The 222,579-nt window shown below is 34.7% G+C and overlaps 13 protein-coding genes and 1 long non-coding RNA gene across 26 annotated transcripts; 6 read left to right on the top strand and 8 right to left on the bottom strand.

Moving 5' to 3' along the window:
- Positions 1-2,574: 2,574 nt before the first annotated feature.
- LOC126830509 (THO complex subunit 2) lies at positions 2,575-43,482 on the bottom strand. Of its 6 annotated transcripts, none has more exons than XM_050560897.1 (40): positions 43,404-43,482; positions 42,490-42,637; positions 42,074-42,125; positions 40,856-40,926; positions 40,229-40,350; positions 39,232-39,365; positions 37,364-37,524; positions 37,109-37,204; positions 36,366-36,512; positions 35,976-36,148; positions 35,228-35,420; positions 34,659-34,819; positions 33,778-33,879; positions 33,172-33,256; positions 32,719-32,812; positions 32,430-32,510; positions 31,662-31,758; positions 31,098-31,215; positions 30,583-30,762; positions 29,632-29,796; positions 28,853-28,912; positions 27,992-28,086; positions 26,985-27,111; positions 26,449-26,590; positions 25,965-26,122; positions 24,956-25,084; positions 24,384-24,512; positions 23,796-23,864; positions 23,567-23,682; positions 23,194-23,269; positions 22,707-22,794; positions 22,004-22,157; positions 20,873-21,183; positions 19,190-19,233; positions 11,208-11,243; positions 5,734-5,778; positions 4,526-4,586; positions 3,936-4,072; positions 3,321-3,385; positions 2,575-3,067 (listed from the first exon to the last, which is right to left on the bottom strand). In XM_050560897.1, the coding sequence occupies exons 1-40, from the start codon at positions 43,466-43,468 to the stop codon at positions 3,046-3,048; spliced, it is 4,509 nt and encodes a 1,502-aa protein (XP_050416854.1). In that variant the 5' UTR covers positions 43,469-43,482; the 3' UTR covers positions 2,575-3,045. The 6 variants fall into 6 exon arrangements, with proteins under 6 accessions (XP_050416854.1, XP_050416855.1, XP_050416856.1 ...); XM_050560898.1 differs by having other exon boundaries at positions 3,936-4,048; XM_050560899.1 differs by lacking the exon at positions 11,208-11,243.
- Positions 43,483-43,680: 198 nt separating this feature from the next.
- LOC126830513 (alkylated DNA repair protein alkB homolog 8) lies at positions 43,681-56,034 on the top strand. Of its 2 annotated transcripts, none has more exons than XM_050560905.2 (11): positions 43,681-43,806; positions 45,056-45,290; positions 47,124-47,249; positions 48,698-48,889; positions 49,382-49,452; positions 50,429-50,645; positions 51,127-51,163; positions 51,733-51,802; positions 52,387-52,542; positions 53,174-53,323; positions 53,992-56,034. In XM_050560905.2, the coding sequence occupies exons 1-11, from the start codon at positions 43,681-43,683 to the stop codon at positions 54,574-54,576; spliced, it is 1,965 nt and encodes a 654-aa protein (XP_050416862.1). In that variant the 3' UTR covers positions 54,577-56,034. The 2 variants fall into 2 exon arrangements, with proteins under 2 accessions (XP_050416862.1, XP_050416863.1); XM_050560906.2 differs by having other exon boundaries at positions 43,755-43,820.
- A 562-nt stretch (positions 56,035-56,596) lies between these two features.
- LOC126830512 (zinc finger protein 354A) lies at positions 56,597-60,385 on the bottom strand. The gene has a single exon (XM_050560904.2). It carries the CDS (start codon positions 60,299-60,301, stop codon positions 57,974-57,976), a length of 2,328 nt encoding a protein of 775 aa, XP_050416861.1. The 5' UTR covers positions 60,302-60,385; the 3' UTR covers positions 56,597-57,973.
- A 2,546-nt stretch (positions 60,386-62,931) lies between these two features.
- Positions 62,932-68,518, bottom strand: LOC126830511 (GDNF-inducible zinc finger protein 1). Its single transcript, XM_050560903.2, has one exon. It carries the CDS (start codon positions 68,191-68,193, stop codon positions 65,458-65,460), a length of 2,736 nt encoding a protein of 911 aa, XP_050416860.1. The 5' UTR covers positions 68,194-68,518; the 3' UTR covers positions 62,932-65,457.
- Positions 68,519-68,852: 334 nt separating this feature from the next.
- On the bottom strand, positions 68,853-80,396 carry LOC126830515 (tumor suppressor candidate 3). Its single transcript, XM_050560910.1, has 11 exons — positions 80,273-80,396; positions 78,634-78,803; positions 77,931-78,048; positions 75,966-76,048; positions 75,780-75,837; positions 74,985-75,125; positions 74,386-74,475; positions 73,717-73,780; positions 73,062-73,136; positions 71,637-71,727; positions 68,853-70,619 (listed from the first exon to the last, which is right to left on the bottom strand). Exons 1-11 carry the CDS (start codon positions 80,345-80,347, stop codon positions 70,604-70,606), a joined length of 981 nt encoding a protein of 326 aa, XP_050416867.1. The 5' UTR covers positions 80,348-80,396; the 3' UTR covers positions 68,853-70,603.
- On the top strand, positions 73,370-125,494 carry LOC126830518 (uncharacterized). Its single transcript, XR_007683854.2, has 2 exons — positions 73,370-73,417; positions 125,342-125,494. It is a non-coding gene; the product is annotated as an uncharacterized LOC126830518 (long non-coding RNA).
- LOC126830516 (zeta-sarcoglycan) lies at positions 83,605-98,338 on the top strand. Of its 2 annotated transcripts, none has more exons than XM_050560912.2 (8): positions 83,605-83,814; positions 90,625-90,832; positions 92,678-92,779; positions 93,378-93,465; positions 94,396-94,515; positions 95,018-95,084; positions 95,600-95,723; positions 96,329-98,337. In XM_050560912.2, exons 2-8 carry the CDS (start codon positions 90,629-90,631, stop codon positions 96,503-96,505), a joined length of 882 nt encoding a protein of 293 aa, XP_050416869.1. In that variant the 5' UTR covers positions 83,605-83,814; positions 90,625-90,628; the 3' UTR covers positions 96,506-98,337. The 2 variants fall into 2 exon arrangements, with proteins under 2 accessions (XP_050416869.1, XP_050416870.1); XM_050560913.2 differs by lacking the exon at positions 83,605-83,814 and adding an exon at positions 89,579-89,975 and having other exon boundaries at positions 96,329-98,338.
- Positions 99,016-121,118, bottom strand: LOC126830514 (kelch-like protein 8). Of its 3 annotated transcripts, none has more exons than XM_050560907.1 (9): positions 120,951-121,118; positions 112,547-113,756; positions 109,973-110,116; positions 109,612-109,723; positions 108,058-108,226; positions 107,449-107,608; positions 106,310-106,511; positions 105,253-105,365; positions 99,016-101,344 (listed from the first exon to the last, which is right to left on the bottom strand). In XM_050560907.1, exons 2-9 carry the CDS (start codon positions 113,673-113,675, stop codon positions 101,331-101,333), a joined length of 2,043 nt encoding a protein of 680 aa, XP_050416864.1. In that variant the 5' UTR covers positions 113,676-113,756; positions 120,951-121,118; the 3' UTR covers positions 99,016-101,330. The 3 variants fall into 3 exon arrangements, with proteins under 3 accessions (XP_050416864.1, XP_050416865.1, XP_050416866.1); XM_050560908.2 differs by lacking the exon at positions 120,951-121,118 and adding an exon at positions 116,546-116,686; XM_050560909.2 differs by lacking the exon at positions 105,253-105,365.
- A 26,573-nt stretch (positions 125,495-152,067) lies between the features above and the next one.
- Positions 152,068-167,978, bottom strand: LOC126830384 (transient receptor potential cation channel subfamily M member 1). The gene is made up of 7 exons (XM_056102899.1): positions 167,854-167,978; positions 162,190-162,346; positions 161,336-161,550; positions 159,134-159,313; positions 156,786-157,010; positions 152,630-152,840; positions 152,068-152,114 (listed from the first exon to the last, which is right to left on the bottom strand). The coding sequence occupies exons 2-7, from the start codon at positions 162,329-162,331 to the stop codon at positions 152,068-152,070; spliced, it is 1,020 nt and encodes a 339-aa protein (XP_055958874.1). The 5' UTR covers positions 162,332-162,346; positions 167,854-167,978.
- LOC126830517 (polycomb protein EED) lies at positions 167,962-169,431 on the top strand. The gene has a single exon (XM_050560915.2). It carries the CDS (start codon positions 168,007-168,009, stop codon positions 169,294-169,296), a length of 1,290 nt encoding a protein of 429 aa, XP_050416872.1. The 5' UTR covers positions 167,962-168,006; the 3' UTR covers positions 169,297-169,431.
- Positions 169,432-171,808: 2,377 nt separating this feature from the next.
- Positions 171,809-174,138, bottom strand: LOC126830519 (tubulin beta chain). Of its 2 annotated transcripts, XM_050560916.1 has the most exons (3): positions 173,930-174,138; positions 172,873-173,337; positions 171,809-172,624 (listed from the first exon to the last, which is right to left on the bottom strand). In XM_050560916.1, exons 1-3 carry the CDS (start codon positions 173,984-173,986, stop codon positions 171,809-171,811), a joined length of 1,338 nt encoding a protein of 445 aa, XP_050416873.1. In that variant the 5' UTR covers positions 173,987-174,138. The 2 variants fall into 2 exon arrangements, with proteins under 2 accessions (XP_050416873.1, XP_055959000.1); XM_056103025.1 differs by lacking the exon at positions 173,930-174,138 and having other exon boundaries at positions 172,873-173,396.
- Positions 174,139-175,731: 1,593 nt separating this feature from the next.
- LOC126830522 (uncharacterized) lies at positions 175,732-178,298 on the bottom strand. Its single transcript, XM_050560919.2, has 3 exons — positions 178,119-178,298; positions 176,953-177,128; positions 175,732-175,997 (listed from the first exon to the last, which is right to left on the bottom strand). The coding sequence occupies exons 1-3, from the start codon at positions 178,230-178,232 to the stop codon at positions 175,958-175,960; spliced, it is 330 nt and encodes a 109-aa protein (XP_050416876.1). The 5' UTR covers positions 178,233-178,298; the 3' UTR covers positions 175,732-175,957.
- Positions 178,299-179,542: 1,244 nt separating this feature from the next.
- Positions 179,543-183,187, top strand: LOC126830521 (centrosomal protein of 135 kDa-like). Its single transcript, XM_050560918.1, has 4 exons — positions 179,543-179,672; positions 181,211-181,528; positions 182,215-182,382; positions 182,952-183,187. Exons 2-4 carry the CDS (start codon positions 181,213-181,215, stop codon positions 183,185-183,187), a joined length of 720 nt encoding a protein of 239 aa, XP_050416875.1. The 5' UTR covers positions 179,543-179,672; positions 181,211-181,212.
- Positions 183,188-189,572: 6,385 nt separating this feature from the next.
- LOC126830520 (testis-specific gene 10 protein) lies at positions 189,573-216,049 on the top strand. 3 transcript variants are annotated; one of them, XM_056103024.1, is made up of 23 exons: positions 189,573-189,680; positions 191,302-191,511; positions 199,080-199,208; positions 199,599-199,814; positions 200,238-200,303; positions 201,161-201,311; positions 202,170-202,432; positions 203,281-203,406; positions 203,591-203,683; positions 203,913-203,975; positions 204,537-204,710; positions 205,368-205,445; positions 205,651-205,802; positions 205,935-206,205; positions 206,726-206,781; positions 207,457-207,625; positions 208,041-208,151; positions 208,732-208,917; positions 209,330-209,539; positions 210,089-210,291; positions 210,618-210,722; positions 211,358-211,576; positions 212,567-216,049. In XM_056103024.1, the coding sequence occupies exons 2-23, from the start codon at positions 191,452-191,454 to the stop codon at positions 212,679-212,681; spliced, it is 3,216 nt and encodes a 1,071-aa protein (XP_055958999.1). In that variant the 5' UTR covers positions 189,573-189,680; positions 191,302-191,451; the 3' UTR covers positions 212,682-216,049. The 3 variants fall into 3 exon arrangements, with proteins under 3 accessions (XP_055958999.1, XP_050416874.1, XP_055958998.1); XM_050560917.2 differs by lacking the exon at positions 191,302-191,511 and having other exon boundaries at positions 189,607-189,680; XM_056103023.1 differs by lacking the exons at positions 189,573-189,680; positions 191,302-191,511 and adding an exon at positions 193,924-193,941.
- The last annotated feature ends 6,530 nt before the right edge of the window (positions 216,050-222,579 follow it).

The following is a 222,579-nucleotide window of genomic DNA, read 5'->3' as shown; positions in this document are numbered from 1 at the left end:
TTTCTAAAGTTTTACGTCCATTAAATCCACCATAGGTGATATCGTAGACAAGTAGAAATAACGACAAAGTTTTCGTTTTGTATTATCTATGTGATGGACAATGGAGATCAGATGGCAAAACGTAGATTCCAATTTTAGTAATATTCCAGAGTAGGCTATACGTTCATGCCTGGAAACCCACCTCTGCCACTGTCTACATGTCAGACACAAACCTTTCTGATCGGTACCTGTCATTTTGCTGTAGGCCTATGTGTTTTTGAGCAAAGTTTAAAATGTCCGGACATTTTGCCTGATTTAAGTAAAATCGTTATTTTCAGGCCGGAGTAACTTTAACCGCAACTTTACCGTCAAAGAGTAAAATTAGGAAAACCCAAAAAAGGGAAATTTACTACGGTATCCATTCATTAATACCATCATCATAGGACCTGGTTTCTTTTTTTGACAATTCAAACAACTAGACACTTGTTAGAACTTCCATCCTGCACTTATTGACAAGGTTAAAATTAGGTCTATTTGATAAGCCAACTTCACGAGTTGTAAACAGGACCACCGGTAGCGTTAATCCAGGGCAGTAACTAGCTCAGAGCAATGGGGGGCAGGGGGCAGGAAGTGTTCTCAGGGGTGCTGTAAAATTGCTGGACAATTTTTTTCACAGGGGGGGGGGGGGAAACTTTTTGCAGTGGGGGCTTTTGCCCCCCCCCCCCCCCAGTTACGTGCCTGCACTAATCCCAACCCTAACCCAGGACCTAGCCCCAATGCTTACCCTAACCCTGACCTGCAATCTCGGCAACAATCACATGCCCTAACCTTATTAACTTCTCGGCGACCTTGACGAAAGATGAGCTCACCTTAACAAATAGATTTAGCCCTACTGACAAGGAGAAAACATACTGAAACTTCTCAGTCACACCAGGATCTCTTTTGATTAGCAAGCTGGCCTTACTGAACTGAACCATCCCCCCTTTCTAGATACAGTTCATGTATAGCAGTCACCTTCTAAATTTAGCTAACATATGGTTCAATTTTATTTCAATAATTCGCTTGCGCGTAGGGTCTTCAGCAGTGGGAGAGAAACCAGAGGCCCCGGAGAAAACCCATAAGGCTGGCCAGGAGACCTACTCCTTGTCAAATACAATCAGGGAATTGAAACCATGCCACTTGACTCAATAACAGACCGTATGATGCCAGGCACACACGCTAACCATTCGACCACCCCGCTCACCCCACCCACAAAGGGAATACATATGGTAATGACTTATTCCAAATTAACTGAATTTTGGGAGATTGCAATTTTTTACTTCTTGCGTCACACAATAACATTTTTATTTTGAAAAAAAGCATTTTAAGCCCATGCATATGGTTCTTGGCACAAATGTTTAACCTCTTGAGAAATCTACTTGATTGTACTATCTTTATTTTGTACTCCCTGGCACCATAAATCAAAGGATGCAGAGACTTTAAAAATAGAACTCTCTAATCACATATACATCAAAGCTCCCAATATAAATTCACATTTTATTGGTACGTCTATACTATATTCAATCGAACTAAAATTAGATTACAATCTTAATTTTTTTTCTGATTTTGACACTATGCTGTAGAGAAAGAGAGAAATGGGGTTTAACGTCCACTCGACACAAACTAGGTCATTTCGGGACTAACATATGGTTTAATTTTATTTACATAATTCGCTTGCGCATAGGGGTCTTTAGCAGTGGGAAGAAACCGGAGGACCCGGAGAAAACCCACGAGGTTGGACAGGTGACCCTACTCCTTGCCACGTACAACCGGGGATTCGAAACCACGCCAGTCGATTCGATGACAGACTGTATGATAACCATTCATACGCTAACCATTCAGCCATCCAACCCCCCCACTATGCTGTAGACTAATATAACAAAATGTAACTGAAATCAATATTAATTAGACTGTGTCCTTTTAAAGACACTTATGAATGATTTGTTCCATTGGATGAGAGAGAGAGAGAGAGATGGGGTTTAAAGTCCACTGTCACAAACTAGGTCATTTTGGGACTAACATATGGTTCAATTTTTATTTCAAGAATTGCCACTCGTATGACCTTTGACACGACCTTCAACTACAACTGGTCAGAGAGAGAAATGGGATTTAACATCCACTTGCCACGAACTAGGTCATTTCAGGACTAATACATGGTTCAATTTTATTTCAATAATTCGCTTGTGCATAGGGGTCTTTAGCAGTGAAAATTGAGAGAGAGAAATGGGGTTTAACATCCACTCGACACAAATTAGATCGTTTTGGGACTAACATATGGTTCAATTTTATTTCAATAATTCGCCTGCATGTAGGGATCTTTAGCAGTGGGAGGAAACCGGGGCACCCGAAGATAACCCACGAGGTGAGACAGGAAACCCTACTCCTTGTCACGTACAACTGGGAAATCGAAATTATGGAACTTGAAAACTCTTAACCACTCGGCAACCCAATCTGTCAGTCCAGTACTGTATTTGACTTCCATTGAAATTTTACATTCAGGGCCCACAATTCTACATGCTTACAAGATCTTAAGGTAGTAAATGAAAACACCAAAGATTGTTTTAAAATATAATTTTATTTTTTGTAGTAAGTGAATCTTGAAATATGTTCATCTTATGTTTATAAAAACTGCTGTGTTCTTCAATATATTGTAACCAAATAACTATGTGATATACCTCTACTTAAGAAATAAGATTTAATCTATAGCACTAGATTTTCAAATTTAATAAAGGCAAGTTTGTAACTAAAATCAAATTTTATCATCTGTACATAATATATGTACTGTATTGTAAAAACAAACTCAAGATGTCAGCAGATTTTGCAGAAACTACTAAACAGACAAAAAAAAATGGGTGTTATTAAAAATAGCACGATTTCTTTGCCATCTGATATTGTAAATGATTGTTATGTACACAATATTTTTTTTCCAATGATATGATACAGAATCATTATGTACAATTATTATTAATTTATTTACATTTTATACTGAGTTTGATCTTGTCTGAGAATTTGATTAACACCTCTTCTTTATTTCTTGACTTTCTTTGATCTGTAGTCAAGTTAAGGAATGTAAACAAAACAAATTAATGTTATTGCTTCTATAGAGAAAAATAGAAAAAATCCTTGTATTTCATCTTTTATGTACCCAATTGTAAAAACACTGGTGGGTGTCGGGTTAATTTAAATTCAAAGCTGACATGAAATAAGTCAGATTTTACAAACGAAAGTTGACAAAATGCATGTCAGAGCTGATCCCCTCCACAAAAGTAATTTTCTTTTTCTACAGATTTCAATAAGGATACACTTTGTCTTTTTCCTTTTCTTTTTTCTTTGATTTAGGAGACTCTTCGGCATCAAAAGAGGCAGTCTGAAAATAGAAAAAAAACAAAAAAACATGTATATAGAATATGTAATTGCTTTCTTTCTTCCTAAAAATGGACCAAATGTGCAATATCTGTAGTCCAACTGTAGATGAACATATAAATCACACCTTGTACTGAAAAATATAGATCAGTCTACTGTGTATTACACGTATATTCCCTAATAACTCATAGTAAATATACAAAATGTTTCACAGATTAATATACATCAGTGACTATAAATATAAGCCTATTATCAGAGGCCTACTAATCAATCTCGCGTCTCCTACTTATGCTAGACTGTAATTATCTTGCTCCTCTGGCAAGTTTCTCAGCAAACTTGTCTACGATATCACCCATGGTGGAAGCCGACGTCAAAAAGAGAGAGATATGGGGTTAGATGACAAAATTAAAATTTTTAAACTAGTTTAACTTAAGTGCCTGAACAGAATATAAATATTCCAACCAACATAATTTACATCCACCAAGAAAATGTCACGTTGACTGCCGCAAAGCAGAAAACATTCTAATCATTTGCAAATACTGTATTATGTATACCTTTCTAGCAACAGTTCTTTTAGCAGTAATTTCATAATCAAACCTATCTCTTGCTCTGTCACTGCTTTCACTTCGTTTCCTGATCACTTCTGGTTCACCATTGATTTTCGATCCTGGAATTTGGATGCAAACAAATCCTAATGAATAATAAATTTAAAACTTAAAGTTACAATTTCATATTTTCTAAGAAAGTCAAAACATAATTATTTCTATGTCTTTTGCTCAGTAGGTTGTAAACTCACTATTATACGATCATAGGTTATCTTTCTCACACTTAAAAATCTTCACACCGGAAATAATAACACAATTACCTCCCTTGTTTTCCTATTCCCCAACATGGAATAGCTATCTTCAAACGTTTGAAAATGATATTTTTGCCAATTTCTCAACTGGCAATAGTGAATTATTGGATTAATAGGATTATTCTTTAACAAGGTACGACTGATTATAGATACCATCTATTTTAGGGCTTTATTTTAATACATTTTAAAAATATAACTTAAAAATATGAAATTGTAACTTTAATGAGTTGATCAGAATTATCTGAAAATGATTCATAAATTTTGAAAACATTATAAATCGTAACTTACGAGAATGTCCCTCTTCACTTCTTCTTTTCTTTGCTTCTGTATCTCTATCTTGTGAAAGTTCCTATAAAACATTGGTAGGCCTATTTATAAAATTTATTAGACAACAAAATAGAAACATTGTTTTTATGAATGATATGCTCCCATTAAATCTATTTGCAGCTTCAAGGCACTGAGTTTTATTTTTAAAATAGATACATAACTATTTGAAAATGAATATTCTAGAAAGAGCTATTACTACATTTCTGCCAACTGGCTCAAATTTTTAAGTTAAAATTTAATGAGAAATTGGATATATTCCAAATTTAGCATGAATATTAATTCAGAATTGTCCTAAAAAAGAAAGCTACATGTAGAACATTTCCAGAACTATCAAAATCTTGGTTCTTTTTTATTTATTGTGGATAATTCCCAAAATTTTACACAATAAAAGGTACTAAAAATCCTTATATAAATTTAAATCAAAATATCAACCACAGTTAATCTTCAGATTGGATTCAATTAGATTTATCAGGGGCTCATTAAAGGATCTTAACCAAGATTACAGGTGGTATTGACTTTTGATCATATCTGGACTGTAATATTGTCTGTAGAAGATACCAACAAATGTTGACAAATTTCAGCTCAGTTGGAAATAGTATTTTCGGACTGATATTACTTTTAGAGATCCAACTTTCACAATATGGTAGTTTACAAGGGATTAAAGAAATGGGGATTCCAAGACTTCCAAGACTTTAATCAATGAATAAAAATACCAGCGTACAATTGGTGCCAATGGATAATATTCTATAACATTAATGAAAGATCAAATCTTAATTTGACCTACAAACACTTATTGTGCTAACAAAAATAGTTTTTTTTAGAAGTACTACATATAAATAATGATACACTAGCTCAAGTTGACTTAATTATTAACATTTTGGGGTATTACCCTTTATAACCATCATCCTTAAACTGCACAGGGATCTTTAGTGTAAGTATCTTTTAATTTAGACCCTTGATACCACAATGTCCGCAAGACTTCTGTGATAGGTGTTTTCTGTGTCTATTGGAAAGTCCTTAACACAGGAGAAAACAGTTACTTTTCCCCATGAATACAGTTCTAGAATACTGCTCTCTAAGAGCATCAATATTATATAACCACATGCAACTGGTTGCTCATGAATATTTACACTAAAGTTTTCTCACTATAGAATATAAATAATGTTTACCCTTTTTCTTTCTTTCTTTTCTCGTTCTCTTTCTGTTGATGGACTCTGTAAAAACAATTCAAAGATATGGTAAACAGGATTGAAAAAACAAAAAGACAAGTGTCCATTTTTTCTTGATATTTTTGTTTAGCAAATTGTTTTTCGTCTCTACAAGTACACCTGTTATACATACATGTAATGCAATCCAGTCCTCGGTCACAAACAATAAAATGATCGAAATTTTGGATTGTGCATCTGCTGTTTAATGTTCCGTTAGATCTTTTCAACCAAGTCGATTAAAGTGTCATTTAAAAATCTGCATCTTACTAAACTTTTGTGATACCCTTTTTAACGGGGGATTTTATTTTGTCTACATGACCTGCAGCATACAACAAATATCTGTCACCAATATCAATAACATTTTTCAACTACCAATGTTTCTTCAAAAGGCTTATTCTTTTGTTTTGAAAATTTAAATGGTTTATTTCCACCTAGTAGCCCAAGTGTTTTTGTCAAATCCACGAATTTATTTTATTTTTTAACTCGACCCTTCATGTTGTGCCAAATTAAACAAAATTTCAAATACAAGTCCGCTTTTGCTACACTGACCTTCTAAAAACTTTGACGTTCAAAAATTGTGTTTACTTTCCAGCTCACAAAATAAACCTAGTTTAGACACTTGAGCAACGACCAAGCAAGCAAAGAGTTCAATTCAAGTATTTATTCACATTTCTACAGATTGTAAAGGCATTTTGGTTGTATTGTTGTATAAAGATCTCAAGTAGTCTATCTAAAACACGATTGTTTATTTTGATCACAGGTAGAGAGCCCCAGTGCACTTCTTGCCTTAACCAAGATCATGAAAAACAAAATAAGCATATATACAATTTGTTTTTATTACATTGACAAATTGTATATTGCTTTAAGAATTATTACCTATCCTGATCTGTTTCATATAGTTATGTGCATTTTGGAAATCATACATTAAAATTAAAATCTACAGCTGTATTATTAAAAGGATATTAGGTAAGATTAGATAAAGAGCTGGCAGTTCTCACTATAATAGTTAAAAACCAGATAATGTAAAGGGAATATGCTGAAAATTTCAGTCAAATTGCTCCAACCTGAGCCAAGATATTGACCAGGAGCCCAGGGGGTTAACCTAGCTGAAAAGTACCAATTTTTTCCTATATGGTATCGATGCATGTATATCTGGTATCATCAAAATGTAAGTCTGTCGGGTTTCTGGTGGTGGGTGTGGTATTCCAAGCCTAAAATAGCAATGATTCTTGAGCGAGAAATCATTTCGTCATATGTATCATATTACCGCCGCAAAAACGATCTAAAACTAAAGGTGAGGGACGGGTATAATTGTAGGCATCTCTTACAAACATAATTGAAATTTATATCATTCTATCAGGGATTCAGATTCTGATACCTTTACGTTACCTGAAAATAACTAGAGGCATATTGTACACGCAACACATTAATTTATAGAAAATTGGCAATCTGGTCTTATTAAATCCAAACTGTGCTAATGTATAATATATACAGACAGATTTTTAAAGTTGTTGTATATTGTATTGTATATCAGTAATTGTTTTATAATATTAATAATAAGTCTAGCTGAGTCATAAAATTGTTAGATGTTCTCTTTTTTATCACACATTTTTGGCAGATAAAATATTCCAGTTGGCGAAAAAAAATATGAACATATTTTTATATAAAAATTATCATCCATTTAGGCGGAAAAAATTGAAAGCCCGTGTGAGCCCTGGATTAGTGGACTATTTCGTGCTACGGCTCTGATCCGTTTGACATCTTTCATACACACAACGGCTTAATAAACAAATTAAATTTCATTCAATACGATAATAGAAGAGAAATAAATAAATAAATACGCATACTCAGTGTTTTCGACTAAAATCGTTGATGTAGGAATTAAAATGTTGGTTAATTAGGTTAAGGCCTGTTCCCAGGGGGAGCTAACTGTAGAAAGACAGCCTAAGTTTGGGATGGTATAATGTATGTTTAATGATTGAATGTTAGTTAACTATCTCAAAAATGTGTTCGATTTATTTACATAGGATCAATAAATGTTCTACTGTCAACCACTATATTTAACACTATGGTTGTATAAACAGCCAGTAATTTACACATGTTCCTTTCCCATTCAAGTTGTGTAAACGCACTGTTGGCCATAATGGAGTTACTTTTAGATTTGAAATACATTTGTAATCAGTATTATGTACAAATTATGCAACATTCCTACCAAATTTGACTGAAATCTATCAAACATTTTCGCAAAAGTTGTAAAAAAATTTCAATAATGTCTAAAAAGCCTGGGCTAGATACTTATTTGTCAGGACCTCTGTCCTTTATTGACAAGGGGGAAACCACGCCAGAAAATCTTGACGAACTTTCTCGGCCAACACAGGCAGCGAACCCAAGACCGCCCGGTTAGCGAGCCAGAATCTTACTCACTGAGCTACTGTGGCTAGGTGCTAACAACTATTTTCTATATTTTATTGGTAGTTGGGTCTATAGAAAGAGTAATTTTTAATGGTATATATTTTACCATGATTAGTTGTCATTAATTGCCTACTCATTTCATTTTAATAAGGCAGAACTTTAAAATAACTGGTCATCATCTGTGGGATTGTGATTCGCTTGTAACCACAATATTGTAAAAGTTGCATCTCTAAAATAGGTTAAATCTACACACTATATAAACAAAACAGTGCTACATAGAAATGTATGAGAGAGAGAAATGGGGTTTAAGGTCCACCACACAAACTAGGTCATTTCTGGACTAACATATGGTTCAATTTTATTTCAATAATTCGCTTGCAGTGTAGCAGTGGGGTCTTTTGCAGTGGGAGGAAACCAGATGACCCAGTGAAAAACCACGAGGTTGGACAAGCGACCCTACTCCTTGTCATGTACAACCGGGGAAGCGAAACCACGCCAGTTGACTCAGTGACAGACTTTATGATACAATGCGCATGCGCTAACCATTCGGACATCCAACCCACCTAGAAATGTTTGGTAAATTCTTTTAATGAACCTGTTTTTAACAAACGCTGAGAAATTATCTATTATAATTTTCAAATTTCCAAAAGTCTTAACTTATTTTTAAAAAATTTGTTTCGAGGGATGAGTCTACAGCACCAGGTGGCCACATACATTTATGTTTCTTCAATCTGTGTAATCTTTTACAAATTCCAATTTTTTTTTCTTAAATTAAGTACTAAATAACGAATTTGTACATTTTTGCTTGAATTAAGCGGTTAAAAATAAAACTGTTCGAAAAATTGAAATGATTACGGCAGCAGATTTTGCCTTTTCACTATGCATCAATATCTATTACAATATTTCCTTGCGATACCATTTCAACTTACTGCAAGTTGCTATTATTGTCATTTTTGATTAAAACACAGATTCTATTTCGTTTCGTTTTTATAGTTCAAAATTTCGTTATTATTTGTTTTTACTACACTAAAATCTGGAAGAGTTGTTATATAACAGGCGTTCTAGTTGATGTGAGGAAATTAGCCAATGAAATAGTCTGTTACGGCAGGGGGGGTGGGGGGAGGGTATGGCCCAATGGTTAGCATGTGCGCGTTGTATAATAAGTTCTGTCATTGAATCAACTGGCATGGTTTTAATTCCCCGGTTGTACGTGACAAAGAGTAGGGTCGCCTGTCCAACCTTGTGGGTTTTCTCCAGGTCCTTCGGTTTCCTTCCACTGATACACTGCAAGCGAATTATTGAAATAAAATTGAATCATGTGTTAGTCCCGATATGAGCTAGTTTGTGTTGAGTGGACGTTAAACCCATTTCTCTCTCTCTTACTGAAAATGTGGCTCTATTAGCTTGCTCTACACGAAAATGTGGGTAAACCCTTAGAAACGTCAACGCTGATAGATTAATCAATGTCTTACATCACAGGGTCAAAAGCCGCTCATATGACCACTGACGCAACCTCCCAGTACCACTGGCCATGTAGTGTAGGCCATTGAATGTATAAAGAAACGAAATGAAATATAGATGTTTATTTTAATCAAATTGTCAATACTCTAGATAAAATGCATTATCAACTTGTGTGGCTATATTAGTCGTTTTTTTTTTTTTTTAAGTTGCATGATTCAGCTTGTGCACCATTTCACCTGAATATTGATCGAGAAGAGTTTTGTTTTATTGAGCATCTTAATTACCATATTTTATTTTATATCATTGACAAATGATCAAAAGCCAAATCTCTCACCTTGTCCAAACTGAGGAGAGTGATTTTTTTCTTTTGAAAATGAAAGAGAGAGAGAAATGGGGTTTAACCTCCACTCGACACAAACTAGGTCATTTCGGGACTAACATGGTTTAATTTGATTTCAATAATTCACTTGCGCGTTGGGGTCTTTAGCAATGGGAGGAAACGCACAAGGTTGGACAGACGACCCTACTCCTTGTCACGTACAACTGGGGATTCGAAACCACGCCAGTTGACTCAATGACGGGCCTTATGATACAGGGCGCACCTGCTAACCATTCAGCCATCCACCCCCCTTTTGAAAATGAGGCGAGCTTTTTTCATAGCTCATTTGCCAAATAAAGAAAACAATGTTTTACGAATTTAAATAATGCTAATAAATTTGATACAGATCAGGATATAACTTTTGTCGTTAGTAATTTTTGTTATTAGAGCTTTCACAAACTTTGACTGATAAATGTAAAAATTGTGGATGACAGAAGGGGTCATCTATAACTACAGTATTTATGCATGATGCCTTAATGATGCCAAAATGCCATCAGCAATAACTTTGTGCCTCAAAATTTGAAAGACATTCAAACCCATCTCTTTGATACAGACATTTTAAGATTTGCAGACGCGCATACCGTAATTATTGGGAATTATCGCAATTAGACTATATCATATATCTTCAAAAACTGTGCTAGTCTACATATATCTTGAAATGAAATGGGGTTTAACGTCCTACTGTTCTGCTCCTAAACTGGGCTAATGAAGACGGGCATACGCCATACAGTGTGCTATGGGGGAAATTTTGCCAGGCGCTACGGCCTACTCTTATATCGAATTCCAACTGCCAAGGGATCTTTTACGTGTACGCCAATGTGTACACAGGACCTCGGTTTTTCGTACCATCCGAACGACTAGACAGCTGTCCTTGTCAGGCCCTCCATTCTGCATCAATGACAAGGGGAAACGTCCACTCGACACAAACTAGGTCATTTTGGGACTAGCATATGGTTTAATTTTATTTACATAATACGCTTGCACGTAGAGGTCTTTAGCAGTGGGAGGAAACCGGAGGACCCGGAGAAAACCCACGAGGTTGGACAGGCGAAAATCTGAATGAACTTTCTCGGCCACATATATCTTGAACATATTACTATATTTAATTACATATAATTTCATGTTCACTGTAACAACGCCTCTTCAAGTTACATTTGTCAAATTACACACATTTTAATCTTACCCTTTTATATTTAATCTTGTTTTCTGGAACAGCGTCCTGAAAAATATCATACATATATTTTCCTGCAAATTTTATAAACAATGTTTAATTTAAATAAATGTATTGATGTACATCTACATATGTGTATCAAATATGTTTGTGATTTGGGAACATTTTTGAGAATCTACTAGAAAGAGTTGAATCGTACCATTTTCTTTAATATTTATTGTATAAGGATATTTAAAGGATAATGTTGGTGTCAGCCACATATGTGACAGAACTGGTCAAACAAATTCCAAATATAATTTTAACACTGGTAATGCAGACTTTTCCTATTTTTCTCTTATCTTATGACAGAAAATTCTTTTCATGAACTGTCAGATATCTTCTCACAGTCTCATATATCAACATTTCATCTTCAAAAGAACTATCAGTGAGCTGAAAATTGACCATGTTCATTACTTCGGTCAATTACAATTATATATATAAGGATAACTCGTGTTTTCCATTTTTTGCGTCACTTGCTGTTTCTTCAAATCTTCATTACACATCTACCGTAGCAATGATCTGTGTGTTAAAATTATATTTGGAATGTGTTTAACCAGTTAGATCACATATATAATAGTGGCTGACACCAACGTTGTCCTTTAATTAAAGGTTTGATGCATCATTTAGAGCTATAGGAACCCCTTGCAAATATTGTACAAGGTTAATCCATCAGTCCAGAAATGGTCCAATTCCGTTCAGTATTTAAAAAGTTATGATAAATTGAAATATGATTGATCTATGCTGCTTGAGCATAACAAGACACGGTTATCTTTTATTGGTAGCACAGAGAAACTTGATGGAACTAGATTAAATCTGATTGAATGTAAGCCAGGAGATTATCTAGTGTTGATATTTTGTTTTCTTAATTAAATGTTAAATAATCAATCTGTGTATATATAGTGTGTTACGTCATGAGAAATGCAAATGAAGCATCAAGCCTTTAAGGATACAAGCCTTTAAGGGGGAGAGGAGAGCTTTTCTCTTTAACTGTGTCCTAATAACCATACTTTTTTATTTGTTAATTTAAAAGATAAACAATAATGATTGTATATTATACAACTTATTCTGTACCCCCCTACACATGTTTTAAATTTAAACAAGCTGTTGCCATGCAAGATACGCCCACATTTTGCAAGAGATGGATAGAGAACAAGCTAAAAAAAACAAAACAGAGATCCTTGGATTATAAACATATATTTTAAGTTTCATCAAAATCGGATAAAAATTGTGATCTCTAGAGGGTCCACAACCATTGTATTACATATTTTTACACTATTTGCATACAAGGAGAGGCCATTTTGTAGGGTTTCGTTTTGATTTTCCCGAATTTCAACCTCGACCTTAATTACGGTGCAACGGTTATATACGGTTTTTAAAATTGGATACAAATTGTGACCTCTAGGGGATTAACAAGCTAAAAATGTGATTTTTCGTACAATCAGGGGCCATAATCCACACATTTATGGTCTGAAGTACGCGAATATCTAAAGGAACCAAGATCTTTGGGATATAAATATATATTTTAAGTTTCATCAAAATCGGATAAAAATTGTGACCTTAGAGGGTCCACAACCTTGGTATTACATACTTTTACGCTATTTGCGTTCAAGGAGCGGCCATTTTGTTGGGCAATTTCGGTCCGATTTTTACGAATTACAAACCCAACCATCATCAGGTGATAACGATTATATATTTAAACGATTTTTAAAATTGGATAAAAATTGTGACCTCTTAAAGGAGGATCAACAAGCTAAAATTGCGATTTTTCCGTACAATCAGGCACAATCCAGAAAGTTACGGTCCGATATGCACCAATATCGACAGGAACCAAGATCTTTGTAATATAAACACATGTTTTAAGTTTCATCAAAATCGGTTCAAAATTGTGACCTCTAGATGGTCCACAATCTTGGTATGACATACTTTAACACTATTTGCATACATGGAGCGGCCATTTTGTCCGTCAGTTTCAGTCTGAAACTCAATTGTCATTATGGTGCAACGGTGATATAACCAAACGTTTTTTTAAATTGGTTAAAAATTGTGACCTCTAGAGGGACCACTAGCTAAAACCAGATTTTTTGTACAATCAAGCGCCATAATACACGAAATTACTGTCCAATATCCGCGAATATCAAAAGGACTTGAGATCTTTAGGTTATAAAAACATATTTCAAGTTTCATTCCAATCGGATACAAATTGTGACCTGTAGAATGTCGACAAGCTAAAATGCGATTTTTCGTACAATCAGGGGCCATAATCCATGAAGTTACTGTCTGATACATGTCAATATCGAAAGGAACCAAGATCTTTGGGAGATAAACCTACATTTCAAGTTTGGTCAAAATCGGATAAAAATTGTGACCTGTGGAAGGATATCCGTACGGACAGGGCAACAACAATGTACGTCCACATAAAAATGTGGACGTAATAAAAAAGATATCAATAAAACAATTGAGTGTTAAAATGATTTTATAAAGATTATTAGACCAGCAGAGAAAAAGCCCTCCATGGACCCCCAAAGACCCTTGGGTAAGAAACCCTAAAATGTGACAATATGGTGTGCATACGTTTAAATGTCATGAAAGTTATGTTCAGTATGCATGAAATTAATTGGTCTTTGTGAACTCTACCAAAATGAAATTTTAATTCTATATTGCTTTCAGTACACATTTATACTTGATTTTAAAGAGGTTGTAATATTTATGTATATTGTATATTGTTATTATGAGCTTAACATACAGAATGAACAATCTACCGTTCATTTCATTAATAATTTACTCCATTTCAAAGCTGTTTTACTAGTATTCATGTTTTAATGTATCCATATTTTAATGATTACATCCAAATGGAATAATTGTAATCACTGATTTAGAAAATGATCATATAATAACTGTTAAAGGTATACCTATTGTTTTATGTAATTGTTAGATAATTGTATTTTTAGATTCTTTACATATGACCTTTTTCATATTTTTTTATATGAGTTATTTTTTTTATGAGTGTATAAGAAATATGTTTATATATGATAAAAGTGACATTTGTTCAAGATGTGTGTCAATCTATATGAATTATTTGTTATTTATACCTGAAATATAACTATATATATACATGTACATATATTAAAGACGCAGTATTACTTTGACAATATTGTCATAAACCAGTAGATACACGGGGTCTTTAAATAAACAAGCTGTTACAATAGACACCAGCCCCCTATGACAATAATCATATTGTTGTAATAGTGAAATGTTCTGATCCTTTCTTCTGACAAGATTTTCTTTTTGACATGAATTACAAATTGGTTTTTAAAGAAAACATAATTGAGTTAATAATTAGTTTCTGATAATTACGGTTTTCTTAAATATATATATATATAGAGAGAAATGGGGTTTGTCATCCATTCAACACAAACTAGGTCATTCTGAGACTAACAGTAACATGATACAAATTTATTTCAATAATTCGCTTGAGAGGACCCAGAGAAAACCCATGAGGTACAACCAGGGAATTTAAACCATACCAGTTGACTCAATGACAGACCTAATGATACAACGAGCATGTGGTAACCATTTGGCCATCCAACCCCACTTTCTTAAATACCATTGATAATTGTGTATGTTACAAATTAATGACTTTATCTTTTTGATGAAAGTATTACTGCATCTTTAAATGTTAAAAAAAATCATTTACTACATATCTATGCACAAAACAATGATAAATATCTAAAACAATTTCAAAGGTTAACATACAAGAATAGTTCTAAGAGCTCACACTATAAAGCCTGTTTCTTGTTATTTTCAGGAAGTTTCGACAGCTACAAATATGAGCTCATAGTTAGCTGTATAATTCATGTCATTCTGTTGTTTTTAAACATGGCGAGTTTTTATTTAAAACAAGGAAGTGTTAATTTAATAACAGCATTTCTCTGATCACCGAAAAACATAACAGACTATTCATGTGAGCCCTTAGATGTTAAAATGATACTCTCTTTCAGTTATATCTGGAGCAAATCACTGTGCAGAAAATACCACAAATTGGGAGTATTCTCCTTTAACATTAAGAGAGATGTTGTCGAGGAATTATATAAAAGACATTAATATGGCTAGATTTCATTTAATATATTCATGAGTAATGTAAGCCATTAAAGGGGCATTATGGGGGATTAGATAGAGAGTTGACAGTTCTCGCTATAATAGAATATGCTGAACATTTCAGTCTCGATTATCCATTTTTACGTTGAATTTTTTCAAAAAGTATATTTCAATCTGCTAAATATCGCAGGCTAACGATGGCATCAAGAGTTGATTATGGTCTGGATAAGCTAATTAATGTTTAATAATTTAGATAAGATTTCAGGTCTAAAGAAAGACCTGCAATATTTATGTTTAATTTGAAGAAATAAAGAGTATCACTTTTACAAGATTAATAAAATAATGTTAGAAATATGTTTATTAAACAGAATGGTTATAACAAACATGTATCACTATCATGGGTACCATTAAAATATCTTGAATTATTTGATGATAATATTCTTGTTTAAACCAAACTAATGATAAACATTGTGAAATAACAATCATCATCACATTTGTTGATAATTAAAGCTGTATTCTTTTAATTCTTACTGTACAAACATATTCAAGTCAGAAACTTCTAATTAAATATATTTGCCTTCACTCATTATTATCAGGGTATTCAATCTTGCCACAAAATCTAAATTTTGATAATTCAGCAATTTTACATACATTCATAATGCACCCAAATTTAATGGCTATATATATATGTTGAAATCAATACAGAAAAGAATACAGCTTAATTATAAATACATGTATACACATACATATATAATATTCAATGAAAATATTTGGCACAGATTGACAGAATGTAAATTCATATAGGAACGCCTAAATTCTATAATCTTTTTTTTTTCTTTTGGGGGAGGGGAGAGAGAGAGAGGAAGACGATTATATCTCTTGCTTTTGACATAGTACATGTAATTGAAATGAGCTGGATGGTTTATGGATGAACTTTGTAACCACTTTGCTTCAAACCGGGGGGGGGGGGGGGGAGAGAGAGAGAGAGAGAGAAGAGGAGGTGGGGTGGGGTAACATCCACTCACTATTCAGTATTACTTATATAGAAGTAGTGAGTTTGGGACATGTGTAGTGTCTGGTCAAATATTTTCAATGAATATTTTTAAATAACAAAAAAAAGGTACAGTCTGCGTTTTATGTGGAATCTGAAAATTTTAAGCGACTAGATCTGGTGTCAAAAATGATGTTCTATTGATACAAACCCTACTTATTTAATTGGCTGAGGCATTTTCACAAACTGGTAGATTTAATAGAGGATATTAGGAATATAAACTGATCCTGAAGATAAGACGGTAGTTGTTATCAGCCAGGAGCATCCAGTAACACATTTGAAGAAACTCAAACATTTCACCACCCACCCCACTCAAGACAAATTTTAAAGCAAAATTCACCTCTTCAATATGAAAACCACTCCTATTCCTTTCGTTGCACAAACATAAGCACAATAAATTTGACGTCATTTTTATAATGGTTTGCAAACGAAAACACTTTCTTCCGAATATCATATCCATTGATCATTTTAGCACATCATTAAACAGGATATTTGAACACAGTCAGTGCTTGTCCTAGAATTATTTCCTCGAAACATAGCACAATCACAAATACGGCATCAACACAATTTCTCGTAAAAACAATGATTTTGTTGATCTCACAATGTCCAAATATCAATACAACACTCTCCCAAGCACACAACTATAACCTCTTTCAAAATATTTGACCAACACATGATAAAAAAACTCAATAGATTTATTATATAAAATTATCATACTTCAATATTTTATAAAGAAGACTAGGATTTCTATCAAAAAAAAAAAATATAGATCAAAAGTCTGTCAACTAAGGAACAAGTTTTCATCTGAAATATGGATAACCTTATTCTTTGTTATATAAATATACGACTCGCACAGGCAGTGATTAAATTAATTCTGGATAACCAAACACATTTAACTAATGATAAAACTTAAAACAGCATTAAATGCAAATCTGGGATTCCATTAACGATAGTATCACATGACTATTAATACTGGTCCAAATAATAAAACAACAAAAATAAATGATTAATTTCTTCATCAAGGTTTCACGTAAAATGGAATGTTTATAAATTGTTTATAACTCGACAATCATATATACGGCCATCAGATCTTCTGTATGATGAAAATGGTTGGATTCTCTTCTTCTGTGTGTCTTTCTGAACATGGTAAAAAGTAAGGAAGTCTGGATGATGAAAAATGGATTTCTTATAATTATATTAATCTTTGGTTAATGGCACTTTCATGTAGATTCTGCAGGAAATCTACATATACTTCAGGTCTCAAAACTTCAGTAGTCTTACTCTTGAAACTTGGCGAATAAAAACTTCATTCTTTTATCCTGTCATCTTCATTAGCCCCGTTGATGGGAACAATAGGACGTTTAACCTCATTTCATTTGTTTGATACTTGCACATTGGTATGACTAGAACTTTGGTAGAATAAGATGTATGATATTACTGCAACTATGGTGTAATTAGAACTGGAACTTTGCTACAACTGCAACTTGGGTAGAACAGGATGTATGATATTATCAAAATATGGCTTAACTGGAACTTTGGTAGAGCAGCAGCATACTATCGAAAATATATGCAATTGGACTTAGAGGTTTGGTATAACTAGAACTTTAGTGGAATGGCATGTAATATCTAACCGCAACTCTGGCACAACTAAAACTGGAGCTATGGTAGAAATGTTACAAAGACAACATATCCCGAGCTGCATTCCAGGAGGACCATCTGGAGCTCTGGCGGAACAAGAACTGGAGCTCTGGTACAATATATTCCGAGCTGGCATCCAGTAGGACCATCCGGAACTCTGGCGCCACAAGATCTGGAGCTATGGCACAACTGTTACAAAGAAAAAATATCCCGAGCTGGCATCCAAGAGGACCATGGTATCTTCAGAATCAGGTAGAGGTGATGATTGATGGTTCTCTTTAAGAATTATTTCCCAAGACTAAGTTCTTCAAATGAGCCTCTGGTTTGGAAACTGCTACATTAGAAGGAGAATACATGCAACAAGTTTCATGCTGACATTTAGCACTTCATTTTAGCAAAAATGCCAAGAGATACAAGTTGGGGAGAATTTTTCTGAATCTGAACCAATAACAAGGCTATTTTTCGAATGCTTTAAAACATATTTTTTTACGTGCTACTTCAAGTGATGCTTGTATTATGTGAATGATATAAAGTCTCTTATATATGGTTACATTTGACGTGGTAGCAAAACGTGTGAAAAAATACTAGCCATTAAGAGAGAAGATCATCTTCTGGCAACGGGGCCAGTTCTTGGTCGGGTTTATCTCATAGAAAAGCCAAGATCTTTCGCTGGATCAAATTTCGATATTCAAATTCGTAGTAGACATATGGATGGAAAGTCTTTACAAGCTATCTACTTGGAAAAACACGGGGATTCTTCACACTCCAAATTAAAACTCATTTTCGTAACGCAAGATGATAAAAGGTTCTCTCCTTGAAAACCTGATCAACCTAAATAAGGAGTCCAAAGAATACACCTTTTGCAGAAAAAAATATTGTGAAAATGACCCACAACCAACACTGATTAGGATGATGGTATCTGCTGCTTTTAGGAAACTTGATCAAAAGCTTCTGAATCAGGCAGAACAAATTTTATACCCTTCCAGCAGAAATGATCTTAACCACATAAATTACAACAAAATGCCTCATAGACACACATACACAACACCAGTATCTTCTTCCATTCTAGACCATTCGATTGGTTGTTCAGTTACCATGGTTATTACTGTTGTTGAATTTCTACCATTACCGGCACTGTATTATTGGATTTAATCTCCAAATCAATACTAACCTTAGAACCAGATTTATCCAGATCCACTTTTCTTCTCTTCACGTCTGCGGAAGAAAACAATTGAAATAGGAAATGAAATGAAATGAAATGGGGTTTAACGTCCTACTGTTCTGCTCCTAACTTGGGCTAATGAAGACGGGCATACGCCATACAGTGTGCTATGAGGGAAATTTTGCCCGGACAGCGGCAATACGGCCTACTCTTATATCGAATTCCAACTGCCAAGGGATCTTTTACGTGCACGCCAATGTGTACACGGGACCTTGGTTTTTCGTCCCATCCGAACGACTAGACAGCTTTCCTTGTCAGCCCCTCCGTCCTGCATCACTGACAAGGGAGAACCACGCCGAAAAATTGAAATAGGAAGTCTGCTTAACCATAAATAAGAGAGAGAAATGGGGTTTAACGTCCACTCGACACAAACTAGGTCACTTCAGGACTAACATATGGTTCAATTTTATTTCAATAATAAGAAATTGTCTCAATATTTTGTGGATTGATGCAATAACTATCAGAATCAAAGTAAAAATTTCAAATACTCAGGCCTGGAAATAACGGTTTAGATGTACCTGACAAAATGTCAGGCACTAATGAAATAGTACCTGACATTTTCAACTTATTGCCAGACATGTATTAATAATATCAATAAAAAAGACAAATCAAGGCCAGACAAAATGACAGGCACCAGAGGTTTAGTGCCTGACAAAGCCTGAATCTGTGCCTGACATGATCTGTGACAGGCGCCTTATTTCCAGGCTTGTAAATACAGTAGAATCTGTATGAGCAGCCACTCCTATTCAGCGACATCTCCTTGTAAGCGGTCACGATAAATTCCCCCCGTAGAAATTCTGTTGTTTCATCTCTTTATTCAACGGTCACTCCTCTAACGCGGCCAGCGGTCACTATTTTACTAATAAATTCAACAAAACATCGCCCATTCAACGGCCATTGTTGAATGATACCATTTTGTCGTTCTTTGTAACACCCCCGCTAATCCCGTGAGTAGTAGTTAATTAACTGGACCCCCACTGATCAGGTAAAAAGAAATGTAAAAATAACAATCAACCCGGGATTATCTGTTAATTAATCTTTTGTTTTATTAAACGACTAACCTGATCATTGTTTTCACGCGTAACAACACATTATTTGATGCTGATTGAATAAAATAAAAGTACCGAGTTTTGTCACGATCATCTAGTATCTCTCTTAGCGCCTCCTATAATATTAGATACAGAGTTACACCCCCTGTAAATAGGTGATAAAATTAGCGATGTTTGTTTGTTCATGTGCTTTTTTGATAAAATAAAATGAATTCATCGATTTTCTTTACAAAAATGGATAAATATTATCGAATGCATCACAGTAGTATCGAAGGTTGGTACAAAATGACAAGTTTACAGAAGTTATGTCCGAGATTTGAGTAAAGAATTTTCGTTCGGCGCAAGATTCAGCGACAGACAAATTTACCGCTTCCAATGCATCCAAGCGTAATATTTAATTTATGTCAGCACAAAAAGCAACGAGATTTTATTAAGAGGCCACTCCCGTTAAGCGGTCAGTTGTGAAAATTCCCTTGGGTGGCTGCTTAATGCAGATTCTACTGTACTCTTCATTTCGTTAATGAAATCGTTTTAGCTCTGAAACTGTGAGCACAAAATCTCCCATCAGCTTTCATTTATTTACCTCTTTCCTCAGCATGTCTAGGTGAAGCACTTCTACGATGAGATCCATGACTACCATTAGACTGAACACTGGACGATCTTTCCTCTACACCCTTCTCCCGTTCTCTACTAGCACTTCTACGTTTTCTTTCTTCACGTCTTTCTTCTCTCCTCTCTTCCTTTTCACGTCGCTTCTCTTCTTTTAACTTGGCCTTCTCTTCCCTTCTCATCTCTTTCTTTTTAGCCTCATCCTTGGATATTTTATCCTCTTTGCTCTTGCTCTCTTTGTTCCCGTCGGATTTCTCTTTAGGTGAGCGATCTCTAGATTTGGCACTAAAATCATAAAAAATACAGTGGTTCTAAAATCATAAAAAATACAGTGGTTCTAAAATTATAAAAAATACAAATTAAATAACGTAAAAGTGGTTCTAAAATCATAAAAATACAAATTAAATAACATGAAAGTGGTTCTATAATGTAGAATGTTCCCACTTATCAGGGGTGATACCAGAGAGGATGACCATTAAGGGGTTCTTAGTATTTTTTTTCGAATTATACGAAAAACTAAGGTCCATCTATGTACACATTGACGTAGAATTCTTCACAGTTGGAATTCAATGAACAGAAGGCAAAAACGGTGCTGTCAAACCAAAATAGCCCTCCACTCTGTTCTGCACATAGAGCAACTGCTATGAAACCATGACCCATTGTAATAATTTTTAATTCAATAAACATACGCATCTTCAAAGATTTTGAATTAAACATAAGAATTTATCAATCTGATTAAAACATGGATCCTATTTCGTTTCGTTTTTTATAGTTCAAAATTTCGTTTTACAAGTCTAAACTACACTAGGATCTGGAAGAGGTGTTATATAACCCACATTCTGGTTGATGTGAGAGATTAGCCAATGAAACGGTCTGTAAAGGCTAGTTCTTGGCATGCGATGCACGGAACTGTGGGAAACCCACTAAAAACATCAACGCTGACTGGTCAATCAAATGTTTAATGTCATAGGGTCATATGACCACTGACGCGAGCCTTCCACTACAACCGGTCAGATCTTCATGTAGTAATGGCAAGCGAAAGAATAAAAAAAACAAATGGAAATATAGATCTGTATTTTAATCGAACAGAACCTGTGATATTTACCTTGATTCAACTAATCCATCTGATGATGTTTTTGTTTCTCTTTCATCCTTTATTTTCTTTTCACGTTTCTCAGATGGTTTATCAAGTTTCACTTTCTTATCATTAGACTTATCTACCTTTTCTCTAACCTCCTTATTTTCTTTTCCTTTTTCACCTGAATTAAATGACATATCACATGACATCTATATCTTGAATAAATTTTCCCATACTCCCACAACTCCCAATTGTCTATCACTAAAAGTGAAATGACATTGGGTTTAACGTCCTACTGTTCTGCTCCGACTTCGCTAATGAAGACGCCATACAGTGTGCTCCGAAGGAAATTTTGTTCGGGCAGTGGCACTATGGCCTACTCTTGTATCTTATTCTAACTGCCAAGAGATCTTTTACGTGCATTGCAATGTATACACGGGACCTTGGTTTTTCGTCCCATCCGAAAGATTAGACAGCTGTCCTTGTCAGGGCCTCCATCCTGCATCACTGACAAGGGGAAACCACGTCAGAAAATCCCGATGAACTTTCTCGACCAATGTAGGGATCAAACACCCGACCTCCAGGCTAGGCTATAGCAAGCCAGCTCTTACCAAATTAGCCATCATGGCTCCCCTCTATCAATAAAACTGATATGTTAAATTATATATTTCTAAGACTGCCATGTAAAATAAGTAAATGAGAATAATAAAATAATGATGCTTATACATACCATCTACATCTGATGTCTTGGATGAATTCTTTACACCATTTTTAACATCAGATTTTGAAACACCATTACTTGATATCTTAGATTTTGGCTGTAGCAATGATAAAAGTTAAATTATTTCAATTCATGTAGTATTGATGTCAATAGAGTATACATGTATTTTATGTGGAGAGAGAGAGAAATGGTGTTTAACGTACACTTGTCTCAAACTAGGTCATTTTGGGACTTACATATGGTTGAATTTTATTTCAATAATTCGCTTGCACGTAGGGTCTTTAACTGTGGGAAAAAACTGGAAGATCCGGAGAAAACCCGTGAGATTGGACAAGCAACCCTACTCCTCGTCACATACAACCGGAGAATCGAAATCATACCTGGTAACTCAAAGACATACCTTTTGAAACGACGCGCATGCGCTAACCATTCGGCCATCCAAACCCCGCCCATATCTTTTAGAGACAATATTAAAATTCATACTACGTCTACTTACAGCCTCCTTATCTTTGATATGGAATTCATGTTCTGGTATCCATGTAGATTTCTTATTCTTCAATTGACCAGCATATCTATAAACACATAATTTAAATAATATTATATAACAAAATACTTTACTTACATGATCTACTGTAGCAAAACAACAGAAATATCAACATTTCAAACTTTAGATGAATAACAAGATAAAAATGCTAAAAGTTATTTTTAAAATTTTTATTTCTAGTAAATGTTAATTTCTGAAGTTTTGACTGTTTAACTTATATGCAAGCAATTGGTACCATTTTACCAAGAAACAGATTGCTCAATACATATACTATTACCAAACATTTTGTTTTGTAAGATAGGTGACAAGATAAAAACTAACATACCCCAGGGCTAGAGCATATAAATCTGGTCGCTTTTCTTTTTCTTCTTTACCAAGTCTATCAACACGTCTCTCTAAAGCTTGACAGAACTGTAATATTCTAGGGTAGTGGGGTAAAATCTACAAAATTTAACAATAAAAATTCATAAGAAAAAAATCAAAACATTTTGAAGTATATTTTATATTTATTACACATGTATATATTTCTATAAAACAATATTAATAATACTTACTCTTGTGAGTACAATGAGTGAGTTTCTAATTTGTATATAATTTCCAGATTCCAGGCTAGAAACCATTGACTGAAAAAGAAAATAGTATAATGTTTATAAGACAATGTGCATCAAATTATTCCGGTTTCCTCCCACTGCTAAAGACCCCTATGCGCAAGCAAATTATTGAAATAAAATTAAACCATATGTTAGTCCCGAAATGACCTAGTTGTGTCGAGTGGACGTTAAACCTCATTTCTCTCCCCCAGCCCCCGCATCAAATTATCAGCAATAATAGTGTATATATAGCTAATTAACAGAGAGAGAGAGAGAGAGAGAGAGAGAGAGAGAGAGACAGAGAGAGAGAGAGAGAGACAGAGAGAGAGACAGAGAGAGAGAGAGAGTTTAATGGACACAAACTAGATCATTTCAGGACTAACATGGTTCAATTTTATTTCAATAATTCGTATGGCAGTGAGGGGAAACCAGAGGACCAGGAGAAAACCCAAAGCAACAAGAACATTTTGCTCTTAAGTTAAAATATCTACATTAATGATGTCAATGATACAGTTTTCGTTACTTAAAGATATTATTTATTGGATTACTTACCTTAGTTATTCGGAAATGCCACTTGTGACAAACATGTCTGTAGTTCTCAAAATCTAACTGATCAGCTTTATTACTGCTGTCTGTACCCTTTCTAAATACTGTTACAAAACCTGGATATGTGGCACATTCCTTTATAAAAACATAATTATACATATAAACATTCCTGTACATATACATAATAACACATTCCTGTACATATACATAATAACACATTCCTGTATACAATAACAAACAGCGTTATGGATAACATTCACTAGATAACAATGAGTATACTCGCACCGTTATCAAGTAATAACCTCATTGAAACGCTACTGTTAATTAACCTAGTGAATGTTATACATAAAGCTGTCTGTTATTACTAAACAACACACAGTTGGATATTAATGTAAAGATAAGACTATGTGTTGCATAAATTCAACCAATTTTACAGTATATCTGGTTACAAACTTACTGTTGAAGAGACAATGTCCTTCCTTCTTCATGGTGAATTATAGGATCTCAAACAGAATTTGATAATAGAATGTCGACTTTTATTAATTGAATATTTTAAAATGCTCTGGTATAATTCTCACCTTTTCATAAGATGTTTTATCACTATGCCATTTCATCACAGTGTCTAAAGTTGTACACAGAAATCTGCCGTAACGATGTGCTTCATTTTCTGTACAACTTGTTACACAATATGTAATATCACAAAATATCTACAAATAGAGATGAGATAATAAAACTTATTATCAAGTTATCTTTAGGGACCTCTCTATATACCTATTAGAATAACAACCATTCAAATTAAATGTTAGATGTAAGATAATGATAGATATCATGCCCAATGCAATGAAATGAAATGAAAATGAAATGGGGTTTAACGTTCTACTCCCACTGGGTAAATGAAGACAGGCATACACCATACAGTGTGCTATGAGGGAAATTTTTCCCGGGCAGTGGTACTATGGCCTACTCTTATATCGAATTCCAACTGCCAAGGGATCTTTTACGAGCAAGCCAATGTATACACGGGACCTTGGTCTTTCACCCCATCCGAACGACTAGACAGCTGTCCTTGTCAGGCCCTCCTTCCTGCATCACTGACAAGGGAAAACCATGTTGGAAAATCGTAATAAACTTTCTCGGCCAATGTGGGGATCAAATACGCGACCTCCAGGCTAGCGAGCCAGCGTCTTACCCACCGTGGCTTCTATGCCCAATGCACGATATGCTTACTTATTCCAGAGACCCTTTTACAACTTCCATAGTGGAATGCTGGTACTGTATGACCACATTCCCACATGAATGAATTATATAGACGGAATTTAAAAAGCAAAATCTTAACTGTATTGGCAGAAGTGTGTTTCAGTGTTATGTTTCATGGCTCTTCCAATGATCCACAGACGATCTTGCGCAGAATATAAGGTATGTGGAATGTGGTCAAACAGAAGTTTTAACATGGACATAATTCTACGAAATTCTTTACTAATTCCATGTCAATAAAAATTCCAATTTGCTTTCATACCATAAAGTTTAAAAGAAATAAACTTCATACCATAAAGTTTAAAAGAAATAATAAATACTGTGAGTACTTACCCTATCATAACAGATAAGGGTTGAAAAGTTGGGTGTTTTCAGTTGATGTAAAACATGTATAAACTTTGAACAATAAACAGCATCACTGGCAGTAAATATACATCGAGGAAACACACATAACTGTAGAAAATGTGTTACAGCTTCATTCTTTGTTACACCTGTTAAAAAACACAATCAAAGATTATTGGAAAATTTTCATCTAAAAAATCACATTGACAAACAAAGTGCAATGCTTTCTAAATAGGTAATGAAAACACTCTAGAGGATGGAAAATATTTACTGTTAAAAAAAATAGTCTATAAAAATTGGGATGTTTTTTTAAAAAAAAACCCAGAAAAATTGACAGAATTTAATTGATGTGCTGTGCTTGTTATAATCAGAATTGCAAGATTCAAGTATGTATCAAAAACAAGATTTATAAGCAAAATGTGATATAGACATTGAGAATAAATTAATATGAATATTGAAGAATAAGGGAACTCACGTGATAGGAACCACTGATCCTTAGATTTCTTTAATCTTGCTAAAACTCTTGATGTATGATCATTCTGACGTTTCTCCTCTTCTTTTAATTTCTCGATTAAATTCTGACATCTTTCTTTTTCTTTCTTCTTCTTACTATGAGGCTAGAAATAGATATCAGATTTATTTTAAACAGTGAACTTCTTTCTTTCAACTCTGCAATCTCATTTACTATCTAATCTACAACAAATTACTTGACACTTTATAATCAACATTATTCAAAAATTAAGTATAAATACAGTACAGTGTATTTATGCTTAATTTTTTAATAATAATGTTGACCCTTGTTTCAATATTTATGCTAAATATCACCCAGAAAAATCTAAACCGTGATATATTTTGGACGGTTTTTATTTCTGGGATAGTTTTATATAGAAAAACCGAGATATCAGCAAGTACTAATTAAGAAACAGCCTCTAAATCTTCTGTAGCCCTTTTTTTTCAACAGAAGTTTTTTTTTTATCAATTAATGTCTTGAAATGTATAAGTTTATCTTACCATGTCTCTATTATCTTCAATAGCAGCTATCTGACTATTCAGTGCGGCAGTTTGTTTTTCATAGGCTTGTTTAGGAGTGAACAGATCATACATGGAAAGTGACCAGAAAGTTGCATAGAATTGTGGACTGAAAATAAACAGATTAGATTTGTTAAAATGATTCCTTATTATATCAATCAGATTAAAACACAGATCCTATTTCATTTTGTTTTTACTTTTCTTTACTACACTAAGATCTGGAAGAGTTGTTATATAACCTACGTTCTGGATGATGTGAGGGATTAGCCAATGAAACGGTCTGTTACAGCGACCTCTTGGCGATCAATGCACGGAACTGTGGGTATCCTTCTAGAGGCCATCAAAAGAAAGGAAACGAAATATAGATCTGTATTTTAATCAGATTGTTATTATATTTAATATGTTGTGGTAATTTTTATTTTTTGATATTTCTGTATGCGAGTGGGAAACTTTGACCATTTTGACCGTTTTGGCCTACTCAATCTTCAAATTGTAGACCGCTATTGAACATTTTATGAAAAGGGCTATATATAGATCTATAATAATAAAATTCCTACAGCTGACAGCAGTATTAAATCATAATTTGACACACTTTCCTGCATAAATTGGGTAAGACGCTGGCTCACTAGCCTGGAGGTAACGTGTTTGATCCCTGCAATGGCCGAGAAAGTTTATCGTGATTTTCGGATGTGGTTTCCCCTTGTCAGTGGTGCAGGATGGAGGGCCTGACGAGGAAATTTGGCTAGTCGTTTGGATGGGACGAAAAACAGAGGTCACGTGTGTATAGTAGCGTGCACTTAAAAGATCCCTTGGCAGTTGGAATTCGATATAAGAGTAGGCCATAGTGCCGCTGCCTGGGCAAAAATTTCCCTCATAGCACAATGTATGGCCTATGTCCGTCTTCATTAGCCCAGTTGGAGCAGAACAGTAGGACATTAAACCCTTTTTCATTTCCTTGCATTTATGCACAAAGTTCATGTTATATTTACCTGAGATCATCCCATATTTTCTGTTCATAGATCTGTCTAACAGTATCTACAGCAGGTTTCATAACTTCTTCTGCAGCTTCTATATATCTCTGTGTCTGAAATAATCCATTAAACGGATATCAACTTTAGCCTACACACCAGGAGTGTCAAACGCATTTTAATTCAGGGACCACATGAACTAAAATTTTACATCAAGTTGGCCGGAGATATACAAAAATTCTAAAAACAAAGACAAACGTCCTTGAACTTTACTGAATTCTCAAAACAAAGCCAAACATCCTTGACAGGGAAATGTTTAGACTGATTTCCTAATTGCCAAGATATAATATTGAAAACAACATGTTCTCTTGTATTACATACAACTTAGATATCTATGACATACAGTACCGAAGTCAGAGTTTTATTGAAACCGGAGAATAATAAATGATTTCCATCGCTAGTTCCTAAAATTATCGACACTTCAGTTGGTTGAATTTTGTTCCACGGCCACATTTAAACCCTTGGTGGATCAGATGTGGCCTTCGGGCCTTATGTTTGATACCCCTACAATAGAGCATCCACAAGATCAGGGGTAATAACCCTGGCAGTGATGTCATAACTGACTTTCAGTCATTTTGTATTTAGTTCTTCATCCATGAAGAAGTTAGCATTTTTACTAACAAAACATTGATAAAACGATGGTTTTTTGATATTGTATTCTATTAATTATTGTATATCATCTGATCGGAATATCAAATGCATCATTCTGACAGTCAAAACTGATCCCATCAAACCTTCTGTAATTGGTTTCTATTACCTGTTTCTATTGATTGGAAGTTTCTCACACGAAAATGTGGGCGTATAAAAATGTATTTTTATTACCTTGTTCTGACTAGTTGTCTTATTCGATTTATCTATCTTCCTGAGTTCTTCATAGCGAACCTATCAAGTTACAAAATACACAAAATATAAACTACAACAGGGAACAGTAGTTGGTCTATTTCTATTATTTATTTTTTTGTAGGACTAGCTAATATCTACTGATAAATTGTGTATACTAGGATGCAGTAACTTTTACATGGCTTAAATGTTTATATGATAGGTGTAATTTATTAGTATCAATGTAATCATTTACACTGATAAAATGTGTTTACTGAAGTGTAATCATTTACACTGATAAAATGTGTTTACTGAAGTGTAATAACTTGCACCGATAAAATGTGTTTACTGAAGTGTAATAACTTACACTGATAAAATGTGTTTACTGAAGTGTAATAACCTGATAAAATGTGTTTACTGAAGTGTTATAACTAAAACTGAAGTGCAATAACTTGCACCGATAAAATGTGTTTACTGAAGTGCAATAACTTACACTGATAAAATGTGTTTACTGAAGTGTAATAACCTGATAAAATGTGTTTAATGAAGTGTAATAACTAAAACTGAAGTGTAATAACTTGCACTGATAAAATGTGTTTACTAAAGTGTAATAACTATAACAATAACAGAATGTGTTTACTAAGTGTAATAACTATAACTATGATAAAATGTGTTTACTGAAGTGTAATAACTTGCACTGATAAAATGTGTTTACTGAAGTGTAATAACTAAAATTGAAAGTGTATCTAGAGGTTGAATTAAAAGTTTATCAAATAACTTACGCTGATTAAATGTGTATATTGAGGTCTGGTAAGGAAAAAGGCAGCATCTGGTGGTACGTGATATTCAGAAACTAAAACATCTATGGAAGGTAATCGTTTCACAAATTCTTCTGTACTCAACTGCATGGATAGAAATGTACCAAACTGACAGAGTGTATCTTGACACTGAAATAAAACAGATAATATATAATAGCTTGGATTAACACATACTGACAAAATTTAATTTGATTGGATGCGCTGGTGAGAAATAAAACCCATTTTATACTCCATGTCTGAACTATGAAATTGTGATATTCAACATTTCAATTCTGTTAAAATTAGAGATTTTGTGTTTGAGAGAATTGATCTGTGGCGCGTTTACAAGATCCTGAAACCATCATTCTGTCAAATTGTCGTAAATTCTATATCAAATTGGGCTATGTCAAAGGGAATTATGTTTGGATTCTGACATTACAACAATCAACCGTATCAGTTTTTGCAGTATTGCACTTATGTTAAAGGAAATGAAATGAAATGGGGTTTAACATCCAACTGGTCTGCACCGAATGGGCTAATGAAGACAGGCATACGTCATACAGTGTACTATGATGAAAAATTTGTTCGGGCAGCGGCTATATGGCCTACTCTTATATTGAATTCTAACTGCCAAGGGATCTTTTACGTGCATGTCAATGTACACATGGGAACCTTGGTTTTTTCTCCCATCCGAACGACTAGACAGCTGTCCTTGTCAGGTCCTCCGTCCTGCACGACTGACTACGTTAAAGGAAGAAAAGGGACTAAATTGGTACTGTTAATTGGGTTACCCACTTTTAAAAGCAAAATACAATCATTAAAATGTGGAATGTTCTATACATCATCTGACAAACCTCCACAACTGATGTGGTATGTAGAATTTGCTAGTACTGGAAAATGAATTTATTAGAAGCAGTAATAACGAACAATGATTACCTGATCATATAATTTTCCAACTAGTTTAAGATGTCTATTTTGATCTTCATGATAAATAACACTATCTCTTTGCTGAGCCATTAGAATACATAATGATAACGCTAAATCATGTTCTAATAAAGTATCTTTTAATCTTGTTGACGATTTCTTGGTATTTCTTACTTGAGAAAAATAACCACCCTGAAACAAAAGATTGTTTATTAAGTATTAGAATGTTTAGTAACGAGAAAGTAATGTAAGATCCCTGAAACTGCCCACCAACAGGAAAGTTGGGGTCATTAGCTATAGGAGGAAACTTGAGGACCCTGAGAAAACCCACAAGGTTGGACAGGCAACCCTACTCCTTGTGACGTACAACCAGTTGACTCAATGACAGACCTTACGATACAATGCGCACATGCTAACCATTCGGCCATCCACCCCCCGCCCCCTCCAATTTAAAATAATATAGAGATTAAAACATTAAAAACCTGGAACTTTTTTGAAAAATAACCAGAGAAAGGAAAGAATCGTACCTCTTGACGGAGTAATTCTCCACCTGACATAGCTTCTAATTGATCATTGGTTACTTCTTCGGATACTTCTATTCCAGCCATCTTTGTTACAATTTCTCGTAATAATAACAGATCAAAACTTAAATAGAAATAATTTGTACCAACAATTAAAATCATAATCCTGAAAATAGGTTCAGCCCCACCAAGCCATGAAAATGCACAATGTTATTATATCCGTACACCCTCTTCAATGCTCAATTGAAAATACTGTTTCAAGTTTAAATTCCGTCGGTTTCTTAGCTTCCAGCTACTTCCGCTAATTATTCTAATTCTGATACATACATATTGTCAATAATATCATGTGGATATATCTTAACTTTATTTATTGTAACTTGTTATTGTTAATACCATTCATCTAACTTCACAGAAGTTTTTTTTTAATAAAGATTATTATATTATAACATACATCATGTCCCAATCCATCGGCCAGGTTCTCACTATCAAGCCACAATCAACCATTTCAATTCAGTTCATAAAAAAACGATACAAAGTAACTAAAACAGTATAAGTGATATTAAAACTGACCTTTTTCCAGCTTTCAACTGATTAGCTACATATTGCATCATGCCGGAGAGATCAACAGTATATTTACGACATATCATTCCAGCAAAATTGGCAAGACCTAAAATAAAACATAGTCAAAATAAGTATATAAAATAGTTATCTTCCACTCACTGCACCTTTCACCACAATAAGCCCCGAAACATTTGTTCAAATATTATTCATATTGATCAATTCTGATTTAGGTTTAGGCAATCTGGCCACGATTTCACAAAGCATTTAACTAAAATATAGCCCTTTATAAAGCTTTTGTTGTTTTAATGTATTAAATACATCAATAAGAAACCATGTGCAAATTTGTGTGTTTCTGGATCAAAGATATTGCTCATAAATAGTGATTGAAAGTTGAGTAAATTCTTAACTTAAGTCTGGGAGTGCTTTGTGAACCCGGGGCCCGACCTTTGCATTAGTGTTTATAACATTTTTACTATCAATTACATTCATAAATATCATTCAAGTTATAGAGAGAGAAATGTGGTTCAACATCCACTCAACACAAATTAGGCTTGCGCGTAGGGGTCTTTAGCAGTGGGAGGAAACCGGAGGACCTGGAGAAAACCCACGAGGTTGGACAGGCGACCCTACTCCTTGTCACATACAACCGGGAAATCGAAACCAATGACAGATCTTAACCATTCGGCCATTCAACCCTTCAAGTTATACCGTGTATATATATAAATACTTCTACTTTATATTTCTCCATATAATACAGATTACAATCTATTTACTTACTTTGAAGCCATAATGATATGTTAGTATCATCGGTTTTTAATCTTTCTTTTTCAGGGTTGGCTACGGCTTCTATAATACAATCTTTATACAAGTTAAAGAAAAACAACCCAATATTTTGTTAACCGAAAACTTTTCTTATCCACAAGGTAACTAAAATAATTTAAACAAGACCACAAAACAATGTTTTAAGTCCTAAAAAGTTAGGAAAAATATGACTTTAAAAAGGTGGGTGAAATAGTTTTATTTTATGTCCGCTTCCACGGAAGTGATATCACAGACAAAAGGATACAGCTAAGAATATCATATGAAAGGGATGTAAGAAATTTTAAACAGTCAACAACAGGTCCAATAAAATTATCATATCTTTGTATTTGAGATAAAACCTGAAATAATAAAAGAAAGCGCTTGATAGATGACTCACTTGTTCGCAACTTACCTATCATTGAAGGTAAATGGACATTAATTTTCATACATGCAAATTTCAATTTTTACATTGTATTGTATGTTCCGTATGGGAGAAAGTTAATTCTGAATTTTGCCCTTTTCTAACTCTTGTTAAAAAGCTTTAAGGCTGATAAATATGTTTAGAAATATTTTTCTTCAAAATGTGTTTAGAAATACTTTTTCAAAATGTGTTTAGAAATACTTTTTCAAAATGTGTTTAGAAATACTTTTTCAAAATATGTTTAGAAATTTTTCTTCAAAATGTGTTGAGAAATAATTCTTCAAAATATGTACTTACAAATTCAAACATAATGGCAGGATTACTATGACAAAGTTTTCCTAACTGTCGACCAGACTGCTTCACATTCTCTTTAGCTAATCGTCTATAATAAAATGGCAATGATTTAAGATTTAGTAGAACAGTAGAACGTTAAACCCATTTCATTTTATTTACAAGAATTGAGAATACAAAAGACATGAAGATGAAAACAATGTATCGATTCAATTAAATGAGAGTCCACAAGATTAGGCAATAACAGTAATTATTGAAATCATTGAAAATAGCCTTCTTTATCTCAACTCAATAAACATTTTGTGAAAATTTATCGACCGATAAACTTCAGCCTCTAGAGTATCCACAAGTGATTATAGGTTAAGGGTAATGGACCCACAGAGAGGGGTGAGGACATTTCAATAATTTGCTTGTGCGTAGGGGTCTTTAGCAGTTGGAGGAAACCCAGTTGGACAGGCGACCCTACTTCTTGTCACGTACTACCGGGGAATCAAAACCATGCCAGTTGACTCAATGACAGACCTTATAAAACACTGTGCTCTCCCTAACCATTCCCCCCCCCCCTCTCCCAAGATATATAAAAAGAAGAAGATAGCGGTGAAATCTACTAACTTCATGATATATTTGGCTCTTTCTAAACAATCAGCTCTAGCTCGTACTAAACAGGCTTGTTGTGAATAGATTTCATTCTTCCATCGACCATATAACCTATATCTGAAACAATTATTATACAAATATACAGTGTTACCTACTCTTATATCTTTTATTTCTACAAATGAACATATTATTACCAATTTTCATACATATTTCGAACAATTAATAATATTTGTAAAGTTGAAGAGTATAGTGTGATAAAAAGGAGTTTAAAGAGACATTAACACATTGAAGGGGTAGATACTACAGTTGGTAAAAAAAAAAGGTATATAATATTTCAACTTGACATTGGCAGTGTTCAAATTCAAACAGACTGTTGTACAAATGTTTCAGTGGTTTCAAGTCAAATAAAATTATTTTGAATATTATTGATATTATTTACATTTTTCGCGATAAGAGTGGTAATGCCTATTTAATTTCTTGTCAGCAAAATTCCTATCTATATTTCATTTCGTTTTTTACTTTCTATGGCCTACACTACATGAAGATCTGACTGGTTGTAGTGGAAGGTCGCTTCAGAGAGGTCATACGAGCAGCTTTTGACCCTATGACTTCAGACATTGATTAATTAATCAGCGTTGACGTTTCTAGTAGTTTACCCACAGTTCTGTGCACCTCACGCCAAAAACTAGCTGTAGCAGACTGTTTCATTGGCTAATCTCTAACATCAACCAGAACACAGGTTATATAACAACTCTCCCAGATCTTAGTTTAGTAAAGACAAATAAAACGAAATTTGAACTATACAAAATGGAACGTAATAGGATCTGTGTTTTAATCAGTACGGAAAAATTCATCAATATAGTGTGATAATATATCAACAGGATTGTAATATTTACCTGATTTCATATGGATATAATTTAAGGAAACCCCACAATTCTTCTGATATACAACAATTACAGGGTAATAAAGATAGACTGGGAAATATCACACTATCTAATATATTTAAAAAACCAAAATAAGCCACTTCATCTTCTGGTCCAACTCCACCATCACTTCTCTATAAATAAAAACAATAACAACTTTATTAGGGTTTATCTCAGTGGGTTTACTGTATTATATTTCTTAAAACCAGAATACATAGGTGGAAAAACTTAAAATATATGATAAAGCATGTATAATCAGCCCTATTATTAATGTAAAATATGGGATGATACCAGAGGACCAGGAGAAAACCCACAAGGTTGGACAGGCGACCCTACACCTTGTCAAGTACAACCAGGGAATCGAAACTACGCCAGTTGACTCCATGACAGACCTTATGATATAACACACACATACTAACCATTCTGACATTCAACCACCCTAGTTAAACATAGTATTCCTGTTAAATTTTAACTAGAAAGATTCTAAAATTGAATCATATTTTGTTAAGTTGATAAGTTATATAATATTATCTTCAACATACCATATTCATAAATGTTTTCCCAAGTCGGACAAGTTTCATGAATAGAACGGGATCTAAGGAGGCATGTGGTCCTAAATAATACAACATAGGAAAGGCTATATGGTGTAAACGTCTGAACGTCTTGACAGGTTCTATACATAACTTATCAATAACAACTTTCTTCTTACACAACTGTGGAGGTAACGTTGTATTTCTGAAATAAATAAAAATATTTTCAAATCTAAGTTTAGGTAGTACATTAAGACTAATGCTAGGTTCCTACTATCATGATTCGCGTTACAATTGAAATCTTGGTTTTAATCGTGGAGTAATCGTAGAGATCCTATCAGGTCTTATCATATATTGAGGTCAGTCGTAGCAATCGTGTTGATTGTATCGTAACGTATCGAAACGTATCTGCATGTACCGGATCCTGGATGCAATTGGGACAATCCTATCGTAATGCATCACACGACATGGAAACCTAGAATAAAATTATTCTTTATGTGACTTGTGACAACAAAATGAGTTGGAAGTTGCAAGTCATTGTTTACGATAACAATACCTGAACAAAAATGTCGAAATCTATAAAAATAGTTTGCTTGTCAATTCTAAACTTTTTCCTTTCGTGTTATATTATTAAATAGATATCTTTAGTCTATTTCAATATTTTTGTTCATATCGTAAAAGATCTGCGACTCACTTAGCTATTACGGGTCATATAATGTCTGTATTACCAGTATATACGAAGATTCTGTTTCAGACTTACTTTCTATATAAAGGTTCTATAACTTTATGTATTAATAAACACAAAGCTTTGGCTATAGGTGGATGAGAACCAGGGAAAAATTCAGGTAATTTATCTAGAATTGATTTAGCATTATCCCATGCACCAATTTCCAATAAAGCTTCACAAATTCCAAGTTTCTGATTATTTATACGCTGAAAAAATAAAGCAAACAAACAGATATATTGATATGATTAATTAACATCTTACATTAGACAATGCATTAAAAACCATTCAAACCTTTAACAGATCAACTGTCCTTTCAGCTCATCTTGAAAATAAGCCACCCAATGGTCACATAGATCTAATAGTCGTCTCTCATTTGATGTAAGATGACATAAATGCCTTTAAGAAATAAGATTATAAAATTACCATATCAACTTTAGTTAAATCTTCTTTATCTTTTTCATCGTCTTTTTTATCAGATAAAATAACCAAGTTTAATTTTTTAGCATAACTCCTAGCCTCACTCAGCTCCGTTTTATGGAAGTCAGAAATAGCACTATCTTCTGGTAATAACTATAACAAAATAAATAACAACAGTCAATAAAGGCACAATCTCTAGTCAGACATTAGTACAGACAGAAGATACAATATCAAAATTTATAATTACACACAGACATGGTTTTTTTTTACGAAACAAAGGAATGAAATGAACTAGGGTTTAACATCCTATTGTTCTGCTCATATACTGGGATAATGAAGATGGCCATACTCCATACATTATGCTATGATGAGGGAAATTTTGCCCGTGCAGCGGCACTATGGCCTACTCTTATATCGAATTCCAACTGCCGACGGATCTTTTACGTGTACGCCAATGTATACACGGGACCTCAGTATTTTCGTATCATCCGAACGACTAGACAGCTGTCCTTGTCAGGCCCTCCGTCCTGCACCACTAACGAGGGGAAACCACGCCGGAAAATAATGCTGAACTTTCTTGGCCAATGCTAGCAAACGAGCATCTTGCCCACTTAGCCACCGTGGGTCCCCTTCAGGTAACACCTCTGGGACTTGAAAACATCCTGAAAGATCTTCTTTGCCTATTGATGGTTCAGTCAACTACTCAACCACCTTATTATAAACAAATTATAATACTTTAATAGACTTACATGTGGATACAAATCATTTAAATTCAACAGTTCATGTTTTAATAACAAGGCAGTTACTTTATACAAGGAAGTTGGTGTTTCTATACCCTGAGTAGGCTATAACAAAAGAAAAATACATGTTAATATTTCTTTAAATAACATTTTTATGACAGCAGACAAACGTATCTTATATAGTGAAACTTTACTTGTAGCTTCCTTATAAATTTTATATCAAACTGTTTAATTCTGAATTCTTGTTTCAATTTTAAAACTTACCTCATAAAAATGGAATCTGAATCCCATTACTTGACAAAGTGTAGATTTGTCGGTCATGTAGGCTCGTAATAGTGGAATGTAGAAAGACTCTGATTCTAAGTTACATTCAAACGCTTCTAACATAATATCTAATACCCTATTAGGATCTAGATCAAAACAACCTGAAAATATATATATGTTATCCATTTAGGCAAATCAAGCTATATAAAACAGATGTTTACACTGTATAGTGATGTACAGATATGCCACAACTTCAGATATTCGAACGATAAAACATTATATGTACCGAAATATAATAAGCCACAAGGAAAATATTTGTTTCCTGTTAATAATGCAATTCTCTGGAATGATCTTCCAAAAATATACAGAATTTAAATGTGTTTTAAAAACTTATCTATTTCAGGCTGACCTTAAAAATATCTTTGTTTCACCAAACCCGACCCACAATCGAGGAGAAGGGTCGGTAGGTCGTTTTTTTTTCAGATTTTTTTTTTAAAGTTAGAGAAATCAATACAGAAAACTTATTAGCTGTATACTACAGATTCATTAATTTTGTTTAATGAATTTGGGGTCTGACGTAAAAAGTAACGAACTGAAAGTCTTTTTATTAAACTTAAGAGCTAATTTGACAGCGTAATAATTTTCCGGGTGGAAACATTAGCCTCCTTTATTCAATTGGCAAAAAAATCAATGACATCGGGAATTTTTCGTGATGCCCGACTCGCACACGATTTGCCACGAACTTGAAGTGTGAAACTCCTTCAACACGTTTTTAACGATAGTGCGGGTTGTGCCTTCATTTTTCTCGAAAACGGATATTGAAAATATCGTCGTTATGTTTAAAACTACGCACCACAGACATAGAAGCAGAATCATTTCGTGGGAATGGACGTGTATTTGTCTGCAACCATTTTGTTGAGAAGCGATACCTATGACGCTTTCGTCTTGATCAACCAGTTTCAATAATGAATCAAACCATAGCCATAGTAAAGGGAAATAACTCTCGTGATATATTTCAGGTTGACACACAAAATAAAATAAAAAGATCGTGGAAAAGTGCAATAAAATAATTTAAGTCGGGGGTGGTTTTAGTTAGTCGGTCGCGTTAGGCGAAACAAAGATATTTTTAAGGTCAGCCTCATAAAGTGTACTAGTGGTGTGATCATAAATATACTCTAGGGATACTTTCTATATAATATACAATGTAGCTAAACAGCGCTTAGAAATAACCATTGGACATAATGTAGTGCTATATAAGAGAGAGAGAGAGAGAGAGAGGGAGAGAGAATGAGGTTTAACATCCACTGACACAAAATAGGTCATTTTGGGACTAACATATGGTTCAATTCTATTTCCACAATTCGCCTGTGCGTAGGGGTCTTTAGCAGTGGGAGGAAACTGGAGGACCTGGAGAAGACCCACAAGGTTGGAACTTAGAAAATAAAAAGCCCACTATGTAAATCATTTACAAGGTTTCTCTGATAACTAACAATTTGTTACATCAACGGTAATCTCAATTTTACAAAATAAACTACTAACTGGGACTAGCAGAAAATTCCTGAAGTTTGAAAAAAGATTTTAAAAAACTCTGACCTCTAGTTTACAAGGTTTCATTGACATGGGCATTAAATCCGAGAATGATTATTTTGTGACTCTGAACTTGACTCAGTGTTCTGCCAGGAAATTTGTAAAAAAAAATCCTCAGAAACTCAAGACCTATAGAGTGCTCACAAGGTTTGAGTGACAGTAGTTGTAACTTTAAATTTTGCAATACTGAATATCGATAGGGTTCCTCCTTAGAAACAACTGAAGATTTTTTACACGAATTGTGGATGTTCAGACAGGTGTGACAATTGATGAAAACTTACCAATAAGTGATTTAATATTTTCCAGTACTTGAACAGGAGTAACTTTTTCAGTTATTTCCTGGTTCAGCTCTGATACCAGTTTTGAATAACCTTCACTTTCTTCACGTAATAAATTAAATTTCTGTTGTTTATAGCTGAAATTAAAGAGTAGGTTAAATTATAACAATTACGCACAGAACAGGCTTTATTCTTTAGTGAGCCATGGTGGCTAAGTGGGTAAGACGCTGGCTCGCTAGCCTGGAGGTCGGGTGTTCGATCGCTCCATTGGCCGCAAAAAGTTCATAGGGATTTTATGACTTGGTTTTCATTTGTCAGTGATGCAGGACGGAGGGCCTGACAAGGGCAGCTGTCAAGTCGTTCAGATGGGACGAAAAACCAAGGCTAAATGTATACATTGCCGTGCACGTAAAAGATCCCTTGGCAGTTGGAATTTGATATAAGAGTAGGCCATAGTGCCACTGCCCGGGCAAATTTCCCTCACAGCACACTGAATGATGTATGCCCATCTTCATTAACCCAGTTGGAACAGAACAGTAGGACGTTGAACCCCATTTCTTTATTCTTTATCCACAAGATAACCGTCAATCTGCTGTGTAAAACCTCCTTGGCTGTTTAACACAGTCAATTTGAATTGCTATTTCATTCCAGTTATAATTATACTATTGAAAGCCATCAGTTATATCACAAATTGGGGGTTGTGTGGCAGAGATCTTTAGCCCTGTATATGTATATAAATTGTGGGTTTGCCAAAGTTTGTGTATGACGAGGAGCACCGTCACCTGTATTATGATTTCCTTACACTGCTAGATTCATTTATTGGACAGATCTTATCACCGTCCACTTCGGAAAAACTGATCTATATATCTCGTTCAGCAATTTAAAAATTTGTCACTATATAATGTTATTGGAGATTTTGGCAACAAATATATTCTTAGAACAGAAAAGATAGTTCAAAATCAATGAATTAATGCAATCCAATTTAATGTGTATTACTTACTATAATCGTGTCTTTGTTTTAACATATTTTTGTTGAAACAGTTGTTTAGATTGGATGATTCCTACTACCTCTAATGTCTCTTGATCAAATCTTTCTTTCATTACAGGCTCAGTTATAATTGACTAAAATATACAGAAAATAAAAATAGGCTTGTCGCGATATCGATCTTCAGAGGTAATAATTCAAATAAATATTACTCTATTCTATAAAATTGATATTTAATTATTAAGTATTGAGTCTATTTTTTCTGTATTAACTGGTTTTAGCTAACCAATGAAACAACTTATGACAACCAAACACATATATCATGTATTGATAGCTAGATATAAACCCTGCAGTCTATCTCTATGCATACCAGTACTAACAATCTTTAACCTATACGAACTATCGTCTGCCAGTTTTTGCAGTGCACAAATAACGATTTCTTTTTTTATTTTATTTATCTTGAGCTCACTAATCGCTCTCGATTTATAATTATGTGTGTTGAGGTCATAACTATTAGTCAATAATTATTCAGATTGCATCAGATGTGCTAAGTAACCTTGAGAGAACATATCTTTAATAGAGCACTGTAATATCAGCCACAGAAATTTATAGCCACTGTTGAAAATGATGAAGGTAACTTACACTACAGGAAGCCAATAGTGAATTTAAGCGATCACGTTGATGTTTGTCGTCATAGCAACTGCATTCCACATCTGTAAGAATTGGGTCATGAACCCCATTATAAAATAATAACCCCAAAGAATAATTAACATTTTTAAGTTAAAAAGTTAACCACTTCTGTAGATTAACATTAATTATGGTCAGAAATTATCATGTTGGGCATCACCATTATATTGTTAAATGAGCAAAAATAAAGATTTAAAAAAAAAAAAAAAAAGGAAGTTTACATAAATTATAAAAAAAAAGTAAGAAATATAATAGGCATGTACATGAATGAGGAAATATAAATGGTTAAAGAAAGATATTGTTTTACCAAATGGACATTATGACATTTTACAACTTTGTTTCAAATTCACTGTGATCTCCAATATGTACATTTCTTTTAAAATTTAATTTCACAGAGCAATTAACTTTTTAAAAAAGAGGATGTACAGTCATTCGGATTATATTTTCATACTAATAAAAAGAAAAAGTAATAATAGGATCTTTGGCCTTGAAATATGGTAGTGCATTCAATTTTAAAGCTGTATTCCACCATATAGAACCAATAAATGATATCGGTTTTCACCTTGATTTATGGTAAATAATTATGGTAAGGTAGGTAGAAATCAATCATCATGATAAAATTCACAAGGTATCATCCATAATCCACTACATTCAATCATCTTCCTCATCAGAAAAATATTCACAAAACCAGAATTGATGTGTTTCAAATTCCATCACTTAACGATCCGTACACGATCCAATTTAGAATGAATGCCATTTGGACTATTAACCAATCTTATATTTTTAATAAACTGACAAAATGTTTTGAGTTTTTTTCAAAACCAGTCCATGGAAATCCTGCATGAATGAACGCAGGGATTTATTAATAACTGTCCTAATTAACTATTTTGCTTTAAGACAAGACCAATCAATTAATCACAAAGGAAAATCAAAAATGTCCTACATCACAATTTGCTAGCTAACACTCATATTTTTGTAATGTCAATGATAAATTTATGCCAAACATTTACGGTACGGTGGATAATTTAGAAATTTAACTTTTTTCCTTTAAGATCAGAAACCACAAAGCCGCATCTCCATGACAACGACGTGAACAGAACCTGCAACCACAAGACACTTAAATTTAAATAAATGTCACATATTTATATCAAATAAAACAGCTTCAACCATTACCAATTGTAGCTAGCGTGTCAGCCAGTAGTGAACCGATTCCCTTCATTTGGTCCTGAAAATAAAACAAAAGTAGTCTTAAGATCTATAATTCTTAAACAAAGCTTTACTTGGGAGATTAAATTTAAAACTTTTAGAAAATCCTATATCAGAGTTTTAAAAGTATAAATAAAATAGCTCATTTTCGATTTTATTTTGCAAATTTTAACATCAGTAGGCTAGTGAAACAGAAAAATAAACTGGTATAGACTTTATTAGGCTTTTTTATATTAAGGGGAGGGTGGGGGGACTTCAATTTTGAAAAAGTTAACAATTATTTTACACAAAAGAGTGATAAATTGAAAATAATATTACTTCAGGGATAAATTATAAACTATAGTAAAAGGTAATTTGAAAGTTTGAAAGTGTATTTTGCTTACGTTGATTTCCCCAATGGTAGAAATACATTGGTCTTGCTTGAGCTGTCCTTTCAACACACTCCAACATAATTCATACAATGCCCTCTGTACAGATTTGGTATCTTTTCTATAGAAACTATCTTCACCAAGAGACTTGCATGCTTTTACACTGTCAATGAAAAATATTTACAATGTGCAGTGCTAGGAATTAGCTCTAAGTAAAAGCCAAAAGTGAGGTTGACAAATCCCATCTCAATCCAAAAAGAAACAGATGGCACTCATTTAAAAAAAAAACCAAAAAAACCCACAGATACAAGTAAATAGTTCAATCAAATATTAAGATAAGATAGAAAATTAAGAACAAAAATTAGTTATTGTTGAAATAGAAACATGCTTTATTCAACAATTTTTTTTAAATTCCACTCATTAATTAACTTGTGTAGCATGTATTTTTCACAAGCACAGCTCATTGGAAACAATTAACCACACCCCAATTTACTCTTGAATCAAATGTTTTTATTTTTGTTTTGTGGTTATGACCAAAATGTTTTGGTTTCTGTCTGGCCATGTCCATAACTGCATAACCAAACCAAACTAGTGTAGGTTGCATGGCAATAGAGTTCTAGGCATACAGGATTTGTTTCTGCTTATTTTGTGGGTGGAAATATTATATGGAGTACTATGTTACAATATGTAGTATGTAGTTCTGGATCAGGCTTTTCTGAAAGAATTGTTTCAACAGTAGGCTACTAGGCCTAGGCCTATCAAACTTGCTTTAGCCAGACTTAAGACTAAAAAAAAAATCGAACCAGAGTGTAAAATGCTATTTTTCAGTAGTTCAACAGTAACGGATTTGATCAAAATTGGGTTTTCCGATAAGGCTAGACATGGTAGGTTCTCAAATACACAAATTATTTGAATCATAAAACACTTACAAGTCTGCTTTTCCAGACTTATCCCATGTCTTGCATGCATCGGCGGACAAAAACACCGTCGCCATTTTTCTCAATTGGGCATGTGACGTCACGATAAGGCTAAAATAATCTCAAACAATAAACTATTCAAAATAATTATGAATATAATTTCAAAAATAGATATAAAAACAGTAAAAACTAATCGTTTAAAACAATAAGGTTTCTAGAAGTGAAAGGAAATAACGTTGTAAAGCATTTGACAACCTTTAAATACTTTTATTTAGAGAGTATATTAAAAATGGCAGCCCCCATGACAAAAACAAAATTGTCCAAGTCAGAAAAGAAAATTAACAAAAAACTCAATCGTTCTATGCAACTGATATGCAAAAAAGATAAAATAGAAACTACAACCGTTGCTTCAAATGTGCGTTTGATATGGTGAACCAGTCGTTTCACATAAATTAACCGAATGTCAAATTTACACCAAAAAATAGGGTGGTTGGATGGCTGAATGAATGGTTAGCGTGTGCGCGTTGTATCATAAAGTCTGTCATTGAGTCAACTGGCGTGGTTTTGATTCCCCTGTTGTACGTGACAAGGAGTAGGGTGACCTGTCCAACCTCGTGGGTTTTCTCCAGGTCCTCCCACTGCTAAAAAAGACCCCTACACGCAAGCGAATTATTGAAATAAAATTAAACCATATGTTAGTCCCGAAATGACTTAGTTTGTGTCAAGTCGACGTTAAACCCAATTTCTCTCTCTCACCAAAAAATAATGGCAATTTGAATTTCTATTTGAATATTATGAGATGCAGTGCCATCGCCCATGGTCAATGATAATAATTTAATACTGTATCACAAGTTATGCCTTTTTTACACACTGTAAAAATATAACAATAAAATCAAGAGAATATAAATACACCAAATGGCTAAAAATACCATAGTATGGTAGGCTACTATACTTACTTCCAAATGCCATATTTGTTTTTATTGCTTCTATACAAATAGAAAATGTTAGGCACATTTGGTACCACATAATATTTAACTGTGGTGATTTGATCTTAATTATGTGTTAAGTGATTATGCCTATATTTACACTTTCGGAGTCGCTAACCTGGAAGACACGTGTTCGATCTCGGTGTTGGCTGAAAAAGTGGACGTATATTGTCGGCACCCCTGTCCGTCAGGTTGTCCGTCCACAATTTGTTTGTTGACACCTTACAAGTCACAATTTTTATCCGATTTTGCTGAAACTTGAAATATAGGTTTATATACCAAAGATCCTGGTTCCTTTTCATATTAGCATTACGTCATGGATTATGGCCCCTGAATTTACGACAAATCATGTCTTTAGCTTGTGGACACTTTAGAGGTCACAATTTTTATCCACTTGTTTCAATGTGAAATGCAATTAAGAAAATATGTCAACCAACTAAAACAAAACTCGTTAAAATTCAACGTAGCTCAGTGTAAAGACACTGACCTGGGCACAAAATGAAACAGATTGATTAAATATATATGTGCAGCAAAACAAAGCTTAACAATATTTATATAATGTATTTATAATAGATTTCATACTAAAAGTATTGTAATACCAATATACATCTTGAGTTAAGTTAGAAAGCCAGATTTCGGAAATAAATACCAAACTTTATTTTTTGTTTTTCATTTTAGGTTTTGTGTGTTTATAATGGTGGATTGGATGTAGGGGTCTGTCAAGAAGCAGTTTATGAATTATTTAAAGAATATGGAGAAATTACTGAGATTATCATGATTCCACAGAAAGCGTATTGTTTTGTCTGCTACCAGAATGAGAAAGATTCTGAAAGGGCATGTGATGCATTAACCGGTCACAATATGAAAGCAGATGGACAAGATTGTAAATTAAATATATTTTATGTTAGCCAAGGTTAGTTTCTCACAATTTCAAAAAGATTGTCTCAGTGAGGGCGGGGACGGGGGTATTCTTTAGTTTACTGATACTTCTGTTGATTAAAGATACATTCCCGCGTACAAACTGGGTGATTTAATGGTATACAGGGCTTGCCACGAGACGCGAGCAGTTGCTCGCGCTCACGCTGTGCTCGCGTAAATCTACATTTACGCGAGCGGTTCGTTGCTCGCGCAAAATTTTAAGAAAACCCTGTAAAAATAATCAAAATATTGACAAGTTTATTGCCGAAACTAAACCAACAATGTCAAAAACTTCATAAATTCGTCTGTCAAACTGAGATTCACCCAGCTGCACGCGGCATTTCCTCCTTAAATTTGATTGGCTAAAAAGTTACTCAGCACTCTTGTTACTAAAAATACACTTTAGACCTGAACGTTATGACTGGTTTTCCTACGAACACCAGTAACGAACGCGTGATAATCGAGTCTAAAGTAAAGAATTAGGCATTAGGCATTCACGCTAAATGAACACGTTTCAAACTAATATTTATCGGTATTTCCTATTTTATCAGAACTTCGGTTTTTATTCCATTGTGCAGTCGTATAATTTTCAATCTAAGCGTAATAATGGCCAAAGGCAACCTGATTGCCCTATCCACATTTATTTCGTGGGGTGAAGAAATCCATACGGAAATTGGTTTTAATAAAGAAGAGTACGTATGACTGTCAAAAACAGAAAGCGATGGTCACACATGTTTACTGCAAACTTTGTGCCAGGAATAGCAATTTTCTTATGATTTTAAATTGAAACAATGTTACAAAATGTGTGCTCACGCAAACAACATTTTGCGTGAGCAATTTTTATTGCTCGCCTTGCTCGCCCAAACCTAAATTTGCGTGAGCAGTCATCTGCTCGCCATCAATTTATTCGTGGCCAGCCCTGGTATATATGGACTAAAAACATATTCAAACTTATTAATTTGTCATAATTTTGCTTCAAATCCTTCTCAAACATTGTAATTGCGAAGGAATGCCCTGCTATAAAAATTTGATTAAACCAGGTCATGTTTACGTCACGTGACTTACCTCCCTTGGAAGTCAGAGGAGAATTCATTGCATACATAAGACGATGTTGTCTTTAATCGCTTACTATTTATTACAAATATCGAATCCTAATTAAATTCTCTGATTATCCACTACCGTCATTTTTCCGTCATTTTTATCTCAGAAAGTGTTGTATGTCTAACTCTTCATAAAGTTTATCAACTTGTACATCAGGCGCTCAATGTTCGCGTGTGACCTTTGACATCACGCGTCGAGGCTGTCAATTAAGGCGAACCCTTACATTTTTGTCCTGTATACGCTCCATGAGTGTTTTTTCGGGGAATCCAGTATTTTTCTAGTAAGATTGGATATCTCTACTTTCCATATATACCAAAATTACCATACTTTTATTGGAAATAACCACCCGATAAATACTTTTCTGGGAACCCATCTTTAAAAGACCCATTTACAGTTCATTTGACACAAAACAAATGTTTGGACTGAAATGAAAATTAAATAAAGTGGGATTTATCATCAATAAATATCCGTTGATTATGATGTAATATTCATTTGATTGAATTAAACAATATTTTATATAAAAACTTTATAGAATTAATATGATAAATATAGGATATGATAACAAGCTTGATCAGCTTATTACTGTGTTGTCAAATGAATTAGTAATTGATATATTTTTGATAGACAATATATTAAAACAACAATTTTGGCTTTTAATAAGACTCTAGCTTTTCTATGCTATCAAATTAGAACTGATATCAAGTTGGATTGTTGATTTTTACTTCAGTTCCCCCAAGTATAGGACCAACATCAACCATACCTCCAGGTTTAATTCTGTTAAAAGATTTTATAAGTGAAGAAAAAGAAGACCAATTGTTAAAATATATTGAATGGCAAGAAGGAACAGATCAAGGTAAACTATAATATTACAATATCAACTCTCTTCCAGATATTAATAAAAATATAAACAAAAATTATGGGCACTTTCATTTATCACTATTGAAACATACACGGTTTTAACAGCAGTCGTGTTGAATGATATATTGACCAACAACATCAAAATACTAGCAATAATACATGTAATAACTAGAATCTCATTAGCTGTAATGGCTATAATTAAAAATTTGAAAATAGACTGTATCATTGCACAAAATATGTAAGAAATGTTATAAGTAGTCTCGATCACCCAGAACCTCCTAGTCTTCAAGGTACGGAGGATCTGGGACCGTTGTCAATATTTGATGAAAAGTTCCTTTGCCCATGTGTAATTGGGAGTTTGTTTTTATGTGGTTTATTATCCAGTATCTTTGGCCAAGTCAAGTAACAGTTGCGCCCCTTCACACAATAAATCCCATAATTCTTGCATTAATATAAACAAACTTGAATCGTGACGACGAATTAGGATTAATTAAAAAAACAAATATATGGCCCATGAAGAGAGAAATTTTACAATAAAAAAAATTAAGAGTGTCGGATATTGAACTGGCAATGCAGTCAAATGGATTATCTGAAATGACATTCTTGAATTAATTTCATGGGCGTCAACATCTTGTTTTAGGACTAGTTACTTCCCTTAGACTTTGTTTATGATAAAGTAAAAAAATCCTGCAAATGACCTATTATTCTAGACAACACATCCAGACTCATAGAAAAGCTTTCTGGATGATAGAAGCTATGTCACCACTAATTTATAATGAATTATTAACACTTGCATTAAAAGACATGTATCAATAGCGCCAGTAGTGACAAACACCTGAAATATACACCTGCCAAAATGACAGACACCAGAACAGTTGCACTTGACAAAGTTGACAACCTAAAATTGTGCTTGTAACCAACAGAATCTAGAAAAAGATTCTAAACTCTGTTAACTTTGTGTATAGAAGATTGTCTGCAGATAGAGAGAAATGGAGTTAATATCCACTTGACACAAACTAGATCATTTTGAGACTAACATCTGGTTCAATTTTATTTCCATAATATGCTTGCGTGTTGGTGTCTTTAGCAGTGGGAGGAACCAGAGAAAAACCCACAAGGTTGGATATGCAACCTTTCTCCTTGTCAGGTACAAGTAGGGAATCGCAACCACATGTGGGGAAACGAAACTACACCAATTGACTCAATAACACCATTATGACATAAACCACATGCGTTAATAAACCATTTTCACCACCCTTCCCACCCACCTAGATATACAGTTACACATGAATGGATGTGATGTGTACTATCATTCTTATTTATTTAAAATTTGTAAATTTAAAACCCTCTTCATCTTGTGTCAAGAACACTTTTAACAATGGTATTAAATAAATATGAAAATATATTTTATTAATTATTTCTTTAATCACTCTTTCATTTCAGATTTCAAACTTAGAAAAGTAAAACATTATGGATATGAATTTGATTATGCTGTGAATATTGTGGATCCAAATAAACCATTGGCACAAGGAATACCTGACATATGTCATGATTTTCTACATAAAGCTAAAGACATGTCAGTTATAAAATACATACCTGATCAGTTAACGATCAGTCAGTACCCACCTGGTCAAGGTAGGAGACAGACTATTTTCATGTAAATTTTGTATTTATCCTGCATTTTCTATAAGATTCATAAGGGAGAGGAAGAGGCAGTATGCAAGACGTGAATCTGCCTATTGTAGGTGTTTTTTTAGGCCTCAAATGTTATATAAATTATTAATTAGGCTTTCATTAACTTATCCAAACCATAATCAACTCTTGGTCTTCGATTTTCATTGGATTTGAATTTGATCTGCTGTTCAACATCTGTTGATGATTAAATGCAAAAATGGATAATCAAGACTTTGTTAATTATCGTGACAACGGTAACTATGACAATCGAGGCTACAGTGATTTTAAAATAAAGCTTTCTCAGCTTAGAGTGAAACAATTTCAATGAAATTTTCAGCATATACCTTTTACATAATCTAATTTTTAACTATTATAGTGAGAACTGCCAGCTCGTTATCTAATCTTCCATAATGTATCTTTAATATGTTTTTAACAATTGTCCATTTATTATAGGTATGTTGTCTCATGTTGACACTGTGGGTGATTTTGAAGATGGAATAATGTTATTAAGTCTTGGATCACAGGTAAGAAAGCTAAAAATCTCGTTGTTGTTGTTCTTAGTGTTTAACATCAGCTTCTACCGAGGATGATATCGCAGACAAGTTGCCTTATTTTCATTTTTTATTATCTTAGCGCATGCGCCGGGGTCTTTTCTGTGGGAGGAAACTGGAGTACCCGGAAAAAACCCACGAGGTTGAGAAGGCGCCCTCTTATCTCCAAGCCACCTACGTTCACACCAGGGATTGAAACCGCAAGCCAGAGGTGACGGGCCAGCTAAATGTCGTAGCTCGACACTCTAGACCACTAGGCCATCCCAACCCCGCTAAGAATGTCTTTGCCATTCATTTTCTATTTATAAAGGGGTGGTCTAACACATGTGTTTTAGATCATAAAATCTGTCATGGAGACAAGTGGCGTGATTTCGATCCCAAGCTTGTTCATGGCAAGGATTAGGATCACATCCCCAACCTAATCGGTTTTATTCGGGCTCCCTGGTTACCTCCCACTACTAAAGACCCCTATGATGGGCAAGAAAATTATTGAAAATGTTTATTACCAGAGTGCCTCTATTTTATAGAGGCCTGTGTAATTTTGACATTTTTATTTTATTTTATGTTTTAATTAAATTTTGTCGAGTAAAGGGGGTTGGATGGCCGAATGGTTAGCACGTGCGTGCTGTATCATAAGACCTGTCATTGAGTCAACTGGCGTGGTTTTGAATCCCCGGTTGTACGGGACAAGGAGTAGGGTCGCCTGTCCAGCCTCGTGGATTTTCTCTGGGTCCTCCGGTTTCCTCCCACTGCTAAAGACCCCTACGCTCAAGCGAATTATTGAAATAAAAATTTTTAAAAAAACATATGTTAGTCCCGAAATGACCTAGTTTGTGTGTGTGTCTCTCTCTCTCTCTTGTCCAGTAAATATTTAATTAGTTAAAGTAAATCTTAACATTTCTTTATTATGGAATTTCTTCAAGTAATCTGGAATTTCATTTTATTTTAGGTTTTAATGGAATTTCACCATCCTAAAGGTGAACATCTCTCCCTTGTGTTACCCCCAAGAAGTTTATTAGTCATGACAGGCGAATCTACATATAGGTGGTCACATGGTATTACGCCACAGAAAACTGATATTATTAATTCAGCAGATGGTCAATTTAAAGTAGCAAAACGGGGAATACAAACTTCTTTTACTTTTAGAAAATTGGCTATCAATAAAGGTATGTAATAGAGTAGAGTGTGTCATGTGTATGCTTTATAGAGACAGAGAGAAATGGGGTTTAACATCCACTTGACCTAAACTAGGTCCTTTCGGGACTAACACATGCTTCAATTTTATTTCAATAATTCGCTTGCGCGAAGGCGTCTTAACAGTTGGAGGAAACTGGAGGACCTAGAGAAAACCCACGAGTTTGGACAGGTGACCCTACTCCTTGTCACATACAACCGGGAATCGAAACCATGCCAGTTGACCCTTATGATACAATGTGCACATGCTAACCATTCGGCCATCCACACACCCCTGTATGCTTTAGTATGGGGGTACTAGATATAACTTTTCGGAATTGAATTTATTCAAACCCTTGAAAAACGAAATAGGATCTTTGTTTTAATCAGATTGAAACTAAATACAATGTATACATATGAATAATTATCATTGGCTGTAGAAAACAAAATATTGTTTGTTATAAATTTTTTCAGGGTCACTTGAAAACAATGCATCATCAGATCATGATGGGTTTGTACTTTTAGTTTTCATTATTCGGAGGCATATACAGAATTATTTTCTTTAATGAAATTATTGCCCCCTATTAAAGTGGCATTGGGAGATTAGATAAAGAGCAGACAGTTCTCGCTATAATAGTTTAAAAATAGATAATGTAAATTGAATATGCTGAAAATTTCAGTCAAATTGCTCCACTTCAAACCAAGATATTAGCGGTTCAATTTTAGTTCCAGCCTCGATCATCTGTACGATAAAAATCAAAGTTTCTATTATCCATTTTGACATTAAATCATCCATCACAAAATGTATTCAAATGTAAATATTGCAGGCTAGCGATGCCATGTTAATAAGTTAATACATGTCTAATTAATAATTTAGATAACATTTCAGGCCTAAAGAAAGACAAACCTGCAATAGGCAGATTTAGCTCTTGCATAATGTATATTTAATTACTGGTATATCATGAATGTGAGAAATAAGATTAATAATATTTAACATATTTTCAACACTATGCACTTCAAGGCACACTTTTGATTGATGAAAAAGAAATGACTTCATCATTACTAGTATATATTTTATAGAAAAGAAAGAATTTGTTTACCTAATACAGAAGAAGAAGCAATAAGTTTAGAACAACAACATGTACATCAAGTAAGTAGCTTTACAGATTACAATGTTTCAGATACTCTTGAAGGAGCTGTCCCAGATGTCATCTCTTTCTGTTTTTAAGAACAGACTGAAAACTTTCCTTTTTGAAGGTCCTTTGATATTGACATAGATAACAAATCTAGTTAACTCAAAGCGCATATTATTATTATATACATGCTTAGGTTATAAGGATGAATGATTGTCACAATTATCATGTCACTTGTACGGTTGAATGCTAAAATTCGACCCATATCCTTTTAAATCTTGGAGTGCACCTTTAAACTGCAAAAGAGACAATTTTTCCTCATGGACAAATGGTTAGCGTTTGTGCATTGTATCATAAGGTCTGTCATTGAGTCAACCGGCATGGTTTTGATTCCCCGGTTGTATGTGACAACCTCATGGGTTTTTTGTCCATGTCCTCCGGTTTCCTCCCCCAAGTGCAAGCAAATTTTTGAAATAAAATTGAACCATATGTTAGTCCCGAAATAAACTATTTTGTGTCGAGTGGATGTTAAACCTGATCTCTCTCCTCGTGGTAACATCTGGAAGAGATAAACACTAATTTTAAAACACTGGAATTTTAGGTTTATGAAGAAATAGCAGATCATTTCAGTAGCACACGTCACTCTCCGTGGCCTCAAATAGTAGATTTTCTAAAAGAACAGCCTCTAGGATCAATCATGGCTGATATTGGGTGTGGAAATGGGAAATATCTTGGTATAAATAAAACCATATATTCTGTAAGTATATTAATCAGAACAGTAGAAATTTCTTCTGAGCCATGATCTCATGATTATTTGAGCTATTTAACCAAATTTGGTCAATATTATTGTATGATAAAAGATATTCCCTGATGTGAAAATCTAACAACTTCTCTAGGAGCCACGGTGGCTAAGTGGGTAAGACTGGAGGTCGCGTGTTTGATCCCTGCATTGGCCGAGAAAGTTCATCTAGATTTTCCGGTATGGTTTCTCCTTGTCAGTGGTGTAGGGCGAAGGACCTGACAAGGACAGCTGAGGTCCCTTGTATACATTGGCGTGCAGGTAAAAGATCCCTTGTCATTTGGAATTCGATATAAGAGTAGGCCATAGTGCCGCTGTCTGGGCAAAATTTCCCTCATAGCACACTGTATGGCGTATGCCCGTCTTCATTAACCCAGTCAGAGCAGAACAGTTGGAAGTTAAAACCCATTTCATTTCATTTACTACTTCTCTATCAATTCTCTGTTTACTTTGAAGTCTCATATTTTGAACTTTGTTTTGCTTTTTTTTCCTATTTTATAGATAGGATCAGATAGAAGTTTGTTTTGTTTTTTTCTATTTTATAGATAGGATCAGATAGAAGTTTGTTTTGTTTTTTTCTATTTTATAGATAGGATCAGATAGAAGTTTTGGTCTTGTAAAAATCTGTCAAGAGAGATGTTTTGAAGCTCTGGTATCCGATGTGATGTCTATACCTTTACGATGTAATATATGTGATGTTTGTATATGTATAGCAGTTATACATCATTTATCAACTAAGGTACTTCACACCTTTTATACTGGCGGGTTTCAATTCCCTGGTTGTACGTGACAAGGAGTAGAGTCGCCTGTCCAACCTCGTGGGTTTTCTCCGGGTCCTCCGGATTCTTCCCACTCATAAAGACCCCTACGCGCAAGTGAATTATTGAAATAAAATGAACCATGTGTTAGTCCCGAAACGACCTAGTTTGTGTCGAGTGAACGTTAAACCGCATTTCTTTCTCTCTCAGTTTAGGCTAGCTTCGATCATCACTGCTAAAGTCCTTACAATAAAAACAGTCTCAATTATCTACTTTGACATTAAATCACCCATCACAAAATGTATTCAAATCCAGTAAATATTGCAGGCTTGCTATGGCATCGATAGTTGATTATGGTCTGGATAAGTTAATTAATGTCTAATTAATATTTTAGATAACATTTCAGAAAGACCCAATAGGCAGATTTAGCTCTTGCAAAATGTATGAACGACTAGACAGCTGTTTATGTCAGGCCCTCCATCATGCACCACTGACAATGGGAAACCAATGCAGGCTAGCGAGCCAACGCCCACTCACTTCGCCACCGTGGCTCCATATTCATTGAGAGAACCTAAACAATATAGTTCTAGATAACAGAGACTATTCTTTCCATTGGTTTTATTTTCACTCCTTTTGTTTATATTTATAGGAGCGACGTTTTGGAGCTGTGCGAGAGTTGTTGAGAATTTTACGACCTGGCGGCAAAGTTTTAATATATGTTTGGGCTTTAGAACAGGAGAGACACAAAGTGAAATCTAAATATTTGAAACAACAAAAAAAACTGAATTCTGTGAATAGTGATAAAGTATCTGAGAATAAAGAATCACCCCAAAATGTAATTTTAGAAAATGTGCCTGGAGCTGATGAATCATCATTAACAAAAACTGTGTCAACAGTAGAATCAAACCCTACATCAAAAACATTGCAAGAATGTAGTGAACTTAGTCTGGAAGATGGAAATCAAAACGATCGAACAGGCAAAAATAATATAAATATTCATGTCAATAGGACAGAATTCAAAGATCAAGATATGTTTGTTCCCTGGCAACTTAAAAACAATGACAAAAAACAAAAGGATGCTAATAATGAAGTACCACCTACATATCATAGGTTTTATCATGTTTTTAAACAAGGAGAGTTAGAAGAGTTATGTACCTTGGCTGGTAATTGTGATATTGTAAAAAGTTATTATGATCAGGGCAATTGGTGTGTCATACTACAGAAAATATCATGAGACTCATATTTCAGAATTAAATAAAAAATAAAAGTAGATTTTGAATCCGCATTGTTATATTATGAGGAAATGTTATAATCTCAATTAAAGATACATTATGGGAGATTCGATAACGAGTTGGCAGTTCTCACTATAATAGTTAAAAACTAGATAATGTAAAGGCAATTTGATGAAAATTTCATTCAAATTGATCTACTATGAACCGAGAACAAAACGATCAAATTTCCGCCTAGCCTTGATCATCATTACTAAAGTCAGTACGTTAAACAGCATAGTCTCGATTATCCATTGAATCATTAAATCGTGAAGAAAAGTTATGCAGTAAATCAGCTCACAATCCACCAAAGATCGCAGGCTGGCGATGCCATCTAGAGTTGATTATGGTCTGGATAGGTTAATTAGGTTTGAAGATGAGCATACTCTGTTTACGACTTCAGCTAAGCGGAATATAAACAATTTAATTGGTCAATGGTTTGGGACACCTTCTAATTGCAGTAGAATGTTCAAACTTGGCGTAGGGGGGATGGATGGTCGAATAGTTAGCACATGGGCACTGTATCATAAGGTCTGTCATTGATTCAACTGGTGTTGTTTCGATTCCACGGTTGTATGTGACAATGAGTAGGGGTACCTGTCCAACCTCATGGATTTTCTCTGGGTCCTCTGGTGGTTTCCTCCCACTGCTAAAGACCTCTACGCACAAGCAAATTTTTGACATAAAAATTGAACCATGGGTTAGTCCCGGAATGACCTAGTTTGTGTTGAGTGGACATTAAACCCCATTTCTCTCTCTCTCTCTCAAACTTGGTGTAGGTGTTTATTAGGTGAATGTCTTGGAGTTCAAAGACGAGAATACTCTGCTTAGGCTAAGCAGTAATATGTTGCCCAATTTCGATAGCGAGTATTTTCTGCTTAGTGTAAGCAGAGCAATAAGGAATTTGACTGGCCGATATTTGGTTGTTATGAGTAGAGGGTCTCCGTGAGTAAGAGACTAGTTCACTAACTATGAGGTCTAAGGGCCCGATGTTATCGTTTGACCGATAAAGCTCCTTTAAATTTTACAGCCAGGTTTCCACAGTTCAGGATGGATGGCCTGGGAAGGAACGACATCAAGTCATTTGGGTGGGACAAAAATCTGAGGTCCTGTCTATATGTGGGCATTCATGTAAAAGATGTAATTTAAATGGTCTGTTGTTATAATAGCTGAACTTGAATATTTTCAAGATACAAATGCCTAAGAAGAGCAATTTAAAGATACATCAGTTAAGATTTTAATAAAGAGTTGTTCATTCTTGATATAACAGTTCAAAAATAGATGATAAAAAATGAAAATATTAAAAATTTCAGTCAAATTACTTTATTCTGAATGAAGTTATCATTGTTGGAGGTTTGGACTAGAAATAGGTATCAACTGTCTCCGCACCATCTCCATGAATTGCCGATCGTTTGATTGACAGACGATAACTCGCCCGCATATTCTCGATTATCAAGTAACATTCTCAATGCCTAAGCTAGGCTTGATTATCAGTCTTTCCATTGGTAGTGAAGTCCGTGATTAATGGTAAATGTTAGTCTGGTCAGCCATTTATTGATTTAATAATTAAATGGACGACTGTTGAAATCCAAGCCATCCAAGGGTCTACAGAGTTGATTTTTGGCTTGTTATGTTAATAAAGGACTAATTAATAATCTCTATAACAACTGAAGGCTAAAGAAAGACTTGCAACAGACATATTTAGCTCTTAACTAATGTATCTTTAACTGTTTGAATACAATCCAATTACAGCACAGCTGTTGCTTAGCTAACCACTGCTACATGTATATAGACTTATTACTGTACCAATATAAGGGTTAGTTAATGGAAGTAACCAAGTTCATTTAGTTCACCCATAGTTTCTTTAGATAGTTCTACATACAAAATGTTTAGATTAGTTTATTTCTTTTTATTTAATACTCTAGTCCTAATATCTAATACCCCATATAGGACATGGATGTACATTATTATATCAGATGCTAAAGTTTGACAAATATAATTAATAAAACTTCTGAGTTTTACAATAGTATCAATTAACAATGAAGGCTAACAAGCAGTTGCCATGCAAGATACGCCCACATTTTGCAAGAGATGGACAGAGATCATGCTCAAAAAAAGAAGTGGTTTTTAATATAATCAGGGGCCACAATGCACGATTATCGAAAGGAACCAAGATCTTTGTGAGATAAATATAAATTTAAAGTTTCATCAAAAATGTGGCTTCTAGAAGGTCAACAACCTTGATATACCATATTTTTACACTATTTGCGTATGAGGGATGGCCATTTTGTGCAGCAGTTTTGATCCAATTTTCACGAAATTTGAACTCAACCTACATTACAGTGTAACGGTTATATATTCTAACTTTTTTTTTAATTCAGATAATAATTGTGACTTCTAGAGGGACTACAAGCTAAAAACGTGATTTTTCGTACAATCAGGAGCCATAATTCAGGAAGTTATGACTCGATATGCGCGAATATCGAAAGCAACCAAGATCTTAGTTGTGACCTGTAGATTGTCAACAAACAAATTGTGGACAGACAGGGGCGACGGCATAATACATCCACATGAAAATGTTGGCGTATAAAAATAAATACATACATAGAGTTTCTTCTGATCAATTCATAAATAGAGCATAACATTTTATTAACCATAAATTTATATATAAATTGTTGTCTTTATGTATAATTCATAATAAAAGGTTATATATTATTATAACCTATTTAAAAACAAAAATCATAATGTGTATTGTTGAATGAATAACTTCTATATAAATTAATATATCTTTCAATGTGTGTAAAATGCAATAATAAACAGATGTACAAGTCCTAAAATTATGCAACAATTGACTTGGGTGATCCACACAAACAGCATGTTCCTGAAGCAACGACTGTAAGTTTTATAATATCTGGACGTTGCTAAATTACTTTATGATTCATGAACTTATAGCTACGTTATGTGCAGACAGTAGCGTCCAATCAGTCAGAGGTTGTGACATAGTAACCTTCATGAAAACCTTGACATTGAACAAACCTTGAACTTTGCAACTCGATTATCACAGGTAAATATTTTAGCTGGAGAGTGCGAGAGTTGATATTTGCGATGATCGAGTAATCAGATAGTGCTGAAATCTGGGAGGTATTACTTGAAGCCTTGATAAGATGTACGTAGTTAAAGCGAGATCAAGCCTTATATTAAAGATGCACAAACAGAGGGGTTGAACAATCGGTTGCTGCTATACAGTATGTAAACAAAAAGGTTTCTTAATATATCTGATATTAACAATTGTTTGGCTAAACTATTAGTTGATATAGTTTGAATTTTTATGTATTAAATGCTAATATTCATCAGATTATATTTTTAAATATCTGGATTTGGTTGGTTTTGTTCATACTGTTTAGTTGGTTCAACATTAAAGTTTGCAGGATAATACTGTGGCTGATGCTGTGGTTGAAGGGTTTCTAGGGTATGAAGGGTACCAGTGTGACTTATAAAATGTTGATTATATGTTCCGGGGGTAATCTGCTGAGAAAACATGGCAACAGGATCAAAGGGAGGATTCATAAAGTTGTTGACAGTTCCAGGATTCTGTGGCGTTATTAATGGTAATGGAAGTATATAGTTAGTATCTGGTTGAAAAGCCTGTTTCTCACTAGAAATTCCTTCCTCAGTAACAGGCCTGTCATCCATATCGGTTCCATCCTTCTTTTCATCATATTCAGTCTCTGCTTGATTTTCATCATCATTAACAAATTTTTCTGTTTGCTCAAATTCTAGTAACATATCACCATCTCCTGTTTCTTTCTCCACATTTTTATTCAGTACATCAATAAAATATTGAGCTCTTTTTACATGAGAAACTGTGTCTTCTCGCCATTTCTTCGGTTCCTTTTTATGAATGAGTATCATGTGACGTCGAAGTACTGAGGCATCAGTAAAGTTCCTATTACACAAACCACAAACAAAAGGTTTTTCCCCCAAATGAATTCTCTCGTGTCTTTTTAAGGCCTGTTTCTGACTGAATCCTCTGCCACAAGAAGAGCAAACATAATCTTTTTTCTCCTTGTGAATACGAGCATGTATGGCTAAAGCCGACGTTTGTCTAAAACTTTTATCACACAAGTCACATTTAAATCTACGAATATTATCATGCATAAATTTGTGTTCTTTGAGGGACTTTTCGTAGGCAAAAGTTTTATCACAGAGTTCACATTTATAGGGTCGTATACCTAAATGAACGTTTGCATGCTGTAAGTAAGAATGTTTTTGGGAGAAACTTTTCCCACATGTTGGGCAAAGATATGTTCTTTTCATTCCAAGATGATCTGATTTAATATGATATGCCAAGACATATTTAGTACTAAAGGATTTGTCACACAAATCGCATTGGAACTCCGGTTTTTCATACCCGTCATCGTGAGTTTTACGGTGCTCTGCCAATGTTCTTATGCCCTTATAGAGTTTGCCACATATATCACAACAGTTTTGAGGTTTTTCGTGGGATTTTTTGTGCCTGGTCAAGTCTTTACCAAAACCAAATATTTTACCACATTTATCACATGCGAAGTCTTTAGTTCTATGAAGGCGTCGCTTGTGCTCTCTCAAACCTGATTTCTTTTTTGCAGAATATGGACATTCTGGACACGGATAGTCAACAGAATCATCATCACTTAGCCGTCGTCGGTGCTGAGTATTAGTTTTCCTCGATCTTTTACTCAGTTGGGACGGGACTCTAATCTTAGAATCTGTTTCACTCTCCTCCATTTTTACAACTTTTTTAGAAAACTTAACTAACGGTTCTTCTATTTTGGACTTAATTGGATCAAATTTTTCTTTTCTGTCTTTTAAGCTTCTTGTTTGAACTGTCTTTTTCAGTGCTACCTTCTTAAGTGATACTCTTTTTCTTTGAGGTCTTAGTGGCTTTTTAGTAGCTGAAGACTTACGATGGTGCGTTTTCTTAATTTTAATATCGGGCGGATCATAATCAGCGTCAGACAGGTTTCTTTCGTCAGCAATTTCATCATCATCATCATCATCATCATCTTCATTGTCATTCTCATCGGCAGTTTCTAATTGCATCTGTCCATCTTCATCTTTTGGAATAACTTGATCATCCTTGATTTTTGTCAGTGTGATTTTTGGAACTTTTTCAGCAACAGCAGGCTCACTGTTATCATTTGTTATGGCTGGGTGTTTATTAGAAAAGCTATAGGCATTCTTCAAGGCTTTTCCAATTCGTTTCAATGGTGTTTGCCTATATTGGTTCTCTAAAATATCCTCTTTTTCCAAACCATCATACATAACAATTGGCTTTGGTACTGCTCCATTACCCCCTTTATTTTGTGGGGAGACATCATCCTTTTGGACATAATTCTTTGATTCACTTATCATGTCATCTTCAGCTTCATTAATCTCTATATTTCGGAGATCTCCACTGTCAAATGTCGTGAGAAAGTTCTGGAGAAAAGATCGAGCACGATTAACAGAAATCCAGGGTCCCTTAACGGTAAAAGTTTTATCTTTCGTATCATTGCAGTGAGAAATCAACTCTGCACCAGCCTTTTCACTCACACTTTTCAGATACTGTTGAACACATTCTTGATTAGGAAATTCAAAACGACTGATATAATCTTTTGAAATTTCTGCATAGGCAGATATAAACACCTCTATCTCATCGTCGTCAGTCATGTTGAAAGGACAGTATTGTTTACACAAAATCCATAACAAGTTTTAACATTAAAAAATATTCTTACTTTGGCAGGTACCCTTTACCAAAATAATCTTCTTTTCTAGAAAGTCATTAAAGGGAGATAAACCGTATCTGCAAACAATTTTTTTTAATGTTACACTTCAATGGTTTTTATTTTGTATGTTCATCTAATAAAATATTACTCACAAACATACATAAAGATAGTTTGCCAGGCAACGAAACATATGCCCACATCATGTAATTATCAGAAATCACAAAAATTTGTTTGTCTTCTAGTTTTGCACCATGCTAACATTTAGTATACAAAACATTTAATAGCATGAATTTGGTTATCAAAAATCTTTGAAAATCAATATACTTGTTTGTCGTAAGATCTTAAACTCTGTGTTTAAATTTAAAGTCAATTGAATGATAACTTTGGCCTGTAGAGTATCCACAAGATTTTTTGAAGTAATCAAGGGTCTTAAAAACTCAGGCAGTAATTATCGGAAATCCTTGAAAATCAAGAGACTTCTTCATCTCATGACCTTAAACACTGTGTATAAATTTAAAGACAATCGGATATTAACTTTAGCAATTGTGGACGCCGGACGGACATGGGCAACAACAATATACAACCACATTCCAATTAGGGGTCAGGTCCATTTCTGTATGCTAGCTCACAGTTACAGTGACTCACAGTTAGATGGGACAAAAAAATGAGGTCCAGTGTACATGATGGCATGCACATAAAGGAACCTATGACAATTGCCTTATAGCACACTGTATGATTCCGTCTTCATTAGACTGGTTGATGCAGAAGACTAGGACGTTAAATTTTACTCTATATGACAACACACACACACACACCCACACCACCACCACCCTTCCACGTATTCTTGAGTTTCATTGTGCAGTTTACAAATAAATGTGATTACATTAAAGGCTCCAATAATAATATTCAAAACAATTATTTGAAAGGTCATGGTGTAGACTTGTAGAGGTCAGGAAAAGGTCATTATATAAGATATACTATTCAAAAAAAGTAGGGGATATTTGATTTATTAAGTGTTATTAAAGTCACCTAATGAAACTGACGAAGAAACAAATGACAAAATGAAATGAAGTTCACATTCATCGATTTATTCCAAATGATCGTTAGACTAAGTAAGGCACAGACTGACCATTATAAGGGTAAAATGATACCCGGGGTCAAACAGCAAAGTTACCACAGCATCACAACCAAGTCAGTAACGCGTAAATCCTCCTCTGTTTGCCAAACAAGCATTGATCTGACGTGGCATACTCCTAATGAGACGTCTATAATAAGGTCATTTTGGTCCAGATTGTCCCATTCCTGTTGCAACGCAGCAGCAAGTTCTTGGACATTGGCAGGACGTTGTTGACGTTGACGTAACCTCTGTCCAAGCATGTCCCAGACATGCTCGATAGGGGAGAGGTCGGGACTCAGTGCTGGCCAAGGTAATGTGGTGATGTTCTGTTGTTGGAGGTAACCTGTAACGATCCTGGCCCTGTAACATCTTGCGTTGTCATCCTGGAAGATGGAACGGCGGCCATGACGTCGTGCGAACGGCACAACATGGACTGCCAAGATGTTGTCCCGGTAGTACTGGCCTGTAACACGCCCTGCAACAACATGTGAAGCCGTTCTTCCAGCAACAGTGATGCCTCCCCACACCATAACAGAACCACCCCCAAATCGATCATGTCTGATGACGTTAACGTCTGTCCAAAAAATCAACAGTGAACCTTGACTCATCTGAAAACATCACATTGCTCCAGCGTCGATTATCCCAGTGTTGACGATCCCTACACCAACGACGTCTTGCCTGAATGTGATGATCTCTCAAACAAGGGATCACGCGAGGACGTCGGGCGCGAAGGTGACCCCTATGCAGTCGATTCCGAATCGCCTGGCCACTCACTCTCACACCAGTGTCTGTTTGAAGACGAGCGCTGATCTGATTTGCTGTGATGACACGATTTCTCAAGGCCAAGGTACGGATAAATCGATCCTGGGCTTGAGTTGTCGCCTTGGTCGACCTGAGCGTGGTCCGTCCTGTACAGATTGTGTATCACGGTATCTGGACCATAGCCTGCTTATGACAGACTGAGAAACATTCATCGTCCGTGCCACAACCGCCTGTGTTGTGCCGATCTGTAGCATGCCAAGGGCACGTAACCTTTCATTTTGGGTAAGCCGACGCATATCAAAATTTGTTTTCTGGTCACTAAAACAATTAAACTGATGTTTCCACCCTGGAATTCAATGCCACAATGACTGTAACATTCAAAGTCAGAGTCGTGCAAATCTTGGGTTGGACCCCCATGATGATCCCAAGCATCACCTGCATTCCATGCGGTAGCTATTGGTGCGTTTGGGCGTCACATGTAACTGGAAATGTTTCTTCTGTTAGGTTCTATAGTGACTTTTTTCGTAGTCATTTGCATATTTTAGTATTATGCCCCCAAAATCAAATATCCCCTACTTTTTTTGAATAGTATATAATGATCCAAAGTAGAACAGGTTATTGTTCTCCACTGGTGTGGATTGTTCATAATAATGATAGGGTATATTTATATGTTAATCAATACAACATTTGGGGTTTGGATATAAATTTTAATACTTTATGTAGACATACACATATATTAGCATAAACTGATATATTAATACATTATGACATTTCATAACTGTGCATATTGGAATATTTACAAACTATTTGAAACTAAATAAAATCTCCAAAAAAAATACATAAAAATATGGCTAAAAGCTTTTCCAAAATCAGACACAGTATAGATTAACTAATTGTTTTAATTAAGTTTTGGATAACATTATGGTCAACCAAACCTGATAGCCTAGGTTGTTATCATTGATTTAATTAAGTTTTTCTTTCAAATAAGTATTGAGACCACCAATTCAGCAGTTTGCTATTACATCAGGAGGAATAATTAATAAGAGTCAAAAATATATCTTGAAGCATTAACTGTTGTAAAAATATCAACTAAATTCAAGATCTTAGAAGTAAATAGATGATTCACATCTAGAATCTCATATAAGTACATTAAAATCAACTTAAAGAGGAGAGAGAGAAATTGGGTTTAACGTCCACTTAACACAAACGAGGTCATTTCGAGACTAACATACGGTTCAATTTTATTTTAATAATTCGCTTGTGCGTAGGGGTCTTTACCAGTGGGAGGTAACCGGTGGACCCAGAGAAAACTAACGGTGTTGGACAGGCGGCCCTACTCCTTGTCACATACAACTGGGGAACCGAAACCATGCCAGTTGACTCAATAACAGACCTTATGATACAGCACGCACATGCTAACCATTCGGCCATCCAACCCCGCTGTCAACTTAAAGGGTCATACATAATGCAAGAGCTAAACTTGCCTATTGCTGAGCATTTCTCTGGCTTCAAATAATACCGGTATATAAACTACTATTTATACATTTATTCACATGACAAGCCCTTAATCAACTCTCAGCAGTCAGATGGCTTAAATATTGAGTGGATTAGACAATAACCGCCATGTATGCGTCAAACGATAATACGGCTGGATACTGACCATTGAAGGTCGACAATCAAGACTTTGTTTATTATAATGGCAATATGGTAGTTGACAATCTAGTTTTTGAAATGTATGCATAGTTACTACCTGCCAATTATGGCTATTTCTTGTCAAAACATTAAAATTATCTTTGCTCAGAATAAAGTTATTTGAATGAAATCTACCATATATTCATTTTTTTTAATTATCTATTTTTGCATAATGTATCTTTAAGGAGGGATAAGCACACCCAATAATTAGATCTCAAATGTATGTCATTCCAATTATAGAACTGTTGTGTTTATTTTAATGTGTTCAATTACTAAATGCCATTCAAACAGTATAAATTATATACATCTTTGGCTTCATTTTAGGTATATAAATTTTTACATGGTATTACTACGCCTAGATCTCAAATTCCCATAGAAAATAAAAAGCCCACAATAACTGATAAAACACAATTGGGTTTCATATGCCTACATCTGGCCCTGTATTGTGCTCAGTCAACAAAAGTTATTGCAACATCAATGGTGTTCAAATAATTTTAGCAAAACGAAAGCCCAGAGAAATACAAATATACTTTCTTTAGATATAGATCCAAGAAAATTTTGAGAGAGAGAGAGAGAGAGAGTTTAACTCCAGGCCACACAAACTAGGTCATTTCAGGACTGACATATGGTTCAATTTTATTTCAATAATTCACTTGTGCATAGGGGTCTTTAGCAGTGGGAGAAAACAAAAGGACCCATAGAAAACCTACGAGGTTGGACAGGGGACTCTACTCCTTGTCACATACAAGCTGGGAATCAAAATCATGCCACTTAACTCAACAACAGTTTATGATGCAACATGCAGACATTAAACCACTAGAACCTCCCCACCCCCCACAAATTTTGAGAATTCTGGTGATAAAAAACCCTCCACTTTTGAAACGGACAGGGTTGTATAATATAATAACCAGTATAATAACAATAACAAACATTTAGTCATACAGAAATTAATCATATTGGTGATCTTCACAGCTTCACACACCTGTATGACTCCACTAAATATTTAAAGAAAAGAGCCTTTAACCAGGTCAATTTCTACAAAGAAAGCAATCATAAAAATTCATTAATAGGTTCATGCTTTAAAATTTATCAATACAAAACAAACCATTCAATAACAAGTTAATCTTAAAAAAAACTATTTTTAACATTGTAAAACAGATAATAGCTCACATGGACAAAGGTCAAAATAAAATATTAATTTGAGGTGATCTGACATGTTATTTCAATTTCTGATGGATCAGACCCAATTGAATTTAAAAGTTTTGTTTCAAAAGATTCAGTGGAGGTCAAGACTGGATTCGTCTATATATTCAACTGATCATCCCACGAAACAAATCAACACCATAACAAACCCAAATCAAAAAGGTTTAGCTAACCAACCATAGACAATATCGTGTAAAAAAATAATAAGTTAGTAAATGTGACAAAATTTTTAAAGAGAGATCTAATAAGCATATAATAATAATAATACATAAACTAAACATTATATTCATATTTCAATCATACACACACAAGTTTTAAATTAAAGTTTATTGCTGCTGTGATTGTTGTTGCTGTTGTTGTGGACTTCCCTGAGGATGCATACCATAACCAGAAGATGGTGGGTATTCATTTAAATTCATACCAAACTGACTTGCTAGTTGACTGTAGTAGGCATAAATTGAGGGCCATTGTGCTTGCGAAGTGGAGGGATGGTTGGGATCAGATGGTACCTCATGATGACGTATATCTGGTGCATAGTTAACGCTATTACATCGCATTTGATTATCCACATCTTGGATGGGAAGATATTGAGGTGTGGCAGATCTGTGAAGATGTGGATAATCTCTTGGATCAAGTGAACCAATATCAATCTGAGGTTGATTCTCTGGCTGGTGATGAGTGGTTGTGGCTATATGGTGAGGATGATGGTGGTTTTGAATATTTTGATCTCGTCCATGAACTGGAATAGACCAAACGGTAGGACTTGAGGTGGTTACTGCTGCTTGTTGATCTTCAACCATGGCGTTTTGTCTGTCGTCTGCTATCATACCATGTGAAGAATGCATACTGTTAACACTGTTCGTATTTCTGTCAGAATAATCAATGACCTGAGGTAATGTGGTTGAAGGTAAGGGAGGTAACAATAAATTAGAATGACAGGTTTCCAGCTGTATGTGATGGTGATTATTTTCTGTGGGCATGTGACCTGATAAACTGTCTCCATTCCCTAATGTATCTAAATCATCTTTCACAGAATATGAATGTTCAACAGTTTGTGTATGGAAGGAAGGCAAAGCTTCAATGACTTCCTCTTCACTTTGCTCACAAACTTCTTGTTTTGCTTCATCAATCTTTTCTACTCTAAACTTTGTGGGACCAATTTTACAAATAATATCTTCACGCCAAGAATTTGAATCCTTGTTAATTTTGTGAACGAGAATAAGGTGACGTCTGATTATAGAGGAATCAGTGAAAGTTCGTCGACATATTTTACAAACAAAAGGTTTAAATCCTTTGTGAACACGTTCATGTCTTTGCAAGGCCTGTTTTTGTGTAAACCCTCTCCCACAGTCTTCACATACAAATTTCTTATCCACAGCATGAATCCTCATGTGCATTTTAAGACTTGAGCGTTGACAAAAATGTTTATTGCAAATTGAACATGTAAACTTTCTACTTTCTGTGTGCGTGTATTTGTGATCACGAAGCGCTGATTCGTAATTAAAGCCTTTCCCACAAATGTCACAAACGTGTGGTTTTAATCCTATATGAGCATTTGAATGCTCTTGAAGAGAATGTTTAGTCGTAAAGCTTTTACCACATCGAGAGCAGAGAAAACTTTTCTTCTCGCCCAAATGCTCAGATTTAATATGACACTTCAGAATATATCCATTACAAAACTTTTTAGAGCACTGAGAACAATCAAAGACAGGTTTTGTGTAGCCAGCATCATGAGTTTTTCTATGGTCCTCCATTGATTTTTTCACTTTGTACATTTTGCCACAAATATCACAGCAATGTTGAGGTTCTACGTGAGAAGTTCTATGACGCATCATGTATCTTTTATTTGGAAAAACCTTATGGCACACATCACACTTTGTAGGAAAAGCTCTGTGTGTTCTATGTTTATGATCGTTTAACATGTTTCCGTTTACAGCAACAAAATCACAATCTGAACAGGGATATTTTTTTTCTGCATCACTTTTTCTGGGTCGTCCTCTTCCACGTTTTCTTGTAAATGTGACTGGAACATCATCATCATCATCTTCATCTTCACCATTATCAATAATATCTTTTTCGGTAATATCTGCATCGTTAACATCGTCCCCATCATCTGCTCCATTATCATCCTCATTATCGTCTTCATTTTCTACAACTTCCAGTTCTTCTTTGCTTGAGGTTTTATTGTTGTTAATGTTTTTACTTAAATCTGTTTGTAATAAAGATCTCACAATAAACGGTCTACGAACAAAATTTGATTTATATTTTGTGTATTTGTAAATTTTTTGTTTTACTAAATTGGTAGCAGAACTTATTGATGATGTCAGACTCAGATTTTTCTTTGGTCTTCCTCTTTTTCTCCTCTGAACACCTTGAGTACTGGCATCATTTGAGCCAGTATTACTGGCATTGTCATTAGAAGAGATTTTTGGGCCAGTTTGCTCTAGTTTGTTAGGTTTAATGCTGCCTGTATTCTTTAAAGCTAGTCTAGATCTACCCTGTCTTTTTTTAGTTTCTTTTACAGTTTCTGAAACATTTTTATCACTCTTTTTATGTTTGCCATTGCAAAGCCGTGGTCGTCTAGTTGTAGACCTAGAATTCAATGGTTCTATTTCTTTTGAACAATCAATAATGGTATTTAGATTTTGAGGTATTAAGTCATTGTTTTTTTCTGGGACAGAATGATTGTTGGTTTTATTGCCTTTATTATTTTCATCCCCACTTTCATTTTGTTTAACTTTGTCCTTTTCATTACTTGGATTTGAGAGACATTCTCCTTTGAAGACATCAGAATGATTGGAAACTGTTATTTCATTTTTAGTTGACGTTATTCTAGCACCATATATTCCAAGCGTCGTAGCTAGAAGGCTGTAGGCCTTTTCCATGGACACCCAGAGGCCTTGAAGTTTATATTGTTGTTCTGAGAACAGAAGTACGACTCCCGCATCTTCACTGACCTTCTCTATCATTGAAGAAAAATCAAAGTCATTTGGAAACTTTTTTGGCAGATCGTCCGCAACTTGAGCAGTCACTTGGCCAAAAATTGTTGTCATATTTGACATCAAGAAACTAAAATAACGGTAAAAATCTGGCTTTGTGTTCCATTATCACCATAAATGAACTTGGGGTCATTCGTATCTTTTTTCAAAGAAGAGCATTATCATTATTATCTCCCTTGACAAATATAGGTCAAAGAATGTCGTTGCTACTGTTCGACAGAATAATATCCACAGTACAGTATCACTTGCCAGTCTATACATTGGGAAAAAGTTAAAAATAAAAGAAACCTAGAATGTATTGTAATATCTATTGGCGAGTGCCCCATCTTCATGTCACTGCCATACTCCTCGCAGTGTTTCGTTTTATTTGACCTAATCCAATCCCACTCAAGTCGTCAAGAGGGATTTCACGGGTCATTGCTTCAGGAATATGTATTTCGCTTGCTCCAATAACTCTCACGAATGTGCAGCCTGTGCCGACAAGGATAGGTCGCCAGGCCACACAGCTATATTCTTCCGTAAATTAAAAAAGCAAAATCTGTATACCATAGGCTAGGCCTATAATATCAATGGCATGTTGAATAGCTTTATTTGCAATAACTATATAGTAGGCTATAATATAGAGTATCATGATGTATCAAAATAAAGTAGGCCTACTATATTGATGAGGAAGATTGCAATCCTACAGAGCTCCCTTTACCAAAAACAATAAAACACATGTCTTATTTAACCACAATTTTATTTACATTAAACAATTTGACAAAATAGATATACATGGAAAATATACAAAACAACAAAAACCAGATAGATAAATATGTATGGTAATTTCTGAATATTTTAACCCTACTCACACTACATTTTAATTACATACAAATTAGATTTGAAAAAGCATGATTCTAATGTTTGTGCTGTATTCATGTCTATGTATTTTTGACAAGTTTCCTTGTATTGTCCAATACAAGTAACTTTTCCAACTTGTAAATAAGACTATGATGTATCCCACACTCATGATTGTAAACTGTAAGCTCTTCCATATTACTTGCTAACATATTACAATTATAGTAAAAACTGAATAAAACAATTCTGATTAAAGCATTTTGAAAGTTTTACAAAGTTTTTGCATAGTTTAAATATCGAAACGTTTGAAACTGATAAAGCAAAACTATAATAACCACAGTATTTAAAGCCACTAATGTGTTTTTTTAGATATCTAATTTTTCACAACTTAATCCACCCAAAAAGGTACTTAGTTTATTATTTAACATTTAATTAAAGAAAAACACCACCAAAATATCAATGGCTTTAATCAGATTAAAAAGATTATAGGTAGCACAGGCTTGTTTATATTATCCGATGCTAAATCTTTGTAAATACTGAACGGAACTGAAGCTTACTGGGGCAGACACTTCTTTTAGAGATTCAACTTTCATAACATTGTAGTCTCTATCATCCATGAATATTAGTCTGGATGCATTGTCAACATTTGAGAATAATAGGTCATTGGCTAGATCATCTGATCTTTTACATTATCGTAAACAACGTCTAAGGGAGGTAACTAGTCCTAAAACAAGATGTTGATGCCCATGAAATTAATTTAAGCATGCCATTCAATAGCCAACACTTAAAATTTTTTATTGTAAAATTTCTCTCTTCATGGGCCACATCTATTTGTTTTTAATTACTGCGAATTCGTCACGATTCATGTTTGTTTATAACAATGCAAGTATTATGGGATTTAGTGTGGGAAGGGGCACAACTCTTACTTGACTTGATACAGAGCGAGAGAGAGAAATGGGGTTTAACGTCCACTTGCCACAAACTAGGTCATTTCGGGACTAACATATGGTTTAATTTCAGTGGGAGGAAACCAGATGACCCAGAGAAAACCCACGAGGTTGGACAGGCAACCCTACTCCTCTTGTCACATACAACCGGGGATTCAAAACCACACCAGTTGACTCAATGACAGGCCTTATGATACAGCACGCACATGCTTACCATTCGACCATCCAACCCCCCCCCCCCTCCCCGACTTGATACAGAGATACTGGATAATAGACCACATAAAAAACCAAACTAGGAGGTCCAAGGGTGACCGAGATAATAAAATTGTTGTTTGCAAGGGATTCAAAATCCATGGGATTATGATCAGCGGCTTTGCTTCAAGCTGACATTTCTAACAAAAAAAACTCTCACTTTAATAAATCAAAAATTGACTGTACATTACATGGATCATCTGTATTACAATGATGCCCTTATATAAAATATAAATACAGACTACGCTATTTATAATGCAGGGTATGGTTAACATGACCCATCATCACTAGTATAGTGATATGAATTACAAAATGAAATCTAATGGTTAAAACATAATAAAGAAGGAACATTAGAAAATTTAAAACTGTAACTGAAATGACTTTTACTTAATATTTAAAAAAGAACCTTAAAGGTAACAGCTAAGTTTTCATCCTCATTACTTGAAAAGGAAACTGAAAAAAAAAAAAAAAATTAAGGAAGCATTATGTAAGGTTTAGATAAAGAGCTGGAGAGAAATGAATATTGAAAATTGCATGAAAATTACTTTATTCTGAGCGAAGATATTAGCCTTTGAAGGTTTGCATCATTAAATGGCCGAACTGTTTAATCTACTTAATATAAGGCCCATCCGATGTCGAGAGTTGATTATGGTCTTGTCATGTTAAAGATACATTGTCCCGAAAGTATTTATCGGGTGGTTATTTCCAATAAAAGTATGGCAAATTTGGTATATATATAAAGTATAGACACCCAATCTTACTAGAAAAATACTGGAGTACCTCCAAAACACCCATGGGGCAAGCACTGGGCAAAAATGTCAGGGTATCACTAACTGGCAACCCGACTGTTGCTAGCTTATTGTGTGCTAGCTTGACTGAGGGAGCGGTTACTTCTTGATCAAATGGTTTGGCGGTTAGGGAACATTGAGGGGTGTCAACGTACAAAAGACTCTGCAAATAATCGGCAGAAAAAGAAGTTGTCAGAAAATCATTAACAATTTACTTAAGCCGCAACAGGTATGGTAAATGAAGTGAAATGACAGACATGGCGTCTAGCAACAGTTTATTTATAGCTTGAGGTATCTCCCTGCGAACACAAAGTTTTGAGAGGGATTTGAAGCAAATCTTTGATAGATTAATCGATTTGAATATGTTTTTAGTCCAAATATATCATCAAATCACACAGTTTGTATGTGGGAAAATATCTTTAATAAATGTCTAATTAATAGTTTATATAACATTTAAGACCTAAAGGCATATTTAGCTCTTGCATAATGCTTGTTTAAGATTTCTAATCCATTGAATAAGTCTTAAATTGTAATTTATTTTTTTTAAACATAATATATCAAATTATTTACATCCCATTCCATAAAGTCGTTAATTCAGTCAAACAATAATTTATGAAAAGATCCAAAGTCGACTTCAGATTACGGAATTTCAAGAGTATTTTGACAACACTAAATTAATTACCTGTATGGATAGCCTTGATATTTAGAACGGAAAACAGACAGTAATAAACTGAAGAAAATAGCTACACATCCCAATCCAACTAGGGCCATAACTACAATGAAAGAAATGTATATTGTGGTTAACAGTTAATTGATTTATGTATATTATATAATCCTTAAAGACCTGGGGGGTTTGGATTGCCTAGTGGTCTAGAGTGCCGCACTTCGATCACTAGCTGGCCGGTCACCTCTGGCTTGCGGCTGTTTCGATAACTGGTGTGAGCGTATGTGGCTTGGAGATGGGGGACCTTCTCAGCCTCGGGTGTTTACTCTGAGTACTCCGGTTCCCTCCCACAGGAAAGACCTCTGCGCATGCGCTAAGATAATAATAAAAAAAAAAATAAGACTTGTCTGTGATATGACCTTTGGTGGAAGCTGACGTTAAACACTAAGAAGAACAACAGCAGTTAAACCTCTTCTATTTAAATCAATACTGAATTGAATTGATCTGATATGTCAGGTCCAGAGGTCGCAGTGGATCAATTTCGAGTTGCATAAAAATACGCAGACATTCCAAAATTTTGCGTTTTTGCCCTCTACATCTGCGTGAAGAGCCTCTCAAAATACTCAATATAGAAGCATGTAAAGTCGTTTTGTGAACAACCCTATTTTAAGCGTCCTTATTTTATTGATATGCCTACTGTATTTAGTCTAATGACGACTGGCGGTTAACGGCATGTCTACGGTTGACGGCACAGTCATTTCAATCTTCTATTCAACAGGACGTAAAGAGAAAACTATCGCTATAAAGCCAACATTTGATTGGCTGAATGTAAACAGTATGTCTTGTTCTAGCCAATCCCAAGTCTTGTATGAAGTGCGCTTTATTGCTTCCAATAGGATAGCTACGTAGGCTTACTGCCATGAACTTATGAATGAAATAAGAGGAAATATAAAAAACTAGGGAGACTACCTACAGTAGAGGTGTGTAAATGCCGGGTGAAGCACATAAATTGTACAAACTACGACATAGAATAATTTAATTATTCTCACGTTGGGGAAATTTTCTGCATGTAAATTACACAGCGTCCGTCAATATTTGCGTTTATTTTGAAAAAAATGAGTGAAATACGTGAATTTTTGCAGGACTCTGGTTAGGTCATTTCGGGTCTAACACATGGTTAAACTTTATTTCAATAATTCGCTTGCGCATAGGGGTCTGTAGCAGTGGGAGGAAACAGGAGGACCTGGAGAAAACCCACGAGGTTGGACAGGCGACTCTACTCCTTGTCATGTGTTGACGCTTGAACACACAATCAGTTATCTCAACATTGACTTTATATATGGACATATAAAGTCACTGTTATCCCGCAAACTGTATACTCTATTTATAAAATTATATACTATTCATTTATTGTCAATAAAAAATATTAAATATATCACTTACTTCTTTTCTTCCTACCATCACTTTTCATGGTATGAGCTTCATTGAGCATTATAAATCCTACAACAACAGCTGTATCTAATATACAGTTAAGTTCATAAATTGTCTTATAATAAAATCAGTGTAGAATCTACTGCAAAGTTATGTTCATAGTTAGCTTTATTTTACTTATTTTATCCCTATCATGGTTGTTAAAGAAGAGAGAGAGAGAGAGAAAGAGAATGGGGTTTAACGTCCACTGACACAAACTAGGCCTTTTTGGGACTAACATATGGTTCAATTTTATTTCAATACTTTGCTTGCGTGTAGGGGTCTTTAGCAGTGGGAGGAAACCGGAGGACCCAGAGAAAACCCACAAGGTTGGACAGGTGACTTTACTCCTTGTCACGTACAACCGGGGAATCGAAACCACGCCAGGTGACTCAAAGACAGACCTTATGATATAGCGCGCACAAGCTAACTATTCGGCCATCCAACCCGCATGGTTGTTAAAACCTATTTTATTCAGTTATAAGGAGTTACATGTAGGCATAAGTTTCACACACATATTCAAATATTTTCATTCAAATAGTTTTACAATACATTAGAACAACAGCAGACTATCTTGGTTATTAAAATTTTCATTAAAATTGATCACTTTTTAATTGTTAAAGGATACTCAACAGCATAACAATATAGGTTTCCATTATAAATTGACCTTGGCTACTGGCATGGACATAATGCTGGAAAGTATAAACAGAACGCTAGAAGTCATTATACATGGATTTATGCAGCATAGAAAAACATTCAGTCTTCTTTATTTAAAGAAATGAAATAAAACAGAGTTTAACGTCCTACTGTTCTGCTCCAATTCAGCTAATGAAGACAGAAATGTGTTATGAGAGAAATTTTTCCCGGGTAGCGGCACTATGGCCTTCTCTTATATCGAAGATCTAACTGCCCAGGAATCTTTTACATGCACGCTAATGTATACACGGAACCTCGGTTTTTCGTCCCAACCAAATGACTAGACAGCTGTCGCTTGTCAGATCCTCCATCCTGCACCACTGACAAGGGGAAGCCACATCTGAAAATCCCGATGAACTGTCTCGGCCAATGCAGGGATCGAAAACAATCATTTTCTTCACCAATTGGTATAGAAGATAGAACCGAAAGGTACCAATCTCTTTAATTTAGGAATGACCACTTTTATAATAACCCACACTTAGATGTTATTTATACCCTTTAAATTATATCTATGCCTCTTTCACACTTCTGAAAATAAATATTTCAATAAATATATCTATCAGCTTTATTTAATTCAAGAAAAGAGAATAAATTACTGTACCATTTGACCTGTTTGAGGATTTTTGTGCATCAATGGTGGACCTCTTATATGATTCCACATTTGACCAGATGTCATAGCAAAAATAATAGCCTGTCAATCAAAAGAAATGTCATGTGTTAAATGATATACAAAATTACAACAATACAATCAAACTAAATCAAGCATATGCTGATACAAGATTAAAGGAGCATTATGGGAGATTAGATAAAGATTTGACAGTTCTCGTTATAACAGTTTAAAATTAGATAATGTAAAGAGAATATGCTCCACTCTGAACCAAGATTTTAGCGATTGAATTTTAGGCCTAGCCTCGATCTTCAATACTAAAGCCGGTACATCATCCATCACAAAATGTATTCAAATCCAGTAAATATCGCAGGCTAGCGATGACAGTGAGAGTTGATTATTGTCTGGATAAGTTAATTAATGTCTAATTAATAGTATAAATAATATTTCAGGCCTAAAGAAAGACCTGCAATAGGCAGATTTAGTTTAAGTAGAAGACAAGTAATTGATAAGATATAATCATTGCTTTAAATTAATGTGGTAGAAATTACTTGTTAATACAATTGTGCTATGTAATAAATGTAAGTACTTACCAAGGCACCTATTCCCCATGAAGTTTTATTATACAAGAATTCAAGATTATTACGTTTAAGGTAGAGTAGACCACCAATCAGAGAGAACAGCAGGGCCAGTGCCAAGGTACCAGAATAATTTGGTGGACGGAAAACCCGAACCTAAAAATAAACAACTTTTTATTAAATTACCTGGTAGCTAAGTCTCTAACTAAATGTCATCCAAAGTCTTTGACATTGAAAACATGGATTATTTGTCAATTTAAATCAACATTGATGTTGTGATCTTACCGGGAAAAGATGGGCTTCTGATATCCAATATTTAAGACAAAATAAACATATTACCATTCGTACACAGATCGTGTACCATATGTGCATTTCAGCACCATTGTAACCAGGGACTCGAAGGGTTACATATATTCCACAAGGGACTCGAAGAACGAGGCTAGACATATTCTACAAGTCATGTCAAACGGTGGCACCACATTCTTATCTAGAGAGCATGCACAATAAATACTATCGGTGTAAACTGGAATAACCAGACGCTAGACATTGCCATCCGACTGAGACTTCTGGCATATTTCGCCGAACATAACCAATTAGAAATTACAGTAACGATTGAATATAAGTCAGTTTATATACATTCATATTGCATTATCATATGCGTTCGACCCATTTGTGTCAATTTCTAGGTCCCAAATATTAGCGATTGATCTCCTTTAAATTTATATTTCTGGTAATGGTAGAGGATCTGCAAGACTGTATTTTATGTTATTAGTAATTTTAACTACACATTATTGACTTTTAAAGTTTTACCTGGATGTCTGTTCTTTCTTGGACCCATCTGGCTATTTGTTCAGCAGCAAAACCAACCCTGTCAAATAATAAAATAATTTAAACCGAGGATACACAATATACTCCTCATTAATCTCAAAACTTATCCATTCAATTCATGTATGCATGAACAATGTAAATAAGAAATAATTTTAAAATTTGTCTTACCGATGAATATCCATGGTGTCACCCTTCTTGGGCTTTCCTTTAGCAGGAAAGTGCATAAAAACTGGTGCAGTATTTAACTTCAGCTGGAAAACACAGAATAACAATAAGTAAATTAGTATCAAAAGAAAAGGAGGTTGTAGAAATTTGAGATATTATATAGTTGACAAACATTATAAAATCACCTTTTCTTGTTTTGATAAGGAATGAATGAAATGAAATGAAATGGGGTTTAACATCCCACTGTTCTGCTCCGAACTGGGCTAATGAAGACGGGCATACACCATACAGTGTGCTATGAGGGAAATTTTGCCCAGACAGTGACACTACGGCCTACTCTTATATCGAATTCCAACTGTCAAGGGATCTTTTACGTGCACGCCAAAGTGTACATGGGACCTCAGTTTTTCGTCCCATCCGAAAGATATGGCAACTGTCCTTGTCAGGCCCTATGAATGAATTGAATAGAGTTTAACGCCATACAGTGTTCTATGAGAGAAATTTTGCTTGAACACCAATTGAATTCCTACCAGGGATCGAATTTGACGGACGCAAACACGCAAAATGCGTGTTGATTTTGTAGACTGCGTGTCACAAAATATGTCACACGGAAAAAAATGCGTGTAACATTTTTTCGCTTATTGTTACTGAATAACATGATTTCTTCTTTTACGCAAAATCAAGATGATAATTATGACGAAAAACGGAAATTCTATAGATTATTTTGAGTCCTAAGTTCCTTGCAAAATGTAAATAAAGCGATGTCTATATCCGGCGTTTTGTGACATCTGCGCATGCGTTTTTCCCCCCGAACTGATTGGGGTAAAAATCTTATATTTTATCGGCTTGGAGTTTACCCTATTCAATAAAAACAATACACACATATCATAAATGACCTCTTTTAGTGTTCGACTATCTGTCCTTTCATTATTGTCATTATATTCCATTAAACAAACTCCAACATCGGTCAAAAATATACGTTGCTTTCACGGACACAAATTGACAAACAGTTTATTAATAGTAAAAAAACATGTACCGCCACAGGGATATATGGCGGTTTTGATTTTTCTGGATGATATTTAACACAAATATTGAAAAAATGTTTACCTTTTGATGTTATTTACGACATTTTATTGCTTAATGATGAATAAATACTATAATATAAGGAGTTTTGTTACGTCACGTGACTTCTCGCTCACTTTTCCACCCGTTAGCATTATCCGTTTCTTTTCAATTTCTATAAATCTTGACAAATTGTTTATACCGATACTTTGATTTTCTAAAGGAATCATTGATTTTCAGATTGAAATAAATTTTAATAAAGCAGAAATATAAATAATGCCGAGAGTTCCGGTAGACTGATTTAATTATCATTCCCTTTCAGCGTCGGACGTACGTGTCATGCATAGCTGTCCGTGATCCGAAAAATTGCTAAATCAATGGACACTTTTTGACATATAGTACTTATGTTTTATAGTTTAATTTACTATCCTTGTATTATATAATGCATCCTCAAGAAGGTATACGCTTGAATGAGAAAAAAACGAGTTTTCAAGGGTAGCTATAAAAATATGTACGGCCGAATTAACACAAACTTTTTTTTATGTTTTTTCATTAAAGAAAAAAATTGCCCCTTGAATTTCTTCAAAATCCTTTTTTTGCTTGTACATTTGAAATCAACAAGCAAAATTTTGCTTGTGTGTTTTCAAATAAAGTTCTATCCCTGATTCCTACTGACAGGGGTTTATTTACATGCATGCCAATATGTACACAGGGCATCAGATTTCAGTCCCTTCTGAATGACCAAACATTGTTCCTGGCCAGACTCTCAGTCCTTCTCCACTGACAAGAGGAAGCCATGCATTACTCATGGTTAGTGAGCAAGTGCCTTACTCACTGAGCCACTGTGGCTCTCCCTTGCTGTGAGAGAATAAATGATCTTATGGTTATGGAATAGTTATTACTTACCGACTGAAATACATCTGGGCCCTCATCATAGTCCACCATCGTAAAGAACAGACGATCCGAAAACTGCTGAGAATATCTCCAAGAATTAGCCAGGATCAAATATTCATCATTTGCTTGTCTAGAATAAGATATTTAATTTGACATCAATATTTAATAATCATAAATTAAATGACACGCTATTACCCTCTAATTCAAGACAGGGAAATACTTGCCAACTGCCAATTCATAACATTCAAGGCACGGATATATTTGCCAACTGTCAAATCATAAATTATAATAGATATGAACATAAATGATCTGCATCTAAGCATGCTGCCTGAAGACAAGTTAAATCACCAAAGTCACAGAATCTCTTTAATTGGATGCATTGGCCAAGAAAGTTCATCAGGATTTTCCAACGTGGTTCCCCTTTTGTCAGTGATGCAGGACAGAGGGCCTGACAAGGACAGCTGTCTAGTCATTTGGATGTGATGAAAAAATGAGGCCCTGTGTATACATTGGCGTACACGTAAAAGATCCTTTGGCAGTTGGAATTCAATATAAGAGTAAGCCATAGTGACGCTGCCCTGGCAAAATTTCCCTCATAGTACACTGTATAGCGTATGCCCATCTTCAATTAACCCAGTCGGAGCAGAACAGTAGAATGTTAAACCCCATTTCATTTCATTTCTTTAAATGGAATATAAAAATAAAGATAACTCACTTGCAAACTGAACATTGCCTTTTAGATTGAAGAGCTGTCAACATAACAATAACAGAATAATTCTTTGGTGGTGTTTTAACCAATTCCCGGAACTTGTCCCCAGTCAAACGAATTACAGATTTTTTGTTGTTCCATTCTGTTAGTTGGGAAACTTTATCTGATAATGAATCCTGGAATGAGAGAAGTAATTGTTAGCTCTTTTATTATTTATGTACAATGGGGTTTATGACCCAAATCTTACAGAGAGAGAGAGAAATGGGGTTCAACGTCCACGACACAAACTAGGTCATTTCGGGACTAACATATGGTTCAATTTTATTCCCATAATTCGCTTGCGCGTAGGGGTCTTTAGCTGTGGGAGGAAACCGGAGGACCCGGAGAAAACCCACAGGGTTGGACAGGTGACCCTACTCCTTGTCACGTACCACCAGGAATCGAAACCCCGCCAGTTCACTCAATGACATACATGTACCGTATGATACAGTGCGCGCGTGCTAACCATTCGGCCATCCAACCCCCCAATTCTTACAGATATAGAATGCAGCTTTATACAGACAAATAGGGATGAACAAGAATTGTCAGACTCAGAGGACAGCGTTACAATCTGATTAAAATACAGATCTATATTTCGTTTTGTTGTTTTATACTTTCGATGACCTACACTATGTGAAAATCTGACCGGTTGTAGTAAAGGGTCTCCTCAGAGGTCATACGAATGGCGTTTGACCCTATGACGTCAGACATTTATTAATGAATCAGCGTTGAAGTTTCTAGTGGTTTACCCACAGTTCCGTGGATGGCAAGCCGTAACAGATGGTTTCATTGGCTAATCCCTCACGCCATCCAGAAAGCAGGTTATATAACAACTCTCCCAGATCCTAGTGTAATACAGACAAATAAAAGGAAATTTTGAACTATAAAAAAACGAAACGAAACAGAATATGTGTTTTGATCAGAGACCAGTCCTAAGGGAACTAAGAAGTCAAAGAAGCTTTTTCACCATCCATTGTTAAAATATATATATATTTGGAGTGGTGGACTGGGTGGCTAGATGGTTTAACCCATGTGTGTTAGATCATAAGGTCTGTCATTGACTGAGTCAACCAAAGTGTTGTTTAGATTCCCCACTTGTACATGACCAGAAGTAGGGTCGTCTGTCAAAGCTCACAGATTTTATCAGGGTTCTTTGGTTTCCTCTCACTGCTAAAAGGAGGATTGAGGTGTTTTGGGGCATGGTATTTAGCCACTGCTTTTCTCAAGAGTAGTGTGCCAGGGTCAATGAGACAATGACCATATAATATAAATATATAAGTATAACATTCAATAATAACACTGTTATTATATCAGATTATCAGTATCACGTACTACCCTCTAATAGTGTTGTCAATATTCTAGGGATTATTTTGCTCAATGGTTATATTCATGGGCAGGTCCTGCTTAACTATTAGTTGTGTTGGGTATAGGGGTAAATAAGATTATTTAATTATATAATATTGTAGTAAACTAAAATTGCCAGATTAATAAACAAATGCTGACGACAATCTAACTTCGCCGGTTCGTTGACAAGTTCACCGATTATTTTCGGCCAATACCAGGCTCTTCTTTCATTCATCCAATTGAAATAGAAGAACATAGTTACCTCCTTCTTTTTGTAAACAGAGTTTGTTACAGAAATGCATATTAATAATGCCAAAATCTTAAGAAGATGCGACATTGCAGTGTGCACACTTCAGTATTAATTGGAAGGCCGACGTGGATGTAATCATAATACCGATTGGTTAACATAGTCTAAGCCAATCAAAGTAACTATAACAAACGACGAAAGCTTAGTCACGTGATTTAGGAATGGATACACGACACTGTGCTGCGTCTGTATTACTACAATGAATAAAATCTTCTGTGTAGGCCAACCGTATCGTATTTTTTGTTTGGGAGCTAAAATTTCATTGTGGGATAAGCATCAATAAATAATGGAATATTATTACTGATCATTGATACAAGTTTTACAGTTAAAATAAAAAAACGAAATGGGGTTTAACGTCTTACTGTTCTGCTCGGAGTAATAATAATAAAAACAAGTCGGGCATATATACGGTACACAGTGTGGTATGTGGGATATTTTGCCCGGGCAGCGGCACTATATGGCCTACTCTTGTATCGAATTCCAACTGCCAATACGTGCACGCCAATGTAATAATAATAGGGGCCTACACGGATCCTCGGTTTCGTCCCATCCGAAGGACTAGACAGCTCTCCTTGTCAGGCCCTCCGTTCTGCATCCCTGACAAGGGAGGCACCACGCCTGAAAATCTGGATGAACTTTCTCGCCAATGCAGGGATCGAACACCCGACCTCCAGGCTAGCGAGCCAGCGTCTTACCCACTTATCCACCGTTCAACCCTCCACAGTTAATAGTAAGTCAATTATGGGATTCGTGCAAAAATGCAAAGAAAATGGGCGGTGGTGTTGGGGAGGGGGGGGGGGGGTAGTGACGCGTGTCGGGGAAGAGCGTGTCGCGAGATGATTTAGGAGTAAATAAATGTCTAGATCTACCCTCATTTTTTTTCCCAATCCTCGGAACTATGACGCCGAACTCGAGTGGCGTAGCACTAGTATCGGCTAATCAAAATTAGCTTGGTATCCAGCAATTCACCATGTCATCGAATTATTGACTGGCGATACAATTTGGAATAAAAAAGGGTTTCTGGAGTAAATATTGACCTGTCGATTTCCTTGCAGATGTAAACATCTGAAATGGTCTCATATTAAATCTCCGGGCATCTAGCCTACATTTCAAAATCTTCGGTGCTTCCGTGCGGGTGCCGGGACTCCGCCGTCGATACAACCCACCAATCAGCCCCCCCACCCCACGCACACACATACACACTTTTTAAAACCTGGCCCCGTCACTGGACCGCACACACCAGGCAAACCTGTGGACAGGACACCACAGACACCACAAACAACAAACCCACATATCAGGTCAAGTAAAGGGATCCGTGAATGGAATTATATAGCCGGTCCTCTGAAAACATTGCACCTTTGAGGGCTTGGGCTGCCCGTATTTAGATGATTTGAAACACACCTGCTTGGTTAATTCTTGACTACAAACCTGATCCAGCTTGATGGGTTGGGGTGGGGTGTGTGGGGGAGCGTTGAATAACGCCCAAAAACAAAATGAGATGGCATAAACACTTTACCAAAAAATAGAAAGCCCTTCTCCAAATATGAAAATCTCTAAAATGCAGGTAAATTAATTCAAAACGATCATCGCATAAGTTAAAGATAGTGTAGGCCTACTTTCACGTGGTTAATCCAGGGGAAAAAATATCAACGAATCAATATCAAAATAAGTATACATCTTTAACGCAGTGGCGGCGCCAGGGGGGGTGGGGGGCAGGGGGGGATTTGCCCCCCCCCCCATTAATCCGGTCTGCCCTCTGTTTGCCCCCCCCCCCCCCCAATAATTTTAGAAAATAAAAAAAAGTATTTGTGATACGTCTCAGTAATCAATACCTTCTACGGTGAATAAATCCCACATCCCCACTCAGTCACAAACTTGCATGTTGTAGAGTATTTCCGACAGTCTATTTTTCAAAATTTTCTTGGCGAGGTCCCCAATGGACTTGCTACTTTGGCGCTCATAAGGGGAATTCGTTGAGGTTCGCATCCGTTCGTTTGACATTTTGTTCTCTAGTCAGATAAACTAGTGATCAGGCGACGAACGGTATCTGGGCAGATCTATTTATCTCGACGATCGGTGCCTGACAGAATACTGTCAGACAGCATTTCCGACAGTAGGACTCCCTACTTTGACGCTCGTGAGTGGGCTTCGTCGTGATTCGCAAGTCCGTTCGTTTGACACTTTACCTCATCGATCAGTGCCTGAAATACTGCCAGGCTGCATTTCCGGCAACCTGTTTTTCAAAATTTTCTGGGGGAGGCCCCCTACCCCTAGTTGAAGCTCGCGCCTTTGCCCCCTTAACCTTGGACTTTTCCCAAGCTTTGCCCCTCCAATCACCGACGGCTGGTGTCGCCACTGCTTTAACGTGGAATTATGAGATATTAGATAAAGAGCTGACAGTTCTCACTATAATAGTTAAAAAACTAGATGATGTAAAGAGAATATGCTGAAAATTTCAGTCAAATTGCTTCACTCTGGACCCATATATGAGTGCTTGAATTTTAGGCCTAACGTCGGTAGATAAAAAAACAAAGTCTCGATTGTTCATTTTGACATTAAATCAACGATCACAAAATGTATTCAAATTCAGTAAATATCGCAGGCTAGCGATGGCATCGAGAGTTGATTATGGTCGATGCGTTAATCAAAGTAACATTTCAGGCAGATTTAGCTCTTGCATAATGTATGTTTAAATAATGTATAGGTAACAATGGTAAAGGTTTAAAACATTCAATAATAAAAGTATGAAAAACAAAGTGGTTACAAACCCATTTCTCCCAAATTTTTAAAACAGTTGATTATTGACAAAGTTCACGACTTCAATAGTTGCGAAAGATATGATCAAATATTTACAAGCAGTAGCCCACATCCCGGAATGTCTGATGATGTAAAGACAATGTTTTAATATAAGTATTTTTCCGTTTTAAACTTGGTGGCGATTTTTATGCAATTTTTGTTATGTTCTAGAATTCGTTATAAGCTAGACTTGGGCAATTAAGCGTATGAATGAATAAAATCGGGTTTAGGTTCTACAATTGAATTCCATCTATCAAGGGCTGTTTTAGTAACTGTTCTTTAACGTGCACGTCAACATGTACGCGACACAACCATAGGTACACGACACCTCGATTTTTTGCACCACCCGAACGACTATAGACGCTTTTCAGTGTCAGGCCCTACGCCACTTTCTCGTCGAACACCGGGCCCAAACTCTGGACGCCCTGGGTTTGTGAGCCAGCCTTGCTGTGCGGAGCCATGGTGGGTCAGCAAGGCTGGCTACAAGGCTGGCTATAGACGTCGTACACTTCTCTACTTTAACACGAACTTGTGTATACTCGATATCGTCGTGCACACGTGTTGAGTCTGACAGCTGCGGCATCGGGGTTGGAATATATGCAGTAACTTGAAAGAACGTTGCCAACTTATATAGACTTACAGATAAGACAACAAGGATATATAGACGCCATGAAAAGTAGATGATAGTTTGTTCAAAAGCTGTAAGTAACTTTATTTTAGAAGGTCCTAATTAATATTAAAAACTTTTGTCTCTCTCCCTCTTTTATAATATTGTTCTTTGATTCTCCCGAAATTTATGTTCGTGTAATACGGTAATAAAATCAATTCTAATAGTTTATATTTAATGCAGACAACTGCCATAGTAATTTCTAAAATGGACTCAAATTGACAACAATATTTAGTGATATAAGCTGTTCTAGAGAAGAGCTTGATTAATGGAATATACGGGATGGAGAGAACATTTTTGATAGACAATTATTATCCCATGAGTAGGTTGTATAAGAAGACGATAGCTATCAGGAATTGGTCTATTATTAGATAGCTCGATCTGTATCATTACGCTAGTGCGTTTGGCATTTGCCTGGCCAATTCCTCTGTTTATTAACCGGTGAATGAAAACAGTTGTTTACTATAGAACTGGCCAGATAAGTTAATTGATGAAGATAGTATGTAGGCCTGGGAGTTTATCCGGTACATTACTTTATTTCAACTGGATTAATAGACGGAATTTCTTTTATTGAGAAATAATTTGTTCTAAAGAAAATACTGTTGACTCCAAATTCAGTACATTATTGCATTGTATGGCCCACCACCAAGAAAAACACAAAGAAAGTCTATGCACAGTTTCATGCATGTATATAAATATGTAGGGTTTAGGATTAGAATCCCAACAATCCCTAAGTTGCACTCCATGATACATACAAGCAGTTAACACAGAATTAACATATCAATATCTAGAGAAATAAATGTAAATATATGTTATTTTCAGCTTCCATCTAGTAAGGATAATATTTGATATTGCACAGATAAGTCATTGGTACATTGGTTTATAAATAGTACACACTTTTAAACATTATATATGTATTATAAACAATCAAACATGGGTTATGGGTATATTCGCTGTAAGTTATTTGGGAATTTATCTGGACTGCATGTTAAAACTGACCGATTGTATCATTACAAACCCTTAAAGATTGTCTATTATGAAACATGGGTTATATGTATAATCACTGCAGTATTACTGTATACTAAAAATCGGTTACATATATATATATTCACTTTGGGTATTATATATAAAAAATAAATGGGTTATATGTATTGTATATTCACTGTGAGTATTATAAAATAATGGGTTACATGTATATTCACTGTGGGTATTATAAAACAAATGTATATTCATTGTGGGTATTATAAAACAAATGTATATTCACTGTGGGTATTATAAAACAAATGTATATTCATTGTGGGTATTATAAAACAAATGTATATTCACTGTGGGTATTATAAAACAAATGTATATTCACTGTGGGTATTATAAAACAAATGTATATTCACTGTGGGTATTATAAAAAATGAATATTAGGTATATCCACTGTAAGTATATATGGGTTATAATAAAATGATTTTTATATATGTATATTTACTGTGTATATTATAATAAAGGGGTTAGACCTATATTATATTATATATTCCCTCATTCTCCAGGCAGTGTTTCATTTGATAAATCTAAACCAAACACTGCTGTATCAGTGTAAAGATTTTGTGTCTAGTACACCTCATGCTTCAGGTTGGATTTTACTACTGTCTCACACTAACACTATGGAATAACAATTACTGATTTATTAATATGCATTTGGACCATGATACAGAGATAATAGAGAGAGAGTGAGAGAATTTAATGTTCATCCACACACACTAGGTCATTTCGGGACTAACATATGGTTCAATTTTATTTTAATAATACGCTTGCGCGTAGGTGTCTTTAGCAGTGGGAGGAAACTGGAGGACCCGGAGAAAACCCATGAGGTTGGACAGGCGACCCTACTCCTTGTCACGTACAACCGGGGAATTTGTGAAGCCACATATGAGATATAGAGGTTTAAACGTTTGGTCTATAAAGTGTAGACATTTTCTTTTTAGTACTCCTCAAATAGTTGGTAATACTTTACCAAGCAGGTCACTGTTTGGAAGTGTTTACTTGCCATACCAGGTAGTGAATATCCTAGAAAAATGCAAATAGTTATTTGCAACCTCATTTAAACAATAAATTATGAATTTTCTTGTCTCAAATTACCCCCATCATGCATTGTGTATGACAATTGTTTTTATGGAGATCAACCTTGAACTGCACTTGATCTCATACACATTTAGAAATTTTTTAAAGTTTCTTTAAGGGTATTACTTTCAGGAACTCTTGAAGTGTTGATGTCTAAAATAAACAGCATGGGTGTTAAAGTCATTTTTAACTTGCTGCTGACAGATGGAGTTATAACTTAACTAGGGCACAGTAGGAACTTTGATATTTAATCTAGTTTTACGCTGTCTAATTATTGTGCTATGTGTAACTTGCAAGAGCTTTTTATTATGGCTTCTCACAAACTGTTTACTATTCTAGGTCGAGGAATTTAGTGAGGCTTCTCACAAACCCTTTACTATTTTACGTTGTGGAATTTAGTGATGGCAACATCATGTTGTTTTATAATTGAAAGTACAAAAATAAAAAAGCACAGAAATAACATTTTCATGTTGTTATATAATTATGTTAGTAAGATACGATTTTTATTGTACCCAAACATCCGTTTAGGACAGCATACAATATAAATATGTACATAAATAACAACTTCAACTTTTTCATTTGCATATTACGTCCATTAAGAACAGTATACAAAACATACACATACATAACAATATGGCGAATGATCTAATAAAATGATATACAAAAGAGAGAGGTACAAAAATATATCCGTTCCACAAAGGTTAATGTAATCAGTACCATTTTTACCATTTACCATTTTTACCTGTTCCACAAAGGTTATGTAATCAGTTTACCATTTTTACCTGTTCCACAAAGGTTATCTAATCACTTGTGGAAGATGAAAAACACTTCCTACTTGAATGCACTAAATACAAAAATCTTCGGAAATGAATTGTCAATCCAATTCTCTCCAAAAATGACTTACAGTTCTCTTTCTTTAATCTGTTTACCCCGCCAAGATGTATATATTTCGCGAAATCTGCCATTTTGTGTGTTCTGCTCCCTGTGGGCGTTTTTATGCAATAAAATTTATCTTATCTTAAATACAATTTGTGAATTGTATAAATAATAACAATATGGCCAAACCAATTTAATTTTTAGAGGTTTAGATAAAATAAAAAAAATAGCCAAAGTTTTGTTTAAAATTTCAAAACTTAAAACTTTGGAACTGAAAAATTGTTTTTAAATTAGATCTCTTCCTGAATCCTGATGTAAGCAAAAATTTTAATAAGTCTCTGGAAGAACAGAAATTATAATTTGGTGTGGTGTGGAGGAATTTTATTTATATGTAGTTGGGTTATATTTTGAACACTATTTCAGAAAGAAATCAGATTATTCAAAAATCAACATGTATTCCCCTGTATTAGGATATGACTTTTAGTTGTTTATTCTGAACCAAAGTCTAAAAGTAGAAACTCTATCTGTTTTACGTGTTTTGAAGAGAACAGCTCAAGTACTTCATATTTCAGACATATTGAATCAATTGGCTATAATTTGTAGTCTATGGTTCTACAGTATTATAATGAAGGCAGGTTGCATGAAAATCACCCGGTTATTAAGATCGGATTTCTGGATTACTAGTGCCAGTAATACGAGAAACAGATGTTGTCATTCATTTAACAATCTGATAGATAAAAAAATTGAACCCAATGGTTTTGTTGTTTAGAGAAACATATGGTTAATATTTAATTAGATTGTTGTATGTTATAATATTTGTGCAAGAGTTCCATCAGTTTTTTCTCAGTCTCTGTGCATTAGAGGGGTTGGATGACGCAATGGTTAGCGCATGCGCGTTGTATCATAAGGTCTGTCATTGAGCTAACTTGCAGGGTTTCGATTTCCCATTTGTACGTGACAAGGAGTAGGGTCATCTGTCCAATCTCGTGGGTTTTCTCTGGGTCCTCCGGTTTCATCCCACTACCAAAGATTCCTATAAAAGGAGCTAAATCTCTAATATTTGGGACCTAGAAATGGACACAAATGGGTCGCAATGAATATAATAATGTAATATGAATGTATATAAACTGATTTACATTCAATCGTTTCTGTTTTTACTGTAATTTCTAATCAGTTATGTTCTGCGAAATATGCCAGAAGTCTCAATCAAATGGCAATCTCTAGTGTCTGGTTATTCCAGTCTACACTGATAGTATTTATTGCGCATGCTCTCCAGATAAGAATATGGCGCCACCGTTTGACACGACTTGTGGAATATGTCTAGCCTCATCTTCGATTCCCTTATTACAAATGGCGCTGAAATGCATTATGGTACACGATTCATGTACCAATGGTAAAATGTTTATTTTGTCTTAAAATATTGGATATCAGAAGCCCATCTTTTTCCGGTAAGATCACAACATCAGTGTTGATTTAAATTGACAAATAATTCGTGTTTTCAATGTCAAAGACTTTGGATGATATTGAGTCAGAGTCTTAGCTACTTTAAGAAAACAAAATGAAAACATCAAGAGTAGATATAGTCTTCGGACTTGGATTCAGTATAAAAGTTTAATCTCTAATACTAGTAATATGAATATCAGTTTAAAATGGTTTAATTCCATTCAGTATTTTCAAAATTACAATAAATAGAAATTAGGGACCAACTGGCTGAGGCAATGTCAACTCCTTTTCTTAGATGATATCAGAATGGGGCATTATGGAAGATTAGATAAAAAGCTGGCAGTTCTCACTATAATCGTTAAAAACTAGATAATGTAAAGGGAATATGCTGAATATGTCAGTCAAATTGTTCCACTCTGGACTGAGAAATTAGTGATTGAATTTTAGGCCTATCCTTGATCATCATTGCTTAAGATTATCCATTTATGGATCTAATAATCAATGAGTGTTGAACAGCAGACCGAATTTAATCAAGTGAAAATCTGACACGTAAGATGACATCGAGAGTTGATTAACATTTTAGATCTAAAGAAAGACCTGCAGATTTAGCTCTTGCATCTGATATTTTTAGAGTATAATTTAGTCATAAGATGCATGTCGAATTATCTGTATATGATTAATCTACGATATGATTCATAACACACGTAGTACATTGTATGAGAAATGCCAAATTGGAAATCGTGACTAAAGTACACATTAAATAAACGTATACATATTGACATACATAATTGCTCCAATAAAAGTGGGTGGCTCAAAAATTTGACATTGATGGACGATAGAGAAGTGTAAATATTATTATATCCAGGTGGGTAGTGCCGTTTGCCTTCCAGGTAACCTATATACACCTATATACACGATCAACAGACTGGTGTAAGTATACATGAAGCTGGCTTATTTCAGCATCACTTATTTCATCTGAAGATTGGCATGCCATCTATCTATCTATTTATATACCCTTCCTAGTGAGAAGATGCTCTGGAATTCTCCACAGGATGTAAATACTTACGAGAACTTATTTTCTGCAGGACTGTTCCTTGCCGTGTTGTTTGTCTATCTTCTGCAGGACTGTTCCTTGCAATATTGTTTGTTTATGTTGTTTAAATATCAAATTAAATGTTATTCATTAGATATTTACATGTGTTTGTGTAGGTGTATTTTGCATCGGAATTTGGTAATATCATCATCATCTTAGAGATTCGTGTTTATTTATTCTGCAGCAGTTTTTGACCTGTTTGTATATATATATATATATGTATACTATGCAATAATGGTGTATGGTGAACTTATGAATAACTCTAATTGAATTTTTTATGCACTTGATTTAAAGTAGCTAAGTCTTTAACTCAATATCATCCAAAGTCTTTGACATTGAAAACACGAATTATTTGTCAGTTTAAAACAACGTTAATGTTGTGATCTTACCGAGAAAAGATGGGCTTCTGATATCCAATATTTAAGACAAAATAAACATTTTACCATTGGTACACGAATCACGTACCTTAATGCGTTTCAGCGCCATATGTAACAAGGGACTTGAAGAACAAGGCTAGACAAACGGTGACATCATATTCTTAATCTGGAGAGCACGCGCAATAAATGCTATTGGTGTAGACTGGAATAACAAGATGCTAGAGATTGTCACTCGATTGAGACTTCTGACATATTTCGCCGAACATAACTGATTAGAAATTAAAGTAAAAACAGAATGTAAATCAGTTTATATACATTCATATTGCTTTATTATATGTGTTGCGACCCATTTCTAGGTCCCAACTATTTAGCTCCTTTAAATACAAAGCTGGAAGTTAAATGATTAATGTACATGTACAGTGGTTCAAATGATAGAAATTATTCTCATGAAATGGGCAATAATATAAACACAAGATTATTTTTACGACTCGGGTAATTAATTAATGAATATCTGTTATTGCAGTGTTTTTGTTATGAATTTTGTACACATGCCCAAAATATTTGCTAATCTTAGTCTTATAGTTTACCATGTACTATAAATAACAAGAAAATGATGATATTGCCCTGTGCATGTTGTATGGTATTCTGCATACACACATTCCACTATTATATAAATATATATATATATACCATATTACAGTCAGTGGCATGGTCAAATAGTCATTTTTATACACCCACACGCAAATATGGTTGTATATTGTTGTCACCTCCGTGCATATATCCGTTATCCCCTATGCGCAAGAGAATTATTGAAATAAAATTGAACCATATCTTAGTCTCGAAATGACCTAGTTTGTGTCAAGTGGACTTTAAACACCATTTCTCTCTTTCTTTGCTTGTCTAAAGCTCGGCTATTTCTAATGGATTTTGTATTCTTTACTTACAGCAATATGCCCCAAACAACAGGAGCGGATGCACCAACTGATGCTAATGGATTAACCAATAATCCACCAACTTCTAGTGATAGTCAACCTATTGGTATTTATGGTTGGAGAAAAAGATGTCTTTATTCGTTTATATTATTTCTTATGGTGGTAGTTATCATGAATCTAGCTTTAACAATATGGATTCTTAGAGTTTTTGATTTCTCAGTGGTAAGATTTTCTCTTTATTGTCCCCCGCCTTTCGAAGAAAGCAGGGGACTATTAAAATGGGTTCGTCCGTCCGTCTGTCTGTCCGTCTGTCTGTCCGTCACACTTTTTGGGACACAATAACTCTCTTCCTAATTGAGCTAGAATGTTCAAACTTGGTGTATGTGTTTATTAGGTCAATGCCTTGATGGAGTTCGAAGATGAGCATTTTCCGCTTAGGGTAAGCAGAGATAAGCAATTTGATTGGTTGATGCTTTGGGACACGATAACTTTTAATTGAGCTAGAATGTTCAAACTTGGTGTATGTGTTTATTAGGTCAATGCCTTGATGGAGTTCGAAGATGAGCATTTTCCGCTTAGGGTAAGCAGAGATAAGCAATTTGATTGGTTGATACTTTGGGGCACGATAACTCTCTTCCTAATTGAGCTAGAATGTTCAAACTTGGTGTATGTGTTGATTAGGTCAATGCCTTGATGGAGTTCGAAGATGAGCATTTTCCGCTTAGGGTAAGCAGAGATAAGCAATTTGATTGGTTGATGCTTTGGGACACGATAACTTTAGTTGTCCCCCGCCTTTTGAAGAAAGCAGGGGACTATTAAAATGGGTTCGTCCGTCTGTCTGTCTGTCCGCCTGCCTGTCCGTCCGTCTGTCTGTCCGTCACACTTTTTGGGACACAATAACTCTCCTTCTAATTGACCTAGAATGTTCAAACTTGGTGTGGGTGTATATTAGGTCAATGCTTTGATGGAGTTCGAAGATGAGCATTTTCTGCTTAGTGTAAGCAGAGATAAGCAATTTGATTGGTTGATGCTTTGGGACACGATAACTTTAGTTCTAATTAAGTGAGAGTGATGAAACTTGGTGTATAGTTTTATTACATCAGTACCTTGACTAAGTTCGATGATGAGCATTTTCTGCTCAGGGTAAGCAGATCGATAAGCAATTTGATTGGCCGAGACTTCGGAACACAATAACTCTCCTTCTAATTGAGCTAAAATGTTCACACTGCTTCTAATTGAGGTAGAATGTTTAAACTTGATGTAGATGTTCGTCTTGACTGAGTTCAATGATTAACATATCGATCTCAAGCTAAGCAGAGATAAGCAATTTCCTTGGTCGATGCTTTGGGACAATATAACTTTGATTCTGTCTGATAGAGAGTGATGAAATTTAGTGTATAGTTGATAAACAGTTTGATTGCTCGATACTTTTGAAAAAAATAGATGTGCGATTAATTAATATGTGGCATCTATTTATTTGCGGATTTCGGCGGGGGACATCAGCCTCACTGTTGGCTTGTTTATTTTGGGGGTTACCCGCATCATCAAACAGCTAAAGTTATTATCTAATTACTGGCATCTGTTTTATATAATAAACTTTAGAACTAGAATGTACTAGATGCCAATTAATGTTTGATTATATCTCATAATTACTTCATGGGTTGTTGCTCTTGATCAGTTTTTGCTTCCATTATCGACTTTGTGGTTTTTCTCTGGGTCCCCCGGTTTCCTCCCACTGTTAAAGACCCCTACACACAAGCAAATTACTGAAATAAAATTAGGTCATATGTTAGTTCCGAAATGACCTAGTTTGTGTCGAGTGAACGTTAAACCCCATTTCTCTCTCTCTCTCTTAAGAAAAGCTTTTTATTGCTCCAACCTGTGCTGTGTATTGGGTGCACCAGTTGTCTGCTTAAATACAACTTGACACCAATTCTGAGGATCAAAATGTGTCACCAATTCTGAGGATCAAAACTTGACACCAATTCTGAGGATCAAAACATGTCACCAGTTCTGTTGATCAAATGTACATTATGCAGTAGTAGATTAGTTATTTTTGTTTTTAAGGATGGTATTGGAAGATTACGTATGACACCAAAAGGTGTGAGATTAGATGGTGAAGCTGAATTCCTTAAATCTGTTTACACACAAGAAATCAGATCCAAAACGGTTAGTATCTTTAAAATATAAACTAATATCTTTACTTTCTTATTCACATTCAAATCAGTAGTAGCCTCATAACACTAAAATAGACCTAAACTATAAATTCTCAGGCTAACGTAAACCAAGATCATCTTTTTGAATGAAAGCAACAACTATTATAGTACATACAGGAGGACAAAACTACACACAAAACAAAGTCTACAAGATAAACCCGCGGACAAGACAGAATGTAGACATTGCAAAAAATAAACAAATATCAAATCAAGTGAATGGTTCCAGGGGTAAATTGTAAGCGTCCACTGAGCTGTACAGTCCCGGGGCGGTAATGGTACAGGCTTCACTCAAAATGAAAAAAAAAACCATTTACAAAAAAGACGTAACAGAATAATGCAACCTATCTTGATAGTGGTCACCTCTTCAATGGCGATAGTCTGTCAGTTGACGTCAAACAATTTTAACAATAAGGACGATAATCCGGATAGAATCTCGGAAAACACTAAAATAATAAGTGTAGTTAGCAAACAGGAGCAAAGCTCGACAACAAGAACATTCTGCAGTACGAAGGGGCTAAAACTTGTAATGACTTGTTTTTGTCTGTTTTCAGGGAGATCCTTTATATGTAGAATCGAGTCAAGAAGTTAAAATACAATCTAGAAATAAAGCTAACCATGTTACAAGTAGTCTTAATTTAGGTAATGGTTATTTAATATAAATAATCTACTGATCTTTAACGTAGCGAGAGAGATGAGATGAAATCAGGTTTAACAACGTCCTACTGTTCTGCTCCTATACTGGGCTAATAAAGACGGGCTTGCACCATACAGTGTGCTATGAGGGAAATTTTGCTCAGACAGCAGTGGCCTACTCTTATATCAAATGCCAGCTGCCAGGGGATCTTTTACGTGCATGCCAATGTATACACAGGACCTTAGTTTTTTGTCGCATCCAAACGAATAGACAGCTGTTTAACGTCCACTTGACACAAACTAGGTCATTTCGGGATAAAATATGGTTCAATTTTTTATTTCTATAATTTTCTGGTGCGTAGGGTTCTTTAGCAGTTGGAGGAAAATGGAGGACCCGGAGGAAACCCACGAGGTCGGACAGGCGACCCTACTCCTTGTCACTTACAAGCGGCGAATAGAAACCACACCACTTGACTCAATGACAAGCCTGTTGGTTTCACGCTAGCACGTCAAACCACTAGAGCCCCACCCCCCTTTAACTTAGCACTGAACTGATGCAGGACATTCAAAGCTCAGTTCTCACTAGTAGTTTGGATGGGATAAAAAAACCGAGGTTCACCTGTAGATGAAAACGCTGCAGTGCAGGCAAAATTCTCCTAGGTTAAAGGGGGAGGGGTGCTGACTCGGCTTCTACCAGAGTTACCCATATTTTATGATTTTATTTAATATGCTGTATGTATGTGTCAAATAAATATATCTTATTATCCATCTATCTACCAAATTGTATGTATGTGTGTGTGACAGATAATAACCAGAATATGCCTCCTTGTCACTGTTGATGCGAGGGTCCCAGTGACATGTTCAGACAGGTGGCCTGTGTAAGCATAATTCGACCCTGGTTACAGTAGAGATAATTTAAAGGTATTCTTTTTATAGATAATGAAAAATTTCAAGCAAAATGTGAAATATTTGAAGTTAAAGATAGAAAAGGAAAAATAAAGTTTTTAGTTAGTAAGGATAAAGTTATTATTGGTACAGATGAAGTCAAATATAACGGTGAGTAATAAATCTTTTAATTAGGCCTCTTCCTTTCAATATGAAACCATAGGCCTATAATCTGATTAAAACACAGATACTATTTCGTTTCTTTTTTTATAGTCTTTTTACTTGTCTTTACTACACTAGGATCTGGAAAAGTTGTTATATAACCCGCATTCTGGATGATGTTAGGGATTAGCCAATGAAACAGTCTGTTACGGCACGTTTTTGGCGTGATGTGCACGGAACTGTGGGTAACCCACTAGAAACATTAGTGCTGATTGGTTAATCAAATGGCTGATGTCATAGGGTCAAAAGTCACCAGTACGACCTCAGATGCAACCTTCCATTACAACAGGTCAGATCTTCATGTAGTGTAGGCCATTGAAAGTAAAAAAACGAAACGAAATATTGATCTGTATTTTAATCAAATTTATAGGCCTATGAACAATTTTCCATGCCAATGTAAAATTTACAAATGTTTCATCTTTTATTGTTTTGTATTTTGTTTGTGATTTAGGAGAAGTTATATTTGATGGGTCTATAGAAACACCATCTTTAAGGGGACCAATATCTGAAGAACTAAAGTGAGTATACACATTAGTCTTTATCATCCAGTCATCTTGATGGAGAGAGAGACACACACAGAAAGAGAGAGAATCAGAGTTTAATGTCCACTCGACAAAAACTAGGTCATTTTGGGACTAACATATGGTTCAATTTTATTTCCAAAATTCGCTTGCGCGTAGTTGTCTTTAGCAGTGGGAGGAAACCGGAGAACCTGGAGAGAGAGAGATGGGGTTTAATGTCCACTTGACACAAACAAGGTCATTTCGGGACTAACATGGTTCAATTTTATTTCAAAAATTCGCTTGCACGTAGTCGTTTTTAGCATTGGAAGGAAACCGGAGGACCCGGAGAAAACCCCACGGAGTTGGACAGGCGACCCCACACCTTGTCACATACACCCAGGGAATAGAAATGCCAGTTGACTCAATGACAGACCTTATGATACAATGCGCATGCGCTAACCATTCAGCCATCCAAAAATTGACAAATTTGAACATTTACTGTTGTATATATCATTTTGTTTTGGTTTTAGAATCGAGTCACCATCAAGTTCCGTGGAAATTTCCGGATCAGCTGGAGTTTCTGTACAGGCGCCAGCAGGGGATGTGGAGCTGAAGAGTCAGGACAATATACGTTTACAGACGTCTTCTGGTGCTGTAAGTACATTATTTACAAACAATTGTTAACCAGAAAACAGTAGAAGAAACAAGCTAGAAGCTTGTTAATCACATTATAATATCTTTAAAACTTGAGTTGACTTAAAATTTTGAAAAATTGGCTGGTAACACGCTCAGGATATAATGTATTCTGGTGGGCATCATTATATATTTGAGATTGCAACTGTCAGGGGATATTATAAATGACTAACTAAGGGTTTCGTGGATCTACCCTACATACATGCATATTAAGTTTAAGTCATCAAGATGTCATTATGTAACTTTTAGACAAACAACTCTGACAAATGGGAATTCGCCCTATATTCCGGACATGTCCGACGCTATTTTCCAAACATTCTAAATTGTCCGTCCAGGAATATACCCAATCAGACATCAAGACATGGTGAATAATATTCAAAATTCCAAAATTAAATAACGATAAAAGTTATGCCCTTTTATTTCGGTAAAAATGTCCGACAACAAAAATTTTGAAATCCCAACACTGAATGTCTGTGTTGGTGAAAGGTGAATATGTTATATTTCGTATTCTATATTTCTAAAGATGATATCAGAATGTATTTAACCACGTAAACTTTCCTTTTCAGATACATTTGGACTCAAAAGATATATTCTTAAAAAATATAAAAGAAAGCGATACCAGTGGTATACAAGGTGTTAGCTCCTCAGACATTTATCAACTTTGTATGTGTCAAAATGGACGAGTTTTTCTTGCTGAAGCAGACGGTATATGTTCTGCAACATCAGACGTTTGCAATTCCTGATAAGCTGCAGAGAATTTATTCATCATCATATGGATACCGGTACATGCAGTTTATTTAAATCATCAGAGATTGGAGTTTGTGTAATTTTAAGAGGGTGTGATTTTGATTAGAAATTTCTTTCAGTGAAATATATTTTTGTTGAAGTGAGTAGGAACGATCAACAAGACGAAGCTCAATTCTAATAATTATCAGTAAAAAGTAGTTCGTGTAGAAAATATGTTGTGATGTGTCAACTATTTAAACAATGTGTACTTGATGTTCAAATATTATAATTCAATATGGTGGACAGTTGAAGACGTTCTTTAAGTGACTTATTGTGAAATATCATGCATTCTACTCTATTATTATATGTATAACCAACATTATCACACTCCAAGACATTAATATATCATAATAATCTTAATACCTAGGGCAGACGAGGATATTCTTTCGCCCAATCATGCCAATTTTTTTATAAGCGTTGAAAACATCGCCTGTGTGCCTGGTCACGGCGACGACGATTCTGCTCGCCGAACCATTCACCTATATCTAGCATGTAAGATATTTTCGGCCGAATATTTACGCAAGCGATCGATTCGCCTGCATATTCGCTTGTCTGCCTGTGTCCAGCTTATATTGTTGAATGAACCATTTTCTTAAGCAATCGGAGACATCATTGATATCACATGATCTCAAAATGGCTTCCTCCACTGCCGAAGCGTGGATTCTGACGAAAGAAGAATTGGTGATTCTTTGGTCAGAGGCCTTGCCTGTTTGACGTCATGATTCCAGAGTTTTAGAAGCAAATAAATAGCTACCTGAGCCAGCTTACGTTTTAAGCGATTCGTCATTTTGTACAAGTCACGTGATGGACGTAATTTACTTGCAGAGTGGCATACGCTCTCGTGACGATCGCTATATATGTGCCTGCTAGTGATCAACTGTAAACAATCACTGCGATCAGGAACTAGCAACTGGGTGAGCACACTAGGCGGTTTTTTGACGTTTCATTTTCTACAACAGAAATCGCTGATGTTGTTGTGTAGTGTGCACTAGGCTTTAGTTCAAAAACAAAATAGGCGTTTATTTAATGTGATGGGAAAAGTTTGTTTGTCAGTTGGTTTACTGATTTCATTAAACATGTCAACTGTTAGCTATATCTGTGGATATAAAATTTTAAATATAGACCAACAACCACACCACTTGAAAATCAAATCAAAAACAAATTTAATCATATCAACATTTTCAGTTGGTTTAAGTCCACTCCTACCGGACAAACATATGGTTCAATTTTATTTAGCAGTGGGAGAAAACCAGAGGACCCGGAGAAAACCCACGAGGTTGTCCAAGCGACCCTACTCCTTGTCAAGTACAACCACGCATGTTGACTCAATGACAGACCTTATGATAGAATGTGCATGCACTAACCATTCGGCCATCCAACCCCACCACAGTTTGTCAGTGAAGGGGCAAGGAGAATTAGGGACTAATTGTAGCAATAATAAAATTAGTGAAATAACTGAGATCTAGATTTAGTATAGGGCTCTTATTAATGTTTTGTATGATCTCACCTAGTATAGATTTCATTAAGTGCAATTTCATTTCTCCGTCCTTTCTCAAATGTGCCAATTTTTCAATTTATTTAATTTTTTAAATTAGATTTTTCACTTAAGTTTTTAACTCATATACACTGTTGGTCTTTCATACTGAGATTAATGTACTCTTGTTTCATATAGCTTATATTAGACTTTTCATTTCTTATTTTATATACATGTATTAGAGTTTTATTTCATGTAAATCTATGTGAAAATATATGTATTATTATTACAAAAATTGGTTCATTTCTATTCTTCACCCCCCCTCACCCCTTTTTAAACTAGAAACATCCAAACAGGGTCACCGTTTTGAGTGTTGAACTTCTCAGCCATAAGTCTTAACACTTCTTGCAGATAAAGTGTATATAATACATAGAACTGTGTTGTTTGTGTTATATTATGGTCAGTTTCGAAATGCCATTCAAAGATTATAATAATTGAGCTTTTGTGTGACTGTAAACCAACAAATTATACCAGCAAGTTACAAAAAATTCTTCATATGTCTTTATATATACAGAGACGCAGAGAGAAATGGAGTTTTACGTTCACTGGACAGAGACCAGGTCATTTCGGAACTAATATATGGTTCAATTTTATTTTAATAATTCTCTTGCAAGGAGTCTTTAGGAGTGGGAGGAAACCGTAGGATCCAGAGAAAACCCACGAGGTTGGACAGGCGACCCTACTCCTTGTCATGTACAACCGGGGAATCGACACCACGCCAGTTGACTCAATGACAGACCTTATGATGCAACATGCTTGCGCTAATCATCCGGCCATCGAACCTCCCAGTCTTTATATACAGAAAAGGAATTATTGTCACAAGGTGTATTTTAATTTAAATATGAATATTTATCGATTTGTTCACTTCTGAAAGAACAATCTGACTGAAGGACAGACCCATGACAATATTTCTTAAAAGAAAAGGTATATCCATTACATTTGTAGCACTAAAAACATGCCATTTATTCCTGTTAACAAAACCACCATTAAAACTGAAATATAAATAAATATATGTAACTCTGACATAAATATATTATTTTCTATATATTATAATCTGTGTAATATCTTACTGCATCTATTTGATTTACGTATTAATACATAGCAACATCACAATATTAGCTTTACATATTTCTCTACTGCACAAATAACAGTAATACCTAGTTCCATATAGGCTGATTTTTATCTTTCAAACACAAAAACAAATTGCTTTTACAATCTTGTGTGCAGATGTTCAAACCAAAATACCCTCAGTGGACCCTTACAGCTGGCCCTCGGATCCATTCACTTGATTTGATTTTTGTTTATATTTTGCTAAGTCTATATTCTTTCTTGTCCGCAGGTTTACCTTGTAGATTTTTGTTTTGTGTGTGGTACGGTCCTCCTGCACTTACTATTAGATCAAATTATTTATTGTTACAAAAACAACAATAAGCAACTATCAAATTGTCTTTGGGTTAGAGAGACTAGAATCACCCCATGAGGTCTAAAAGTAGGACCATAAATATACATTTACAAAATAAATATATTCTATCATTATATACTCCATTACTCTTACAATATATTATTTGTGCATCTTATATTTACAACCAAAATGGCAACGACAGGACTATGACTTTAGGCATGGATATCGTCAGGGACGTAACTAGCTCAGAGCAACGAGGGGGCGGGAAGTATTCTCAGGGATGCTGTAAAATTGACGGACAATGTATATTTTTTGTTTTTATGGACGATAATTTTTTCACCCGGCATATCTTTACTGGGTACACTAAAAAGTCGACAAGCTTTGAACAATTTAAAGTGATATGAAAATGTCTTTAAATACACGGTGGTCCCTGCATCATTTTCTTCTAGTTAAAAATATATTCAACTCAGAGTAAACACATAAGCAATGTAATACTTTAAATCTTAACTCAAATAAAATAACCATTTTACAGTCAATATACACATATCATACAAAACGCACAATTAAAATTTCTAGTGAGCTATATAGAAATGGACAAATATCATTTTAATACAAAATAGCCTGAGGTCAAGTTTGTAATCTGACTAAAATTAGATAATTATAGCTTGTGGTCAAGTTTGTAATCTGACTAAAATTAGATAATTATAGCTTGAGGTCAAGTTTGTAATCTGACTAAAATTAGATAATTATAGCTTGAGGTCAAGTTTGTAATCTGACTAAAATTAGATAATTATAGCTTGTGGTCAAGTTTGTAATCTGACTAAAATTAGATAATTATAGCTTGAGGTCAAGTTTGTAATCTGATTAAAATTAGATGATTTTGATTTATTTTCTGACATTTTGTATTTTATCACTAAACAACTGGCAAGTGTCATCAGCCAATTGCTTTCTGATATTTTATATTTTGTATTTTATCACTAACAAGTGTCATCTGCTCATGGAAACATAGCTTATTCTAATCGGAGGCCCATTTTGTGCTACGGTCCCCCACGACTATATAAGGGGAACAGCTGCACAGTCACACTTTTACTGATTAGTTCGAACTGAACGAAACTAGTCGCTTTATGAGACCAATCTATGACAGCTACTCGCCACTCATAAATTTCTAAGTTTTTTACTCTAATCGCACCAAGCCTTGTACACTGATCTATTAATAACCTCACTTCGTCTTGTGCATAACTCAGTCAGCTGTTGTCACAATGGCTTTGAATACAAGTTACATCTTATGTAGAACATCAGAACAATAAAGATGAAACTATTGTCAACTTTGAGACATTTTACAGTCATCTGTGGATTAATAATTCAATTTCTGATTGTATGACTTCAAGTTTTTATCTTACTTATTGATTCTTTAAGTTTCAAACACAAAATACAACCCTATTTTTAGTCTATTTTGAGAGAAATTCAAAGGAATTAGGATTCAAATACTGTTGATGTAAAATGTTTTTTAATCATGTATATTGCACAAATTATAATTCCTGTTTTATTATTAATCAAATTTAAGATCCTTTGAAATATAATATATTACTGTTACCACAATATGCGGAATAAATGTCATTAAAACTTCAAAATTGCAGATACACTAGTACAGGCAAAATGACATAACATTTACAAATGGCTAAAATACTAAACATCTGTAACACGTAGTTGTCTCCCTTGTTGCCTCGTCTTTAACATCAAACACACTGAAGCTGTTCCACATGACCACGAACAATATGACGTAAATGTTTGGCCGAACATTCGCAATATGCCACTCCCGCTCCTGCTCGAAACTGTTGAATACTTTTCACAGCCTCCCAGCTGAAATATAAAAATAGTATTTATACAAAATAGGGTAAATAATATATAAAGGTTCATGAATCAATAGAAATGGAAGGTTAATTAACTAATTGATCCATGCAATTAATAAATAACAGCCTTACAAATACCAATCTTGATTTGATAACTTGTAATAATGAGTAAGTAATGATAAGAATCTATCAGTTTGTCTCCATAGTTTTACACAAATCCCCAATCTGATCAAATTACACATCTATATTTTGTTTCATTTTTTTATACTTTCAACAGCCTCTACTACATGAAGATCTGTGACCAGTTGTAGTGGGAGGTCGTGTCCGGGGTCATACAAGTGGCTTTTGACGCCTATGACCTCAGATATTTGATTAACGAATCAGTGTTGATGTTTCTAGAGGAATATCCACGGTTTCGTCAAGAACTCGCTGCAACAGATTGTTTCATTGGCTAATCCCTCATATCATCCCGAATGCAGGTTATATAACAACTCTTCCAGATCCTAGTGTAGTAAAGAGACGTAAACCAAATTTTGAACTATAAAAACGAAACGAAATAGGATCTGTGTTTTAATCAGATTGAGAAATCTTCATAGTATTAACTGTGCATCACTATAACCATCTAGTCTAATCTAATACATGATTTCTATAAATAAAGATCTATTAAAGAGCCATTAGGGCCCTTATTCACGAAAACTTAAACTTAGTTACAACCGAAATTTTAAGAAATATTGCATCGTCATTGGATATATGCAAATTGATTTTACTGGTCAGCTAATCGAATTGCAGTATTTCTTAAAATTCCGATTGTATCTTAGTTTAAGTTTTCGTGAATAAGGGCCTAGGTCTTTGTTTATCTTCACTGATTGTATGCGAATTTTGAGACAAATCTGCTGAGATATACATATTTCAATTCTTATAATTTATGATTTAGTGGTTTTCGAGATTGTGATAATCACTTAATCTGAGTAGCGGTAGGTTGTCGATTTAATTTTAAGTAATTAGACGAGTCCAAGGTTATTTTCAATATGATAATCTCTAATTCTACCTATTTTCTTGGTGAAAGTGATAATATCTCTTTATATTAGAGAAAATATCATGTGTACAGTTCCAAGTAAATGTCAGTTAAAGGAATCAAAAATTAAATAATTATTTGATAAAATCACTATTATAATATAATAAACAAGCTAACAGTGAGGATGATGTTCCCCGCCAAAATAAATAGATGACACATATTAATTAATTGCACATTTATCTTTTTCAAAAGTATCGAGCAATCAAACTGATTATCTATGCTTAGAATGTTAACGATCGAACTCAGTCAAGTTTTTGAAGTACCTGGTAGTGAAACTATACACTAAGTTTTATCACTCTCCATCAATTAGAATCAAAGATACTTGTCCCAAAGCATCGACCAATAAAATTGCTTATCGCTTTGTTTATCCTGAACAGAAAATGCTCATTATCGAACTTATTCAAGGTATTGATGTAATGAAACTATACACGAAGTTTCATCACTCTCACTTCATTAGAACTAAAGTTATTGTGTACCAAAGCCTTAACCAATCAAATTGCTTATCCCTGCTTACCCTCAGCAGAAAATAATCATTTTTGCACTACATCAAGGTATTCACCTAATGAACACCTACACCAAGTTTAAATATTTTAACTCAATTAGAAGGAAAGTTATTGTGTTCCAAAAAGTGTGACAGACGGACGGACTGGAAGACTCGTTTTAACAGTCCCCTGCTTTCTTCGAAAGGTGGGGGACAATAATATATATAGTATCTCTGTATGAATTACGGTATGTTTTCAACTGGTTTTTGTGAAAGGACCGTTACACAAAAACAACATTAGATTTTTTTCACCAACATTATTTCTCAAGCAAAAATGATGCCCAAAACATGATAAATTATAATAAATTATAATAACCTTTGACACATCATTCTCACAATTATAAACTAAAGGAAGCAAGTGAAAACCAAAAAACACAGATATTATGGTAATTACGGTAACTGATCCAAGTCAAGACATATACCTAATATCACAGACTCTGTGCGTACATCAATAGCAAGTATAAACACCAAGCATAAATTGTCTACGATATCACCTCCGTGGAAGCGGACGTTAAATAAAGATATTTCACACACCAAGCATAAATTCAGCTTTATTTCAAGGCTTACAAAATCTTATTTTTAAATTCAATTATTGATCACTTGTACAAAAACAAAGCTAAGTGGATTGTACATCCATATAAACTCTAATCTTATTGAAATTAAATTCATCAAAACTCAAATGTAGATCATAAAATGTTGTTGTCCACAAGCTAAATTCGTGATTTTTTGTACAACCAGGGGCCATAATCTATGTAGTTACTGTTCAATACATACCAATATTGAAAGGAACCAAGATCTTTGGGAGATAAACCCATATTTCAAGTTTTGTGAAAATTGGATAAAAATTGTGACCTGTAGACTGTCATCAAACAAAGGACAGGGGCGACGACAATATACGTCCATATCAAACTCTCATAAAAGATAATGAACCAATAAAAAGTTCTTGCTAATGAGCACCTTGGTTCGAAATGTTAGCGAGGATTGATGGGTTCAACAGATGCATATAAATTACAAAACTTAAAATAAAATTGTAAAGCATTACAAAATGACGGAATTAAAGCTCAATAATGTGCCTGGCATATCTGTATATTTAACCATGAACATATTAGGCAGACAGCAATTCAAACTAAAGAACATTTCATAAAAAAAAAGAACAATTCAGGCAATAAATTTGTATAAATTCAACAAATTTTAAAGATTTTTTTCATAATAAATACAACAAACTATCGACGAGTTATTTCTTCTAGAGAACAAGCTAAAAAATAAAAACGTGATTTTTCATACAATCAGGAGCCATAATCTAGTAAGTTACGATCCAATATGCGCAAATATATTGAATTCGAAACGAACCAACCTCTTTGGATTGTAAATATGCATTTCAAGTTTCATCAAACTTGGATAAAAATTGTGACCTCTAGAGTGGCCACAAGCTAAAAATGTGATTTTCCAAACAATCAGGGGCCATAAACCATGAAGTAACTGCCGGTACATGCCAATATTGAAAGGAACAGATACATGCCAATATCAAAAGGAACCAAGATCTTTTGGAGATAAACCTATATTTCAAGTTTTGTCAAAATCGGATAAAAATTGTGACCTGTAGAGTGTCCACAAACAAATTGTGAATAGAAAGACGGATGGACGAACCGGGGGTGACGACAATATACATCCCCATGAAATTGTGGGCGGAATAGTGTATAAAAATATTTTTTCCTGTCAGAAAAAGAAGACATATAACAGCATCTGATTTTTATATTAATTAAACCTTTAAAAGATTTCAAACATAATAAAGTATTGATAATCATCCAAAAATATACAGAGATTTAAAAAGGAATGCATAATATATTTATAAGATATATCCATACCAGTATGTCATTACAAGTTATTAATTAAAGACACAGTGCATCAGAACGCTAACCATAAATTTACTTAAATTTGATAAAATCAAGAGCTGAACAGTGAAAAGTGTTCTTTAGAGAGTAATTTATAATATTAAAAGAAAAATACTATCTTGAGCTTGATGTTCATGGATATTAGAAATGAATTTTCCATTTACTGATGATTCTAAGACAATAAGGATGTGAGGTTAACATTAGCACTGATTGAATTTAATAATTTTTGATCCAATTACTCGATATGTATGATCTGAAATGACTATATTTGCCTTTTTGTCTGGAATATTGGGCCTTTAATAAAGTACAAAGTCATAATATTCATAAATTTGAAAATTTCATGCTGATATAAAAATAAAACAATACGACTGTTGGACAACAATTTAAGCTACATAATATAGAAGATATACCTGCCCCACCATTACCCAGTCTCCCTTGTTCCCTTAAATCCTCTATACGACAAAAGAGTGTAGTAACACCTGCCCCAGCACGACATACATCAATACTTGGTATATATTCCCACCTTCAGATTAACAATATAATCATCTTAATATATATATTTTCATATAAACATAACAATAGGCCTCTTATTCATTATGAATGATTTTTATTTCTTAAAGACACATTATGGGAGATTAGATAAAGAGCTGACAGTTCTCACTATAATAGTTAAAAACGAGATAATGTAAAGGGAATTTGCTGAAAATTTCATTTAAATTGATCCACACAGAACTGAGAATTTAGCTATTTAATTTTAGGCCTAGCTTCGATCATCATTACTAAAGACGGTACGATAAAAAACATAGTCAAGATTATCCCTTTTTTGATTTAATCATCAATGAGCATTAAGCAGCAGATCGGATTCCAATCCAGTAAATATCGCAGGCTAGCGATGACATCCTGAGTTGATTATGGTCTGGATAAGTTAATTAATGTCTAATTAATAATTTCGATAACATTTCAGGCCTAAAGGAAGACCTACAATAGGCAGATTTAACTCTTGCATAATGTATGTTTAATTTTTTTTTATCAGTATTTCACAAATTATAGAAACTGACTGAGGAACTGGCATAACCCAAGTCTATTAACATATGATTTGTGAGTTTTGACAGGAGTTTGGAACTAGGTAAAACAATCAGACTACAGACTTTAACAACGCATTGGTCTTTACACGGTGGTACTAATTTTTGTCCTCAATGTGGGGATACAAACTTCATATACGGCAAATTAGAATATATGCAAAATTTTAATTGGTCTTGGAATATACATTTGTAATATACTTTCAGTTTTCAAGGAGTTTAACAAAAGCATGTGAAACTAACTGTAAGCAGGTCAATAATTAGTTGAATCTAATGCTATTCTAATTATTCTTATTAACACCTCCTTAATGCTGTAATTTCTAGTTTTAAAAGTTTAAAGTTTTAATTATCACATAATAAAATAAATTACCTGGCAATATCTGCTTACCTGTTAGTAATAGGATCATATGCTTCCACAGAATTTAAATAATTTGAGCCATCATGGCCACCAACAGCATACAGAAAGCCTCCTAATGTTCCCACACCAACACCTCCCCTACATGTGCTCATTTTAGCTAGTACCGTCCATGTGTCTGTATTAAAATCGTACTTCTCCATAGAATCTAGCGGTGAATTGTCATCAAAACCACCTGAAAATAATTTCCTCATAAATGTGAAAGTAGGAAAAACAAGCGGTTGCCATGCAAGATACGCCCACATTTTACAAGTGGAAGAGAGGGAGCTAAAAAAAAATAATGTGATTTTTTTGTACAATCAGGAACCATAATCCAGGAAGTTATGGTCCGCTCGAATATCAATAGGAATCAAGATCTTTGGGTTATAAATATATAAATATATATTTTAAGTTTCATCAAAATCAGATGAAAAATGTGACCTCTATAGAGTGTCCACAAGCTAAAAACGTGATTTTTCGTACCATCAGGGGCCTTAATCCATGAAGTTACGGTCTGATACATGCAAATATCGAAAGGAACCAAGATCATTGGTGGACATAAACCTACATTTCAAGTTTCGTCAAAATTGTATAAAAATTGTGACCTGTAGAGTGTCCATAAATAAATTGTGGACGGACAGACAGGCGGACAGAGGCGATAACAACATATGCCCACGTGAAAATGTGGGCGTATAAAAATATTATAACTAAAATGTAATAACAATAATAACATACAGATTTGCTGAGTACTGGTATGTGGTCTAAGGGGAGACAAAATGGTTCTAAGGTACTTTTGACAGAGTTACTTCCCCTTGTTACAAATTTATAATTTTTCATCTTTTAATAATTTAAAATCCTTATACAGCATTTAGTAACTGAACATATGATATAAAACACAAATTTATATGGAAAACAATCACTGGGTGTATTTCACACTACGTTTCAACAAGTTCCTCTTGTCATTCTCAAGTAAGTAACATAGTGTAAAATAAACCCAGTGATTGTTTTCCATATAAATTTGTGTTTTTTAATAGTTTGAAAAATACAGGGCATTAAAACTAAAATTATCATTATGTTATACACTGAAATGATCTGAGTATTGTTGATATTTTGAGATAAATTATGTTACTAACCAACAACATAAATACTTCCATCTAATACAGCTACACCTGCTCCTGCCCTTCTTTTCTTCATATTAGATATAGAGGTCCATTTATTAACAAATGGATCATATCGTTCACATCTATCTAATGAACTGGTACCATCATTACCACCTAATGCATACAGTTGACCCTGTAATTTATAACATACCTTATTTAGACTTTACAGAAATTTAAATTAAGCCAATTTTTATTTGAATCTGAATAAAATAAGCAGCAGGACTACTATAAGAGAGTAAGAGAAAAATGGGGTTTAAAGTCCACTTGACAAAAACTACGTCACTTTGGGACTAACACATGGTTCAACTGGTGACTCTACTCCTTCCCATGTACATCCAGGGAATCGAAACCACGCCAGTTGACTCAATGACAGACCTTATGATACAGCGAGCACACACTAACCATTCGCTATTCGGCCATCCACCCTCCTCTTAAAGTTTAGTAGGATTTTAGGAAAAATATCAAATGACATAAATTTTCATTATTATGTTGACTTTTGTTTGAAGAAAAACAAACTAAATCGTGGGATTTATTTTGGATTATGTAAACCATGTGTTTTGTCTTGTAAATGATGTGATATACCTTGAGTGCTGCTACCCCAACTCCGCCACGAGGTGTATTCATGGATGCTACAAATGTCCATACGTCAGCTGCGGGATCATATCTTTCTACTGAATTAAAACATGTTGAATCATCTAAACCACCTACCGCATAGATCGGACCACCTAAACTTGCTAATGCTATACCACGCCTTGAAAAACAAAATAATAAACAGAATTTAAATCAAATTTCATATCATTACTATGGAAAATATTCCTGTTCTTGTATTCCAAACTAAAAAAACAAAACAAACCTGCTGGATATTTGTCTGAAAGTTCCAGAATTCAATTCTCTCAATCCTACAAACAATAACGTACTACTGGTCTGCTCTTATACTGGGCTAATGAAGACAGGCATACGCCATACAGCTATGCTATGAGGGAAATTTTGCCCAGGCAGCGGCACTATAGCCTACTCTTATATCGAATTCTAACTGCCAAGGGATCTTTTACGTGCACGCCAATCTATACACGGGACTTTGGTTTTTCGTCACGTCCGAACGATTATGTCATGATTCAATCTATTTACAGTAAACAACAGATGTCATCTCCATTAGTGCTGGAACTAATGATCCATAGGTACACAGACATTCTTAAATTGTTTTGACCTGAACAGTAATTGCAATATTCTTTCCAGGTTTTAGTGACACCAATTAAAGTAAAACTATTCATTTATCCTGTTGTTTTCTTGGTAATATTGACCTGCTTATGAATTGCAATACCCAGTACGAATATCTATTGACCGTGTCGGTTGATAGCAACCCTGGTTTCGTTTTTTATACTCTACTACAGACATTTGATTAACCAAATTGTTTGAGCGGTATTTAGTAACTGAATGAGAATAACACAATTATATGGACGACGAGGGTTCTCCCGTAGAAACGTTGCTCAAATAAATCCTTTAAGTAACTTGTATTCCATATAATTGGGTCATGTGTTATTTGATTAACCAATCAGCGTTGATGTTTCTAGTGGTATACCCACAGTTCTGTGCACTTCACGCCAAAAACTTGCCGTAAACTCGCTTCTTTGTATCACTAATCTAAATAATGTATACGAATTTCATGCAGATCGGATGATAACTATTGTTGTTAGAGTGTTTACAAGGTCATACCAAGTCAAACAAGTGCCATAACTCTAGAAATGGTTAACAGAAATTGTTGAAATTAAACCAGGTGATAGACAAGGTGTGCATACCATACAGTAAAAGAAAAATTTAAAGCACGTATAAAATTAGTCTGATTAAAACACAGATCCTATTTCATTTTGTTTTTTATAGTTCAAAATTTCATCTGTACAACACTAGGATCTGGAAGAATTGTTATATACATGTAACAGGCCTTCTGCTTGATGTGATAAATTAGCCAAAGAAACGACCTGTTATGGTGAGTTTTTGGCATAAGGTACACAGAACTCACATAGGGTCAAAAGTCGCTTGTATGACCCCTGACACGACCTCCCACTACAATTGGTCAGATCTGCATCAAATGAAACGAAATATAGATCTGTATTTTAATCAGATTGGTATAAAATTAACCTTAGTGTTCCCATTGGTGCAATGTGTTTCCATTGATTGGTCTTTGGATCAAAAACTTCCCCACTGTTTAAATGTTCAGTACCATCATGGCCGCCTACTGCGTACAATATTCCTGAAAAAACAAACCCTAAATAATTCACAATGTCTGGTTCCAGAACAGGTATAAACAAGTGATTATTTTACAAATCTTTTGACATGTTACATAATGTTTACAACATTGAACCATAGCTAACTGTTTTTTTATATACAATACAGTAGATAAGTCATTTTCCGTTTAACTTTAGACTTAGATACAAACAAACTGATTTGAGGAAATACTAAACAGATGCTGTCTGCTTACTTTACACAAGAAAAAATTTACCATTTGCTGAGCATACGCCTACATGGCGCCGTCTGGTGTTCATTTCAGCAACCTGGAACCATTTGTTTTTCCGTGGATCATAACATTCTATACTTTTGAAGGGATCACCCGACGACCCCCTTCCACCAACACAAAACAACACACCTGGAAGAGATAAGGTATATGTTACAGTTTTTGATGTCTTTAATATCAGGTGTAGACATCACAATAAAAATATTCTCCACATTAAATTCCAGGTGATTTACTGCACTGATTGCTAACAGTCACCTTTTATTTCTCTTTTATGATAATAATGTGTTACTAGGTGCACATAAAAACTTTTATTAGTCAGCTTAAAGTGAAATTAAGCTGAGAAAAAAAACATGATTCTCTTCTAAATATTTATGTACTGATATATATAAAAGCTTATATAAAGAGTTTAAGAGAGAGAGAGAGAGAGAGAGAGAGAGAAATGGGGTTTAACGCCCACTTGACACAAGGTCAATTCGGGACTAACATATGGTTCAATTTTATTTCAATAAGCTTTTCGAAAAACGCCAAAGGCTCCGCCATTTTAAGTACATGTACGGTCAATTTTTGATATGAAATCACAATTCCAAGATTGATTTTACTGTAGCTTCTGTTGTATGTTCAGGCTTTAATTTAATTATTTTACCATATTACCACCTCAAAATATTTTCATATCTTTATATTAGTATTTTAGTTCCTTTACGACTTTTTTTGTATCAGCAATTACATTTTCAGAATTATGGCTCTATTACATCGAGGAAATCAATTTATTCGACACATATGTACCGTAATTAAAAATTACTTGGAACTTTATCTACCACAGGTGATAATGTCAGCTTTACTATCTGCAGCTGGTTTTCTATTACATGTTATAAAATTACCATTAACAGAAACTCATTGGTGCCACCCAATTTGGTGGGTTATTTCTTGATATAAATTACAGATTATTATCAGGATAGATATAAATAAGAAATTTTATGTCCTTTACAAACATATCAGCATGCAACAATAATTTTGCCTTGAAAGCAAACTGAATCTTATTTCATCAAATAGATGTACCTGTACCTTTATGTTTGAAGAGGTATACATACCCTGGTAATAAAACTATAACCATTATAGTCATTATAGTCATGATTCAGAGAGACAGAGAGGGAGGGAGAGAGAGAGGGAGGGAGAGAGAGAGAGAGGGAGGGAGAGAGAGAGAGAGAGAGTGAGGGAGGGAGGGAGAGAGAGAGTGACTAACTAATATATGGTTCAATTTTATTTCGATAATTAACTTGTGCGTAGGGGTCTTTAGCAGTGGGAGAAAACCGGAGGACCAGGAGAAAACTCACGGGGTTGGATGGGTGACCTTACGCCTTGTCACATACAACTGGAGAATCGAAACCACACCAGTTGACTCGATGGCAGATCTTATGATACAACGCGCATGTGCTAACCATTCGGCCATCCAACACCCCTATAATTATTATTGAAAAGGCATTGGCACCTGGTAAAGATAGATTAGAATGAGTCTGGTATAATCAAGTCTAAAACATTAGATAAAATATACTGTGACTAAAACAATAAGTCTCTAGTTTGAGAAAAGTCAAGAGTAGGATTTATAAATTTATCGTAATTTTTGAAAAAAATTGATAAGTTCGCCGTCACAATGACGGTCCGATGTACGTGCTTCATTTCCCGTCAAAAAGCACTCCATTGGTTGACATCATTTAAGTAGGTTTTTAAGTAGGTCAGTACTTTTACTTTCAATAATTAGGGTAGTCTACAGTTATTCTAAATATAGAATTCTTCAAAATTAATTATGTTTATTTTCTTGTTGAAAGTGATAATACTGATTAAAGGTTTGTCATTTGCAATTTCGCTAAAATTTAGTAAAATATCAAATTCCTCACGGCTTCATACACTCTAAATTACTAAATAAGTACTCAGTGTCAGATTAATTATTTTTCATTTAATTAAAAAAACAAAATCAAAATTCCGGCTTGGATTCAATCCTTTTTAAATTAGGCCCAATAAAAGATGGGAGGTGTCTTGTTATACTCAAACAGCATAGATTGATGAATTTTCAATTATCATAACATCGTAAATACGGAATTTAATAATATTTGGACTGATGATATTCTTATTAGAGATTTAACTTTCACAATATTGTAGTTTGCAAGAGATTCCAATATATACATAAATCACTCATCGAGCCTTTAATACTCCCATTTCAAATGAGAAAGAGAGAGAGAGATGGGGTTTAACATCCACTCGACACAAACTAGGTCATTCCGGGACTAAGACATGGTTCAATTTTATTTCAATAATTTGCTTGCGCGTAGGGGTCTTTAGCAGTGGGAGGAAACCGGAAGACCCGGAGAAAACCCATGAGGTCGGACAGGCGACCCTACTCCTTGTCATGTACAACCGGGGAATTGAAACCCCGCCAGTTGACTCAATGGCAGGCCGTATGATACAGCTCGCACGTGCTAACCATTCGGCCATCCCCCCCCCCCATTTAAAATGAGGATACAGACAAATAATAAAAGGAGGGATAATGTTTGATTTGAACATAATTACCTGCATAACTTTTTCTTGGCCTTGTTCTTTGATTAACTTTGAAATCAGGAACCAAGTTGGCTATTGACATTTGGTAGTATTTGGCTTCATCTAAAAGATCTCGGCATTCTAGATTACTTTTAACTATTGTTTCACTTTCCACTTTTTCCATCAGGTATGTTGGGGATATCAAAGGAAATTTGATCATAGTCAACAAGGGAGTGAGATGAATTACTCTTTCACTAGGATTATGTGTTATCCATTTCATGACAGCTTCGTAGACCTGTGATTCACTATCAACATGTAATTCTTGAGAAGAAACAGCGTGCAGAATGAGCTTATAACTCATAGATTTAAATTCTTCAGTTTCTTTAATCTCCATGAAATGATCCAGAATGTAATCATCGGCCATCCTCATCAGTTCCACGCGGTTGTGTTGTTCCGCAAAATTTCGCACATCAATACAATTTGACGGATGCAAATGCGTTTTCATGAAATCACAACAAGCGCCAGCCACAGTTTCAATTTGTAAAATGGATGACGCAAAAAGAATAGGTTGGACATTTTCTACAGTCAGAACTATTTTCGATGTGTAGGCAAACTTGATGAGTTTCTCCATAGCACTTTCATCAATGTCATGTATGGTGATCATGTCTTGTTTGCTTTCTGCCATTTCAGACATAAACATGGCGCGGAAATAAAGACTACTGCAGGCAAGAACCATTTTATGGCAGCGAAACGATCTCTTGTTCACTATTATTTCTACATCACAAAGTTTTTCAGATTCGTAAAATTCATACAATGTTTTAAAATTATCTCGAAACAGGGTTTTCATTTCATAATTAAAAGGTGCCGACGGCATGTCATGGTTGCCGCCATGAGTGTTACTAGTATTGGTAGGCATGTGTTCACCAGTTTCTTGAGACATTTTGCGTGGACTATGATTATGACTATGGGAATGACTATGAATATGAAAATGACCGTGTGAATGACCAGATAATCTGGACTTAGAATTGTACGCCTCCCAGAAAACTCGTGATTTATGAGATGAGAGAACTTTCTTTATGGGTGCTGGTGGTATTGGTGGTGATTGAGGTGTTCCACTAGGCAAACTATCTGTTCGCTTAGGTATAGGAGGAGCTTTAGGCATACTAATCTCTTGACTTCGTTGTAGTTCAAGGTGAGTACTGTTACTCCACCTCTCATTTATACGTTCACTTCACACCTATGTCTGAAATAAAAACATACAAATCGTTAATACGCGGAATTATAAACCTATAATGGTAAATCTCTTTGATCTTTTGGGATATATTCTATGCCAGGAATAACTTGCGGTCTGAAAGTCGGGGAGCAGCTTTGGATATATGCAGGGAAATTTGAGGTTATTCTTCTGAAAGTTTTTCTTTAAACCTGTAACGGGTTATTCTTCCAGGGTAGGATTTTTTTCCATAAGAAAACATGATATAAGGTTTTTCTTACAAGAAAACATGTAAACATAGATGGTTGATGGTTTACCGGTATAAGCAAGATAAAGTCCTTGACTTCAGAAAAAATCCTCGTCAAGGAAACCTCGGCCTGCTGGCCTCGGTTTTTCTTTTTCTCAGGTTATTTTCTTCAGTCCCGCATAATCTCAGTCTCGTGCTTTATCCTACACTTAATATAAACACTCCATTTGCTAATGTTGGGATATAAACATATTTGAACATGAATCAAAATCAAATAAAATTTGTGACCGCCAGAGGGTCCCACAAGCTATGTACATGATTTTCATACAATCAAGTGCAATAATTTTTGGGATATTAACATAAAAAGTGTAACCCTCTAGTGACCACAAACAAATTTGAATGGACGTTAAGATGGACAGGGGCGACAGCATAATACGTCCACAAGATAATATGGCTGCATAAAAACTTTAACAAGGTTATTCAGAATTTTTTTGTAATCCACACACTTTTACCCAACCCATAAAATGTTGAGTTTTCATCTTGTTTAGTGTAATATATATACTATCACTAGAAGAAATCATTGAAGAAGACATGTAGAAAGCAGGTGTAGCGTATATTTAATAATATTGATATCTCACTAATCAACTTACAAGTACGGGTCAAATAAACTCATCCAAATATTTTTATAAAGCAACTGTTCGGGTAGTTTGAGTAAAATGATCTTGTAAATCAACTAGAACTTTCATTTTTTTTACTACAGCTGTGCAGAAAAACATACAGTAAGGCCGACTCTTTACATTGAAACTGTGTATAAGATATCACTAATTAAATGGTTACGAGAAAATTTCTTGGGGATTCTATTGGCCAAAATTCACAGGAGCTATACTTCTTTATTTTGTGCTGAAACTACTGCAAACAGTGACGTGGTGAGTCAGAAAGTCGTGGGGAAAAAAAGGGGTGGGGAAACTTTGAAACATTTTGGAGATTGTCAGTACTAAGATTTTGTTCACAATCTACTGGAAATATAGTTGTTGGGTCCCCCAGTTAATCCCTAAAAATTCTGCAAAATAAAGGCTACACCAATACCCAACTGACGGGAAATGAGGTTATCCAGAAAAGTCCCTTCACATTTGTGTTCTAAAAGGAACAAATAAAGAGGTTAATGTACAGGTTCAAACTTGGTGGTTACCTGAATAAGCCCCCTGGACCAAATGAAATATGAAATGGGGTTTAACATCTTACTGTTCTGCTCCGACATGGGCTAATGAAGACGGGTGAATGCCATACAGTATACTACGAGGAAAAATTTGCCCGGACAATGGCGCTACGAATTCGAGCTGCCAAGGGATCTTTTACGTACACCCCAATGTGTACATAGGACCTCAGTTTTTCGTCCTATCCAAACGACTACACGTTGTCCCTTGCCAGGCCCTTTGTCCCGCATCACTGACAAAGAGGAACCACGCCGGAAAATCCTGATGAAGTTTCACGGTCGACGCAGGGATCGAACACGGGACCTCCGGTTAGCGAGCCAACTTCTTATTCACTGAGCTATCGTGGCTCCACGATCATTAATTAAATGATTATCAGAGTTCCTTTGAGTTTATTTGCTAAGTTTCGCTCACAGGATTGTCAGATGAAATATTTGACTATTTAGTACTTAATTTTCGTTACTCTCATCCCATAAAACTAATGGATTTTACAGATAATCTACCATTTACATACCATGGTACTTCTGGAAAAATTGACACCTAAAGTTTGCTTACGGCACAATATATATTAACTGTCAATATAAGGATATATTTGTCGGCATTTTGTCACACATGTAACTCACTCTATTTTCAGATCAAATTCTGTTCTATTCCAGATGTTTCATGATACTATAGAAAGTAAACTACATATGAAATGAAATGGGGTTTAACGTCCTACTGTTCTGCTCTGACTGGGCTAATGAAGACGGGCATACGTCATACAGTGTGCTACGAGGGAAATTTTGCTCGGACAGCTCTGCTATGGCCTACTCTTATATCGAATTCCAACTGTCGAGGGATCTTTTACGTGCATGCCAATTTATATGTGGGAGCTCAGTTTTCCGTCCCATCTGAACGACTAGACAGCTGTCCATGTCAGGCCCTCCATATTACACCACTGACAAGGGGAAACCACACTGGAAATTCACGATGGACTTTCTCAGCCAATGCAGGGATCGAAGACGCGACCTCCAGGCTAGCGAGCCAACGTCTTACCCACCTAGAGTAAACTACAAACAAACCATAATAATAAACATATATACAAACATAAGCAGATAATATAACTCTACCAGATATCTCCAATCGTTATATAATCATACGATATTCATCTTTCAATCCACAATAGTAAATATTTATATTATTATCAATACAAGTTAGTTAAATCAATACCACTATTACTACAGGCAATAGATGAATCACTGACACTGCTGGAATGTCAAATCTAATAAAAGCATTAATCAATGACAGTAACCTATACATATAAACCTCAATTAATCAATGACAATACCTTACATAGCTACAATACAAACCACAATATAACTTACAATAGGCAACTCTTATAAATTCCACAAAATACACTTCCAAAATATATTCCTGAATGTGAGTGTTATGAATTCCTGGCATATGGTATATATATATAGTGGTGAATATAAAAGCGTAATGCGTAGTTGATCTGATATATTCCCTCTCTCTAACTGTAGTCAAGCAAGCACTATGAGTGATTTATACAATGTATTCTAGTTAACAAAATGTGTTTGATTCCACCCTGTGTGTATATATCTACCTGATTGGCAATGTGCTGGCTGGCAAGAATCAGATTGAAACCCAATCCTCCATTCCATTCTTAATTTCTCTCAGAATAGCAGGTTATAGAGACAAAAGGTAAACACACATCGTATTGTATAAACAAACATCAAATGATATGTTTTATTTCTATTATTAAAGTGGATAGTTCAAAGGAAATATAGGAAAATAACAGTAAATATGTTGTTTTACATTCTTTGCTTATCACAAGAAAAGATACCAAATCATTTATTTTCCCTTGTACAATATATTCCCCGAAAATGTACCTGGATAAGATGTACCACACCTGCGCCCAAAATATTTTCCCTCTAGCAAGCTCTATGGCAACAAAGCCCCTCCCTAAGCTTGTTTAAACAGATTGTAAACTATTAATGATTTACCTCATGTGAACAATGCTACTTGCTTCTATAATTATCGTTAGATAATTTAACAAGTTGATGTACCGGTAGGTGAAAATAAATTATTCAATTAAACTGATATAATGTATTATTTTAATACAACTAACTCTATACAATTAAATCTTTATTTTACAAAAATAAAAGGAAGTCTGTTAACTAATTTCAGCTTCATTTATTACTTCCTGTGGTGACAACTTCTGTGATTAAAATTATAACTACAGTTCAGGTTTTTTGTTCTGTTTTTTATTTGTATAAAAAAACTCTTAGTGTTAGTCACAAATCTTTTTCGTACTTAAAAACGTAAACGGCTGTTATGACAGGCGGTGTGCGTTCCGCCAAATGCTATCCCACCACTCTCTTTTATAGTGCCCACACCCTAATTGATTTGCATCATAGAGTGACCACGGTCCCAGATTACAAATATGGAATAGGCATACCCCAAGGGAGGGACTTATTACTAAACTTGGTCAACAGACACATTGCATTGCCGACCATGAAGATGGCATATGACAAAAGTGTTTATTAACCTTTAGTTCAATTCATGTAGATTTCTGTTATTTCAGGTGTTATTTTGCTTGACTATAGCTATGAATGAATCTATAAACAATTATTATTCAAGGCCATAATTAATATTATTACAGAAGTTCAACAAACAATTAGCCTGGAAATAACAATGTTAGTTGAACCTGACAAAATGTTAGGAACTACTACATTAGTACCTGATATTTTGAACTTTGCGCAATCCATGTATTAATATTATAAATAAAATCAAAGAAAAAAGACCAATATGTGCCTGAGAAAATGAGAGGCACAGGAGAGATTGTTTCTAACAATGCTTGTGACAAGTGTCTTATTTTGAGGCTTGGTTAAATGTAAACAATTGTATTATGTATGGATGCATGAACCTGGAGTTGCTGTTGGTGTTTGTTGGATTGGTCCTGTCCTTATCTACTAACTGGTGTGGTGGCAGAATTTTCAACCATACAATTCTGAAGAATCACCGGTAAATAATCTACCAAATAAACGAAGTAAACAAGGGAATTTTGGCAAAGAACACGTGCTACGACGACTGTCAAGAGAGACTTTCAACACCAGGTTTGAACAAACATGCAGCTTTATATTAATATTGCATACCAGTATGACCACTTTATTGAATGTGCCCTCTGATTTCTACTTCAGTTGTAGCCAATGGAACCCCGTACCTCAACTTCCAGTACTCTTAAAGATGCTAATCAACTTCCAGTACTCTTAAAGATGCTAATCTTGGGCCCAAGTCGAACTTACTTTATACTGTTTCTGGTAGGATAAGAATTCCTAATATGACAGTCATTGACAGATAACCCAAAACTTCTAAAATGCCACCGTGACTGTTCAAAATGAATCGGATAAGATTTAGTCGTGCTAGCCAAAGACTGCCAATCGCCCAATAGGAACTCAGATTTATTAAGAAACACAACCTACTCGGATTCTGTTGCTATGGCTTGTACACGGGATAAATTCTGTTACAATGGGGCATATGACCTCATTTTCCCATTTTTAAATTAAATTTTTAAATGGCGAACCGTTCTAATCTCGAGTATTCAATGCCATTGAGAGTTGATGATTATGGTCTCGTTTGGTTCATAAATGTCTAATTAATAGTTTATATAACATTTCAGGCCTAAAGAAAGACCTGCAATAGGCAGATTTAGCTCTTGCATAGTGTATGTTTAATTTATGTCTAAAAATTTAACGCCATTTATTATTTCTATAAATGTTTTAATTTGTTTTAAAGTTACAATTTCATATTTTTAAGTTATATTTTTAAAATGTATTAAAATAAAGCCTTAAATAGATGGTATCTATAAACAGTCCTACCTTGTTAAAGAATAATCCTATTAATCCTATAATTCACTATATTGCCAGTTGAGAAATTGGCAAAAATATAATTTTCAACTTCAAATTCAAACGTTTGAAGATAGCTATTCCATGGTGGGGAATAGGAAAACAAGGGAGGTAATTGGGAGGTAATTGTGTTATTATTTCTGGTGTGAAGATTTGTAAGTGTGAGAAAGATAACCTATGATCGTATAATAGTTAGTTGACAACCTATTGAGCAAAAGACATAGAAATAATTATGTTTTGACTTTCTTAAAAAATATTAAATTGTAACTTTAATTGCTTTGTTCTGTGTTGCTGCTGGCTCTTCTTTTTCTTTTCAGGTAACCTTTATCTGGGGGAAAGGCATACGCAAGCAAAACCCTAATGGAATGCCTTTAACTTTTAACAGCTCTGAGAGAGAGAGAGAGAAATGGAGTTTAACGTCAACTCGACACAAACTAGGTCATTTTGGGACTAACATATGGTTCAATTTTCTTTCATTAATTCGCTTGCATGTATGGGTGTTTAACAGTGGGAGGAAACCAGAGGACCTGGAGAAAACCCATGAGGTTGGATAGGCGACCCTACTCTTTGTCACGTACAACTGGGGAATCGAAACCACGCCAGTTGATTCAATGACAGACCTTATGATACACGTGTTTAAACGCTGAAGCTGTGAACTGCATTAAGGCACTTTTAACTAACTTTTAATTCTATGGAACTTATTGGACGTATAGTTTTTAATACGTAAATAATCCACTAGTCCAGCGATGGGATTTTTACCGCAAGCACTTTGCGTTTCCACATTAAACAGCAGATTCTTTTTCCCCCACTGGGTTTGTGTTTTTACCAATTTTCAACCCTTTAAGTATAAATAATTTAAATAAATCAACCTGTCCATAATAACAACAACAACAGACCCGCTCTACCCAGTTCAAACGTCGAAAATATTTCAAAAATAATATTAAGCTATGAGTATGACTAGGTATTTGTCTAAAGTTTGTTAATTACGTCCATGTTCGTAAGCGAGATTATTAAATAACTGGTCTGATTCTGATTTCTAACTCAGGGGCAAATAACTCATCTGAAACCGATTCTCTTTCAATAAAACCAAGGTGAGAAACAGGTTGGAATTAAATAATTGGGATCAAAGTTCACTAATCTAGATTCCGTCAACCAGTGGCAATACTCACTAATTTTCTCTAGGTAGACATTCTCTAGGTAGACAATCAAGTCTACGATGATGTTTAAAAATTGTCCACGTGACTTAAAGAGGGTCACGTGGGTAATTCTAAAAAATCATTGTAGTAGACTCGATTGTCTATACCTAGCCTGTAGTTTAAACTATTTCAACTGTGGGGTTCATATACTATAGGCCTACAGTGTAGGTAGGTAGGCTACAATTAGTACAACAAAGTAATGGAATGAAACAAACATGACTATGGTGGGATGAGTGGTCTTCTAAATTTGGGATAAGTGATCTTAACGTTCAGAGCTGAACTAGGGATGAGTTGTCTTTTATTGGGATGAGTTGTCTTGGGATGAGTTGTCTTGGGACGAGTTGTCATACATTCTCTCAAATTCGTCAGAATAAGACAGCAGGGTGAAGGGAATGTCATTCATACAACCAACAGTAGGCCTATGATATGTGAGTGGTTAAAACGGCATAGACAACAATAATCCACACCCCACTAACCCTCCCCTACCTCAAGTAGAAAATATTATACGGTACATTTCTAAGAATTTAAAATGAAAAAACTCCATTTATTTGTTTACTGTTACAGCATAACACTCCCGGCGTCTCACCGGTAGTTTTAAAAAAGAACATAATATATGATAAATTCATAGCCTGTTGCTGTTCTAACCAAACACATGTCATCAAACTCACTTCATTCTTCTTGTTCATTAAAAGTTGATATACGTCTGATTTGCATCTCATCGTCTGCTAACGCTGGCCTACACGGCGAATAAAATATCAACAGTGCTTTGATTCTGAACGTCTTTTCGCCATTTTCAGAAGCCACCTCCGTTGCTCACCAGAGCGGAACGATTGACACTGCCGTCAGCCTTCAACTTGGAAATATCAAGGGAAATAATTTGAACAATTGGAGGCAGACCACAAATGCACAATGAAGATGGAGCAGAAAAGTGAGAGGGAGAGAGAAATGGGGTTTAACGTCCACTGCTCGACACAAACTAGCTCCTTTCGGGACTAAAATATGGTTTAATTTTTTATTTCAATAATAATTCGCTTGCCCATAGGGGTGTTTAGCAGTGGGAAGAACCACAGGACCCGGAGAAAACCCACAAGGTTGGAGAGACGTACGACCCTACCGTACTCCTTGTCACATACAACTGGGGATTCGAAACCACGCCAGTTGACTCAATGACAGTTCTTATGATACAGCACGCACATTCTAACCATTCGGCCATCCAACCCCCCTGAGCAGCAAAGTAAGACGTTACATTTCATTTTTGTCTGGATGTGAAGTTCTTATCCTGCATCAATAACATATTCCTTTGAAATATTCTGCTGGAGGAGGCGGCGGTTGTAAATAATTACTTTTGGCTACTGTTTTACGTCAATCTTATTAAAATACAGATCTATACTTCGTTTCGTTTTTTTATAGTTTCGATGGCCTACACTACATGAAGATCTGACCTGTTGTATTGGAAGGTTGCATCAGGGGTCGAACGAGCAGCTTTTGGCCCTTTGACGTCAGACACTGATTAATCAATCAGTGTTGCCGTTTCTAGTGGTTTACCCACAGTTCGATGCATCGCACGCCAAGAACGCAGGTCTCCCGTGATCTGGAAAAACCTAGTAAGTCAGTCGAACATGAATTTGAGAAAACGAAGGAAAACTGTTTTGGTTCAGGATTAAGCTGCTGTAAAGCAGATAAATTTGAGTTTGTCTTTTCATATGTACATGATATGAAGTAATTCTAGTGCATTAGTTTTTATCAAATTTACTTGAGTAAACTGGTTACATAACGACTTACTAGGTTTTACCAGAGTTAACCTGATCTACAATCAAGAATTTTCATCAACAACAACCTACAACCTGTAGTTTGATATTCACGAAGTCTTTATTGCTAAAATCAAGAATAGAATTCAACAGAATCCGACAGGAACTACAATATTAATGAGCAAATCTGATTGGTTCATACCTAGCAACAGCCTAATAAAGCCTAGCAAGTTGACTTGCTAGTTTTTTTTGGATAAATTTGCATGATTTGCTTGAAACTTGCTGACTTACTAGGTTCTGCCAGATGAGAAACTGATAATATTGAAGAGTTACACACACTTTAACTTAATAAAAAGTTTGGGTAAAGCCTAGTAAGTCCAAATTTGTGACTAACTAAATTTTCACCAAATATCGACATAATAGGTTTTTCCAGATCATGGGAGAGGTTATATAACAACTCTTCCAGATCCTAGTGTAGTACAGACAAATAAAACATAGGATCTGTGTTTTAACCAGATTGGTTATTTAAAGTTAATTTGTTGGATGATTTAACATCAAAATGGATAATCAAGATTTTGTTTTTTATCGTTCGGACTTTAGTATTGATGATCGAAGCTAGGCCTAAAACTCAATCGCTCATATCTTGGTTCAGAGTGAAGCAACTTGACTGAAATTTTCAGCATTTTATCTTTACTTTATCCATGTTTTTAACTATTATAGCAAGAACTGTCAGCTCTTTATCTAATCTCCCATTATGATCCTTTAATCAGATTGGTGTGAGCTTGTAATAGTGATCACTGGCTATAAGTACAGACCGTGTGTGCTCTTTAACATAACTTTAACAAAACACGTCTTGAATGTACCTGAGAATATTTATTAAAATGTGTAATAATACATTTATCATGTAATTTTTCAAATACAATACTTAAAATAAACAATATTGACTATAAATAATCCCTCACATATATTTTTTTCCTGATTCCAAGTTTTTGATTTTTTTAATAAAAAATTCTTTATGATCATAAATTATCAGTACAAATGTGTGAGAAGAATACCCAATTGCTTTCACAATTCATACTTAAGCCTAGTTCTAAAATCTAATTTACTGGGGGATATACTTGTAACTATAAAAACAAGATCCATTCTGCAGACGGACAAGATAATTTCTAACATTCATCATAAAAAACTTAATTTCCAACACATTTATCTAAGATTACTACTTTCTATTTAGGGAAACTACAGAGCTCTTTTTTCATAAATGACAAATTTATCTTTTATACTTTTTGATTAAGCAGACATTTTTATTTGAAATTATCCAAGGCATAGAATTATATTACATGTTAGTTTTTTTTTATTTCAAATAAATATTTTCACTGGTATGAAACCGATCTACTGGAATATATAATGGTTTTGGAAACACAAGTAGGTTTGTATAACAATTATCGGTTTTTGGAAAAGAGCTTTTAAGCAGATAATAATAACAATATCAATGATATGGCTGCATGCGGTTAGTGCTAAATGATAAGGCCAGCTCAATTTTTCGTCATAGGTCACGAGATGTCAACATGGCTAGTGCTAATCCCAATCCTAACCCTGGACCTAGCCCCAATGCTTACCCTAACTCTAACCTACATTCTCGGCAACAATCACGTGCCCTAACCTTGTTTACATCTCATCAACTTTGACAAAAATTGAGCTGACCTTAACAAATAGATTTAAGCGGCTGCTTGCCAATCCCAATGAGAAATCTAGATATTAAGTACATTTATACAAACATCACGGATAAACAGAACAAAACAAGTTGTGCACAACTCAGAACACTTAAAATTCCAGGAGTTTTCCAGGAGTTATTTACCAGATTCCAGGAGACCCTGTATAGAATTCTACATCATCATGTGGTTGTTTTACCCTTGAAGAACACTGTTCGACTGACTCGAAGAAATAAAGGATCTCATCAAAATTAGATTTCAACAGAGTTTATTCTTTTGAAGAAACATTCGATGACTACGTTCAGTTTTATATCTTAAAATCTAAAGCGAAACTACAAATGTTAATTTTCAAGGAGTTTCAAGAAGTAATCTTGTTTTTCCAGGATTTTCCAGTATTGGAAATCACATTTTCAATTTTCCAGGATTTTCAAGGAGTTTCAAGGAGAGTGCGAACCTTGCAAAATAAAGACAAGCCAACAGTGAGACTGAAATCCCCCGATGAAATCCCAAAATAAATAGATGACACACATTCAATAATTTGCACATTTATCTTTTTCAAAAGTTTTGAAGTACCTGGTAGTGAAACTATACACTAAGTTTCATCACTGTCCATCAGTTAGAACCAAAGTTATCGTGTCCAAAAGCATCAACCAATCAAATTGCTTATCTCTGCTTAAATAAGCAGAAAATGCTCATCTTCAAACTCCATCAAGGCATTCACCAAATGAATGCCTACACTCAATTAGATGAAGAGTTATTGTGTTCCAAAGTCTCGTCCAATCAAATTGCTTATCGCGCTGCTTACCCGGAGCAGAAAATGCTCATTATCAAACTTAGTCAAGGTATTGATGTAATGAAACTATACACCAAATTTCAGCACTCTCACTTAATTAGAGCTAGCTGCTAGAGTTAGTGTGTCCCAAAGAATCAACCGTTCAAATTGCTTATCTCTAAGCAGAAAATGCTCTTCTTTGACCTCCACCAAGGCATTCACAAAATAAACACCTACACTAAGTTTGAACATTGTAACTCAATTTGAAGGAGAGTTATTGTGTCCCAAAAAGTGTGACAGAGACAGACAGACAGACCGATTTTAATAGTCCCTTGCTTTCTTCGGTAATGCAAAAAAAAAAAAAAAAATGTTGATATAATTTTTGTAAATAAATTTATCCTTTCAGTATTAATAGGCTACACATTGTAAAAGCTTAAAATATCTGACAACAAAATCGAATATAGTAAATCTATACAAGATTTAAACTTAAAACAAAAATAAAGATGTTAGATTTTAGCTTTGAATGGGATTGTATTGTTGCCAATTTGGTTTATTTCCAGTAAATCAATCAAACCATTCATCAGTTGATTGGAATTGATAACTTATTTCCAGTAAATCAATTAAAACATTCATCATATACAGATGAACAATTCAGTTGATTGGAGAGAGAGAGAGAGAAATGGGGTTTAATGTCCACTCGACACAAACTAGGTCATTTCGGGACTAACATATGGTTTAATTTTTTTATTTCAATAATTCGCTTGCGCGTAGGGGTCTTTAGCAGTGGGAGGAAACCGGAGGACCCGGAGAAAACCCACAAGGTTGGACAGGCGACCCTACTCCTTGTCACGTACAACCGGGGAATCGAAACCCCGCCAGTTGACTCAATGACAGACCGTATGAAACAGCGCGCGCGTGCTAACCATTCGGCCATCCAACCCCGCCTCAGTTGATTGGAATCTATAAACATTGATAACTTATTTCTGATCCTATGAAAATCTTGTAAGTGAAAACTGTGTATTATAAATTAAAGACAATTCAATCCCATTTGAAAGGTGCTATTACTTACAACAAAGAAAATGTGAAATAAAATCTAAGTAATAGTTTTAAAAAGAAATAAGTAGATTAATTCGGCAATAAAACACGAACATCAAACAAAATGCAATGTACTGACTTATGGCCCAATCAACAAGCCAGAAAGTTTACAAATATTACATTGAGAACTTGTCAAAGAGGCCATAACTAATAAATTATGATATTAGAAATATCACTTATCAAGAGCCATATACTACGTAGAACATTTGGATATAAATATAATTTATAATAATTAAATATAAAACTTCTTAAAAAAGAGGTAAGCGGTTTTCAGAACTTCAGTGGTTGCTCAAACTAGACGTAATTTGACTATACAATCGTTTTGGAGATGGTCAAACGAAGGCCCAAATACCAAATATAGGACTGAAAAGGCTTATTTTGCGCCCAAACCCATCTCTTTGGTGGGTACACTTTGTAGGATTACAGCCCCCTACGGACGAACTGTCTAATATGCAAATGAGATTGTGGGCAAACTTTGATACAAATCGGTAATGCTGGGATATATTAGCTATGAGTTCAATAAGCATATACTCGTAGTTCCTCGGGTTTTGTGCCTTTTTGTTTCTCTAACCAGTAGAGAACAAACAACGATAGATTTGAATTAAGAAGCAACCATCAAGCTAGTTTACAGTAATTCATCTAGCTAGTTTACAGTAATTCAATTTATCAAAATAGTGTTATATGTTAATGTACCCTTACAATTTATACATATAACATTTTATATCATCAATATACAGGATTATAAAACAAATTATCAGAATATAGTACACATGGATCCTTGCAGTATGCCATCTTCCTGGAATCAAAGTAAACTACCCAATGAAATCAATTGTTTGTTTTATAACACACTATTAGGCTTTCCATTTCTTATAGTAATTTTCATTGGAATTGGTTGATTTAAATTATCCTAATTATGAAAACTGGATTGTGATTGGTCAAAAATATAATTTTACCTCCCAATCTGATTAAAACATGGATGCTATTTCGTTTCGTTTTTTTATAGTTCAAAATTTCGTTTTACTCATCTTTACTACACTAGGATGTGGAAGACTTGTTATATAACCCGTGTTCTGGATGATGTGAGGGATTAGCTAATAAAATGGTCTGTTTCAGTGAGCTCTTGGCGAGAGTTGCACGGAACATTGGGTTAACCACTAGAAACGTCAACGCTGATTGATTAATCAATGTTTGATGTCATAAGGTCAAAAGCTGCTTGTATGACATCTGACGCGACCTGTCACTACAACTGGACAGATTTTCATGTAGTGTAGACCATCGAAAGTATAAAAAAAAAAACGAAACGAAACGAAACGAAATATAGATGTGTATTTTAATCAGATTGATTTCCTCCAATCACGCGGAAACAATTTATCCTCAAATCGATAATATTCTTCTGCCAGGGTAATATTAAGAGTAACAAGAAGATGGCAGAATGCAAGCCAATAATTCATTTACATGCAACTGTAATGCATATTTTTTTTTTTGTCATATAATTAAAATGAATACAAAAACACTGGTGTATGTAAAACACATATAAAAAGTGTACAACAAAGACCCAATAAAAAGTCACATTTTATGAACACCATTTTAAAATTCAGTTGTAAAAATAACAAAAATAAACCTAATATAAATTGTTAAGTGCATACCTATAATATAAACTTTTATAAACATTAAAATAGAAGAACAGGCCCCGAGATCACAAATTATTCTCTCAATTAAGTTCTACTCAGCTTTCAATCACTGTTTATGACAAATATCTTTGATCCAGAAACACAAAACTTTGCACATAGTTTCTTATTGATGTATTTGATACATTAAAACAACAATAGTTTTATAAAGGGCTATATTTCAGTTAAAATAGGGCAAACAATTTTGAGTAAATTCACAACTTAAGTCTGAGAATGCTTTGTGAACTTGGGGCCTGGTAATAGCAGATTTACACACTGACTACAGTAAAAACAAGCCATTGAAACTAATTGTCCCTCACCAATAAATCTACTGTATCTTTAGATAATGAAATAACCGACGAGATCATAATCAGACTATCGTATTATACGAATCAGCTGACACAACTAATTCAAATAAATATATAAGATTTTAATATAAAGACGCTTGTAAATATGTAATTAAATACATCCAATCATAAATAGTATATAAAGACCTTCAAGACAATCGGCTGGTTTAGTCTGCGATATCAACACCGGTGTAAGTGGACATTAACAATGGGTTGGCTTGTAATATTATTATTCTTTTAATTATCTAGTGGTTCACATAAAATGTGCATAAAAGCTACAAGTTTCATCAAAATCTGACTATTTTTAGTCATGTTATGATAGGCAAAAAGTCCTTTGGTTGGATGGAATATACAGCTGGAATAAATGCCATGTCCTAAAAATGTAATTGAATAGTATTATATGGTGAGAGACAAACTATTCTATATAATAATTACACAATAACTATTAATTAATCTCATCTGCAGCACTAAAATTTACACCATCATAAAAAAAACTCCAATTAATACGTGGCAAGTAACAAAATGACAATCATTAAAAAGGTTGATAATAAATTGACATTGTAAGGCCCATCTAGCACTATAAATGACAATCATTAATAAGGTTGATTTAAAATTGACATTGTAAGGTCCATCTAGCACTATAAAACTTATACCCTTCATAGGGTAAATAATCTAACAAAAATTTCACTTTAAATATGTTCATGATTTGATATTAAACATCCAATGTTGAACAAACAATTTAATATTTCCTTGCTGTAATCTGGTGGTAGCTTAGAAATATGCACCATGTAATTTTGCTGCTTCTTGAACAATACTATCCTGATTACCAAACAGATGCGTATATGAGGATACATCCTTCCATAGATTTTCCTTCTGTAAATATGAAAATTATTCCAATTGAAGATAAACAACCTAATTTGTGGTTTAAGAGAAAGAGAGAGAGAGAGAGAGAGAGAGAAAGGGGGTTTAACATCCATTCAACACAAACTAGGACATTTCGACTAACACGTGATTCAATTTTATTTAATTAATTCGCTTGCGCATAGGGGTCTTTAGCAGTGGGAGGAGGACCTGAAAAAACCTATGAGGTTTGACAGGCGATCCTACTTCTTGTCACTACTCCTTGTCACATACAACCGGGGGAATCAAAACAATGCCATTTGACTCAATGACAGACCTTGTGAACCATTCGGCCATCCCCCCCTCCCCCAATTTGTGATTATATATTGCTATCTTTTGCTGATTTAATGCAATCTATCCACCTAATTGAGAGGACGACAGTTATGCCTGTTTCTACTATATGTTAGTCCCAAAATGACTTAGTTTGTGTTAAGTGGACCATTAAACCCCATTCTCTCTTTTTTTTTTTACAATAATAAAACATCCAATAGTGTAGTACTATTAGGGCGAGATTTGTGCAAAAAACCACAATATATATATATGTATAATAATATTATGGCCATGACTAATTATTCTCCATTGTCAAAAATATTAGCTATGGTACGAGTTTATTGGAAAACGCAAATTAAATTGTTTAAAAATTAACCAGTGACTCATGGCACTGCATATTTGATTTGGTTGCCGATAGCAATTAACAAAGGTGCTTTTATATAGTACAGTAAACTTTGCATAAGTCTGATCTAAGTGGACTGACCAATTTTATCCAAGTTAAGTGAAGATTCGAGTCAGCCAAAGACCGAAATTCAATCTTAGCTTGATTAGAAATAAACTGCAAGAGTCAGCAAATAATTGATTGAAAGGCACATTTCAAGCTTTCGTTCGGATGTGCAAGTAGATAACTTCCGTTTTGGTGCGAGTAGATAAATTCCGTTTTGGTGCGAGTAGATAAATTTGCCATCTTTGAAAAATGTCCTAAATTTTCCCAGAAAGTGTCTCGTACAGCAGACAGCGAGTTTTGAATTTTCTGTGAAAATTCTATTATTGCGTCGCGTCAAATAGGCTGATTTGAGTCAAAATGATAAAGGCTCTATGCATGGAATACCTAACCGCATTTTAGACCATTATGACGAAACTGACAGTCAAATTCTGAACATACTGCCGATCAGACTTAGGTGAAGGAAAAAAGCCGGAATTAGAACAAATGGACCGAACATTTTGATCCGAGTTGAGCAAAGATCCGACTTAAGCGCAGAAATTTAATAAGAAAAATGTGCAGGATCAAAGGGTGCAAACAATTTCATCCGAGTTGAGCGAAGATCCGACTTATATGAATCCGACTTAAGCAAGGTTTACTGTATTCCTTTACTCATCATTATGATTTATTTACAAAATTCAATACTAACGTCTTTTATTTTTTCATCAAATGTATCTGATATACCATAATGGAAATTCCACACAATAGTTTCTCTCCATGCATTATCTGTATTAGAAGGATCATCTATATAGCCTCTATATAAAACAGATGATGAGAATCCTTTGGCTGCAATACCTGGTGTAATACCCGGTCTAACAGGGCTATAACCTGGAGTCAAAGAGCTACTTGCGAACTGTGCAAAAAACTGAAATTATAAAGAACACTATTCATTAATTCTAATTACATGTAAAAATATAGTTGAGATGTTAAAAAGCTTTTTAGTAAAGAGTTTCATAAAATACACTGAATACAAAGATAGGTTGCCAGGCAATGAAACATACGCCCATAGCAACTAAATCGTCCCAGCAATCAACCAGAGTTGTCACATATTTTTACTTTTGTCAGTAATGAAACATTTATAATACACTAAAATCTGATTAAGAGTAACAACTCATTAAGTAATTATCAGAAAACCATTAGAATTTGTTTGATTTTTATTAAGTTCTGCCCCATGCTAACGTTTAGTATACGAAACATTTAATATCATGGAATTAGCTGTTCAAGTTATCAAAATGCATTGAAAATCAATATACTTGTTCGTCTCAAGACCTTAAACTCTGTGTATAAATTTAAAGTCAATCGAAACGATTATATATAGGCGTAAACATGGTTTATAAATATAACATCAATCAGGTGATAACTATGGTCTCTAAAGCATCCACAAGATATTTCAAAGCTCTGGCAGTAATTATCGGATATCGTTGAAAATCAATAGGGTTCTTCGTTTCATGACCTTAAACACTGTGTAAACATTTACAGATAACCGGATATTAACTTTAAGTCACTAGAGTGTCAACAAGATATTTCAAAGTGATCAAGGGTCATAACTCTGGCAGTAATTATTAAAAATTGTTTGAAAATCAATAGAATTCTTCATCTCATGACCTTAAACACTGTCAATCGGATAATAACTTTAGGCCCTAGAGCGTCAATGTGGGCATATAAAAAGTGATGCCATTTAAAAAGATAGGTTGCCAGGAAATTAAATTTACACCCACTATTTGTGGGCGTATAAAAGAACTAATTAAGAGTAACAACAAACCAGTTTCTTATGACAAAGGCCTACAATGTATATGTTACGCATTTTTATCTGAAAGTATATTTCTAGCTACCGGAAAAATCACGCAAACAGTTAAGTTGATGACCTTCACCACAAATCGCAAAAAAAATAGATGACGCTTATTAATTACTTGCATATTTGTCTTAAAAGATCAAGCAGTAAATACGTGCATCACTCTCCGCCAATTAGAGTCAAAGTTATTGTGTATCAAAGCAATGATAAATCAAACTGTTGCTAATCTCTGCTTAACCTATGCAGAAAATGTTTATCATTTCACTCTCAGTAAGGGCATTAAGTTCAAACATTCTAACTCAATTAAAGCAGAGTTATTGTGTTACAGACAGATGGATGAATTCATTTTAACTGTCTCCTGCTTTCTTCTAATGGCTATTCTTTTTATGACCGAACACAGTATAGTTACTACTGATGTCTGAAAATTAGACCACATCATTTTAATTTTGTATTATTCAAATTGTGCTTGGTTTAAAAAAAAAAACCTCTAAAGATAGCTTGGTTGTTGGAATGTATTTTCCAATTTATGAGTATATATTTAGGACTGTAACTGTTAATATATTATTACATCTATCATGTCCTCTTCTTCTAGTCTAGTTTTAGCATCTACTTCAGCCTGTTCTAGTATATCTTTCATAAACTGTTCACATAATGTACTAAACTGTGTTGTTTTACCATAAACATTACCCTGTAATAATAATTATATCATCCTTATAATACCACTTCTACTAGAGAGAGAGAGGATGGGGTTTAACTCCACACAAACTAGCATCAGCCCTGCTTAGATATAGACAAAGAGAGAGAAATAGGGTTTAACGTCAACTCGACACAAATTAGGTCATTTTGGGACTAACATATGGTTCAATTTCATTTCAAAAATTCGCTTGCGAGTAGGGGCCTTTGGCAGTGGGAAGAAACCGGAGGACCCGGAGAAAACCCACGCGGTTGGTCAGGCGAACCTACTCCTTCTCACATACAACTGAGGAATCGAAACCACACCAGATGACTCAATGACAGACTTTATGATACAACGCGCATGCACTAACCATTCGACCATCCCCCCCCCCCCCAAAAACGGGAGAAAAAGATAGCTTTTCCTTAGCTTCATTTCATTAACTTTTTTCACTTCTTTGAGGGTGCTTAAATAACACAATTGTATGGCTATACCTTTACGTGGGTTTATTCATTATCTATATACATATAAATGAGATTTGAGATTAATTATTATAATGTGACGCCAGTGAGAATAAGTAAAACTAATTAGATATAAACATACCCCAGGTAAAACTAATTAGATATAAACATACCCCAGGTAAAACTAATTTGATATAAACATACCCCAGGTAAAGTATATTCCCCAGTATCAACTCGTTTTATCACCATAAATTCTAGAACTTTTTTATCTTCTACCATAATATAATCTGTGGGGAATCCTCTAGGTGAATATTTACGTTTCCACCTTGTAACTAAGGCAGCAATACGATGATTTGGACCCCATCTCCATAATTTACCTCTACCACGAACACCTGTTCTGCCCAATGGATTTCTACAACACAAGAAAAAACACTAAACTAAGTTGTATATATATGAAATGAAATGGGGTTTAATGTCCTACTGTTCTGATCCAACTTGCGACAAGGAAGACATGTATATTTATGTATAAGTTTATAAATTAATGCCATGTAGGTCAGGTTTATTTTCAAACTTATCTACTGCACCAACCATGTATAACTTTAACTGTAATCTTAAAGAAAGAACTTGTGCTTTCGACATCTTCGCCGGTTAGTAAATCTATTTTTTATTTCATGCAATTTGACAGAAGGGGGTGTTCAAATCAGATTATGTTAAAATATGGAACATGTCTGTCTGTCCTTTGCTGAGATTGTCTTAAGATTATTAGTCTAACACATTATAGTTATAGCACCAGTAGTTTTCAAGGAGACTCATTTGAATAATGCTTTGCCCATATAGTATGCGCAGAGCGACTGCACCACACATAATTACACAAAAGAAACCTACAGACAAGACACAATATGCAGAAATCACAAACAAATGAACATATCAAAAAAAGTGAATGGATCCCGGGGCTAGCTGTAAGTGTCCACTGTGCTGTACAGTCCCTGCCGGGCCTGTAGTGATATAGACTTCACTCAAAATTGAAAACAAACAATCAGGAATACAAAGGCCTATGTTGGACTTACTTTGGTAATCCACTTTTATCAATCTTATATCTATAAGGCTGATCACCATCATGTATATATGAACATCTATCTATTTCTATATGTCCACCATCAACATCAACAGAACAATGAGAATTCCACCAAGGATTAAACTCAGGTACTTCAGGTAAATCTTCTAATTCATCTGGATTCAGCTGTTTACGTTCATCTTCCTGTTTCTTGATTCTGAAGTAAAGATTTATTTTAAAATTGAAGAAGATGGTCCAAATTTAGTTTAAATGGAAAGTAGAGGAGACGCCCAATCTTACTAGAAAAATACTGGATTCCCCCCAAAACACCCATGAGGCAAGCACTGGGCAAAAATTCAGGGTACCACTAACTGCCAACTCAACAGCTTATTGTCTGCCAGCTTGACACTACAATTAAATGGCGGAAAAAGAAGCTGACAGAAGATAATCCAAGAATTTACTTAGGTCTCATTATGTATGGCAAATAGACAACAAGTAACAACAAATACATTCTGAAAATGGGCCCTCCCTCAATCAAGTTACATGACAAATATGGCTTCTAAAAATAGATTTTTTATATTTTGGTGTATTTTCTTGCAAATACAATGTTTTGAGAGAGATTTGAAGCAAATTTTTGATAGATTATTTAGTTTGAATATGTCTCTAATCCACATATATCATCAAATCACCCAGTTTGTACGCAGGGAAGGCATCTTTAATACAGCCAGCATAAACATAGATAAATAACACAAACAACTTACAATAAAATATCTGGATCAACAAACATTTGAATATCCGGGAAGAATTCTTTAATAGGTTTTGTATATATAACAGGATCATAGGTAATAAACTCAACCTGACAATAACAATATAACATAGTTATACAATCTAACTCTGGAGGTAGAAATGAAATGAAATGGGGTTTAACGTCCTACTGTTCTGCTCCTAAACTGGGCTAATGAAAACGGGCATATGCCATACAGTGCGCTATGAGGGAAATTTTGCCCGGGCAGCGACACTATAGCCTATTCTTATATTGAATTCTAACTGCCAAGGGGAATCTTTTACGTGCATGCCAATGTATACATAAGACCTTGGTTTTCTGTCCCATCCGAAGGACTAGACAGCTGTCCTTGCCAGGCACTCCGTTTTGCACCACTGACAAGGGGAAACCACGTCAGAAAATCCCGATGAACTTTCTCGGCCAATGCAGGGATCGATCATCCGACCTCCAGGCTAGCGAGCCAGCATCTCACCCACTTAGCCACTGTTGCTCCACTCTGGAGGTAGAAAAGGGGAAATCACATCCATAGAAACTGTTCATTATAATGTTGCTTCATTGACATATACTTCTATAAGTCAGTCCCTGAACACAACAGCTACTTTATCGACCAAAAACCAAGCATGACGTTGTAGCTGCCATATTGGATATCAAAAGCCCATCTTTTTCCGATAAGATCACATCAATGTTGATTTAAACCAACAAATAATTCGTGTTTTCAATGTTGAAGATTTTGGATGATAATGAGTTAGAGACTTAGCTACTTTAAATAGCGGAGCCACAGGTATTTGACTGAATACAGACAGCTTCACACTGGAGTTTGAACAGTTTTATAAATATGAGAGATGTCAATATTTGGATTGAAATGTACTATTATCAACACCCAAAATTATACACAATAAGATCACCAAAACTATTTCTATGACAACAAACCCATGCTTGTATAAAATATAGATTAGTATATATACCTCCCATGGAACATATTTATCAAAGACAGGAAAACGTTGAATTCTGGTTCCAGGATAAGGTGATTGTCGAGCAGAGAAATGAATGACAGTACGAGATGTGACATCTGTCTGTGTTTTAGGATCTATAATATATTAAATACAAAGTCAAGAGCATTTAACCTGATATAGAAACTGGGAGACTCTAACTAGGATTAGAAACAGAAGGTCTCATTCTCATTAATCTAAGTATATCTTTTTTCTGGTGTTTAAATGGTCATTAACCGTATTTAGATCCATATGAATATCAAGAAATATAAGAAACAGTAAGAAACAATTTTACTCGAACTCTAAATTTGAAGACATCAACAGAATGACGCACGATTAGTTTGTACACACCCGAAGTAAAAATGTAATAATTTTATGTAATAACATTTTGAATGTAAAGAAAGGTTTATTTCATTTTAAGTTCTGGGTATTCGAAGGTGCATTAACATAAAACTTCCGGTATTCGAGGTACAATAATACTTGCAGGTATTCGAGGTACAATAATACTTGCAGGTATTCGAGGTACAATAATACTTGCAGGTATTCGAGGTACAATAATACTTGCAGGTATTCGAGGTACAATAATACTTGCAGGTATTCGAGGTACAATAATACTTCCAGGTATTCGAGGTACAATAATACTTGCAGGTATTCGAGGTACAATAATACTTCCAGGTATTCGAGGTACAATAATACTTCCAGGTATTGAGACAATTAAGTATTCTGACATGCTGTATAATCCGGCATATTGTATCAATCCCGTACGATGTCGGAAGTATAGCACAATCAGAATTCGAGAGAGATAAGTAAATTATTACCTAGTTTTTCTAACATATGTTTAACTTCTTCTAACATTAGACAACATGACGTTATACCACGTTCTAATGTCACAATTCTATCACTCATTCTTTTACTACCATCTTTCTGTACGTTCATTTCATCGGTTAAAAGATGAACACTGAAATAATAAAGTTATACAATTAATATACAATACAGGGCTTATTATTACAACACGGATCAGCTTAGTCTCGGTCACCCACAACCTCCTAGTCTTCAATGTACGGAGGGTCTGGGACCGTTGTCGGTATTTGATGAAAAGTTCCTTTGCCCATGCGTAACTGGGAGTTTGGTTTTTAATATGGTTGATTATCCTGTATCTTCTGGTCAAGTCAAGTAAGAGTTGCGCCCCTTCCCACGGTAAATCCAATAATTCTTGCATTAATATAAACAAACATGAATCGTGACGACGAATTAGGATTAATTTGAAAAACATAGATATGGCCCATGAACAGCAATCTGAATAAAACACAGATCCTATTTTGTTTCGTTTTTATAGTTCAAAATTTTGTTTTAGGGTCAAAAGCCGCTCGTATGACCTCTGACACGACCTATCATTACAACCGGTCAGTGTTGTTGGCAATCGAAAGTATAAAAAAAACGAAACAAAAAATAGATCTGTAGTTTAATCAGATTGCCTGAACAGAGAAATTTTATAATAATAAAAAGAGTGTTGCATATTGAACTGACATACATGGTGTTAAACCTCCACTTGACTCAAACTAGGTCATTTCAGGAATAACCTTCGGTTCAATTTTATTTCAATAATTCACTTGAGCGTAGGGGTCTTTAGCTAATTGTTTGAATTCTAACCTTTCTATTAAATGTTCTTCTCTCTCCTCTTTTTCTTTTTTCTCTTTTTCAACGGATATATACTGTTTTACTGTTCTTTTCCAGTAATTAAAATCTGTAGTTCGATGCTTTTTAAGAATCTGTATATTCTTCACCCCATCCTAGAATTATTGAATAAATCTATTAACACAATTTTTCTATTATAACATACTGAGCTGTAATCCCCGGTCCAATATTTTATCAGTGAATTGGGTTTTCAAAGGACAGATAGATTACTGTAAATGCAACACACACACACATATGCATGAAGCCAGGGTAATTAAATATGTTCAGAGGGTAATTAAATATATGCAGATGGTATTGATATCAAGACTCGTGCTAGAGACTTATGAAAATAAATTCATAGTTTAATTTATGTCTACTAATCAGATTGCAATAGACTAATCAAATATGCATTGATGTTTTATTTTTAAAGTTTTATCAAAATTAGTCAAATATAGTTATTACATTTTAAATTATCAGATTGTAATAAATTGATAAAATAAACCCTGATGTAAACTGATGGATGGGTTCCGAGAAATTTTGGTCTATTTTTGACACAAGACCAATAAATATGGCCGAGATGGGAGCCATAATTCAGTAGTATTGATGTAACATAAAGTGTAAACTTACCGTAGTATCCTTTTTACAACATTTTGCACATGAGGTAGCCATTCTGTTCTTGAGTTTACGACATTGTCCAAATAGGAATGATAAAAACATAAATAAATAGCTAATACAGGTAAATGGTGGTGGTAGACGTAATCGTTCTTCAAAATCAACAATTATACCATAACGTTGATATTTCCAGATTTCTAATGCTTCCCTTGAGACACCCGCATTTGTTACACTGTAAAATAAAGTTAATTATATAAATAATCCACTGGGGGACAATAACTCCATGTACATTTAAAGGATGATCTTGAATTTCGGGTTTCGGCAGGGTCCTCAAAGTGTCTGACGTGTAAACTGTTTACAACGAATGTGAACAGAGAGTAACCACACGAAGTGTAAGGAAATAAAACCCCCAGAACGCGGGTTATATAAAAACTCTTCCAGATCCTAGTGTAGTAAACACAAGTAAAATGAAATTTTGAACTATAAAAAAAGAAACTAAATAGGGTCTGTGTTTTAGTCTGATTGGTGTTTGTATTGCCAGTGCCGTAGAAATTTATCCATACAGAAATACTTGTTTTGGCAAATAGCTAGGAGCCAAAAGTGGATCTAATAATGTGTAGTATGAAAGTCACCATGTTAAAGCAAGGACTATCTTTAAATATCACATTTTCTAGTATTTCAAACATATAGTGACCTTTTCCAACCTTTAATAAATTAAGAATTTTCACTGCAAATAGTCATGAAGCCACGAAAAGAATTGACGGTCATTTTGAATATTTCTATTTATCTTTTTTTTAGACTCAACGAAACATCAAATAATCACCGCTGGGATTAATTTCTCTGAGTAAATAATGACTTGAGATAGACTTTGTATATATCATTGGCAATAATCAATCAACTAATCATTAATCAGAGATAATTGGTTAGTATTACTTATTGACACGATTCCGATTATCAGGAAGTTGATTAATTTATAGAATGCCGCCACATGATTGTAATTTCAAAAAAAATTTCCACCAGTTCACAAAAAGAATTGATAATACCTCAAAATGTTAACGCCAAAATCAAATTTTAATCGCCACTTTCATATTTTTATCGCAAATTACAACTTTGGTGACCGACGGGGTGAGCTCTGCTTAGATATAAAGTAGGTGTCAATCAATAATAATAATAAATATATTACACTCCTAAACATAGCATACAGTAAAGTAACTAGTACAGACGAACGGACGGACAGACACTAATAAATATATTACACACCTAAACATAGCATACGGTAAAGTAACTAGGACAGACGAAAGGACGGACAGATAATAATAAATATATTATGTACCTAAACATAGCATACAGTAGAGTAACTAGGACTAATTTTGTAATAACTAGATACTGTATGACTATAAAATAACCACCAAAACTACCATATGGACACTCTGCTAATAATTGCTGATCGGAATCTGAAAGAGAGAGAGAAATGGGGTTTAACATCCACTCAGCTTTAAACATGTTATTTTGAGACTAACCTATAGTCAATTCGTGTTTCAATACTCATGTATACAAGGTAGGAAACACACATATTTCACAGCTTCAAGCTATATTTACTTTCATTTTTTTGCTTATTGATATGTACTATTCAGTAAACATTTAAAAACAACAAACCAACCAGAATTATGGTTATAAATGCTTACCTGTAAAATGACTGGGACCTATAACAGAAAGAAGAAAATTTATATTATCAAAGATACATTACGGAAGATTAAATAAAGGGAATATGCTAAAAATTTCAGTCAAATCCCTAGCCTCAATCATCATTAGTAAAGTCGGTACGATAAAAAAATAGTCTCAATTATCCATTTTAGCAGCAAATCAGTTTCAAATCCAGTGAAAATCCGACACATAAGATGGCATCGAGATTTGATGAAGGTTTTTTCATGATAATAAATGTCTAATTAATACTTTTCAGGCGTAAAGAACGACCTGCAATATGCAGATTTACCTCTTGTATGTATGTATGTTAAACACGGGAGATATTGCTATATTATATGGTTACATAAATAGAAAGCATTGTTTTAGTATTGCAGTATAATTTCTAGTAAAACTATCTAATATTTGAAACTATGTTATTTATAGGAGGATGTCTGAGCTTATGCCAGGTAAAGATTAACTCAACAGAAGAACACAAAGTAAATGAATGCTCAAGGCCATTTGGCTTTCTTTTAGAAAGTATTTTTTCTATCAACGAAAAAGATCCCACATGGTAAAAGAATGCATAAGGCCATTTTTCAGAGCGGATTTGTTCCCTGAATTAAACCCAGTTGTTTCCAGCATAACAGAGGTGATGGTGATATTAAACCCAGTTGTTTCCAGCATAACAGAGGTGATGGTGATAGCTTAGAATATAAAGGAAAGGAAAATGCTGTCATACGTCAAAATCTTCAAGTCATAATTTGAGACAGATCTGTTGTGATATATACATTCTAACATTTAATGAAAAACCTCAGGCTATAGCCATGGTTACTCAGTGAGTAAGATGTTGTTTGATCCCTGCATTGGCTGAGAAAGTTTATCAGGATTTTCGTGCGTGGTTCCCCCTTGTCTGTGGTTTCAGGACAGAAGGCCTGGCAAGGGAAAATGTATAGTTGTTCGGATTGGACAAAAAATTGAGGTCCTGTGTACACATTGGTGTGTATGTAAAAGAACCCTTGACAGTTGGAATTCAAAATAAGTGTAGGCCCTAGCTGGTTCAGAAAATATGGACGTTAAAGCACGCTGCATTTAATATTATTTATTGGATTTTAGATAATTAGCCAATGGGCATTCTTACTGAAGGAGTTCCCACCAGGTGTCGCTAGGAAAAACTTGGTTCGGCGAGAATTTATCGATGGTAAGAGAACCGCATTTCGACGTAGAGAGAGAAAGAAATGGGGTTTAGCATCCACTTGACACAAACAAGCTCATTTCGGGACTAACATATGGTTCAATTTTTTCATTGCAATAATTCACTTGCGTGTAGGGGTCTTTAGCACATTAAGGAAACAGGAGGGCCGGATAGAAAACCCACGAGGTTGGTAAAGACAACGAATGTACAGGAAAACAATGCTGTAAGGTAAACAATGAGGTCACGTTTATGGTGTCACTGTTAAATTATGCCTCCTTATCGTAAAGTTATCTTGAATATGAAATTAATAACATTTATTTTCTTGTTGTAATTCCTCTTTAAAATTGGTTTGGACCAATCAAGTTTTAATTAGCAGTGGCAGGAAACCGGAGGACCGAGAGAAAACTCACAAGGTTGGACAGGCGACCCTACTCCTTGTCACGTACAACCAGGGAATCAAAACCATGCCAGTTGATTCAATGACAGACCTTATGATACAACGCATACGTGCTAACCATTCGGCCATCCAACCCCCCAAATGTGATTTAGACCAATCAAGTTTTATTTGTGCTACAATTAAATAAAGTTTACCTAAACAATATTCATCTGTTACGTTACTATAAAGATGGGAACACTTCTCATCACCTGAATAATAATTAATTACAAAAATTAAATAATCATTATGACTACTGAAACAAATGAGGATGAATGGAAGATTTGGGGCATTATCAAGAAGTTTTCTTTGAAAGAAAAAAAGATAAACTACAATAATTTCATGCAAATTAATCTTACATCAAGCAAATATATATTAAAATATATATCAATTTAACTTACCATCAAGATCATCAATTTTAGTTAAAAACATGGCAAAGAAAGCTCTGGCAAAGGCTTTTTTAAGTCCGTGTAATGAAACAGGATAGTTAGGATAAATAACAGCATGTATAGTCAAACCACCTGATACCATAACAATCATAAACATTCGAAACCAGGTAAAAAAATCTTTACGTATCTAGAAAATTAAAATAGATACACAAACAATTAGATACAGAAGACACCACTTATTACCCAGTCATAAATAGGTAGGTTGGTAATCACAGAACAGAGCAAGTCAAAATCCTCTAGCATAAATATGGCGGTTGCATAAAACTGATCTCTCAACAATACAGAGAGAGAGAGAGAGAGAGAAATGGGGTTTAACATCCACTCGACACAAACTAGGTCATTTCAGGACTAACACAGGGTTTAATTTTTTATTTCAATAATTTGCTTGCGCGTAGGAGTCTTTAGCAGTGGGAAGAAACCAGAGGACTCGTAGAAAAACCACGAGGTCGGACAGGCGACCCTACTCAATGACACATACAACCATGGATTTGAAACCACGCCAGACTCAATGAATGACAGACCTTATGATACAACGCGCACATGCTAACCATTCTGCCCCATCCCACCCCCCCACCCTTACATAAATAAATATGTCGTTGCAGAGACATGATGTCAGAACATCAAAGACAAATAAGTAAATACAAGGGATTAATAACAATAGTTCCCCATTTACTGAACATAGTGAAATAAAAATAAAAGCAATACTTACCATTCTGACTATACAGATCAACATTGGTCCGAGCGTGGGACTGATTGGTAAAAATACTGATAATGTACGGTAGTAGAAAAATAACAAGCCAATACTCATCAAAAACTTGGCTGTCATATAATTAATATGATCAATAAAATGAGGCAGGATTCTGAACACAAGATAAAGCAGCAGAAATATGAGTATTAATACAATCTCAATAGATGCTTGAAATATAGGCACTTCAGGATATTTCTGTAAATATAGGAAAAATCTATTTTTTAAAACAAATGTACAATGTTATCAACAGTATGATACTCAATGATATCTTTCACCTCAACAAGATATAAAGAAATGGAAATAAAATGGGGTTAAACATCCTACTGTTCTGCTCCGACTGGGCTAATGAAGACAGGCATATTCCATACAGTGTGCTATGAGGGAAACTTTGCCCAGGTAGCGGCCTACTCTTATATCAAATTCCATCTGCCAAGGGATCTGTTACGTACACGCCAATGTATACACGGGACCTCGGTTTTTGATCCAATCCGAACGACTAGACAGCTGTCTTTGTCAGGCCCTTCATCCTGCACAATTGACATGGGGAAACGATGCCGGAAAATCCTGATGAACCTGCGACTTCCAGACTAGCGAGTAAGCATCTTACCAAAAAGATTTAACTAATTAAGATTGTACTGATCATCTGCCTTCATAGCACATAAATCATCCTCCACAAGATGAATAAATTATAGAGGTTAAATAAAATATACAATCAAATTTATTCACCAATGTCTTAATCCAGCATTCTAAACCTATAGCAGTAAATCTCTTTGATCTTTAGGGTATATTCTATGCCCGGAATAACTTGCGGTCTGAAAGTTGGGGGTGGCTTTGAATATATACAGGGGAATTTGAGGTTATTCTTCTGAAAAATTTTCTTTAAAACCTGTAAAAGGGTAGGTTGTTTTTTTTCCCATAAGAAAACATGGTGTAAGGTTTTTCTTACTGTAATTCTGGGAAATTCTCATTTTACGTACATGTAAACATAGACGGTTCATAAGCAAGATAAAGTCCTCAACTTTGGTTATGCTAGGGAAGAAAGACTTCAGAAAAAAAAACCTCGAAAGAATAACCTCGGCTTGCCAGCCTTGGTTTTTCTTTTGCTCAGGTTATTTTTTTCAGTCTTTCTTTCCCCAGCATAACCTCACATAAAAGATAAAGAGAATATATCAAGTACTTTGCTTACCCATTTTTTAACCCAAGTTCCTCTTGTTATTTCTACCCATATCATCAGAGTCCATGAAAATACCACAAAGTTCAGAAAAACATTTCCACACGTTGGCATCAAGGTGGCTAAACTAAACGTGGCAAGAAACAGTACGTAAAACAACTGAAATATAAAAAACATTCATCCTAAACGTTAATCAAAATCATTGTGCATAAACACCAACTAACAACCAAGGCTGATTTCCATAAATCAGTACTGTATGGGTACGGGTACTGTACAAAATACCAACTAACAACCAGGGGTGTCACACCAGATTTCCATAAAAAATGACTATTACTGTATTAGCCTTCTAGCACATAGCTACTTTAATTGATGGTTGTATCGGTCCTGTATAATATGTAAATGAAATGATTTTTAACATCCTATTTTTCTGCACCAACTGGAATAAAGGAGACTGGCAATGCCTACTCTTTATCAAAGTCCAACTATCCTAACAACTGATTAACACATGCTTCAATTTTATTTCAATAATTCACTTGCACGTAGGGGTCTTTAGCAATGAGGAAACAAGACTGGAAAGTTCCGAAGAACTCCTGGTTAGTGACCTAGTGCTTTATCCATTGAAACTCTGACTGGAACTCCTGGTTAGTCACCCAGTTCCTTATCCATTGAAATTCTGACTGGAACTCCTGGTTAGTCACCTAGTGCTTTATCCATTGAAACTCTGACTGGAACTCCTGGTTAGTCACCTAGTGCTTTATCCATTGAAACTCTGACTGGAACTCCTGGTTAGTCACCTAGTTCCTTATCCATTGAAACTCTGACTGGAACTCCTGGTTAGTCACCTAGTGCTTTATCCATTGAAACTCTGACTGGAACTCCTGGTTAGTCACCTAGTTCCTTATCCATTGAAACTCTGACTGGAACTCCTAGTTAGTCACCTAGTTCCTTATCCATTGAAACTCTGACTGGAACTCCTGGTTAGTCACCTAGTGCTTTATCCATTGAAACTCTGACTGGAACTCCTGGTTAGTCACCTAGTGCTTTATCCATTGAAACTTTGACTGGAACTCCTAGTTAGTCACCTAGTTCCTTATCCATTGAAACTCTGTCTTACCAGAAAACCACACACAGAAAATTATAGAGTATGATACTTTTCTTTTGAAAAGTTTTTTTTTCTTTTTTACTTTTGAAAAGTTTTAATTTTTTTTTACCTGATTTATCCAGAATTTTGTAATAGGAGCACTCCAAAGATGGAAAATTTGTTTCCAGACTGGCAGTTTAGTTTCACCACGATCTACTAAATTATGTATCTTCACAATCACTTTTGATGCTGGACGTCGTTTCTGAAAAAGGAAGAATATTTCTAAGTCATAAGATTTCATTTCAACCTTAACTATAGATATTGATAGTTCATATTTATTTTTTCAATTGAGACACAAATTATTTATATATAGAGAGATAGAGAGAGAAATGGGGTTTAACGATCATAGTTCAATTTTATTTCACAATAATTCGCTTCTGCGTATGGGTCTTTAGCAGTGGGAGGAAACCGAAGAATGCAGTGAAAACCCACGAGATTGGACAGACGACCCTATTCCTTGTCACGTATAACCGGGGAATTGAAACCACGCCAGTTAACTCAATGACACATTGCTATCACCCATCCAACCCACCCTTATCCATAATGAACCTACGTGTGTGGTGATATTGTATTATATATTTTTTTCAAAATATCTACCCTTTTTGGCGTTATAGTAGTTGACTGTAACAAAAAGTTGTCTTCACAAGCATCTTCATCATCTTCTTCTTCGTCTGTAAATAGAATTACATGATTTTTAAACGGAAGCTATTCCCATTGGTCAAAAACCTGAAAAGGCCTCGAAATTCTTAAAGATGGAAACGACGACACAGAAGCTTTGTCTTAATTGCAGTTTATACATTTTATACATTCAACATCCGTTAACGATACATTGTCCAGAATGTATTTATCGGGTGGTCATTTCCAATAAAAGTATGGCAAATTAGGTATATATGGAAAGTATAGACACCCAGTCTTACTAGAAAAATACTGAATTAGGTGAAAAACACCCATCAGGCAAAAACTGGGCAAAAATGTCTGGGTATCACTAACTGGCAACTCAATTGTTGTCTGCCAGCTTGTGTGCTAGCTTGACCAAGGGAGCTGTTGTTATTTTTTGATCAAATGTTTAGGCAGTTTTGGGAATATTGCGGGGTGTCAATTACAGAAGACTCTGCAATTAAACGGCGGAAAAAGAAGTTGACAGAATATAATTAAGATTTTACATAGGCCTCAATATGTATGGTAAATGGACAGTAAGTAATGAAAAATACATTCTGAAAACTGGACCCTCCCAAAGTGACAGCCATGCTGTCTAACAACAGTTTATGTATAGCTGTAGGAACCTTCCGACAAATACAAAGTTTTGACAGGGTTTGAAGCAAATTTTTGATAGATTAATTAGTTATTTTGAATAGTCCAAATATAGATCAAATAACACAGTTTGTACACGGGGAAGTATCTTTAAATATCATAAATTCGTTCATATACATAAAGAGTGTCAATACAAGCTACTTGGCTGAATTGGCACATTTCACACCCAAGAAAAATTTGCATTATGTCAAAACATTTATAAAAGAAACGTACTTTCCATGACCATAGTGACGACAGGAGGTGGTTTAAATGAAATCCAAACAAACATCGGAAATATCAGGAATACACTGGCATAAATCTATAAAAAAAATATATTAAAGGAGCTAAATCGCTAATATTTGGGACCTAGAATTGAAATAGACACAAATAACACATATAATAATGTAATATGAATTCATATAAACTGATTTCCATTCAATCGTTTTCGTTCAATTATTCAAACCAGTTATGTTCGACTAATGGCAATGTCTAGCGTCTGGTTATTCCAGTCTACAATGGTAATATTTATTGTGCATGCTCTCCAGATAAAAATATGCCGTTACCGTTGAACATGTCTAGCCCCATGCTTTGAGTCCCTTGTTACAAATGGCGCTGAAACGCATTATGGTACACGATTTGTGCGATGGTAAAATGTTTATATTGTCTTAAATACTGGCTATCAGAAGCCCATCTTTTCCCAGTAAGATCACAACATTAATGTTGATTTAAATTGACAAATAATTCGTGTTTCAAATGTGGAAGACATTGGATGATATTGAGTTAGAGACTTATGAAAATTTGTAATGTTTCTTCCAAGTTATTGTTATTATATGATGGTCACTATTTCTACATCGTTTTATTGAAGAGTCAGGAACATTAACAAAACACTTACCTTGAACCAATCTGGTAGTCTTATTCCCCAGTCTAAATCTCGTATCTGGACGTTACCATGCCACCTTTGACCCAGCCATTTCTGACAACATGGATGGGCAAGAAAGAATTTATTGTTAGCTAGCTTAGCAATTTCCACCACAGTTTTAAGATTAAAATCTTGTAGTTTTTTGTCTAAAGCATTGAAAGCCTGCACACTAGAATCTTCATAACACAAATTTAATAGTTGTACAGCCATTTTTCCAAATTCACTGAAAGAGATGGACAGAGAACAAGCTAAAAAAAGCAATTTTTCATACAATCAGGGGCCATAATCCAGGATGTTAGGGTCCGAAATTTGTCAATATCGAAAGGAACCAAGATCTTAAGGTTTGTCAACTGTGACCTTGATATTAAATGCTTTTACACTATTTGCATAAAGAGGAGCAGCCATTTTCGCGGAAGTTTTGGTCCGATTTCCACAAAATTCAAACTCAACTGTAATTATGGTGTAACAGTTATATAATATATGAAAGTTTTTTATAGAATCAAATAAAAATTATTCCACGATCTCACATGTAAATCAATGTTTGAACTCTATTACCATACAAGGCATTTCATACTACAAATATAGTAAAATGGTTAATTTTGCCGCGAAAACTTCCATGCTTGACAGGGGGAGTAAATCCAAACAGAACCTGATAATATGTGGAAATCGTCTGCCATGCCTTTTGACGAGTGATTAGCTATCGATGTAATTTTAAAATACACTTTTATAAAAAAGATAAAACAATGTTTAGACATCTTGAACTACATGTATTCTTATCATTTTCTATCGTAAGGGGGTCACGGTAGCCAAGTGAGTAAGACGCTGGCTCGCTAGTCTGGAGATCGGGTGTTCGATCACTAATTAACATATGGTTCAATTTTAATAATTCGCTTGCACGTAGGGTTCTTTAGCAGCGGGAAGAAACTGGAGAACCTGGAGAAAACCCAAGCGGTTGGATCGGCCCTGCTTCTTGTCACGTACAATTGGGGAATCGAAACCATGCCAGTTGACTCAATGAAAGTTTTTTTTATGAACTGTTTATACGTTACAGTTGTGTATGGACAATAGATTTCATTGTTACAGTATTCACAGATTCTACAGTGATCAAGGAAACTCGATAATACGTTTGTAAATAATAATTTTTAAACAAACGACTACTTACTCGGCATTAACTTTTGTTTTCTTTTTAATATCTATATCTTTACACCAGTATTTAGTTAAGTTGTTTAATATCATACTAACAATTAAAGCAATTGCCATTGGATCATCTGTTCTCTTCCATATAACTTTAGCTAATTTTTGACGATTTGTTAATGTAGCCCATAATAATAAAGTATTTATAGCCTGAAATACGACAAATGTATCCGAATTTGATCAAACTTACAGATGTATATCCTCAAAATCCTACATAAAACTTCAATGGAAAATATATTCAAACCAAGGAGAAAAATGTATTTATTTCTAAAAAAACAATAGCCTGAAATGCGACAAATGTATCCAAATTTGATTAAATTTACAGATATATAAACACAAAATCCGAGGGCATACTACATAACACTTCATTGGATATTTTATAGAGATATTATATATATTGAAAATTACTTTATTCTGAGCACAGTTATGAATGTTTGAAGTTTTGACAAGAAATAGTCTAAATAGTCTTGATCATCAAGTACTATAGATATTATAGAGAGAGTTTCCCCAATGTAATCCCCCAAACTCCACTTACCCTCCGTTCTGCAACTTCTTTATTCGAGATATAATCCCCTAATGAATTCATAGATAACTCATAGGGACTGACTAGTTTTTGTAGACGGGTACATCTATATAATAAATGATTCAGTTCACAGATATCGTCTTCTACAAACTTTTTATCCAATATCGTAGTTGTATTAGTGTTCTGAATTGTAAAAACATTCAATGTACATCAATAATCATTCTATAATAAAACCTGCCAATAATGAAGCTGATGCCCCCGCTGAAATCCCAAATAAATAGATGACCAATGTTTCTTAAATGCACATTTATCTTTTCCATAAAATGTTCACGATCAAACTCAGGTTTTGAAGTACCTGGTAGTGAAACTATATACTATTTTTCATCACTCTCCATCAGTTAGAATCAAAGTTATTTTGTCCCAAAGCATCGACCAATGAAATTGCTTAGCTTTAGATGTAAATGTTTATCATTTGAACTCACCTAATGAACATCAAGTATAAACATTCTACCTCAATTAAAAGCAGAGTTGTTATGTTCCAAGGTCTTGACCAATCAAATTACTTATCGCTAATTAGCCTAAGCAGAAAATTCTCATCATTGAACTTAGTCAAGGTATTGATATAACAAATCTATACTCTTGAGTTTTGTCGCTCACCCAATTAGAACCAAAGTTATCATGTTCCATGGTCTCAACCAATCAAATTGCTTATGTCTGCTTACCCTAATCAGTTATAGTTTCATCGCTCGTCATGTTTGATTGACAACTGATTTTATGTCGTAACTTAGAGTAATTAATTGCGATTCAAAACAGTTTTGAAACTCTGGTTTGTAGATAAAATGAAATTTGAACAGACAGACAACCGGTTTGGTGACCATTGTTTTGATACCTACCACAGTTTTACTGAGAACACCTTCTAAACATATACCAATAAAGAATTCTCTATCCTGACAATTTTCAAACAGATGATGCAGACGTTTATGGTTTAAAAATCTGTGAACCAGAAATCCTTTCTCCAAAAATAATTCTACAAATTCTTCTCGACCGTGTCTTTGTAACGCTTGATGAAATATGTAATCTTCAACCTGCAACAGAATGTATAGAAAATGTACCAATCTTCTATCTAAATATCCAATGTATAACACTTTAATTTGATTAACAAGGTGCCAGTTTTAGAACTTTTACAATATTTCATCTCAAATCCTACTGATAATAGCTTTCTATGCCGAATCAGTCATTCTGATTAAAACACAGATCCTATTTCGTTTCGTTTTTTATAGTTCAAAATTTTGTTTTACTTGTCTTTACTTCACTAGGATTTGGAAGAATTGCTATATAATCCGTTTTCTAAATATTGTGGGGGAATAGCCAATGAAACGGTGCACGGAACTTTGGGAAAACCACTAGAAACATCAAAGCTGATTGGTAAATCAAATGTCTGACGTCGCAGGGTCAAAAGCCGCTTGTATGACCTCTGACACGACCTTCCACTACAACCGGCCAGATCTTTATGTAGTGTAGGCCATCAAAAGTATTAAAAAAAAATGAAACGAAATATAGATCTGTATTTTAATCCGACTGGAAGTCTCAACTAAAATAAGAGGATCGATGATATATCTACCTTAATCTTTCTGTGATTGAATTTTTGAAATATTTTAGATTTGGCTAAATCACAACGATTCCAATCCAGGGTCAACTGGAGGTCACGCTGTATCTGTTCTCTTAAATGAGGACCACCTCGATGGGGCTGAGCTATAAACAAAGCATTAAAATTTCATTTTTTAAAGATTCTGAAACAGAAATGGAGAATGGCCAATGTGAGACCTCTCTCCCTAGATAAAATCAGTTACTTAATACAAACGGGAGCCACGGTGGCTAACTGAGTAAGGCTGGAGGCCCTAGGTCAGATCCTTTGGATTTTCCTTTGTCCGTGGTGCAGGACATAGAGAGAGAGAGAGAGAGAAAAATGGGGTTTAAAGTCCAATCAACACTAACTAGGTCATTTTGAGACTAACATATGGTTCGATTTTATTTCAATCATTCGCTTGCGTGTGGGGGTCTTTAGCAGTGGGAGGAAACCGGAGGACCCAGAGAAAACCCACCCTTGACAGTTGGAATTAATAGTAAGAGTAGGCTGTAGCACCGCTTTCCAGACAAAATTTCTCTCATAGAACACTGCATGGTATAGCATGCTGGTCTTCATCATCCATTTCATTTCATAAAACATGAATATATATAGACATATATGGGCAATATAAAAACGTTAAGCAGTAACTTTAAAGCCACTGTCAGCAAATATGTAGAACTTTATTTTAACAAAGTAAGTATTGCATCTTGTGTATAAATATATATATATATATATAACTGTCAGGAGGGCAACACATTCCTTTTTACCACACATATAGTTATGAAATTCTTATTCTTAAATCGCAAGAAGAATCTCTTGCATCTGGAAGTTAGGGGCAATGGCTTTAAGAGGAAGTTGAAATGACTAATTTTTACAACTGGTTACAGATTCTACTGGATAAATTACTTACATTTAAACAAGGCATTGAGGATGTATTTACTGAGATTTCCTAAATCAGCGCCAGCACTAGGATCAATTATAGTTAAATATGTCTGTTCTCCCTGTAAATATCATGTTAATATTTTAATGCATGTTGGATATTTTCTGGAAGTTTATTCCAAACAATTGATGCGCTGTATCGAAAAGTTCTAGATCCAAATGATTTCAAATTATAGGCAGGTACATCCAATAATAGTTTCCCTTCTGATCTTAATATTCGTTTAGGTTGATACAGTGATACTAGATTTTGAAGGTAAGCTGGACCAGGAACCATACATAACGCTGTCATCTTGGATGTGTGACTTCATATCAAAAATCTAAACCTGTCAATCAATGTGGAATTGTTGAGGAACCAGCATGCCAAGTTTCATTTTGACTGCACTTGAATTGGGCTTTTCTCAAAGAGTGTCGCCTCCAAAAAGGATCAACAACAATAAGAGCAGGGGTTGGGGATCTCTTTGACTGGTCCAAAAATCTGATTGTTTATATCAAAAACTGCAGGCGAGGACTGAGTTTTAAATTCAACAACAAATGAATGCAATAAACTACGCAACTTACCTGATGTGCAAACTGAATACATTCTAATATTCGATCTCTACATTGATTTCTCGCTAAATCATTGTTTTTAAAATCATTTGGAAAACTTGACATAACTTTTTTCATCAATTCTGGTTTTAAGTAACTTTCAAAATGTTCTTTGTCTGATCTGTGGAAAAAGAGAGACACATTACACAATACAAGTGGTCACCATGCAAGATACACCCATAAAAAACGATTTTTCGTACGATAAGGGGGCATAATCCTGAGTGTTAGGGTCTGACATGCAACAATATCAATAGGAACCAAGACCATTGGGATATAAACCTATATATTCTAAGTTTCATCAAAATTGGATAAAATTTTGGACCTCTCGAGGATCCACAAGCGAAAGTGATAAATCCTAATGCAAGTTATGTCCATCTAAACCAACGAATAACTTGCAATTGATTTTTTAGTGAGTTTAACACTAAGAAACGTTTCGACAAGGATACTCTCATTTGCTTGATAAAGACGAGAGTATCCTCATCGTAAACTTGTCTGCGATATCACCTCGGTGGAAGCGGACGTAAAATACAACTAACTAACAACAACAACTCATCGTAAAATGTCGCTTAGTATTAAACTCAGTAATTGTGTATCCATAAAATTGTACCTTGTGTCAAGTTGAATATATTTAAATACCTTTCTTGATGTTCTTCATAAGCAAAAGCTACAAGATCAGCAGCTAAACCTGAGCCTTTTAATAAAATAATTGGAATTCTCTTTTTTAATAACCATAAACAATGATCTATATCTGGTGGTCCACCTTGTATTAATAATCCTATCACTGGTGTACTAGATTCCTCATTATAATCTCTATCTGTTATATCATTTACTTCCGGGTCACTTCCAGCTAAAATATACAATTATAATATCAATATCTGATCAAATATTACTGCCGGGTCACTTCCAGCTAAAATATACAATTATAATATCTATATCTGATAAAAACAAATAATGTGCTGATAAACAAAAATACAATATCATAATTAGCTCAAATACAACATCATCATAATTAGCTAAACTATAATATCATGATCATAATTAATGATAATATCTAATAAATTGTTAAAATATAATACCATAATTACTAAATCAGCTAAAACACAATATCATCAGAATTAGATAAAATGCAAAGTCATAATTTGCTAAAATACAACATCACCATACTCGGTTAAAATACATTCATCGGTTAAAATATGTAATATCATATCTCCCCAAATATTATTGAAACATTTCATTTCTAAACATGACGAATAAAGAATGCTACTGTCACCAGGTAACAAAACATACACTCACTACCTCTGAATGGGATGGGATCTAAGTTATGATTTCTACTTTTAGAAAACATGTATAAAATATTCTATTAAGTATCAAACCATATTTACAGAACTTTCTCAACAATTTACTAATAATTAATATATTTACGTATTGTTGTATGGCTGGATGGCATTCTTCTGTAACGTCTAGGTCGACCAACAGAATGTATAAAACGTTGTTCTAAATTAAACCTCAGATTAATCATCTCCTGTTTGCTCATATCTTCGGCCAAGATGAAATGGGTATGATCTGGATTCAGTTCAAATCTATCTAGATGTGGCTTTTGACCAACATTTTCAACGGATTTAGGTTCATTATGCTGTAAATAGGCAAACTTCTATTACACTGTGTGTATAGATAATATACAGCAGAAATTAGAACAGATACAATGTAATACATGATTAAAAAACAACAACAACAAAAAACAGTGATGCATAAACTATCAATACACTAGTCAACTGTATACCTAGTCAAATTCTGTCAAATCAAAAACTTTACCCACTGACAAAGACCTTCATATCCAATCTGATTAAAACACAGATCCTATTTTGTTGTGTTTTGTTTTTTATAGTTCAAAATTTTGTTTTACTTGTCTTTACTACACTAGGATTGACGTGTTCTGGATGATGTGAGGGATTAGCCAATGAAACGGTCTGTTACGGCGAGCTTTTGGCATGAGCTGCACGGAACTGTGGGTAATCCACTAGAAACATCAATTTACTAATTGGTCATAGGGTCAAAAGCCACCCTTATGACCTCTGATGTGACCCCCCAAAACAACTGGTCAGATCTTCATGTAGATCTGTATTTTAATCAGATTTCTCTGTATATTCTGCTCACACAGTCAAATAAAGTGTTGATTTTTCTCCTAGTATTATATCAATATTTTTAATGGTCAGTGATTTACGATGTGTTGAAATTTGAAAAGATAATGTGGCAAATAGTTCATGAAAGATTAATTCACTCAGAAAGATCTGAATTAAAATAAATCTTGTCACTTTTATAACAAATTCCCTAAAATATTTAGGCATTAATTAAACGGAAATTATAAGTCGTAGTTTAATGACAATTAGTTGTTCTATTTTGTTTTTGTTTTAAACCAAAATATCTAGAATTCTCATACAATACAATTTTTGATATAACATGTATTCAACATATTCTTGCTGATGTTAGAAAAACTGTTAATAAAAACTCTTTATGAGATATTACATGAACACACAACAGCATAAACTCCCCGAACAAATGGTAATGTATGAATGAAAAAATTATTATTGGTAAAAGTATTCAGTAACCTTAATTCTGTTTAATGAGGGGTTAGGATTGGGGTTTAATGTCCAACCAACACAAACTAGGTCATTTTGGGACTAACATATGGTCCAATTTATTTCAATAATTCGTTTGCGCGTAGGGGTCTTTAGCAGTGGGAGGAAACCGGAGAAAACCCATGAGGGTGGACAGGTGACCCTACTCCTTGTCACATACAACCGGGGAATCGAAACCACACCAGTTGACTCAATGACAGACCTTATGATACAACATGCATGCGCTAACCATTTGGCTGCCCCCCCCCCCCCTATTCTGTTTAGTATATAACAAATAAACAACATAGAGTAACAATAAATATTAGTTATTATAAACAACAATAACAATTATTATAACTGTGAAATAAACAAATGAGTCATGTGTTTCAGTATTAATAAATGAAACATGACCGTGCCATTTCATCATTGTGTGTTAAACTCAAACATGTGGTATTATTTTCATATACTACAAGAACTTTCGTTGAACTCACTGAAACAATTCCATTACATTGTTTCCACTTGCTACACCATGGTTTGTTTTTTTTACATTCAACGTAAACAAAACAGTCCAGTAGTGTAAAGAAAACTGAAACAAGTGATTTTCCAGTTTATTTAGCAGTTTGACTCTTACCTCAGTTACCAAAATTAGAGAGAGGGAAATGGAGTTTAATGTCCACTCGAAACATACTAGGTCATTTTGGGACTAACATATAGTTTAATTTCAATAATTCGCTTGTGCGTATGGGTCTTTAGCAGTGAGGGGAAACCGGAGGACCCGGAGAAAACCCACGAGGTTTGACAGGCGACCCTACTCCTTGCCACGTACAACCGGAGATTTGAAACCACACCAGTTGACTCAATGACAGGCCTTATGATACAGCGCACGTGCTAACCATTGCGTCATTCAACTCCCCTACCAAAATTAGATCTTTGTTTTGACTATTCCGACAGTTAAATGGTAGATACAGACCTAATATTATAATACTAATAAGAAATAAAGGAAATGTGTAAATAACTAAGAAGAAATGTAACACCAAATTAAGAATTTATAGCAACACAAAGATGGTATGTCAAAAGTTCTGCGTGCAGAATATCTCATAAAAAAGATAGGTTGCCAGGCAACGCCCACAGCAGCTAAATCGTCTGGGTCATAACTATGGCAGTAATTAATGGAAATTGTTAAAAATCTATAGTCTTCTTCGTTTCATGACCTCAAACACTGTGTATAAATCTAAAGTCAATCGGATATTAACTTTAGTCTCTAGAGCGCTAACAAGATATTTCAAAGTGATCAAGGGGCCATAAGTCAATCGGATATTAACTTTCAACTATAGAGCTTCTACAAGGGCCATAACTCTGAGAATAATTATCGGAAATCGTTAAGAATCAATAGGCGTCTTTGTCTCATGACCTCAAACACAGTGTATAAATTCAATCGGATATTAACTTTAGCCTCTAGAGCGTCCACAAGCAATTGTGGACGCCGAACCAACAGACCAACGAATGGGGGTGACGGCAATATACCTCATTCACTCACACCGTGCTTTTTCATGAAAACTGGATTGATTCCGTGCAGCACTAATTGTTGAACAAAAAACACAGAACAGGACAGTCATTACAAAACATTAAAGTGAGTGTCAAGGTCCTTCATAACGAATTAAAATTATTTTGGGGTTAGAAGTTAATGCCAATTAATAAATTCTTGTACCCAATCGTCGTAACTTGATTCCAATGAAGAGGTCTCACGGACAATTAAATTCCTATGGTTGCATGGAGTGACAACACTCTGCTTACTCTGAATATAATATTTTCAGTATAAAATTAGATTTTAATCCATTCAGATAAAAAAACAAAACAATAACATTTCTATAACAAAGTGTAAGAATATTACACATAAAAAACATGCATGATAACTTGTGCTAGAATCAACTAAATACCTTATTTCATATCTACGTGCAATAAAAATAGAAAATAATGGAGTTACGATATAAAATGAAGATGTTTCTGATTAAGGGGCTTTAAATGTCAACCATAAAACTCAACTTTATTGAACTGATACCAACAAATGCTGTCTTAAACAACATAACCTCAAGGAGTTATTCCTATATAACTAATTAGATGAGAGCAGATTTTGTTAACCATTGAAAATGGTGGTAATGGGGGGGGTGGGGGGGAATGGGGATTTTGGAATTTTCAAGCTCGGAGTTAGTTGCATAGCTAAATAACAAGTGACTGTTTTTAAACACTTGAAACAAATCATATTAAGTTTAGTTGAGTTGTAATTCGACATACAAGCCTTTATATTCTCAGAAGTAAAATTTCATTTCTTGGGATACACTTGCATAACTTTATCGAATATGTAGACAAGATTTAAAGAAACATTGTATTGCCTGGGCAGCACTTTGTGAAAGAAGGCAAAAATGGCATATTATGTTGTGATGTAAAATTAAGTGAAATGAACTGAAATGGGATTTAACATCCTACGGTTTGCTCCAATTGGGCTAATAAAGAAGGGTATACACAATACAGTGTGTTATGAGGGAAATTTTGCCCAGGCAGTGGCACTATGGCCTACTCTTATATCAAATTCAAACTGTCAAGGGATCTTTTACGTGCACACCAATGTATAAACAGGACCTTTGTTTTCCATCCCATCCGTATGACTAGACAGCTGTCCTTGTCAGGCTCTCATTCCTGCACCACTGACAAGGGGAAACCACATCGGGAAATCCCGATGAACTTTCTCTGACAATGCCTTACCCACTTAGCCACTGTGGCTCCTGTAAAAGTAATGTTTCCGTGGTAGGGGTAATAACTTTGATTAAAGTATGTATAGCTGAACTATCCCTGCAACTTAGAAAAAAAATCTCTGTAGTGTGTTTACAAGGGACACACATACAGACGGAAGGGTGTGATAATAATTTACTCACAGAAAAAATGTGGGTATACAAAAAATCAGTTACCTTTCCATCCAAATAGCTTCCATAAGATATTTCTGATTTTGAAACAACACCGATGACAGTCAACTTGGGTAGTTTCTCTCGAACCCAGGTATTTTCAATATGTAAATTATCCAACTCTAAACTACTTCTTCGAGCTAGTTCTTCAGCTACAGCATTACCAATTAATTTTGACATACCACTGTCTAACCCATCTGTTAACACCCACATTTCTGTTAAATTTGCTGCCTGTAAAAATAAATGGTTGGCCAAGTGACAGTGACTAAAAATTAGATCAGCTCACACTAAATGGCAGTCTCATTAAAATACAGATCTATATTTTTTTTTGTTTGGAAGGTCGCGTCAGAGGTCATATGAGTGGCTTTTGACCCTATGATGTTCGACTCTTTATTAACCAATCAGCGTAGTAAAGACAAGTAAAGATAGGTTGCCAGGCAATGAAACATACTCCCACAGCAGCTAAATCGTCCAGGCAGACAACAAGTGTTGTCGCATATTTTTTACTTTTTTTGGTAATGAAACATTTGTAATACACTAAAATCTGATTAAGAGTAACAGAGGGAGAGAGAGAGAAATGGGGTTTAACGTCTACTCGACACAAACTAGGTCATTTCGGGACTAACATATGGTACAATAATTTTATTTACATAATTCGCTTGCGCGTAGGGGTCTTTAGCAGTAGGAGGAAACCGGAGGACCCGGAGAAAACCCACGAGGTTGGACAGGCGACCCTACTCCTTACCACGTACAACCGGGGATTCGAAACCACGCCAGTCGACTCAATGATAGACTTTATGATACAGCGCGCGCACGCTAACCATTCAGCCATCCAACCCCCCGATTAAGAGTAACAACTCATGAAGTAATTATCAATCTGAAGTCAATCGGATGATAACTATAGCCTCTAGAGCATCACAAGATTTTTCGAAGTGATCAAGGGCCATAACTTTGGCAGTAATTATCGGAAATCAATAGGATTCTTTGTCTCATGACCTCATATACTGTGTATTAATTTACAGTCAATCGGATATTCACTTTAGCCTCTAGAGCATCCACAAGATTTTTTGAAGTGATTGAGGGCAGTATTTATCGGAAACTGCTGAAAATCAATAGGCTTTTTCGTCTTGTCTCATGACCTCATATACGGTGCATTAATTTAAAGTCAATCGGATATTCACTCTAGCCTCTAGAGCATCCACAAGATTTTTTGAAGTGATTGAGGGCAATATTTATCGGAAATTGCTGAAAATCAATAGGATTCTTCGTCTTATGACCGTAAATGTGTATAAATTTAAAGTCAATCGGATATTAACTTTGGCCTCTAGAGCATCCACAAGATTTTTTGAAGTGATCAAGGGCCATAACTCTGGCAGTAATTATTAGAAATTTCTGAAAATCAATAGCCTTCTTCGTCTCATGACCTTAAACACTGTGTATAAATTTAAAGTTACTAATTTTGACCTCAAGAGCATCCACAAGATTTTTTGAAGTGATCAAGGGCCATAACTCTGGCAGTAATTATCGGAAATCGTTGAAAATCAATAGGATTCTTTGTCTCATGACCTTAAACACCGCGTATAAATTTAAAGTCAATCGGTTATTAAATTTGACCTCTAGAGCGCCCACAAGATCTTTTGAAGTGATCAAGGGCCATAACTCTGGCAGTAATTATCGGAAATCGCTGAAAATCAATAGGGTTCTTCATTTAATGTTACAGAGACTATGCAAGCTTTATCTCTGCCATTTTAAAGATGACTGAATACAAAATTTTAATTTATTTTTAAGGATCTGATAGAGCTTAGATCTGAAGTTTCACTTTTTTCTACTCATTGAAAAAACAGTTAAATAATGCCCCATATACAGAGAGAGAGAGAATGGGGCTTAACGTCCAACTCGCCACAAACTAGGTCATTTCGGGACTAACGTATGGTTTAATTTTATTTCAATAATTCGCTACCAGGCTGGACAGGCGATCCTACTCCTTGTCACGTACAACCGGGGATTCGAAACCACGCCAGTTGACTCAATGACAGCCTTTATGATACAGCACGCACGTGCTAACCATTCGGCCATCCAACCCCCCATATACAGAGTTTGTGTTCAAATTTGGTCAATATTTTTCTTTTACCAATACTATCATGTTTATTTCTAAATCTTTAAGAATTATTTTTCAACGAATCTCTATCACTATCATCATGTATTAACAAATCCTGTCAGCATGAGATAACCAATAGCCAAAAAGACAGCCGATTTGTCTCGAAGATTTATAACATAAATTGAAACTAAATTAATTTGATATATTTTGCTGGGAGAAATATTTCAATTATTAAAATTGAACAATGCTGACAAACCTCAATAATTCCTCTCTGAAAATCTTCAACCTGTACTTCATTTTTCCATGCTTTAAAGTATTTGGTATTTGTTATGAGAGATAACACAACTTTTGGTGATCTTTTCTTCCAACGATAGGCAATAAAATCAGCAATATTATCCACAGATGCTTCTTTTGGTACACACACATAATATCTATCCTGTAGAAAAATAGTAAAAACAACTAGAAATCAGTCATTCTATTTAATTCTGAGGTTTTATTGAGGCCCCTTATGCCATTTATAAACTGAAATGAAATGAAATGAAATGGGGTTTAACGTCCAACTATTCTGCTCCTATACTGGGCTAATGAAGACGGGCATACGCCATACACAGTGTGCTATGAGGGAAATTTTGCCCGGACAGCGGCACTACGGCCTACTCTTACATGTATATCGAATTCCAACTGCCAAGGGATCTTTTACGTGCATTCCAATGTTCACACGGGACCTCGTTTTTTCGTCTCATCCAAAGGACTAGACAGCTGTCCTTGTCAGGCCCTCCGCCCTGCACCACTGACAATGGAAACCAAGTCGGTAAATCCTGATGAACTTTCTCGGCCAATGCAGGGATCAAACACGAGACCTCCAGGCTAGCGAGCCAGCGTCTTACCCACTTAGCCACCGTGGCTCCCCCACTTAGCCACCGTGGCTCCCCCATTATTAAACTATGGCCAAAGTTAGATCTATTTGATAAGGCTAACTTCAAGTTTGGTCAAAGGTCACAAGATGTAATATAAGAGATAAGAGTGGCTTGAAGACCTGGTTATCCCGAGTGTCATTGACTAGTTTTGTTCGTATTGAACTCTTTAGACTGATTGGACTCGTTCGTTCATCGTTCGTTTCTAGAGTTTTACGTCCACTTCCACCTAAGGTGATATCGTAGACAAGATTGGACTCACGTGGAAGGCGTTTTTATTTATACTATTCAGAAACACCGGTGGTTACTAAATGGCGGGGTTACCAGGGTTGGTGAATTTGTTACCGGGGTCGGTAGCTCGCTTACAGGGGTTGTACAGAGGTTTGACAACTTGGAACACAATTTTAGATTTGTCGTTGATTCCATAAAGTAGTTAGGTTTTTAAACGTTAAATATTGTGTGATTCAACACGGTGCCCGAGAGTTTTGATATATATAGGTACGAATTAGTACCAAATAGTTTATTTATATGTGATTTATATGAGAGTCAAGGTTTGCACTTTCTCCCTCTGCTTCTTTATATTCAGTATTGTATGTTTTTGTGGTAAATATATGCTCTAACTTTATAGTCAATTTACCTCAATTCTACTGAACACTTAAAATGTTTCTCACTATAACATAGACCATTTAGTTTTAGACTATCTGGCTTTTTTATACATTTCACTGATATTTGTATAGGTAATATTTTACTTCAATATATAGCAGATCATGACTCGTACTAGTATTACACAATGTTTTTCTCGGTTATATTCCTGATGGTTTGATTTTTTCAATTTTGAGTGAAGTCTGTATCCCTACAGGGACTGTACAGCGCAGTGGACGCTTACGGCTAGCCTCCGTATTCATTCACTCAGTCAGATATGTACATTTATTTGTAATTTCTGCGTATTGTTTCTTGTCCCTGGATTTGTTTTGTGTAATTATGTGTGGTGCAGTCCACCTGCACTTACTGATATTTCATAAACATGAAGAGACAAGTAGTGTAATAACAGTAAATAACACATAACTAATATCAGGTGTTTTCAAACAAGTATCAAATGTTATGGTACATCTGAATAGAATCTCTAATAAAACAGCTAATAGATAATGCTGATGATGTTCACCTGAGGCTGAACATGTTTATTATTATCATAGAGTATTGATGTAATAAAACTCTACACCACGTTTCATAACTCTCATTCCAAAACAGAGTTATTGTGTCTCACAGCATCGACAAATCAAATTGTTTATTTCTAAGTAGAAAACACTCATTCTGAAACTCAGTGAAGACATTCACAATTTGTACATAGACTACACTAAGTTTCAACAGTCTACCTCAATTAGAAGCAGGGTTATTGTGTTCCAACCATTTCATAATCCTTTGCTTTTTCCGAAACGAAAATTTATTATGTAACCAATAGGAGTAATGGTGTTTGTACCTATAATTATTATTTTTAAACGTGATTGGACAGTGCCTTTATTATATAAATGAAGTGACATACTTACTTTATCATTGACATCCCCTCCTAACATTAAAAACTGTATAATCCCTGATGACCACATGTCATACGGACCAAACATGGCCGTTGACGATTCTCGACTAACTGCTGAATCAGAACTCTGTATGGTACTGTATTTTGGATCCAGTTTTAATCCACCAGAGTTATAGTCCATGGTACCAGCAGGAAAGCTCACTTTCTTTCCTTCAACCGATGGTGTTTCTTAAAAGAAAAACATGATGACATGACTTGCATTATTGTGATAACATTAGATTCCCAGTTAATACTAGGTCAGGGTATAAAGACACCTGTCTTGTTCACAATTTCAAAGACAAACACTGATATATTAGGCCATACAAACAAAATATTCTGGTTCCTTCGGTCAAAACACATTGTTTCTGTAAGTGTTTTTATTTATTTTTTGGGGGGTGGAATTTAGTCAGTTTGTGCAGCTAAAACTGTACATGGTGCAAACATTCTGCCAACGTAGATGTGGTTGGCCTCCGTGCGTCTATTTATTAAATATAAATTGGGTCATTTTTGACAAACGGGAAGTGTTTTACGAATGGGACAAAAAATAATCTCAGACTGCCCATATCTCGGGTATTTCTCAACAGATCCTACTCTATGGCCTACTCTTATATCGAATTCCAAACGAGTAGTCAGCTGTCCATGTTGCCACTGACAATGGAAACCCCGATGAACTTTTTCAGCCAATGCAGGGATCACCAGCGTCTTATCCACTTAGCCACCGTGGCTCCCCCCACCACAAATAAAAATTTGGTCATAATTTACTGGATTTTCAGATGGCAGGATTTATTTATTGTGAACTATATTTATAATCAACAAATATATATCTACCTTCATCCTCATCTGACGTATTAGTAAAACTAAATGTTGGAATACTAGACGGAGACTGTTGTCTTTCCACCAGATCCATGGCACCTGGACCCATCTCAAATACATCATCATCATCGTTATTTTTAGATTTCTTCCTACTCATCTTTACGGTGAATCACTGAAATAATAAATCAAATATCATGTTTGATCAATATGCAAATTATGTTTACTGTTTCAACAAAACAGCATGTTTACAAGATTCACCAATAGCTAAAGGCAATATCTAATATTAGATTACAATCTCATATTGTTTTTTCATTGTACACTGTTCCGCTTCATGGCACAGTCTTAATACATGTATGAACAACTACACAAAGCATCTATTTAATCAGTAATTTTTGCAGCAAAAGCAATGGTTATTGTATCAATAATTACTGATGTATAAGTTTAAAGATACATTATCTCGAAAGTATTTATCCGGTGGTCATTTGGTATATAGAAAGTATAGACCCCCAAATCTTACTAGAAAAATACTGGATGACCCAAAAAACACCCATTTGGCAAGCACTGGGCAAAAATGTCAGGATATCACTAACTGGTAACCCGACTGTTGTCTGCCAGCTTATTGTGTGCTAGCTTGAATGAGGGAGCGGTTTTCATTTCTTAGTCAAATCGTTAGGGGGTTTAGGGAACATTGAGGGGTATTAATGTACAAAATGGCGGAAAAGGTAGTTGACAGAAAATATTAAGAACTTACTTAGGCCTCAATGTGTATGATAAATGGACAGTAAGTAACGAAAAATACATTCTGAAAAATGGACCCTCCCTCAATGAATTGAGTTGACTAACATGGAGTCTAACAACAGTTTATTTATACATGTAGCATGCAGTATCTCCCGACAAATGCAAAGTTTTGACAAGAATTTAAGCAAATTTTTGATAGATTAATTAGTCAGAATATGTTATTAGTCGAAATATATCATTAAATCACACAGTTTGTACGCGGGAACGTATCTTTAATATGAACATGTCTTTTATAAATCGGGGTTCACTTCCCATGCTGGTTGAGACAGTTCATCTGGATTTTCCTCTGTGTTTTCCCCTATTCAGAGGTGCAGGACAGAAGGCCTGGCAAGGAACAGTGACTAATCATTTGGAAGGGATGAATAATTGAGGTGTGACGTACACAAAATAACCCTTTACTAAGTTTATTGTTGCAATCTAAAATAAAAGTATGGCAAATGTCTCTCATAAGTAGGATGTTAAAGCCCATTTCATTTACTATAAGTTCAATTAGTATTTTTTAACAATGGTTGTCAATGTCCATAGAGATATAATATACTGTTACATGTACATGTGTATCAACAAAATACAGTTACTTTCATTTATCAAATATACAAATAGTGAATTATGCTTAAGTAAGGATTAAATTAATAAGTATGAGACTTAATTATCTATTGGGCTGATGAACATTAGACATTCCAATAGGTTTATTGTCCTACGGATCAGCTGTGACAACAGAAGTATGTATATCTTAGACAGTGTTCCTATGAATGATTGATGGGGGGGGGGGGGCTAGAGTGCTGCGCTTCGAGCTCTTGTTGGCTTGTGGCCATGGTTTCAATCCCTGGTGTGAGCGTATCAGGCTTAGAGATAGGGGTGCCTTTTCAACCTCTCGGGTTTACTCTTGGTATTCCAGTTTCCTCCCACAGGAAAGACCACTGCAGGTGCGCTATGATAATGAAAGAGAGAGAGAGAGAGAAATGGGGTTTTACTTCCACTCAACACAAAACTAGGTCATTTCGGGACTAACATATGGTTCAATTTTATTTCAATAATTCGCTTGCATGTAGGGGTCTTTAGCAGTGGAAGGAAACCGGAGGACCTGGAAAAACCCCAGAAGGTTGGACAGGCGAACTTACTCCTTGTCACGTACAATCGGGGAATCGAAACCACGCCAGTTGACTCAATGAAAGACTTTATGATACAACGCGCATACGCTAACCATTCAGCCATCCAACACCCCTGCTAAGATAATAAAAATATGATAAAGCAACTTGTCTGCGATATCATGAGAAGCGGATGTTAAACACTAATAGAAGAATGATCAACAGATAAAGAGATCTATTGATTACAGATCTAAACAATTAATAAAATCACCCATTCAAGATAAGCTTCTAAAAAGAATCAATAAGTCATTATTTTCAAGATAAAATCTGGAATATTATTATGATATTGTGTATTGTCATACATTATATTATATATAAAATCAATAAAGAGTCTCTGAAAGAACTATTTGGTTTATAATCAACAAGAGGATATTACAAATGAGACCCTGAATAACCGTATTTCTTACTTTGAATTACAAAAAATAGTGAAATAAATATTTTCTCCTAAAAATATTTCATTTTAGGTATATATATATCCATGTCAGTAAGACAAACTCTTAAGATATGATATGACCTTTTGAACTGATTGATAGGTCACTGACCTGTAACAACTACATAAGTACCTGATTACCTTGTCTATTAAAAAAAATGGATGTTTGCCAAAATGTGTAACTACAGAAACTGTTACAGGAAAATGATAAATTCAGGGCTTTTCTTATAACTTAACCACTATATTTTCAAAAGCTCCATCTGTTCTGTTGGATGCAAAATAAGGACACGTCTTAGAACTCTTAAACCTTCTAACGTTGTCTTACATCCCTTTATAAACTAAATTATAATATTTGAAAATAAAAATAACTGGTGAATGAGCATTGATTTCTATCTTTATTTGTAGATTTAATTGTCATGCATAGATTCCACATTCAAGTGCAATAAGGGCCATAACTCTTCATTTCACTAATATGAATATTGCATACAATTCATACAAATCGTATGTTAAGTTATTTGTGATTAGAGAGTTGACAAGTGAAGGGAGTCATGATAACTCAGTAAGTATGACAGTATGTTAGCCTCGAGGTCCAGTGTTCGATTTCCCGGTATGGTTCCCCCTTGTGAGTGGTATAGGGAGAGAGAGAGAGAAATGGGGTTTAACGTCCACTCGACACAAACTAGGTCATTTCGGGACTAACATATGGTTTAACTTTATTTACATAATTCGCTTGCGCGTAGGGGTCTTTAGCAGTGTGAGGAAACCGGAGGCCCCGGAGAAAACCCACGAGGTTGGACAGGCGACCCTACTCCTTGCCACGTACAACCGGGGATTCGAAACCACGCCAGTCGACTCAATGACAGACTTTATGATACAGCGCGCGCACGCTAACCATTCAGCCATCCAACCCCCCGAGTGGTATAGGACAGAGTGACTAGAAAAGGAAAACGTATAGTTATTTGGATGGGATGAAAAATACGAGGTCCTGTGTTCACATTGGAATGAAATGAAGTTTAACATACTACTGTTCTGCTCTGACTGGGCTAATGAAGACGGGCATACGTCATATAGTGTGCTACGAGGAAAATTTTGACTGGGCAGCGGCACTATGACCTACTCTTATATCGAATTCCAACAGGAACTGCCAAGGGATCTTTTACGTCACAATTACGTGCATGCCAATGTATACACGTGACCTCGGTTTTTCTTCCCATCTGAATGACTAGACAGCTGTCTTTGTCAGGCCCTTCGTGCTGCACCACTGATAGGGTGACCCACCATAAATAAATATCTCCATATATCTCGACAATTACGCCACAATATTTATATATATGCCAAGCCTCAAATCAGTTTCACACAATTATAGTCACTAAATAAACGATCATGTTGTACTTAATAAGCTATGACCATTAATCATGTAGAAATAATAGACTGAAAACTGGTTCCAAGAGTCGTCCATAACATCCAGACACTTTTGAGTAAAAGATAGGTTACGTGCCCTTGTTTTGAAATTAGTCTCGCTTAACCAGTCTATCGACCATTCTACGTCTGATTGACAGGTCGGGATAATCAAGACTACTTTTTTACGAAACATAACAGAAAGCTAGAACAAGAAATTAAATTTAGAAATAAGCACATTAGGTAGCTCAACAATCGTTTTAAGAAGCTTGTAAAAGTAAAATGAAACTACTGCTAGTATCATGTTCCTGTCTAACCCGAGTGATTCAGAGATATTATTTGTACTAAACCAAAAGATGCTGCTCTTAACGGTACAGTTAATATAAAGCGATTTAAAAAATGAAACGAACGTAATTTCTAAATCTGCTGTAATAACCAAGAAGCTTAATTTTACTGCTATTCAAAATCGTCAACAATAAATTTTTTACGGCTGTAATAGTTGATAGATTTGTAGAGAATTGCATGTGCAAGGGCTATTTATAGTATCATACTGTCAGAAAGTTAGTCTCCGCACGGCGAATGTGCACGCTTCAGTGGTAGTCTCAAACTATCAGCGGTGGACTGTATTTCTGTGAGTACATGGGTCACCCTACCACTGACATGGGGAAACTACGTCGAAAAATCCCGATGAGAGGGAGAGGGAGAAATGGGGTTTAACGTCCACTCGACACAAACTAGGTCATTTCGGGACTAACATATGGTTCTATTTTATTTCCATAATTCGCTTGCGCGTAGGGTCTTTAGCTGTGGGAGGAAACCGGAGGACCCGGAGAAAACCCGCGAGGTTGAAAAATCCTGATGAACTTTCTCGGCCAATGCGGGGATCGAATATGTGACCTCCGGGCTAGCGAGCCAGCGTTATACCCATCTTTTGGGTTATCATTTGATAATACTGGGTAGTATGTAGTATACTGCATGTGAGTTTTTATCTTTATGCAATAAAATTTATCTAATCTTACATTATTTACAAGCTTCGGTTGATTGAAATCATGCCAAAGATTCGGTTGATTGAAATCATGCCAAAGAATCGGTTGATTGAAATCATGCCAAAGACAGACCTTATGATCTATATTAAAGTGCACCCATTTAGACCACTCGACCCCACTCCCCAAAAAAACAAAAACACACACACTCACAAAGAATAGAGACTTATAGTTACAACTCCTTTTAAAAAAAAAACCCTAATAATTGAGTAATTGGACATGACAATGATCTCCATTATATAGGTCACTCACCTATAATATAGGCCAAGTCAGTACTTTCCCGTCTCCCTCTATTGGGTTACAATTAGAATTACAAAGGAAAACGACAATGACTGGTAGTTCAAAAAATGTTCCACTAGTTAAACAGGGTTAGCACAGTTCTTGTCCTAGAATCCTAGATAGTATGACAATAACATGTCATGCATAATACCCGATAACGGTTGACTGACTCAGCTGTAAGAGTGAGTCAAAGTTTATGACTACTAGTACTATGGCATAATTCATGATCACTATCAGATGTAGACGTCTTTAGTAACCACCACACACCACCAATCAATTTAAAATAAACACCGAGATACGTTATTGACACCGTTAAGTTTATCGTGCATATGTGCCTGCAGATTAGTGCAACAGGTTCGATGCGGTTTTTCGCGGATTATAGCTGACATCCCGAGGTAAATTTAACAAAATACTGAGAACGACAATATAATTAGCCCGCTCTCGGCCGCTGTATCTCTGACACGAATAGGTCCCATCCTAGTTGAACACCGTTCAACCACGATCGCACAACTAAACATTGATGATGTCGTCCCGTGCCTGCTTCTCGTAAAGATTTCTAGAGTAAGAAAATGCATTAAAAAATTACCGCATAGCAAAACAAGCTAAAGAGCTGACAGGCCTAAAGCAATTCATCCACCATACCGTCCATGTTTGCTTTGAAGTGGTAGATTTCAGACAAGGTAACCGGGACTATGTTTCTTATAGCGTGCGCACGCGTCCCAGAAAGCTCAAACTGAAAATGTCGGACAGCGAAGAAAGTGTTAGGTCTTTGTCCAAAAGACATAAACTATCACTGTCCCTTTTCAACGATGGATCAGGGGATGATTTGGACGATATATCGAGTACTGCTAGCACCAAAGAGGAAGAATCCTCAAGGAGCGACACTCCAACACAACTCTACGCCAGAAGAGGACGAGGGAAACACAAGTCCAAGAAATGCAAGCTCCAATACAAATGCACTAACATTTTGCACGAGGACCACGGACAACCCATTTTTGGTGTTCAGATAAATCTGAATGCACCAGAACAAGATCCATTAACATTTGCGACAGTAGGCAACAATAGGGTTAGCGTGTACGAATGCCAAGAAAATGGCAAAGTGAAATTATTACAGGCTTACGTAGATCCTAGTAATGATGAAAATTTCTATTGCTGTGCCTGGTCCCATGATGATGTCACAAAACAACCCTTATTGGCAGTAGCAGGTGTCAGAGGAATTGTAAGAATTATTAGTCCTGTTGCCATGCAGTGCATCAAGCACTATGTTGGCCATGGTAATGCCATAAATGAACTAAAATTCCATCCCAAAGACTCAAATCTTCTATTATCCGTGAGCAAGGATCATTCCATGCGAATGTGGAACATTAAAACAGATGTGTGCGTTATAATATTTGGTGGTGTGGATGGTCACCGAGATGAATTGCTTAGTGCAGATTTTAATCTCGAAGGAACAAAAATTATTTCATGTGGAATGGACCATTCATTGAAAATATGGAATTTAGATACTGAAGATTTTTACAGTGTAGTGAAAGAGTCATACGCGCATAATCCTAGTAAAATCAAAAGACCATTTTCCACAATTTCCAATCATTTTCCTGTTTTCTCAACACGAGACATTCACAGAAATTATGTTGATTGCGTTAGATGGCTGGGGAATTTTGTTCTCTCGAAATCATGTGAAAATTGTATTGTTTGTTGGAAGCCAGGAACTATTCATCAGCCTATTGATAAGGTCACAGACAATACCATCAACATAATTTTTAGGTTTGATTATAAAGAGTGTGACATATGGTACATGCGCTTCTCTCTTGATTCCTCGCAGAAAATAATGGCATTGGGGAATCAGTGTGGTAAAATATATGTATGGGATTTAGACACCTCTGATCCTTCATTAGTCAGATTCACAAAACTTACTCATTTTAAAAGTACCACTGCTATTCGACAAACGGCTTTATCTAAAGATGGAAGCATTCTGTTGGCTGTCTCCGATGATAGCAAAATTTGGAGATGGGATAAAATAAGCGGCTGATTAACTGTCTACTTAAGTTTTGTTAAAAGTTTAATTTTTTAAATGGAACTCTTTGAACATGAAATTTGAATATAAAAAAATATGTTAATGCTTTAAAGGATTATTGAAGATAATAAAATTTTGCTTCATGAATAACCTGTTTTTTTATGTACAATGTATCCATCATCCTGTCATGTAAATCTGTAATAGATCATGCTTGAATTGTCCTTAAACAATCACCACTCCTAACAACATGCAGGCCGAAATTAAGTAGGAGTGGTTATTTAAACTGCTATTTCCTATCAAAATGTTAATACTGAATAATCCTGGAGTGATGTACATGTAGCTAGGGCAAACCACGAAGCACTATATAAAGGGTGGAATAATTTGATCAAATGTTGTTTATTTTCATTGCTAGGGTACTTGGGGTTTGCATGAAAAAATTCAGATATGGACCATCTGTTGGAAAAACCCAAAGTATGCACGCATTTGTTGGTCACAGCTTTGACCAGTCAAATTCATTTTTATTCTGGGGTAAATATAGAGTTAACAGATATCAGGGGTTTTATGTACATACAGTATACTTTATTCAATAGTGTGTAATAAATGTTGGGTGGTGGGTAACATCTACACGGTTTTATCAGGGACATTTATAGTGCAAATAGTGCAGCAGAACCTTGGCCTTCATAAGGTTGCCCAATCCCCACAATAGATGAAATAATATATATAGAAAAGTATTACTAATATTAATATTAGAAAAGTATTATTAATATTAGAAAAGTATTTTTAATAGTATTAGAAATTTAATATTAGAACAATATTATTAACATTAGAAAAGTATTAATAATACTGTTATTGTATTGAAGAGGTTAATTGGAGAAATATCGAAAAACTATCCTAAGTTCCGCACACATGTAAATTTCATTTCAAAAGATACAAATTAATTTTACAGTTCGATATTGTTTTTATATCGAAGTATGTATGTGTATGGTTGGCTTCTAATCCAACCATGCGTTTGTACTGACCAGTAATGTTTTCGGGAAGGGTGAGGATTGTAGGATACGCTTATTTTAACACCAAGGATGATAAATCCGATAAAACTATATTTTTATGAGCGGGTGTCCTAAACTGTTGATTGTCACAAACGGTCAATTTGAACATGTATTATGTATCAACAATATCTAACTGAATAATTCAAGGTCTACACGATAAACTGTCACTGTTGTTTGTGAGTTGGGATAACCCATTTTAGATTCACTCGGTCATGTAATAAAATGAAATGGGGGTTTAACGTTCTTTTACCATCAACCTTCGAATTCTAAGTTGTTTGTGAGTTGGGATAACCAATTTTAATTCACTCGGTCAATGTAATAATATGAAATGGGGGTTTAACGTTCTACCTCAACCTTTGAATTCTAACTACCAAAGCTTTCTAATGTGGAAGCCAAACTGTTCAAGGGACCTCGGTTTTCATACCATCTGAACAATTAGACGCTGTCTTGCCAGGCCATACGCCCTTCTCGACGAACAAGGGGGAATAAGCTGAAAATTTAATTTGCTTTTCTGGGCGGTTTTAGTGGCAGAGATGCTTAAAATTAGATCCATTGATAATTATTGCCTGTTTAGGAGATAATAAAAAATCTTCGAACCCTTTGAGGTATCTGAAAACCCATACTCGATCCTCGCAGTGTTTCGTTTGATTAGACCTAATCCTACTCGTGATTTCTCGGGCCATTGCTTCACAATACTCCTCGCAGTGTTTCGTTTGATTAGACACGGGATTTCTCGATCGGGTCATTGCTTCAGGATTATGCTGGAAACCAGGTCCTATTTTTCTTACTAACTATTCGACATTTGTGAAAAATAGATAGGATCATTGATCAGCACCTAGGGTGACCTATGCATACTTTGACGGCCATTTGACCCGATGAAAATGCAGTGCATACCAAATGAAATGAAATGGGGTTTAACGTCCTACTGTTCTGCTCCGAACTGGGCTAATGAAAACGGGCATAACGCCATACAGTGTGCTACGAGGGAAATTTTGCCCGGACAGCGGCACTACGGCCTACTCTTTTATCGAATTCCAACTGTCAAGGGATCTTTTACGTGCACGCCAATGTGTACACCGGACCTCGGTTTTTCGTCCCATCCGAACGACTAGACAGCTGTCCTTGTCAGGCCCTCCGTCCTGCATCACTGACAAGGGGGAACCACGCCGGAAAATCTGGATGAACTTTCTCGGCCAATGCAGGGATCGAACACCCGACCGCCAGACTAGCGAGCCAGCGACTTAGCCACGTGATCCCCCCCCCCCCAGTGCATACCAAATCTCAAACTCTAATGCTAACCATATTCAGTTCGTCTATATATTTCGTGATTTTTCAACGATCCCGATTACTTTCCGTAAACGATAATTAATAAGCCTATATACCAATATTAGTAGTAAATTTCATATCATTAAAATAAATATACAAAATTCAACATAATTTTATAAATGGAATAGTTTTATATTCAAATTATAAATAATTGATTATGCTTCTTCTTCGCCTTCCTCTTCATCAAATTCCCCTTCCTCTTCAGCTGTAGCATCCTGGTATTGTTGATATTCAGATACCAGATCATTCATGTTAGATTCAGCTTCCGTAAATTCCATCTCATCCATACCTTCACCAGTATACCAATGGAGGAAAGCCTTTCGTCTAAACATAGCTGTAAACTGTTCAGATATTCTTTTAAACAGTTCTTGAATAGCTGTACTGTTGCCAATAAATGTTCCTGACATCTTCAGACCTCTTGGAGGAATATCACAGACAGCTGTTTTTACGTTGTTGGGAATCCATTCAACAAAGTAGCTGCTGTTTTTATTCTGAACGTTCAACATCTGTTCATCCACCTCCTTCATAGACATACGACCTCTGAACATGGTAGCTACTGTTAGGTAACGTCCGTGACGAGGATCGCAGGCAGCCATCATGTTCTTGGCATCAAACATCTGCTGGGTGAGTTCGGGTACAGTGAGAGCTCGGTACTGCTGGGAACCACGAGAGGTGAGGGGAGCAAAACCTGGCATAAAGAAATGCAGACGTGGGAAAGGTACCATGTTGACCGCCAGTTTACGTAGATCAGCATTCAGTTGACCAGGGAATCGAAGACAGGTGGTCACTCCAGACATGGTGGCTGATACCAGATGATTGAGGTCACCGTAAGTAGGTGTGGTCAGTTTGAGGGTACGGAAACATATATCATAGAGAGCCTCGTTATCAATACAGTAGGTCTCGTCTGTATTTTCTACCAGTTGATGAACTGAAAGGGTAGCGTTGTATGGCTCTACAACTGTATCTGATACCTGAAATTATACACAAATAAGGAATCATTAGAAAACGAATTCATTGAAATAAAACACTTTTAAAGATTAGATGGTCCTCAGTAATACTAAAGTTAAACGAACCAGTCTTTATTCAGGTTATTAATTCATTAATTCATTTTTTTAAATAATAAAATTCATTTTTTTAAAATAATAAAATTCATTTTTTGAAATAATAAAATTCATTTTTTGAAATAATAAAAGAAGAGGAATATTGTAAATATCGTTACCTTAGGTGAAGGACAGACAGAGAAGGTGTTCATGATTCTGTCTGGATATTCTTCACGGATTTTACTGATGAGGAGAGTTCCCATACCAGAACCAGTTCCACCTCCAAGGGAATGGGTCAGCTGGAATCCCTGGAGACAATCACAGCTTTCTGCTTCTTTACGGACCACATCTAGAACAGAATCAACCAACTCGGCGCCTTCTGTATAATGACCTTTAGCCCAGTTATTACCAGCACCACTCTGACCAAAGACAAAATTATCTGGACGGAAGATCTGACCAAAAGGTCCTGATCGTACAGAATCCATGGTACCAGGTTCCAAGTCGACGAGAACAGCTCTGGGTACATATTTTCCTCCTGTAGCTTCATTATAATAAACGTTGATTCTCTCCAACTGGAGATCAGAATCACCGTGGTAAGTTCCAGTTGGGTCGATACCATGTTCATCAGAGATTACTTCCCAGAACTGCAAAGGCAAAACATTTCAATGCATGATGAGACGCTTTTACGACTATGGTAATTACAGATTGGGAGCATTTGTCTTGGAAATTCCATATATGAAATCTAAACTATTCTGCTCACACTGGTTTGAGTATCTCTTTTAATGGGCACCGATTTATACATACTATTACGCTTATCAGAGTTTACTTCCCAGAATTAAAAGGACAAAGGATTCCAATGCATAACACGCACTTACACCAATTTAATATACGAATTCTAAAAAATACTTAAATTATGGAATGGTCGCTCACTTAATTCACGTAGATGGTGCTTATCTGGAATTCGTTTTTTGACCGTGAGTTTATGCAATCCCATTGTTTATGAAAGCTTCATCAAGGTGGCATATATAGATATGGTTGTAATAATAAAGTGAAAATGATATCATTTTTCATATTAGGTCTAGATTAAGATAAGTTGCAAAATCTAGAGAAAACCTGCATATCCATGGATGTTATAATTAGCCCTCTTACTAAATATATTTGTTTTAGAAAATATCATGATAAAGTTTCTAATATAATGTATAAAATCGTTTTTGACATAAGAAAAAACAGTTTTACCTTAGCTCCGATCTGGTTGCCACATTGGCCAGTTTGCATATGAACGATTTCTCTCATGTTGAAAGTTTAAAGGGTTAACTGTGAAGACAACTGAAGGAACAGGAAACAGAAAGAGGATGTTGAAATCGGGAATATTTAGTCGTTATATACCATGGACTGTTTCTCTTGGTAACTGTGTTTGTACAAAACATATCAACACACCATCAAAACAACTGACATAATCCTCTTAATCTGCTTAATTACATTATAAAACACCCATTCGTGTATAACACACTCGTTATCGGGAAGGTCATTACAGTAATGCTGCCAAACAGAATGGGAAAATATCGAATGCGCAAATCAACCGAAAATACTTTATTGAAATTGTGAAGACGTATTTAGAATGAATGAACTGGGATTTAACGTCCCATTTTCTGCCCCTATCGGGCTAATCAAGACGGGCATTATGAGGGAAAATTCTGCCGAGCGGCAATTAAATCCCAACTGTCAGGGTTTCTTTTACTTGTGCGCCAATGTGTACGCGGGACCTCGATTTTTCGTCCCATTGGAACGTCTAGGTGCGGTTCCTTGTCAAGCCTTCCGCCCTGAACCGTCTTGTTTAGAATCATGGGAGCCATCATGGCTAAGTGGGTAAGACGCTGGCTCGCTAGCCTGGAGTTCGCGAGTTCGACTGGGATTTTCCGGAGTCGTTTCCCCTTGTTAGCGGTGCAGGACGGAAGCCCGACAAGGAGGTGTCTAGTCGTTCGGATTGGACGAAAAACCGAGGTCCCGTGTATCCATGACGTGCACGTAAGAGACCGATTGGCAGTTGGAATTAGATATAAGAGTAGACCATAGTGCCGCTGCCCGGGCAGAATTTCCCTTATAGCACACTGTATGGCGTATGCCCGTCTTCATTAGCCCAGTCGGAGAAGAACAGTAGGACGTTAAACCCCTTTCCATTTCATTTCATTTCATTTCAGGTGCTCATTCATGTTTAACGATCAATTATAAAAATGTGTCTCAGTGGGTGCGGTGCTGGGTCGCTAACCAGAAAGTCTCAGGTCCGACCCAGCTATTGGCCGAGTAGGTTCCTTGGGGTTGGCTTTCCCCATGCTTGTTGGCGTGCACGTAAAACAACCTTGGAGTTCGAAGACCTGTCAGAATCAAAGTACCTACCGCATGGGACATTCCCGTCTGCATCAGCCCAGATGATGCAGAAAAGTAGAGCCTTAAATCCCATTTCATTTGGTAAATATGATTTACAAAAAGGAGTCAATGTCGGGTAAAGTTTACCCTTTTCCGATAATTGTCTTAAAATAATGCATGAGGGAGGATGGAAATCGACAAATCCAAGAACTAGTTCAGCCCCAGTCCGCCAAGCGACAGAATGTAAGGCGTATGACTATTGGGGGTAAAGGTAAAACTATCCAATGTCCTGTGTTCGATCTTACAACATGACCCACTTCCATAGAATGGTCTCACGCGTTAGATCATAAGGTCTGTCATTAAGTCAATTTCCGTGATTTCGATACCCTGCTAATTGTGCGTGACAAGTAGGCCTAGTGTATAATAAGGTCGCCTACCTCACCTCGTTTGTTTCTCGATAAGGACCCCGACATGTATGAGATTTATTGAAATAAAATGTACCGCAAATGACCTGACTTCTGTTAAATTGACATTAAACAGAATCTGATAAATAAAGATCGCCGGGTTTGTATTTATGCGAATGAGAAATTGCGTTTTCTGAATCACTGGTGCGTGACGTGACAAGCGACCAAAACTTATGGTGTCAAATAAACATCAAGAAATTACAGGCCTACATATTTTATTCAGCTGTCGATTTTAATAAATAGTGTTTGTTTAAAGTTTTACAATTACGAATACGTAAATTACAACAGCATAAAACTCCTAAATTAATGTAAATGTTTGTGCACACACGTTTTAAAACATTAACAATGACAAAATCTTAATCCATTCTTTGTTGACACACGCTATATTTCGAATAACTATTCAAATTCAGGATCGTCGATGAAGATTGCTTTTGGCTCAGGTACTTTTTCTAGAATCTGTAAATAAAACTAAAATCCTAAAAAAAAAAGAAAGAAAATGTTTTTGAATAAAATATTATAATTTGCCATATCAGAACAATGATTTCGTCATTGAATTTTATCAGTACAGTGCAAAAGTAAGCGGCTATAACGTTACACCAATATATTGGATTGACTAAAGAGAAATGAAATGAAGGCGCCATACAGTGTTCTATGAGGGAAATTTCGCCCGGTAGGTGGCACTACTCTTATATCGAATTCCGACTGTCAAGGGATCCTTTACGTGCACGCCAATAGTACACGGGGCCTCGGGTTTTCGTCCCATCCGAATGACTAGACAGCTGTCCTTGTCAGGCCCTTTGTCCTGCACAACTAACAAGGGGAAACAACGCTGGAAAATCCCGATGAACTTTCTCGGCCAACATCGGGATCGAACCCGCGACCTCCAGACTAGCTAGTCAGCGTCCTACCCACTTAGCCACCGTGGCTCCCTTTCGATAAAGAGCTATGTTCTTGCTATAATAGTTCAATAATAGGTAATGAAAAAATTAATTTATTTCAGTAAAATTACTTAATATTCTGAGGCAAGTTATCAGTGTAGATTGTTTATTATTGTAGCAACGGTACTTGACAATCAAGACCAAGTCTCGATTATCCATTTTATCATTCATTTTTTAAATCTCACTGGAGTTCTAATCGATTTAAATCTCGGCCATCCGAGTGGGTTGTAAGCTTGTCATATAAATAAATGTCTAAATAATTAATAGTTTATTTTACATATGAAGCCAAAATAAGACCCACAATAGGCAAATAAATTAACTATAACATAATACATCTTTAATTTTTGGTCCAGGATTTTTTAAATAAAAATATTTATGGTTGTGTGTGGAATTATATATTCAACCTTTATTCTGGATGGGATTTAACAGTTCGGATTTTCATCCTCCTAAGTTTACATTACTAGTAATAGAAGACATTTTAAACTATTCTTACCTGTCTTCAGGTATTTGAATACGGTGAGATGTAAAATTAGCAATCTTATTTGCATATTCATGCTTCGATGTTTGATCTATTTTATCTGAGTTATGTGTAAAATCTATATTCATCATAGGAACGGTGGTTGCACCCCTCATCATGATAACATCTGTATGCAGTTCCAGTATCACATTCTTACAAAGAAAAACATATATTGATATTATTTCAAATTGCATAGTGTTATTTGTGGTTTTTTGATAAAAATAGATAGCCACACGTGGAAATACGCCCACACAGCAGCGGTGTCCCGACAGCAGCTTATTCGAAAGGAAAATTTGGAAGTTGACAAAATTTTATAAAGACCCGATAAAAACTGTAGCCTTCACAAGGTTTTGGGCAAGGGGGGTAACTCCCGAACAGAAAGTCGCAGAACGCTGAGAATCGATAGAGTTCGTCCCCTCATGACCACAATGCTCCCCACGAATTTTGAAACAGATACGTTGAAAACTATAGCCCATATCGCATTCACAAGGTTTTCGGAAAAGGGGGCATACCTCTGGAAGATTAGTCGTGGAACGCTGAATATCGTCAGGGTTCGTCCTCTGATCACCACAGTGCGTTGCAGCAAATTGGAAAGAATCCGTTAAAAAGTACCATCGGCACCCTCATCTTATAAATGGCTACGTTATGTAGTTCCAGTGATAAGACTCTTCGTCACGTCCCCCCCCCCTCTTTTTTTTTCTTTTGTTATAATGTAAACAATGTTTGGAGATGCTTGTGTGTAAATAATGACCGCGATCTAAATTTTGTAGAATTAGTCCAAAACTCAACTCTGTAGAGTAACATCCTTTGTCAGGGTGAATAATGTACGTAACTGCTAACATACGATAATTAAAAGGTATAGGGTGGGTCTGTCGTTCAGAGTGGGTCAATAACTCCGGGAGTATACGTATCCTCTGAAAACACTCAGAAATTGATATGAAGACTTCCTGAAAACTTGCTGAAAATTAGACAAGAATCTAACAACGTACAGTAGGTACGGTATCTAAAGTCAGGGGTGATAACTCTTGGACCAATTTTGAGAAAACGCTCACTTTTACCGCAATCTACCACCTATTCCAAAAAATTTGTGTGTGTGTGAGAGAGAGAGAGAGAGATAGAGATCATAGAAGAAGAGGCCTCACCTTTAGGTCTGCTCCTGTTAGGGCCACCAAAAAATCCGTAAATCGGGATAAGAAATCTTTTTGAACTGATTTTTCGTTGACATTAGTCTTCAATACGGCACAAACATTCACCATTTTGTAGCCTATACTGTGTAACTATGTATTAGCCTACATATACGGGTAAAGTATACACGTGTAATATACACCTAGCCAGATAAAAGAGGATTAAACCGAGATCGATCAACAGATAAATACTTGTAATTTGAAACACTCGTAATACATTATTCTGGGGGTATGCATGCATAACGACTCTATAACGTTAAGTTACAAAAGGCAGATGACAATTCACGTTACTGAGCGATGCGAGGCTGAAAATTCATATTACATTATTTTTTCTCGGTTATTCACCATAGAAACAATTGCAGCTATAAAGACTAGTGTAACTCAAATGTTTGTAAAAACGTTTAACAATCGCAACGACAATATGATAATAATGTAACAATTGCCCCATCCCACCCCCGCCAAGCCCCCCCCCCCAACGATTCACTTGTCCTAGGTCACCCAGGGCCCTGTTGCTCGAAATCTTAATTGAAGATAAAAATCCAAATTTTAGTAGACACTTCAATTTTGATTGGCTAAGCACTAAAATCAATCTAATATTATCCAATCAAATTACTAAAATTTGGATTTTATCTTAGTTAAAATTTCGTGAAACAGCCCCCCAGGTCCTAATTAATTTATTACCGGTTTTTAATTTTTGAAATTATCAACCTATTCGTATATCCTATACAGTTACAATAAACTTTATCGTCAAATTGTAATACGTTGTAAAGTTGTAGATTAAAAAAATAAACACGTTAATAATATATGAAAATTAATTCAGCCCGTTCCTGTTCTAAATTATAACCCTTTGATTGTAGATCATATTCTAGGCCCTAGGGGAAATATTTAAAACTGAAACACTCATTTAATAAGTTACCGGCATGCTATATTTTGTCACGCTGGTATCATAAAACAAATTAATCCGTAGTTATGTTTTTTTTTTATTACCCTAGGGGATTAAGGAATCGGCCAGGCGTTAAATTTAATCGAGAGTTTGAAATTGTGCTTCAGTCTTTTTGTGAATATTCCCGAAGTAGCGGAATATTTAGCCTAAATCACGCCAAACCAAAAAATATTTTAAATTGCTCCAACCGATAAAAACCTCAAAAGTGCTAATAAATAAAACATTATGGCATTATGCAAGCTTTTTAATAACATTTTTCAAACAGTTCCACAGCATATGAAATTGTGCTTTTATGGCTGAGTAAAATAGCTGTGGATTATTGTTTAGGTTCAAGACGTGCACACGGTTGCAAAGGGTAAGGAAGAAGTTCTTCGAATGCAAGAAACTGATCACGTGGTAGAAGAACTCTTCAAATTTAGAAACCAAAATTGTCTCATTTCCGCCATTTTCAAAACAATGAATTTCTTGTCTTGACATGTAAACATAACAATTTGTATTAGTATTCGGGCATAAATATCCATTAAGCCAGGCTAAAACATACAAATTGAGGACACCAACAGCCGTTTTAGGTTCGTTATATCGGTTAATTTTCTCATTTTATGTGTTACATTACAATAAATTAATAAATGCTAAAATGGTTAAATTTATTCCAAGTTCAAGTTGAAGTTTATTCCTCAAAGAGTCAATCCAACTGAACTATGCAAGTTTTTGGGGGGTGGGGAAGGGGGTGTACCACCACTGGTAACTACTTACTGTAAGACTAAGGAGGGTGGGGATGGAGCATGACTTTGCAAGTGGGTGGATTGCAAAGGTTGCTACACCAACCTCATATTAGTTCTGGAGAAATATTTTTGATTTTGTTGTAGGCCTACTTGACTTCTGCTAATTGCCCCTGTACAAAAGTATTCTGGAAATACCACCTGTTTTGAACCATATTTCTCTATGTATTACATGAAACAATTACAAACTATGTAGGCCTACATCATTGCCAATACATTTTTGGTTCATGCTTAAATTGGTAAAATGATGAACCAGTAGATCAGTGATGTCTTACCTTTTTTCATGATGGTGTCAGACAGCTTACTTCAAGTGCTGTCATTTTTCAGGCATTTTCGATTTTAGAGAAATAAAAATACACAATGTACTGGTATATCTTCATTTAATTAAAATCAATACCGGTACTTAAATGTATGTCACAAATGAGTTTGTTGCGTTGGGTGGTCTTGAGTTGAAACCCACTTAAAGGGGGTTAGATGGCGAATGGTTAGCGTGGGTGCGCTGCATCATAAGGTCTTTCATTGAGTCAACTGGCATGGTTTCAATTCCCTATTGTACGAGACGAGGAGTAGGGTCGCTTGTCCAACCTCGTGGGTTTTCTCTGGGTCCTCCTGTTTCCTCCCACTGCTAAAGACCTAGTTACTATACTTGTAACGTTAAACTGTGTGTTTAACATTACAATTGATACAGTCTAAGAATCATTACGCAAGTTCAAATAGGTTCAAACGCCTATTGTCAACACATATCAACACAGTTTGTATTGGAATAAGTAATTCTATGACAAATAGTGAAGATTGGACCACTAAAATAGTTTTTCTTTGTGGTTAAATGCGTTCTACATTTGCATAGCGATGTTCCTTGTCATGACGTATACACAAGCTGCCATAACACCAGCCAGTTGAAATTTCGCGTAGCAGTTGGGTTTCATCAAATCATATAATTATGCGATAAGGCTTCACCATTATTTCAATAGGAATTGATTTATTATATGTTAAGCTAGGTGCAGTACTGTTTTGGGTCAGTTTATGTGTAAATTAAGGGAGCTATAGGCCAGTAACTTTTTTGTAGTGATTTGACTAAAAAACTTGAGCAAAGGAACTCTGTAGGACGAGCCACTACTGTGGCTAGAGTAAGGCGGAAGACATCAGTAGTGGAACCATTTCTACTAAAGACCCCTACACCCAAGTGAATTATTGAAATAAAATTGGACCATTTCTCTCTCTTGAAACCCATTTACTGTGTCTTATAGTTATGAATAAGAATATTTCCAACACCTTTTCAAAAATGGCATACCATTGTTTCTAATTCATAATTCTTTGTTCTTTTCCAGAAATGACGACCAATGCCACCGGTCAAGCTCAGCAGAAATTTACTAATCTGCGTAGGAGGCTTGACCAACTTGGCTATCGTCAACCATTAGGAATAGAATCTTTACCTCTGGTAGAAAAATTATTTGCTGATCTTATTCATACAACAGAAAGTCTAAAAAATGCCAAATTAGAAAATGGAAAAAAACAAGTACAAACACAAGAAGTTGATTCAGCAGTTGAACCATATAAGAGTGATAATGCTAAATTAGTGAAAGAGAACAATGAAATTCATCTTCAGCTTGTTAAACATAAGGAAGATGCTGACAGTTCTATCAGAGGTATTTATGGTGGTCTATTTCTATTTATAGAAACATTCATCCATCTCCGATGATAATATTTGTGTCATTGAAAATAACGAACAAAACCACCAAGATCATTCAGAGTGGAATGATTTGTAACCACCATATCTCAAGCATTAGATTTAAGAAATTATTGGAACGCATGAAAAAATAGTGGTACACCTGGCTAAATATATATGAAAAATATTTGAATTTTGCAAAATAAAAACATGGCAAGTCATAGATGACATACAACCGTGGACACAGGCTAGTCATAGACACATAGAATGACTCAAACTAAATAAAGACAAACTACAAAAACAGAGCCTTGAACTTACTTTATTGCAGTTTTTCGAAATTCATCTTTCATATAGCTGGCTTCTTTAGTGAGAAATTTTCTTAAGTGTGCCGTTCAAAATTTCGCAGCACACTTAGGAAGATCTTGTGTGCTGCAGCACACTGCACTGGTTGAGAATCGCTGGTCTAGTCGGTTTTTCTTTTATCTTTTACGGTTAAATACAGTATTTCATTAAGAAAAATCATAGTTTGGTTGATATTGATGGTATACTTTAGTTACAATTTTTCTTGTTTACGCTAAAAAAAATGACAGTTGGATAAACATTTATAAGATGATTTACAGTAATCTAAAAACAATGAAAGTTAAGATTGATGATAATATTTTTCAGAATTCAAAGCTTTGTTAAGAAAGTATGAACATGAAAATGCTGATCTTAAATTTCTCAACAATCAATATGTACACAAAGTTAAAACATTGGAAAAGGAATCGAAAGAGAAATCTGATCGTATTATTCAACTACAGGAGAAAAACTTTCATGCAGTTGTACAGACTCCAGGTATGCATATCTGTATTTTGTCAAATGGTGTTTTTTTTTTTTAGTGCTCTTGGGGGTTTAATCAGCTTTTATCATAAGTTATGTGTAATTATATTATTACAAGTACATGTAATTGTTTACATTTATATATGAGAGGGAGGGGGGATGGCAACACTCCCTTAAAAGCGTAACAAAGGCTGGACAAGGTCGGTAGATCGATGTAGCTGCATGATCAAAAAGCAAATGAGGGCAGAGAGAGTAGACAAAAATAGATAATTAAAAGATGGCCTTATTTATAGTACTGAGTTCTTGTTTTCAGCTCAGATAGTACTTCTTTATTCAACCACCCAGTCACAATAATTTCAATACATATTTGTTGTGTCAACCCCCTTTTGGTCACATTGATTTCATGATTCAGTAATTTCATGTTTTAGTATATTTTCATTCATTGAGGCAAAAATACATGTATAATTTTAATTTGAAAGCTTAGATTCAGAGTAAATGATTGAATTATTTCTATAAATAACAGTTTAACATGAAAAAATATTTGTTAATTTTGTTTGGTTACTATAAATTTATGTCATTCACAGGCGGAAGAAAGAAAACAATCCCATTCCGTCGACAGAGAATGGAAATTGACACACAGTTACCTCCCTCTGATATTTCCAATATCAGCAGCGTACCTCCGCAAGAAGATCCATATGTTGCCGATTTACTAATGGTGGCTGACAAAAGAATCGCAGATTTAGAACTTGAGATGAAAAATCTGAGTGATCAAAAAGATGTAATGGATAGAAAAGTTCAGAACTTCCGACAACAGGTATGATAAAAAAAAACCTGGGTTTCTCAGACATTTCATTGATGATTTATTGATCGATATTTGTTTTGAATCAGAAAGAGACCATCATTTAATATTTTGAATAAAAGATACTTGCATAACATTTATTGACTAGCGTAGGTGAACAGCTTGAATCTCTGGTGAAAAATAATGTTACTCACAACCTTATTTTGATTGAATTATGGCATTTGAAAGGACGAACATATTTTCTCAAGATATGCCAGGTTCCCAAGATTATGGCATCTAACTGTATTTTATAAAGATTAGTTTTGCAATTGTTGAATAAATTCATTTAAAGTAAACAAATCCATTTCAAATTTTGGTGTTTAAGAATGCTATTGTTTACAAACTGGAATGTCTGAGAATCCTGTTTTAGAATAAAAAGAAATATCTCTAATAAAGGCTCCTAAGCTTTAGAAAGGTTATTTATCTTTTGTAATGTTGTATTCAGAGATGATGGTACTTTCTTTAATTATATTTTAAAAAATATTTATTAAGGGGGAATAACTTCATAATTAGGAATAAGATGATTACAGTTAGTTCTGTATATGTCTTTTCGAAACATTCAGTGGGTCGTAATATGAGCCTGGATGCATTATCAACATTTGAGAATAAAAGGTCATTGGCTAAAACAAGATGGTGATTCCCATGAAATTAATTTAAGAATGCCATTTCAGAAAATCCTTTTAATTGCATTGCCAGTTCAATATCCAACACTCTTATTTTTTTTTATTGTAAAATTTCTCTCTTTATGGGCCATATCTATGTTTTTTTCAATTAATCCTATTTGTCATCATGATTCGTGTTTGTTAAAATGCAAGAATTATGGGATTTATTGTGGGAAGGTGTGCAACTCTTACTTGACTTGGCCAAAGATACTGGATAATCAACCACATAAAAAAAACCCCCTCCCGGTTACGCATGGGCAGTGGAACTTTTCATCAAATATTGACAATGGTCTCAGACCCTCCGTACGTTGAAGACTACGAGGTTCTGGGTGACTGAGACTACTCGAATACCACTGTGTCTGTTTAGGGGTACAACCTTCCGGACACCCAAAACTTCACTAGAACAACACAAATGGGATAAAAACTTCAAAGCTTTTGCTTATTTTATGATTGTCTTTATGTGGATAAGAAAACTAACTAAAATTATCCCACTGCAATATTAAATGATATTTACTCGTACTCAGAGTACATCATAATACAATACACTTACAAAAATAAATATATGTCTACAAACTTATTTTGTACACAGGTATTATAATGTACAATTTTAGATGTTCTTTATTTTCATTACTTCTGTCAATAAGATAAATCATATCAAAAATAGCACCAGCTGTCATAGAAACATCAATGTTAGCATTATTTTCATCACATCGAACAACTTTGGACAGAATGCAATTAAAATTTGTTAACAGGAATAGCATATTTACAGAGGTATTTAAAACAGAATGAATTTAAATTATTACAAGTGCTAGAACAACTTCCTTTCAGAGGTAGTAGGCCACTTATTTTGGTACATTCATGGTCACTTTTGGAGATATTTTTATACACCCACATTTTCATGTGGATGTATTATGCCGTCGCCCGTCCGTCCGTCCACAATTTGTTTGTGGACTCTCTAGAGGTCATAATTCTTATCCGATTTTGATGAAACTTGAAATATAGGTTTATCTCCAAAAGATCTCGGCTGCTTTTGATATTGGCATGTATCGGATCGAAACTTCATGGATTATGGCCCCTGTTTGTACGAAAAAAAAAGATTTTAGCTTGTGGACCCTATAAAGGGTTGAAACTTGAAATGTAAGATTATAACCCAAAGATCTCGGTTCCTTTCGATATTCGCGCATATCGGACCATAACTTCCTGAATTATGGCCCCTGATTGTACGAAAAATCGCGTTTTTAGTTTGTGGACCCTATAGAGGTCATAATTTTTATCCGATTTAAAAAAACGTTTTATTATATCACCGTTAAACCCTAAGGACAGTTGAGTTCGAATTTCGTGAAAATCGGCTCACAATTGACAGACAAAATAGCCGCCGTTTGTTCTCAAATAGCGTAAAAATATGGTATATCAAGGTTGTGGACCCTATAGAGGTCACAATTTTTATCCGATTTTGTTGAAACTTGAAATGTAAGTTTGTAACCCGAAGATCTCTGTTCCTTTCGATATTCGTGCATATCGTACCGTAACTTCCTGAATTATGGCCCCTGATTGTACGAAAAATCGCGTTTTTAGCTTGTGGACCCTATAGAGGTCATAATTTTTATCCGATTTAAAAAAACTGTATTATTATATCACTGTTACACCCTAAGGACAACTGAATTCGAATTTCATGAAAATCAACCCAAAATTGACAGACAAAACGGCCACCGTTCGTTCTCAAATAGCGTAAAAAAATAGAATATCAAAATTGTGGACCCTATAGAGATCACAATTTTTATCCGATTTTGTTGAAACTTGAAATGTAAGTTTATAACACAAAGATCTCAGTTCCTTTCGATATTCGCGCATATTGTTATTGAATTGTAATTTCCTGAATTATGGCCCTTGATAGTAGGAAAAATCACTTTCTTGTTAGCTTGTTCTCTATCCATTTCTCGAAAATGTGGGTGTATCCTGCCTGGCAGCCGCTGGTTTAAAAAATTAAGGAATCTTTTGCAGAGTTGGACATCAACGTTACATAAAAAATGTGTAAGGTTGCTGCGTGTACAGGAGTACAGTTTGTATAGATGTCTTATTGATTTTCTTCATGCAAAATAGAAATTTTCACTGCTATTGAAAGACAAGTCCCACAATTGACAACCGTACGGAGGCATACAAAAAGTTTTAAACAGCTTATAACGGATATCAGAATGAACATGTTTGAAACTAGAAAACATTATGTTGAACCTGGTTTAAAACTTAGTTATACTTCATCATATTTGTTAAGAACATGAATATAGTTACCTAAATGTAATTCTAAACGTGATATTTCTATAACTTGGTTATTGAACAGTATACTCTTGATTTTAACATCTTTGTTATTTGAGCTGAATATAACAAATAATAGATATATCGCAGAAGATGAAAGAATTATTATAAATAGTTAGTACAAAATTCATTGATGACCAACAATAGATATATCGCAGAAGATGACCAAATAATAGATATATCGCAGAAGATGAAAGAATTATTATAAATAGTTGGTACAACATTCATTGATGACTAACTAAAGGGAAATAACTAGTGCACATCTTAGCTGGAATAAGGCTACTACTTGTAATTTTTTTTCCCCACAGACTTCAGTGATAATTTTATGTGATATTCTAGTGGGTAACTTTATTGGGGGGACATTCTGAGGAGTCTAGCAGCAAAGAGCTTAACCTAATAAAAGATGTTGCAGTTTTTATATATGCCCACATTTAATGTTCATGGGTATTGTTGTCATCTATGTCAACCATCCATTGGTCCATAAGGTCTGTCATTGAGTCATTTGGCGTGGTTTTGATTCTCCGGTTGTACATGACAAGGAGTAGGGTCGCCTGTCTAACCTCATGGGGTTTTCTCCAGGCCCTCTGGTTTCCTCCCACTGCTAAAGACCCCTACGCGCAAGCGAATTATTGAAATAAAATTGAACCATGTGTTATTCCCGAAATGACCTAGTTTGAGTTGAGTGGACGTTATACCCCATCTCTCTCTCTCTCTCTTTTTTTTTAGACAGAACATATGAATAAAATCTTGAATGCATGTATTTGTTGATGTAGATTCTGACTTGATATTTTAACTCGAAAGTCTGAATTTGTGCCTTATTTATTTTTAGGCTTGTTACTTACATTTTAATTTTGTTCCAATTCACCCTGTGATTACAATTCATTGTCTTATTTCAATTCGTAGTGTATTTAAATTCCAGTACATTTAAGAAATCATCTTGCTCTAGAATTAAATATTGATGGCTTGGACAATCTCGATCATAGAGATAAGTTTAACCTTCATTTATCTCTGGGAAATCTCGCCGGCCATTTTGAATGTCACATGATTTATCCTTCTGTCGGTTGCTTCCCAAAGATCCAAGATGGTGGCTCAAACTCATGTTTCTTTAGAAATTTCAGTATTTAGCCGAATCACTCACATTGTACGCTAAAAATAGTTCCCGGTAAACCATCAAATCGGCTGTTTTTGAATGAACTTTTGATGTCAAGATGTGGAAAATGTTCCAAGGATCATTAATATGTAATGAATCGATGTCTAATTGTCGAGAAATCAGCAGCATTTCATTCTAACAAATCCTGCCAATCAGTAGCCACAAGGGGCGGAGCTTAGGAACCGGTTTCACACTGATTAATAGCCAGTGAGTTTTATCAAAAATAAACAAAGGGTAAAGTTATCTCTAGGATGGAGATTGGGATTTGGATGCATTTATGTATGCTTATAAACTGTTCATGTTAATGTTGTAACAACTCCCTAATTTTACACCCTCAAGTGTTTCTGAGTGATATGTGAGTTTGGAGAATGTGAGGGAGGGTGTCAATACATATTATATGATATTTAGAATAGATAAAGGACTAGCCGTTTTTGCTATAATAGTTCAAACATAGATAATGAAAAATAAATATATTGAAAATTTCAGTCATATTATGTTTATTCTGATCGAAGTTATAAATATTTCTAGGCCAACACTTGAAATTGAACCCAAGGACCTCCTGTTTAATGAATGACCGTCCTTGCTGCACCACTGACAAGGGGCAAATTGTGTTGACAAATTCGGCAGGTCTTTCTTGGCCAACACCAGGATCAAACACAGGATCTCCTGGTTAGCCAGCCAGCTCCTTACTCACTGAGCCACCGTGGCTCCCCCTGCTAAATGTAAATTTAATTATATTGTTCATTTAGTGATAGGAATAACACAAACACAACTTTATGGATAACAATCACAAGCAACTTTAATAGTGCAATGTTTCTTGTCGTTATCAAGCACAATAAACTAAAAACTGGGAGTAAGCATTTGAGTATAAAAATGTAGAAGAAGCCACAAAGACAAGAATTCATATTCTGTTTGAACATATAAAAGATGAAAGACTAAGTGGAGTTATGATTTACAAGCTAGACATTAACAAAACTTACCATTAGATTTAATCATCTACTGGTTCATTAGACATTACAACCATAATGTCTGTGAGATTTCCATTTAAAAACTTCTTTTTTGCTCCAGTCATCTACTATCTAGCTCAAATAAATCTTATTAGAAATTTCATACTGGATTAAAAATAAAGTAAGGAATCTTTTAAAGCAATATGTTTTATTTGTAAACCTGAATTAGTATTGATGTACAATGACATAGGTGTATATAGCAAATAAATGTGATATTTGACTTCATGCATTTGTTTGCTGCCTCTCCCTTGAATCCCAACCACTAATACTTCTATGTAGAAGTTTGTGTTGAGTGGACATTAAACTCTCTCTCTCTCTCTCTCTCTCTCTCTCTCTTTTCTATATAGAAGGATAATTTTACAACTTTATATGTCTAATTATGCACAGAAGTTTTGTTTAGTACCTGTTTGTATTTTTAAAAAAAAAGTGATTTAGAACAATTTATATTCAGGTACATGTGATTTTTCAAACTTATCAAATTTAAATTCTTTACAACACAAGTACTTTAATAATGGTATTGTATAATTTAATTTAGTGTATATCTAAAGGAGATATATATGTTATTGTATAGTTGACATTCCAGGGTAGACTACTTATGTTTGATCACTGATTAATCTCATATATATGAAGGCTTTTATATGTTGGGATTGTCGTGGTTACTAAGCAAACGAGTCCTTGACAACCAGCCAGTCGTGTCACTGAATTAATTACTTTTATTAGCCATAAAGCAATTTAGTAAATCTTTATTCTTGTCTTCATCTTTATCAACTTTAATATTGCTAAAAGCAAGATTATTAAATTAATCCTAAGTACTTTAATCTTATGTTATGTTTTTTAAAAATTTGCAGTTGGTGTTAAACAAAAAATTAAATAAAGCATAATTAATTTGATTTGTAATTTCTGTCTACTGTACAATTTGACATTTTAATGAAAAATTTTGAAATTGAAGTTAAATTGTTATATATATGAATAAATATTATAGAATTTTGGGGGAACTACAAAACTATTTCTGTGCTTATCGAAGCATAAAGTCTGAGTGATTTATTTAAACACTTAAATGTAAATCTTCTTAAATTTTCGACTCAAACAGATGGATATAAGAGAAGTTGTGTGTATATAATTTTGCATGTGTTGAGAGTAATTGATAGTAAAGCGTGTTTGAGCGTGAAAGACTATTGATTTGACGTCTGTAAAGAAAAGGGCGGGAAGCTCAAGTGGGACAGGTTAAGTTAGCTCTATTGACAATCAAGTCTTGGCCTGTTGTATTACCTGTTAGAAGGCAGACATTTTCTCTTGTCGTAATTTAAACCTTAATATTACATAAATACAACATCTATACTTTATATGTAAGTTAATCTTTTATATTTTGATATTGTTTTAATTGTGTTTTTGATAAATTAGCAAACCTCGGCTGATTAGATTTGATTGATATTTTCGTACATATTTATTGATTTATTGATTAGTGTGTGTAGGTGACATTGTTTACAGTTTTTGATGCACAGAAACAAAAATCATAAATGATACCAATAATTCTGTATTTGATAAATGGTCATAAATTCGATCAGATTACATTCATGGAATTGAATAGGAGTAAAGTGTGCATATTCACTATTGAATGTTTTATCATTGAAAGGACATTCATTATCAATATCCATACCATGAATTGAACAATTATATGGAAATCTTAGGCTTTGTTAATTCATAATGTAAGTTTTCTAAGAATTAAAATTAAATGATAATGCCACTAATTTAAAAAAAACGGTGAAATCAGAATGATTTAATCAATTTATAATCTGTTAATTGGATTATACATGTATTTAATCCTAATTGGTATATTGTAATTTAAAGATTATATAGATGCAGTTTGATCAGATATTTTACCACTTTAAAAACATTTGCTTTAAATCACCATGATTGATTAAGTTGCATGATTTAAAATTTACTTTGATATCAACGACCTCTGTGGTCAGTCTATCTTTTATCTTGCCTAAAGCGTTAAATATTCATAAATTTTTAATTCCTTCCTAAACAATGATATTGGATGTTTTGGTGTTAAATATTTAAAGTAACAACTTGCAGGAATTAAATATCTTTGAAATAAAATTTGATTGAGAAAAATATTGGACTTGAATAATCACCAGTTAGAACACTGACCTTGTTAGATAACAATATTACTGCACACCATTGTTGTATATCGGTATATCTATTAGAAATGTATTTCACAGTGATATGCAGCAAAATGTAATATTTATGTAAAAGAATTGTTAGTGTTCTAAAATATTGTCCAAATTTCTTAAAGATACATTAGTTAAGAGCTAAATATGCCTATTGCAAGTCTTTCTTTAGGCTTCAAATGTTACAGAAATTATTAATTAGACCTTTGTTTACATAACAAGCCCAAGATCAACTCTGTAGACCCTATGATGGCTTGGAAACAGCTTGGATTTAAACAGTCATCCATTTCATAATTAAATCAATAAATGGCTGACCAAGCTAACATGTATCCTTAATCACTGACGTCACTCCCGGAGACTGCCGATGAAAGGACTGATAATCGAGGGTACCTTAGACATTGAGAATAATTACTTGATAATCGAGAATGTGGGAGGAGTTATCATCTGTCAATCAAACAATCAGCAATTCTTGGAGACAGTGCGGTGACAGTTGATGCCTATTTATAGTCCAAACTTCCAACAGTAATTACTTCGTTCAGAATAAAGTAATTTTCAACATTTTATTTTTTTATCATCTATTTATGAGCTGTTATATCAAGAATGGCTGTCTGTCTGTTAAAATCTTAACTAATGTATCTTTAATAAAACTGGTCTTGTGGAAAACATTTAAATAGCTTGCTGTATGAAACTGGACTAGCTATAAAAAGTTTGCACTTTCTTGTAAAAGTTAGAATTGCATATTGTGTGTACAGATAATCACTTTATTTACTATGGCTACTTTTCAACATTTCAGACAAAATATTCTAGTAATTGGTAAGATAGTACAATCAGTATGAATTTTTGATTCATTAAAACACGTTGGTTATAAAACCCTAAAAAAAATATCTTGTCAACAAATTCCCACAAAAAAAGGTGGATGAGATAATCTTCTTGATTTATCAAAATGTCAAAAACGGTGAAAACTGTGACAACAAAGCGTCGTCTGGTTAAGAAAAATGTGCAGGTATAGTATGACAATGTAATACACTTAGTGTTAGTATACTTGTAATCTAGTATCGTAGAATAGTTCAATGTTAATGTTACGCTGTTTATTTTAAAGACACAACAAGTCAGATTGTTCAAAAATTTCTATAGACTGAAAATTGATTTATTATGTAATTAAGTACATCTGAGTATTAAAAAAACTTAGTGCAGCATGGGCTGGTTTATTTGAACAAAATTATTTATTATTATTTATTTGTCTAACATACATACAGATGGTTGAGTGAAATCAATAGAAACCAATGTTATCACACCATTGGTTTGAATTGATCGATTTGATTATATTTTGAACCAAAATATTTTTTAATGTGTACTATTTCTTTTGATTTGATTTAACCTTTATTCTGGCATGTTGGGGCTTTAATTTTAAGCAACATTTATGTTCAAAAGCTTCAAAGATATTGAAAATATAAAAATAACAAATAAATGATTTGTTCAATATTTTTTAATTGTTTTCGGGTTCCTATCTTTAACTATGTATATAAGAAGCATACTTATGGAATGGCTTAATTAATCTATAGCTTTTTATTAATTTTGATTCAGTATATATATATATGGGCTCTGTTTTGTTAGTATCCTTAATATATTTAACTAAGTGTTGCAACAAGTGAAGTAAGAGGAAAAGATAAAACTAATTCTTTACAACAAAAAACATGAAGACTGGGAAGTTTCATGGACCTCTTAAACATACATTATGCAAGAGCTAAATTTGTCTATTGCAAGTCTTTCTTTACGCCTGAAATGTTATCTAAATTAGTAAAGATACATTATGGGAGATATTTATAGAGAGTTGGCCATTCTTGCTATAACAGTTCAAAAGTAGATGATGAAAGAAGAATATATTGAAAAATTCAGTCAAATTACTTTATTCTGAACATAGTTATCATCGTTGTAATATTTGCCTAGAAATGGTAGCAAAATGTGTCTTCACCTTCGCCGAACGTTTGATTGACAGGCGTTAACTCCACCTACATATCTTGATTATCAAGTAAAGTTTTCAATGGCATACTGAAAAGCTTTACAGCGGCCTCACTAAGTACACTCTATCATTTAGCCTCGATCTAACTGACGTATTTTCATCAGGTTACCCCTTATCTGATTTAATCAATTAGTGAAATCCTATTTAAATCCGAGCTGTAGCCGAGCCATCCGTGGGTCTACAGAGTTGATTTTGGTCTTGTTGTTTAAATAAAGATCTAATTTATAATTTCTATAACATCTGAAGCCTAAATTAAGACTTGCAATAATCAGATTTAGCTCTTGCATAATGCATGTTTAATTAGACATTAATTTTAAACTTGACAAGAACATAGTCAACTGTCGATGCCATTGGATATCTCTGATATCAAGTAGATTAGAACAGTTCAGCCATATTTTGAATTAATTTAAAAATAGAGAAGTGAGGCTTAGCTTCAAACAACCAGTAATGCCATTAATGCACACATGTGTCAAACCTTTAAAAGCTAATATCTTTGCACGCAATAGAGGAATTTGAATGAAATTTTTCAAAATGTTTATTTTGCATTATCTATTTTCTAACTATTATAGTAAGAAAATTCAGCTCTTTCTAAATCTTACATAATGTAATGTATCTTTAATACTTTTAGTGTGTTGGATTGTTTGTGGTGCCAATCTCTCTCCTAGTATGAATTATTTTGAAAAATCCAATCACTATCTAATTTTTTTATGACTCATTATGCAAATATATGAATGTTTTATTGATATTGCAAACAGAGGAGAAATAAAATGGATGGGTCTATGCTTGTTATCTCATGGTGTCCTATTAAAACAGTATGAATCAAAGAGTTGATTGCATGTCATATCTGAGATTTATTTGTTTAACTAAACTGTAGGCTGATTAAACAGATTAGCCTAAAGGTTACTATCAACATCTCACGTAATCCTATCACTAATTAATGTCTGGTAATTACATACTATTTATACCGATCACCTACTAATTGCTGATAAGATTAAGGTTACTAGTATAATTAATTGTAAATCCATTGTTAGTTAAAGTTTGATTAGTCAGATTTACCTAATGCCTGGTCTAGTTACGGCTGTTCTTTAATCGTATTGTGATCATGTCAAATTGTTTGTGTTCATTGCCATCACAAATGGAATGCCTTATATTACATGCAGACTGGGTTGATCACACAAACTAGTTCTGCTACTGTATGGAGACAACATCATTGATTCTAGCCTAGTAGTAGTAGTAGTAGTGGAAATCGTATGGTAGTTTGGAATAATAGTAGGACATTTATTTGTGGTGGTAGACTTTGCTGTCTGCTGCTGTCACCAGTTCAGCCGGTGTGTAGTAGTTTCAGTAAACATGTATAAGATTGCTCGAGGATCGCAAACTATAAAGGAATATAAGCCTAAAGTTAAAGCTCATGTAAGTGTTTTTTTTTTTATTGTTGGATATTTTTGGTCACCATAATACAATTGTGTGTAGATATGTGTAATGGCTGTATGCAGTGATGAACAGACTGATTCATTGTATCAATACCATGATCTATACAAGGACAGTCAGATCTATATGATCATGATATAATATATTGATTTCTGAGATCATTGCAACTGGAGCAATGCTAGGGTGACAAATATGACCTGTCTTCCAGTTAGAAATATCAATAGTTTTAATATGACATCATCTTCAGTAGTCATTCTATAATTTCTGATTCTCATAAATAAAATAACATTTTCTTCTCTTAAATATAAGTTATATCACAAGGGTTCAAATTCCTTTTGTTTCAAATTTCTAATTTTGACAAACATAATATCTTATTTTGAACAAATGTTTATTTAAAGGTGTATTATGTAAGAGCTATATGAACCGTTTACAGGGTTTTATTTTCGTTTCGAATGATATATAAATTATTCTTTAGACATTTATTCACATGACAAGCCTATAATCAACTCTTTAGCTCATTGGATGGCGGAGATGTAAACAGATTGAAATACTATTGCCATTTAATGATTTAATTTAATAATGGAGAAGCGAGGCTGAGTCTCGATTATCGAGTAATGTTGCTGCGATTATAAACAATCTAAGTCAAAACTTCAAACAGTGATAAAATCGCTCAGAATAAAGTAATTTGAATGAAATTTTCAGTATATTCATTTTGTATTATCTATTTTAGACCTATTATAGCAAGAACAGCCAACTCTTTATTAAATCTTACATAATGCATCTCTAAAGCTATGTATGTAATAGATGTAATTATATTTGTTAAATCTTTGATCTCACTGGCGTTATATATATCTAGCTCGTTCATAATATAAATAACCAACGATTTGATTGACAGCCAATTGAACAACATTTGATTGAACAAGGTGAATGACTTGATTAAATTGAATTTTAGAACTAATTGTCAAGAGAAATATCGCTACTAATTCAAAGTGAAAACATATATAAGTTTTCAATATGTGAGATTGTAATATATTTACGATGTTCACAGGGCCTTATCTCTTTAACTCGCATACAAAGCCACCCAACTTATTAAAAATAAATATTGAGTGCTGATATTGACTTTGGCAAAGTACACCTTACTTCATTCATGTCTGAACCCAACACTGCGTGTATTCCTCCTATAATAGTTATATAGTAAAACTTGTCTCCAAAATTTGGCACAGGATCAGAATTTGTAAAAAATGTCAAATGAACAAATCAATTTTAAGTCTGTTAGATTATGCTCATAATTTGTTGTGTCTGACATTTTAGATCAACTTAGAATCCTGCTATTCTGATAATTTGTCATACTTCCAATGATCGTGACTCATTTAAACATACATTATACAAGAGCTAAAAATGTCTATTGCAGGTCTTTCTTTAGGCCTGAAATGTTATATAAACTATTAATTAGACATTTATTAACACGAAAAGACCATAATTAACTCTCGATGCCATGTTATGTGTCCGATTTTCTTTGGATTTGAATCCGATCTGATGATTAAACGCAAAAATGGATGTCCTAACAATGACAATCAAGGCTACAGTGATTTTTAAAATAAGGCTTTCTCGGCTTAAAGTGAAGCAAAGTGACTGAAATTTTTAGCATATTTCCTTTACATTATCTAGTTTTTAACTATTATAGTGAGAACTGCCAACTTGTTATCGAATCTCCCATAATGTATGTTTAATTGAATGATACTTGAATGACCAATAGATTAGAATAGAAATCAGACTAAAGATAATTAAAACATAGTAGTGATTATATAAGATAAAGGTCTATAGTATTTATAAAAGCTTATTTATTTCTCATAAAATTCTAATTAAACCTTTTGTGTTATTCACTTATTGATTTAAAAAATATTTAAAATCCCGAATGAATCAAATAAGACTTAGTCTCATAGAACTAGATAAATTCTATATAGATTGTTAGCTGTTGAAATTGATTTATTTTGGGAATGTCAATTTATCTATGGTGGGGCCTTTAACTTAAAAGTTTAATACAAATTACAGCTAGGTTTCAGGTCAGTGGAATTATTAGTTTTAGTAAGAGATTTCTCTTGTGACATTAAATAAATGTTGAAAAATTTCCTTTGTGTGGCCTTTAAAGCAGATTGAATGGTGCTATGGCCTTTAAGATAAATTAAAGCTATGTTTAAGCTTAATCAGTTTGACATGTATGTAATAAGTGAAGTGTATGACAAACAATTACCTACTAATAGACTTACCTGTTAAAAACAGGTGATATGTTAAGACTTGTTTCCATATAGCCATCTTGATATAAGGTAAAACTATAAGGAGGTAAGAAATAGTTTACTTATTATTATACAAAGTTCCGTTTATTTTTCTTTTATTCATGGATATTAAAGGAGCTATAAGATTCTTTGATTTAGGTTCAGTAAGGTATTGAATTGAGTTGATCTGATGATTTATTTCCATGAGTTAGGCAGCAAGGTGTTAACAATTTAATTGTGTATATTGAGAATAATTTAGCATACCCAATCAAAAAAAAATTACTGTAACATAACAAGTAGAAGAGATTTAAGAGAATTTTGCCACTTTATGATTAAAATCATTTTAATCCTATAGACCACTGTATTTAGTTCTTAATATGGAATGTACAATATTGTCGTGTGAGATTAGTAGTAGTCTGTTTTAAGATGGCTGACTGTATTAGCATGGTTCTTAAGAGATTTACTGGACAACAATAGTGATTTTGTGCATGGGTGGGGGTCAGCTGTCAATGGAAGGTCTTTAGAAGATTATGGCTAAAGTGTAGCTCTATCGACCCTCTGAATGCCATTTCACACTCCATATACACGGCTATTGTGTTTTATTATGATTGGTTAGTATAAGCATATTGTTGTTATACAATAGAAACAGTATTTTACCTGATCTCTTATATATTAACACACAAGACACACGAGTAATGTTAACTGGGCAAGGAAATAGAGCACAGGTGTCACAAGTTTCTGAATTCTTCACAATATACACCTACTCTATAGATAGGTAATTCTCTTCTTAATGTTTTTAAAATGATATCGGATTTTATTATCTGTATTAAAATAACATTTATTACTATTTGTTTATTGAACAAGTCAAAAGTAAAGGTGAGAACTAAGCTATGAAAGGATCACAAATAACAAAGACATAAATCAAAACATTCACTTTGTTCAATTCCATTAATTAGTGATATATTTTCTCAGCGTATAATATTGTCAAATAATTATATGATTGAATTTTTTTATTATTAAACAGTTCATTTACACTATTTATATTTCCCATTGGAGTAGCTAATACAGAATATTTTATTGTTTGAAAAATACTCTGATATTTTAATTATGTTAATACTTTATTGCAAAAGGACCGCCTAACAAAAATTCTGGATCAAATACATTCCACAGTAACGATTCTAGTTGTCAGTTTGTAATCTTTAGACTAATGCTATATATCTATTAGGTACCAAACCAACCATCCAATAACTGAAATTAAACATTGGTTAACATCACGAGAGATGATAGTAATAGTGACTGTAAGAATATATATATAGTGGGTTGTATAAAGACATTCAAATGTTAAGATGACCTGCTTGCTAGTTAAATTTAGCTTCAAAATTTGCATTAAACTGAGACTGTGGTGTGAATGGAGGCCATAATGTCATCATTGGTGTTTGTAACTTATGCTTCTAAAATTGAAATAAAAAATAACCCACCTGCATTTTATATATCATGCAAAATAACCATAAATATTTTAGTTCTGTAATAGCTTGTAAACATGTTTAGTGCCTGTAAATATGTATTATGGCATTATGCTCTTTGAAATCAGCTTTAGTGATTTTACTAGGTTTGCAGTTTTTTGAGTAGGCTACGGTACTTAAAGGGTCAAAGGCAAATACATTGCAGAATACTTCATTATATGAAGATATGTCACTGCTGATGCTGTCATTAGATGTAGTGATAAATACCTTTGATATCACCGCTATTGTTTGATCAATGAATCAATTATTAATATTGATTATATGATTATTATCAATATGTTTAACATCTCCTGGTCATTAAAAACTCTCCACCATTTGTAATAGATCTAACAACTCTCTTTCTTCTTCATCATTCTATTGAAAATCATCCTTCCAAAACTCTTCCATAATTCATCACTCAGTTCCTTAATTAATTATCAATGAACAGCAATTTCTCAGTTTATTAATAAAACGCATGACGTCTATTAGTGATTGATGGCAATGTCAATTTCTCTCTGCTCACATATCAATAATGTGTGTTACTACATGTTTTTGATAACAGATAAAATAAAAGACTGACCAATATATTTATTGATTTGTTAGGTAGAAACACAATGGTGAAGATCATTCAGTTGTTTATACTATATTAATATTTAATAAATTCTTGTTCTCACAATAGGGTAATCGATCAATTTTTTTTTTAATCAAAAATATTTTAGTATTATATTATGCTTTGCATGTTATTTAACTGATTTTGTGTATTTCTTTATTCCTGTATTTTATTATTGTGAATTGTTTCTGAAAGTATATAATCAACGTTCTATTTTAAATAAGATAATACCTGGTACATAGAACAAGATAGAGAGAGCAATCAACTATTATTAAAACTTCCACGGTCTATTAAACTTCCCCTTAAAAAACACAAAAGTCCAATCATATCAGCCAATCAAGTGAATAAACATAATTCTCTTTACATTATCAATATTTATCAATCAATATCTGTATTGTCCTTGACCATTGGTTAGCCTTTTACAAGTTGTTCCTTTATAATTCACTTCTATTTGTTTGTTTCATCTAATAAATCCATTTACTACTTTTATTTTATTCTATTTTATTATAATTTGAAAATGTTCTTTAGATATTTTTAAGAGAAAGACCATCATCTTCTGATATTATTTATAAAAAATGCATATGATATACCAGTATTTGATCAAATAATAATAGATTTTATTTATAGCATTCCAAAATATTACAGATCATTAACTTTGAACAATATTTGAGTTTTATGGATACATATGTGCACATTAGTTAATATAAAATTAAGATTTTGTTTATGTTTTTGTAGGTTGAAGGAAGGGATGCAGAAATAGACAGAATGTCTAAGATGTTAGAAGGAGGACGACCGAACAATGTTGTGGCCCTCGAGGCTCGCAACCGGTCAAATGAAAGAATGATCAACCATCTTAATATTCAGGTAATAACTGAATACTCTTGTCATTTCATAGTAAGTTTGTGGGGAACACTTTTGGCCTGCTGTCAAAGTTCGAAGACCAAAAACAGAGCCCGATGGATACATACTCTTTAAACATGGTCCATACACAGATGTAACAACATCCCCATCTCTCAATGCTGATATTGAGTCAACTGGTGTTGTTTCGATTCCCCGGTTGTACGTGACAAGGAGTAAGGTTGTCTTATTGAAGTAAACGAATTATTGAAATAAAATTGAACCATGTGTTTGTCCAGAAATGACCTGGTTTGTGTTGAATGGACGTTAACCCCATTTCTCTCTCTCTCTCTCTCTTTCCAAGAAATCATTTTTTTTAAATAAACATGATGAATTATCTCCCCTTATGGTTTTTAGATTGACATGCTGCAGCAGAAATATAGAGAAGCTGAGAGGAAATACCAAGATTCAATGATATCTAAAGATGATACAGATCTTAAGATGGCTAAACTTCAGGCCAGAAACAGAGAATTAGAACTGGAACTTAAAGATGTTGATAGAATGGCTAAACGCTTGCAGACGGACAAAGAGTTTGTGGTTAAAACTGCTGATAGAGAAATGGAAGAGGCCAAGGTAGGAAAGATATGATGACGCTTGAGATTTTGTTCTCAATATCAGTAGTTATACCATAGAATAATCTGAATATATCTAGATGTTATTGTCTTTCCCTTTATTTGTTTCGTCACTCTGCAGACATGTTGAAGTTGAACATGTTATTGATCTGTGATTAAAATGATCAAATTATCTGTTGTGTGCACGTTTGCTTTATAAAATTTCACTTGTGATCAGTTATTTTCATGAAGGACACATAAAATACAGCATTAAATGAACAATACCATGAATTGCACAAAATGTTTTTTGATTTCGTTTGCACTATGTACAATAGCTATCAAGTTATCGCTTAGCATTCAATATTTATTTTTGCTTTTACATTGATTTTGTTTTGCATGGCCATTTCCAATCGCTTCCAATATGATTTGTTTATTTTGAATACAGGATGAGCTAGAGAAATCTAGAATAGAATTAGAAGGCATGGATATGACAGTCTCACAATTTAAATCTGTAAGTTGGTTTTGTTGCCGCAGCTATTTGATTTTATTAATTTATTACTGTATCATGGCAACATAGTTCTGATGATTCTGAGGAATTAGGCTACCTGAGAAAATTAAAACACTTTTTTTTTTTAAAGTGATGGAATTTCAATTAGTTAGGCAATGTAATAAATAAGAGAAAACTAGCTTTAAAAAAGAATTGCAGCCATGGTAACATATCTTTTTCAAAAATAATATGAAAAAATTAGGTACATCACCACATTTGCAGGATTTTAAACATATATCTGTCACAGAATCTTTGAAAGGGGTAGCCCCACCCCTTAAAGCTCAATAATTGATGATGGTAGTTTCACCATAGAACTAGATTTTATTTGTATTTAAGTCAACTGGCGTGGTTTCGATTCCCAGGTTGTACGTGACAAGGAGTAGCGTTTTCTCCGGGTCCTCCAGTTTCCTCCCAATGCTAAAGACCCCTATGCGCAAGCGAATTATTGAAATAAAATTGAACCATATGTTAGTTATGAAACAACCTAGTTTGTGTCGAGTGGATGTTAAACCCATTTGTCTCTATATGAAATATTGTTGGATATTGTATATTCCAGGAGAGTAATTATCTAGTTTGTGTCGAGTGGATGTTAACCCCATTTGTCTCTATATGAAATATTGTTGGATATTGTATATTCCAGGAGAGTAATTATCTAGTTTGTGTTGAGTGGATGTTAACCCCATTTGTCTCTATATGAAATATTGTTGGATATTGTATATTCCAGGAGAGTAATTATCTAGTTTGTGTTGAGTGGATGTTAAACTCCATTTCTCTCTATATATGAGATATTACTGATGACTATATATTGTTGTTTATTTCAGGAGAGAAATAGAATGATGAAGGAAATTAGTGAATTAAAGGCTAGAATTGGTTCTACAGATGTTAGTAGTCACAATCTTGAAATGTTAGTTGATAAATTACAGGAAGAGAAGAGACGTTTAACTCAAAGAAATAATAAACTTATTTCTAATGGTAAATATTATTGAATATTACACAACTTACTATGGTATCACAAACAGATCTCAAACAGATCAGAAAACGATCACAAACAGATCACAAACAGATCACAAACAGATCTCAAACAGATCAGAAAACGATCACAAACAGATCAGAAACAGATCACAAACAGATCAGAAACAGATCTCAAACAGATCACAAACAGATCACAAACAGATAGATTGTAATAATAATAATAATGTATATTTGTAAAGGGCCAATCCAGCCACAAATGCATACTCTCGGCGCATACTATATACTCTATTCTATGGTCACTATTTACACACATATTTCGATCCATTCTAGTTGAAATGCACTGGTAAATAGATGAGTTTTTAGTTTTGTTTTAAAAGATTCAAGTGATGGAGCTGTTTTAAGCGGATGGGGTAAAAAATTGTAACATTTTGTTTGACTGCAGTCCCTAAATGGGTTGAGATATTACTGTTTTAATAAAAAACAAAGAACAGTATCTTAGAACAAACCAACTACTGTTGAGATTTAGAACACATTCTTGGCCTTAAAGAAGCGTAATCACTCTCATCAAATATTTTTGAATAATATCCAAATAAACATAGACTCGCAATTTTTGTATCAACCATCAATGAATCTTGAAATTAAAAAAAAAAGATCTTTCTCGTTCTCTACTCCTCTCTTATGGAATTCACTGCCTTACAACATTAGAAACTTTGACTCCTAGCACTAACCTACAAAGAATAAAATATTTTTCAGGTATATATGCGTTAAACTCCCTGAAAACTACCGTAAGACTCACAAATTGGAATTTAAGACCTACCAAGTGGTATCACCTCATAATTGTTTGTCTATTTTTTTCAGAAAAAGAATTAGTTTTAGAAATCGAGAGGTTAAAGAGGAAGAATGGTCCAACTAAGAAGAGTAAAACACCGAGTAAATTAGATGCGTTTATTCATAGTATAGAAGAGGAACGTGATTATTATCGGGATCAGGCTGATACATTACAACGTCTCTTACGTACGGATGGACCTGGAACACGTGGTAAAAGTCCTATTCGCTCCCGTCCATCTTCTAGAGCTGGTAGTCCGGCCAGAGATCTATCACCTTCCAAGAGAGATGGAAAGGTCAGTAAAGTTTGAGTTCTTATTGAAATATTAGTCAAAATGTGGCAAGTCCTTTGCTTGTAAAGGCCTGTGCATTGTTTTTGTGTTTTAAACATTCAAACATAAGAAGGTTTGTTAAAGAGGCATCGTCAACTCTCTCTCAAATTTATTTTAAAACTTACCTAATTGTTGTAAATAAAAGTAATCGCCTACTCAGAGTTCAGAACAGTAATTTTAACAAGCTTTCATAAAAATTTATTGAAAACCACTGAAAAAGTTTTTTTGACAAGTCATATATTGATAGTTAAAATGCCTGCATCTTAGCAATGACTTAACAGAATTGTGTCAGACTTTGCATAAAATCTATGCAACAGTATACCTAGTCAAGTCTAATTAAATCAAAAATTTTTTTTTTTTTTACCAAGTGTTGATGTCTCTTTAAGCTAATATCTGCAATATAAAATAATTAAATCTGATTCAAATACAGATCTATTATTTGTTTCGTTTTTTTATACGTTCGATGGCCTACACTACATGAAGATCTGAACAGTTATACTGGAAAGTCGCGTCAGCGGTCATTCAAGTGGCACAGACATTTGATTAACCAATCAACGCTGATTTTTGTAATAGGATTCCCACAGTTCCATGCATCGCACGCCAAAAACTCACTGTAATAGACAGTTTCATTAGCTAATCCCTCACATCATCCAGAAAGCAGGTTATATAACAACTCTTCCAGATCCTAGTGTAGTAAAGACAAGTAAAATGAAATTTTGAACTATAAAAAACGAAATGAAATAGGATCTGTGTTTTAATGAGATTGATAATAATTGTTACTGGAGTTGTATGATTATGATTCTGTATTTCAGACATCAGCTTCTGTATCTCAGTATGAAACTATAGTACGAGTTTTAGAAGAAGAAAAAGAATATTATAAGAAAGAATACGAGAGTCTTAAATCATCCAAGAGATCGGGTCGATCATCTCCTACCAAGGTTATTATCATATAATTATTAATTCAGTATTCTTCAAATTATCAGAATTTTAAATTAGAATATTTTCAGGCAATACGAAGCCTATGACCAGCGTGCCCATATCAGTATTGGCTCCCCATAAAGCCGAGTTTATTTTTACAATAAGCTTATTGTCTAACTAGTTTTTTTATGATATTATTTGTAGAATGTAAATGAGGAGTCCGAGATAGGAAGATTAACTAGAGAAAGAGATGAATTAAAGAATTTATTGGATAAATTTGAAAGGCATATGTCTGAGGTAAGAATTAAATTTTTTGTTTTATTTGGTTGCGTGTAACAATTGATTTACCTATTTGATCTATTTGTAAACTGTTTAATTTATAAAGTTAACTGTCTAACTGTGATATAATCATATTAATTATGTATTGTTTTAACACCTGTATAATTAGATATAGGTAATGATAATATACCTTGTTACACCTGATATATGATATAATGATTTATTTATTTATTTACCTATCTTGAAGATCCAGGCCAATGTTAGAGTTTTGACATCTGAACGAGACAAGCTTAACAACATGTATGAAGAGGTAAGTAATACACGGTATTTATACCAGCCAATCATATTCTTACTCTAAATCCAGATCTGCATATCAATACAGGCAATTTGATTGGACTGGGACTTAAAACTAAAAATAGGTTAGATGTCAATGTAGTAGAATATAAAAAAATAAAATGAAACATAAATTTACTTATAATCCCATTGGATGGCTTGTAATACCCCCGTCAAACCGTGGTGACGTCCTTACTGCACTGCTACCGTGATAAAAACGCCAGATATCGTGCTGTGGTCTTCATGGTCACCAGTGATTGCCGAGTCATGTCGTCTGTTTTGAGCATGTTCAAAACAAATGCCAAGGTTTTGCGATCTGACCTGGAAAGCTGTGAGAATGCAGTTTTGTTCAAGTTTGTAATTATTTGGGACATTCTCTTGCATTGTGTTCACGTTTGCCGGTGACCTAGTGTGTTATCTGGGAACCATACTGTCGCAGCAGCGCAGTAAGGACACAACTCGGTGTGACGGGGGTATAGTAGACCATAGAACAGATCTGACAAGTTTAAATTTGAATAAAATTGATTGTATTTTACAGACTAAGGATGAACTAATGAGAGTTCGTAGAGAACTGGTTGCCTCCCCTAAATCTCAGAAGACATCTTTAGCTGCGCAGGCTGTATTACGTCGGGTAGAGAATGAACGAGATGATGCTATAACTGATCTAAGAAGAGTTGTAACAGATAGAGATAGTCTCAGGGAAAGACTCAAGGTAATGGATGTTTAATAGTAATAGTTGTAGTCCTAAAAACACGACGCCATGGCCTACATTTCCTTGATAGGTCCTCAATCCTGAACAGTTAACAAATACAATAAAGACATTCCAAAATGTTATAGTTAATAGTAAAAAAATGTATCAGGAGACAAAGATATCGACAAAACTGCAGTATATGTTCATTTGGACTGTGCAAGAAGCATTACTGTTTAAGAACTGCAAAGGGTTAACTTTCTAAATATATTTGAACAACAAACTCTTTACCAAAAAGTTGGCCGAATGTTTAGCGTGTGCACGTTGTATCATAAGGACTGTCATTGTACGTTACAAGGAGTAGAGTTACCTGTCCAACTTCGTGGGTTTTCTCGGGCTCCTCCGGTTTCCTCCCACTGCTAAAGACCCCTACATGCAAGCGAGTTATTGAAATAAAATTGAACCATATTATGTTTGTCCCGAAATGACCTAGTATGTGTCGAGTAGATGTTAAACCCCATTTCTCTCTCTCTCTGTTTACAAAAAACATGTAACCAGATAGAAACAGGGAAGAGAAACTCACACACAACACACAGACCTTGTAAGTAAGAAATAATGAAGTGAATGAATCTAGGGACCATGAGGGTAATATATTAAAATGTATTTATTGTTTTACTTCAGATTGCCACTGAGACATCATTATCTGATAGAGCTAAACTAGAACAGAAAGTAGAAGATCTAGAATCAACTCTTCATACGGTAACATTTATAGCTTTGTTTATATGAAAACTAAAATAAAATAGAAATATATGTTTAATTTAGTAAATATTTATGAAGAAATAACAGTGTTTGTATCTTGTCAAATTGTACAAATTGACATTTTGAGACTAAAAAACTGTTCCACAACAGTCCTGAACTTGATTGTAACCTTGGTTTGTAATGAAAAATATCTACTTATTTTTAGGTTGAAGCTGAACGTAATGAATTAGCTGCTAGAATGAATACACTAAAAGATGATATCCGAAATCTAGATGAACAATTGAAGAATACAACATTTAGATTAAATGAGGCTTCTGACAGTGCTTCCAAAAATAAATCATCGTCAAACCAAATGAAGTAAGTAACAAACAGTATATTATATTTAGTTGATAAAAACTGCCTAATGTTTTGGCTAGTTGTTTTTTACTACTGAGTTCATATTTTTCCCATATTCAAACAAAATTTTAAGTTTATTTTCTTTACTTAAAGAATGCTGGCTGAAGAAGCTGAAAAATCTTTGGAGGAAACCCAGAGACGACTAAATCGCAGAGAATCTGAACTTCAATCCCAAGAAGAACGGATTGTCAATCTTGAAGAAAGATTAACAGAAGTAACACGTTCGTATACCATCACTAAAGATGAAACTAATCAACTACGAAATACACTGGGTTCTATGGACAGAGAAAAAGACTCACTTCAAATGACAGTTGATGAAAAAACAGAAAAAATAGCACAGTTAAATAACGAATTACATGATAAGGTAAATACAAGTTATAACTGATTCCCAGGGCAGTTTTATTTCCGTTTGACTCGAGTTGTGTTTGACAATGAAAACTGGCTAGTATTTTGGAATATAAAGAATAGAATTTATTAAGGGACATATGATTATAGCTCAGAATCCACCTGCCCTCCCATATATATGAAAATATGTTAATTACTCAACATCTTTTGGGAAAAGAAACAGTTGTAAATCCAACAACCATTATCTAATCTAAACAGACCATTTTAAACTATGGGACAGTAGGAACCAAGTAGTTTTTGATAATTCTCGAGGAATTTCAACAATTTTCCAAAAAGTAAACTTTAAATACAGAGACTCCTGATAAAACAGCACAACTACATGATACCTGAGTTGTAGTAATAGTTGCCATTCACGAGTCAGTGTGTTCCACTATAACAAAACAAATTCTGAAAACTGTTTGTTGTGATGTAGATGAATATTTTCTGCTGTATTCTGTTCTACAGGTTATATGTAAAGTATATTGTAATTATTTTTACAGGATAGATTCTTGAGTGATCTGAAGATTAGAGTCAGTGAGATAGAAGCCCAGTTAGAGTAAGGAGATTTTTTTTTTAATTTAAAATGACCATTGTCATTGAGTAGTAATTTGTAATTTCAAGAATGAAATAGCATATCTAACATAAAATCAATATCATCCAAAGTCTTCCACATTGAAAACACAAATTATTTTTCAATTTAAATCAACATTAATGTTGTGATCTTACCGGGAAAAGATGGGTTTCTGATATCCAATATTTAAGACAAAATAAACATTTTACGATTGGTACACGAATCATGTACCATAATGCATTTCAGTGCCATTTGTAACAAGGGACTTGAATAACTAGGCTAGACATATTCCACAAGTCATGTCGAACGGTGACGCCGTATTCTTATGTGGAGAACATGTGCAATAAATACTATCAGTGTAGACTGGAATAACTAGATGCTAGGGATTGTCATTTGATTGAAACTTCTGGCATATTTCATCGAACATAACTGATTAGAAATTACAGTAAAAACAGAAACAATTGAATGTAAATCAATTTATATACATTCATAATACATTATTATATGCATTGTGACGCATTTGTCTCAATTTCTAGTTGCCAAATATTAGCGATTTAGCTCCTTTAATGTCTGGTTTTACAATATTATTTTGTATGACTTATATTTGTATTTTTATTACAGACATGCTAATGATAGTTTATATTTGTATTTTTATTACAGACATGCTAATGATAGTTTAAATATGAAAGATCGTGAATTAAAGAGTATGAGACGACAATTAGACAGTACAGGTGAAGATTTAACGGAAACATCACGTAGTAAAGACGTTGCTATCAGAGAAAATCGTAGATTACAAGATGATCTGGGGGTCATGACTAAAGAAAATCAGGTATGTCAAAGATTTTATATGCCAACTTTGAAATTTAAATATATTAGCTCTAAATGAAATGGGGATTGGATAGCCGAATGGTTAGCACCTGTGTGCTGTATCATAAGGTCTGTTATTGAGTCAACTGGCGTTGTTTCGATGACAAGGAGTAGGGTCGCCTCTAGGTCCTCCTGTTTACTTCCACTGCTAAAGACCCCTATGCGCAAATGAATTATTGAAATAAAATTGAACCATATGTTAGTGCCAAAATGACCTAGTTTGTGTCAAGTTGACGTTAGACCCTATTTCTCTTTCCCTAAATGAACTAGAACTAATAGAAGGCAATCAGATTAATCAGAGTTCAATAAGTTTGCCTTGAACAAGTATAAATATCTGTCTAGACATTTAATGAATTATATATACATCCTTTTCACAGAAATTAAATCAAGAATTACAAGATACATTAGAAGATCGGGAGAATCTTAAAATACAAATACAACAATATATATTAGAAGTTAAACGTATTGAAGATATATTAGCTGCTAAGGTGAGTTTGTACGAAGAGAATCTTTAGATTATTCTTTAGCTTACAGGTACAGCACGACAGATCATTCACATGCATCTAAATAGTCTAAAATATGGGGAGCCACGGTGGCTAAGTGTGTAAGACCCTGGCTTGCTAGCCTGGAGGTCGCGTGTTCGATCCATGCATTGGCCTAGAAAGTTCATCAGGATTTTCCGACGTGACTTCCCCTTGTCAGCGATGCAAGATGGAGGGCCTGACAAGGACAGCTGGGATGAAAAATCAAGGTCCTGTGTACACATTGGTGTGCATGTAAAAGATCCCTTGGCAGTTGGAAGAGTATAGTATAGTGTTGCTGCCCGGGCAAAATTTCCCTCATAGCACTCTGTATGGCGTATGCTCATCTTCATTAGCCCAATTCAGAGCAGAACAGTAGGACATTATATCCCATTTCATTTTATTTCAATGTAAAATATGTACTTTTTCAATGTGAAAAATGTTGTTATCAGTATGTTATTAAATACGTCCAAGTATTAAAAAAAATACCCTTTGTGAAGAAAGATGGCAGTATGTAATCAATATAAACCTTTTATTCTGTATACAGGAACAAGAACGATCTGACTTATTAGATCAGTATCGTAAATTATCTATGGAGGCTGAGCAGTATCAAACTACAAGTCATCAACTAGAAAGTGAAGGTTCTAATCTACGTTTAGAGATAATGACTAAAGATTCGGAATTACGTCGTCTACGCGATAAAGTAGATAATATGGAAAGAGAAATACAAGAGGTTTGTTATTTTGATCTCGATATTTCTTTCAAGTGATATTTATTTCATTCATAAATCTTTCATGTAGTCAAGGTGAAGGTTATTCAAGGTTCACACACTCCTTGAAACTCCTTGAAAATTCTGGAAAAATGAAAATGTAATTTCCAGTACTGGAAAATCCTGGAAAAACAAGGTCTGTCAATGAGTCAACAGGCGTGGTTTTGATTCCCCGGTTGTACGTGGTTTCCTCCTACTGCTATTGCAGCTAAAGACCCCTACATGCAAGAGAATTATTGAAATAAAATTGAACCATATGTTAGTCACGAAATGACCTAGTTTGTGTCGAGTGAATGTTAAACCCCATTTCTCTATCTCTCTTTTTATTGGTTTCAACATAATTCAATATTCATGCATTGTAATTTTTTGTTAACAGCATCTACATGCTCAACAAGCGTATGAAATACAAGTTTCAAATCTGACGAGATCCGTAGCCAATCTAGAAGAAAATCTACGTCAGACAGAAGAAGATAAACAGAATTTATTTGCTGATATGACAGCTGTTAGAGAACTATGTAGTAGATTAGAGGGCAGTAAAGAAACACTTCAAAGACAATTAACGGCTTCTAACTTAGATAAAGAACAGGTAAAATTACATACAACATCATATGATATTTCTTGACAATACTTGGTTAGGACTGGTCCAGAAATAGAGGGATTTTTGATCACAACGTTCTAAATTCAGAATCTTCCCCGGTTGTACTTGACAATAGGTAGGGTCCTCTGGTTTTCTCCCACTGCTAAAGACCCCTACGCGCTAGCGAATTATTAAGATAAAATTGAACCATATGTTAGTCCCGAAGTGACCTGATTTGTGTCGAGTGGACGTTAAACCTTAACTCTTTCTCTCTGTTTGTTTCCAAAGATTTTAAAATCTAAATCTAGATACATGAATCCGCAAATATTCCTAGTCATGTTGATTCTTCAGAATCAAAATGGGTCAGTCTTCAGTGAAATTGGTTTGGATTTTTGTTTGTTTGTGAACTGAATCTGGATTTTGATTCTTGGCAATTGCGTTTGATTTTATTATTTTGAGAAAAAAATATTGTTCAAAATATTGTTCAACACTGTTATATATAGGTCCATTACCTGTGATTTATTTAATCTCTGTCTATACTTTATTTGTAATTTCTAGTTACAACAAATGATAGAAGACCTACAACAAGAGGCTGATTTATTAAAAAGTCAACTCGAAGCTGAAAGAAATTCATTAAAAGGTCTAGAAGAGGTTCTACAAAATAATAGAGAAAAAGAATTTGCTTCTCAACTCTCATCTCAGGAAAATAAAGCAGAGAATCAAATGTTGAAAGATCGACTAGCTCTAAATGACAGCAAGATGTAAGTTGAATTCTTCCTAGAAATCTCCGGGTCCTCCGGTTTCCTCCCACTGCTAAAGACCCCTACGGGCAAGCAAATTAATGAAATAAAATTAAACCATATGTTAGTCCCGAAATGACCTAGTTTATGTCGAGAAATATTTTATTTGAAATTTTAGTTCTTCAGTTACAAAAACCCTAATTCAAATTCCTGTTTCTCTTACAAAGATATTTCTGCACTTTTGTAAATTTGACTAAATCTGTCGTATAGTTTCTTTGTCACTAGACAGGTTTCTTCTAAAAAAGATTAAATCTTATAAATTTATTTTCTCATTTGTTTCATTTCAGGCAAAGTCAGAGTAGAGAGGTTGCCTCCCTTAGAACTAGAAATGTTGAGTTAGAGGGTGATGTAGAAAGACTGAGAAGACAGCTGACTAATGAACGTTTCGAAAGGTATTACGACTTTACTTATTTTTAATTAAATGTTACAAACACATTATATGTCAATTCCTACACAACAAGGAGGTCTCTCCATTTCCATACCATCTTTCCTCAAGACAAAGCACATCTTCATTGGCTAAATGAGAGGTCAGATAAGGTTAGGTCAATCTCCTTCAATCTTTTCCTGTAAGAATGACAGCATTTTAGGGGGATTATGGGAGATTAGATAAAGAGCTGACAGTTATCGCTATAATAAGTAAAAAAAATGGATAACGTAAAGAGAATATGCTGAAAATTTTAGTCAAATTGCTTCACTCTGACCCGAGATTATAGCGATTGAATTTTAGGCCTAGCCTCGATCATCATAATAAAGTCACGATTATCTGTTTTGACGTTAAATCATCCATCACAAAATGTATTCAAATCCATTAAATATCGCAGGCTAGGATGGCATCGAGAGTTGATTATGGTCTGGATAAGTTAATTAATGTCTAATTAATAATTTAGATAACATTTCAGGCCTAAAGACAGACCTGCAATAGGCAGATTAACCTCTTGCATAATGTATTTTTAAATAGTAATTTTATATTGAAATTAAAATATTTGAATTTCTTTCTGGATTTTAAATGAATATTTCATTGTTTCAGGGAGAGAGCATCATCAGAATTAAGACGAAGTGGTTTAAATAGAGATCTGAATACTTCCGCTCTATCTCAGGACTATTCTGGTACCATTGGTTCCACACATGTACCACGAGCTTCATCTGTTCCTGTTAGTCATTCTTCTACTACTAATATAAACAGATCATATAGTCCTTCTATAACACGATCTAGATCTAGATCACGTAGTCCAGGAACAACGTCAAGGTATGTAACACAACTTACATAGATTAGATTTTTATATTTTTCAAATCTGGTTGCCATTTGTCAGGGGTAAAATGTCCAGACCTGGTAAGGAAAGTGAGACTAGTCTTTTGAATGAGATGGAAAACCAAGGTCCGCAAGTGTACTCATTGGCACGCACGAAAAAAAACCCCTCTTGATGCACATGTACAAGAACCCCTTTGTGCACATGTAAAAGAATCCCTTTGGGTGTATGTAAAAGAATCCCTTTGTGTGTGTGTGTAAAGAAAACCTTTGTGCACATATAAAAGAGCCTCCTTGTGCACATGCACATGTAAAAGAGCCTCTTTGTGTGCATGTAAAAGAACCCCTTTGTGCACATGTTAAAAGAAACCTTGGTGCACATGTAAAAGAAATCCTTTGTGCGCATGTAAAAGAAAACCTTGGTGTGCATATAAAAGAAGCACTGGGTGTGCATATTATTATTAAGAACCCCTTGGTATCTGTTACTATGGTATATTTGATTTGCTTCAGTTTTCAATACTATTATGGCTGATATAATATAGTTTACATACATGTAACAGTTGTAGCACTGATGAACATACATTATGCAAGAGCTAAATCTGTCTATTGTAGATCTTTCCTTAGGCCTGAATGTTATCTAAACTATTAATTAGACATTAATTTACTTATCCAGATCATAATCAACTCTCGATGCCATCACTAGTCTGCGATATTTACTGGATTGGAATACATTTTTTAAAAAAATAATTAAATGTAAAAATGGATAATCGAGACTTTATCATACCGACTTTAGTAATGATGATTGAGGCTAGGCCTAATATTCAATCGCTAATACCTCAGTTTAGAGTGGAGCAATTTGACTGAAATTTTTAGCATATTCTATTTACGTTATCTATTATTTTCAATTTTATAGCAAGAACTGCCAACTCTTTATCTAATCTCACATAATGCCCCTTTAAAAAATTAAAACAAATTATTTTGTTATTTCAGTAGGTACCAGTCTGTAGAAACATCTTATTACAGTAAAACCAATCGTCGTATTTCACCAGAGAGAAGTTTTACATTAGATGATGATGATCAAACATCGTTGAAAGACGTACTGTGATATTGATCTGCCTATTATTATTATACCATTCCATCTGATCTGTGGGACTGTTCAAAGTTTGGAATATATTTCATAACCGTATTATAACCGTTTCAGCATTTTCACTTATTACGGTAAAATTTATTAACTCTATTTGAGAATATTATCCTTGAATGAATTAAGCAATAAAATTGAAAATAAAGTACCAATAATGTCTGTTGTTTTAACATGACTTAAGATCCTGTAGTATGAATTTCTTTCAATGTCTTTTTTCTTTTTAATTCTAAAAACACATAGCATTTTTCACGAAACAATTTAAACATATAGATCAAAATTTATTTCAATATGACACCAAAGAAATGTGTAGTGTGCCTTTAATTGGACCATATTTTATGCATCATACGAAAGATATTCCAGTACTTTGTTTTTATATATTTATGTTATATCTGTGATAGATACAGTCCTATGATCATGTATTAAGTATTGAATAAAGGTATTCAGGAACTTGACGATCGCAAGAAACCATTATATTTTATTAAAATAATAACCACTATACATATAATCACAATTTATTCGAGATTTGAAACAACATGAATTAGGTGCTCATCTTCATCCAAATATGTACAACATTTATGTAGGTAATTCATATGTAATCCCTTGTTTTTTTTAAATGTTTACAAGTGAGCAGTTTTGTTCGTAGATTTGAAAAAGAGTGTACACTGTAGAGGCATTTATTAAAGTACAAAATATGAACATGTAGTCGAAACAAAAATTAAAAATTGTGACTTCAAATTTCACAATTTCTTTTAAAAATAATTATTGGCATTTTTACTGAACGAAGAATGTGAAGATATTAGCCTACCAAATAAATTAATTCCATTATAAAGTAAAATGATTGTTTCTACCTCTTCAAGTCCCTGCCTTTAATTTTGTCTGGGTTCCGTCCATCTATCACCTTGTTTAACTATTTAATTGGTTTTATTTATTTTTGTACATTATTAGAGAAATTATATTATGTAGTATATTATAAATAAATAAATATATAAATTTGTAAATATATAGAGTATCATATTTATAAACTATTATCTTTTTTCCTTGGGCTATTTTTCTACCTGTATAAGTGTATGTGTTATAATATATATATATGTTACCTATATAAATAGTTGGTTTAACTATAGCACCAAGCTATCATAAGATATTATATACATTAATATAGATACATAAAACTGATATCATTATTTCAACTTTTGTTTTGTATTTAATTAATAATTTGGATTCTCTAAAATACAAGAAATTAATGTGTCATGCTATTCAATGTGTTACGAAATTAATGTGTGATGGATGTTATTGTTTCATGAAATTCAATGTGTTACTAAATCCACGTGTCATAATGCTATTGGGTCATGAAATTGATGCTGCCTGAAGGTAGTGAACGTAAATGCGTAATGAAATTTCTGTCATACCCTACTTTTGTCGAAATTAAGTTACCTGATTGTGACAACATTGTTATATTTGCAGCGACTGTATGTATCATTTATTAAATCATCGTTGATTACTGTATTCTTTTGAGGGGTGTTATATTTGACCAGTGCCTAAGGTGGCATTAATTTCTTGCTCCCATTAAATTCTTGTTTTTAAGAGTACTCTGTTCAATGGAGGTCACATGAAATATTGTATGGCATATTTTACTGGTAGTTAAAAATGAGCATGTTTTTGTATCCAGTTCTATAGAGCCTATATGAGAATATAATATCCTTTCGATTCGTTGCTCTTCGATATTATATTTAATTACAAACTGTATCTTTCAATGGAGCAAAGCAGGGTCTTCGTGTTTGCCTTGGATTAACCTGGGCGCTGTTTCTCGAAATCTTAACTAAAGATGAAATCCAAGTTTTAGTAGATACTTCAATTTTGATTGGCTAAGCACTAAACTCAATCGAATATTATCCAATCAAATTACTAAAATTTGGATTTTATCTTAGTTAGAATTTTGTGAAACGGACCCCAGATGGATAATTTTAAAGGTCAGTCAATTAATTGTAGGTTGAGAAAAAAATAAATATTGTCATATTAGTTGAAAAATATTTCTGGCTAATAAACATATTTTGCACAAAATTGACTGACTTAAATTTAGGATGAGGCGCTAGACCTATTAGGATGATTTTGAACTAATACAAAGCATCCCACTCCCCAAGTCAAGTCTTATTCTATATTACCGACAGTCGAGTCTTATTCTATATTACCGACAGTCGAGTCTTATTCTATATTACCGACAGTCGAGTCTTATTCTATATTACCGACAGTCGAGGGTTAATTACAGATTACAAAATAAATAAATATACTCCTTTCCTAAATATCTACTACCATTTCCTGGTGTGGATTCGATTCCCCATTTTTACGTGACAAGGAGTAGGTTTGCCTGTCCAACCTTGTGGGTTTTCTCTGGTTTCCTCCCACTGCGAATTATTGAAATAAAATTGAGCCATTTCTTAGTCCCGAAATGACCTAGTTTGTAACGAGTGGATGTTTAACTCCATTCCTCTCTCTATATATAGGGGGGGTGGATGGCTGAATGGTTATCACGTGCACGCTGTATCATAAGGCCTGTCATTGAGTCAACTGGCGTGGTTTCGAATCCCTGGTTGTACGTTGAAATAAAAATGAGCTAGTTTGTGTCAAGTGGACGTTAAACCCAATCTCTCTCTCTCTCTCTCCGTAATAGGCAAATTTATGAAACAGTAGTATAGACAGGAACAACATGTCTTCCACCAATACTGTATTAGAATGTATTAGAATGTGTCAAGATAATAAAGTTGTAGATCTAACGTAGAACAGGTATTGCCATTTTGTGTTATCTGGGTTATTAATTAATTTCCTTCGAAGATGTGGAATTAAACTTGTGAAGAGGGCTGATTTTGAACCTTCTGTGCAAACAGTGGTAATATTTACTGTAGATCAGTTGGGGTTCTGTGTCCAGTGACAGGCTGTATTTTATATGCTTAAAGTATGTTTTAAGTAGAAAGCAATAAAGGGCGATGTAGACCCTAGTTACAACAATTTGTGACTTCTTCAAATGCTGGGGATCACGTGGCTAAGTGGCTAAGACGCTGGCTCGCTAGCCTGGAGGTCCGGTGTTCGATCCCTGCATTGGCCGAGAAAGTTCATCCAGATTTTCCGGCGTGGTTCCCCCTTGTCAGTGATGCAGGACGGATTGCCTGACAAGGACATCTGTCTAATCCTTCGGATGAGACGAAAAACCGAGGTTCTGTGTATACATTGGAATGCACGTAAAAGATCCCTTGGCAGTTGGAATTCGATATAAGAGTAGGCGATAGTGCCCCTGCCCGGGCAAAATTTCCCTCATAGCACACTGTATGGCGTATGTCCGTCTTCATTAGCCCAGTTTAGGAGCAGAACAGTAGGACGTTAAACCCCATTTCATTTCATTTTCATTTCATTTTATTCAAATGCTTACAATTGTAAAATTGAGTCAAAGCTTATTTTGGTTCCCTGAAATTTAAATTTCCATTTTAAATCTGGATTGTGTTTCGAATTTGTTTCCACATTGACGCTTTACATGTTTAGCATGAACATTGGACAAATTTAGAAATGTGACATTTCTACCCGGCAACCATCATTATATATATGAACCGTTTCATTCCCATATTTGGGGTTTCTAAACTGCATATCTTTGAACCATTTCAAGAAAAGTTTTGTTATTATAAAATAGAATCTAGATCAACAGTATATAATTATTAATTGGCTCAACTGTAAAAAAAAAAAAAAAAATCTCCAAATCTTGCACTTGTCTTCAAATAAATCAGGGGGATTGGATGGCCGAATGGTTAGCATGTGCGCGCTGTATCATAAGGCCTGTCATTGAGTCAACTGGCGTGGTTTCGAATCCCCGGTTATACGTGACAAGGAGTAGGGTCGCCTGTCCAACCTCGTGGGTTTTCTCCGGGTCCTCCAGTTTCCTCCCACTGCTAAAGACCCCGACGCACAAGCGAATTATTGAAATAAAATTAAACCATATGTAAGTCCCGAAATGACCTAGTTTGTGTCGAGTGGACGTTAAACCCCATTTCTCTCTCTCTCTCTCAAATAAATCAACAAAGATCCGAATCTGGTGCTCAGTCACCAAAATGAGCATGGAGTGGCGACACCAAACGACTTCATAACGATAGTTGCCGGGTAGAAATGTCACATTTCTGAATTTGTTCGATGTTCATGCTAAACATTTAAAGCATCAATGAAGACATTTTTCTTTATGATAGAAATAAGATGAAATAGAATTAAAATTTATGCTGAAAAAATAAAGAAATTGTCTTAATTTAAAAATTACACGAATAGAAGTTAGAAAATAGATGATAGCACGACATTAACATATTTAGAATTTTGCATCTAATATACTGACATTGGTCAAGCATGTTCTTTTCATATATTTTAGTGCATCAAAACTGTGTTAAAAATAGTTATCTCCCTTTAAACATATAAAGGAAATATTAATTAGGTAAACTAACTTGTTAATTTTGTCACAAATGAGCGTGTGGCTTTTAAAGGGCCAATCTCGGTTATATTTTGGAGAATAAAACTGCTTAATTTTGTGTTAAAAGCCCCTAAAATCCTCTACCTTAGGGCCGAGCAACTAACTTAATTTACATGATAGACCTCTAAAGGAATGGCAATAGATTATCAGGTCACCCAATGGAAAAATTCACCGGAAATCTCAAAAGGGTTACCTGTCCAGGTAAGCGGTTCTGACGTCCACGTCCAAACAATTCAATATTTTGAGATGAAATTTTGTGACAAGATAAATACACCATTCCTCTATATTTTGGTGTTTAAATTTCATACGTACACGAACACACGGACTTTTATTTTTGTTAAAATCGGGATGGTCCCTTTAACGTCTGTGTTTATTAGTCAGTGTTAGTTTTCATGCCAGCCGAATAATCAGTTAGATCATTCGTTGGCTAAAGTGGGCGTTCCAATAACAAGTAATGACTAGACCTGGATAAAAAAAATCTAGATAGGTTCTAGTGAATTCCCAATCGACTAGTTTCATGTATATTCATACATTCTCAACCTTGGATGTTGGTATCAGGTATCGGCCGAATGGCTAGACAGATTTTTCATTGTCAGGCCAATATAGTAGCCGAATGACAACCGTGTATAAAAAAATAATCTACAATTATAATAGCTCATTGGACTAAGAACCATTCATACCGAGGGTGTTGGATGGCCGAATGGTTAGCACGTGCGCGTTGTATCATAAGGTCTGTCATTGTGTCGCCTGGCCAACCTCGTGGTCTTTCTCCTGGTCCTCCGGTTTCCTCCCACTGCTAAAGACCCCTACACGCAAGCGAATTATTGAAATAAAATTGAACCATAATTATGTTAGTCCCGAACTGACCTAGTTTGTGTCGAGTTGACGTTAAACTCTCCCTCTCTCTCCCTCTCTCTCTCTCTCTCTCTCATCATTCATACCTCGATAAACCAAAAGAAGATAAATCCCCATTTTAAGAACATTAGTTTAAATAATGTTAACTTCAAAGCCTGAAAAAATAGGATTGATTTAATGAAATCGGTATCAGGACTTCTCTTATTTAATCATTTAAGAAAAGTAAGGTGGAGAGATTTGACCCAGTTTGGGAAACACAAGCCATGGGAATTTACTTCTGTTCCAGAAATTGGCTTATATTTGTAAATATGATCTTAGTTTTTCTTTAGTCAAATCTTTGTTAGGTGTTGTTTTTATCTGGTACAGACGTCAATGGCTAATTATAAAATATTTCACAAACTAAAACACACTGGGTAGTAAATATTAAATGGACTGGAATGCTAACTAAAGCCCACGACACACTGTATGATTTTTCGGTGTGATCACTGTAAGCCATTTTTAGAAGTTTGGGTAATCTAACCTAAGCTGGAAATTTACAAATTGAGTTATATTATTATTATAAATAACCTCAATGATCTTATTGAGGAATAAAAACAAGTTCTAAGAGCCAGGAATCGAGTATGACGTCATTGCAGCGATATTGGAATTGTGACGTCATATGAAAAAGAAGGTGCGGAGAGGTCCAAGGAACAGGCAGGCCAAGTTTCATCTAGAGCGTACTGGAATTGGCTGTGTTTTAGCCTGTTTTCGAAGGGCGTCAGTACAACAACAGCAACAAGATGAGGCTGAGTTTCTGTTCCAAATAATAATAATAATAATAATAATGGGCATTTATAGCGAGCCAACATTCAGCTAGATTAGCTGCTCTGATACACTGTTACAATATTCATAATAGCCGGGGAAAAAAAGAAAAATAAATAATATCACATTGGAATAAAGTTTAAATATCACACTGGGGAATGACGAAAGCTAGTCTTTTTGAAAGAGTTTATGTTGTTTGCATTTTACAGTTCAAGTGGAAGCTCAGTCCATAATGTCGGAGCAGCCACTTTGAAGCTTCGGAGACCAAGATTACTTTTTACTTTTAGTACAACTAATAGGTTCTGGTTCTCTGAGCGAAGGCTTCTGGTTGGTTGGTATTGTTGTAACTGTGTGGATATGTATTCAGGGAATTCAGTAGAGTAGAAGGAACAGTATGTGGGACATCAAATTTTGAATTTAATGCGATATTCTAAGGCCAACCAGTGCAGTTCTTTGAGTACAGGTGTAATACCAGTATACGGTTTTGATCTGGAAACAATTATTGCTGTTTTATGCTGAATAAGTTTCAATGATTGAAGAGGTTTTGCCGGAAGATTGATCAGAAGTGAGTTACAGTAATTTAATTTTGAGGTGATCAGTGCATTTTGGTTAATACAGATAGTTTGTCAAATTATAATTCGATCTCTATTCCCCCGTCCCCATTATCTTTGTTTTCTAATAAAAAAGGAGAAATAAAAATAATACGTTTCAAACATCAACATTCAGCCAGGGACACCGGAATGTCCAAGGTACTCTGGCAAAAACGGGCAGGGGTATTTCCCGTCGTGTTTGAGGAGGTTTCGGCGTCCTCCACCGAGAAATTCTTTGACATTCTGTTGCAGATACGATTAAAAAATATTTATTTTGACCGGTTACCACGGTTACCACCAACTCGGATCATCATTTACAAACAAGAACCGCTTTGGTGCAGTTTAACGTATATTAATATACCGAACAATACTTTGGATTTAGGTTTCATCTTAACGATTGAACCGTTGAACCATTTTAACGATTGAACCGTTGAACCATCGTAACAATTGAACCGTTGAACCATCTTAACGATTGAACCGTTGAACCATCTTAACGATTGAACCGTTGAACCATCTGAACGATTAAACCGTTGAACCATCTTAACAATTGAACCGTTGAACCATCTTAACAACTGAACCGTTGAACCATTTTAACGACTGAACCGTTGAACCATCTTAAATATTGAACCGTTGAACCATCTCAGCCCTGAATGCTTAAAAAGATATAGTGCCGAAATACATTTTAAAGGACAGCCTGCAAAACTGTAGGGGCAGTTTGGCCATTGCCCCGTGCTTTTGAGGAAAATAGGACATTTGCACCCATTGGTACCGCGCATCCGGCGCCCGTGCATTCTACACGTTATCATGGATTTAAATGTGAATGAAAATCGGTGGCATCTTCTCAACCTCGTGGGTATACCCCCCCACCACACATACACATGGAAGACAGAGAGAGAAATGGGGTTTAACCCCCACTCAACACAAACTAGGTCATTTTGAGACACACATGGTTCTTTTATTTCCATAATTCATTCTCTTCCGCGTAAGGGTCTTTAGCAGTTGGAGGAAACCGGAGGACCCGGAGGAAACCCCCGAGGTTTTACAGGCGACCCTACTCCTTGTCACGTACGACCAGGGAATCGAAACCCCATCAGTTGACTCAATGACAGACCGTATGATACAGCGCGCACGTTCTAACCATTCGGCCATCCAACCCCCCAACAAAGGAAAGACCCCCTGCGCGTGCGCTAAGACTATATAAAACAAGACAACTTGTCTGCGATATCACTATCGGTGGAAGGGGACGTTAAACACTAATATTAAGAAGAATTGGATTTTTGTACCATTAGAAACAATGTGATACCCTTTCTGACCAGTCTCTTTATTAAAATGTTTTTTTTTACTCGAACCTGGAGCTTAAAATATAACAAAAAGTGAGTTAAGATTTGTTGATATAATGTAAAACATTCAAACTATTTAACTTATTAACAAGCTAAATAAATCAAATAATTATTAATACACCCCTTTCACCCCTACTCATTAAATTCATTAGGTTAATAACGTGGGTGGTAATCAGACTAAATAGACTATGTACCAACCACATACGATCTATAGTAAACTACAGCACAACTACAGCTATGTTTGTTGACGGTTTTTTTTATCAACACAGCCGAATGCATGTTGTCTTTTTTTATCACTACAAAGTCGGTCGAATCATGTTTTCTTATTTTTATCAGTACAAAATCGCTCGAATGTAAGTTATTATTTTCATCAGTACCAAGGCGACCGAATGCAAGCTAGTTTTTTTCTATCAGTACAATGTCGGTCCCCGACCGCTGTAGGTATAGCCTAAATATATCATCACGAAACCACGCCAGTTGACTAAATGACAACCTTATAATTCAACGCGCACGCGCTAACTATTCTACCACCCAATCCCGCTTGCGAGGGATTAGAACAAAAATAAAACGAAATTGTAATCTATTTTTGATAAATTGTAATATTATTCTCTGTGTCGGTTATTGATGGTTAATATATTTCACACACTCTTTCGTTATTAGGGATTATGGTTGTTTTTGTCTTCGACATTGAAAACACGTATTATTTGTCCATTTAAATCAACATTGATGTTGTGATCTTACGGGGAAAAGATGGGCTTCTGATATCCAATATTTAAGACGAAATAAAGATTTTACCATATTCCACAAGTCATGTCAAACTTTGACGTCATATTCTTTCATTATTAGGGATTATGGTTGTTTTTGTCTTGTACCAAATGAAACCCAACCAAACCGTAGTTATAACGAATTAACACCATTTCTTATTCATGTTCAGATTTATGATAACCGTATAACGAGTTATTTGTATTGAACAAATAATGACAGTAGCGTGTTTTAAAACTTTTCTACATTCCTAAGATAAAACCTATGAATCTATGATAATATTTATCGATAGTCTTTTAATTGATTGTTAGGGCGTCAGTAAAAACTTGACATGCGATTGAAATATTAAAAAAGTAACGGTATTGGATAGAAATATCGTTAGATCATTCTAGTATCCGGAGGTTTCTTATTCCATTCTAAATGTGAATGTATAAAATCTATATAACCGAGAGAACAATGCAGTATTAATAAATTACTCTTTGTAACCTACATATCGGTGTGCATTTATTTTGGTTGGGGGTCTACTGATCTGATGTGTAGTGTGGTTCTACTGATCTGATGTGTAGTGTGGTTCTACTGATCTGATGTGTAGTGTGGTTCTACTGATTTGGTGGTTATATTGTAATAGCTATTTTATGATCTCTTGGGTGTAGTGTGACCATTCAACTAATGTACAATCTTCGTGAGTTTTAGACATACTTTGATTTTAGATATGGACTATCATATGACCAGTACATTAAGAATAAGTAATATAAAACTATAATGGATAACATCGGATGTTGGATTGTTTTTTTCCAATTTCTAATGGGATCTATTAACGTTAAGAGATAATGTTCTTTCTCAAATTGAATTTGACAAAAGTCCAGGTTCGACTGTTGATGCCATTAGAAAATAACTTATATATAACCGTATAATACAATAGCCAATACAATAACCATGACTTTGCGTTAATGGGGAAAAAAAGTCATTTACTTGGAGTGATTTTAGAATTTGTATCCTTTCATGTTTGATTCTCGTATTGG

Source organism: Patella vulgata, chromosome 8 (assembly GCF_932274485.2).
Source record: "Patella vulgata chromosome 8, xgPatVulg1.2, whole genome shotgun sequence".
NCBI lineage: Eukaryota > Metazoa > Mollusca > Gastropoda > Patellidae > Patella > Patella vulgata.
Note: the sequence above shows the minus strand (reverse complement) of the source record. Positions and strands in the feature narration are given on the sequence as shown.

Coding starts and splice junctions, on each gene's coding strand:
- LOC126830509 (XM_050560897.1), bottom strand. CDS start 43,468: ATGGCGACGGTGTTTTTGTCCGCCGATGCATGCAAGACATGGGATAAG. Junction 31,759..32,429: donor CATATCATTATGGCTTCAAA/GTAAGTAAATAG, acceptor GTTTTATTTTAG/GTCTTGCCAATTTTGCTGGA. Junction 23,270..23,566: donor TTATATGCTCTAGCCCTGGG/GTATGTTAGTTT, acceptor ATGTGTTTATAG/ATATGCTGGTCAATTGAAGA.
- LOC126830513 (XM_050560905.2), top strand. CDS start 43,681: ATGGCAGCCCCCATGACAAAAACAAAATTGTCCAAGTCAGAAAAGAAA. Junction 43,807..45,055: donor CTACAACCGTTGCTTCAAAT/GTGCGTTTGATA, acceptor TTTTCATTTTAG/GTTTTGTGTGTTTATAATGG. Junction 48,890..49,381: donor TCAGTACCCACCTGGTCAAG/GTAGGAGACAGA, acceptor CATTTATTATAG/GTATGTTGTCTCATGTTGAC.
- LOC126830512 (XM_050560904.2), bottom strand. CDS start 60,301: ATGACTGACGACGATGAGATAGAGGTGTTTATATCTGCCTATGCAGAA.
- LOC126830511 (XM_050560903.2), bottom strand. CDS start 68,193: ATGTCAAATATGACAACAATTTTTGGCCAAGTGACTGCTCAAGTTGCG.
- LOC126830515 (XM_050560910.1), bottom strand. CDS start 80,347: ATGTCGCATCTTCTTAAGATTTTGGCATTATTAATATGCATTTCTGTA. Junction 75,838..75,965: donor GACACCATGGATATTCATCG/GTAAGACAAATT, acceptor ATTATTTGACAG/GGTTGGTTTTGCTGCTGAAC. Junction 71,728..73,061: donor TGATGGTAGGAAGAAAAGAA/GTAAGTGATATA, acceptor CTTTCATTGTAG/TTATGGCCCTAGTTGGATTG.
- LOC126830516 (XM_050560913.2), top strand. CDS start 90,629: ATGCCCCAAACAACAGGAGCGGATGCACCAACTGATGCTAATGGATTA. Junction 95,085..95,599: donor CCAATATCTGAAGAACTAAA/GTGAGTATACAC, acceptor TTTTGGTTTTAG/AATCGAGTCACCATCAAGTT. Junction 95,724..96,328: donor TACAGACGTCTTCTGGTGCT/GTAAGTACATTA, acceptor TTTCCTTTTCAG/ATACATTTGGACTCAAAAGA.
- LOC126830514 (XM_050560907.1), bottom strand. CDS start 113,675: ATGCCTAAAGCTCCTCCTATACCTAAGCGAACAGATAGTTTGCCTAGT. Junction 108,227..109,611: donor GCACCAATGGGAACACTAAG/GTTAATTTTATA, acceptor TTGTTTTTCAAG/GCGTGGTATAGCATTAGCAA. Junction 107,609..108,057: donor TTGGGGTAGCAGCACTCAAG/GTATATCACATC, acceptor TATAAATTACAG/GGTCAACTGTATGCATTAGG.
- LOC126830384 (XM_056102899.1), bottom strand. CDS start 162,331: ATGAGTAGGAAGAAATCTAAAAATAACGATGATGATGATGTATTTGAG. Junction 159,314..161,335: donor GAGGGGATGTCAATGATAAA/GTAAGTATGTCA, acceptor ATTTTTCTACAG/GATAGATATTATGTGTGTGT. Junction 157,011..159,133: donor TTCAGAGAGGAATTATTGAG/GTTTGTCAGCAT, acceptor TTATTTTTACAG/GCAGCAAATTTAACAGAAAT.
- LOC126830517 (XM_050560915.2), top strand. CDS start 168,007: ATGTCGGACAGCGAAGAAAGTGTTAGGTCTTTGTCCAAAAGACATAAA.
- LOC126830519 (XM_050560916.1), bottom strand. CDS start 173,986: ATGAGAGAAATCGTTCATATGCAAACTGGCCAATGTGGCAACCAGATC. Junction 173,338..173,929: donor GCAACCAGATCGGAGCTAAG/GTAAAACTGTTT, acceptor TTGCCTTTGCAG/TTCTGGGAAGTAATCTCTGA. Junction 172,625..172,872: donor CTGTCTGTCCTTCACCTAAG/GTAACGATATTT, acceptor GTATAATTTCAG/GTATCAGATACAGTTGTAGA.
- LOC126830522 (XM_050560919.2), bottom strand. CDS start 178,232: ATGGTGAATGTTTGTGCCGTATTGAAGACTAATGTCAACGAAAAATCA. Junction 177,129..178,118: donor TAACAGGAGCAGACCTAAAG/GTGAGGCCTCTT, acceptor TTTCTTTGTAAG/AATGTGATACTGGAACTGCA. Junction 175,998..176,952: donor ATTCAAATACCTGAAGACAG/GTAAGAATAGTT, acceptor TTTTTTTTTTAG/GATTTTAGTTTTATTTACAG.
- LOC126830521 (XM_050560918.1), top strand. CDS start 181,213: ATGACGACCAATGCCACCGGTCAAGCTCAGCAGAAATTTACTAATCTG. Junction 181,529..182,214: donor TGCTGACAGTTCTATCAGAG/GTATTTATGGTG, acceptor AATATTTTTCAG/AATTCAAAGCTTTGTTAAGA. Junction 182,383..182,951: donor TGCAGTTGTACAGACTCCAG/GTATGCATATCT, acceptor TGTCATTCACAG/GCGGAAGAAAGAAAACAATC.
- LOC126830520 (XM_056103024.1), top strand. CDS start 191,452: ATGTCAAAAACGGTGAAAACTGTGACAACAAAGCGTCGTCTGGTTAAG. Junction 205,446..205,650: donor TAGAATCAACTCTTCATACG/GTAACATTTATA, acceptor ACTTATTTTTAG/GTTGAAGCTGAACGTAATGA. Junction 207,626..208,040: donor TCATGACTAAAGAAAATCAG/GTATGTCAAAGA, acceptor TCCTTTTCACAG/AAATTAAATCAAGAATTACA.